This window comes from Salminus brasiliensis, chromosome 16 (assembly GCF_030463535.1).
Source record: "Salminus brasiliensis chromosome 16, fSalBra1.hap2, whole genome shotgun sequence".
Lineage (NCBI taxonomy): Eukaryota > Metazoa > Chordata > Actinopteri > Characiformes > Bryconidae > Salminus > Salminus brasiliensis.
In genome coordinates, this window is record NC_132893.1 from 3,330,487 (window position 1) to 3,566,944 (window position 236,458).

The window sequence follows — 236,458 nt, forward strand, 5'->3', positions numbered from 1 at the left end:
AGATATACCGTAGTTTACCACCGTTGATAGCTAAGCTGATGTAGACGGCGGCTTTTTGACCTACAACATTGCCCTTTCCCTAAAGTGCAGCTCAGTGTTGTGGACGGGAATTAGGGAACGGCATGTTCATGCTGATGCTTCTCTTCCCTCCCCCCAGACCTCATATGGCTTTCTTTAGGCTAAAAACTTTTAGGCGGGAAAATCCTCGGCTCCCTGTTGGTGAACAGTCTCCGCCTCTGCATTGGGGATGGGGGTGAGAGTGGGAGTGGCAGGTGGGTTTCAGATAACAGAGCCTGGGGGGGCCCTCCTGCACAACAGCTGCCTGTTCGCCATCCCTGAGCACCAGCCACAGCCAGAGAGTAAAAGACAGGAAGGAAGGGGGGTGGGGGGTGGTTTTTGGTGGCGGTGGTGACGGTAGTGGTGGTGGGGGCTCTGTTACAAACGTGTGCAACCTATAGAGCCCCCTCTAAGATGGGTCTGGAATGCATGCTCATGCTGTGTGCACATCTACAACATGCATGGGGCCGTCGTGACAAAGGAGAGGGGGACAAAGGAGTGTTTGAAGGCCGCACTTGTGGCAGAGTGCTGACCGCCATCAGCTGAATGGCCAGTGTGTTGCAGTTCATGTTAATTCTATTGACTTTGGGGTCTAACACGTTCTCTGCCATGCATGTGTAACCTACTTAACCCTTTAAATGGCTTGTATGTTGGCCCACAATTCAGTTTCACAGTGGTTGCTAAATAATCATCTCACACTGAAGGGACTGAAGTCCATGGATTTTTCGAATTTGCCACACAAACGAGCCATGCCTACTCCCTGCAAAGGCCATCTGCCAGCTAGGCCACTGCTTAACTTTTTGAACCCTAGGATTATTAATCTGTGATTCAGTAAGTGCTATACATTTTACAGTAACTATTATAAAACATTCTGTAACTATTTCAAATTATTCAGTAATTTCTATAAATTATTCAGTAATTTCTATAAATTATTTAGTATCTACTATAAATGATTATGTAACTACTTTAAAATATTCAGTAACTATTATAAATTGTTGTAAATGATTATGTAACTACTATAAATTATTCAGTAACTTCTCTAAAATAATTCAAGATCTATTATAATATATTCAGTAAGTACTTAAAATTATTCAGTAATTGCTATAAATTATTTAGTAATTGCTATAAATTATTTAGTAATTGCTATAAATTATTCAGTAACTACTTTCAATTATTCAGTAATTGCTATAAACTATTTAGTAATTACTATCAATTATTCAACAACCACTATGAATTATTCAGTAATTGCTATAAAGTATTCGGTAACTACTTTCAATTATTCAGTAATTGCTATAAATTATTTAGTAATTATTATAAGTTATTCAACAACCACTATGAATTATTCAGTAACTACTTTAAATTATTCAGTATTTGCTATAAATTATTCAGTAACTACTATTAATTATATATATATAAATAATTATAATTGAATATAATTATTTATATAAATAAATATAATAATTTTGTTTCAAAGTAGTTGCTAAATAATTAATATCACAATTCACAAATAATTTACCTAATTAAAGGTAAAGTCCACAGATTATTCAGAAATTTCAGCACAGTTCAGATTCAGCGAGATCATAACAAACTCATTCAGAGTTTCATTCAAACTATGATTTCTGTGGTTACAGCAGTGCTGATGGGAATTAGGAGTTGCCATGAGAACAACACAACTAACAGCATTTTATTAGGTTACAAAACGACCAGTGGATCAACATGTACTGCACTGTAATGATAACTGCAAAATGTAACAAAATAGGTTGTGCCCATGGGGGACTATTTTGCCTTACAACACCCTGCATGTACTCCTCCACCATTAATGAACACATACACTATATGGACAAAAGTATTGGGACACATGCTCATTCATTTCTTTAGATATCAAGGGTATTAAAGGAGTCTATACTGTCTATTAAAGAAGGCTTTCTACTAGATTTTGGGGTGAGGATTGCTGTAAGGTTTTGATTGCATTCAGCGACAGGAGCATTAGCGAGGTCATGATGTTGGGTGATCAGCACCCCAGCTCATCCTCAACTTCCCAACTCATCCCAAAAGTGTTTGTCCCAGACAACACAGTGAGCTCCAATATAGATTTATTTTGAATGTGCTCCAAAGAACTAGACAAGCTGTGTGTGTGTGTTTGCACATCTGTGTCAGCAATGGGTGCTACTTAAAGTAGCTGAATGCTACTTTGCTACTTATACATGTAGTGTATGTAGTAGATTCCGGGTGAATCTGTGCATACTAAGCTGTTTTGAATGTATTTGGGGAGATATGGAGTTCTCTCATGGTTTACTCCAGGGGATTTAACAGTGTAACAATGTGTGAAACTACCTCCACCATGTTTGAAGGCTGTACTTTAGCCTGGCTAGCTCTCACTGTGATTTGCTTATCTGCTGTGAATACAGTGCTCTATTACAATCAGCAAGATGCAGATTTAAATACTATTGCAGTGAATTGCTGGGATGAGAAAAGCTATTTTTCAGGGTGAATCCAGAGTAAAGCCTTCTGGCTGCTGTTAAATTTTGTAGAGGACGTCACTGTAGGAACTTAAGAACATGAGCAAAAGGAGCATTCTTTTAAAATTATTGGTGAAACTGATGAGTTACAGAGTAACTCTACTAAGTTCTCAAATTTCTGCATGACTTCGTCTCGTTCAGAGTGTGGAATTGTGGAATTGTGCTTCACTGTAGAGACTCAGATTTCTTTACAGTGGTGGTGAATGGAACCAGACATCAGTCGCCATGACTACAACAAAACTCTAGGCGCACCAGTGCACCTACACATGTCTTCTGAGACTCATATTTAATGCAAATGATGGTAAAACAGTAATAAATCCAACATACATAAGATTTCCGTCGGGACTACTTTGTGTAATAACGCCCTGAATGTACCCCTCCGCCATAATTGAATTTTAGCTGTGTTTTAGGCCAAAACTGTAATCTCTAAACCGTCAAGCAGTGTAAAACCATGCCTCGGGCACCGGTCGGTGTATTCATAACCATTTAGAGTAATACCTTATAGTGAGGGAGCTTTTACACGCTCTTTTAAAAAGCTTTTAAACTTTTCAGACATCCGGTTCCATTCGCCACCACTATGAACAGTTCTGACTGGGTGAGTTTCTCTAAAACTGAGCCTTTCACACCTGACCCACTATAATGACTTGGTTTACATCTCCATTCTCCATTTAATGCAGGATTAAAAGATATCGAACAAGTTCCTCTTTAAGGTGACTGACTGAGTATTAAGCCTAGAGTCAAGACAGCGCACTGCAAAAGCAACGACCTCACAGGAAACGTGGCCTCTGTCGAACCTTGGTTGACATAGTCCTTCATCAGTGAACATTTAGTTATTTATGTACTTTCCCAGGCCTTGGAAAGGGAAAGCTGCTGGAGGGGGATCGGTATCATGCACAGTAGGATGCGTTTGATTAGAAAGATTAAGCTCTTAAGGTGACCTTGAGGTATTTCCAGTGGCTTGCACAAAGCCTCTTTGAGGGGCAGCACTTCCTTCAGCACTCCTCCACCTGTCACTAAGTCCAGTCTTCACACACTCCGCTCCCTCGCTACTGCTGTGGCTTACATTTCTCCTTCACCACATCTGACTGACAGCAGAATTTTATTATTTATTTATTTATTTATTATTATTTATTTTACATTTTTTATTCACATGGGGCTAAATTGGACTATAAACTCGGTTTATTAGCAGAATGTATTGGAAACTGTGTAGAATTTGCCACACAAATGAACCATGCCTACTCCCTGCAAAGGCCATCTGCCAGTTAGGCCACTGCTTAACTTCCTGAACCCTAGGATTATTATTCGGTTGTTTATCTTGGAGGTAAATGTTCAGTTACTGTGATAAAGAATTCAATTATGGCTAAAAATCATTTAGTAACTAATATAAATTATGCAATTGCTATAAATTATTATACAACTACTATAAAATATTTGATCATTGCAGTAAAATATGCAATATATGCTATAAAGTATTCAGCCATTACTATAAATGATTCAGTAACTGCTATAAATTATGTCATTGCTAAAAAATATTATGCAACTACTATAAAATATTACATAATTGCTGTAAATTATTTAATATTTGCTCTAAATTACTTAGTAATTACTAAAGATAATTATTATGCAACCACTTACAGTATTACATAATTACTGTAAATGATTTAGTAACTGCTATGTATTATTTAGCAATTGTTTTAAACTATTATAAATTATGTAATTGCTGAAAATATTATGTAACTACTATAAATTATTCAATATTTGTTATAAATTGAATAATGGCTTAAAAGTATTACGCAACCACTATAAAGTATTACATAATTGCTGTCAAATATTCAATATTTGCTATAAATTATTCAGTAACTGCTATGTATTATTTAGTAATTGTTATACATTTTTATAAATTATGTAATGATATAAATTATTATGTAACTACTATAATTATTTAATAATTGCTGTTAATTTACTAATTGCTAAATGATTTAGTAACTAATATAAAAACTACAAATTATTCTGTACATAATACCAAATATTCCTGTCCTGTAAATCATTTAGCAAAAAGAATCAATGATTCAGTTCAGATTCATTAACTACTAAAACTTCTGTAACTGCCAAAATAAATTCTGTAAATAATGTCAGTTATTTAGTAGCTCATGTAAAATATGCTGTAAATAATATTAGTTATCCAGTAACTTCCACAACATGTTCAATGATTAATATCAATTATTTAATAACTACAATAAATTATTTAGTAACTGCTGTAATTATGCTGGAATTACTATGAATTCCATCCTTCTTCCTGGTCAGTTTCTAATAGTAACTTTTACAAATGATTCAGTATCTACTAGGTTTTTTTTCAATAACTTGTAATTGAATGATTCATAAATCAATATGATTTAATCATCTAATTTATATATTAGATATAAATATTTAATAATCTAATTTAATATTTGATATGTGTCCTGCATAACATGGGCGGTCCAAAGCTGAGGCAGACCACTGGGCTGGGGTGACCGATTTGGAAGCATTATGCTGACCCGGTGATTGCACTGGTCAGTAAGTGGATTTCTCCTCTGGGTGGTTGGCGGCCTTTCCAATCTGGGAAGCAGCTAAGCCTGTATAGCTTATACAGGGTGGGAGATGGACACAGCAAGGGCTACATTGGCATAAACACGGTGTCATATAGAGGCTCAGTACGGATTCAGACACGGAAAAACGTTTATTTTATAATAATAAAGCATCAAAATATTTTTTTATGCTTTATTAGATCTGTAGTAAAATTTATAGTGCCTAATTATTTCTATTACTAACATATATCTAGGCCGGACTATCGACCATTGGCCAATTTCCTGAACCCAGGTTAAGTTTAAGCCTAGGCTAAATAGGATTTACAATGGTGAAACACTGGCAGTCAGCCATAACAATAAAACCACCTGCCCAATATCGGATAAGTCCCCTTGTTGCCTCCACAACACCTCTGACCTATGGAGTTATGAATCCCACAAGACCTCTGAAAGTGTCCTGTGGTGTCTGGACCTGGTCCAATGAGCCTTGGGCACACATGACCCTGAGACTGGTTCACCGGTTGTCCTTCCTTGGAGCACTTTAGGCAGGTACTGACCACTGCCTGAAGATTTTTGGAGATGTTCTGACCCAGACATCACAGTTTGGAACTTTCGGCCTACAGGCTTTTGAGGCCTCGGCCATTCACGCTGAAGTCTGAATGGAGGTGAGCGTTTTATTTATAATGCGGAACAAAACAGGGCAGCCAATCAGAACAGAGGTCGTTTACATAGACAGATGGTTACTCAGTTTATGTACATTTTGTGCTCAACGCAAGGTCCATGCTTTAGCTCGCCCCCCGCTGTGCTGCCGTACCCATGACTCAGTAATAGATTAGATTAATGCTGTGGGCTTTCATTGGCAACTATATAAATCCAGATCCAATTAACTACAAATGCATGCAAAGTGAAGTCAATGACAGACACAGGTATATGGTGCCGCCGTGTAGCGCCCGAATGCAGAACTAGGTCACGATGCATAGTGAGCAGTCTATTACAGGGCAACACAGCATTTGTACGATTACTTTTGTCCAGATAGTGTATGTCTGAATAAACCTGATGTCCAATACAAGCGGTTGTCCCAATACTTTTGTCCAGGTAGTGTATGTCTAAATAAACCTGATGTCCAATACGAGCAGTTGTCCCAATACTTTTGTCCAAATAGTGTATGTCTAAATAAACCTGATGCCAAGTACGAGCAGTTGTCCTAATACTTTTGTCCAGATAGTGTATGTCTAAATAAACCTGATGTCCAATACGAGCAGTTGTCCCAATACTTTTGTCCAAATAGTGTATGTCTAAGTAAACCTGATGCCAAGTACGAGCAGTTGTCCTAATACTTTTGTCCAGATAGTGTATGTCTAAATAAACCTGATGTCCAATACGAGCAGTTGTCCCAATACTTTTGTCCAAATAGTGTATGTCTAAGTAAACCTGATGCCAAGTACGAGCAGTTGTCCTAATACTTTTGTCCAGATAGTGTATGTCTAAATAAACCTGATGCCCAATACATGCAGTTGTCCCAATACTTTTGTCCAGATAGTGTATGTCTAAATAAACCTGATGCCAAGTACGAGCAGTTGTCCCAATACTTTTGTCCAGATAGTGTATGTCTAAATAAACCTGATGCGCAGTATGAGCAGTTGTCCTAATACTTTTGTCCAGATAGTGTATGTCTAAATAAACCTGATGCCAAGTACGAGCAGTTGTCCTAATACTTTTGTCCAGGTAGTGTATGTCTGAATAAACCTGATGCGCAGTATGAGCAGTTGTCCCAATACTTTTGTCCAGATAGTGTATGTCTAAATAAACCTGATGCCAAGTACGAGCAGTTGTCCCAATACTTTTGTCCAGATAGTGTATGTCTAAATAAACCTGATGCCAAGTACGAGCAGTTGTCCTAATACTTTTGTCCAGGTAGTGTATGTCTGAATAAACCTGATGCGCAGTATGAGCAGTTGTCCCAATACTTTTGTCCAGATAGTGTATGTCTGAATAAACCTGATGCCCAATACATGCAGTTGTCCCAATACTTTTGTCCAGATAGTGTATGTCTAAATAAACCTGATGCCCAATACATGCAGTTGTCCCAATACTTTTGTCCAGATAGATTTTCACTTAAATGTCTTGCTAAATGACTTCCTGGTTCCTAGTGCACTTAATAGGGAGCAAGGGAGCCATTTGAGATGCAGCCACAGTATGATCATACAGGACTTTTTAAGCGCTACACCCACATTGAACTGAAACTGGCTGCGAATGTACTTCCACCTAGTGTTGGGTGGAGGAACTGCAGGGCTCTGTGGCGCCAGGGCTGCAGCAGTGAGCCTTTAAGCCTGGATCGCTTGAGGAAGGGAGGATTGAGCAGCTGTTCCTAACCAATCAGAACACGCTGCTTGTGCCACCCCTTAAGACAACCCCCCTAAAAAAGAACAAGTCGGTGTGATCCCAGGTGGCTCTGTGGGAAAGACCCGTTCCTTGTGTGGTGGAGGTTGTGGGTTCTAGTCCTCTGTAGGTGCGTGGTTGTGATGTAGTGGTCCTGGGGTAGTAAGAGGAGGTTTATGTTGGTGGAGTAAAGTAGTGGTGTTGTGCCCAAGAGTAGGTGATGAGTTTTAAGCCCACAGTGTGTTTTTTGGTTTTGGCTTCATATCCCCTGCTGCTCATCTCTCCACAGGCCCCAGGCCTTACTTATTCCCCTCCCCCCATTTTCAGGGATCACCCCAAGCCTTTACCTCACAGAGATCCTGATCAGTACTTGAACCAATAACCTCCTGACCACAAAGGCATGGCGTCCACCGGTGTGCCACAGTCACTGTGATTTTAAGCTTCACAGCACACACATTTAAAAACACCTCCAGTAAGACTCGAACCCCAAACCTTCTGCTCACAGAGCCCCGCCTTTATACCACCGACCCACAGCACTGCATTAATCCCCCTCCCCGCTGGAGGGGGTTAACCTCCGCACTCGAACCACAAGAGGGCGACAAAGGCCAACCTATGGGGATAGATCTGCCTGGAGTCCTGCAAGTAAAGTGTCCAGTAGGTGGAAGCACAAGGTAGGTGTTTCCAATAAAGTGGCCACTAGGTAGAAGCACAAGGTAGGTGTTTTCAATAAAGTGGCCAGTGAGTGGAGTTACAAGGTAGGTGTTTCCAATAAAATGGCCAGTAAGTTAAAGTACAAGGTAGGTGTTTCCAATAAAGTGGCCAGCGAGTGGAAGCACAAGGTAGGTGTTTCCAATAAAGTGGCCACTAGGTAGAAGCACAAGGTAGGTGTTTCTAATAAAGTGGCCAGTGATATGAAGTACAAGGTAGATGTTTCCAATAAAGTGGCCAGTGAGATGAAGTACAAGGTAGGTGTTTCCAATAAAGTGGCCAGCGAGTGGAAGCACAAGGTAGGTGTTTCCAATAAAGTGGCCACTAGGTAGAAGCACAAGGTAGGTGTTTCTAATAAAGTGGCCAGTGATATGAAGTACAAGGTAGATGTTTCCAATAAAGTGGCCAGTGAGATGAAGTACAAGGTAGGTGTTTCCAATAAAGTGGCCAGTTAGTAAAAGTACAAGGTAGGTGTTTCTAACAAAGTGGCCAGTAGGTGGAGTCACAAGGTAGGGGTTTCTAATAAAGTGGCCACTAGGTAGAAGCACAAGGTAGATGTTTCTAATAAAGTGGCCAATGCGTGGAGTTACAAGGTAGGTGTTTCCAAAAAAAAAACAGTAGGTTAAAGTACAAGGTAGGTGTTTCCAATAAAGTGGCCAGTGAGTGGAGTCACAAGGTAGGTGTTTCCAATAAAGTGGCCAGTAGGTGGAGTCACAAGGTAGGGGTTTCTAATAAAGTGGCATATTTAGTGAAAGAACAAGCTATAGGTGTTTCAGATAAATTGGCCAGTAGGTGGAGTCACAAGGTAGGTGTTTCTAACAAAGTGGCCAGTAGGTGGAGTCACCAGGTAGGTGTTTCAGATAAATTGGCCAGTAGGTGGAGTCACAAGGTAGGGGTTTCTAATAAAGTGGCATATTTAGTGAAAGAACAAGCTATAGGTGTTTCTAATAAATTGGCCAGTAGGTGGAGTCACAAGGTAGGTGTTTCAGATAAATTGGCCAGTAGGTGGAGTCACAAGGTAGGGGTTTCTAATAAAGTGGGATATTTAGTGAAAGAACAAACTATAGGTGTTTCAGATAAATTGGCCAGTAGGTGGAGTCACAAGGTAGGTGTTTCTAATAAATTGGCCAGTAGGTGGAAGTATAAGGTAGGTGTTTGTAATGAGGGGAGGTGGGTGTTCGCCCATGTATGAACTCAGTTGGATGCAGTTGAAGGCTGCATGTCCATTAACTGGTATCATGTGTGCCAACACCTAACCTTGTGGTTTGACCCTGTGTCTTCATCCCCACCCACTGACTCCAATCAAACGTGTGGGCCCTCATCCCATGCCTGTCCACAGCAGGAGAATCACACTTCACATGCCTCACACCTGCCTGGTGCTCAGCTAGCACAGTGACCCCTGTCCACTCCCTGAAGCTGGAGCCTTTGCTGGCCTGACCAGTGCAGGAACAGTACCAGCACTGCACAGCAGGACAGAGGACAGGTTCATCCTGTTAGTGTAAAAACCACGTAGTGATGGAGATAAACCCCAGCAGCTCTGAGGAGCCTGACCTCCAAAGCAGCGTGGACCTCTCTACCCTAAATGTTGAAACATTGCTGTGAGAAATTTGATTGCATTCAGCCTCACAAGAGACCATTAGTGAGGTCAGGTACTGATCCTAGATGTGATGTTAAAGTGGGCAGTGAGTGGAAGTATGAGGTAGGTGTTTCCAATAAAGTGGCCACCAAGTGGAAGTACGAGGTAAGTGTTTCCAATAAAGTGGCCAGTGAGTGGAAGCACAGGTAGGTGTTTCTAATAAAGTGGCCATTGAGTGGAGGCACAAGATAGGGGTTTCTAATAAAGTGGCCATTAAGTGAAGGCACAAGATAGATGTTTCTAATAAAGTGGCCATTGAGTGGAGGTACAAGGTAGGCGTTTCTAATAAAGTGGCCATTGAGTGGAAGTACGAGGTTGGTGTTTCCAATAAAGTGGCCATTCAGTAGAAGTGCGAGGTTGGTGTTTCCAATAAAGTGGCCATTGAGTGGAAGTAAAAGGTAGGTGTTTCTAATAAAGTGGCCATTGAGTGGAAGTACGAGGTTGGTGTTTCCAATAAAGTGGCCAGTGAGTGGAAGTACAAGATAGATGTTTCTAATAAAGTGGCCATTGAGTGGAAGTGTGAGGTAAGTGTTTCCAATAAAGTGGCCAGTGAGTGGAAGTGTGAGGTAAGTGTTTCCAATAAAGTGGCCAGTGAGTGGAAGTACAAGATAGGCGTTTCTAATAAAGTGGCCATTGAGTGGAAGTACGAGGTTGGTGTTTCCAATAAAGTGGCCATTCAGTAGAAGTGCGAGGTTGGTGTTTCCAATAAAGTGGCCATTGAGTGGAAGTAAAAGGTAGGTGTTTCTAATAAAGTGGCCAGTGAGTGAAGGTTTAACTTAAGTTTCCCCCCTAAAAAGTGGCTAAGAACGTATACAGTATCTGTTTCCAATAAAGTGGCCACTGAGTGGAAGAACAAGGTATGTGGTTCCTATAAAGTAACAGTAGCAGTAGTAGCAGTCTCTATTCTTCTGGAAAGGCTTTACCTTCGATTTTAAAACATTGCTGTGAGGGATTTGATTGTATTCGGCCTCACGAAACAGCATTAGTGAGGTCAGCTACTCGTTAGATGATTAGATATGCCACTCCAAGTCATCCCAAAGAAATTGGACGTAGCTCCATCAGTCAGGTGCTTGCAGGTGCACCTGGGCACCCACCTGGGTGAAGGGTGCCCCCGTTCATTTGGTCAATGCTGTTCAACAGCAGCTTTTCAATGCTGATGTTAAACAGTGTAAGTACCTGGTATTTCATCCAGTTCCCTTGGGAACACAATAGCCCATGTTGACTCATACCAATGCCTTATTGTCTCGGCACGCACCTGCATTAAAGGGAACGCACAGCAGATGTTCCTGTACCAGACTTTTATATAGTGGGCGGGGTTTGGAAATGACTGGTATGGAGACTGGCCGTTGCTCTGTGGGTGTGTCAGTTTCAGTGAATGTAAAACTATCATGCAAACAGCGGCGTCAGAGGTGGAGTGCAGTCTTACTGGTAGACGGTCCAGCTTGGTTGGCATGTCAGTAATCGCTCTGCACCTCGTAATCCTCCCCACCAAGCTTTGGTGCTGCTGGGCTTGTGTGCAAAAAAACAGGTCCGCTTGACTGCTACTGCTCATCTCATGTTTGTGTGATAAGAAGAATGGCAGGTAGCTGGACTTTGACCTCCTTTCGGTGGAGGACATTGTTTCCACACCTACTCTGAGCTGAGGAAGGAAGTTGGAAAAGGTTTGTGTTCTCGATAAGCCGTTGGATTGGGCTTTCAGGTAGGCATGTTGATTTAAATAGCTGGTTTTCAGCAAATTCTATCGATTTTATCAGCTTATCCAGCTTATTGATGGAGCTGGATGTAATCTGAAGTCTTTTTCGGTCCTTTACCAGTAAGTGTTCAGACGGTGTACAATCAAGTGGTGTAAAATGGGCCTATATAAAAACATTATGGTGTGTTTTGGTCTGTTAGGAAAAGTAAAGCATGGGCAAAAAGGAAGGCCACAGTTTTTTGACTGAATGCCGATCTGTGTTTCTCGTGGTGTAGCTGAATAATGAGAGTTCGGTTTATGGAAGTAACAAACCCTGAACCTCAAACATGGGCCCAACCTTGAAAGCGGGCCAATTTCAAAACCCCAGGTGGGTTCCAGGTGAGCATTTTTACTGGGACCCAATTGGGCTTCCCAAATGGGCTCCATCGAAACAGTCCACCTTAATCTCACATGGGACCCATCAAGGCCCTGTATACAACCCAGTTGGGGCTCATGTTTAACCTGGTCCCTTTCCTGATCCCATTACTGACCCTGATGGGTATCCACATGTGGGGCCAACGTGGAACCCGAGGACAAAATGCCCTGATTCCCATTTGGGCCACCCATACAGGCCCGACATGAGCTGGACATGTTAGCTGGGACAGTCCTGACTCGTTATATTTACAAGCCCAAATTTAACATTAACCCCGCCCACTAGCCCCCTAGTTAAAGCTGGCTAAACGGTAAAATGCTACAGCAGCTTCAGGTGAATATAATAGGGTGGTGTTGACACTAGAAAGCAGCTCATCACCTCCAGATTCTGCTAGTTGTGGGAAGACGGGTCTCTACGGGAACCAGGCCTTGTGTCCGTGGCTTTTCCAGTGTCCGCAAAAGAGCTCATAATGGCACAGGAAAGCCAAAAGCCAGGGAGGCAAATGGGGATTTGCGCTAGGCTAAAAGCTAACATTAGCCGATGCCGATCTCTTCCCTGCACCGTCCGCTCTCTCAGAAAAACACTGGACGACCTCAGCTGAACCAAACTGGACCTAAACTCATCCTAAGTTTACTGGTCTCAAACCTGGGGAAGCGAGTGGGGGCAAGGCTAAAAGCTAAGCGCACTAACAGCACATCGCGCTGGGGGACAGCGGCACTAGCCGATAAGACTTGGGAATAATTACAGTGATAAAGCTGTGCGTTGTAAATGAGGGGGCCGGCCACTGGTTATCATAGGAATAGGGGGGTCTCGTAACATTCAGCATGATGCCTGTTTACGGATAAAGTTTGGTGATAATATGTGGGTTCTGTGAGCCGTAACAGGGTGGTAAAAAGCTAATTAATCAACACCTGAGCACTTTTAGCCCCAATTAAGCATCAAAGATCCACTAAGATACTTAGTAAATGCATTATCCGCCTTTAAGGTTCTAGCATTCCAGGAATTGCTGGATGAACATGGTTTTAAGGTGTTATAAAGTGAGAGACAACTCTACGTAACGCAAAGCTGAGATTTCTGACCAATGCCACACCAAGGCCGAATGTGCACACCTCACTACTACATAAAACAGGCTTTTCACCTCATTGAAAGTTCTCTTTTTATTCCTTTCAAGGTCGCATCTCACAGTACGCCGCTGAAATCTGCAGCGGTATTCATTTCAAGGCTGTTTCCGAAGCTGACGCCGTCCTTTATCTAAACCCGCAGGCTTTACAAACTGGCATGAGCATTTGTGAAGGAGCATGGACACGTTTGCCCTCGCCGCTCTCCTGCTTTTCATCTCTGGGGGTGAGTATTCACGCTCCTCCTGCGCTGTTGCTTTGCTTTTCAGAAAACCCGAGCGCATCCAGGTTGACAAGTTTCCTGAACCGTTATCAGATATCGAAAGGTCGGCATGCCGAAGGGAGCGCCCAAATCCTTCTGTGGGGGGTTTATAAAGGGTCTATCTGCATTCCACTGACTTCTGCTGTCCTAGGCTCAGCCTGTCTGGATTAGAGCTTGAGAGCTTATTTGTGGCGTTGACTGACCTATGATATGGTTCGGTTGACTGACCTGTGATACACAGGTCAGATACACAAAGCTCACCACTGACCACTGGCTGCTGAGTTACAGTAGGTGCGTGAGCCGTCCAAGAAAGTTCACCAGCAGCTCTTAACCTGTTCACCAGCGTATCAGCTACAGTGGTGTTGATGGGTTTTTTACACCCTGTAAACACACACTGGCCACTTTATCAGAAACGTCACCTTGTAATTCCACCCTGGTGCCTGCATTTGTCACTGCAGAGCTGAGAACAGTCCACCAACCCACTAATATCTGGACAACAAAGGCTGTGTGGTCCCAACCTGATGAGTGGGGTAGAGAGGGGTGTAGATAAAAGCTAGGTGTTTCTAATAAAGTGGCCAGGAAGAGAAAGTACAAGGTAGGTGTTTCCAATAAAGTGGCCAGTGAGTAGAGTTACAAGGTAGGGGTTTCTAATAAAGTGACCAGTGAGTAGAATTACAAGGTAGGCGTTTCTAATAAAGTGGCCAGTTAGTGAAAGTACAAGGTAGGGGTTTCCAATAAAGTGGCCAGTGAGTGGAAGTACAACATAGGTGTTTCTAACAAAGTGGCCAGTAAGTGGAAGCACAAGGTAGGGGTTTCCAATAAAGTGGCCAGTGAGTGGAAGTACAACATAGGTGTTTCTATTAAAGTGGCCAGTGAGTGGAAGTACAACATAGGTGTTTCTAATAAAGTGGCCAGTGAGTGGAATTAAAGGGTAGGGGTTTCTAATAAAGTGGCCAGTTAGTGAAAGTACAACATAGGTGTTTCTAATAAAGTGGCCAGTTAGTGGAAGTACAAAGTAAGGGTTTCTAATAAAGTGGCCAGTGAGTGGAATTACAAGGTAAGGGTTTCCAATAAAGTGGCCAGTGAGTGGAAGTACAATATAGGTGTTTCTAATAAAGTGGCCAGTGAGTGGAAGTACAACATAGGTGTTTCTAATAAAGTGGCAAGTGAGTGGAATTACAAGGTAGGGGTTTCTAATAAAGTGGCCAGTTAGTGAAAGTACAACATAGGTGTTTCTAATAAAGTGGCCAGTTAGTGGAAGTACAAAGTAAGGGTTTCTAATAAAGTGGCCAGTGAGTGGAAGTACAAAGTAAGGGTTTCTAATAAAGTGGCCAGTTAGTGAAAGTACAACATAGGTGTTTCTAATAAAGTGGCCAGTTAGTGGAAGTACAAAGTAAGGGTTTCTAATAAAGTGGCCAGTGAGTGGAATTACAAGGTAAGGGTTTCTAATAAAGTGGCCAGTTAGTGGAAGTACAAGGTAGGTGTTTCCAACAAAGTGGCCAGTGAGTGGAGTTACAAGGTAGGTGTTTCTAACAAAGTGGCCAGTGAGTGGAAGCACAAGGTAGGGGTTTCCAATAAAGTGGCCAGTTAGTGGAAGTACAAGGTAGGTGTTTCTAATAAAGTGGCCAGTGAGTGAAATGGTGGGCACGGGAGTAGTTTGCTTCGGTGTGAAAAGTGGCGAGCATTGTCTCTACTTTATCCTTGTTGATGTTTGATGGTGAAGCTGCTTCAGCCTCGTCTTTCCTCGTTCGCTCGACGTTTGCAATAAATCGAATCACGTACTGGCGACAGCGCGAGAGAGTGCAGCTGCCTACGTGGCCCTAATTCATCACTCCAGCATGATGGGCGCTCGCTTCGTCTTCACTAATCACTGCATGCTCTCCTTTGGAAGTGATTAAACCCTTTAATATGCGGTGAGACGGCGTCCTGTTTATCAGGCCATGCCAGCAGCGCCTGGGAGCTCACTGAAGCACTTTTGTTTAAAGGCTAACATGCAAATTCCTACAGTGAAATCACTTCAGCTCTACCTGGAGCCAGACTTGCAGCACACTGCTTTCAGGCTTACTGTGGATAAGCATGAGAAAGATGCGCTTTGCTTTAAAATTATGCTAAAGACTAAAGCTAGTCAGCAAATGACAGACACAACCTAATTTCGGGGGGAATTTTGCCAGCCACAAATAAACAAACACAGGCAGAAAGGCAAAAGCAGAGGGGAGGGATGCTGTCTATTAGCAGGATGAAGGTGTAGGGTAGCGGCAGCATTGCTTTCCCTGTGTCTAGGGTTCAATCCCATGGCCGGGCATGCACAACACCCTACCCCAATAAGATGCTTAATGCTAAATTAGCCTAACTCTGTAGAGACGCTCAAAATAACCAGGACACATAAAGTCCAATTCAGGACCAAGACTAGGACATATCAAGTCCAAATCAAGACTGGGACAAGGACACATCGCTTCTAAATCAAGACAGAGACTGGGACACATAAATTCTAGACCAAGACCAGGACATTTTGAGTTCAAGTTAAAATCAAAACATTAAGTCCAGGTCAAGACTGAGACAGGGACACACTGAGTCAAAGTGAAGACAGAGACCAAGGCACATCAAGTACAAATCAAGAATGAGACTAGGTCATATCAAGTCCATACCGAGACTTAGACAAGGACACATTCAGTCCAAGTCAAAAAAGAGGCTCAGAAACATTAAGTCCAAGTCAAGATTGAGACCTGGGCACATAGAGTCTAAGTAAAGATCGAGACTAGGACACATTAAGTCCAAATCAAGACTGAGACTAGGACACATCAAGTCCAAGTTAAGGTTGAGGCTAGGACACATTAAGTCCAAGTCAAGATTGAGACCTGGGCACATCAAGTCTAAATAAAGATTAAGACTAGGACACATTAAGTACAAATCAAGACTGAGACTAGGACACATCAAGTCCAAGTTAAGGTTGAGGCTAGGACACATTAAGTCCAAATCAAGACTGAGACTAGGACACATCAAGTCTAAATAAAGATTGAGACTAGGACACATCAAGTCCAAATCAAGACTGAGACTAGGACACATCAAGTCCAAGTTAAGGTTGAGGCTAGGACACATTAAGTCCAAATCAAGACTGAGACTAGGACACATCAAGTCTAAATAAAGATTGAGACTAGGACACATCAAGTCTAAATAAAGATTGAGACTAGGACACATCAAGTCCAAATCAAGACTGAGACTAGGAGACATCAAGTCCAAGTCAAGACTGAAATTTTATAGCAGTTGAGTCCAAGTCAAGCAAACGTCCCTTGTCTGTCCTCAAGTACATTTCCTGGTCCTTCTTAATCTGAGACTCAGACTGAGTCAAAATAATGTCGAGGCAGAGACGAGACCACAACCAGCCTCCAGACGGTTATTATGCCGTCTTCCTGACACTGCAGCTCTGTCCAACCCTCTTAGACAGACGTCCACAAAGTTCTGCAACTGTGGGGTTGTTTCTCAGACTGTCTCTCCTATCAGTTCCTCGTCCACTCCCCTGTGTGTAGACCTGACCACTTATACTTTCGTCTCTAGGGGTCAGCGCCCAAGTGCTCCTGGAACCCCAGAATGAGATGGTTCTGCAAACGTCCGATGCCAGGTTCAACTGCAGCACGACACGGCCGAGCTGGACGGTCATGATTTGGTCACTGAACGGACGGCTGGCGCTCACCGTTGTAGAAAACGTTGGAGTGCTGAACAGCAGCGAGCGCTTTTCTGCAGTAGACTACTCCATAGCAGGAGAGGCTAAGTGGGAGTTTGTCATCAGGAATGTCTCGCGCAATGATTCTGGTGTGGTCAGCTGTCAGATCCAAGACAGCGTGCTAGTGACCGCTGGACTGTCTGTTCAAGGTGGGTACATCCGGTCTTACACGCTACAGCTACAGACTGGAGCTCAACTAGCCGGTTAGTGCATTAGCCATCTTCTAAGCCACTATCAACTAGATAGTTTGGGGTGGTGGACACCAGGAAAATGGTCCTGAAATGGTCCATTACTCTGGACAAAAGTATTTGGACTTGCTTTTACTGTACCTGCATGTATGGATGTATGTATCTGTAGGTCTGGTGATTTCACAGTGGTTTGGCATTTTACAGGCAAAACAAACAACTCAGCTAAAAGGTGCAATTCCCAAAGGTCCCGGCATCCTGGAACGTGACCTAGATCGGAAGGTGCTACGGATCTTTTACTAATTAAGGCTCTTATTAGCTGGACTGTGTGGGAGATGTAAGCAAAGGTCTGCTCTGACAGTCTTGTGGGCTAAATTACACACCCTGGGACTTCAGATAACGAGTCAGCAAACATGCTCATGGATGATAGCTTCCAGTGAACCATCAAAGAAGAAAGGCTAGCTGAGCTCCATGCACATACAACACAATACACCGTATTGACAAAAGTATAGGGACGCCTATACTTCATCACCATATTTTTTCTTCTAAAATCAGATAATCTAAGATATTAAAAGAGTTTCCCAGCTACTGACAGAAGGCTAGATTCTACTAGATTTTGGAGGAGCATTGCTGTGAGGATTTGATGGCATTCAGCAACACAAGCGTTAGTGAGGTCAGCCTACCCAACTCATCCCAAAAGTATCGGATGGAGTGTCAGCCATCATTTCAGAGAACACAGCTAGTTCCACTGCTCCACAGCTCAATGCTGGGGGTAATGCTTGGTACCCCTCTAGCCCACGTCTGGCATTATTAGGCAGCATGTTTGTTGATCTGCTCCAGAGGGTCCTATTCTATTGGCAGTACTTCTTCTCTACAGGGACTAGACATGCTGGATATGTGGGCATTTGCTCATCTGTGTCTGCAGGGATGGGTGCAACTTAACGTAGCTGAATGCATTCATTAGAAGGGGTGTCCACAAACTTTCTGAAGGTTTCTGACATTGTAAGTTAGTCTCTGAAAATATATAAATACAAATATACAAATATACCCCCCCACCCCACCCACCACCATCCACCCACCCACCCCTTCCTAAAGTATTCTTACAGAGATGCATGCTCCAGCCCTGCCGCGGCACGGCCCTCCGTGAGAAATGGGATTACGTTTTTTTAGCCATGGGCTTGGTGTAAACTCTCACAATGGGTTCTCATCAGGACATGACAGTGCTAAGTATCCTCATGCTTCTTCTAGATGAAACGTTTTGCTCACCGGAGAGCTTCTCCCGCAGAAGCCGGAGATGAAAAAGTGGAAAAAAGCTGGGCTGAAATGTGCCTCGGCGTCCGCCAAGTGACAAAAGACACAATAAACAGCCCGGTTTTTACAAGTGCACTTCAAAAAAACCCCACAGAGCTTTTAGACTCTAAATCACTTTCCTGGAGGCTTCATTACTGCACGCCACCAATCAGCGGTTAACAGCTCGTAAAAGCTGGGATGTGTTAATCCGTAAAGACAATCCTGCCATATTGATCTCCAGCATAGTTGTTTCGATTTGGCTGGAAATGCCTTCTATTTGTAGACACTTTCCGTTTGTTCCTTTAAGAGGAGGCATGGAAAGTCGATTTCCTTTAGCAACTCACAGTTCGGTCTCAAGTGAGGCCAGTTGTTCAGTTTCAGTGCCAAATTCAATACTAGGTTTTACTCAAGAACTCAGACTTTACTCTTATATAATTGCACATTACATGGACCAGAGCTCAGGCTTTTCACGGCCTTCTCCGCCATACTGGAGATTTTTGTGGGGGGTATTTTTTTGGGCTTTATCAGAATCCAAAAGCAAGCCAAACATTTGAAGTAGAAAGTGAAGATCTCACAATGAGCCATCCAGTTCTTTCCCAAATCGCCATATAAAGTATTGGGACACCTACAGGAGCTTCGGTGACATCCCATTGAAAAATCCTTGAGCATTAATATGGAGCACTGTTAGCTTTTGGACATAAAGGGTTGGACATAAATGCTCTCCAACCGGGCTGCACTGTAAGGACAAAAGTATTGGAACACATCCCTTAATCTAAGGTGTTTCACTTAGTCCCATTGCTACACCTCTATGAAATCAAGCCCCTAGCCATGCAGGCCGCCTTTATATGCCTATAGCGTGGTTCTGTATGTAATAGGAGGAGCCACTGCTGCACCAACAACAACAAGTCAGCTGGTGAAATTTAGACCTTCCACCCTAGATCTTCCTCCATCAGCTGTGAGTAGTGTTATTATTGAACAGTGGAAGCGTTTAGTGGCAGCTCAGCCACCGAGTGTCTATCAGACCACGTAAAGATACAGAGCGGGTCAGGGCCGAGTACTGAGCTCAGAGCAAAGCCTCCAACAGACTCCATAACTGTAGAGCTACAAAGGCGGACCAGCTCCATATTAATCCCTATGAGTTTAGAATGGGGAGGCACAAAAGCTCCTGTAGGTGTCCCAATACTTCTTATCTTATATGGTTCCTATATGGCGATTTGGGGCTGGATGGCTAAGAACATCAGCTAATCCTTGAAACCTTCTAGTATCTGCTATGACGTTTGGTTCACCAGTGTGGTCAGATACCGGTCTTAAGCCGACATGTGGACGTATTGGATTCCTCAGATTGGATATTGAAGAACATGCATCTCTTTGGCCTTTCATTTTGCTCCACACCAAAATCCCTTATAAATATGTTCCTGTGACGTTCCTCGTTGGTCAGCACATTCCAGAGTCTCTTGGGAAATCCCGCAGAGACATCAAGAAAAAACGCTTTGACCACGCTGACCACTTATTGCATACAAACCCCTCTCAATGAATAATTAAGGTACAGGAGCCAGAGATGACTCTCTCTTATGGTGCTTATTGACGTTCCCCTGTCTGTTGTCTCCAGAGAACGGCTCGGTGGAGATTGTAGGGTCGGACCGGACAGTGACGGAGGGAGATCAGGTTGTTTTCCAGTGCCTAGCAGCTGGTTGGTTTCCTACACCACAGATTTCCTGGACTATGGGTGGCACATCTGTGGACCAACAGCTCTTCAACACCAGCTCTGTGGAGGTGGACACTCTGGTGAACTCCAATAGCACTTGCAGGCTCACAGCGGTCAGCAACACTTCGGTGACATGCCTGGCATCCATACCGGCCCTGATAACGCCTCAGAGAAGCAGCGTTTTTCTCATTGTTGGTAAGAGAAACTTTTAAGCTAAAATACTCTGAAAAAAAATAATCAGTAGAAGCTCGAGCTGGATGAGTAATGGAGGCTGCCTCTTCAGATGAGTCTAGCTGACGTCCGGCCAGCTCAAGCTCAAAGTCAAACTGGTTAAGTCGGTGGACCAACTTAGCTAGAGTTTGATGCATACAGTTGGGCTTCCCAAATGGGCCTCGTTGTTATAGCCCACCTTAATCTCACATGGGTCCTATTTAGGCCTTATATGCAGTGTACAACCCAGATGGGGTCCATGTTTAACCCTTTGTGGTCCCATCACTGACCCTGTTGGATATCTCCAATCGCTGGTTTCTGTTCCTATTTGCAGAGAAGGTGGAAAAGCCAGCGAGTAGTGACCAGACGGTGCTGATAGCTGTCCTTGTGCCCATCAGCGCTGTTGTACTTTTGGTCCTCATCATCATCGCAATTGTCTTCTGCTGCAAAAGGCGAAAGAGAGCAAGTGAGTGCCCCGCCTCTTCAAAACAGGACAGACCGTAAAGGTTTCATGAAGTTCTGGCTTAGTTCGCCCAGTGATGGGCGCCACATGTTTTAGCATGTGCTTAATATCATATAACCACCAAGTGACATGCATGGGCGAGGGTCAGGAGGTCAGCGACGACCAGTGTATGAATGCAGAATGTGTGAATATGGGGGTAATTTGGAGACCACCTTTCCAAAGACAAAGGTGGAGGTCTAACTCTCACTTTACTGCTTTTCAGAGTCAAACTACCAACAGGAAGCAAGGTACGTACAACTGGCAGCTCTGCAGCCAATGGAGTTACAGTGTAAATAGATCCCCCTTATCTCCGATGTGGTTGATTGGCTGAGACAACATCGATGCTGCACTTTCTCTTCCTTAGTTTAGGCTAATGTAGGTGCCAAAGAATGGAAGACAAAGCATGGATATACTGTCTTTCTCAGTCCTAGGTTTGTTTCTTTTGGACGCCACTGAAGCGCCATTTGGCACAGTGAATGAAGCAGGAACCACCTGACTTCTGTAATCTTTGCTAGCAGTGAAAGCAATAAAACTGGAGAAGCAGAAGCAAAGTGAGAGGATGCCACACAGAGACAAACCCAGCAAGGGTGCCAGGGCCTGTTATTTGAAAGAATTGGCGTCTATTAACGGCATTGAGCCATCCAAACAACCTGACAAAAGTTTGTGGACACCCCTTCTAATGTAATGGGGCAGTGGTGGCTCAGCGGTTAGAGCGCCGGGATATCGATAACAGGGTTGTGGGTTCGATTCCCGGTCTCGGCAAGCTGCCACCGTTGGACCTCCTCACAGCTTCGAGCAGTTTAGCCGTTTGAATTGCAATTGGCACAGTGATATTTGGAGTACTGTAAGCTTCCATTGCTTGTTAGCTACGTTAGCCTCCTAACTGTGCAACCAAACCAGCGCTCGGCGAGTCTGTTTGGGGGTATTCAGAGCTCGGACATGCTGTGCTAACTCTGTATTAAGTCGTGTGTGTTTACCACTGGAAGTGTGAGACAGTCAGACAGAGCTGTGGGGAGTTTCTGTGCTGGAGTCTCTCGGGAGGGCGGGCAGGGGCCGTGTTTCCACTTTCCGGGAAGGCTCCTCCGTTGTTAGTGGGCCGCTAAAAGGTTTTGATTGTTCCGCTAGAGCACACACACGATCGCAGTTGGAGACAGTTGGAGATACACATGCTGGGGAAGGACAGGGGCAGGATAACCTTGGATACGTTACGGACCCCAAGGGTGAGATGTAGACACACACACACACACACACACTTTTTATTCGTTTTCAGTTACAGTGGTTTGCCAGACTGACACCTCAGCCCCAGTCAACATGCTCATGTGGGGCTCACATGGGGTGGAACGTGGGCTAGGTGGGTTCCAGGTGGGTTCCAGGTGGGTTCCAAATGGGTTCCAAGTGGGCATGGGCTCTGAGTGGGTTTGTACATGCATACAGTTGGGCTTCCCAAATGGGCCCCATTGTTACAGCCCACCTTAATCTCACATGAGTCCCAGCTAGGCCCGGTATGCAGTGTACATCCCAGATTAACCTGGGGCCCATGTTTAACCCTCTCCTAGTCCCATCACTGACCCTGGTGGACATCTTGGTGGATGTGGGGCCAACGCCAATGCCAAATGTTTCTGGGAAAGGGTTTCCAGTTAGGCTAACCCAATAGAGGCCCCACATGGACATGTTAGCTGGGGTAGCCTTTGAGATTGTAATCACACTCACTGAGCAATTTATTAGGAACACTGCACTATTGCTGGTTAGGCCTTCCCCAGACTTATCAGAGTTTCAGAGAAACACAGATTTTTTTCTGACAGTGATATGTTACCTATTCCCATTAATTTCTTTATGACTGGATAGGCTGTGATTAATGTCCATGTTCAGTGGTGAAATACTGTCTGTATCCTCTTCACAGCTAACGACACCAACAGCGAAGTCACTGACAGCGGCTTCTGTCAGAACAGTCACATCAGCACTATTCAGGTACCACTGCAAAATAATCGCTAAACAAACACACTGCAGACCACACTTCTCTGCAGAGTACAGTTAGCAGAGTAAGCTTCGCCCATGCTAACATATTGCTCTTGTGTTCCAGATGCCTGATGTGATCAACGGTAGCCAAGGGGTCAATGACCGGTATGCCAGTTACCCCCTCGGTGACCACGGTGTCAGGAAACATAGACATGTCACTATAGTGTAAATATTTAAAGTAATACAGGATTAAAATAAAACAAAAACAATAAATACAGGGGAAAAAATATTTTTTCTAGTTTTCTAATATTTGTGCAATGTAATGTAAATAATATATGAGCAATATTTGTTATTTGTGACAAGAAGACAAAACAATATACAGTCTATTGCAACAGTTTGGGCCACTTTTTTCAAATGGCACAGTTTGTATTGTTGTTATTTTTATTGAGAAGTAAAAAATAAAAATGAAACACAATAATAAAACATTTGCGTCCAGGATTCGCTGCGAATTTGGTGGAATTCGTCCCTCCGCCTGTGCAATACTCTCAATGCCACTGGCAGCAACACAACCCCAAAGCATGATGCATCCACCCCCATGTTTCACAGTTGGTGAGGTGTTCTTTTCATGAAATGCAGTTGAACACTTTGCTGATTGTGGGCAAAGAGTCCAATTTTGACTTCATCAGGCCACAGCAGCTGTTTCCTTCTAGCTTGTCTAGATGTTCTGTAACCTTTTTCAAATGTTGAGTTTTGGGATAGGGTCAGTTCGGCTTGGGTGGTACAACAGTATTTTATGATTAAGATGTTTCAACGTGTCAAATGTATGTTCTGATGTATCCAGTACACGGCTGAGTTCGACTGAAAGACAGACCAAGCAAACCTGAGACCATTAACTGGACTCTGTGCTCTCAGATATGAGGCTTCATCCTCTAAACAGGTCTCATTCCAGCCTCAGTGAGCTGAAACACGGCCTGTGCTGTGGGGTTTAGCCTGCTCGCTAACTTATCTAAGCCTAGATAGCCGACTATTCGAGTCCAAACCCAGCAGAACCGGCCTCTCACTTTTCCTTCCTGTTCCTCCCAACACCAGTCGCTCCCCTTCGCTCTCAGACAGCAGTTTTTATGGTCAGCACTTGTGTCGGGGTCAGCAGTTAGTCAGCAGCAGCTGCTCTGGGCTGTCTGATACTCGGTGGAGATGTAGCTGAGCTACTTGAGCAAAGGCTAGCTAGCTTAGCGAGAGGCTACAGATCCAAAATCATGAGGAAAAACTGCACCAGATGCTTGAGTCGTTCTCGTCTAGACGTTTATAAGTGGGCTTTCTGACAATTGTATAGTCCAGGTTTACTTCTTATGACTCTTCCATTAAGATTATCATTGTTCAAGCAATGCTGCATAGTTGAATAGTGCACCACCCGTCTTGACCTGGCACCCAGAGTTCCCCTGAACTGCCATTTCTTAGTTCTACAGTCTGCAGTCTGTAGAAACCGTAGGCTGAAAATGCAAGGCCGTCATCCTATCCTATATGATATATCCAAGGGTGTCTAAACCTTTGCACAAGATTGTACAAATAAAGACGGAATAAATAAAGAAATAAATAAGAAATAAAAACAATCTTAAAAGGAAGGTAACATTCTGGTGGACCAAATCAAGATTCCTTCCAGTGGCCCCTCTTTGGGAAGCCCTGGCCTAGACTAAAAAGTCCTAGTCTAGGAGTCTTACTCCATGTACAGAACCTCATCCCAGAAGCATGCTAAGTCCTTTTATTTATGTACATTGGTGCATTCATTGCAATGCGGGGTAGAAATGTGTGTTTTTCCTATGCCTAAGAAGCTCTAATGTGTTTAATTGGCCCCATGAAGATGCAGCGAGAGGGCTTATGTTACTGAGGCTTGAAGGCTTGAAAGCTAGCGTGCCGCTGCAAAGCACATAACATCACTCACTTGAGGCTTAATTAAGTTCCACTGAGCTTCTTGTGTGGATCCCTGTCATATTTTCTGTATTGGATTCCACCTTGGCGCGGTGTTCTCCAGCGTTCTCCAGTGCTTCTCTAATTAAATTCCAAAGATGCCACGAGATTCCCCAAAGATCTTAATGGATGTCACTGCCTGAAATGGCTGTTTGCTGTGGGTTTAGATGTTTAGATCTTTCAAATGATCTCTCTGAGATCCTCGACGTCTACCTTTCCTTTTGTCCGTCCAGCAAGTGAATCACAGTCTCGATGTACATCATCTGCTCATATTTATAGCTCCATGTCGGCCTGATTCACAATCACTGGCACACACACCGCTTGATCGCTTGTGTAACTTTCTGCTCTCGGTTTCACGGCCGCTGAGAATTAGTCAACAGATTCATTTTACTGATGAGCTTTTCATGTGCCGCATTATGCTTTATGAATATTACGTCCGTTTATATATGAAAGTGGCCTTTTTAAAAAGAGCTCCCGTGTGGTTGATTTAACATTCCCATTCATACTGGTATGAGCGAATGGAACAGGCCCGAGGCCCGAAAACACTGTCAGACACTGTCCAAAAACCTATTTCTGCAAAACACTGATCGCACATGTTCCTTGTATTGACGACTTGATGACTGTGATTATTTGCAGTGTCCGTTACAAGGTTACTCGTATTACAGAGGTGGGCCAACCTAGTGTTAGGAGTCCTGCCCAAAGACTCTTATTGGTGTAGCGCAGCAGCACAGTCACCCAGACCGGGCATCGAACCCCAGTCTCCCACATGGTGTGGCAGCTCACTGGCAGGTAGTGGTGTTATCTATTGCGCCACACCAACCACATAGAAACATGATGAGAGATGAGAGAATGAGAAATAGACCCCTCACTTTCTTATGGTCTTTGCTATATACAGAATCTTAGTAAATGGTCATCTTACTCATTTATCCCTATGCTGACCTAAAGAGTTTGTATGACCCTTGGCCTGCCTATACTATATGGTGACACCAGACGCCCTCCTTTGCAGAGAGTACTACATCTTCCCACACTGTTTGCATGATCCTTTCAAGTCTCAACCATTAGGTGATGCAATCAACCCCCCAAATTACACCCCTTACTTACCATTCTCCTTAAACTCACTCCTCCTCACCCTCACCTCAGTGTATTCAAACCCTGACAGTCAATGCATGCTTTGGACTGGACTGGATCGGACTGGACTTGATCAGACTGGACTATACTAAACTGTGCCCACCCCAACAGTGGGTAACATGTAGAGGAGCCTCTTAGGGTGCTTTGAGGAACATCTGAGCATTTCAGTATTTCTTCAGATTTAAGGACCCGTTCATTCTGGTACACATTTAACATAGTGTCATTTTACAGGTCTCAGTGTAACTTGATCTAGAACCTAGTTCTAGCTGTTCTAGATCTTTGGAGATGTAATGAGCATATCAGGATGTGAGCTCCCAGATAACATGCATGGGCAGCCCAACTGAGAATCAGAACATTTTGCCCATGGGTTTCATGCTCGTCCAACATGTGGATGCCCACCAGGGTCAGGTTAGGGGTAAAACACGTGGCCCATTTGAGTGCACATGAGCCTAAAGTAGAACCCATGTGAGATTAAGGTGGACTGTATTGATGGGGCTCATTGAGGCAATCCAACAGGATCCTGGTAACAACACCTGTACAAACCCCCAGCTACGAGAGCCCATGCCCACCTGGAACCCACCTAGACCACGTTCCACCCCTGAGAGCCAAAAATGAGCGTGTTGGCAGTGCTGGGTTTTACATATGTGGGCTGGTGTAGATCCTTAGAGACCGATTTTACAGATCTAGGTTATATGTTCTAGATACTTAGAGTAGGAATTACCACATTTGGGTGCTTGTAGACGTTTAAAGCTGGATGTGAGCTGTTCTTTAGACATTAAGAGCTTGATTGTACAGATATGGGTTTGAGCTGTTCTAGGACTGTTCATCTTTGGATGTGCGATGTTCTAGATCTTTACAGGTCTTCACAATTCTTACAGCCGTGATCATTCCTGAACGCTCGGTGTTCTTTCAGGTTTCGTGGAAGAGCTAACTAACCGCAGCCAGCAGGCCACCCCACATAACAGCTGAGCACCGGGCACGCTAGGAAACCCTCCGGATACGTGATTATTAACATACTTTTATCTTTTTTTTAATAATAACGCTTATAAATAAATAAATAAATAAATAAAGCAGAGTTAATGGCCATGTGCAGTCTGGCAGCTATTCCCCAGTGGCTTGTTATGAGCCTCAGTTTCCGCTCGCGCTCTCCCCAGCCTCGTCCACATCCCTCGCCGCTCGCCTGTCTACAAGTCAAGCAGCTGATGCTCTCCCACTCATTACGTCCACACTACAGAAGGAACGGGTTATGTAACAACCAGTGTTTTCCTTCAGTACAGTCCACATGTGAAGTGCTTCTTTCTGTCCCTATTAGTTCAGCATTTGGTGGCTGAACACCAACGGAAATATTAGCTAAAGACAGAGGGTACTGCAGTGAAAGGGGGCTTCTCTGCACCCTGCGGTGCGGTGTTTCCATTTAATCAGATTATGATGCAACGACCACTCCAATTAAGCTGGCCACTTAAAACCCAGTCCACCCCACCTCCCCCTGTTGTTTTGGAACATAGGCTGACCTTGTGATTACACTTCAAGTCGGTGCAATCTTACCTCAGCAAGGTACTGGAATGATGTCAGGCTGGATGTCGTGTTCTCATTCCACTATAAATGTACACTATATGTCCAAATATTTGTGGACACCCTTTGTAATAAATGCATTCAGCTACTGTGCAAATGCATGAACCTAGTGGCACCATGCCTCCTAATTCCAGGTGTGGGCTAGAGCATTGAGCTGTGGAGCAGGAGTTGAGGAGTTGGGGATGAGGTGGGGTGGTCATCATCCAACAAAAGCAGGAGAAACTCTTTTTTAATACTTTAGATTTCAGAAGAAACAATAAAAAATGAGCAGGCGTCCCAATACTTTTGTCCATATAGTGTAGATGATCCATATTAGCTAGGCTGTGCTGTTTTACTGTTTCTAATAAAGTGACCAGGCAGTGGAAGGTCAAGGAAGTAGTGACTTCTAAGTTTCTAATAAAGTGGCCAGTAAGTGGAACCACACAGTGTATGGGTTTCTAATAAAGTGGCCAGGCAGTGGAACCACACAGTGTATGGGTTTCTAATAAAGTGGCCAGGCAGTGGAACCATACACTTAATCTAGAACAGCTTACACTTTTTGGAGGAGTTCCATTTGGATATGGATACCCACCAGGATCCCACCAGGGTCATTGATGGGACCAGAAGAGGTTAAACACTGGGCATATTTGGGTGTACGGGTTTCTAATAAAGTGTCCAGTCAGTGGAACTACACAGTAAAGGGGTTTCTAATAAAGTGTCCAGTCAGTGGAACTACACAGTAAAGGGGTTTCTAATAAAGTGTCCAGTCAGTGAGACCGCACAGCGTAGGGGTTTCTAATAAAGTGGCCAGTCAGTGGAACTACACAGTAAAGCGGTTTCTAATAAAGTGGCCAGTAAGGTGAGACCACACAGCGTAGGGGTTTCTAACAAAGTGGCCAGTCAGTGAGACCACACAGCGTAGGGGTTTCTAATAAAGTGGCCAGTCAGTGAGACCACACAGCGTAGGGGTTTCTAATAAAGTGGCCAGTCAGTGAGACCACACAGCGTAGGGGTTTCTAATAAAGTGGCCAGTCAGTGGAACTACACAGTAAAGGTGTTTTTTATAAAGTGTCCAGTCAGTGAGACCGCACAGCGTAGGGGTTTCTAATAAAGTGGCCAGTCAGTGAGACCACACAGCGTAGGGGTTTCTAATAAAGTGGCCAGTGAGTATGTATGTTAATTAGGTACTTAATTAGGGCTCTTTTAACGGTTTCAAGCCAACTCTATCTAGAGTGTTACCAGCTATCAGACCTACAAGAACCTGGCCAACTACATTAAAAAGCCTCCCTCTTAATTACCTCCTTAATTCAATCCGCTTCAGATAGTGCGACTTTTCCGAATCCTAACGAGCACGCAAGTGAGAATTCGGAAGGTCAAGCCAGGCGATTTCATTTATTTGGCCAAATATCCCTCAATCTTCCGCTGCTTGGGGGTCCCCGGTGGTTAATGAACCAGGCCTTTATCTGGAAGGCCGGCCGGGGTCAAAAGTGTGCTCCGAAACGCCCCTAAGGCAACTCGAGGACACACTTGCTTTAGCTCCTAGTCCAAAGCTTTTCGTCAAAATAACGTTTATTGCATCTAACAGTTCCGATAACTGAGCATAACTACAGTACGTCAGCAGAACTGGCTCCGGCGCTTGTTTGTTCTCACTCTCGTAAGCAGTAGCTGGAGGGGAGGCGGGGAGTGTACTGAGAACGGCCGCATCTGCATGTGTACGTTTAAATATGACACGCTCTGTTTGCATTTTCAGCCGAACCACATAACGAGCGAAGATATTTAATTACGAAGCCTTTACCAATAAATCCATTAGTGAAACCCCATTAGTGACATATTGTACCGATTATGCATCTGGACTCAACAGCAGTGTAAAACGCTGCCTCACTGAGCAGATTCCGGGCCACAGTTCGCTTGTCCTAATGAAACTCCATGTTATGTAATAGAAGTGAAATCAGTCCCTCAATGTAATGGTGGAAGTGATGGAGGCACATTCAATGATGATGTTGAGGTCTGGACTCTGGTCTGGGATATAAAGCCCCCCAGCATTGAGCTGTGGAGCAGTGGAGCTGTGGAGCAGTTGAGGAGTTGGGGATGAGGTGGGGGTGTCTTCATCCAACATCCTGACGGTCTTGATGGTGAATGCAATCAAATCCTCACAGCTCAAATCCTCACAGCAATGCTCACTCCTTAGAGACAGTTACTCCAACAAAAGCAGGAGAAACTCTTTTTTAATACTTTAGATTTCAGAAGAAACAATGAAAAATGAGCAGGCGTCCCAATACTTTTGTCCATATAGTGTAGATGATCAATATTAGCTGGGCTGTGTTGTTTTACTGTTTTTAATAAAGTGACCAGGCAGTGGAAGGTCAAGGAAGTAGCGGTTTCTAAGTTTCTAATAAAGTGGCCAGTAAGTGGGACCACACACTTAATCTAGAACAGCTTATACTCTCTGGAAGTTCAGAGCTAGATTTGTATGGTTAGCCCAACTGGGAACCAGAACGTTTTGTGCATGAGTTCCATGATGGTCCCACATATGGATACCCACCAAGATCCCACCAGGGTCATTGATGGGACCAGAAGGGGTTAAACACTGGGCCTATTTGGGTGTACGGGTTTCTAATAAAGCTGGCTAACCAGTAGCATGCTAGCAAATACAATCCAAGCGGGATCAGATCGACTGGCTAACTAGTAGCATGATAGCTAATACAGTTGAGAGGGTGGACCAGCTTGTCTAGCTAACCAGTAGCATGCTAGTTACATCGGCTGACTTACGTATTGGGGGACCTGTCAGAGGGGATAGGATGTGTCACGACTCCGGGTCATTTGGTAAGCTAACAGAGCTAACATGCCTGTACCGGTCAACATGGCTGTAAGATTGATGAGGGGAGAGAGCGCCATCTGCCTCATCTACCTGGAGGCAGCATGGCCAGTTGTGCTCTCTAGGACTCTGGCCACTGATGGCAAAGCAGCATGGCTCGGGATTCGATCTTGCGACCCCCGGGCCGTAGCGGTAGTGCATCCAACTTAGCCCCTGGATCAATTAAATAATTGGGCCCTGCTTTGTAGGAGTACAGTGCTGTACTAGCTGTAATCAAATGATCAGGCATTGTAACTGTAATCCGCTCCAGCCTGCCTCAGAGGGTCAGTTATCTTGGTCAACCCAGTACACGCCCGGGGGGATGCATTTGGACCATTAACGGCCAGGGCACTGAATCTAAGGGATCCAAATCAAAGCAGCTCCAAAACACTGTTTCTCCAAACTGCAGGACTCCACACTGGCACTGCACACACACACACACACACACTCAAACACACACACACACTATTGATGTGCATAAATGTTTGATTAGCATTCTAGACTCGTTTATCGGCCTCATGAGCCGAAAACCCCAGTGGCGAATAAATAGATCAATCTTTATTCCGTGTGTGGCGCTGGCGTCAATGCAGACTAATTTAGACCACATGCAGCGTACGATAAATCCAACGCGTGCTGCAGTGCAATTCCACCTGCCTATACGTGCTAGCGCCTTCAAACCTTCAGCCGACGCAGGCAGTATTTACAGCTCTCCAGCAGAACCATTTGGGTGTATGAGAGAGCTTAGCGAGATCACCAGCGCTTTGGAACACACATGGTCAAGAAGATGGCAGTGAATCCAATCCGTCTTTTTTCCATCCTAGGCTTATATTAGCCTGGCATCTGCGACTAGCTCGGTTCTTAGCCCCGCTGCGTTGAAGGCTATTCATAAAGATGGGAAAACGAGTGAGCAAGTGTATAAAGACCTCGCTCGCCTGGCCTCACGGCGGTGAAACTCCTCTGCATACAATATCACCCACCGAGCTTTGTCACTGGGCAGAGTTAGCGGCAGCTCTGCTAAATATAACACAAACTTCATTGATTCCAGGACAAACAGACGTGTTTTTTCCCTTTCCCCCCCGTCCTCCTCCTTTTTGCTATCTCAGTGTGTGTAGGCCATTCCTTGGCCAGTGGTGAGTCAGAAATAATTGATAGGCTCTCGCTAATGGCTATTGACAGCCTCTCCGTGCTTTTCACCTGTCCACATAATGAAGGGCTTTGAAGTAATCTGGAGAAGTAGGCCTTAATTACGTAATTGGCTATTTGAGAGAAGTTGAAATAATTTTGCTGACACGTTTGGCAGCCGGGCCGCGCTCCCAACGCGAGGCTCCGTGACAGTGATTGGGCCTGCTGGCATGTCCATATGGGTAGTACAATGAAAATCCCGTGCACAGTAATGAATGGGTTTTATGGCCTGCTCCAGTCAAATATGTTTGCCGATCGGCGTTAATCACATTTTATTATTTATTCTAAATATGGCTAAATCTGCTTAGGCTTTCTGATTTTCGTTCACGCTTTAAAATAAAGCACAAATACAAGAAGCCATACAGCAAGTGCAGCTAGCAAAATAGCTCATCAGGTGCAGTGGACATCAGGTGGGTTTGTACATGTGTTGTTGGGCTACTCATATGTTACTGGTAGCATTGTATTCTTGCAAGTGGGTGGAATTGCAAATGAAAGCCCTTTGTAAAATGAAACACTGTGTATGGATGTCCCGATCCAATCCAGGCGTATTTTAACGGATCAGGTATCGGCTATTTTAATCCCAGTCCAGTTCTGGGGTCAGAGCATCACCAGTGTTCCTTAAGGCGTCGTTAACGGGTGTTAATCCCAGCCGGCTGCAGCAGCAGCAGCAGTGCGGACGTTCTCAGAAGGTAAATAAAGGAGTTGAGGTTCTGCAGTGTGGAGCTATTTTACAGTGGAACCTAAAAACGCTCTGTTTTACCAGCGGGAGAACCGCAGAACCGCTCACTCGCCTTTCTCTGTTTATAAACCAGCACTGAAGAACCCATTCAGAACCGAGTGGAGGCTAATGCTAATGCTAATATACACACACACACGCTATAGATATCACACACACAGCACATTCACCCACTATGAACCAGTTACTACACACCACTAGACCAAAAACCACAGATATCAGTCCAGAGTGTGTACCACTGCACACTCATACACACACACAGGAAGTGATTAGGCCGCAGTGTTGTAAACGAGCTGGGAGCTGATTGGTCAGGGAGGAGAGTCAGACTGGATTAGACGATATTAAAACACTATAAAACAGTGATTTTAAGAAAATCTTGTCTGATCTAAACTGTGGGGCTGGATTATTTATTAGTATATTTATACACACACAGGTCACAAAGGTCAGATCGGATTGGTATCGATTGATACTCAGCATTAAGAGACTTGGATCAGATTGGGGGGGGGGGGGATTAACCTTATCGGCACGTGCCTAATAATATCACTTAGAATATATATGTATATATAGTCATTTCCATGCTCAGGTGTCCAATAGCGGCAGTTTAGCAAATGCGGGTATTGAACCCACAACCATGTGATCGATAACCCATTGCTCTAACCCCACTGACTTTGAAGAGTGGTGTATTTTAACATAGTGCATTTTCAGTCCCTGGCCTTTTTGAAAAGCAAAAAGCTCTTACACTGACTGTACCATAGTTACAGGGGTTACAGGGGTATTAGGCCGTCCTTAATAACAGCCCTTAATCATGAAACAGACTCGGATCGGATTGAGGGGCGAATTAACCTTATCGGGACGTGCCTGATAATATCACTTAGAATATATATATGTATATTTATCCATTTCCATGCTCAGGGGTCTAATAGCGGCAGTTTAGCAGATGCGGGTATTGAACCCACAACCATGTGATCGATAACCCAGTGCTCTAACCCCACTGACTTTGAAGAGTGGTGTATTTTAACATTCGGTCGCTGGCCTTTTTGAAAAGCAAAAAGCTCTTACACTGATTGTACCATAGTTACAGGGGTTACAGGGGTTTTAGGCCGTCCCTAATAACAGCCCATAACCATGTAAAATCATTGTAATGCATGGCCTCTCGTGGCTTAATGCTTTCTTAAAGGACAAAAGAACGCAGGGGATGAAAGGCTGCTTGGAGACAGAGGTGGTGAATGAGCGGAGCGAGGGGGCATTAGGCTGAAAGAGGCCTGGTTTACTGTCCCTGAGTGAGCATTCATTATGCAGCTGTCTGTGTGCTCTAGCGCATGAGAAACGGCTGCGATTAAATTAAGTCTCCAGCCTGCCACATTAAACCGGGCCGTCTCCGGGCCTCTATGTCACCACTGTTTACTTTAACAGAATCAAAAAGCCAGCAGCGGGGCGAGGGGAGGCGGGCGGGCTGGAGAGACTAGAAAACAGCAGCAGCCCCGCTTCTCCATTAGCGTTAGCTCGTTAAGATGTTCTTGATGACAAGTGCCACAATCAAGCCTCTTGTATCGGTTGAGAGTCAACAGACGTGGCCGCGGACCATCGGAGACTTCACCCTAATTGGCGCCCTCCATTTAAACGCCTCTATTAAAGTCATTACTGTGAGTGGTCCATCTTTTGGAAGGGAAGAGCAGTTCACAATTCACTCATGCTCTCGTGAGTGATGAGTGCGAGCTGACGTTGTCGTTTAATAGGCTTCCTCACAAATATATTACTGGCGAGTGGCCAAAAAAACCCCAGCAGCACTCCTCCGCCACAGCCAAACGCTGCTAGCGCTTCTCAGCGTTATCCATATTTAAAAAGGGGCCCTAGGTTGACGAGCTGTGTTCATCCTGGCACGGTTGAATGTAGAGAGTTAGGTTAAGGGGAAGGGACAAACCGTGAAGCTCAAACGCTGCTGATGCAACAGCAGCTGAACCAAAAACAGAGCTGTAAAACAGGCCAGTTCCCAAACCTCAGAACTGTTACATCACAGTCTTGACCAGGGTTGGTAAATAGGCTTGTTTCTCGACGTCTGAGCATTTGTAATAGAAGCCAATGAGCAGCGGCTAAACCAACTGCCCCTACCATCCATCCGCATACACTACTTGTCCAAATGTTTGTGGACACCCCTTCTAATGAATGCGTTCAGCTACTTTACATTGCACCCATTGATGACACAAGTGTCCAAATGCACACACACACAGCTTGTCTAGTTCCTGTAGAGAAGATGTACTGCCAATAGATTAGGACCCTCTGAAGCACATCAACATTAAGCTATTGGCACCATGCTGCCTAATGCCATGCTAGAAGGCGTGGGCTAGAGGGGAATAAAGCCCCCCCAGTTGTGGAACCGATACCATTCGATACTTTTGGGACGAGTTGGGGAGTCTGGAATGAGGTAGGGTGGTGATCATCATTCAACATCGATTTGAATGAGTTCTTCTGTCTGCAAGCAAACCTGTGAATATAAGCCACTCCCCCAAATGGGCCTAGAACTGGTCCTGGGTGCTGACATACCCATACATACCCCCATTACATGCAAGGCGAGACCAACACACGCCCCCTCCAACATTTGCACAGCCAGCTACACCTCCTTTCCAAACTGCAGCCGGTGCGACGTCACCAGGCAACCAACCAGGCTAGCAGATGCCAGTGACGGCCAGAGTGTGGGAGGAGAGAGCGCCATCTACCCACCCTAGGTAGAGCAAGGCCAATTGCGCTCTCTCTGGGCCCAGGTTGCCGATGACTACCGGGATTCGAACCAGCGATCCTCTGATCCGATCAGTTCCTCACTGATTGATGATTGATCAATGGAGGCCTCATCCTGCTGGATGACAACCAAGCTGCACTCAGAGGTAGTCAGAGCTTCTGAGATTGCTCCATCGTGTTGTAGAAGACCCCCCATCGTTCCTCTACACTGTTCCCAGTCTCCCAGATTCTCATGACCAGAATCCGATCAAAATGCATGTGAATACCAGGTGTAAACAGGCCCATTACACTACATGTCCAAAAGTTTGTGGACACCCCTTCTAATGAATGCATTCAGCTACTTTGCACACAGCTTGGATCCAACTGCCCACCCTAGAGAGAGCAAGGCCAATTGTGCTCTCTCTGGGCCCCGGCTGCCGATGGCTACCGGGATTCGAACCAGCGATGCTCTGATCCGATCAGTGTGAATGCCAGGTGTAAACAGGCCCTGTGATGGGGTCACAGGCATGATTGATCAATGGAGGCCTACAACCGCCGGTAGTCCCTGTAGAGAAGAAGTATTGCCAATAGAATAGGACCCTCTGAAGCAGATCAACATTAACCTATCTGCACCATGCTGCCTAGGGCCATGCTAGAAGGTGCTGGCTAGAGGGGGATAAAGCCCCTCCAGCAGAACTGGAGACCCTAATGTTAAGCAGGTCTGCTGGCGTTCCTGGCCTACCACGGAGGAGCTGGTCTTCACTCTTCGTTCTCCAGAAAACAGGGCTGAGGGAGGCTGACTAATGGCCTTTGCTGATGCAGCTTCCCTTGCTTTTGTATTAAAGATGAGATTGATTCCCAGCTCCATTTGTACCGAGATCCTGCTGCTGCAGCGGAGCTGCTGGGGTCTCCGTCCGAGAGCCAGGAGCCACGTGTGTGGCCACAGGGATGGATCTGCTGCAGTCATTGCAGGAGTCTGAGCCGTTTACCGATTTAATAACGCAAGTGGGGGAGATTAATGTAGGTGCTGGAGATGGAGTGTGAGCAGGAGCTTCTGGGCAGCTTAACATTCGCAGTGACCCTCAGGCTCTAAATCAAGCTTTGGTGGTGAAGATCCTTCATAGTGTGGTGAACCATGCAAATGTCTAAATGGTTCTTTGCCCAGTTGGTGTTCTTCTCCGGTCCGGTATGTGTCCAAATGTTTGTGGACACCCCTCTGGAGCGGATAAACATGAACCTAAAGACAATATGTTTGTTAAACCATATCTGAGCATTTTTTTACCCCAGCCAAACTCACAAACTACTGACACGCTGCACGGACAAAAGTATTGGGACACCTGCCGAAATCAAGGATATTAAAAAGAGTTTCTCCTGCTTTTGTTGGAGTAACCATCTCTACTCTCCAGGGAGGGGAAGGTTTTCTACTAGATGTTTTTTTTTTTTCCGCGAGCTTTGCTGTGAGGATTTGATTGCATTCAGCGACAAGAGCATCAGAGAGGTCAGGATGTTGGATGATCACAACCCCACCTCATCATCCACCACTCCCCAGTTCATCCCAAAATTGCTGGACGAAGGACCAGCCATCATTCCAGAGAACACAGTTAGCTCCACTGCTTCTCAGCTCAATGCTGGGGGGCTTTATACCCCTCTAGCCCACGCATGGCATTAGGCAGCATGGTGCCAATAGGTTCATAGGTTCCAGAGAGTCCTATTCTATTGGCAGTGCTTCACTATAGGGACTAGACAACATTTGCACATGGGTGCATCTTAAAATAGCTGAATGCACTTAGTAGAAGGGGTGTCCACAAACATTTGGACACGTAGTGTATGTCAAAAACAGCATATGCAGCAGGCATTTAGGCACCGTGCTATAATAAGAATGTGAGCAATGGAGCTGCTGCACCTCAATGCAGGTGCAATCAGTGTGTGTGTGTGTGTGTGAGAGAGAGAGAGAGAGCTGGCGCGCGCGCGCGCGTGTGTGTGTGTGCACCAGATGCAAGCTTGCAGCACGAACCCTCGTGTGAAGGTACGAGTGATGACGTTGAGGGGAACGCCTGAACGCGATTGGATCCGGTGAGAGCGCGAGGAGGAGCTCCCCATATAAGAAGCGCGGCTCGCGCACCCGGGAACCCCTGCATCACGGCGGTGCTGTGGAGACGAGAGACAGAGAGTGTGTGTGTGTGTACGCGCGCCAGAGAGCGAGAGAGACCACCTCAGCAGAACTTACAAGCATGAGCGAGGTAAGAGCGCGCGCGCACAGTCTGCAGAACAGCCGAAATACCTTTCAAATGCACGCCTGATTTTTACTGTTTAATGAAAGCTCGCGCTCCACGCAACTCCCGAAATGCGCTCGTGCAACTTGGAATGCGCCGACGAAGCGCGCGCGCGCAGGTTAGACGGTGTTGCTTTGCTGCTGTGAGGGCTGGAGGGCTGGAGGGCTGCAGCAGTTTCGGGGGTAGGATGGTGGGAAGGGGTGCGCTGGTTGTTCCAGGGGCGTTGTGAGGGGCTTTGGGCATCACATGTGGCAGCTGTCACTCAAGCTTCCCCCAACTTCATCTGAGAGAGCCTGGAGCAGAGCGTTCCTCCAGTAGAGGGTGGAGGCGAGGATGGTGGTGTGCTGGAGGAAAGTGTGAAGTACTTTGTGTGTAGGTATAGCTTATGAGTATGAATGGCTGCAGTATGGAGATGAGTGTAGGGATGTTATTTACGTACATATGGATCATATAGAAAACTGTTATATTGTATCAAATCTTCAGGATGAATCTACCAATAGAAATGCTGCTAAGTGACTTTTTTCTATCTTCTGGTTTTTGCATATATATATATATATATATATATATATATATATATATATATATATATAGGGAGTAAGCACAGGGTATATATAAATATTTTTGTCTATATATATATATACACACACATATATACGCATATATACACAGATATAAATATTGATATATACCCTGTGCTTACTCCCTATATATATATATATATATATATATATATATAGAGAGAGAGAGAGAGAGAGTATATATATATATATTAAGCTCCTCCCCTAATTGCCTCTATATATATATATACAATCTGTTTATATGATATTTATGACCTATACGGGCAATTGGGGGAGGAGCTGAACCACACACACACACACACACATATATACTCTGTGTGTGTGTGTATATATATATATATATATATATATATATATATATATATATATATATAGGGAGTAAGCACAGGGTATATATGCGTGTGTGCATGGTTCAGCACCTCCCCAATTGCCTATGTATATATATATATATATATATATATATATATATATATAAGCAATTACGGGAGGAGCTGAATATATATCCCCCAATTGCTTGTATTGATCATAAATATCATATAAACAGTTATTGGGTTAGCTCCTCCTCCAATGACTGTATAGATCATATAGATCATATATACAGTCATACCCTGTCGCTGGTTCACTGGGTGTCCTTCTTTGGAGCACTGTTAGTAGGTACTGACCCCTGCATACCGGAGACACCCCACAAGACCTTACCTAATATTTTGGAGTTGAGATGTTCTGACCCAGTCAGTCGTTTAGACTGTCACAGCTCGGTTCTTGTCAAAGTGGCTCAGATTCTTCATCACCTTCAAGAACTGACCGTTCACTTACTGTCTAATATGTCCACCCCTGGACAGATAGAGGGGACTATAGTGTCGGTGGTGCTAATGTTGTGGCTGATGGGTGCATATACATATATAAATTCAGTTATATTTATTAGCATAGTGCGTAGTTCAGCTTAATATTTATGACATTTCTTGCATTATTAATGTATTATTACACCTTTATTACACCATTTTTATTTATTACACCTTCATTCTAGCTCAGTGTGCACAGTGGATTAGCTGTGCTTACTTACCAGCGCTACTGCTTCTACTGTGGGAGCACCTGTGATGAGCAGCTCAAATGTGAGTGTTCGTATGTGTGTGTGTGTGTGTGTGTGTGTGTGTGTGTGTGTAGCTGGTTGGCGTGAATCTGCTGCTGCAGCAGCCCTTCAAAAGCCAGAGCAGGAGCAAAAGCAGAACTCAAGATGTTACATAAAGGATTAGCGCACACTTCTCTCTTCTGATGAACTTGCGTGTAGGAGAGAGCAGCGAGAGCGGCTCGGTCAGCCGTGGGCCGCAGCACAGCACATCTGAAACCGAGCAGCAGCAGCAGCAGCACGTCGCTCTGTAGACCCACCACAGGCTTGACTGACAGGCGGGAATTACCAGTGGAATTATGAGTGAGAGCGAGAGAGAGTTTGGCCTTATATAATGAAGGCACGCCACTGACCCTTCCAGTGGCCCAGTGTCTTCATTAAAGGGTCGGAACGAGAGGTTGAGGTGCTAATTACTTCCTTCCAAAACTGGGCCACCCTTGGGCAGTATCCTGCTCATGGTAACAGATAGGTGTGTGCGGTCAGTGCTGTGGACAGTGGAATCCCTAGGTGGTTGACAGTGGGGCTGGGTGGGAGAGCAGAGCAGAGGGGAGGGTCTCCTCAGCGACATATTGGCGGAGAATTCGCTGCAGATGCCTGAGTTCTGCAGTTGAGACTGCTAGGGGTCCAGCCCCGGTTGGATTAAAAGCTTGTCTAGTCTCTGAAGATAGGCACTGCCAATAGAATAGGACTCTCTGGAGCATGTTGGCACCATGCTGCCTAATGCCAGGCATGGGCTAGAGGGGTAAAAAAAAAAGGCCCCCAGTATTGAGGAGCTGTGGAGCAGTGGAGGAACTGTGTTCTCTGGAATGATGGATGGTGGAGCTCCATCCAGTACTTTTGGGATGAGTTGGGGAGTTGGGGATGATGAGGTGGGGTGATGATGATCAGCATCCAACATCCTGACCTCACTAATGCTCTTGTCACTGGATGCAATCAAATCCTTACGGCAATGCTCCTTCAAAGCCTTTCTTTCCTGGACAGTAGAGACAGTTACTCCAACAAAAGCAGAATAAACTCTTATTTAATATCCTTGACTTTGAAGAAACAGTGAATGAATGAATGAGCAGGTGTCCCAATACTTTTGTCCATATTGTGTATTCAGCAGTGAGCAGTTCTTTATTATATTTATGGAGAGGTACCAATTAAAGGTCCTGCTTTGATCTGTACACCTAAGTCAAGAACCATTTAGCCTTCTTTGAAAGTCTGATAGCAGCGTGATCCCGGGTTCAAGTCCCGGACGAGCCCCCAATTTTGTTACAACCCAGTCTAGGCTCAGACCAGATCCTCTGCTAGACCAAACACCGGACACTGTATAGAAGTATGAAGGATGTTCTTTGAGGTCATCAAAGGGGAGGAGCCCCAAACATCTCTCTCTTGGGCTTGCTTGTTCTGGCTCTTTTACATAGAGCTCCCCTGGTGGCCAATCATGGACATACGCCTACAGAAACAAGGTAAATGAAAAACAGCAGGCGTAGGGACATAAGAGTAGTATTACAGCCAGGGTTGTAACAACAGGGGGCAGTAGAAAGTGCTGGAGGTCAGCCAGGGCTGCTTGGCCATTTTTCCTCTATGCCGTGACCTCGGTGATACTGGCGAATCCATGGGCACAGCTTTCACAGCCAGAAGGCTGCAGCTTCAGAGTGGGGTATTAAGGCAGGGCTGGACCGGGTTGATATGTCTGTCCTACATCCATAGATATTAATTGGATTTTTAAGTTGCTCACTGTTGCTATGTTGGCTTATGTAATGTAGGGTAGGTTTCAGATCTGGGCCTCGGCAACATCTGATGGGGCAGAAAGTCACATCTGAAGGGTTAAAGGGACGTGAATAGAAAATGCAATAGAAAATGCATGGGGTCAACACATGAGGTCAAACAGAAGTCGGCTTTGCAACATGGGTTCTAATGTTATCGGGGCTTGATTGCAGGGTGGGATGCAAAGTAGTGGTATTTTAGACCAGGGAAATTAACAATATATGACCAAAAGAAATTTACTTCCATTAATACACCCAAAATAGGCTGTTCAACCACAGCAAAAAATCTATTTTGTCTATATCTTGTAAAAAATATTTTTATTTAAAATTTGAGATTGTTGTTTGAATATTATTAAATATATATTTCTTGTTTTAAGATTTTATTTTCTAGTGAAATTGTCCTCTATGGCTGAAAAATACTAATTATTATAAATATTATATGATGATAAATGTTTTACTTAAAACTATCACAATTATGTGCCAGTACAATAGAATCTAAAACATCTGAAATTAAATATTTTCAAATATTATAACAGCAATCTGTACACTATATGTCCAAATGTTTGTGGACATATAGTGGAGTTCTCTGGAGTGATGGTGCTTCATCCACTACTTTTGAGAGGTGTTTAGGATGAGGTGGGAGTTGGTGATCACGCAACACCCTGACCTCACTAAAGCTTCTGTCAGTGAATTCAATCAAATCCTCACAGCAATGCTTCTCCAAAACTAGTAGAAAGCCTTCTACCCTGGACAGTAGAGACAGATACTCCAACAAAAGCAGAATCAACTCTTTTTAATACTCTTGATTAAAACCAAAACACAAAACAATGAACAGGTGTCCCAATACTTTTGTCCGTGCAGTTTGGTAACCAGATTTGAGCTGTTACCTCTGTTAAATATCCCTTCTGTAGCAGAATTTATTCGAATATACACACTTTTCATTCAGACAGTCGAATTATAGAGTCAATTCAACACCCGTTTTTTTTTAAAAATCCAAAATATCCAAAGTCAAAAATGATACCTTTACTTCAGAACTGACCTCCAGTCTGAATTTCATCGCCCCCCTTAAAATGTCCTTACAGTTTGACCACTAGATTGTCCAACACGTCCTCATGAGCTCATGAATTTTGCTATAATGTCAAATATTCATCCACTGACTTTGCGTTTGAGCAGGTAGTGACCTCCGTTCAGAGCCCTGATTGCTTCCGCTGCGTATTACAAATGCAACAAGGCACGAGTCAGCTTGGATAAATCTAACCGAGTCTGTCAGGCACTCGTGGGACATTCTTAGCCCTAAACGTACTGCCTCCCAAATTCAGCACCATCCCCTGCAATGCTGCAATGAGTTTGGCTGCCTGGACTGGATGCGGTTACAAAGTAGCTCCTCGCCTGCTGCAGGCCTCAAACGCTGGATGTAATCAGGCCTGACAATTGTTTTTTGTACATTATGGTCCAGTGGTCCTGTTGCTTCCACATGGATAAGGAGGGAATGTACAAGCTGCTCGAACGATGAAGAAGCAGGCGGCACATGGAGCTCCGGGATAAACAAGAAGAAATGGCCACAGTCTGTTCGGGTGTAGCTGCCTTGGCCACCCTACCCAGTTCCTCGTTCGTTGGTTTTCCCACTGTGTTCATTGGCCAGCCAATTTCTGGCACGACAGCAATGTTCTAGTTGGTTCCCGAGAAAAATAAGGATCTGCCGCGCTGGCTCTGACAGTTGCCGTCAGCGCACCCTTCAGACGGCAACTCTGGGGAGCTCCGTGTCGCTGAGCAGTCCGTGCTTTTCCCAGAAGCGGTGGTATCGACCCGCCTGTCACTTCTTAGAGCCGTAATCAGCAGAGGGGGATTTCTCTTGTGCTTCTCTCCCTATCAGGAAGGAGTCAGGGGCTGCTGAGATTACTACCAATTAGCAGAAAGCCTCGGTCTGCACCAGGAGCGGCGCAGGGAAAGACAAGGCCGGGCTGGCTGGGGTTTCTCGGAACGGTTTGAAACCCAATCGGCAGATTTAAAGAGAAGAGAGTGAATTAAATCCCGTCTTAGAAAGGCAGCATCTGACAACTTTGATGGAGCTCAGAGGAGAGGAACAAGTAGCAGTGAGGCCGAAGAGCGAAGAGGCAAGTCAAGTCGCTCTAAGCGAAGCAGAAGTAGATCAGGACTTGCTTCTTTATGACTTGTCAGCACCGGCAGATGGAAGAGCATTCGCAGGACTCGGTTACAGGCTTGGGAGTAGTACATGGCCAAATACGCTCATTCCCCCATGTATATTTAACGGTGTGGGTGCTCACTGATTAGTAATGTCACTCCCTAAAAAAGAGGCTGAGCCAGTCGACTAAACGAGCCTGAAAACAGTGGAAAACTCTCCTAAGGCCGAAGGTTTCCTCGACTCTGTGCTCTCAGATATGAGGCTTCATCCTCTAAACAGGTCTGATTCCAGCCTCAGTGATCTGGAACACGGCCTGTGCTGTGGGGTTTAGCCTGCTGGCTAACTTATCTTAGCCTGGATAGCCGACTACCCGAGTCCAAACCCAGCAGAACCGGCCTCTCATTTCTCCTTCCTGTTCCTCCCCACACCAGTCGCCCCCCTTCGCTCTCAGACAGCAGTTTTTATGGTCAGCACTTGTGTCGGGGTCAGCAGTTAGTCAGCAGCAGCTGCTCTGGGCCGTCTGATACTCGGTGGAGATGTAGCTGAGCTAGTTGAGCAAAGGCTAGCTAGCTTAGCAGGAGGCTACATAAACTCAGCTTCGGGCCTTTCTTTCAGCAGCAGCTCGATCGTTAGCCACCAGACGCTCGAGTCGTTCTCGTCTAGACGTTTATAGGTGGAGTTTTAGACTGAGTTAGTTCTGTGAGGATCAGACTGTTATCTGCTAACTAAGCTAATGCTAACCAGCGTCTCTCTCTCTGCTGATTCAGCAGTTTAACAGATGTAATGGTCAGATTGATGGTTTAACATTTATTAAATGATTGATTGAAAGCTGTGCAGTGTTCACTCGGTCACCCTGTGAGGAAACTGAACGCTGGATTTGGACGTTTTTGGGGGTTTAAAATAAGGCCGGATGAGATTGTAGGGAAGCCACGTAAACGTTATCACTGCAGTAAGACCGTATACCGCTGTATTATCATTTTGTGATGGTAACAGTGTGAAAAAAGTGGATACCGCCCAAGGTCTATCTGGTCTGGCTGGCCTCCTAATATAGACACAGTCTTAAATACCCTTCTGTGAGTCACTTTCTCTTTGTTTATGTAACAGTCCCTAACAATTAAAGAAAAAGGCACGCCTGACTGGACACTTTTTGGGATCATCTGGCTCGGTGTACTTCTTGTGACAGAATTGGTGATTCATGCCAGCCCTGACGATCCCCACGGTAAGCAGAGATTATGCAAAAGAATTTGCAGTCCGTCCACACGGCGGTCAATAGTGTCAGGCCTGTATTTGCCACCAGTGAGAAAGTCACTACAGCTGGAATGAATTGTAAATGTCAGCGAAGAGGAGCGTTGACGGACGAGGGGAAAGGGGCAGGGATTGAAGGTGAGCGAGTAGGGATGTACCTTCTCTGTATGTACTGCTGCTGTCGACTGAAGTCAAGAATGCTGTCTTGGACAGTGTTTCTCGACCCTGGTTCACTGAGGCCTACCCTCAAGCCCACTTCAACTCAATAATGGGCTGTTAATCAGCAGATTAATTGGGATAGGTGTGTTGGGAGCAGGAAGAACACTAAAAGTGCAGGGCAGTGGGCCTCCAGGACCAGGGCTGAGAGGTACTGGTCTAGAACTTCACATCTTCATTTCACCTTTTGACATCATGCAAATCTGGCAGGATAAAATGACCAATAGAAATGCTCCAAACCCTTCAATGCAAAGTTTTCCAGGGCCCTGAGTGGTCCTATGGGAATGAGGCGTTGTCACTATGACCAGAAAATCGCTAGTTCGAATCTCGGTCATGCTGCTAGCTATTGTCAGCTGGGGCCCTGAGAGAGCACAATTGGCCCCCTCTCTCCAGGATGAGTGGATGGTGCTTGCTCCCCACATCATCTCCAGTGCTATGCTGACCAGCACTGGCGTCTGCTGGCTGACGTGTTAGAGCAGGGTAAGCTGTGCTTTCCTCAGACTGAGTTGGTTGCCCAGTAATGGAAAGCCAGTTTGGAAAAAGAGGTGCTGGCTGGCCGGAGGAGGCGTGTGTCAGTCTTCACCCTCCTAGTGTCCGGAGCATTGCATTTGATAGAGAGAATATATATATGCGTTGGGTAATTGGGATTAGGGAGAAAATGGTTAAAAATCAGAAATTACACTTCTGTAAAGTTGGAGATGTGGGCATTAGTATTTCCCGCTCCTGGGCTACACCCCTACTCACTCCTGCAGTTCAAGCAGCCAGTCACTGACTTGGACATCTGATTTTTACTGGGTGATCTTTCGCCCTTACTATTAGATTAGATTAGATTAGCAAAGTCATGTGGATGATGATTTCACCATTTCAAGATTTCACTGGCTCAAAAGTAATTGGACAGCTGGCTGAGAAGCACTTTCATGGTCAGTTCCCTCATTATTTTATGGTGAAATGAGGAGGTAAAAAGTCTTGGACTTGATTCCCAGTGTTGCATTTGCATTTGGGTCGTGCTTCATGAGAACTTTCAATAAACTGAATTGGACTATTTGGACTAGCTGTTAGAAATGGAAAGCTGTGGCAGCGGCTCTGTGCCAAAAACACATTGTTTATTGCTGTTTGCTCAGTGCTAACATACTGTGAGATCTCATAAGACCAAAATTAGCACTTAATTTCCAGTTTCTTCCTCGAGTTTTGATATTTACGGTCCAAACTGAAGGTCTAGTTCCAACAGTGATCAAACAGTGAGTGAAGAGAAGATCTTTACACTGACTTGTGTCTCAAAGCCCCTACTGGCTCTGCAGATCCTTCAGGGCAGCTGCCTCCTCCTGACAACATGAAGGCTTGCCACTCAGAACATGACGGACAGCTGTCCAGTCGGGCCGGCCAGGGACCTTCACGTGTTCGGACAAAGTTAAGTGTCCTCTGATGATGAGGGATCTGGAGTGCTGCTGAGAGCGCTGGAGCCAGCCTGCTGGTGCTGCCACTAGCGCTAAATATTTGATGAGGCCATGCTTTTTGCATCATTAGTTTTGCTTGGATTATCTCAACAGGAAAAGGAGTGGGTTCTGCTTATCAGCGAATTCAAAAGGAAACGTAGGCCCAAAGACAACTGGTGTCAACAGACCGAATGGGATGTGGCACATATCCCATTAGACACGTAATTAAATATTCCAAAGACAAAGGCGGCTGTCAATTATTTGTTCATTTTTCCGCTCATGGCATTGGATATTAACCTGTCTCCAGTCTCTTTTCCTTCTTTCCACTCTCTCTCGCTCTCTCTCTCTCTCTATCTCTTGCTCTTTCTCTGGATTTTTCTCTCTCTTTCTGTTATCTCTGATGTTTATCCTTTGGGGCATGACAATGCATGGAAATATTTATATATGGCTTGGCTGCTCTTGTAATGCAATGCCCACTTTCCCAGAGAAAGAGTGTGTGTTAGTGCCTGCTACATCTCACTGTAGCGAGGATGAAATGTTCAATCCCACTTTAAGCTCAGTTTATTCACTCGCCGTCTTTCACGTGGAATCGTGCCCAGCTAAAGGCGAAACCATGGCCAAACTTTGCGCCTTGTGGATGCACGTCTGTTTGCAGCACAGCTAAACTAATAGCAGTCCGATATTCACATAACAGAAACCCAAATACCCTACAGAATCCCTGCGGTACTTGGATACTGTTGTTCCTCCAATCAACAGAAAAGAGCTGTAAGACAAGCCAATTCCAACCCCCCAAACCTCCTAATTCCTTATATTTACACCCCCAACATTTACATAAATCCCACCAACTAGAGAAAGCCCTAGTCAGAGGTGGTAAAACTGTAAAACGGTAAAATGCGATGCCAGGAGAACATGGTGTCGTTGATACTGGATAGCAGTCCAGACTCTGAAACTGGGCCTCGTCAGCAGGTTTTGCTAGTTGCTGGTTTCGGAAGGTCTAAGTTGGTCCTTGATGGTCAAAGCTGCTTAAAAAGCTGATCATGTACCCTATACTGGTAAGCAAACTGATTGGGCTGGTTGACCAGCATAGTGTCTATTTTCATAGGCATTTGATGAACTAGATGGTTCACCAGCTACACCATCTAACTTAAACAAAAGCCTTACGCTGGTCCAGAGCCAAGCTGGTCAACCAGCTTAACCAGCTTGAGCTGGGCAGGCTGTTTCATCCAGCAGGGGCAACCTTTCCTGTACCGGTAAGGGAATAATTACAGTGTTAAAACTTTGCTATTATATGTGGGTTTTATTCTGAGACGAAATAACAGAGTGGTAAATAGGCTTAGAGTCTTAGAGTATTTCACCCCAAAGTTGCAAATGACTATTTATACATACAATATCAACTTCAAATATTGAATTAAAGCATCGTAGACACCACATAATAAGCCGTTAGCTGTGATAAGGCTGGGATTTAAGGAGTTAACCCATGCTGCAGTAGCCCAACCAAGGTCATTCCGAACTTTTCTGCCTCACTGTGGCAGTTTTCATAGTGACTGCTCTCGCACGTACACATGGACCGCGGCAGCCGGGGCAAGTAAGCACTGCAGTGCAGCCTTCACCAGAAAGTAGAGTTACTGTCGGACACTTAAAACACAGAATACAGCATTTTGCAGACATTGCCTTTCCTCACCGAGTTGCCTGATGGCCAATAAATCACCGGAGCGTTGCATTCGGCTTAGCTTTCTCCTGCCGTTTGCACAGACTGAATTTAACAGCTAATACTCCAGGTTGCTCCAACATGCGGAAGCTGACGATGAAACACGCTGCATATTACAGCCCTGGATTCATTAGGTTATTTGATTTAGCTACATGATACATGGAGTGGAGAGTTACTGCTGAGCTGGCATGGCATGACGGCATCCGAGGCTTCTGCGAAATGGATGTGCTGACTCAAAGAGTGGGGCAGCCCGAGTGAATGTTAATTAAAGGAGCTGCACACAAATAGACGTCCAAGGTGGTTGAAAAGTTGGTCATCCAGGCAGTCCTATACTGGTAAGCTAGCTGGTTTACCAGCTCTTGACCAGCATAGTGTATGCTGCCTTTTAGATTGGTCATGCTGGTCATTCTGGTCGACCAGCATAGTCAGGCTTGGTCAAACTGGATGTCTGTCTTAATCAAACTCGAACCAAAACATGCCCTATGCTGGTCAAGAGCTAAGCTGCAAGTGGATACAATGGACGTTAAGCCCCTTGTGCATGAGGACAGCTGTCGAGATGCCCAGATATAGAAATAGACTCTAATAGTATTATTAAATTTGTATTTTGAAGTAACCAAATCCCATAAAATACCCTGCAAGCAAATGTTAGAGCATGTAAAGTCTTTTCCTTTCGGCCTGCTTGTCTTATTGTATATTTTCACATGTGAAAATCTAAATTTTCTTACTGCCAGAGGTCCAATTGTCAGTTTACAACTAGCTTGATTGCACACAGTAAAAATGATGTGACATGTATCTGCTGCTATTCGCACAGGCTGACCTCATCATCATATTTTTGACATACTCATAACGGCCCAAGCAGAGTCGCTGTTATGTATGATAGCCTCCGTCTTCCAACTTGTTCATCCCATTAATCTGAGCCATCTGTTATCCTTCAAATGTGTCACTTCGGCTTCATACGAACAGGAGGCCGTTTTTTTTTGTGTTTTTTTTTTTTCTGCTGTAGTCATCTGTGGCCTAGTTGAGAGTCTCCCCTTTAAATTGTTAATAGACACTGAGTGCAGCATGGAACCCCTCTGGAGTGCTCAAGCTGCCAAAAGACCCGAAATAGCTCCACAAACCGCTTGAAAAAAAAAGAAAAAAGAATGCATTATTTATTTATTTTTCTAATCCCCTCACTCTTCTAGTGCTGGAGGAATCACTGGGAGGTGTAAGACTGTATTTATGCAGTGTTTTTTTCAGAGCGTCGGGGGCTTTTGTTCATTTCATTTGCATTTTCCGCAGATCAAAAGGAAAGCGTCGTCTGCTGGATGATTTGCATTGACTCTCTGCGGATGGAAAGGTTTGGTATGAGCCCAGAGCAGGATCCCTCACGTCCACGAGGCTGTGAGGACGACTGCTATGGGACAAGAATGTTAGCGGCTGGACCCTTGCAACAGATTAACAGCAATATTTTTAAGTAAGGATGTCCCGATATAGGTCTACTACATTAAAACAACCCATGATGTTACTGCACAGTGCATCTAAACATCTAAAACATAAACACACTCCAAATTCTTCTCTAAGCCTGAGCATAAGTTGGCTGGTCTGCATTGTAATCATCGAATTAACCAAGTAATAAGCCTTAAGCCACCCACTGGCTACATCTCCCCATTGCACAATGCAATGCATAGGCCATGAATTCTAGCATGTGCTTCCTCTGAGTACCATGAAGCCAGCCAACGTGTGTTTGTAGACTAACGCTAGATTGGATTTGGGCCACTCTAGCCACTGGCCACTGTGTGAATATGGCCTAGGTGATGGGGGAGTGAGAGAGCCATCCTTTCCACCCAGAGAGCGAGGCAAATAATGACCTTACGTATGGCTGTGGCATCACCAGGGATTGAACCTGCGACCCCCTGATGAGAGGGCCAATGCTTGGTTGGCTGCAACACTGTGAAGTCTTGGTTATCGAGTCAGTTAGCAGAAAAATACACCTGCTGTGTAATAGCCTGTCCTCGCATGCCCTCACATTCACGTGCCCATCCTTCACAGTCGAATGTGGTGTTTCAGTTTTCATTAAAGTATAGCTGATACCCTCAATCAAACCGGGGCATCACTAGCCTTAAGCTGTGCTTAAATGCACTACAGCTTGGGCTTTGCATCTTATTACATTTCCATCACTAGTTGATAAAAACCTGATGGAAATTGCTAAGAACTCCACGAGATCAATGAAGTCAATGGCGTTGCTAACAGCAGCTTTATAAGGCCTAAGATTAAGCGGCTCGTCAGGTATCAGCATCGGTCCACCCATAAAGCCTAAGAGAGTAGACAGAACCAGGTTAAGCCCTGCAGTTTGTGCCTCGCCCTGCTGCAGATTTCCATTACCGTTTGAGGAAAACTAATAAGCACTTATGGAAAGAGATAACTAAGGACTCTGAGAGATCCATGTACGCATAGGAGCTTAGGAATGCTTGAGATTCACTTTGAGCCATCGGCCCACTCATACTGTCGAGAAGACGAGTCGGGCAGGTCCTGCGGTCTAGCGAAGTTGGCGTGACTTGAGGTAGCGGTGCCAGGCGCTGTCCTGAAGGAGGCTGGGGAGTGCTGAGCTCAGTGCTCTTGGGTTAAACGTGCTGCACCGAGCTGCATGCCAGGCTCTGCGGGCGTCACAAATCTGGTGTGTGTGTGTGTGTGACAGGACACACACCTCCAGCACAACGAGAGCCAGCAAGTCCGTCAACGATGGGAGAGATACCATTCTGTCACTTCAGCTACACTTTGCAGGGACACTCCAGCCCTGTTCCTACTGCTTATCTATGCTGCACACCGCTCTGCTGCTCTCAAGCCACCGGCTCTATGCTGTTTGTGCCCCTGTTTCATCGGAGAGGAAGAAGAGCAGCCAGGGACAATCTGACAATCCAGGTCCGCAGCACACTCCAAGCCTTTTTAGTACCTGAACCCAAAACGTTGACGTGGTTGGAAAAAAAAAAACTACCACACAACCCCGACACTCATCACTGCGAGCTATAAACGAAGCTTCCCCTCGTCCTTAAGCCGTGGTTCCATTACGCAAGTTCTACCCCATATTTTAGCCATGATTCACAGTCGGACAGAGTTGGACACTGCCGTGCGGGCTGAGCGTGTACAGATTTGGGGGCAGTTGGAGTGGATGGTTGGCACAGCAAATGGAGAGGTGTGCAAGGGGCCAATGAGAAGTGAGCGTAAAGCAAAGCTCTTGTACCTCCATGTTCTTTTTCCCATTGGTGTTTCCTAGTAACAGGAGAGTGTGTGTTTTCACGTAATGTAGATTCGGCTCACGGTAAGAAGTTACATGTTGGGTAATCACTTATTAAAAGGGTTGTTTGAGGGTCGGGGGCAACTCCAAGAACCATTTGGATGCTCTTATGGTTCTTTGTCTCGTTACAGGGGTGCAAAGAAGGCATTTTGTAGAAAACTGAGGAAATTGGGTAGTGTCCCCACAGCTTCAGAGGGACATATGGAGGAGCTGGTGTGTGAACACTCTCACCGACCGTTCTTTGGGGAGGGTGCAGAGGAGAGCATTGGTCCAAACGTGTCCCAGCTGGGATCCCAGCTCTAGAGAGGAACTCATTATTTCCTGCAATTACGAAAAGTCTTATCAACAGGATTCTGCGATTCTCCCTTTTTATCTCCTCTCCACTGGCTGGAGTCATCACTTTGATTTCCCTCCGGCTCTCCGACCCATGAGGAGATGATGCTTTTTGGTTTTCTAGGCCAGGACATGTGGGGCGGGGTGGGTCTGCTCCGTATATCCACAGCCAGGCAGAGTCTTGACTCATGGCTCGCTAGGAGCTTCCTTTCACCCCTCAGGCTTTTGCACGGTAGCGTACGCCACGTGCCATAGGGAACTGCCCAAAGAAGCCTTTAAAGACTTGCTGACCCATCTAGTGTCTTTCGAATTAACGGTGTGGCATCAAGACATCTTGTGGAAGATCGAAGTTGGCGTGACCGTTCCTGCTCAAGTTTGAATTAGCAGTAAGCGGCTCTATGATCGCTGGCACTGTGCAGGAACACATGGTCTTTTTGATGATGGGGCACTCTCCTCCACCCACTGCTTCTTTCTGCTGATCAAGGCTTTCTCGTTGCGCTCCTTGCTGACTTCACCTGAGACTCCAGCCCTTACGGGACATCAGCAGGCTGCCTCAAGCTCTCAGTCAAGAGTGGATGGACCGCTTGTCCTTCTCCTAGCTCGGCCTTCAGACTCTTTCTTATGCAACTTTCTTATGTCCTCCTAGATTCGACACATGTCTGATGTGCCCATGCAACCGTAATGACAAGGGTAAGACTGAAATTCTCGTGCCATCATCCAGTATCATCATTCTTTCTCTTTCTCCAGATCAGATCTGAGCCAGAATCGAGATTGAGGCCTGGATGGTAACTATTGGATGCTAATTAACCAACAGGTGCAACCTGCCTGTGGTCATCCTTGTTATCTTCAATTCTGTTCACCTGTTCATCTACTGATGGGTTATGAAACATAGCCTGCTAGGCAGGGAAGTGCTCAGTTCTACTGTCTGCCAGCAGCTCTTCCCCTCTGCATAAGACGTCTGCTTGTCCCTCGCCCCAGCTGCTTGTCCAACTCCTCCTCCTCCTCCTCTCTTCCCTGCAGTCCGTCCACCCAGATCCCCATCTGCTTTCATTGAGCGTTGTGTGTTCCAGCCATGGGCTTCCAACTCTGGAGCCTGTCCAGATTTATTTTTGTCTGGGGTGATGCACATACAAGCCAAGGCCTCTCTCTCTTGCTTTTTCTTCTGCTTTACTTCGTGCACATATTTCTAACAAAGGCTGCATCCTTGCATTTTTAAGAGGACCTTTTTCCTCTATCCTTTGAGGGAAACCGTGGAATCTCCCCACAAAATTAAAATTTCCTTCATTTTGGAGACATTCAGTCCCTACAAAGAGTCGAATACAGAGCCACACTCATGCCCATTCCTGTAACAGAATGTGCAACACTGCGAACCATCTGTTTCGGTGTGTTTGTGTGGCACACTTTCAGATAAGTATTTCCTGTTCACGTTCTTGGCCCTGGCCGAGGCCCCCAGCAGACGGGCCGCCCTGTGGGTCTTCTCAGGCACCTCCTGGCTGTAGGCGCTTGGCTTGTTTTGATCCGAGGCTCATCTCGCTGGAGGGACGAGGGATGTCCCAATCAAGCCTTTCTTTTCTGTCCAAGCCAGTCCAGGTTTTTCGATATTGGATATCTGCTGAAACTGAGGCTAATCTAATATTCAGATATTGTCTAATATATATTTTTTGCCCCACTATTAACCTAGGCCTCATCATCAAATTATTAAAAGTGGTTCTGCTAAAGGTGGCCAAAGGTCGCGAGTATGAATCCTGAGCCATGCTGCTTTGCCATCAGCAGCCGGAATCAGGGAGAGCACAGCTTGCTGGGTAGATGGCGCTCTTTCTATCATTCTAATCACTTTTAAGCAATGTTGGACGGCACAGGCCTCTGTTAGCTGATCCTACTTCTGACGAAAAGAGGCGGTGGCTGGTTTCGCATGCAGACGAGGAGACGCCCTTACCCTCAATGTGTCACAATTTCACTTTCATCAACAATCACGTATAGGTTCACTGCTGAGTTGTAGTCATGGTGACCCCTGGTTCCTAACACGGCACACCTCTTTCTTTACAGACCAATTACTTTTGGCTTAGTCGACAAAACTGCATTCATTGAATCAATGTGGGAGTGAACTGCGCTGCAGCTCTGCTAGCTGGGGGCGTCCCGATACAAACTGATCGGTCAGTATCGGAGCAAACCGAAAGCATATTTATAAGGTACTTATACCTAACATGCATTATTTTGTTTACGCCTCAAAGACAACGAACTGTGCGCAGATTTAGAAAAAGCATTGGAATTCCACTTTAAAGCCTGTCTGTGACGATCCCTGGAAATGCATTTTAGCCTATTAGCTACTAGCTATTAGCCTAACGTCCTGTTCTAGATTCATATCATAGTAAAATGTAGCGTGATCGCACTGCTGTAGTCGGCTAGCTATTGTCGTTAAATGATGGCGCACTAGTGTGGTAGGTATGGATACCTTTAAAATATAAAAAATAGATGGTTTCAGTTTGCTCCAATGCTGATCGATCCGCAGCGGCTTGCTCGGGATAGCTAGTGACGCCCCTATTTAGCAGTGCTGCAGCGCAGCGTTAACACCCGCTCTGTTCAAATGAATGCGGTTATGTCAACCAAGCACTCGTTGTAGTAAATGCTGCATAATCACATTTACACTGAGGGTGAGGAAGGTGATGGTGCAGTGTGGTCCGTAAAGGTGGAGAGCAGTGTGTTTGTGGTGTGCGAGAGGGGAACGCTCTCTCCAGTTTCGGCTTGGGTGATTCGATATTGCCTAGTCTTCTGCAGTGAGGAAAGCTCCCGGACACCTCTGCTCTGCAGAGAATAGGGGGTGGGGGTGTGGTGGGGGGGTGTTCTCTCATCACACATGAAAGCAGAGTGTGTGTAGGAGAGAGGGTTGCTGCAGGTCAGTGGATAAGCATTTAAATATAACGCATGTGTGTGTGTGTGCATACATGCTGGTGTGATGGTGATGCATTAAAATGGGCCATTAGCAGACATTAAAAAATATCTATTTTATATATATATATATATATATATATATATATATATATATATATATATATATATATACAGATGTTATCTGTTGCGCCACACCAACCACCATATGTCTATATATATATGTATATATATATATATGCCCTATTTTCCTATGAATAAAGTTCTAGGCTCCTACCGTCTGTCCATGGTATAATCAGTGGTACTGCTTAGAGGGCCGGTAGTTGTAGTTTTATACTTTGAGGGTCCAGTGATGACAAAAACAGTGGTAATTGGTCTTTATATAACCATATTTTCATATTTACATATGCACTGACCTTTTTTTATACTGTAGAATAAAGCAGACTGTTTTTAGTACAGTGCCCTTAAGAGATCTCTAATATTTCCCCTCTGTTACACAAAAACCTGGGGCCCTGTCTTAGCAATCTTTTGGTGAGCCGTCAACCACGCACTGCACAGCTTGATTTAGGGGGTGTCTGTGTGTCTTTGCTATGGTAAGAATGGGAAAATACAGCTTACGCAAAATTAAATGTGCAGAAGACATGTACTGAGTCTCTTAATGAGTCATGGGTGTGTTTTTTTGGAACGTGCAGTAATAAACCAATCAGCGTGTTGCTTGCCGATCCCTTTAAGAGCCAGGTGCGGTCAGACTGACCTTGGCGGGTTGCTATTTCAGTGGTGTAGAGCATCGGGCTGCACGCGCCTGTGTTGACAATTCACTGCCAAGATAGCAACGAACGAATGTCACTTTGTCACTTTGGAGATACAAGGTTTACAGTATGTAAATGTATATGTAAATGACCTTGTACGTTAATTAGCTGCCTTGTTTAACATCTTGCTCGAAAAAGTAGTCCAGGCTGCAACACTCCTAATATCTTCTGCATGAATGGGCGGGGCTAAACTGCAGAAAAGGCTGAAAAGGTGTTTGGGTTTGGGTTTTGTGACATCACACAAATGAATTGTGCTGTTTTTAATACAAATATAATAATATTTAAATAAATACAAAAAATGCCAAGTTCACGTTCGTGGTATACAAGCTCTTTAATATTCACCCAGAGTCAGTCTGCTCCCTCACTTGGGCTTTCTGTTCTCTCTAAAGCTCGGCCCTCCTGAGCACGCCGGCTCTGATGGTGGACTTGTAGGCTTAGGTCTAGCCTACCCTGCTCTCATGTGCTGCTGATGCATCCTCCTCCTCTTCCTCCTCCTCTTCCTCCTCCTCTTCCTCCTCCAGTAGAGCAGCGTTCTCTCCTGAGGTGGGGTTTAGTCCTGTGCTGGGGGTGTAATAAATGTAATAAACCACACACTGGTTCTGAGACCACTGCAAACATCATATCGTTCTGTGCTTTATTTTATTACACAACAAACTGTATCTGTAACTAAAGCAGAGGTGGAAACTGCAGGGCAATAAAACCAGGCAGTAAAAGGCCTGTAAATGAAGCGGCCTCATTTCCCCCTTAATCACACACTAATATCCAAGCTCAAATGGAAGCATTAAATAAGAGATTGTAGAAGTGAATAATAAAAATAATGATGAATAATTCATATTTAGAAAAAATAGAAAAGATCATTATAATCATTTTTTTTCACTAATTTTAGTAGCCTTATAATAGAGCACTATTTTTAATTAAATATTCAAATGATTGTTTTTTTATTTTAGTTAGTAGCTAACAAAATTGTACGATAAAATAAACATAAATATTAATAGTAATCAAACTACATTATTTAAACCCAGTTAAAATACATTTTAATAAATGGAAAATGAAAAAACGATACAAAAATAATATTTAAATAAATCTTTATCTTGTTTCAAAGTTTCATGATGAACGAACCAATAGAAATGCTCCAAAATGATCCGGTATAAAATCTTTTAACATTGACTTCCATTGAAGGTTAAGGCATTTTTTTTTTCTAAAGTTGTTATTTTACAGATACAAGATTTACAGTATGTAAATGTGTATGTAAATGACCTTGTACATTGGTTGGCAGCCTTGTTTAAGAGAGCAACACTCCTTATATCTTCTGCATGAAAGGGCGGAGCTAAACTGCAGAAAAGGCTTCCTAAAAATAATATTTAAATAAATAAATAAAAAAAAAATCTTATTTCTTAATCACACTCGATTGTACAGTAAAAGTATATAAAGGTTATAAAGATTTTAAAAATCATAATAAATAAGCTAAAAATAAATAATAGCGAAATAAATTACTGAAAAATGAAAAACAATTCTATAAAATAATAAATTAATAAAAAATGTATAAATGCACTAAATGATTCTAAATAATACATAAATCAAATTTCACACTACTTTGTTTTTGCCATAAGGATTTTTATTATACACTAATTATTATTATCAGTCATGCTCATTTTACCACCATTAGCAGTTCAAGCTTTGACCAGTGGCTCCAGCAGCAGGGCTCCCCCTCTCCCCGCCTGTGGTTTCGATCATTCAATTTGACTGGCCCTGAAAGAGCAAGTTCCCTGTGGCTCTGCCGAATGCAGGGGGTAGTCCTGGCTGATCCGCGGGATCGTCACCAGCACTCCATTACAGGATTCATAGCGCTGGCTCCTCTCGCTCGGACTCGCTCGATAATGGTTTCCTAATGCGTCGCAATAACTGAGTGATTTGTATCAAGCGCCGGGGAACGCTCGCGAGCCAAGCGGCCGTGACCGGGCGTGTTTGAAATCCACTCAGGGGCTTTAACCCTGCCCCTTCCCCTCCCCCTCCCTCTCCCCTATCCCACCACCATGTTCTTATGCAAATTGCAGCACATTTATCAGGAGCTGTAAGACAAAGATAGGATTGAAGGCAGGGCCCGATCGAGGCTTAGGAGAGGAGAGCGCGAGGGAGAATAATAACACGGTGAAGCGGTGCCAGAGCTTTTCCCGCTAATCCACCAACCCCTCCCAGACTCGTGCACACATTATGACAAGGTTTATTATGTAACCAGATCCGTGCAGTGTGCAATCACAGGGAAGACGGCAGTGAGGAGCTGTGAGGAGCTGTGAGGGGCTGCGAGGAGCGCGAGAGGAGCTGATGCAACCCTGCTTCAGAGGATGGCCTAATGTGGGCATGTGTGCATGCATTTAGCCTGTTTCTGTTTGTTGGGGCCAAATGTTCCCAGACAGAGAGACAACACGGGGCCCTTCAGCTGTCTGTCTGTTTACTGGGACCAAATTTGACTAGTCTCCTCAACTCATCCCAAAAGTACTGGATGGAGTTCCACCACCAATCATTCCAGAGAACACAGATCTTCCACTGCTCCACAGCTCCACAATGCTGGGGGGCTTTATACCCCTCTAGCCCACGCCTGGCATTGGGCAGCATGGTGCCAGTAGGGTGTATGTTGTGTGTTATATGTGTCTGCAGCAATGGGTGCAACCAAAAGTAGCTGAATGCATTCATTCGAAGGGGTGTCCACAAACTTTTGGACATATAGTGTATGTACAGGCCCTTGAAAATGATCTACATTAGTATTAATAATTGTTGTCCTGTGGTCCCACTAATCCTGTCCCTGCTGATTTACCAATCAGGACTGGGTCTGGGTTGCCCAAAAGTACCAAACGTCGCACAAAGATGACTCTTGAGTCAGAGCCAAGCATCACCCTGAGCAGCTAAGATGGTCTTAACACTTCAAGGCTTTTGGGGGGGCCTGGGTGGTCCAGCGGATTACAGTACCAGAGAATCGCTGGTTTGTGTCTTTTGGCCTGTCAATTGGCCTTGCTCTCTCTAGGGTGAGTAGATGGCGCTCTCCCCAACACATCACTGTAGTGCGGCACTGACCCCCACTGACGTCTGATAGCCAGTGCGTCAGAGCCGGAGATGCGGCGCGTTGGTTGCCTGGTGACATCACAATGGCGGCAATTCGAAAAAGAGGTGTGCGCATGTTTCGGAGGGGGCGTGTGTTGGTGGTGTGTATATGATGAAAAAAATAAATAAATAAATAAAAATAAAAAATATATATATGTTTATTTTTGTATTTTTTAATTACCCTATAGCTAGGATGTTCAGATAATGTCAGTAATGTCAAATAATGTAATTCTGACAAATTGTAATGCACTACAGGAAGCATAGGGGGCGATACCATTTCTGTAAAACTACTGTAAAAAGCTTTTCACAGTAGATGCAATGGTTTGATTTGCTGGTTAAACTAATTCATAAAATAATCTCCAGCCCTAAAGAGCTGCAGTGCTCCAGGACCAAGACGGAGAACCGCCAGCTTCAGTAATCAGAAAGCCGCAGAGCCGTCTGCTTTAGCCCAATATCAGCACAGCTTGAGCAAGACCTGCTCGGCCAGCTCCCAAGACCCCAAGGCAGAACTTTACATGTATGCTGCCTCTGAGTGTGTGTATGTGTGTGTGTGTGTGTTAATAGTGTGTGGGGGGGAGTCTTCTGCAGGAAGTTCATTTCATGGCCCTAACACAGTCAGAAGTGGAGCAGTGGCGATTCCCTTTGAACTCGGATTAGCTGCGCTAGCGTCGCTGGGGTTGTGTTTTGTAGCTGAAGGCAGAGAAGCAGTGGGACTCCACCTAACCTCGGTTTCAGGATCAACAAGTCAGTCCAGACTTCTTCTAAGATTCCTTTAAGGTTCTGTCAGCTGACCGACTGCGTTTATTCTTTTATTTGTGGCGTTTGTCCTTTTTATAGGTAATAGTATATAGTGTTTTTCAGTTATATAGTTTATAGTATATAGTGTTTCAGTTATATAGCTTAAAGTATATAGTTTATAGTGTAGGTTTTGCAGTTATATAGTTTATAGTATATAGTGTTTCAGTTATATAGCTTAAAGTATATAGTTTATAGTGTAGGTTTTGCAGTTATATGGTTTATAGTATATAGTGTTTCAGTTATATAGCTTAAAGTATATAGTTTATAGTGTAGGTTTTGCAGTTATATAGTTTATAGTATATAGTGTTTCAGTTATATAGCTTAAAGTATATAGTTTATAGTGTAGGTTTTGCAGTTATATAGTTTATAGTATATAGTGTTTCAGTTATATAGCTTAAAGTATATAGTTTATAGTGTAGGTTTTACAGTTATATAGTTTATAGTATATTTTATAATATATATTTTTGGTCATATAGTTTATAGTATATCGTTTTTTGCAGTAGTTTATTGTAGAACGTGTTTTTCAGTTATATAGCTTACAGTATATAGTTTGTAGTATATTGTTTTTGCAGTTATGTAGTTTATAGTATATAGTTGTTTCCAGTTATATGGTTTGTAATATAGCTTTTAGTGTATATAGGTTGTTTTATAGTATATATTTTTTGCAGTTAAATAGGTTATAGTATAGAGTGTTTTTCAGTTATATAGTGTAAAGTACATAGTTTGTAGTATACTGTTTTTTGCCGATATATAGTTTATAGTATATAGTGTTTTTTCATTATATATATAATTTATAGTATAGCTTATAGTGTGTATATAGTTAAATAATTTATAATATTTTAGTTATATAGTTTTTAGTATAGTGTTTTTCAGCTACATAGTTTATAAAGTTTATAGTTTTTTGTAGTTATATAGTTTATAATATATAGCTTTTTTGCAGTTGTATTGGTTTTCAGTTTTTTTTGTTTCTATACTTTCTAGTATATAGTTTATAGAATATAGTTTTTTGCAGTTATGTAGTTTATAGTATAATTTATAGTATATAGTGTTTTGCAGTTACATAGTGTAAAGCATATTGTTTATAGTAAATCATTCTTTGCAGTTATATGATTTATAGTATAAAATGAATATAATAATAAAATTAAGCAGGTTTTTGCGTAACGGCTGTAACACACATAAGCTCTGTCGTACTTACACACACACATTAAGGTATACATCAGGGCGTACACAGCAGCTCCATTAGGTTGGCCTGTTTTTATATGAAAACAGGAACAGGTTTAACCTTACTGACGCTTTTTTTTCTTCCTTCAATCTAAATGTAGGCCTGGTTTCTAAAACCACAGAATTACCAATAGCGCCTCCATGTGGTGAAACAGTATTTTTTTTAAACCCACTTTTGTAAATAAAAAAATAGGAAAACTTTCCTGGGTCTCAGCAGGCCTGGCAAGACAGTCCATCACTGTCCCCAGCCTGGTCCGAGTGGTCCCTTCCCAGACGGGACAAGGGCGGCAACAGCAACCCCCCTATCGCTTCCTTCCTGTCCTTTTTTGCATAGCTGATGAGCAGAGGAACAGATGGATCAGTCTGGAAGTGGGTTTCCTCTGCGAGTCTGCGCTCGGAGGAGATCTTTCTCTCCGTTCTTTTCCCTCCTTCTCCAGCCGAGCATCAAAGCCGAGCCGAAGCGTTTGAAATTCATTGAAAGCGCCGGATTAATTATTCAGCGAGCGATGTGCTGAACCGCGATGCCAGTGTTGCCCAAGTTGTTTTTCCTGCTTAGGCGGTGAAGCACCCTCTCGCATACATACATCCAAACACCAAGGAAGCCCGCCAGCTCCATTCGGGAGTCTACGGCCAGGATAGCCAGCCGTTTGTTGTTACCGTAGCAACAGAATTCTTTGCTTAGCTCAGATAGTGGTACTTAAGTATGTGGACACATATGCACTGGCCACTTTATCAGAAACCCTCTCAACCCAGTAGTGACCCTGGTGTGTGTAAGAACCCCAGCAACACCACTGACCATCATCAGTGACCAATGATGAATGGGATGAAGGGGGGGGGGGGGGGGTAGATCAACTACTTGAGTAGCTACTATCTGGAACTGTGATCAACACAAGCGTTAAAATAGGTCCTTAACCTTGATCCTTGAGGAACATTTGGAGGTTCTTCAGTTAGGAACTGTGGAGGAACCTTTTAAGATGCTTTGAGGAAACTTAAAGAAAGAAGAAAGGAAAGGGGTTCCTTGAAGGTTCCTTAAAGCACATTAAAAGGTTCCTCCACAGTTTCAAACTGAAGAACCTCCAAAAAAGGTCCTCAAGGATCTTATACTTTCAGCAGTGTAGAACTGCTAGGTGACCGATGGCATGCTTTTCACATATAAGGAGAACCTCATGTAGGTGGTTCTGTATGGAACCTTTCCCAAAAAGGAACCCTTTCCTGAAATGAAGAGTTTAGGGTAGTCTGTTAGAGCAGGAAACCACTCAAATGTGAAGGTCCAGAGGGTCCTCCCTGACTCCTGAGCTAAAGAACCATCAATTGAAAGGGTTTTTAAAGGGCAACCAGAATGGTTCTTCATTGGCACTAAGGAACCCTGTTCCGTCCTTATTAAACCACTACTTTATTATCTAGCGTCCTTTGCTTTGAACGCTTCTTGAACGTTCTTTTCAACATTTGTCATTTAAGAGTGCATATGGTGGTCCTACAGATGGTCCAGGTGGTCTCCATAAAGTGGGCAGAAGCTTGATGTTTCTCAGATCATGCATATTCATTTGTTCTCCTCTCTTTTTGGTTCCAGAGACAAGTATCCGGAGCAGCGACTGGCAACAGCAAACCCTTAGGGGGTCAAGGTAAAAGTTCTTCTAGTTCTTTAAACTTGGATCTGATTTGTTTATGAGCACCCAGGTGCAGAGTCTGCTCCACACTCGGCCCGAGCTGCCAGGAACGCCTCCGTGAAACAGCTCCACTGGGAGACTCCGTCTTCATGAATCTCCTTTAGCGCCCTTCCTAAACGCGGCGTGATCAATGACGAGATCCATCTCTGTCCTTCGGTGCTGGAATCTAATTTCCGTGCCGTGAGCAGCGGCAAGTCTGCGAATCCCCGAATCCCTGTACAGCACACCGTATAGGTGGAGCAGCGTTGGCTGATAAGAGGCTGGCAGCACAGCCCGCACTCCTATCTGAGACGCTCTCAGGTGGCCTGGGCTATTGTTCTGGAGCTTAAAACCCCCTCAGATGTACAGCTGTAGAGCTGCAGTGCTGCACGGTGACTCCCAGTGTACTTTGCAAATCGCCTGTATGCAATTTCATAATGTTGTCGGTGTCCCAACTGGGTTTAAGGTTCAGTTATTGACCGACGTGAGACAATTAACCATAGCTGGAGATGGGCCTACCCGCCTCCTAACTGTCTCTACTGTCCAGGGACGATTTTGGAGGAGCAATGCTGTGAAGATTTGATTACATTCAGTGACAAGATCGTTAGTGTGGTCAGGACGTTGTTGTCAGAAAGGGGGTTTCCCAGATTTTGACTCAGAAAGTCCCACTCTAGAGACTACTAATGTCAAGCGTGGGCTAGAGGGGTAGCATCCTGACCTCACAAGACTCTTGTCACTGAATGCAATCAAATCCTCACAGCAGTGCTCCTCCAAAATCCAGTAGAAAGTCTTCTCCCCTGGACAGTAGAGACAGTTACTCCAACAAAAGCTGGATCAACTCAAAAGAAACTATGAAAAAGTACGTGTCCCAATACTTTTGGCCATATAATGTACAATCTCCTATTGAATGAATGCGAGGTGGATTCACAGGTTAAGTACTATATCAAACCCTTCTGCTTATGGCGGTCAGTTTCTGACCACAAAGTCATGCTTTACTGGACATATTTGGGTGGGGGACCCAGTCTCAACCTAGCAGTGACCCAGCAACACCACTGCTGTCCAGGTCAGTGCTGGGAATAGAACACTCCATCACCAATCAAATAACATCTGTGGTCAGCGGTGACCAGAAAGTGACCAATGATGAATGGGATGGGGGGGGGGGGGGGGTTGATCAAGTGAGTAGCTACTATCTGGACCTGTGATCAACACAAGCATCAAAATGGGTTCCTTAAGAAGAACCAAAGTTGGTTCCATAAAAACCCTCCAATGGATGTTCTTTAGAGCATCCAAACCTTGATCCTTAAGGAACATATGGAGGTTCTTCAGTGCAGGAACCTCTTTAGGTGCTTTGAGGAACCTTCAGGAAAAGTTTTTAGAAGAAAGATGTTCCTCAAAGAACCTTAAGAGGTTCCTTCACAGTTGACTGAAGAACTGAAGAACATTCAGGAGGGCCTCAAGTATCTCAAGAACATTGACAGGTGGCATGTTTTTCATATATGAGGAAAACCTCATGTAGGTGGTTCTTAATAGAACCTTTCCCAAAAAGGAACCCCTTGAGGTTGTAAAAATTATTGCTTTTCCTTGCAAACGTGGAACCATTCTGAACCACTGAATCGTTGTCTTCTCTAAAGAAGAACCCTTGAAGAACCCTTTTTTGGAGGTGTAACATTACCACAAATGCTACTACACTGAGCAGCAGGTGGCTCTGCAAGTTCAGTCCTGAAATCCTCCCAGTTATGAAGACATTTGTCGTGCTGGGCTGTCTCGGGCTGAACGAATAACCCTGTATATATAATATGAGCCGAAGATGGATGGTCTCTTCTGAGCAGACGTACTGAGCCCTCTGCGCTCATCCTCTGGATGGAGCAATCACGGTGATGAAGGCGCAGGCGGCAACCTAGCAGAAATGTCCCGGGAAGGCCATTGGCTTTATTTAGGGCTTCAATCTCTCTGAGCTCTTCCCTGTTGTCTCTGTATATTAGAAAAGGGGGTCGCATGGCACAGTGAGTTTACTGTGCTCGCAGTTATTAAACACACGTATTCCCTCATATGTATGCGCTGTAGATCATAAACAGTCAGAAATCCTCATATATTCCATTCTACATTATGTTCTATTATACACTATATTGACAAAAGTATTGGGACACCCTCTCATTCGTTGTTTTTTTTTTGCATTCAGTGAAAAGAGCATTAGTGTGGTCAGGACGTTGTCGTCAGAAAGGGGTTTTCCTAGATTTTGACACAGAAAGTCTCACTCTAGAGACTACTAACGTCAGACATGGGCTAGAGGGGTATTAAGCCCCCCAGCATTGAGCGGTGGAGCAGTGGAACTGTGCTCTCTGTAATTCTCTCTGATTTTCCAGAAATCCATTATATTCCATTATACATTATAATTCATTATACACTATATAGACAAAAGTATTGGGACACCCTTTCATTCATTGTTTTTTACCCGCAGAAATCCATTATATATTATATTCCATTATACACTATATTGACAAAAGTATTGGGACACCCTCTTATTCATTGTTTTTTTTTTTAGAAATCTATTATACTCCATTATACATTATATTCCATTATACACAATACGGACAAAAGTATTGGGACATCAGCAGATTCTTGTATTTTCTTCCAAAAATTCATTATATTCCATTGACAAAAGTATTGGGACACCTGCTTGTTCATTGTTTTTTTTTTTGTCTTACAAAATCAAAGGTATTAAAAAGAGCTTCTCCTACTTTGTTGGAGTAACTGTCTCCACTGTCCCGGGAAGAAGGTCCTAATTCTACTAGATTTTGCAGAACCATTGCTGTGAGAATTTGATTGCATTTTGGAACAAAAGGGTTAGTGACGTCAGGACACAGAACCAGAACACAGTTCTTCCACTGCTCCACTGCCTAATGCTGGAGGGCTTTATACCCCTCTATAGAGCCCACGCCTGGCATTGGGCAGCATAGTGCCAATAGGATGATGTTGATCTGCTCCAGAGAGTCCTATTCTTTTGGCAGTACTTCTTCTGTACAGGGACTAGACGAGCTGTATGTACAGCTGTGCCAGCAATGCAGGCAGTTTCAAGAAGACTCTGTAATTCTGTGTAGTAATGGAATTAAAACATCTGTAACAGAGATATTAGAGATATTAAGCGATCACATCCACAAAAATAGGGCTGACAGTTTTACAAGAGGGTAGATTTGAATCATTTGTAGTCATCGGGGGGACGTCCTCCCCTCGAACTGAGCCCCGGCGATGAGTGATGAATAATTCAGTTAAGTTACAATAAGACTTCTAAGGCCTTTGCTGTTCCCGCCCACAGATGCATCCAAGAAAGACGTCCCGGCGGAGGACTTCGACATCGACATGGGCGCCCCCGAGACTGAGAAGGCTGCCGTCGCCATCCAGTCACAGTTCAGAAAGTACCAGAAGAAGAAGCACGATGTGAAGTCCTAGGCGGAGCTGGGGCGCAGACGAGGCCCGCGGAAAGGCCCTTGAGCGCCAGGAGGGCTGGCTGTTTGCATGTCTAATAAACCGCACCATCATGGACCCGAGGGAGGAGGGAGGGAGGGAGGGAGAAGGGGGGGGGGCGTTGTTGGGTGAATGAATGGGACCAGAGACCTGAAGTGAACCATTACCCTGTCTGTCCTGTCCGTCATCTGGAATAATAAGTCTAACCATCTCACATTCCCATCCCTTCGTCTGTTGATTTGTAGATCTAATGGCCTTTCCTCTTCTCGCTTCTTTTGATATGCACTGATGATTTCTGCACCGCTTTCATTTGTCCTTGTTTGGAAGTTTTGCTGTATCTGTATATACGTTCCACCACCCTGGCCAGCTTTCGAACATCAGAACATGGGATCTTCTTCAGTTTATAGCTGACGGAGATCTAATTTCCCATTCTGATAAAGTAAAGCAGAGGTTCTGAAGGTTCCTCGGCTGTGAAATCCTGAAGTTCAAAAGATCTTAAGGAGGCTTTCCACCATTTAATTTAACCTCCTGACACCAAACCACATCTCTCCGTCTGGTCAGAGTGGTTGGTTTTGTGAGGAGAAGTGAGAAAATCCAGATTATGAGCCTTCGTAAACCTTAACCCAAACATAAAGGTGCTACAGAAGGTTCTTCTTGAGTGAGGCCATAGAAGAACCACCTATGGCTCTATAAAGAACCATATTAGAGAAAAGTGTGAGCGTGAGGAACCTTTAAAAGACCCAGAAATGCTCACTTAAAGCCTGATGGTTCTTCTAGAACCAAAAGTGGTTCCTCTATGGTGTCGCTCCAAGAACCTGTTGTAGAACCTTTTTTTTTGTTGGTGGGCCCTTAAGCATTGCTGTATTTATGTTATTTGGTTCTAGAGCTGACTTGACACCTAGACGTGACACCCAGCTTATTCATGTGGTCTCTTGTGAACCCCTCGTTCATCATGACTCTGACTGTAGCCCGTGGCTTCATGAGTAGATATTGTGTTTGTGCTACAACCTTCATCGCTTTCCCTCCAACTGACCAATTGTTTGCTCAACCACTTGACCTGTACCACTCTCTACTGTCCATTAAACACTTAATATAGAAACTTAATACAAATAAACATTGTGAAGAACCGGATGACTGGTGTGCTCCTGTACCGCTCTGTTAGCTTCACTTTACGCTAACCCACATGTGTCCTTTTTTCGGGAAACGGTCCAGATCCTTGAGTAGGTGTTAAGAGGACAGCGTTAGCAGCGGGACGTTTTCTCCTGAGCTTGCAGCGAACCCCCGACCCCGCTAGAGTGTATTGATCTGTCAGTGGGATTTTATTTAATTGTTTTTTAAAGCCAGAAAAGTTGAGGAGAGCCATCAAAGCAGCTGCCAGCAAATCTGCTGAGGACCTCAAGCTGCAATGGCTTGTGAAGTGGTCATCATAGCGGAGACTCTGACATTGAAGAATTACAGAAATAGCCTGATGGGGGGAAAAAATGTAACCCACACAATTTTCTTTCCTTTACTAAATATTGTCAGTTAATCAATCAACCAACACTACTGTCTGAAATTTGCACGGGAGCTACGAGGCTAATGTAGCTAATAAGCAGTGGAAGCTTACAGGGCAGGGTGAGGGAAGACGGGCCCATTTTTACTTAGCTGTTCTCTTGGCAAGGCAAAACGAGTCCCATCCACATCCTTATTTCAAAACGGAAATGATGATGGTAGCATTTTTCTGAAGGTCAGCGTTCATAAGGCATAAATAAGCCTTTCATAACAACTGACTTACAGCCTGCATAGATATTAATACTACTATTACCATCAGTACTAGTACCACTACTACTACTACTATTACCACCACTACCAGTACCACCACTACCACTACTACTACCACTACCACCACTACTACTACCACCACTACTACTACTGTTACCACCACCACTACCACCACTACCACTACTACTACCACTACCACCACTACTACTATTACCACTACTACCACTACTACTACTACCACTACCACCACTACTACTATTACGACCACTACCAGTACTACCACTACTACTACCACCACTACTATTACCACCACCACTACCACTACTACTACCACTACCACCACTACTACTATTACCACCACTACCACTACTATTACCACCACCACTACCACTACTACTACCACCACTACTACTACTATTACCACCACCACTACCACTACTACTACCACTACCACCATTACTAGTACCACTACTACTACTACTATTACCACCACTACCAGTACTACTACCACTACCACCACTACTACTATTACCACCACTAGTACCACTACTACTATCACCACTACCACCACCTCTACTACTACTGCTACTACTACTACTACCACTACTACTATCACCACTACCACCACCTCTACTACTACTGCTACTACTATTACCACCACTACCAGTACTACTACCACTACCACCACTACTACTATTACCACCACTAGTACCACTACTACTATCACCACTACCACCACCTCTACTACTACTGCTACTACTACTACTACCACTACTACTATCACCCCTAGTACCACTACTACTATCACCACTACCAGTACCACCACTATTACTACTACTATCACCACTAGTACCACTACTACCAGTACTACTACTATTAATATCACCACAAGTACCACTACTATTATTACCACCACTACCAGTACTACCACCACTATTACCACCACTACCAGTACTACTACTACTATTACGACTATTACCACCACCACTACTACTATCACCACTATTACCACAACTACTACTATTACAAGTACCACTACTACCACCACCCCACTAGTACCACTACTACTATTACCACCACTACCACTACTACTACTACCACTAGTACCTCTATTACCATAACTACTACTATTGCGACAAGTACCACTACTACCACCACCCCCACTAGTACCACTACTACTATCACTATTACTATTACCACTAGTACAACTACTGCTACTACTACTAGTACTACAACTACTACTACTGCTACTGTTACCACCACTACTACTAGTATCTACTACTACTACTACTACTAATAGTATCACTATTGCTACCACTACTACTACTACTATTATTACCACCAACACAACATTAATCAGGGATGATCATAAACTAGTAATCATAATCAGGATTTGATGAAAGATTTGCTGGTGTGTTTCTGACAAATGAAGTAGTCACCAGAAAACTCTTACCCACTTAATTTAGTATGCTACTATATAGCAATCCAGGGTTGTGATGCTAGTGTCTGATGTAGAGGACAGCCATTAACAGCTGTTTGGACATTTCAGAGTTGGTGGCTCTGCTCTAATGCTAGGCGATCTGACTGCGGCCCAATGCGCAGTAGTCCATCATGTCCATGTAAAGCAGCAAGCCGATTAGCCAGTGAAGACACGTTCGTTCCAGAAATCCCTGCTGCTGTTCCATTTGTTAACACAATCCCCCCCATACTGCCCGTAATCCTGCGCATCTGTTGTTAATGCTGTCCAAATCCATCTGAGACCGGGTGCCACGTTTGGGATGGCTGTTCTGAAGCCATGCCTGTTAGCGTTCCTCAGAACAAACGTGGGTTTGTATCTACAGGAGAACTACTTACATATGGAAGCCCACTTCAGCTGATCATCCAGCTGGTTCTCAAAGGGTCGAGTGAGCACAGGCATGTATAAACTACTAGAGACTAGTACCACTAGTACCAACACTACCAGTACTACTACTACCACTACCACTATTACCACCACTACCAGTACTACTACTACTACTACTACCACCACTACCAGTACTACTACTACCACTACCACTATTACCACTAGTACCACCACCACTACTATCACAAGTACCACTACCACTATTACCACCACTACCAGTACTACTACTACTACTACCACTATTACCACCACTACCAGTACTACTACTACCACTACCAGTACTACTACTACTACTACTACCACCACTACCAGTACTACTACTACCACTACCACTATTACCACTAGTACCACCACCACTACTATCACAAGTACCACTACTACTATTACCACCACTACCAGTACTACTACTACCACTACCACTATTACCACCACTACCAGTACTACCACTACTACTACCACCACTACCAGTACTACTACTACCACTACCACTATTACCACCACTACCAGTACTACTACTACTACTACCACCACTACCACTACTACTACCACCACTACCAGTACTACTACTACCACTACCACTATTACCACCACTACCAGTACTACTACTACTACTACCACCACTACCAGTACTACTACTACCACTACCACTATTACCACCACTACCTGTACTACTACTACCACTACCAGTACTACTACTACTACTACAACTACCACCACTACCACTATTACCACAACTACTACTACTATTACCACTAGTACCACCACCACTACTATCACGAGTACCACTACAACTATTACCACCACTACCAGTACTACTACTACTACTACCACTACCACTATTACCACCACTAGTACTACTATTACCACTAGTACCACTAGTACCACCACCACTACTATCATGAGTACCACTTCAACTATTACCACCACTACCAGTACTACTACCTCCACTATTACCACCACTACCAGTACTACTACCTCCACTATTACCACCACTACCAGTACCACTACTACTACTAGTCCCAGACGTGAGTAAAAGTACAGGTGCTCTATCAGCAAAGTAACTTGAGTAGAAGTAGAAGTTTTGGTACTTAAGTACTGCAAGTAGTTTATTCTTAACTTTACTACTGAAGTACTGAAAGTAAAAGTACAGTACTATGTTCTGTAGTTCTTATAGAAAGCAGTCAGAAGTTTGAGTATCATTGTTTATATTAGTTCAGATGCACAGAGAACTAGTGGCAACAGTGGCAAGGAAAAACTCCCTTTGGGTCGAGAGGAAGAAACCTCAACCAAGACTCCAACCAAAAGGGATCAAGAGCCAGGTCAGGGAAAAAAACTGTGCAGCACATCTAGAAGCCATCCCTTATGTGACTGCAGTGTCCTGCTGTGGGCCTCGAAGCCTGAAAATCACGGTTGACCCCTGAACTGACACTGACCAAGTGAGCTGCCGGCCACCTAACCTCCAAATGCTCCATGAGCATTGTAGGTAAGGCTGCCCACTGCTCCCGGCATGTGTGCTCACTGTCCCCCTAGTGTGTTAAAGGCGTTAAAGGTGTCTTGAGTCTTGAGTGGCCCAAGGTGGCCTTTATTCATACACACATACACGCCCACCCATCACCAAATATAGCCTGACTATAGCCTGAATGGGGCTCTGCGGGAGTCCCTTGGGCTTTTAACCCTGTGTGCTCACCTCCATGTTTCTCTTAGCCAGGTGTGTGGTCTTAGGACGTGGCCCAGACCACTAAGGGGGCTGGACCACAGCTCCCCCGCCTCCTCACCTCACCACAGCGTGCAACACAAATGGTGATTGGTTCTGCTCTATTCTGGTCTGAGGAAACGTCATCATCCCACTATTTTCTGAAGATAGCATAAATTCATTAGGAGAAAAATGATGAACACGGGATCGAAGAACATCGCTCACGCCGATCAGAGGCCTGTAAGCTCCGCACATGACTCATATCTGAACTGTGAAGCGCACTCAGCCTCAAAGCTAGTCATCATGTGGGAGCTGCCGTACCCACGGCATCTAATTCTGATCTTTAACGGGGAACAAGAAAGCCTGGGCCTAGCGACGATCAAACGGCCGAGCTGAGAGAAAAAAAACAACAACCCAGGAATGAAAGTATCGCCCACGTTCAAGAATCCACGGCAAGACGATGGAGTCCGAATCAATAGTAGTGATTCATCCGCTCAAGCTGGATTCGCCAGATATCTGGAGACAGCAAACACTTTGGTGTTCTTCACATCTGTGGGAAATCAGGGCACTTTCATGGTTGGAATTTCAGAGGAAAAGACATTCAGGAATTCACGGCACTGGCCACTTTATTGGAAACATCTGCCCTGTGTGCTTCCACTCACAGTACTTCATCCCTGCTCCACCATGTTGGTCCACTAGCCCTTCAGCAGGGGTGAGTTTCTGTCCATAGAGTCGCTCTCGGGGCAAGTAGACCACTTTCCACCACAGTCCCACCACTGTGTCCGGTAGACTGCACCAGTACCAGCGCCATACATGCTACCATATCAGTGAAGCTCCTGTGCTGAGAACCACTATTTCAATAATGATATCTGGTCAACAGTGAACCCTGTGGTCACTGACCAGTGATGAAATGTGTGTGATTGGGTGTGTGTGGGGGCGGGGGGGTGCAGTGCCAGCAGATGGGCTTCGGTCTGTATGAAACGCAACATACTCCGAATGAAGGCCATGTGCTGTCATGCCCTGTCCTGTTACTGGTCAGTGACCACAGGGCCGCTGTTGACCAGATAATATTCGACGGCTGACATTACTTATTAGCCTGCTGTGCAAACCAAGAGCGTCCACAAGCTGGGGGGGAGGGGTCTCCATAAGGTCTCTTTGGACAGCATGTAGTCCAGTTACACAGATACGCTCCATTGAAGTGTCCAGTGAGTGGAAACCCAAGGTAGGGGTTTCCAATAAAGTGGCCAGTGAGTGGAAACCCAAGATTGATGTTTCCAATAAAGTGTCCAGTGAGTGGAAACCCAGGGTAGGGTTTTCCAATAAAGTGGCCAGTGAGTGGAAGCAGAAGATAGGTGTTTCCAATAAAATGGCCAGTAAGTGGAAGCACAAGGTAGGGGTTTCCAATAAAATGGCCAGTGAGTGGAAGCAGACCATCGCTGTTTCCAATAAAATGGCCAGTGAGTGGAAGCACAAGGTAGGTGTTTCCAATAAAATGGCCAGTGAGTGGAAGCAGAAGATAGGTGTTTCCAATAAAATGGCCAGTGATTGGAAACCCAAGGTAGGGGTTTTTACTAAAGTGAGTGGAAGTAGAAGGTAAGGGGTTCTAATACAGTGGTCAGTAAGTGAAAGCCCAAAATATGGGTTTTTAATAAACTGGCCAGTGAGTGGAAGTACAAGATATGTGTTTCTAATAAAGTGGCCAATGGACGTTAAGTATAGAGTATATGCTAAACTGATTAAAACCATCCAAACAGAAGCTCTGAAAGGTAGGCCGCCTTTCTCAGGCGACTGCTGGCGGCTCGTTCGTCGTTCTCCGCCGAGCAATTAGAAGAAATAAACCAAGTGCTGTCCCTCGCAGATGTGCTCGCTGTCTCGCTGCCTGACAGCTCGGCACTTCTCAACCGAAGATCAGAAGGCAGATTTCAGATCGCCGGCCTTTATTTATGGTGGCGGTTAATAACGGCGACGGCTGCTGGCGCGTAAATCTCCGTCAGCTCGCTTAATTTGTGGCGTGCTTCAGAGGAGGATGGCGAATGTAGTTGTCACACAGAGTAATACATTTCCCCATTACCCCAGTGCCGCTGATGTAGCACCACGAAAGCAATTTTCAGCGGGGGGCAGGGCTGCTGTCTGAGGTTTCCCCCTGCCAAAGCCCCATGAATCGATAGGCCAATTTAGGAGAGGGCTGCTCTTTGCTGTTCCTCAAGCCGATGGACTCACAGGCGAGTCTCTGAAGGGACCCGGCAAAGCACGCACACACCAGGCTCCGGGGAAACGCTCCATGTTTTGCTTCAATCGCATTCCTGGTGACCTTTCCAATCCCCTGGCCTTAAAGGTGGGAGGGAGTGTGTGTGCCTCAAATAACCTCCCCGCACACTCCAGCCCGGTCTGGCCCGAGACCTGTAACATGGTTCGGTTTGAGGTACGAAGGTCAACCACCAGTCAGAAGTTTGGACACATCTGACTGATTGCTTCTTAAAAGTTTTCCTACAGGCCTGTTTCCAATAAAATGGCCAGTGAGTGGAAGCAGAAGATAGGTGTTTCCAATAAAATGGCCAGTGAGTGGAAACCCAAGCTAGGTGTTTCCAATAAAATGGCCAGTGAGTGGAAGCACGAGGTAGGTGTTTCCAATAAAATGGCCAGTGAGTGGAAGCAGAAGCTAGGTGTTTCCAATAAAATGGCCAGTGAGTGGAAGCACAAGGTAGGTGTTTCCAATAAAATGGCCAGTGAGTGGAAGCAGAAGCTAGGTGTTTCCAATAAAATGGCCAGTGAATGGAAGCACAAGGTAGGTGTTTCCAATAAAATGGCCAGTGAGTGGAAGCAGAAGATAGGTGTTTCCAATAAAATGGCCAGTGAGTGGAAGCAGAAGATAGGTGTTTCCAATAAAGTGGCCAGTGAGTGGAAGCAGAAGATAGGTGTTTCCAATAAAATGGCCAGTGAGTGGAAACCCAAGATAGGTGTTTTCAATAAAGGGGCCAGTAGGTGGAAGCACAAGCTAGGTGTTTCCAATAAAATGGCCAGTGAGTGGAAGCAGAGGATAGGTTTTTCCAATAAAGTGGCCAGTGAGGGGAAGCAGAAGGTAGGTGTTTCCAATAAAATGGCCAGTGAGTGGAAGCACAAGGTAGGGGTTCCAATAAAGTGACAAGTGAGTGGAAGCAGAGGATAGGTGTTTCCAATAAAGTGGCCAGTGAGTGGAAACCCAAGATAGGTGTTTCCAATAAAGGGGCCAGTAAGTGGAAACCCAAGATAGGTGTTTCCAATAAAGTGGCCAGTGATTGGAAGCCCAAGATAGGTGTTTCCAATAAAGTGGCCAGTGAGTAGAAACCCAAGGTAGGTGTTTCCAATAAAGTGGCCAGTGAGTGGAAGCACAAGGCCGGTCTGGCCCGAGACCTGTAACATGGTCCAGAGGTACGTAAGTCATCTACCAGTCAGAAGTTTGGACACATCTGACTGATTGCTTCTTAAAAGTGTTCTTAACTAAGTTTAATGAGCTCAGCACTAACAGCAGCCCTGCCAGAAGGCATGTAGAGCTTTGTAAAGGTCTACATTACAAAGCACACATGCTCTTCTAAATGTCAGAGCAGACACCAGCTTTGGGCAGGCAACCTTTAGCAGGACATTTGCATGTTTCTTCTCGCAGCTGATGATAAGGAAAGGACAAAGGATGTCCGCTTTGACCCCGCAGGCCGGGCCGTTGGAGATATATACGCCGGGCTTGAAGTGAGGTGAGAAAAACTCTTACCCCAGATGACTCAGCTGGATGGTGGAGCACCTTCAGGTCTTCTGGTTTTCTCCCACCTCCCAAAATCATCAATGGTAGGTGAACTGGCTATGCTAAATTGCCCCTGGGGGGGTATTCCTGCCTTGTGCCCAATGATTTTGGGAAGGCTCCAGAACCTCCACGATCCTGACCAGGAAGAAGCAGATAAGAAGATGGATGGATGGTGCCACCATATTGCCACCATATTTAAACTCTTCAAGTTTTGGATGGAAAGAAGTGGTTTCAAATCTTGACACACCCCTCAGAAAATTGTCCAATCAGGATCAGGATTCCCCGCTGTGGGATCTAGGTAGATACAGCTAAGTGAGCTCTTGCATTGGTTAGGGTCGAGGGTTTATTGGTTTATTGGTTTTGGTCGAGGGTTTGGTCTTTTAAAACTCAAGGGCTTTTCAAATTCTGCTTTGGCTAAGCTACATTACAGAGCTAGTGCATTTGTAATGCTGACAGTGGACGTAGTCGGTTCGCTAGTGTGGTTTGATTCGTACAGATCAGCTTAACCCTGTAATTATCCATATATGTCCTTGCATTTAACGATATTATACTCAATTAGCAACTGCTTCCAGTTCTGTTGCAGCTGAAAACCCAGACAAAAGCATCCAATTGCGTCAATCTTTCGCTAACATGCTAACATTCGTATTCCTTCTAATTAGAATTGGGACAGGGTTCACCACTGAGCCAAGGCATGTTTGGAGACGGTAGTTTGCGTAGTTAGCTTTCTCTTTAGCTTTCCACTGAAGCTACAACTCTGTAGATACACAGTTATCTATAAAGCATGTAAAAAAAAGTTGTTGGGCAGTTATTCCCAGGCATACTAGGCCGGGCTTCTCGTAACTAAAGGTCAGGTCACCGTTTAAAAGCCATCATTTAAATCACTAATAAAATCAGACAGGATCCAAAACCTGACTTTTTAGCTTTTCAGGACTGGATTAGCCATGAAGTTGGGCATTACGAGAACTCCCATTCATACCAGTGCCTGGTCTCCTTATTTATAACGGAAAATTAAGGCTAATCTCAAGCTACACACTGAGGCTTTGTCCATTTTACAGGGTTTACAGTAAGTCCTAGCCACATCGAGAAGTCTACACAGCCTTAATGAATGAATGAATGACCTGGCTGTGGTTGGTTGGGCATGTTTCTCAGGCTATTGGCTGACCATTGACTTCCAATAGTTTGTTAGCGACATTAGCCTCTTGCACCAGTTTACATTTACATCTACGACATCTAGCGCTCTTATCTTTGCGCTACGACGCTCTTATCTCTCTTGAACATCCAAAGCTAGTGTCGATAGAGGTGATTCTGCTGCTGGGACACTCAGGAGGGGTTCGTTCCACCACCTCGCTGCCGGGTTGGAGAATAATCTGGGTGCTTGTCCTCCATGAGTACTGAAAGACGGTGGGTTTGAACCGAGCCGTACTTAAAGAACGAAGGGCTCCTGGACCACTGCCATCGGAAAGGGAGGAGCTGGACCACTCTGGCTGCTACAGTGACCTGGGTAATCCTCAGATTTGGCTAATGGACTACTGATCTGGGCTGAATTGTGTCGATTAGATTTTTTAGCAGGCCTCCCTGGTGGGGAGTGTGTGTGTGTGTGTGTGTTTGTGTGTAAAGCTGCATCGATGCAAAGAGGGGTCTATATGTCCAGTGTCCAGTAAAATATGACGGCCCAAAAGCGTATAAGCATTGACCTCCATTCCACTGTAATCCCCACCGTCTCCTCCTCGTGGCTCCTGGAAGCCGTCGATAAGGCAGCGTCCTCCGCGCCATTTGCAGCAGCGCTGGACAGGAAAACGTGTGAACCACACGCAGCAAAACTGGGCGATACGGTTTGGGGAACAGCCTTTTATTAATCGATTGGAACTGCATGGTCAATTCTTTATTGGAGTGACACAGCTGTGAACACCCTGTCCGAATGAACGGAAAACAACAAAAACAAAGAAAAGATGAGGATCATTGGTCAAATAAAGTGTAAAAGGGGGGAGGGGGTGGGTGGTTGGGGAGTGAGTGAGTGAGTGAGTGGGATTTGAGGAGTGGGGTGGGTGAGGCTGGGTGGGGATGGTGAAAATAGACTCATCTAATCAAATATACTGGCATATGATCTCACAGCATTCTTCATCGTCCCTCTAGACAAAAGAGGACCGATGCAAAGCTACAGTAACAGATTGCACCCACACACACCTCCAACATATTCACATAGAACCGGGTTCTCGTTCTTTAAGGGGATTCTCTTCGGATTGTCTCACGTTTTTTTTTTTTTTTTTAATTTAATTAATTATTTATTTATTTCTCTCTGTGTTTTTTTTCCCTGTAGAGGAGCATCACTGCAATGCAGCAAAAATAAATCTAGTGAAGACAAGAGAGCGTGCCCTGCGGACACTACCTAGTGCACTACGCGTAGGGAGGGAGCAGAAGAGAGGGGGGTGGGGGTGGGAGGGCTTAATGAGCAGACCCTTTTTTTTTTCTTTTTCGTTTCTAGTGCAGCGGGAGGCCGGCTATTAAGGGTCGCCTCCCCTGAACGTTCAAAAATAATAGTAGTAATAATAGTAATAATAATAATAATAATAATAATAATAAAATGAGTATTTACCTTGTAAACAACCAGTGGTAATTTACACCTGAATTAACAGTTTCAGCTCGTCTGCCCCTTAAAGTCATATGCTCACAACATAGGTTAGATACAGTACAGCATAAAGCAAAAAATTATTTCATTTTTTTTCTCTCTTCTCATATTGCACCATCAGAAGAATGGGACACAAATAATCGTCAAACCAAAGACTCGATTTCCTAGGTTTAAAAAACAATATATGTGCAAACATGACTAAGGACTTTATTAATTCAGATCAAAACTGTGTTTTTTTCCCTGTAATACCCACAAATAAAAGTGATTTCTCATTTAATATATATATATTTATATATTTATAGTCATAAGAATACTAAATCTTCACATTTGATCATTTCATAGTGGAAAAAATTAGCAGCTGGACCGCCCAGCCATTTAGCGTTTTTATCTTTATCATCATCATCATCATCATCGGCGTCGTCTTCATCTACATCTTCATCTTCATCATCATAATCATTGTCGTCGTATTTTATTGGTCAGTCCCCCATGCACCCATAGGAAATTTTTTTTTGAAAACTTTAAAACAATCTGAAAACAGTGACAACTTTGGAACAGTGGTGATCACTCTCTCGCTCTTTCTCTCTCTCGCGTGCGCGCTCTCGCAAAAAGAGGGAAAAAAAATCATTCCTGTTTTTTTTTGTTTTTTTTGTTAGCAATTACACAAATAAATTTCAGTAGAAAAACAAAAACGAAAAAAAAAACTAATGGGTTCCCAGTCATCAGTTTGTGCACACTAAATGCTAAAGTAAATAATAATAATAATAATAATAATAATAATAATAATTCTTAAATAAATTATGTTGGCAATCTCCGTTCGGAGCAAAACATTTTTTCCAAGAAGTGAATTCACATGTTTTAAAAAAGCTTAAAAGAAAGTAAACATTAGGAATTGGATCGGCCCGTCCGGGAGGAAAGGCGTCTATGTACAACCGCTTGAGTCCGCTTTTTGCTCTGAAACTGAACGTGGGTGTGTGGATGTGTGTTAATGTGTGAATGTGTGATGTGTGTATCTGTATGTGTGAGTGTATCCGTGTGTGTGCGTGTGTGTGCGTGGTGGTGTTGTTGAAGTCCGGTCCGTGCGCTGGGTTATACCAGTGTGTAGGACTTTGCGTAGGGATTGCTGCTCTGTTTTAAGTGTCCTCTGGAGTCTAAGAGGGATTCCTGCGAGGTGCTGAGTTTGGCCGCCTGGGCCAAGTCCGAGCCGGCCTCCCTCTGGGGCAGTGTGGAGGCGGAGCCCGGCTGCCACTGCTGAGCGTCCCGGCTGGCCGGCGCCTCCATGGGCGTGGGCTCCAGCAGGCTGGGCCGCTTCAGCGAGCGGCTCTTCTGAGGCTCCAGGCACGCCTGGCCCAGTGAGGCCTCCCGGGACCCTCCCGACGCGCCCCGGTTCAGCAGGAAGTCCATGCGCAGATACGGCGGCAGGTGCACCAGCTCGCCCCCTGGGGGAAGACAGAGATAGTGGTGTCAGGGAGTGTGCGACCGAGTGCGAGACTCTTACAAGGAGCGATGCCTATGTGAATCAATGTGAATCAATAGTGTGAATCAACAGTGCCTATGTGAATCAATGTGAATCAATAGTGTGAATCAACAGTGCCTATGTGAATCAATAGTGTGAATCATGTGTAAATTAAGGATGTCCTGATCCAGATCACTGCTGCAGGCTGGGAATAAGGCCAGTCAATGACATCCAGAGGACACCAGAGGGCGCTCTACTCGAACACAGTGGTACTGGATCAGGCTTAAAACTGTACTGGCCCCAATGTCGATCCACTGGATCGGATCAGGACATACCAAGTGTTGATGTTCCTTTTACCTCTTAGTAAAGATGAGGTGGTGCTTCTCACCTGGCCTGTGGGCCTTGGGCACAGCCATGTTCATGACTCTGCAGGCGTCCTGAGGTTTGGGGGGCGAGGCGGTGAACCTGCAGATGCCTGACTCGGACGGTGTGCTGGACGTCAGGCTGTCTGTGTAGTCGTTGGTGCCGGCCGTCATCTGCTCGGAGGACGTGTCTGAGATGAAGCACTCGGTGATGGTGAACTTGGCGTGGCGGAGCTGCTCCTCCATCTTGGCGTGTTCGTAGGCGCGGGCCAGCTCCTCGTAGGTGGACGAGGCACTCTCCGTGGACACCATGCTGCTCCGAGCTCGGTCTGGACACAGTAGGAAGGTGGGTTTTACTGGCCGCTCAGATACAGGAGTGTCTGGTTTATGGACAAGTTGAATTTACAGCTGTAGTCGGCATCAGGAGTGCAGTAGCAGTAGCAATACACGGAAGTAACTGTGGGATAATTGGTGTTATTTTTAATGTGTTGCAAACTTTTAGTTTGGGATCTTCAGAGGCCTTTGAAAATTAAGCGACTTGTCTTCCCGATTTAAAAAATGTTAGAATTGCTGTGTTATTTATTCATGCAGTGATTTAGCTTTGGCCTGAAAATGATGTAGAACATCACTGCCACAAATTACATTGCAAATGGCAATCACTGGGGTCCAAGCACCGTGTGCTATTGCGGAACCATTAGAGCACAAATGATGGACGACATTTTGAGGCTGGCCTTATTCATAATAGATTTCTGGACATGACTTGAACAGCTGAACTCAATGAACTGAATAATTCCACAGCAATTACCCACGTAGTTTAGTCTCAGAATGCACCAGACGTTTCATGTTAAAACCAGTAAAGTTTTCTCCTAGGAATGCCACCAGACCCCACGACAGGGGTTCTGAGCCGGTCACTTTATTCAGAGCTCATTAGTTTTCATGTCTGTCTGTTGGTTGTTTCTTTTGATGGCTGTGTGCTGCAAGGGCTCAGTTGCATAAGGCATTTTAATGTCATTCCGAATCCCCTGGATATATATATATATATATATATATATATATATATATATAGAGAGAGAGAGAGAGAGAGTCTGCTGCTGTGTATAAAATTACTAATTTTTAAGATGTTTTACTCATTTTCTTCCCAAGTTGGACCACCAATTACCTGACCCATGCCACGCGATGCCCCCGCCTCTACTGACACGAGTCAAGATGCTCATTTTTCATTTTTCATCACCGGAGGGGAGCGCCGCATACCCGACTTCGACGCCCCGGCCGGCAGACACCACTGTCAATGTCATCTACCCACCCTGGAGAGAACGAGGTCAATTGTGCTCTCCTGGTGCCTCGGCTGCCGATGGCTAGCAGCATGACCGGGATTCGAACTAGCGATCCTCTGATCATAGTGACTAGAGCCTTTGTTCCATGGACCACTCGGGGCTCATAATAGTGTATATTAATTATATATAAATGTGTCTGTATAAATTGCCAGGTGGTCATATATATATATATGGAGGTATATAAGAATAGTTCACAAACCAGATATATCCTATAGAGTTTAACATATGGTTATAAACCATTGATACATATCACTAGAGCTGGGCAATATGACGATATTTTATTGCATTGTGATAAATTTAGTTATGGTGATAACAATAAGCTTTTCTAAGCATATAGAGGAGACTGTTAGTGCTTAATAAACACTGATCGGCTGCAGGTTTCATTACTAACAGTGTAATTAGACTGGTTTAGCAGCAGATGTTGAGTATAAATCACTGTATTCAGTACAGGAGAGGATCTGAATAGTAGTTTATAAGAAGCTGATACTGATGTGTTTAGTCTGTGAATCATGTAAATATTGTGTATCGCAAAAAAGTCTTTAAATATCGTGATAAAGTATTTTGACCATATCGCCCAGCCCCACATATAAGTATATATAATCTATAATCCAATTGAACCACCTGAAATGTGGAAACAACAAACCCTTAAACCCCCCCTAGAGTAAAGTTCAGAGATCCTGGACTGGAGTAACAGAGAGTGAAGTGCAGGGGGGAGACCTGTGTCCTGAGATGGGCTGACGCTGTAGCTGTCACTCTCTTTGTCCACCGAGCCGGCCACTCGGGGCGTGGCGAGCCTCCAGTCAGTGCTAAGGGTGTGGGTGGACACTGGAGGGTGCGGCCGGTTCAGGGTCCACTGGCTGGCATATCGGTTCCGCGCCGCAGGGCCTGGCTTGGCCGCCCTCCGCGCTGTGGGGTCTGATGGGATGCATCGCACATTCACGTCAAATGTATCAATAACTCAATAACTCACTACGCAAAAGAACAATGCAGAAAATCTGAAGACTGAAAAGTTTCCACTTACTGGACAGGCTGCTCTTGCTCGTCCCGGGCCGAACATCTGACACGTCCACCAGCGGCCCCGTGGCCTGGGAAAGTGACTGGTAGTGGACAGTGTGAGTTACTGTGGCGGACTTCTGCTTGGCCGTCTCTCCGAAGTCATTTTCGGTGAGGAGCACGGTAGATCTGTCGTCTGATTGTGAGAGCAAAGACAGGAGCGTTAGAGAGCTCAGATATGATACCAACCTGCCTACTTCAAACTAGACACAGCCGGACTTACCCACGGTCTCCATGGTGTCTCTCTCCTCAATGAGGAGCTGAGCTCGGGGGATGTCGATGTGCATGCGGAGAGTCTGCTGCTGTTTGTTGAGGGTGTCCGACGGCCTGGTGTTTTTGCTGGAGGCACACGGAGCAGAATGAGTGAGTTCATGTTTACCAGTCTGCTGAAATTCTTACCTCATCTGACAATACATGGAAAAACAACTGTCATTAGCTCCCCCTAGCACTAGCACTAGCAAATGACCCTCCAGTACATGTGAAGCCAGCCACCTCCAAAGAGTGACAAGCGGAGAGAGAGTGAGAGCGCCATCTACCCACCCGGAGAGAGGACTGCCAATTGTGCTCTCTCAGGCTCCGGCTGCTGATGGCAAAGCAGCCTGGCTTGGGATTCGTACTTGTGACCCGTGACTCATGAGCAGTTATCTTGCACTTATTAAGGCTTATGATAGTAATCGTGTCTTATCCCGACTTGTTTGATATTCAGGTAAAGTGTAGTGTATGTGGAGTATTGTGTATGTAGGTGTGCGTACTGACTTTTGTATTTGGCAGCATCTAGCCTGAGGTATCTTTTGGGTGATACCTAGTTGATACAACCTAGCTAGTAAACAGTGAAGCTTTTTGAGGAATTGAGGAATGTAAATGTAAATGTATATCGGCTCTTTTGCAGTGGCCTGGGATGCTGCTCATCCAATCAGATCCTACATTTTGGATGACTTCACATAGCCAAGATTTTTCTGCAGTGGAGAAACTGGCACGGACTATGGAATGGTGCTCCGGTGCTAACATGGGCTCTAGAAAACGTCTGAGTGTTGTAATCCAAGCGTTCTTACCTCATAAGCATCTCTGCCAAGCTTTTTGCATCTGGGGAGTAAAAGTGCAAGCATTTACCAACTCATTCCTTCATCTTCAGACTGTACAAATTCTGCGAGTTGTGAAATTTGAATGTGCTGAAATCTGCAGCCTTTAATAGTCAGCGTCTGCTGCTTGCAGTTTCTTTAAGGCTTGCAGTGACAGAAAAGCGTGGCTTTACCTCTGAGCCTCTTCAGCCTCTGCTCCCTCCTCCTCCTCCTGAGCACCATCAGCAGGACGAAGAGCAGCACCATGCCCACCAGGATGCAGGAGATGGTCACCATCATCTTCATTCCTTCATTACTGCTCTTCTTCACCGGGTCCTTGACCGCCGTCTTCACCAGTGGGGGGATAGTGCCTAGAGCAAGGGGAGGAAACAAGATCAGAAGGATCTCTAGGTAACTTCATTAAGGCGTAAGCAAATAATCAACCTGCAGTTACTCACAGGAAGCTGATAGCGAAAGGAGCCAATCAGATATCAGCTGCTTTCCAGCTCCTAATAGGAACCGCAGTGCGATCGCAATCAAGTGCTTGACCTTTGCGGAATTGGCAATAATGCTCACTTGACTGAAGCTCCACTTAAAAGAGATGAACTCATCTTTCTTAAGTGAGCACTCAGCGGTTTTTACAGCGCTGAGGTGTGGGGGGTTGGGGGGTGGACCACGAAAAGAGAGGTGGGGAGGAGGCGGTGGGATTGGGACTGAGCCTTGCACTTGCTCACAGGTCCTCGGACAGAGGATCAGTCATCTGGGCAGCCTTCCGACACATTAGCGAGGCGTGTATTAATTCCTGCCGCAGAGCTCGATATGGGGGTCTACGAGAGGGTCATAAAGAACTACTAGACACAACAGCTACGGTGACTCAAGTCAGCATAAAAACGCAGAGCTATTTTACTACCCACGGCGTCAGTAAAGCTGGAGCCTTTATGACTCGCTAAAGGCTGGCAAAGCCATTTTCATTTCAGAGAGGAGGATGGTAGCCTATATATGTGTGTGTATATACATATATGTGTGTGTGTGTGTTGCAAGGGTTCATTAAAATATTTACATGTCATATTTGCATGTCACTCGCCATTCCCTTTTACCAGGACAAAGACCTACCCACCCAGCACCCAGGACAAAAGACCTACCCACCCAGCACCCAGGACAAAGACCTACCCACCCAGCACCCAGGACAAAGACCTACCTACCCAGGACCCAGGACAAAAAACCTACCCACCAAGCACCCAGGACAAAGACCTACCCACCAAGCACCCAGGACAAAGACCTACCCACCAAGCACCCAGGACAAAGACCTACCTACCCAGGACCCAGGACAAAGACCTACCCACCCAGCACCCAGGACAAAGACCTACCTACCCAGGACCCAGGACAAAAGACCTACCCACCAAGCACCCAGGACAAAGACCTACCCACCAAGCACCCAGGACAAAAGACCTACCCACCCAGCACCCAGGACAAAGACCTACCCAGCCAGGACCAGAAGTGTTTTGGGCTAAATGTGGTCTTTATTGGACCACACATAGCATTAATATAGCCATGAAATTTTGGCAGCAGTGAGGGACCACCACCCAATGCAGTGCGATTAATTTAGACGTAGAGGGACGTCTTTTTCGAGACGTCCTGAAAAAGACAGCTTTTCATATTTCACTAATTGTAGCTGGGGTGGTGGTGAGGGGGTGGTAGCCCTTTGGCTAAGTGTTCTTCTCCTTTTTGGCAATAATGATCAGAATGTATGTATGGAGAACAAAGACTGAGGCTTTTAATCCCAAAAACGGAATTCCAACTGTGAAGCATGGGGGTGGCGGCACGGTGCCCTGGGACTGTTTTCCTGGGGAAGGGACTGGTCCACTTAAGAGAGTAGAGGACATCATGATGACCATGGATTATTTCGAAAATACTGAAGCAAGACCACAAACGAGTCGTCATAAAGGCTACTCACTGCCGTCGTAGTTGAGCGTGGCGAACTTCACCCGTTTCTCGGCCAGCCCGGCGCTGTTGTACACCTTCATCTGCAGCTCGTACCACGTGGCCTCCTGCAGGTCCATCAGATTGTAGCTTTTGGTGAGCGACGTCCGCTGGGCCTTGGTCCACACAGGGCTTTCCATCGGACGGTATTCCAGAGTGAAGGAGGTGATTGGACAGCCGCCGTCATTCCAGCCAATCAGATTGAGGCGGACGCACGTAGCGTTGATGCTTGTAAAGAGTTCCTGCTCTTTGGAGAACTGTGGCTCTACAGGGGAGGAGAAAGTAGCATTAGTACATTTCTCTAGTACCACAGAACATGATGGACACTGAATTCTTTTTGGTTGTCTCATATCTCCAAAATAATAATTATATTATATTATACATATATAAGCTGAGGCGGTGAAGGCTAGCCGGACCTTACTACAACCTCTTAGCTAGCTAATCATGCACTGTGCCAACTGGACACCAAGTGGACAGCAACATTCTAAAACTGTCTTTATACCTATGCTATGCTAGGGTAAGCTAGGCTATGCTATGACGTTGTGGGCCATCCAAGTGACATAAACCAGTCAATTAAATGCAGAGCTTATTATTTTTGTCCTTCACGAGCCATCTGTAAAAGGAAACGTTTCATTCTGAGGCAAAATAACAGGGTGGTAAATGGTAGGGATGCACCGATCCGATACTAGGATCGGATATCGGTCCTGATACTAACAAAATCAGCTGGATCGGGTATTGGATAATCAGTCTGATTTAAAGGGCTGATCCATTCACGGAACCCGATTCTCGCCGGTATTCTAGGCTTCATAACCCAGGGTCAGAGGGCCCTCGATCTGTCATCAATCAACTATCAGTGAGTTATCCAGCTCGTCTTCCATATAAGAAGCACAGAGAAGGGAGGGGCTGCTCGCTCCTCTTTAGTCTCACAGACTTCAGAATAAAAGTCCTGAGCCCAGACAGCACTGTGCCGAATTGTAGTGACCAATAAACCGAAATTGGGTTCATTAATATCTGTGTTTATTTGATATAGTTTGTTTTACAAAGTTAGTAAAGTAATGATTACGTCAATCCTGATGCTTTAAGTCTCTCCCCGGGTGGTCAGATATATGGTTTATTAATTCAACAATGGTATCGGATCGCTTATGCAAAGTTCATGTATCTGTATCGGAACAGAAAACGATGAATTGGTGCATCTCTAGTAAATAATTGTATAAACCCATATCTGAGCATTTTTCACCCCAAGCAAAGTCACACACTTACAATAAATCCCTCAAAACAACTGAAAATGGTGGTGCCCTACCTTTTCCATGAGTCTTGGCCTCTATGATCTCACTGATGCGTCCCGGCCCCACAGCGTTCTGGGCCGTGAGGGTGAACTTATACCAGGTGCCGCACTTCAGGTTCTCCAGCCGGTAGGAGCGCTCGCTGGGACTGATGGGAAAGCTGCCCCACTGCTCACTATTGTCCTCCGAGTACTGCAGGATGTAACCTAAACGTGTGGACAGGAAGCTCAGCGAGAATTGGGCAAACATTTCATGGTGTACTCAGATGCTGATCAATTAAATCTAATTCACACAATTCTCCACTTAGCCCAGATGTAGTGGATCAGCTACGGCATGTTTGCTGTCAAAACGCTGCTTAATGCAATAAACCAATCAAACAAGACCAATTGAAATATCTCAACGCAACTATTATAACAGGCTTTCTCCAAATTTACCACTAAATGACCCTTTTAATGATGACTGCAGTCTCAGAACTATCCAACCCCTTTAATCACAAGCTTCTTTAGTACTTCGTAGACCACCCATCTGCTGCTGAGACCTGCCTCAAACATAAGGCATAGCAAGACTCCAGCTTCTGCAGACATTAAAAGGTCCAACAGTGCTTTGAGGAACCTTCAAGAAAAGGTTTTTAAAGGTTCCTCACAGTTTTAAACTTAAGAACCTCCAACAGGTCCTCAAGGATTTTAGACTTTTCACAGTGTGGCAGCGTTCCTGTGGAATCTTAGCCCATTCCTCATGGACGGTGGCCTCCAGTTCACTGATATTCTTTGGGGCCGCCTTCTTTAAACCCCACCAAAGATTTTCTATGAGGTTCAAGTCAGACGACTGTGGCGGGCACTCCAGAATCTTCCAGGACTTCTTCTGAAACCATGCCTTGGTGGACTTTGAGGTATGTTTGGGAGGTATGCTTGCCCTGTTGGAAGGTCTAGTGATGCCCAAGCTTCAGCTTTGGCAATGAAGGTTATGTAATGCTGCAGACTTGTCAGTGTGGTTTAGGGTGCAGCACTGTGGAGTCAAACACTAGGGGGGTTTGGGTTAGCTTTGTATCTCCAGTGCTATGAAAAGAGCTAAATTTGGACACCAAACATGTGTGTATTGATTTAGGAACTATATCTAGGGTAAGTGGGGAAATGTGAAGTTTCTTATGACAATATTTAGTTATGACCGATGTCTGACGGCACAAACCTCTGATAGAACTTCCGCCGTTATCTCCAGGTATCCAGGACAGTGTTATGGATGTAGTCGTGGTCTTGGTCACTGTGAGACGAGGCTGATCTGGGGGGACTAAAGGCAACATCCGTGCATTAACCAGAATATCGTCTAGATAGCGAACATTCCTACGTGGAAAGAACTGAATAATGAAATAATAATGAAATAATTAAAAGCCCTGCTCAAGCTCCCCCCCCAACGTACCTTGCACCTGCAGGTTCAGCGTTATTTCATCAGTTCCCCAATTATTGCTGGCGACACATGTGTAATACCCAGAATCCTCAGCCTTCACGGTCTTGATCACAAAGCTTCCGTTTCCATGGATACTGCGCCTCCCGTCAATGACCGCAGGGGCCGGGCTCCCGCTGGTGAGACACAGTAAGGCACTTTACAGAAGGGCAGAGTTTGACATTTTCCAGCTTTCACAGCGCTCCCATATGAATCACCGCACTCTCAGACATACGCTGCCCACATTTAGCTTCACAGGAGTCGAGATGTTGTTAAAAACGACACCCTTAATGGACACAGAAAGCCTGTTATCAAAGAGCGTTTCCAACTGCACGCACCGGCCACTTTATTAGAAATCCCTTTTAGTAGGTCCGCCTTGCTGGTGGACAGCTGGAGGCTGTTAGGGCCAGCCCCTAATCTGGTAATGCACAGCTTGGGTTAGCCATCCTGCAGGCCTTCATCAGTCTATGTGGGTAAAAATACGCAGCTGTGCCGAGAACGACCCGCCACCTAAATAACATCTGCTCAACGGCGGCCTTGTGGTCTGAAGCTGACCAATGATGACCCTGAAATCTGTTACAGATGGTGGGCTGTGGTGGGCAGCGGTAAGACATGGCTGCAGTACTCTTTTTCTGCTTTCTTTGGGCTACAGAGATCAGAGATCTCTACACTGCCCCCTGGTGGAGCATACAGCTCACACATCTAATGGTACTTCGATATTATAATATACAATATCAAATATTTATTACTACTACATTAAAATCAGCTGCAGATGATCAGAACATGGATAGTGAGGATTCTGGAGGAGCCTGTCTTATTTAAACCTATTTTAGCGATCTTTAGGCGAGGCGTCAACCACTAACCACGTAATGATGGGAAAAGTTCGCCTTGGGCGGAACAAAACACGCAAAAGTCATGTACTAAATCTCTTAATTAATCATGGGTGTGTTTGTTTTGGGCGTAACATGCATTAATAAACCAATCAGCGTGTCTCTGCCATCCCTTTAAGAGCCAGGCGCGGTCTATCTGACCTTGGCAGATTGCTATTTCAGCGGTGTAAAGCGTGTGGGGGTGTACGAATGTCGGGCTGCACGTGCCTGTGTTGACAATTCACTGCCAAGATAGCAACAGACGAACGTCTGACTGTTGACAAACGTCTGCCTAGGCTGTTTTCAGTCAGTGGAGCTCCTCCTGTGTTTTCCGCTGCTAAGATACACAGCGATACTCCAGAAACTGACCTCAACCTCACCACCACGCCCATCGGCGTAGATGTTTTCGCAAGCATCGTTGCTGTTTAAATGCTGCAGGCAAAAGGTTGTGAAAATAGACTGTTGGCAGGGGGGAGGTCAGATAACTATGAGCATTGTGACGAGGGTTTAAGACTGTGCAGTTTACTACAGCAATGTACCAGCTAGCTGCTGCCAGCAAGTTCCTGTACATCTCATGGTGTTCTTTTTACAGTCGCTCTCCGCTTACCTTTCCTTCATCCATTTGACTGTGGGTGGTGGATCTCCCACCGCTCTGCAGGGCAAAACAATATCCCTCATCCAGGGCGTTGTCACCGTGCCACTGAAGGTGAGGATCCTGGCAGGAGCTGCACAACAAACACACTCATTTTAGGACGTGCACTGAAGGAAACAGTTGCATGCTTTTCACTTAGTAAAAACAGCACTAATACAACTCTGCTGGAAGTAGCACTGCGTAAAGTTTCGCAAGGGTCCACTTTAAAAAGCACACATGATGCAACACAGCGGGGTTCGCTATTCTGAATGTTAAAGCAGACCCGACTCTGGGCCGAGTGCTACAGTAACCATTTTTTTGAGGCAGTGCTCGGCAGGCTCATATTAATCACGAAAGGTAGGCAAGGACACAGGCTCTCAGGTTTGACCCCATTGCCATAGCTCATAATCAGCTAACTACTAGTATAGAGTTTATGCAGTTTACACTTTAGGCCTTAATGCCTTAATGTAGGCAGGCAGCCAAGACATGTTTGGTGTCAGAAGTGGCAAGGCTAATGTAGTAACATGTAACATGTAATGGAAGCCTTTAGTCCACCAATTAGCACACTGTAAGCCCTCATGCCTGAATCATCTACTTACTGATGCAGTTTTCTCAGTGAAAGCCAATCAAAATCCAGATGCTAATAAGATATTAATGCATATTAATGAGCAGCGCTCAGTGTGTGTTTAATAAAAGCCACCCTCTCCCTCTTTTTGCTCACCTTTGGCGAGTGGCTCAACCGTGATCACCTCGCTGCTGTTCCCGCGGCCTGCTGCGGTCACCGCCATCACCCAGATGCTGTACTTCCTGTTCCGGCTCAGGTTCTGCACCCTGTGGAGGAACTCGTCCGGGGCGGCTTCAAACTCACTCACCACCTGGCAGGGAAGAAAAAAGGCATGAGTGTTTATAGGGCCTTTAACACACTTGCACTGAACTCACCAAGTGAAACAGACACCATTAAAGATGTTCAAGAATATAGTGCATTCTCTGGAGTGATGATGGAGCTCCATTCAGTAGCTTTGGGATGGGTTGGAGTGTCAGAACTGATCATCCGACATCAGTACCTGACCTCAAGAATACTCTCATGTGGCTGAATGCAATCAAATCCTCACAGCAATGTTCTAAAACCTATTGAAAAGCCTTGGCTAGAATAAGGAGGATGTTGCTGCAGCAAATCGGACTGTGGAGCAGCGGAACTGGGTTCTCTGGAATGACTGAGCATCATTTAATAGTTCTGGGATGAGTGGGAGTGGTTGAAACGCTAAGCATCCGACATCAGTACCTCACCTCACTGATGCTCTCATGTGGTCGAATGCAATCAAATCCTCACAGCAATGTTCTAAAACCTATCGAAAAGCCTTGGCTAGAAGCGTAGACGATGTTACTGCTGCAAAGTTGGGCTGTTAAGCTGTGGGACTGCATTTTCTGCAGTGAAGGAGCTCCATCCTCTACCTTTGGGATGCGTTGGAGTGCCAGGACTGATCATCCACCCAAATTGTGTCTGAATGCAATCAAATCCTCACAGCAATGTTCTAAAACCTATAGGAAAGCTTTCTTCACAACAGTGGAGGATGTTGGTGCAGCAAAGCTGGGCTGTGGAATTGGGGCTTCATCCCATACATCTGGCAGAACTGATCATCCAACATCTGTGGGCTCAACCAGACCTCACCAATGCTCTCATATGGCTAAATACAATCAAACCCTCACAGCAAAGTTCTAGAACCTATTGGAAAGTCTTCCCCAGAAGAGTAGAGGATGCTGGACAGGCACAGAGCGTGAATCTGAAGCTGGCAGAGGGGAACCTTACCGTGGGGTACGAGCTGGAGCAGAACACTGTGTATTTCCGGATCACACCATTCAGCTTGAGCGGGGGGAGCCAGGACACATACACAACGGAGTTGGACGCGGCTGCGGCCTTCACCCCTCCTGGTGGGCCTGGAACTGGAGTGAAAAATTAATAATAATAAGAGGGGTCATTCAGACTGGGGTGGATTTGCTGCATCCGTATCTGCATTGGTTACAAACATGCTTAAGGCAAAGATCAGCACTGGACAGATGTTTAGATCTGAGCGACTTTCAAACCAACGTTTAATGACGTTTCCAGGTTCTCCGAGGACGTGTTCAATTCCATCAGCAGCAGCAGCTCACCTGATTAACCATCGTTAAGCACTGATTTACCAAACCAGGTGTTGATCTGAGGAGAACTCTAAATAATACTAGAAACCATGAGGAGAACTTTGGATATTTTCTAATGATGAACACAGTGATGGAGAACCACCACCACTTTCTGTAGGAGTGTTATTATTAGTGCTTATTCTAATATCAGTGTTTTACTGTATGTACAACATTTTGGCTTGGTTTTAAGTTTTCATTTTGGTTCAAGGCCCTGGTTTTGATCAGGTTATGTGGTTTTTATATAATAAAATGTGCTTAAGAAAAAAAGCAGGCAAGGACACAGGCTCTCAGGTTTGACCCCAAATGGCCATAGCTCATAATCAGCTAACCACTAGCATAGAGTTTATACATGTGATGGAAGCCTATAGCCCACCAATCAAGTTTATGATCAGGTCTCGTGGTTTTTATATAATAATATAATAATATATAATATATATATATATTCCCCATTTTCTCCTCAATTTGGACCGCCAATTACCCAACCGGTACATACCCCCCCAATCGTAACGCAACCCACGCCCCATTTCATTCAAGTGGCTCATTTTTTGAAACTGCCGCAACATCACTGGGCAACCAACCAACGCGCCTGGAGGGAAGCGCCGCATACCCGTCTATGACGGCAGACGTCTCATAGACGCAAGCGACAGCCGGCACCGCAGCGAAACGATGTAGGGAGAGCGAGCAATCTGACCATCCTGAAGAGAGGATGGCCAATTGTGCTCACTCTGGGCTTCGGCTGCCGATGGCGAGCAGCATGCCTGGTATGATAGCGCCTTAGTCTGCTGGACAGCTCGGGCCCAAAATCTACCATTTTAACCCTGGTTATTTTAGTCATTCCAGGATTTTGGACATGGACGAGCGTTCATCTTCATAAAATGAAGGATCCTATGATAAGTACGGGGTTGGATCTACAGCTCCGTCTAATATGTGAAGCTTTAAAAGATCTCATCTCCAAAATGCTTCTTTAAAGAACCCTGTAGGTTCTTTACGGTTCTTCTATGGCATCATTGCAGAGAGCACATTATTAACCTGTCTGCTTGCTTCCTGACTCAATGTGAGTGATTTCTGCCCAATAACATGGTGGAGGCTGGAAGGCCTCAACTACAGTAGCATGAGAAGAAGTGCTGCAGGTCAGATCGTGAAGAAATGGTGGATTACCGTCCTCTTTGGTGCGGATGTAAATCTGCTCGCTACGCACTCCGTCCCCAGCCCGGGTGAAGGCCAGCACCTGGATACTGTAGTTGGTGTATTTCTCCAGGCCGTCCAGCTCCAGAGGGGGCTGCAGGGTGGTGATGTTCCTGATCTCGCCCAATTCTGAGAGACCAGAGAGACACGGCCGGTTAGGAACATGCAACTTTGCCATGAACAACCGGCCCCTTTATTTCTGAACCACACAAAATACACTCCCACAACATTGGTCCTTTGTGACTCTCCTTTGTACAACATTCAAAACAAGGACAAAAGTATTGGGACGCCTGCTTATTCATTGTTTCTTTTCTGAGTTCTTCCTGCTTTTGTTGGAGTAACTGTCTCTCCTTGGAGAGAAGGCTTTCTACTAGATTTTGGAGGAGCATTGCTGTGAGGATTTGATTGCATTCAGTGACAAGAGCTGGATGATGATCACCACCCCACCTTATAATCCCCAACTCCCTAATTCATCCCAAAAGTATTGGATGGAGTTCCACCATCCATCATTCCAGAGAACACAGCTAGTTCCACTGCTCCACAGCTCAACTCTGGCGGGGTCTGAGTTACTGTAGCTTTTCTGCTCTGTTCAGCTTCAACCAGTCTGACCATTCTCTGTTGACCTCTCTCACATTTTTCTTCATTCTGATGGTTGACGTGAACATTACCTGGAGCATGAATGTATGCTTCCACACGATTGGCTGATTAAATAACTGCACGAATGAGTAGGTGTACAAGTAGTTGTTTCTAATAAACTGCTTGGGGAGTGTATATAAGATCCATATCGGTTCATCTCTAATTATTACTCATGAAAACAGTAAACACTTCCTTTATCTCGATTTTGCTTTGAGTAAAAGCATTTCAGGATGATCTCCAGTTCATCTCCTACTGTGAACTGAAAGCCTGCTCTCCTTCTGTCTGATGCTGGTCCTGGAACTGTAAATTATTGATGACTATCCGTGCCCCTCTCTCTCTCTTTTTTTTTTTTGCCTGCTGGAAACAAGCCACTGTCTTTGCTGCTTTAATGCTCGCTCAGCGTATAATGAGGCAATCTAAAAACAAACAGTTTTAGAGCAGGGGAGGATTATTAAGCTGTATTTCCGTAATACACTTATTTGTTTGCACTGTGCATTTGTAGGTCTGTCCGAGGCCTTGTTGCAGCATTTTAATAGGTGCAGAAAATAGCCAAACCAGCACTAGGCAGCATGCCCTTTATGGATTAAGTAATAAGCTGCAGTGGTGTCCACTAAACCTTAGAGCTTTCATGATTAAGTATCCATCCATTTATACAACCCTAATCAGGCCCTCCTGCAAATACGCATTACTAGCGCAGGGTGGGCACATTAATGTAATTGAAACTATTAGTATGGCCCTCTTTTATGGGGGGCTGCGCTAATTCCAAGAGCATATTCTGCCATCTGGTGGTGGTGAAATACAACACGCAAAGCCTTTTCATCTCCGGGAAAGCACTACAACATATTAGACATAGCAATATTAGTCTATGTCTAATATCCTATACTAGACTGGCCACTTTATTAGAAACCCCTTCTCTGGTAGTTCCAGTTAGTAATTATAGTTTAGTCCTGATCCAGCTGATCAGCTAATCAGCCCTTGAAACTGGAGGTTGTATAAATTGCTGGGTACCTCTGCTCCAGCCCTTCATCAATGGTCAGTTTGTATATCCAAGTTTTCCTTTTTTTCTACCAATTTGGTACTGCCAATTAACCCACCCATTCAAAACTCCCCCTAGCTCTGAGCCCCCCCTAGTCTCCCAACACTGTGAGGGTAAGGACTCATACACTTGCTACGCCGCACCCGCTAACAGACGCCTGTGCCGGGCCAGCATTGCTTAAGGGTGATGAGCTGAGCTGACTCAGAGCCCTGCAATGGTCAGTTTATGCCCACAGTTTATGCCTATCCTACCTCTCAACCTAGCAGTGCCCACCACTCTGCCTGATACACTCGTACGAGCACCACACTCGTACCACACTTCCATGGTAGAGTCACTGGTGTGTTAAGTGACAGAACGGTCCACCAACCCAGTAATTGTGGTCAACGGCGGCCTTGTGGTCATTCTGGCCAGTGATAAAAGGCTGAAAAAAGGGGGCTGATGAATGCAACAGAGGTACTACAGTCTAGAATGGTCACCGTGCCCAATACCAAGCTCGGACGGGGGGGGTGGGGGGGTTATGAAGCCCCTCACTCTGACCTCACTGATGCTCTTGTGCTGCTGAATGCAATCAACTCCTCACCGCTATGTTCCATTGTATGTAGCGCGAGGCCTATTCAGAAGCGTAGAGGCTGTTACTGCAGCAAAGCGGGGGACAAAAGTCCCTATTATTACCCTCGATTTCATACGAAACATGTCATAAACGGGGCGTCTACAAAGTTTTGGACATGCAGTGGACCTATTGACCCATACAGTGGTCAGTGGTAAGTGGAAGTAGAAGGTTGGTGTTTTGAACAAAGTGGAGGAGGAGAGTGTACTCCATATGTTCTACAGGCTGTTACATCAACCCCGGGCTGAACCTCCAACCGAACCGAATCAGCCAGGACATTTTTGCATCACCATCTCATCAGATTACAGCAGCATCCGGATCCGGCTGATCCCTGCTTTCCGGATGCATTTACACCAAACCTAAATGTCCGAGTGTTGACTCTACGAAAGACATGGACGTTAATGAGGACGTCAGTGCCCGCGATGTACCTCCGTCAGGTAGGTTGGCCCAGTAGATGATGCGAAAGCCTTGCAGGACGCCGTTCAGGGCTTCCTTGGCCGGAGTCAGCCACGACAGTGAGATGGTCTCTGGAGATGTGGCTGTGGCCTGAACTTTCTCTGGAGGTCGGCTGGGCACTGAGTGGAAAAAACAAATAAAGGGATGTCACTTTTTCAATAATTGGACAATCTTGGCTTGGTGAATTCACAATGACAACAGATGGATCCCTGAGGACTGATGTCCAGCATGGCTTGGTGATTCCTGTCAACAGTTAATGACCGTGTTTAGTTGGTCAGCAAACTGTGATGGACCTTCCAGGACCTCAAATGGGCACTATGATGTAGATCAATGGTCTTGGTCTCCCAAAAACAGAGCTGTCAAATACTTTGTTAGCTTACTTAAGTAGAAATGTTGGTTATCTAAACTTTACTGGAGTCATTATTTATTTTTCAGCTTATTTTTTGCTTCTACTTCTTACATTTTCGCCCAATTATCTGAACTTTCTCCTCCTTACATTTTAAAAACAGCCTCGTTCCTCCTATTTCATTTCCCTTTGTTTTCATTCCGGCTCGTCATCAATAAAAACCCTCTCCAGATAAATCTCTCCATCCGGAAAGTGTGAGTCTGATCCTGATTGAATGAGAAGTATAAACAGACTCCATTCTGACTCCCTATTGGTTTACAAGTTATCCATCACACCTGCACACGTCCCGTCCCTCTCCAGCGAGCTCACAGCAGACTGTGTCTGTAGTCTAGTATGAAGACTGTGTCCGTGGCAGAGACTCAAGAGAGCTGCAGTGAAACGTCCCGACTGAGCCCCACATTTACATTCCAATAAAGCTTATTGATCACACGCCTCTGAAGTCTGACTTTCTGCAGCTTTACAGAACTTCTAGACAACGACTCCTCATATTTTCCTCCATGAAGCTCATGTTGATGCTCAGTAGAGCACAGAGACGCTCCTTTAATAGAGCTGATATTACTGAAATGCTTCATTTTCAATGGGCAGATCTGCAGCTGAAACAGGAGCCTAGTGCAGCCCAACATTTTTAACATCAACATTTTAATAGATCATTCTCCTCATTATGACTTTTAGAGAAATGGGTTTTTGGGGAGGGGGAGGGGGAGGGGTAGTGCACTATAGACCCCTGTGGCTCGGCCTAAGCTTCAGGCCTTTGTTTTACTTCCATTACTTTTACTTTTCTACTTGAAGTGGTTCTGAAACCAGTACTTTTACACTTTTACTGGAGTAAAAAGCTTCAGTTGATTCTTCAGCTTCTATAGAAGTCTTTTAAACCCTCGTATCTCCACTCACTTCTACCTGAGTCATGAATGTGTATACGTTTCACACCACTGCCCAAAAACATTGTATCAACATTACAGGAGAAGAAAAATGAAGCATTTCTATTGGTCCCCTGTCCTTGCCTCAGTGCTAAAGCTTTAGCATTAGCTAGAAGAAAAAACAACATCAGTGGCTAAGTTACCTAGTTAGCAACAGCTGATAGCTGCTAATGCTAAGTACATCAAGCCACAGGTGTCTGTCGGCCATCTAGCTGCCATCTGCTTGTGATACAGCTAGTTTCTACAGTTTGTAGCATCACCAATCGACTGCTACTGAATTAATGATGACATCACCGATAATAGGCCTTTGAGGTTGAGGTTGTGGAGGGCTGATGTTGATCTTTGCTGCTTATGCGGAACCTACATCACTGACTCAGTGGCAAACATGTTTATAAACAGATTTAGAGAATTTCCCACAGGACTGGCCACTAGGTGGCAGCACATCCCAACTAAATATAATGGGTTTATAATTTGCCATGGGCAACATCAGAGAAACTGGAGGGGAATCACACATAAGGCTATCTGTTAGCATTGATAAATATAAAGTATGTGACTAAGATATGATACTGGGGAGAGACATATATCATAAATAGGGAGATTCATATACACTGTATCTGCCAGTGTATGATCATGCATAAGGGGGGATATTTGCTATTTTCAACCTCAGATGGTCTCACATGCCCTTACATCAGTACATTCTGGGAAATATTAACAAATATTCAACTTTGCATATCTTACCTTATTCAAGTGGGGTCATGAGCATTTTCAAGCTCCCTATAATCCTGTTACTGTGCCTTTAAGGCTGATATGTTAATGATCTTTATTCTGAATGGCTGAAACATCCCTTTAACTTTAAGAAAGCTGAAGGCTGCAAAGGTGCATATTTACAGTATGTAAATATGTTGGTTTTTGTGACATCACCAACACAATTAATTCAAATTCCCTAATTTTTGTATGAATGGGCGGGGCTAAAGGACTGATGATTAATGATTCATGCAGTATGTAAATTAGCTGTTTTTATGACATCACAAAAACAATTAATTCAATGTCCATAACTACAGAATGAATGGGCGGGGCTGAAGGGCTGATGATCAATAAATCATACAGTATGTAAACGCGCTGGTTTTTATGACATCACCAAAACAATGAATTTATATTTTCTAAATATTTTTGGCAGTACAGTTTCCATGGTAACTATGGTGGTATGTTTTCCACATATGGATGGTTAGGACTGTGGAGTGATCTGTTTATATTCTGAAAGTTCAGCAATGTTTACATATGGCATCAAATTCTGATTAAAAAAAACAATAAATATGTGTCCTTATAATAAAATAATATGATAGGACCCTGTTTTAAAAAATGCTAAGTAATTACAATAGACAAAGAGTGTTTTGGGGCACAAATTTGCATCACTGTGAACTCCCATAATCTAAGATATTGATTTGACAGCAAAAGCTGTGTATATTTTTACACAACATTCATAAATAATCGCTTTCAGCTCTGGTCAGTAGGGGGCGACCTGCTCCTCCTGCTTTCCCCTTAACATCTGCCTGCAATCTTACCGTCTTCCATAGTGGTGGCTCGCACTTCGCTGGACGCTGGGCCAGGGCCGGCGCTGTTGCTGGCCTGCACCACCACCTCATACTGAGTGTACTTCTTCAGGTTGTTGAGGGTCAGCGTTTCGGTCTCGCCCGTGCTCTCCACGCTGATGCAGATGAACTGGTGGCTTCCATTCATGGAGTGCTCTCGGTGGCACACCTGATACCCCCTGATCATCCCGTTCTGGAGGTGCTTCTGAGGGGCCTGAGGGACAGGGAGTACAGCTGGTCATATCTTTATATATTCAAATTATGCGTCCGCTTAGGGCCCCAACACCACCAGGGGGCCCCCAAGATATCATGATATCATGATGATAAAAAATACATATTTAAAAAATAACACTGAATAATAAAACTGATGGGCAAATGCAGATGTGCGCCGCCTGGGTGGTGGATAAAGGCCCGGGTGCTTCAGCGTATTGCGCAATATCTCTCTCCCTATGAAATGATGAAGCATCTGGTAATGGTATGGGAGGCCCCAAACGAAAATCTGCTCAGGGCCCCATAAAGGCTTGGGCCGGACCTGTATCTTCACGATATGAAAAGCTAACATTATGGATAATCGGCTGTAAACTGTGCAATCTGAAGCGTTTCGAGACTGAAAATTCATATAGCAAGTACTTATGCTAATGTGTTAGCATGAGCTACCTTGAGTATACTGAACATTAGCTTACATTAGCTAACTTAGCGTGCTAATTAACACTCACAGCTGAAAGGCTAGGCCACAGATTCAGGTTTAATAAAGGGCTGCTGAGCGAACAGAGCAACTAGCTGACTAGCTAACTCACCTTAGCTAATTAGCTACAGTATTGGCTGTCCAGAAGGGATCATACTTAACCCTGGACTATAATTTGCTTTTGTCGGAGAATCACCATTGAAAATGCAGCGTAGTCCAGGACTAGGCTTAATCCCTGTCTGGGAAACCGACCCTGTAGCTGATTGGCTATTAAGGTTAGTTAGCCAGTCAGCTAGACGCGTCCTCAGGCTGGCGGGAAGTTGTTTCTTCTGAAATCAAGTGTATTAAGTTTAAGGGTACTTAATAACGTTAATTATCCTGCTACTGTCCAGGGATGGCTTTCTACTAGGCTTTATATAGCATTGCTGTGAGGATTTGATTGCATTCAGCGACGAGAACAGTAGAGAGGCCAGGATGTTGTATCTTCACTACCCCAACTCATCTCTAACCCATCTCAAAAGTTCTCGTTGGAGCACCACCACCATCATTCCAGAGAACACAGTTAGTTTGCACTGCTCCACAGCTCCTCAATACTGGGGGGGTTTATACCCCTCTAGCAAGCCCACGCCTGGCATTAGGCTGCATGGTGCCATCAGGTTGGGCATGATGTCAATAGGCTGTACGCATTCATTAGGAGGGGTGTCCACAAACATTTATACGTTTATGACGTACAGTCTATGTTGGGATCTTCACCAAACCAGGTGAAAAGTTGGTTGAATACAAAAAATACACTCTCATACCTTCCATGTAACTTTGATGCTCTGAGAGGAAATTGCTTCGAGAGTCACATCTTGAGGCGGACCTTCAGGATCTAAAACACAGAAGTTGCAGGTCAGCTTTGTAAATACAGGTCCCCATAGACTTACTTGGATGGTTGGCCTAGACTGGTAGACCTATAGACCTGACCAAAGCCTCTATACCGATCAGCCTTAACATTAAAACCTCCTGCCCAAAATTGTGTTGGTCATGCAGCCAAACAAGCTCTGACCTGGCGAGGCATGGACTCCACAAGACCTCTGAAGGTGTCCTGCTGTTAGATCCTCTAAGCCCTGTAAGTTGTGAGGCGAGACCTCCATGATCATCAGTGAGTCTCGGGCATCCATGATCCTGTCGCCGGTGCACTTTTGTAAGATACTGACCAATGCATAGTGGCTACACCCCACAAGCCCTGCCTGGTGTTTTGGAGATGTTCTGACCCAGTCAGTCATCTAGCTGTTACAGTTTGGTTGTGTCCACTGTTTCTGCTTCAGCACCTTCAGCACCTTCAAGAACTGACTGTTCACTTACTGTCTGCCACTGGAACCAGATCATCAATGTTATTCACGGCATCTGTTCTGGTTTTAATGTTATGGCTGGTCGGTGTGTCCTTAAACTGAACTTCCACTATTGGCCACTAGATGGCATGATTGCAGCATATTTCCAATGCTGATGAACTATTAGGCATGCTATTAGGCATGTTACCTCCAACTGAGCACTGCTGGAGAAGCTTTAGTTTATTGCAGGCTTTCCTTCATCATCCTCATCATCCTCATAGTAATACTCATGTTTCTGATTTAAGCCGTATTGGTCTATATGTAGGAACTCCACTCTCTGTCTTTATCATATGTCTTCTAATGTGATTACCTGCTTCATCAGTGGTCACGGTGAGCTCGTTGCTGGGTTCACTGTCTCCAATGTGGTTTTTGGCGAACATGCGGATGTTGTAAGTGGACGAAGGGTGGAGCTCAATGATGGTGGCCAGATTCAGAGTGGGGGAGACGTCTCTGGTTCTGCGAGCTTTGTCCCAGGTTGCTGTTAAAGAACGATGCAGGGTAAAGGGTTAAATGCATGGTAGGCAGATTTTGTGGTGTTGGAGATTTGTGTTAACTTTAAGCAACAAATGAAAAGAATGGAAGAAATTAAGATTTAATCAATAAAAGAGCAATTAAACAAATGTAGAGTTTTATAATAGGTATTTTTGATTGAAATGATATAAACAAATCCATAATTAGAAGCTAGAGGCAAGCCAGGCTTTTTTATATAGGTCTTTTTGTACACTGCCGTCATTTTAGGTGCTTAAGCTATAAAATACAAAGATAATTTCCATAAAAAATGTAAAGACATGTTAAGGAATAAACAACATTAAAACAATATATTTAAAAGAAAGAAGATTAAACATATAATAAAATTAGGAAAAGTGCCGTTACTTATAACATCCTGTGATCTATCACATCAGAAAGGCTTTTGCAGGATAAAACAGTAAATTAACAATTATATTGTAGTTAAATAAAATTAACTATGAAGTAAAATAGGTTCAGATTTTAAACCAAACAAACAAAATTATGACATTTAAACAAAAGAAAAGTCAAATTTGGATACTAGAATAAAGCTACAAAGTTTTAATATAATAATAAAATACAAAATAAATAAATACATTTAAAAAATGTACTAATAACAGTACTAGTAAATATAGCTAAATATACAGAATATAAAAGTTACATGAAAATAACATAAATAATAATAAATAAACAAATACAAAGGAGTAAAATTGCAAAAATATAGGCAGAGTGGAGGTGGTTAGAAGTTGAAAGTTGACACCATCATGAGAGCTAATGATTTTTACCCAGTAGTGAATTCCAGTTTGCTGGTGGTCTGATGATTACCTTTATTAACAGCCAGCATCATGATACAAACAGAGCATAAGAAAATGAGTGATCATTTTTAAAAAATCAGCGTTAAAAGGCTTCATGCTCTCGTTATCGTTTCTGATGAAGGTGTTGGTACACTGATAGGCGTGCTTCTCAATACATGGGTTTAATAGAGATACAGAACCTTACCATTATGTTGAGGCTCTTTACACTCACACACCTCATTTACAAGGGCCATGACTATCAAAGTGGGGACTGGGGACCTCCAGGTGTCCTCAACATATAGCTAGTGGGTCACACTGATTAGACACCAGCAGTCAGAAAGAAGTGACCAGAAGGTTTCTAATGATACACACCACTCAATCAAGCTAAGCGTATCTATCAGTGCTGTGTAGGTCCTCCTGAGGCCCTGATTACATCACTGAGTGGGATCTTGTGCTCCACCAACAATGACCAGATGAACATCTGCTAACCATCAGTGTAAGTCTCTGCTCGGTTCGACTGCCAGCTGTGGGCTGTACCTGATTTATTTTTGCACTCAATGTCGTATCCCGTGATTGGGCTGTTCCCATCAAATCCCATCGTCCAGCGAAGGGCGATGGTCCTCTCCTTCACCTCTCGAATCTCCACTTTAGGGGGCTCTGGGGGCTCTGAAGACACACGATAGAAACGCCTTTGATTTCGAGAACCAGGACAATTTCGTTCTTTCATCGGGACTTTCTTTTTGTCCCCCACATTAATGACCCTCGAGCTGCAATGGAGCTCTTACCTTGGACTGTGAGCTGAATAATCCCTCTGTCCTCACCGTAAGAGTTGATTGCATGGCATGAAAAAAAGCCGGAGTCCTCCCTCAGAGTGGGGTAGATCTAGATGGGCCAAGATGGGGAAAGAAATTGCCATTGTGAAACTGAATTTCGTCTGGGAAGTCAACTCTGGAGCGATTTATGGTGTTCCTGTAATGCCGTTTGTAGCCACTAGCTGGCATGATTGCGCTATTTACATTGGAATTGAGGTCTGGCTCCTCAGAGCTGCAGTGATCAGCAGCTGTAATAAAAGCATGCTGTAATTTAACATGAGTTATTTCTCTCTCAGAGCTCAGTGAAACAAGCAGAGCGGGGTTTTCAGGAATTTCAGTGGGTTTCAGGAAACCCACTGCTGCGTTTACAGGCATCCTTTACATCAGTTAGTCATCCTCTAGCTTTCTGCCATGTTTGGGTCATTGGTTGACACGGAAACAAAGAGAAACTTGCAAATTTGTAAATTTGCATGTTAATGTAAGTCAGGACCATAACTAATATAATGCTCATGTGGCGCTCTCACATGCATGGAACAGTGGGCTAGGTGGGTATCAGTTGGGCATGAACTCTGAGTGGGTTTGTACATGCGTTTTTACTGGGACCCAGTTAGGCTTCCCAAATGGGCCTCATTATTACAGCCCACCTTAATCTCACATGGGTCTCATCTATGCTCTATATGCAGCGTACAGCCCAAACGTTTAACCCCTCCTGGTCCCATTCACTGACCCTGGTGGGCATTCATATGTGGGGCCAACATAGAAGCCATGGACAAAACCTTCTGGTTTCCAGTTAGGCTTACCCATACAGACCCAACATGAACATGTCATCTATATAGATGACTCCAGAAAAACAGAAGAAGGGTACCACTTTACTGTTCTACCTCCAAAAATGCAAAAATCCACCTCCTATTGGTCAAAAAGTCCAAACAGCAAAAATGTAGACATGTCTGGGAAACCAATCATAGTGGTTCCAGTAATGTGTCGCCATGGCATTACTGCATTACTGGAATAGCTGTGGCATGAATAGCTCTGTATGGTGTTTTTGCCACAATTTGTTCTAGATAGGCTAATGGGCTCGGTTGGGCACATTTGGCTATGTATGGACCTCCTCTACTAGCATAGAACATCCCACCAACTTTGGGAAACCTGAACTTTTACACTGATGCTCCATCGAATAACACGGAATATCTGGTTTGCCATCAAACCATAAGTGTCCATATGTGGAGCCATGCTATAGTTCACATACCTCCAGTGTGGAGATGACCTCTTCGCCGACCTTCTTGACGGTGACCGTGTGCCTCCACATGTCCGGGTTGATCATGTGGGACTGCTTCTCCTTCTCCACCTCCTTCTCCCACCGCACCATGATGGGCTTCTCACCGTGGGCCTTACAGCTCATCTCGATCTTCTCACCCTTCGTGGCCAGCGTGTTGTTGGGGTACGATGTGATCATGGCAGGGACTGTGACGTACAGGGGCGGGGCGGAAGGGGAGGGGGGAGGAGGTGGAGGGAAAAAGAGAGGCCATCAGATGAAGCTTTTGTGCTTTTTGAGAACACATCAGTGAAAGGTGCTTCTCAACTCTAGTCCTGCACAGTCTTGAGCGTACCCTGCAGCAACACACCTGATTTAGCTCATACATGACTATTACCTAGGAAACTACCTTCAGTAGAGTTGGATCAGGTGGCTGGACACAGGGAAGCTAAAGCTGGGCAGAGCAGACGTTCATAGGGTTTCTGGGACAAATTTACAACAATCAGCCATAACATTATAACCACTGAAATGAATAACATTGATTATCTGGTTTCAATGGAATCCTCAAACCGGCGAGATATAGCCATTTACAGTCAGTTCTTGAAGAACCTGAGCCACTTTGACAGGGGCCAAACTGTGATGTTCTAGACGACTGGGTCAAAACATCTCCTAAACATCAGGCAGGTCTTGCGAGGTGGGGTGTTCCAGGTATGCAGTGGTCAGTACCTACCAAAAGTGCTCCAAGGGAGGACAACCGGTATACTGGCGTTATGGGTTATGGGTGCCCAAGTCTTATTGGTGTGATCCATGGAGGCCCAACCCACCTCATAAATACCACAGGACACCTTCAGAGGTCTTGGACGTGGAGTCCATGCCTCGATGGGTCAGAGCTATATTGGTGGCACGAGGTGGATTGGACCCAACATCCTCCCATAGGTCTCTCTCTTTACAGAGTCTGGTGATGTATTAGCGGCTGTAGCCAGCGATGTAAACACGGTGTTGCTACTGTTGAGCTCAGAGGGTAGATTACACTTTATTTATGTTGAAATATGGATTAAATATCATAACTAACTCGTAACACAGCTGCTCCTCTCTTAGCTTGTAGTGTATACATATATATATATATATATGTAATATATATATATTACATGTAATATTACAGAACAACGTAATATAACGTAATATAAACACAGATCCAGCTCTCTGTTTTTCCCTGTTACACACACACACACACACACACACACATACACACACAACCCCCTCTGTGTACACACTCATGTCCCTGACCACTAGAGCAGCCATTTTACAGTGGGCAGGGTGTAAAGAGAGAGCTGTGCTGGGGAGTTCGTGTGCAGAATGGTGTGTGTGTGTGTGTGTGTGTGTGTGTGTGTGTGTGATGTTATTGAATGTGTCAGGTGAAGGGTTGCAGCCGTTTACATCTCATCTCATATTCGCCTCAGCCTTTTTCAGCTGGGCTCTGAAAAACAGGGAGGAATCGGCCTGGTCCTGCTCCGTCCACCAATGCCTTTTTGATAGCAACAGTTGCTATGCTGGACCAGCTAGTCTGTAGGTTAAACAGCTGGATAGTCTGTAGGTTAAACAGCTGGATAGTCTGTAGGTTAAACAGTTGGCTAGTCTGTAAGTTAAACAGCTGGCTAGTCTGTAGGTTAAACAGCTGGCTAGTTGGCTAGTCTGTAGGTTAAACAGCTGGATAGTTGGCTAGTCTGTAGGTTAAACAGCTGGCTAGTCTGTAGGTTAAACAGCTGGATAGTCTGTAGGTTAAACAGTTGGCTAGTCTGTAGGTTAAACAGCTGGATAGTCTGTAGGTTAAACAGCTGGCTAGTTGGCTAGTCTGTAGGTTAAACAGCTGGATAGTCTGTAGGTTAAACAGCTGGCTAGTCTGTAGGTTAAATAGTTGGATAGTCTGTAGGTTAAACAGCTGGATAGTCTGTAGGTTAAACAGTTGGCTAGTCTGTAGGTTAAACAGCAGGCTAGTATGTAGGTTAAACAGCTGGCTAGTCTGTAAGTTAAACAGCTGGCTAGTCTGTAGGTTAAACAGTTGGCTATTCTGTAGGTTAAACAGCTGGCTAGTCTGTAGGTTAAACAGCTGGCTAGTTGGCTAGTCTGTAGGTTAAACAGCTGGATAGTTGGCTAGTCTGTAGGTTAAACAGCTGGCTAGTCTGTAGGTTAAACAGCTGGATAGTCTGTAGGTTAAACAGTTGGCTAGTCTGTAGGTTAAACAGCTGGATAGTCTGTAGGTTAAACAGCTGGCTAGTTGGCTAGTCTGTAGGTTAAACAGCTGGATAGTCTGTAGGTTAAACAGCTGGCTAGTCTGTAGGTTAAATAGTTGGATAGTCTGTAGGTTAAACAGCTGGATAGTCTGTAGGTTAAACAGTTGGCTAGTCTGTAGGTTAAACAGCAGGCTAGTATGTAGGTTAAACAGCTGGCTAGTCTGTAAGTTAAACAGCTGGCTAGTCTGTAGGTTAAACAGTTGGCTATTCTGTAGATTAAACAGTTGGCTAGTCTGTAGGTTAAACAGCTGGATAGTCTGTAGGTTAAACAGCTGGATAGTCTGTAGATTAAACAGTTGGCTAGTCTGTAGGTTAAACAGCTGGATAGTCTGTAGGTTAAACAGCTGGCTAGTTGGCTAGTCTGTAGGTTAAACAGCTGGATAGTCTGTAGGTTAAACAGCTGGCTAGTCTGTAGGTTAAACAGTTGGCTATTCTGTAGGTTAAACAGCTGGATAGTCTGTAGGTTAAACAGCTGGATAGTCTGTAGGTTAAACAGCTGGCTAGTCTGTAGGTTAAACTGCTGGCTAGTCTGTAGGTTAAATAGTTGGCTAGTCTGTAGGTTAAACTGCTGGCTAGTCTGTAGGTTAAATAGTTGGCTAGTCTGTAAGTTAAACAGCTGGCTAGTCTGTAGGTTAAACAGCTGGCTAGTCTGTAGGTTAAACTGCTGGCTAGTCTGTAGGTTAAATAGTTGGCTAGTCTGTAGGTTAAACAGCTGGCTAGTCTGTAGGTTAAACTGCTGGCTAGTCTGTAGGTTAAATAGTTGGCTAGTCTGTAGGTTAAACAGCTGGCTAGTTTGCTGGCTGGCTAGCCGCTATTGGTCTACATCACCTACATTATCTGCATCTACATCAACCATTGGTCAAACTGCTACCCACCACAGCCGATTGACCTCAACCTAAAGAAGCAGAAACCAGCCCAGATTTTTCTTCTAATGTAAACATTTAAAAGGAAAATGGTAAAAACGGTTACCCATTAGACTGAAAATAGAAAAGGCGAACAGTAACTATGTAGCTACACAAATATGAAAGAATGATGTTAGTGGGTGAAGTGATTTTTACCCCTGAAAGTGGAATTTTACGTTTTCGATATTCTCTTTTTTTGCTTACTGTACGTCTTCATGCAGCATGTATTCATTAATCAGACGGACATGCCTACTTGGCCTTCTGTTCCATGTGCCTGTCGAGGTTATTTTGTATTTATTACCAAAAGAATACAACGACGAGAGTCTTTGTCTTACAGGAGTGATCGCAGCTTCCCCCCCAGGCTGTTAGCTGTCTCCATCATGACTGCATAATTGCAACGTTGATGTATTTCTTTAATATCCAGCAGAATTACAGGCAGCAGAAGAGAACACTGAATTGTCCTCCTGAGATACAGTCACCCTGTCTGATTTAGCACGGGGCAGGACCTTCCCAACACTTTTACCCTAGATCAAGACAATCTTTTTCACTTGTTCACTAAGAAGTGCACTTCACCCTTCAAGTTCAAAACCAGACAGTGCAACCCATGTCACGTGCTGGCTGCTTCTGGCTGCTTCCACCCAGGGCCTCTCCAACATCCAACATCAGTACCTCACTTCACTTGTGCTTTTGTGGCTGAGGGCAATCAAATTCTTACAGCAATGTTCCAAAATCTAGTGCAAAGCCCTCTCAGGAGAGTAGAGGCCGTTGCTGACACAAATCTGTAATTGACATTCTTGATTTCTGAAGAAATGCTGGATGAGCAGATGTCTAGAAAGTTTTATGAGTCATATGAGAAATATCTCAAAGTGTGATAATCAGCTAGCCATGCCATTACGAGTAATCCTTAGACCTGAAGTTATGGCTTTAGCTCATCTGAAGAGTCAGCTTCTTCACTCAAGAGGCCTCCACATGAAAACCCGCTGTTTTAACATGCATTAACTAAAACAGTTTCCAGGTTTCATTCATCTTAACATTAACACTGGTCTGCATTCACATTTGCAGATTTGGCCAGCAGATTTGGTCTCATTCACATTTCAAGAACTGGCCTGCATTCACATTTGCAGATTTGGTCTGCATTCACAGTTCCAGAATTGGCCTGCAGATTTGACCTGCATTTACATTTCCAGCCTTGGCCTGCATTCGCATTTGCAGATTTGACCTGCTTATTTTTAGCACTGGCCTGCATTTACAGGTCCAGCACTGGGCTGCATTCATGTTTTTTGTCATTTGCTTGCTTTCACATTTCTAGATTTGACCTACACTCACATTTCCAAAATTGGTCTGCAGATTTGGTCTGAATTTGCATTTCCAGATTTGACCTACACTCACATTTTTAGCACTGGCCTGCATTTACAGTTCCAGCACTGGGCTGCATTCACGTTTTTTTTGTAATTTGCTTGCTTTCGCATTTCCAGATTTGACCTACACTCACATTTCCAGAATCGATCTTACTTGCTTTTGCCCAACCACCAGCCGCCACGACCGCCCAGCACTTGCAGCAGTCCTGCCTCGCTGTGTCTGAAGCTTCATTTTCTGAATGCGAATGGTGATGGATCGTTGACCACAGCATTTAAATGGTTTGCCCGCGAGGCACTGGGACAAAGCCTAATAGAACTATTGATGGGTTCTAATGAAGCAGAAGGCCAAGGAATCTATAGTCTAGAGAAAGAACCCATTACACATAAATTGGTCTGGTGTGCAGTTATAGCATCATATATTCATATGAATCCTTTAACTTTGTTTATATAACTCATGTTACGTGTCAACATTTGTGTCTCAAAAAGTCATAAATAAATAAATAAATAAACAAAATTAAATAGATGCAAAAGTTTGACTCCATGCTTTCATGGTTGGGAATGTAAAGGCTAGCATGTGCTTACTTAAAAAAATTGCATTTTTAATATGAATGATAATTAACCATAATCCAACAAAATGCATGCTATAAATAATCATAATTAAGAGCCACATTTGCATATTTGCACTGCTGCTGCATTAAAGCATTGTATCTCCGAAATGGCAACTTTACAGGAGAAGGAAAAAACCTTCTTAACTTCCAATGGAAGTCAATGTAAAAAGATTTAATTCCAAGTCATTTCGGAGCATTTCTATTGGTCCATTCATCAGGAACTTTCAACACAATGTTAAGACCGACTGCCAGATTCACATTCTGCCAGAAAGTGAAAATCCCTTAAAATGGAGATACGAGGTTCACAGCATACCCATGCAGTTCTAAACAGAATGCAGTACATCGACAGTACCGGGCTAAAGGGGCGGGAATCGGTCAGTTATTCTTGCTGAGACATTTATCTGTTCCTTTTTCTTTTTTTTTTTTACTCTCAGGACGTGAATAAATGTACTATTAATTTAAGCCACTCGAGCTCATATGCACACAGACCTAAAAGGCCTGAGACGAGGACTGATGATGAATACTAATGCACACACATGCACTGTAATGGTGTTTAAACAGGGAGGGGTTACAAGTGAATTAGGGCCCAGCTCATATGCAGCTGTTGTGCCTGAAACTCCGAAAACCGATAATATCATCAGCCAAGATCATTCTATAATTCTTTTCATTTTTTTACTTTAATAGTTTTAGCCAAACAGTGCTAACTGCTAACGCTCTGGAGTCTGAGGGTTTTTTTGCAATTCTTTGCATATCCTTGAAAGGCACTTGAATATGACAGCAAAATAGCCATGTTTTATATCCGAATGTTCAGAACAACCTCAGCTTTTTTTACTATACCGAGACCCCATGTGACCTAGAGCACAGAGTGAAGAGATACTCCGGCCCTAAACCCGAAAAACTGAAGCTGATTTTAGAAATTCTTCAGATTTCCTGTGAAAACATACCTTCACTCATGTGGACGAATTGTTCTGGTGCTTGAAACGGGTTTACCAGAGTCTCAGCTTCACTAAAGCATCGACTGTCTGAATAATATGCATTCTGTAAGAGGCAGGAGACGAGTTTCTGAGCGTCCATTGGTCAGTTTCACACAAAGCCATAGACGGACACACAGATCGATAACAGATGAGAGGCAGATGACGGGCATACGAATCCACCAGTTAGACAAGACGAGAGGCAAAGACTCGACTGTCTTTAGAGCCTCGTAACTCTGGATCTGAGTCATGTGGAAAGGGGCGGAGTCTACAGATGCAGGAAGTATTTGACCTGTATTTCTGCGCTGTATTATCAATAATATATAATAATAATAATATATCTAGAGAAACAGCAAATTGATGTACCAGTGTTTGATCCATCCATCCACCCATCCATCCATCCATCCGCCCGTCCATCCTACAACCTTTTTATCTGCTACTTCCTGGTCAGGGTCACGGGGGTCACAGGGGGCTACTAGGACTCATTTGGTGCAAGGTTGGAAGAACCCTAAATACCTAAATACCCAACAGAGATTATTAGGAGAGGAGAAATGAGGAGACTAGCCTGGTTGAAGTATGAACAGAGTATGAAAGGAGTTCTCAAAACGCTGGCGTCTGTTTACGGGAAAAAAAAGGCCCGGCCTTCGGCAAGAAGAGCCAATCAGCATGCTTGTTATGGTGCGAGCGGAGGAACCTTCCCTTGATGTGGAGATCTGGAAAAGCAGGTGTTTTGGGCATTATTGCACCGAACGCTACAAACTATTCATGAGGGTTTTATCAGATATCAGACAGCTTTTGACCATTTGACCTTTAAGAGTTTCCAGTGATTTGTTTTTGTCATTTCAGGAGGTCATGGGTTTGAATCCCAGCAATGAACCACATCGACTGAACCTTAATATGAATGGAGCCAAGCTGGAGCCAACGTAAATTACACTGAATACCCTGAAAACCTGGCTGACCTCTTTCTTTTTGGGGGGCTAGGATGGCCCTCCCTCTCCCCCCTATTACTCATCTCGATGCTAGTCAGTGTGGGCGGTTTCTCCTCCAAGCATGTTGAGCTTTGTTGGACTTGCGTTAGTCCAGTGTGGTGGTGCTTCACGTGACTGGCTCTGATAGTATCATGTAATTGGGAGGGGGGGCGTCAACAGCTAACCTTTGGCTTTGCTGACCAATCACTCCAGCCTTATCCTTTTACTCAGCTGTGCAAAATCAACATCCGCAACAAGGTGGAACAGCAGCCTACTCAACTTTGTTGACTAATGGTTGCAAGCCCTGTCCTTTCCTGAACTGCCGAGCAGCGGTGGTGTGGTGTGGTGTGGTGTGGGGGGAGTCCGTGGTTTCTGCTTAGCATCCAGTCCTCAGGGAATCCTGCCTGTTTTCTCCTCTCGCAACTCTCCCGAGAGTGCCGCTCCCCTCCCCACCAAGATTTCCCTTTCACCTGGACATGTTACCATGCCAACCAGCTCCGGCCTGCCGGCGCTCTCGCTCTCTCTCTCTCTCTCTCGTTCTCTCTCTCCCTCACCCCAGCTCTTAGAGGGGGCTGTCAATGGAGGACAAGAATAGAACAAACATCCAGAATTGATTTTCAGAGGAGCACAGTTACCGCCACTCATGTTCATATCACTGGAGGAGACTGGTGAGAGTGTGGCGAGGTATGTCTCTTTAGCGTAAAAATAATGGCTAGCACTTTCACCCATTCAGAACTCCTGGGTTTAAACTGCTTTTTATGTTTCTGTTTCAGCCAGAGAGCTTTTCGCATTTAATCAGGTTAATTAGGTCAGGGTCAGAGTTGACATTTTGCTCCGTTTAGCATTCTGACGCTTGACCTCAAACCATCAACACCCTCCGATCGGATTCTGTCCTTCATTAAAAACGTTGCTGAGAAGAGAACCTTAAGAAATATCCTTTTGACTGTCATAAATTGTCTCAAATGGCTCTGCTAAAAGTATTGGGACACCTGCTCGTACCGTTGTGTCTTCCTTAATCAAGGATATTTAAAAAGCAGGAGCTAGCATTGCTGTGAGGTTTTGACTGATCACCATCCCACCTCATCATCCCCAACTCCCCCCAACTCATCCCAAAAGCATTGGATGGAGCACCAACCATCCGTCATCCCAGAGACCACAGTTCTTCCACTGCTCCACAGCTCAATGTCGGGGGCCTTTATACCCCTCTAGCCCACGCCTGGCATTAGGCAGCATGGTGCCAATAGGTTGATGCTTGTTCATCTCTTCCAGAGAGAGTCCTATTCTATTGGCAGGACTTTCTCTACAGGAACCAGACAAGCTGTGTGTATGTGTGTGTGTGTGTGTGTGTGTGCATTTGCACATCTGTGTCAGCAATGGGTACTTAAACTTAAATTAACTGAATGCCTTCATTAGAAGGGGCGTCCACAAACATTTGGACATATAGTGTACAAGTGTTAGATGTTAGCCTACATACGTTTGTATAAGCTCTGTTTTTGGACACCTATAGGCTATGGGCTGAATACACCCCTATATCACCCCCCGCCCCCCTCCCACCGTTTGTCTCTGTGTTGGGAATGTAGGCCACGGCTGCTCCGCCTGACTGGGTCATTGGGGAGATGTGATGTGTGTGTACAGCAGCACCCTGCCCCGCGCGGACTCTGCTCGCCAGGGGTAAACAGGGAGATGACTGGTTAAGTGGAGGCACTCGGTATCCTCCGCTGATACCCTTTACTGCACCATTGGGCTTTGCATGGAGAATGAGGCACACGGTGGCGCTGAACGCCGGCCGGCCAGCCAGCGAGCGGAGGAAGGGGAGGAGGGGCTTACTTGAGTAGCAAGTGGTGGAGAACCAAATGATACGGCCTGCCATTATCTAAAGGCTTCAGCTTTATGGGGCATCCTTAATGGGCACGACTGGCGTAATTACTGCTAATTGACACTGACAAACGACGATGGCCTGTCAATGCGTCTGTGATGACTGTTTACTGGGCAGCGTGACAGAGCAGTACGACGCTTTTAGGGATGGATTAAAGCAAGTTCGTCAGAAAATCTCCCAGTCCAAGACAAGAACGTCTAGCAAAGTTTCCACACGGAAGCCTTGGCTGACCAGTTATCGCTCTAGGCAGATTTCTCCTTTACAATATCCGGAGAATTCGGCCTTTCGTCTCTCGCAAGGCCACCCAGGTGCTCGTCCAGTCTCTTGTCATCTGAAGACTTGACTACTGCAGCTCCCTTCTGGCTGGTCGTCCTATACGCACCATCAGACCAGTCTTCACTGGCTTCCTGTAGCTGCTGCCCAGGTTATCAGATTCAAATCTCTTTTATGGAAAAAAATACATGAAAAAGTTCTAAATCATGTTTATTACATAAATATTCTGTAATATTTATTGAGCAGACACTATTTTGAGCTCTTTTGCATAACTGTTTGTGAAGAATACATCACAAAAGAAAAAAAGTCGTTTCTCAACAATTTCACGGAAGCAGATTAAGCAGATTAATAACATGCAGTGAGGTTAAATGTGCAACATTCTGAAGTAGAACTCATTCCCCATTGGCTCCTGACATAATCTATTTGCAGGTTGGGTGTGTCCTCGCCCCCTTCACTCACTGACAGTGTGCAGTCGTCACCCCGAGGCTACAGTCTCTTAGCTATGCAGTTAGTCTAGTTACATTTTATATAAGGGTTGGCTGTCTTGCCTTAGTGTTGAAGGCTAGTAATAGTGTGACCCTATGCTGGCAGGGTAGTGCAGTGGTCACTCTGGCATCGCCCCAGGATTATACTGTTGTTTTTTTGACAGATAATAGATTAGAATAGGCAGTTAATAGTAGGTGCCACTAAGAAGTTGTAAGCTTGTGAGACTCAATTGTTTTTACAATGTACCTATCTTGTTTTACAGTACATTTACAGCAAAAGTGTTGAATATAAAATGTACATGAAATTCTGGCAGCTGCGAGTATTTTACTATATACATCATTTTTTAAGTGTACGATAATTTTTTTTTATTTTAATTTTTTGGACATTTTGTCTTTGAAATAATTGCGATAATTGATATTGTCACACATAAAATGATAAAATGTTTAATTATTTAGAACTACAATTATTTTTAGTTAAAAAAAATTAAGAATTGACCACTTTTATTGGTTATAAAACCACCTAGTGCCCCCCCACCCCCTGAAAATACCCCCCCCCTGAAATTACACCACTGTTTCCAGCATCTATTGTGCTTGAACCCCTGAAATTGCTGAGCACTGGTTTGCTCGTGTCTTATCTGAAGAAGGGGGGGGCTTCCATCCCCTCCTCTGCTGATAGCAAGCAAGGGCAGTGCTTAATGAGGGTCTCAGCTGAGGTGAACATGGCGGGATCACAGCGGCCGTGGAGCCCTGGTGCGGCGCTCGGGGAGGCTCGGTTACTACGAGCGGAGCACAGTGAATCAAAACAAGAGCTCTACACCTCGGGGACCTCCCCACCACCACCCGCACCAGGACATGCACACACTACATTATTCTACCTGCCAGTCCGATCGATCACATAAAGGACACGGTGCTGGATGAGGATGTGCGTGTGAATGTGTGTGTCGCATTACTGTATATTCAAGGGAGAGGGAGAAGAGAGGGAGAGAGAGGAAGAGAGAGAGAGAGAGAGAGAGAGGAAGAAAGAAAGAGAGATGGAGAGAGTGGCTGCATTTGGCACACATGAAGAACAGCTCTGCAGGGAAGCTTCTGCTGCAGCTTGATAAGGGCTATGCTGGGAAATAAGCCCCTCTAACATCAGAGCGTGATCAGCTGTGAATGTGGCCTCTGCAAAGGGGCAGCAGACAGGGATTAACTAGATAAAGTGACGTTGAAACAAGGCTCATTCTGCCAGCACATCACACTCACAACTGTACAACACCTTCCCGCTAACGCTGTGTGTGGTTGTGTGTGTGTGAGGAGTGATGAAATATCTGGCACTGGCTGAAGAAGTTAAAAATATGAAGGATGTTGGAAAGTGGGATGTGTTCAGCAGGCTTGGTGAATGTGTTTTTGTAAATGCATAAAGAAAAAAAAAGTAGCTGCCAAATGTCTGGATTATTTGCCCAGAAATGTGTCAATTTTTACATTAAATTTAAACACGAATTTCCTAGAAATCGACTTATTCATGCAAAAAATTCTGTAAAAAATGAACGAACCCCCCAAAAGTGATGAGTATTAGCCAATACCAATAATACGACATTTGCATTTTAGCTCAAATTCCCATTTAATTTAGGCCCGGTTCTGCTGACACAAGGCAAGTTGGGTCTATGGATTAATTCATTCATTCCAATGCTGTCATCTGTGAGCCTCAGGGATAGGCCGGATCCTTCAGACCAGGCCACTTGTATATCCAGTCTTCAACTGTCTAGAGCCTGAGCTTGTTCTGAGCCACTGCAGCCTCGGCTTTCTGTTATTGGCTGAAAGAAGTGAAACTCATCATGGTCTTCTGCTCAAGGTTGGACGTGCTGTTGTTGTGCATTCTGAGATGCTTTTCTCCAGTGTTACTGTAGCCTTTCTGTAAGCTCCAACCACAGTCTGGCCATCAACACAGTGTTTCCATCTGCAGAAATGACGCTAACTGGATGTGTGGTCTCTCTGTGGTAGTGATAGTAACTTCAGGCTCGTGCAGATGGCGCTGCAGAAAGATGATGGGGCTATAAATACCTGCAGGGTGTGTGACAGGACAGGAGTGACTGCTTTTGGGGTGTGAAGGAAGTCTGAAGAAAGTAGCTGAATCTGCAGGTGTATGGAAGCATACGGTCATATGGGTCTACCAGCAGTGGCAGAAACCCCAGTCCACAGGAAATTCTCCTTAGAATTGTGTCCGAAAGCTGAAACTGATGGACAGGGACCGCCAGCATGTTTCACAGCTTGTGAATAAAAAATGGCTTCGCTTCCAGGCAAGAATTGCTTCTAGAAGTCAGCACAGGTCCTTCACTACCAATTTCTGAAAGAACGCTCCTCAGAGAACTGCAGACCATCAACATATGGAGCATATAACATATGTAATTCTGCTAAAAAAATGCTGAGAATTGCCTATAGGCTGGGATTTCTGCCACTGCTGGTAGACCCGTATGACCGTACGCTTCCATACACCTGCAGATTCAGCTGCTTTCTTCACACTATAGTCTTTGGCCACGCCCAGATGCAGTCACCCCCTTTAGCCAATTATTAACTGCATCTACTTTGCGTCCCATTTCCCACACATCCAACGAGACCCTCACTGCACTGTACTGCACTATTCTCAAAGCCTGAGTCCTGTCACACACACTGCAGGTATTTATAGCCTGATCATCCTCATGCAGCTCCATCTGCAGGAGCCTGAAGTTACTGCCTCCTTAAACACCAAGGTGACTTTTTAAATTTCTGGTCCAAAGAGCTTCACAAGTGAGATCACACCTTTCCCCATTTTCTGATGGTTGATGTGAACATTACCTGAAGCTGCTGGCCTGCTGATCTGCATGACTGTACTGTACAGCTCGGCTGACACATGACTGGCTGATGAGATAATTGGATAATTGCATGAATGAGGAGGTGTACAGGTGTTCCTAATAAAGTGTTTGATGGGACTATATGGTATTACTCCAGTGCTCCATTGGGCTCAATCTATTTAAAATATGCCTGGATCAGCCTGCATCAGCAAATACATACACCCAGACACACACATATGCTGGCAAACAAAACACACACACACACACACACACACACACACACACATACACACAGCTTTAGTGCTTCTTCAAAGCTAGCTTTTCCACATGGCAGCTTCTGCTTGAGTTGAAGGCTTAATGGAGGGGGATAAGTTTGGCTACCGAGCGCATAGACGCACATGTCCCGGGTAAACGCACTGCAGTGGAAAGCGTCAGTGAAGCAGAAGCTCCACTACCCCGGCCTGGAACTGGTGCTTCTCCTTGCCTCTGCGACACAGTGACCTGATTTAACCTTTGAAAAAAGCCAACCGCTAACCCCTGGAAAGCCCATGCACACAATAGGTTGCTCAAAACATGGAGTGGCCAAGCCAACCAGAGTCAACCGCAGGTCCTAGCTTTCCTTGGTTACGGTGCATGCATAACAAGACCTCTCTGCTGATTTCAGGGAAGCAAGCCTTGTTTATGTGTGTTTTAAAAAAACAATGGAATTCTACAGTATATACAAACCAAAGGCTATGAAAAGGCTGATATATACAACATGTCTTCTCGTATAAATGTCTGACATTGAGTCAGTCTGGAAAATGTAGAATTTTACATTTTTAACCATTTCAACTGAAATCAGCCTGGAGAATTTGCATTGAAAGATTTTCTCTAATATTTGGGAATAATATTTCTGGGCAAAGAATCTGGGCACATATTCCAAATAAACGTAGGAAAATGTCTTTTTTATATATATAAAATTTTCCCCCCTGTTTCTCCCAATTTAGTGCTGCCAATTCATTTGTAGCTCCGCCTAGCACTTGCAATGCCTTCCTCCAATACATACAAAGCCAGTCACCGCCTCTTTTATTGGCCGACCTGCTCAGAGGAAAGCACCAGGTTCCCAGCTCCATCGCGTGATCCCAGCTCCATCGCTTTCCGAGTCACGAGGGGAGAGAGAGCGCCATCTACCCACCCGGAGAGAGAACATGGCCAATTGTGCTCTCTCTGACTCCGGCTGCTGATGGCAAAGCGGCATAGCACAATATTTGTACTCGTTCTACTCCTTCTACTAGACTTTCTACTAGACTTTAAGGGATTGCTGTGAGGATTTGATTGCATTGTGCAAAAAGAGCATTTGCAAAGTCAGGATGTTCAATGATCACCACCCCACCTCATAAGTAACCCCAAAAGTACTGGATGGAGCACCAACCATCATTCCAGAGAATACAGCTCCACTGCTGTGTATGTGCGTGCGTGTATTTGCACATCTATGTCAGCAATGGGTGCAGCTTAAAGAATCTGAATGCATTCATTAGAAAGGGTGTCTACAAACATTTGGACATCCTCACGTTCCTGTTAAATAATGTAAACATACATAGTGAAACTTCCAGGACTTTCACTGACCGGGACGTATAAACAAAAACAGGGTTCAGCAAAGCAGGGCCTCTTACTTTTCACATTGAGGTACATAGACTTGCTGACGTCGGCTCCCACGTCGTTGCTGACCTTGCACAGGTAGTAGCCCGCGTCCTCCTCCAGCACGTGCTTTATAAGCAGCGAGCCATTGCCCAGCAGCTGGATCCTGTAGCCTGAGTTGAGTGCGATCGGGTGAAACTGCGGCACTCCAGCACCTGTCAAAGTGTTCAGAGCTTCAGTTGAAACGAGGAGGAACTTCACTGCAATGCATTTACACAGTTTTCCTTTAAGAAAGTGCATTCATTCATCATCGGCATAGACTTTGCTTATTTTGACCATGGCAAAAAACATTCCGAGCATTTTTGTGATGTAAGTGCCAAGCTAACTGTGATGTATCCTCCTTATCTGCCACGCCCACTTTTTAAAGAGTTGGTTTCTTCTGCCTTTGTGTAGGAATTTCCCATCATTTCGTATCAGAAGGTTTATGGTCGTGTTGTATTCGGAGTAAATGCAGTCTAAAGGAGGCTACTGCTCTAGAAAATTATCATAAAGTTCGCTAGCTCTGTTAACCCAGCATTCCAACAGGCTATAGAACCTTAATTAGCGCTAACTAGCTTTCCAAGACCACATTGGTCCACCACATCTGAAGAAGAAGGAGACCTGCTCAAGCGTCCGTATGTCTGCTCTCAACACCTGGACATCCTTACCCAGAGAAATGGCTGATGTAGCCATTTGGGCCCGCTTGTGAGGGTCTTAGCTAGGGAGGTTAGTTCTTAGGCTAACTATATACTACCTGATAGCCTCACAAACCGATGTAGCTTTCAACATTTGGGTGGGCGTTGGGCTTAAATTTAGTGCCTTCAACCCAGATAATACTAAGTAACACTAAGCAGACATGAGCAGTGGGTTCACAAAGCAAACCCCACTTACCTTTGGAATACTTCCACTCTATCGTTGGTCGCGGTTCTCCGTCGGCAGAGCAGTTCAGGATCACGGCTTTCCCGTAAATGCCATCCTGGTCTTTGGGCTGGACTTTGAACTGTGGTGGCACTGGAAACAAGGGGGCGAGATACATCAACCACAATGCACCAGCTCTGCAGCTGCAATCCAGTGTTTTGTACCGAGTTGAAGGAAGAAAAGCTCTCCTTACCCCTGACAATGAGCTGGCTCTGATATTTGACCACGGCGGCGTCGTTCCGGGCGATGCAGGTGTACGTGCCGTTGTGAACTCGCTGGAGGTTGGAGATGCGCAGCGAGCTGGTGAAGTCGATTTTGTCGATCGTCACATCCAGGCTGGCGTTAATGGGTTTTCCGTCCTTCTCCCAGTCGATGGAGATGGGCAGGTCTCCTGACCGCACCACACAGGGCACGAAGACACGGTGGCCAATGGAGTAGCGCGGGAACTCGAAGGGCTGGATGAAGGGGGGCACTGAGGGGAACCATAAATAAATGCATTTAATATTCAAGAGGTTCTTAAGGTTCTGTATGTAGTTTCAGAGTCATGAACATATCTGGAACTTAGAGGTTTATCTGTCTAACATGTACACTGTTAAAAGTATAAGGAACCTTTGGAGGTTCTTCAGTTTGAAACTGTGGAGGAACCTCTGAAGGTGCTTTAAGGAACGTGACTGAAAGTAGGAAGGAACTAGCATGAAGCTAGGTGTAATAAGACTGCTTGTTACAGTTTCATGCTAATTAGCAGCCATTCACTTTCACTGAAAGCAATATTAGCTGGTTTCGTTTAGAAATGCTAATGTTGCTATCACTGAAAGCAATGACTAACAATAAATACATTTATTTGATGCTAATTAGCATCCATTCAATTTGACTGATTTCAATGATAGCATCATAAACTTATTTTTGGTTCAAAATAAGTATATATATTTATGCTAATTAGCATCCATTTACTTTCACTGATTTCACTGATAGCAATATGAATTTATTTCTGGTACAAAAAAGCAAATGTTGCTATCATTGCAATTAATGGCTAACAATAAATGTACATTTTATGCTAATTAGCATCTGTTTAATTTCACTGATAGCACCAAAGGCTAATGTTGCTATCACTGAAATCAATGACTAATAAATATATATATTTTTTTTTTTTCCTATGCCAATTAGCAATCATTTTATTGTACCAATAGCAATATTAACTTATTATAAGCTATAATTTAAAATGGCTAACAATACAGTGAATTTCATAATGCATCCAATTAGCATCGATTCACTTCCACTGATTTCACTAAAAGCAATATTAGCTTGATTTGTTTAAAAAAGCTAATGTTGCTATCACTGAAATCAATGACTAATAAATATATATATATATATTTTTTTTTCTATGCCAATTAGCAATCATTTTACTTCATTAATAGCAGCATTAACTTATTTTTGGTTTAAAAAGCTAATGTTGCTATAATTGAAATTAATGGCTAACAATACAATGAATTTCATAATGCTAATTAGCAGCCATTCACTTCCACTGATTTCACTGAAAGCAATATTAGCCTGTTTTGTTTAATGTTGCTATCACAGAAATCAATGTCTAACAATAAACAGATTTTCTTAATGCAAATTAGCAGCCATATACCGTCACTGATTTCACTGATAGCAATATTAGCTTATTTTTGAACGAATAATTCCTTCATTAGCTTCAGTTTTTGTGCTAAAACAGTCAAGGTTAAGCTTTCTAAAGGCAGTCGTGTATCCTGAGCTATTACCTTTCACAGTGACATAGACGCTCTGGTTTTTGAAGACTTGTGGCTGTACGAGAACATGGCAGGAGTACTCCCCCTCGTCCAGCTCCTTCTGCACGTTCAGGAGCTTTAGCGTGCCGTTGTTTTCGAAAGCCCGCTGACGATCGTTGAATGGGAGCAGGTTGGAATTCTTGTACCATTTGATGGAGTAGTACGGGTAACCAATGACGTGGCAGTGAATGTACGTGTCTCGCCCGGCGATGGCGGTGAGGTTTTTCATGGGTCTTATATCGGCAGGACCTTTGAAGACACGAAAGAGAAATACCTCTCTTTAACCCTTAGAAGTCTGGAGTTAGTAGTGATGCATTCGAGTTTCGTCACAGCTGGTTGGTTATGTGCTGAATCTGCATTTACATTTAACTTACAGTTTGTACCGAGTCTGAGCTTCATCTGAACGGGCAAAATACCATGGTTACAAGCAACACCTCATTGCTGAAAAGTCCAGCTCAAGACCATCCGCTGGTTTCGGATGGTCCGAGCTGGTCTTTGATGATCAAGCTGGTCATCCAGGCGACAACATACACTACTCTGCAGGTGGCTAGCTAGTTAACCAGCTCCTGACCAGCAGGGGGTGTATTGCATTTGTTTCTGCTTTGATCCTGCTTGGTCTTGCTGGTCCACCAGTCTGGTCATGCTGGTTGACCAAATGGGTAAAGCTGGTTGACTAGCTTGGTGATGCTGGTCATGATGGGTAAACCAGTCTGATTATGCTGGTCGACCACAGTGATGAGGCTGGTTGACCAGCACTGTGTGTATTGCATTTGATTCTGGTTCTGCTTGGTCATGCTGGTCATGCTGGTCCACCAGTCTGGTCATGCTGGTTGACCAAATGGGTAAAGCTGGTTGACTAGCTTGGTGATGCTGGTCATGGTGGGTAAACCAGTCTGGTCCTGCTTGGTCATGCTGGTCGATCAATCTGGTCTAGCAGGTCATGCTGGGTGACCAATCTGGTCGAGCAGGTCATGTTGGCTGATCGAGCAGCTCTGCGATGCTGGTCAACCATGCTTGGTCATGCTGGTTCTTTAGCTTTGTGATTGATCATGCTTGTAGACCAGCTAAACCATCAAACTCAAACAAGAACATATGTTCTATGCTGGTCAAGAGCTAAGCTGGTTAACAAGCTTAACCCGTTTGACCATCTAGCTGACCAGGCTGTTTTTTTTTTTTTTTGTCCAGAAGGGGTGCTATTTAAACCAATTTAAATAAATTTAGAATCAATTCAATAGCTAGCCTAAATAACCTAAAGGTTTTGTATTAATTAGCATATTTTAGCATACTGAACCATAGTATGTTGAAACCTCATTATTCAACTGAATATGGCTTATGGTGTTGTGTGGTCTTAGTAAACATAGTAAAGTTACCAACCGTTTAACCCAATATGGTTACAGCGGATTTCAGTTCATTTGCGCTATCACATCTATCACACTGCCAATCCATGGCCTACTGGATATGCAGAACTGCAGTTTAAATTCCTAACTAAGGGTGGTTTTGAGAACTCTTTCGGAATATTCAAAGCCTGTAAGATGCTGTTCGGACCAGCCCTAGCATTCACCACCACATTACACATCACATCCACTACTATTACAGAGCCAGTGATGCGACAAACGGTCATTATCCCGTCTCTGGAATGGCACCGATTTATCCGCGGCGCTTCTCTGCCACTGACAGTCAGGGAACAAAACAAGCGCAGACTTACACACTGTACAGTCATCGGGACTGACAGCATTATTATTTCTCCCCAAAAAGAAAAAAATCCCATCTCGGAGGCTTAGCACATAACCTTAATTAAGCTATCATGAGCCTGAAGGAGAAATTCTAATGCTGGAAAGGAATAAATAAGCAAACACAACAAAAATGGGTCAGTAATGGAAATGAATTGGGAGGGAGGGCTGTGCATCTTCATAGACATGATCACTCCGCGGAGCGACCTGCGAGCCAGGGCCAAATAAATAAAGACATCTAGGAATACAATGACACCCACGACTAGGGTTTATTAAGGGGGTGTTCGGGTTTCATGGACGGCTTTGTTCATATTTTTATAAACCCCTGTTGAGTATGAGCAGTAATACCACAACAAAGCTTGGCTGGAGTGTGTAGGAGGTACAATATACTACTGTTAGCTGAGAATAAACAGTGTATGACAGATTAATCAGCCAGCGCTAGGTAATGTGGGCAGAGATGATTTGCATGAATATGGAAAAAACACACACTTTTATTACGGCTCAATCACTCCCATAAAGGCCACAGTGTAGCAAAAAAAAAAAAAAAAAAAAAAAAAAGATTTTACACAATTTTCTTATTTTTAAATGCTGTTCATTGCCCAAAAAAATGTTAGCTTTCAGACTTTCAGTTGTTTATTTAGCTAAAATACATTAGCTACGAGGTTATGAGCGTATGTACACCAGTTAGCACTGTTCTGCTAACTGCATGTCTAAGTCATCGCACCTAGTGGAGATGTTCAGTAATCTCTAATAGACCCACTTATGTGGTTCTGGACATGCTGTTATCTGTAAAAATGGACAAACGTCCGCTAAAACCAGAGCTAGCAGTTGTTTCAAAGCCAGACGAGTCTGTGTTATGTTCATTTTTATAGACAACACTGTGTCAAATTGAGTGGTCCAGCAGAATAAGGTGCTGATCACTATGACAAGGGGACTATCGGGTGGAATCCCGGGTCATGCTGCTTGCCATCGGCAGCAGGAGCCAGAGAGAGCACAGTTGGGCCTAGCTCTCTGGCACTGGCATCAGTTCATAATAATTTTTTGTGATAACTATCCGTAAGGGAATTCTTCAGACGTCTGGATCTATTCACTACTGCTGTGAACAATTTAGCAAAATGGTCAAATGTGACAGTAAAAGCAGAGCATGTCTCACTACTATTCTACAGAACTACTACTATGCAGAAATGACCCTTTAAGACTGGCTAACAAAGCTACGTAAGTCTCAAAACTCCAGTGCAAGTTAACCTCAGACACTAACTGTGTCATACTGCTAGGTATCCAAAGCACCAAAATGAGCTACGCATGTGTGTATGTGGGTGTGTGTGTGTGTGTTTTGGAGGAGCTGATCTGACAAGCACCTCTTACGTTTATTCGAGCCTGGTAGGAGACCGTCCCGGCCGAGTTGTTGCAGGTACAGCGGTACACCCCGCTGTCGCGGACCTGCGTCTGGGAGATGTTCAGGTAGCTGATGACGTTCCCCTCTGCAGTGATGCTGTGGCCCATCCGGTGACGGCTGTCCTTCATCACCAGGTCATCGTCCAGCGTCCAGGTGACCACGGGCTGCGGGGTGCCTTTGACGTGGCACATCAAAGACACAAACTCGTTCGGACTCACCACTTTCTCGCTGAAGGCCGACAAGATCTTGGGGGTTCCATCTGGGAAGACAATGCAGTTGGTTGTGGACTTGTAGGAATGAGGCCATAGTTACCAAAAAGTACATTTGTAGTTAGAAAATTACCTAAATAATTATTTAGTTGTGTAATTAATTACATATACACCCATTTCATTCACTTTTGAATAGGTTACTATTATTTATATAGTGAAATATATAAAGGGTTAAAATAATAAAGGTTATTATAACGTCAGATCTTGTAATAGATAATTATCAAAGGTAAAGGTGCTCTAACCCTGACCACTATAGAAAGCTCTACTCAAAGCTGGCGAATCGGTAAAACGTGACGGGACTCCAGGAGAACATGGTGGTGTTGATACTGGAGAGCAGCTCATCACCTCCAGACGCTAGATATGGGAATGCAGGTTTCTATGGGAACCAGGCTTCATGACCGCAGCATCTCCTAGGCCAGTGTCTGCAGGGGAGAAGCTCTGGTCATCCTGATCAACCAGCGTGGTCATGCTGGTTGCCCAGCTTGCTTTTGCTGGTCATGCTGGTTGTCGAGCTTGGTCAGGCTCGTCATGCTTGTAGACCCCCTAAACCATCAAACTTAAACAAGAAGGAGAACATGGTGGTGTTGATACTGGAGAGCAGCTCATCACCTCCAGACTCTGCTAGTTATGGGAATACGAGTTTCTATGGGAACCAGGCTTCATGACCGCAGCCTCTCCTAGGCCAGTGTGTGCAGAGAAGAAGCTCTGGTCAAGCTGGTTGCCCAGCTTGGTCTTGCAGGTCATGTTGGTCGACATGAGGGGTTAGGCTGGTTGTCTAGCCATCAAACCATCAAACTCAAACAAAAAAAAAACCCTGCACTGGTCAAACAATTTAACCAGCTTGACCAGCTTGACCAGGGTGTGTCGGGAGTGCAGGACAGCAAAGGAAACAGCCTCTGGGCTCTAGACCTGGGTTTTAGACACTGGGCCCATTTAAGGCTTTAGGTGATACAGTAACCCTCAGTTTTTCGGCACATTGCAAACAGAAACACAGTTGAAGTCTCACAAAGGACATTACTGACCTTCTAAGATGACTTGCACAAAGTCCTGAGCTGAGATCTTGCCTTTCCTGGCAAAGCACTGGTAAGCTCCACCATCACTCTTGGCCATGCCGTCCATCACCAGGTTCTCCTTGTTGATGCCGTTCATGTGCACGCTCACGCCAACATTGATTTTGTCGCCGTTGCGGTACCACGAGAGCTCGTACTCGCCAGAGCCAGTCACACTGCAGGTCAGGGACACCTGGCTGCCCACGCTGCCCTTCACTTTCCTGGGACTGACCACCACCCGTAGCGGCTCTGAAACGGCATAGCGTACGTCTCAGTACCTCCCCCTCTCCTTTACTGGACACTTCAAACAAGCCAGTCAACCTGAACATACCTTTGACCAGAAGGCGGCCGATGACCTCTGCGTTCCCGTAGCTGTTCCACACCTCGCACACGTAGTTGCCGGAGTCGCTGGGCTGTGCTCTTTCGATCAGGAGACCGGTCACGCTCTGCCGGAAGCGGGTGTCTGGCTCCAGCGGCCTGTTGTCCTTCAGCCAGCGGTACTTTGGCGCCGGGTGGCCCGAAGCTTTGCACGGCAGCTCGACCCTGTGCGAGGCCATGACCTCGCGCTTCTCAAAGCCATCCAGGATTGCAGGCGCCGAGTTTGTGGGGTCTTACGGGAAACACACGAAACGAGAAGGATATAATTTAAAGGGAATGAGGCTGACCGGCAATCTGTATGCCTTAAGCAACACTTTGGCGAGAGATTCAATTTTGCCCTTACTGTAAACGAGGTCGGTCAGCTAAGACATGTCCGGTATCTGGTAAAGTTAAAGCAGCATCCTGAATATGCTAACAACAATAAAACAAGTTCTGAATAGGACAGACTGACCCAAAAATGGACACCCCTGGGCATCTGAGCAGGCTTGGTAGTCTTCCTCCCTCACTTCACTCTACCATACCACCTTTAATTCTGTCCTCTCTCCACAGAGAGTGAGATTTTATAATAGACAGTAAACAAGAACTATATTTTTAGTTAGTGGCTAATTATTATATAATATTATTGTATAAATTATTAAAAATGACAAATACATTTTCTGATTAGTACCTAAAAAATGAACATTGACTGAATACTAGGAACCCTGTACTTTATCATGTATTTGCTGCTTTGTAAAATATGAGACACTAATATCTCATCGAATTTGAAATTTTTTAATCTTTATATCCCTACAGAAATCAGACACTTCATTTCTGTATTCCCTGTACATATTCCAAGTACTTTTGTCATATCCAAAACGTCCCCAAAGTAATATTATCTTATCAATTGAAACGAAGCAAATTTTTGCTAGCTATATTTGCATAAACAGTGTAGCATCTTGAAGCCAGAATTTAGTCCCTGCTTTAGTCTATGTAGACAACAGCATGCATTACAGTTTCAGAAACTAATAATCACGTTCACGTAAAGATTTGGGCTTGCAGTTAGCATGGTGCTAAAATGTGAGGTTTACGCTACTGTTAGTCTACTTGTTAGCAACCTTGGCCTTGTTTCTCCACTGAAAATCTACGGAAGCGAACTTCCCACGGCAAACGTGTCTTGGCTGATCAACTACATTGGGGATTCGGTGGGGACAGTTTGGACTTTTTTTTTTTTTATCGTACGAAGATCGTGCGTTTTCCTCACCTGGCACGAAGAGACGGGCGCTGTTGCTCTGCCTCGTTTCGGAGGTGTAGCGATGCCTCGTCATGCAGCGGTAGTTGAATAACTCGTCCTCCTTCTGCACGTCCAGGATATACAAGGCTCCCGTGGACGTTATGAGAAATCGAGGTCCTAAAAGACAAGGCAATATGTGGGAACATGAAAGGAGCTGGTTAACGAATCTACTGCAGCAATCAGCGCGCTACTGCGCCCCCGACTCCTCAGGCTGCAAGTCAATGAGCGCAAGCTACTCGGGATTTAATTTCACCACTGTCTCCCTCTAAATAAATCTGACGTGCCTGTGTGTCTGGAAGATTATAGCCCTAGTTAACAGAAGCTCATTTTCTCCTCAGCCTCCCCAGGGACCCACTCTGACGGAGCAGAGACGCGATCGTGATCGTACGCGGCTTGGATATGGCCCATGGCTCCCACTGTATGTGGTAATATCATGCTAATTCCTGGGATAACCCAGAACGGTAAGGTCGTCAACGTTTATGAAGAATAATGTGACCTACAGCGGTCGCATACTCCGTCTGGCCTCCGGAGGGTATGTCCGTGTCAGGAATGATTGAATATGCAATTTGGATGGGATCGTCTCTGATACGCTGTGGCTAATACTCCAGGGCTGAGTTTGGGCCTGCCTGCAATAAGGGCTATCAAAGAGTCTCGCACAAAGGTCTGTGTTAGTGTAATTTTACTGAAAGTGTTATTCTGCCCTTTATCTCTTCGTGGAGCGCTACCGACTCTGTGTAGCTCATTAACAGGTACCTTGGGTTATACGGAGCAATACACATTCCAAAACTGCAATGTTTAATTACCCTGTAGCTCGTAAATGATTAATGCTCGTCAATTCTAAAAACTGGACGAGGGCATGAGAAATGGACACCTGTCAACTGTACTAGACAACACAGGCTTGTCCATTAATTATGGATCATTTCCTATCTTCTGTCCTTAAATAAAGTACATTATACGTCCAAATAATTGTGGACACCCCCTTATAATGAATGCTTTCAGCTATATTAAGTTGTACCCATTGCTGCCGACACAGGACCACTAATACAATAGGACTCTCTGGAGCAGATAAACGTGAACCTATTGGCACCATGCTGCCTAATAATGCCATATTAGGCAGCATACCCCTGTAGCGTGGGCTAGAGGGGTATGACCCCCCCCCCCCCCCCCCGCCCCCTCCAGCATTGAGCTGTGGAGCAGTGGAACTAGCTGTGCTCTCTGGACTGATGGATGGTGCTTCATTCAACTCTTTTGGGATGAGTTGGGGAGCTGGGGATGGACGAGGTGAGGTGGTGATCATCATCAAACATCCAACATGACCTTAATAATGCTCTTGTCGCTGAATGCAATCCAATCCTCACAGCAATGCTCTGTTTTTTTGTTTTTTTGTTTTTTTTAGAGATCTTTCCAGTACTCCAACAGAAGCAGGATAAAATATCCTTGATTTAGGAAGAAACAATGACTGAGCAGGTGTCCCAATACTTCTGTCCATATAACGTATGTAGCTACATATTTAATCTTGACGGCCACTTCGCAATATCCCGCATTTCCGTTTTCTCTCTCACTTTCGTGCTCTTGGCCATCATCACTTGGATGAAATTTAAAAAATTAAGCTTCCACCTTAGATGAGGAATTGAAACGTGATTCTTGAAGAAGAAAAAAAAAAAAACACGTTTAATCATCGCTAACGTTATAATGGAAATGCACACTACGCATTAATTTTCTACAGTTTCTGCAATCAAACACTACTTTCTTAATTTTTTTAATATTAAAACTGTGAAATTGAACAATTCCTTAGTATGGACTATGCTAGCTTAGTTAGCCACTCTTAGGTAGCTAGCGTTAGCTCCGTTATTTGTCTTGCAGAGGTCAGTTAAACTGACATTCTGTATCCAAAAAAAGAAAGTATGGGACGTTTTTCCAGGGAAAGACTATTCAAATATCAGCAGCCTGAATGCAGAAAAGCTCAAAGATAAGAAAAGTCCAAAGCTAGGCGGTAGAGTTAGCTAGCGATATTCTGCTGTCTTCCCAACATTGAAGTGAGCAAGCTGGCTGTTTTTCACTTTGAACAGCTTCACAAACTAAGAAAATGTCAAATTTGTCCAAAAAAGTGGCTAATAATCAAACAGCATCCAGTGAAGCAACCGACAGGAAAACCAGGCCCCTCTTAGCTTTGCTAGCCCCTAAGTTAGCTAGCGTTAGCTCCCTTATTTGTCTTGCAGAGGTAGCTAGCTAAGTTAAACTGACGTTCTGTCTTAATAAACAACATTTTGATGATTTTTCCAGGGAAAGACTTAATCAAATAACAAAGGCCTGAATCCAACATTCCCTTCGAAAAGGCTTTGTTTATTTTCAGGATTCATTTCAGGAATCAAACAGCCCGAGCTAGCAGTTTTTTTATTCAATTTTTCATTATTCATTTCTTAACAAAAACATGGAATTAGTAAAATAAATAAATAAATAAAATAAGCGGAAATGCACAATTTCCTAGTATACACAATATTAGCTTAGCTAGCCCCTCTTATGTAGCTTATGTAGCATCAGCTATCCGTCTTGCAGAGGTCAGTTAAACCGACATTCTGTGTCCTAAAAAAAAAGTATGATGATTTTTCCGGGAACGACTTAATAAAATATCAGCAGCCTGAATCCAACATTCCCATCGAAAAGGCTTTGTTTATTTTTTTTATTCGCTAAAAGCTAAAAGCCATACTGTCCCTTTTATTTAGCCAGATCTTATTTTCTACAATTTCTACGATTTATACGTATCATTTCTTGCTCAAACAATTTAGAAAGAACAAAAACAAACATGGAATTAAAAGTTAAAAGAGGGAAATGCACACTTTCCTAGTATGCACAATACTAGCTTAGCTAGCCCCTCTTAGGAAGCTAGCGTTAGCTCCTCTATCCGTCTTGCAGAGGTCAGTTAAAGCGATATTCTGTGTCCTAAAAAAGGTATGATGATTTTTCCAGGGAACGACTTAATCAAATATCAGCAGCCTGAATCCAACATTCCCATCTAAAAGGCTTTGCTTATTTTAAACAGATGCTAAAAGCCATACTGTCCCTTTTATTTAGCCAGATCTTATTTTCTACAATTTCTACGATTTATACTTATCATTTCTTGTTTGAACAAATTAGGAAGAACAGGAATTAAAGTAAAAAAAAAAATAAACTAAATAAAATAAAATTTAAATAAAAAGAGCGGAAATGCACAATACTAGCTTAGCTAGCGATAGCTGCCGTATTTGTCTTGCTGAGGTCTATTACAACGATATTCTGTGTCTCCAAAAAATTTGATGGTATGATGATTTTTCCAGGGAACGAATATTTCGGAATATTACAGGAAAAGACTATTCAAATAACAGCAGCCTGAATCCAACATTCCCATCGAAAAGGCTTTGCTTTTTTTTTATTCGCTAAAAGCTAAAAGCCATACTGCCCCTTTTATTTAACCATACATTTTTTATTTTACATATCATTTCTTGCTCGAACAAATTAAAAAAAAACAAAAACAAAAAAAATCGAATTTTCGCAGCCCAGGATTTGGGAATTTTCTGCAAATGAAGTTGCAGTCGTCACTGCAGCACATCAAATCAGTTTAGGATGAGCTGTTTACCAAGACGGTCAGATCTGCACTGTATGTGTGTGTGTGTGTGTGTGTGTGTGTGTGTGTGTGTAGCCAAAGACCATAAGTAAACAATTTAGCAGTGAATGAAAAAAGCCAGCTCTAGACGAGCCGGAAAAAAGCTGAGGCGAGGCAGAAACGGAGATGCTGCTATTGTGAGCTCTGACCCAGTTAAAGACGAGAGACTGCGGATTAGATATCCTTAAGGCGTTTTCAGATTGTGGTCTAAATGTAGTGCGCGACAGGCGACCGTCCACACAAGTGGAGGAGTGTGTGTGCGTGCCTGTGTACGTCTGCGCATACGAATGCGCTTTTGTGTAGCGCTTACAAGAAAATGGAGCTGGAGACTGTGCTTGCCTAAGCAGAGATTAATGAACACCTAATTCTGAGAGCTCCAGCCCAGGAAAGTTCATCCCCAATGTCATAGCTTTATTATTCTGTTCCATAATGTGATCCTTGATGTACTGTTATCTGTAAAAAATGGGTACAAATAAGGGTACAAATTGGACGTGCAGCCAATGAAGCCAAAACTGTCCACCATGTTGTCAAATTTGCAACCAGAGATCTTCTTCTTCTTTACAGTCGAGACCCGAAGCAGAGCCAGACTCGTCTTCTCATCTGCTAGAACCGCCTCTTAGTCCCAGACCAAGCCTCAGGTGTCTCAGACCGCCTTCACTGAGCTTCCAGCACGGATCCCCCCCTGGATTTCCAGTTTGCCTGGTAAGTGGACGCTCCGACAGTAAAAGAGCAGCTCATGTAAGTTTCTCTAAAACTATGACTAAAAAGGATGACGACCAGTCTCTTCCAGCCAAGGCTGTCAATCACTCCATTATTGCTAGGTGAAGCCCCGCCTACTTACTAGAGCAGAGTAAGGGTTAAAACTGCACAGGGAGAACTAGCTGCTGGAATTTTTGGAGACTCTGGAGACGGGAAGATTGGTTGTTTTGTCATTGAAACCCACAACTATGGGGATGGATGGAGCTACACATCATTTTGCATTGTGGGATAAAATGAAACGGAAAGGGAGGAGCTACTCACATTCGGAGAAATTAGCTACAATACAGGCTGCAGTTAGATCTGAACAGGTTTACATATCCAGAGATTAGACGCAGAAGAAGAACTGTATATATATATATATATATATATATATATATAAAGCTCCTCGTATTCCTCACTCCTGCTCCTCTCCTCTAGACTGAGCCCCGGTTGGCACCCTGCTGGGCACCTTAACTTCAAAAAATTATTCAGCTCGTCAGCTTGTCATCTATGACAAAAAGGGGTGGGGGGGGGGGGGGGGGGGCAGGGAGCACATGCACATCAGAAGGCAGGGACAGGTCCTGGGAGACACGTCTGAAATGATAGTTGGGCAAACAAATTACATTTACACAGTTTTCCACTTAATGTAGCCGATAAATCAACCGTAAGATAAGAGGGCCGAGACTGCCGAGCCCAAACTGGGGGACTCAGGCTGAAAAATGGTGGTGTGATTGGATCTGTGATTTTCAGAATATTAAAAAAGTCAGAGTCGTGAGTGTAAGGACTCCATGTGGCTCAGTGGTCTTATGCACTTTCACTACGGCCCAGCGGTCACAAGCTTGAGTCCCGAGCCATGCCGCTTTGCCATCGGCGGCCGGAGTCTGAGAGAGCACAATGCCCGTCCCGTCCAGTCCAAGTCTTTGGCGGGGGCAGAGTGTGAAGTGTGTGGGGTGGAGGTGTGAGGTGGTCAGGATAGCTGCCTGAGCTCATGCAAATTGGCACCAAACAGGAAGCAGCAAAGCAGCTACAATATCTGGTGGATAGGTCACGATGTGGAGGAGAATCCAGGGAGGTCTTGTAAAATAATGAATATAATAATAAGAAGAATAAAAATATTATTTATTTTATTTATAATAATAATAATAATAATAATAGTAAACTATTTATTTTATTATTGTTGTTGTTGTAATTATTATTAATATTATTATTAATGAATGAATTAGTTTGGTATTATTTCAAAATAGGTAAGACATGGAAGAGGCCTTGAAAATAAACAACAACAACAACAACAACAACAACAATAATAATAATAATAATAATAATAATAATGCATTGTTTTATATTTTATTATTTAAAAATAAAATACAATAAAAATAAATACAAATGCTGGAATAAACTCTAATTATTTACCTTTATTTTATTATTATTATTGTTATTAATATTATTATTATTATTATTATTTAATCTTAAAAGGACTGTAGCTGCAATTTTGCAAACAGTGACCCTGTAAGATTCTCTGACGACCACTTGTCTCTTTTCAAAGTCTTCAAGTGTTTGGTTTGCAGGAGTTCCACGATCTTCACGAATACTAAAATGTACATTTATTTATAACCTATATTGGAAAAGAATGTTTCAGAAATCATAGATGAAACATATTTGGGGGGAGAAACTGTATAAAACCATGTTCTGGGCCAGATTAGCTTTCAGCTAACCACACAAAGAGGCATGTTAGCTCGTTGGTCTCGAACAACAATGGAAAAGAAGGCATCTGAGCGAACTCGGTGCATTACTGTAGCCGCGGCAGCGCAGTGGGGCTGCATCACACGTGAGAGTGTAAAATGAAAGACGCGCCGTGGGCTGGGACTGCGGTTGTAGAGCAGGTGATGGAGAAGCGTCTAGCGCCAGCCTGCTTTCGGCTAATCTGATATCAGGAGCCTTTGAAGTCTCCTGGCTGTGTCGAAACGGCAGGTTATTGCTCGACTGTTTGCCGTCCACCAGAAAAATCCACGGAGCGCCGGCCCTCCTCTCCTCCACTTGTCTCCTCTCGTAAATTATTCAGCGCGCCCGAGCCTCACGCTGTTCCTCCTTGACCCCCCTGGGAGTTCTGCTACAATACCCAGTCAGGCATCTCCTCTGCCACAATGCAAAGACACTCATCTCCAGCTCACCATTTTGGCCGCGTAATGGGTGGAATTCAGAGCGTAACGTGGCTCGCGGACGACCCTGTGCCGTTTAGGTGGGACGTGCTTGTTAATATTTCGCCTGGATTCGCGGATTTTTGATAATACGAGCTAAATGATTCGAGTGTGAATGGTCGAGCGGGATCAGCCTTAAGCACAGTCCACACATAGCATATGAATACCAAACAGGCCTGCCTGACTTTAGAAAAGAGGCTATTATTTATTTAAAGACTCTTCACAGGTTATGTTTCATATTAGCAGCAGATTGAGGGGAATCTGTACGTACAGTTTTTAATGGGGACGTCCTGATCCAGGGATTTTTTGCACCCAGTCTTTTGTGAGTACTTTAAAGCAGGCCTGGACCATATTACTAAAAAGCTACTACTCAGATACTCTTCTATTCTGAATACAGTGATTTTCATTCAACATCTGTTGCATCTAATTAAGATGCAATATCCTCGAAATGCTCACGATAACAAAATTCATCACGATACGATTTTTTACCCATTTTCTCCCCAGTTTGGATCCGCCAATTACCAATGCACCCGACACTAGTGAGGGTGAAGACCAACACACGCCCCCTCCGACACGTATTATATTATATTTATTTACAGCATTTAGCTGACGCTCTTATCCAGAGTGACTTACAAGGTTACTCGTATTACAGAGGTGAGCCAATGTAGTGTTAGGAGTCTTGCCCAAGGACTCTTATTGGTGTAGCGCAGCACAGTCACCCACACCGGGAATCGAACCCTAGTCTCCCACATGCTGTCTCCCACATTTTTCGAACGTCCAACCACCTGCACGGAAGCATCGCCAGCACATACCAGTGGTGGCCAGCACCGCACTGAAGTGATGTGGGGAGAGGCCGACGGCTAGCAGCATGACCAGGATTCAAACCAGCGATCCTCTGATCATAGTGACAGCCCCTCAGTCTGCGGGCCCACTCGGGAAAAATAAACAAATGAACATGATTGATCACTGACCCTGAGTGCAGTCGATCAGCCCAGACAAAGCCAAGTTTGGGGTCTGACTTGTGCTTCTTTAGTTTAGTTTAGAACGGGAGATGCTAGGCTAACATTGCTAACAAACACTGGTCTTAGACTGTTCCCAATCCTAATTCGTTACATTCACAGCAAATCTCACCAAAATTTGATTAAATGCATTAAAAACCTCCAGAGACAAGGTAACTATTCTGATTTCAAACTGGAGTGAAGGATAAACATGCTGAGGTGAGGTTGATGAAGTAAGTCACACTATGTTCGAAGCCCCGTTGTGCTAAAATATGAAATAATAATGAATAGGTTGTTCATTAATTCACATGAACGAGCTTAGCCTCTTAGCACATCACCGCCCGACCTGCACTCGAAAGCACAGCGAGAACCTGCAGGAGGTCTTAGTCAGGAGTGATGGTGCACTGTTCTACTGTGCAGCATTGCTTTCACAAACATACGCTTTATGGACGAATCATGGGAAGGTAAAACCGTACCTATGACCTGAGCTGTGCCTGACTTTCTCCCTGCACTTCTGCACAACAGACTTACCAGGTCCTAGCTACAAGGCCTTCCATAACAGGGCCTTCCCTAGCATACCAGCGGCTGAAACTGGGAGGCACCGTCCCTGATGAACCACCATTTCATACCTCCGTCAAGCATTACTGGAACATTCTGCTCGAGAGGAGACGAGAGCATTAAGCTCAGTCAACATCACGACGGCCTTTCAGCTTTACCGGTGTCCCTTCAGGGAGCGTACTGTTGAAAATGGTTAATTGGTTTGATGGTGCGTGTGCGCCCTGCTCATGCTTTCGGTGTGTTCGTGTGGGTGTTTTGCATGCGCATGCTTGTGCATGTCCGCCTCTGCATTTGTGCGTGTCTGAGAGACATAGAGAAAGAGAGAGAGAGAGAAAGAGAGAGAGAGACAATGTGTATATGTGTGTGTGTACGTGTGTGTGTGTGTGCCTGTGCGGCACACTAGGGGAACACTGAAGTGTGGTCAATAATAACGATCCAGTGCGCTCCACTACACCAGGCCTAGACCTGACAGGCCGCATACCGTATGCAAACTGACAGAAATGCAGAGAAAGCCTTCAATAATAAATGGTGGTGGTGTATGTGTGTGTATGTGTGTGTGTGTGTGTGTGTGTGTGTTGGGGGGGATTAGGTGCTGGATGAGAACATAATATTGCATCTTGCTAAAACACACACACACACACACACAAAGGTTTGTTTAATACAATATGAGTGTATATAATACATATGCAACTCTTATATTCGCTCACAAAGCACTTCACCAGGAAGGCCCATTGTACACCTAACCAGCCAATCATGCGGCAGCAGAGTGAAGTGCATGAAATTGAGCAGGTAAGGTTCAGGCAGCTTCAGGTAATCTTCACGTCAACCATCAAAACAGGGTGTGGCAGAGTGTGGTATGGTCGTTGGTGTCAGATGTGGAGTTTGGAGTGTTTCTAGAGCTGCTGATCTTCTGGGATTTCCAGCACAGCAGAATGGAGCAATAAAGAGCCTGACTGGTTCTCAAGCTGAGCAGAGCAGAAAGGCTCAGACAGCAGCTCTGAACAGCCTTGAGGAGGACGGGCTCCAACAGCAAAAGACCACCTCAGGTTCCGCCAAGAACAGAAAGCTGAGGCTGCAGTGGCTCAGCACAGGCTCACCGATACAGGACAGTTGTAGAGCAGAGAAACGTAGCCTGGTCTGATGGGCTGCGATTTGTGCTGAGGGTCATCACACAGATGGTAGGGTCAGAATTTCAGGCCAACAGCATGAATCCATGGACCCAACCTGCCTCGTGTGAACAGTCCAGGCTGGTGGAGGTTGCTGACCATGCGCATCCCTTCACGGCCACGATTTGATGACACACCATGACGCACTCAAAGGAAAAGTTGAATGTCTGTGAATGTCTGAGGCTACTTTCCTTTCCTACGTCCACCCACAATTCAACCAAACAGACTGACCAGAGTTTCCAATAAAGTCGACCAATAAAACGAGAGTTAAACTGAAGTGGAGTGAACGCAGGGCTGAACGGTGGGACAAGATTTCCTCATGTTTGTGGTTAAAATGCTAACATGCTAAACTCGAAGATCAACGCTAATTCATTCAGCATCCTAAAACCTCACTGTTTTAGCAAGGTTTGAGTGAAACCCCTGAGAAACAGACCTCTCAGCGCCAGGTCAGACCCCTCAACGCCGGGTCAGACCCCTCAACGCCGGGTCAGACCCCTCAACGCCGGGTCTTGGAGAGTAGTTTAATGTAGAAATACGATGCTGTGCTGGTTGTGGTTTTCAGGGCACTCATTGCTAATGTCGCTAATGCTGCTAATGTTTACATGAACTGAGTGGGAGGAGTTTAACCTGCCGGACTCATTTTTCCTCCCCTAGAATGAAGCTTGTTGACCGCTGAGTCCATGTTGGAGAGACTTCCAGACATGCTAACTGCCCTCCTGTTGGCTGTGTTGAAGCCCACTGAAGATTTCAGAGGGAGGCTAAAAAAACGCTACTATTCAGAGCCGGACGTGACGACGCAGTGACTGTGCTAACGCCCTATAAAACACTGCTAGACGTTAAAACTCCAATTACAAATTACTGAACATTACTGAACAGCACTTTAGGTCTTTTTAGATCACCCATCTGAAGCATTTTTTATTGCGCAGGCATGAATTTAGTTAAACGTGACAAGTGTTTTTTCCCTGTTCAGTGGGTGAAGGCACGATCATCACTTTTCCAGCCTCTGCTGCTTGAGATTATTGCTGAGATATTAAGAGCGCAGCTCAGGGATCCAGCCAGCCTCCATGCTTGCAAATGAGCGCGTTAAGTGAACACAGTATGGTTCTCATATGCTAATTCACTTCACAGCCTAGTTGCAGGCCCATTATTAGCTCAAACACCGGGAACGTGTGCTTAGACAAGTCCCAAATGGTGCTTGAGGACGTCTGACCTCGTAACCTCTCTCAGCGGGTGAACAGCCAGACTTCATTTTCATAAAATCTAAAATTTCCTTTCCTTTTAGGCCTCGTACTGCAGACTTCTAAGAAACAGAGATTCATACACAACACCAAGAGCCGGCTCAGGAGAGCCTGGTGACGTAAAAATTGACGCTCTATTGGCTGGTTGGGTAGAAATCCCGTGACAGCATGGGTCCACTTTTGGGGTCACCCAGTCTTGGGTGTTTATCCAGTGAAGCTTGAGACTAACACTGTATCTTCATTAACACACAGAAAGGCTTCACTACATGTAAGCAGTAATAATGACTGCTAATGAGTTTAGCTCTTATTGCAGTCCTAATCGGATCGACCTGATTCCCCAGCTCAGATGCTCTTGAAACTTCATCGGCTCACTCAGATGTGGTGCATTAGAAGTGTGTGCAGAATTTAATAAATGGAACAAAATACATAAAGAAGGATATTCCTCGTAGACCTCAGAGGTCATGTCATCATTCTGTCGTCAGTGTCATGCCCATATTGAAGACTGCAGCTTTTTCCTCAGTCGGAGTCAACAGTTGGAGAGAGAATCGAAGTAGTGCGTGAGGGGCGCAGACTCCGATTTTTGGCCTCTTGATCACATTTCAGACCGGTCAGATCATATTTATGTTTTTCAACCCGAGCGTAATCTGGTCAGCGACTCAATCTGAACAGGTCCCGTCAACAGCCAATGAAAACTGAGCATGTAAAGTGCAGCTTATTGTAATTCTACGTTCCACCTTAAATTACACAATTACACAGCAGCTACATTCTGGCGCTAATACATATCCGATACTGCAGCACCTTTTAAGGTGGAACAGAAATTCGTATAAGAAGCCAACATCTGCCTCGTAAGTGGGCCAGCCTCCAGCGTGTGCAGTGGTCAGTACTCATCTCCAACTCCCTCTGCAATCCCTCTGTACAGACCCTGCTGACTCCATCTTCCCACCCACAAACTCGCCTTGCTTTCGTTTGTTTCGTTTTTGTGTTTGATCTCCAGTTCTAAACCCAATGTTTTCCTGTAGGTACAAAAAGGGTCCAAACCCAATATGTTCTGCTCCAGGCCCAAATGTGTGTCAAGCTCAATATGTTTTCCAGGCGGTACAAAAAGGTTCTGAACCCATTATGTTCTGCTACATGTACAATAAAATCACAGCAAGTTCAAGAGAAGGTCCAAAAAGGTTCCAAACCCAGCTTGTTCTGTTCCTGACCCAACAATGTGCCAACCCTAATATGTTTTGCAGTAGGTACAAAAAGGTTCTGAAATTTCCCAAGCCCAATATGTGTTATAGACAGTTTAAAAAGGTTCTAATCACCAATGTTTTGACACAGGTACATAAATGTTCCAAACCCAATATGTTCTGCTCCAGGCCCAAACATGTGCCATGCCCAATATGTTTTGCAGTAGGTACAAGGTTCCAAACCCAATATTTTCTGCTACAGGTCCAAAAATGTTCCAATCCCAGTCTTTTCTGCTACATGTCCAAAAATGTTCCAAACCCAATATGTTCTGCTCCAGGCCCAAACATGTGTCAAGCCCAATATGTTTTGCAAATGGTACAAAAAGGTTTTAAACCCATTATGTTCTGCCATACATACAAAATCAATCCCAAACTTAATGAGTTTAAGAGAAGGTCCAAAAAGGTTCCAAACCCAAATTGTTCTGTTCCTGGCCCAATAATGTGTCAACCCCAGTTTGTTTTGCAGTAGGTACAAAAAGGTTTGAAACCCATTATGTTCTGCCATACATACAAAACACAGTACATTTCACATAAAGACCAAAAAGGTTCTATACCCTTTATGTCTGCAGTAGGTGCTAGAAGGCTCTAAACCCAGTATGTTCTGGCACAGGTCCAAAATGTTATAAACGCAGTGTTGCACCGTAGGTACTGCTCATAACACATATCTATACATACTATATGTACATACAGTCACTGAATAATTCATAGCAGTTACTGAATAGCTTCTACAAGACTAACAGCTCAATAATAAGCCTGCACCACCAGGGGTTAAAGCCTCCGTGTCCCCAGGACCAGTCTGCAGTGTTGGTGTTTTTGAATATGTTGAATATTTCTTGAGGCTAAGGGCTGCTGTGGGTGTGACCTTGGCCACTCACAGTTCAGTCCACCTGCCAGTGGCAGCAGCAGTGACCCCCAGGCCACCTGCAGCTCCGCTATGTGAATATGTAATGACCGCTGTGCCCAGGAGCTCCACTCCCACATAGCCCCTCTGCTCTCCTGTCCTATTATCGGCGCCCCCTGCAGCAGCCGCACCTCCACTGCTCTCAGAAAGAGACGTGACGTGTAATTAGCATGCAGCAGTGCCACCGCTGAAGGGTGCCTTAACTCGCCCGCTTCTTACACCAACAAGGTTTCAAGGTCTTACTGTCCAAGAGGCAAAATGCTACAGAAATGAAGACGCTACAACTGCTGTCTATTTCTGTTTGGGTCTCTTAAAGGAGCAGCTCGACCTGAACCCATGTTGTGCCTAAAGTTTAATTAAGCTTATTTAATGCTAATTTAGCTAAGAAGTAATGGACCCCTCCCACAGTTAGCATCATGCAAACTGCACGTCTACATCATCACACGGTTTCTTCAAATTTCCTCAAAACTCTCTTTTATCTGCCCCCTAGTGGCCATTTCGCCAGTGTAATGGAAAGCGACTGGTTTCACTGGCTAAAATCTCACGCTACACATAGTAAAATAGACCAGTTTGTAGACTTGGCGCTTTCTGTGCTCTACCATGTTTTTATTCGATCTTTTTTTACCATGTAAAAGATCGATGCTCGATGCTATTGTTCTTGTTGGATGCGCTATGTTTTTCCCTAAGTATTTGCTGTATTTCTCAACCAGACAAACAAAGAAACACACTTTTTTAAATCACCCTTTGGCTTAGATCACCTCAGATGTTACATATCAAACAAATGCAGCAAAATCAGCATCATGGATCATGTTATTAATATAAAACGGTACCATTTGTGAGTCTTAGTAACAAGGTTAACCAGGTAATCATTTTATTTTAAAATGCTATTTTAACCAGGCTAAAATAAAAGAGGCCCTCTCATCAGAAGGTTGCAGGTTCGATTCCTGGTGATGCCGGGAGGCTCAAAGGGCATGGTCATGTTCTATCTAGGTGGGATGCTATGCTATCCAGTGTGGGTATCCAATGATGCTGCCTTAGCGCCAGAGTACTTAGAGAGGCTCATGCTAGCCTTGCGATACCCAACGCTGGGAGCATTGTGTCATTGAGGGAGTCGAAGGTGGGAAATATGTGTATATATATAAACTACAGTTAGTTCAGACCTCTGAACAATCTGATTGGTTGAGAAGTGTGTCATATTTGCGATAACAGCACAGCCTTTTCACTCTAAAACCGTATCACTCCGCTGACTCGCTAGCATCAACCGAAAGGTAGGTCTCTTCACTAGGCGGCCATCTTTGCAACGCCGCCATGCAGTTATTTCCAGTCACACACCAAGACCAGGCTGCCATCTCTATGAATGAGGAGAGGTCAAAATATCGGAAACATCAGGTCACAGATTACAGATTTCAAACACAGTTCAACACAAAGTAAACAAAGATAGCCGTCCCTACGTCCGTTTGTCCATGTTTATAGACAGTATAACAGTGTGGCATACAGTGTCCGAGACCACGTCTGACCACCACATCTCTGACATCAGTGGAGGGGGGGGGGGGGGGGGTAGGGGCTGTCCATGTTTATGTCCACCAGTTGAGAAAGACTGATGACAAAGATGTGTTGGTCAGACATGGTTTCTGACACTGCATGACACACTGTTGTCTGTAAACATGGACAGACGAACGGACCACATACTTTTGACCATTGGACAGGACTGGCCTTGGCTTTTGGAGAGCGCTCCATCAAAGCAGCAGTGTAAATACAGGCAGCAGCACAGCACATCAGTGTGTAACCTCAGCTCCTCCATCTCAGGCTCATTAGAGCGGGTCTCGACCGCCCACACACACACACACACACACACAAAAGCACACACTCATACTCTCTCTCTCCATACCAAATCACATTTTCTCTCCACAGACTGGAACATAGGCTGGAATTAGCGCTCTCTCTCTCCCACTCATACACACACACACACACACAGACACACACACACACACACACACACACATTCTCTCTCCTATTTTTTTGTGTGCTTAGAGCTCCACTCATCTCTAATCACGGAGCACGCCACCCTCACCCCCAAACTCACTTAGCTTAAGCAGCAGGAGCGTTTGGCACCTCTCGGTGCTGTTACCGCTGGATTAAATATAGACTCCTCCGCCATGAATCTGCCGTTTTTACGCTCCTCTGCTTCCTCTTACTTCAACTCTGAACAGACTGATCGTGGAACTTTACAATAATAAAAACAGAAAAGTGGTGTAAAAAGGTGTAGGGCTGCCACTAATGGCTGTTCTCCCGGTCAGATCTGTTGTGGCAGCACAAGGTGGGCACACTCAGAATTGGTACTACAGGTGGTACTAATGCTATGGCTGATCAGAGTATATTAGCAATGAAGCGATTTCACAGCAGCTTTAGATGTCTAGACGTCACATGATCAGAATGTTACTGGCGGTGAATACAACTGTAGGCTAATATAAATATAAGCCAATGTAACTGTAGACTAATATAACTGTAGGCTAATATAGGGGTAGGTAAATATAACTGCATGCTAATATATCTGTAGGCTAAGATAAATGTAGGCAGATAAATGTAAGCTAATATAAATGTATGCTAATACAACTGTAGGCTAATGTAAATATAGGCCAATATAACTGTAGGCTAATAAAACTGTAGGCTAATGTACGTGTAAGCTAATATAAATGTAGGCTATTATAACTGTAGGCTTATAAAACTGTAGGCTTATATAACTGTAGGCTAATGTAAGTGTAGGCTATTATAAATGTAGGCTAATATAAATGTAGGTTAATATAACTGTAGGCTTATGTAAATGTTGGCCAAAATAATTGTAGGCTAATAAAACTGTAGGCTAATAAAACTGTAGGCTAATATAACTGTAGGCTTATGTAAGTGTAAGCTAATATAAATGTAGGCAAATATAAATGTAGGCTAATATAAATATGCGCTAATATAAATGTAGGCATATTTAAGTGTAGGCAAATATAAATGTTGGCCAAAATAACTGTAGGCTAATATAAATGTAGGCTAATATAAATGTAGGCTAATATAAATGTATGCTAATATAAGTGTAGGCTAATATAAGTGTAGGTTAATATAAATGTAGGTTAATATAAATATATGGCAATATAACTGTAGGCTAATATAACTGTAGGCTAATATAAATGTAGGCTAACATAAATGTAGGCTAATATAAGTGTAAGCTAATATAAATGTAGGCTAATATAAATGTATGCTAATATAAATGTATGCTAATATAAGTGTATGCTAATATAAATGTAGGCTAATATAAGTGTAGGCTAATAAAACTGTAGGCTAATAAAACTGTAGGCTTATGTAAGTGTAAGCTAATATAAATGTAGGCTAATATAAATATGCGCTAATATAAATGTAGGCATATTTAAGTGTAGGCAAATATAAATGTTGGCCAAAATAACTGTAGGCTAATATAAATGTAGGCTAATATAAATGTAGGCTAATATAAATATGCGCTAATATAAATGTAGGCATATTTAAGTGTAGGCAAATATAAATGTTGGCCAAAATAACTGTAGGCTAATATAAATGTAGGCTAATATAAATGTAGGCTAATATAAATGTATGCTAATATACGTGCAGGCATATATAAGTGTAGGCTAATATATCTGTAGGTTAATATAAATGTAGGTTAATATGAATATATGGCAATATAACTGTAGGCTAATATAAGTGTAGGCTAATATAAGTGTAGGCTAATATAAATGTAGGCTAATATAATAGTAGGCATATTTAACTGTAGGCTAATATAAATGTAGGCTAATTTGTATGCTAGGATAACTGAATCAGGGTTCAGCTTATTATTAAAATGAGCTCTGAATTGTAACAAAATCAGACTGAATTGTGGTGAAATTTGCGATTCTATGATTCACCAAATCTTTTCCTAAAGATCACAACTGAATCAAATTCAAGTTATTAGAAATCATTACATAAGCCGAGTGAAGCCCGGTTCACACAGGGAGGTGGATTCTGCGTGTTTAAGGCAGGACAGTGTCGGGAGTGTGGAGGATAAGTGGTTTAAATGAGGTCTTTTCTGCGTAATTACTACAACTGGCTTTGATCAGTGTGGGATCACTGTCTCCATCTGAAAGAGATGGGACGAAATTAACACTGATGTAATAAGTACCATTTGTCACCATTAGAGAGTGAGATGTTGACAGCTGCCTCTGTTGTCAGGGCAACATGGTTTGTCCTGCTACTGTAACACACACACACACACACACACACACACACCGCTGTGTGTACTGTATATGGGAATTAGAATCTGCAGTGTGGAGAATGTACTGCCTCATATTTTAATGTACAGTATACAGTGTGTAACACACACTCCTACCGTCTGCTTTCCATCGATGGCCAATTTATTAGAAACACTTACCTCATGCTTACACTCCCTGTCCACTATACTGGAAACACGTTGCTTCTGCTTACCCTTGTTGGCCAATTTATCGGATACACCTAAATTGTGCTTACCTTTACTGGCCACTTTATTGGAAACACTGACCTTGTGCTTCCACTCACTGGAAACTTTATTGGAAACACCTACCTTCTGCTTACCCTCGTTGGCCAATTTATTAGAAACACCTTCCTTGTGCTTTCACTCACTGGCTAATTTATTAGAAACATCTACCTCATGCTACTACTGACTGGCCACTTTATTGGAAACACTGACCTCGTGCTTTCACTTACTGGCCAGGTTATCACCAGCCACTCGCTCGGGCAGCCGACGCGCTCGGAGGGTAAGTGCCGGGTATCCAGCCAGGTATCCAGCCTGTGCCGGCCAACATCGTCTGTGAGAGTGATGAGGGAAAAGAGCGCCATCTACCCACCCGGAGACAGCACAGCCAACTGTGCTCTCTCTGACTCTGGCGGCTGATGACAAAGCGGATTGGCTCGGGATTCGAACGTGCGACCCCCTGGCCACAGTGGTAGCGCATTACGTCACTGAGCTGCTCGGAGGCACTCAGGGCCACTCGGGCCCTCTTGGAGCCCCTGGGTCACATTTATAAGGTTACAGCAGACAGCATAGCTAAAGTCTCAAAGAGGTAAGGTCTATGCTAGGTAGGATCTGCTAGAGTTAACGCCGAACAGGAAAACTCTCCAATAGACAGCCAGCATTACGGCTGACGTGGCACTCGATTACCGGAGTTTCTCTGGGATTTGTGAAGCCGGTTGCCGGCCTGCATAACTCAGGCGCGAGTGTGACAGGGGAGCAAGTGGAGGATTAGATAATCAAACAAACGTGCCACTTCAAATCATTTTAGCCCTCTGAGGAGAGCTGGAGGATTTAAAGAAGAAGCCCTCCGCTTTAATTGTCTGATTTGCCTTTATTATGGTCGAGGGGCTCCATAATTCAACACTATTAAATATTCAGCGAGAGAGAGAGAGAGAGAGAGAGCTGGAGGAGCGCGAGAACAAGCATCCTCGTTCCTCGCCCCTCCGCTCGCCCTCTCGGGTCGTTTAAACCAACTAAAGGCAGAGGAGCTGAGAACGGCGGGCCGTAACGCGAGCTCATCTGCTAAATTAGATCTGCTTAATCTTTTATGAAACTACTGTGCAGTAAACGGCCTGTGCTTAAACAGCATGGCGAGAACACGGAGCACGACAAGACGGAACAACAACAACAACAGTGTAAGAGTTCTTCGGGTTCCAATTAGGGCTGGGAGCTCTGCCTAGTGCTCTCATAGAGACCTATAGTCCACAGGATTTTTAATATCAATGATAAGCGATGGGTATTATGCATTTCTTAATGCTCAGCAGGGTGGTAGGGTTTCACACTACACTCGTGAAAGGGTTCTCCAAGGGTTCTTTAGAAGATACAGTGGTTCTATATGCAGTCACGACAACTTAGAATGTGGACCATTTGGACGCAGAAAGGATTCTTGCTGGTTCTTTAAAAAAAAGATTCTACAAATACTATTTGGACAAACGTTTTGGGACACCTGCTCATTCATTCACTGTTTCTTCCAAAATCAAGGATATCAAAAGAGTTTCTTCTGCTTTTGTTGGAGTCTCTACTGTCCAGAGAAGAATCTAGGCTTTCTACTAGATTTTAGACTGAGAATGGCTGTGAGGGTTTGATTGCATTCAGCGACCCCTGTGTACAATAGTGAGGTCAATATGGATGTTGGATGATGATCACCACCCCACCTCATTCCCAACTCCCCAACTCACTCCAAAACAGTATTGGATGGAGCACCACCATCCATCATTTCAGAGAGCACAGTTCCAGTTCCACCGCTCTACAGGTCAATGCTGGGGGGCGTTATACCCCTCTAGCCCACGTCTGGCATTTGCACGTCCAATTCTATTGGCAGTGCTTCTTCTCTAAAGGGGACTAGACCCCTTAACCTCCTGGTGTCGGGAGCATTGCTAGTGCTAGGGGGAGCCATGGACGGGTGGGTTACTGCCAGTGCCAGACTAGGAGAAAAAGGGGGGAAAATTTGACCAAAAAATGAATAAACAGCATCAGGATAATATCGTAGCGTGGGGCTTGTAGTAATTCCCACACCTAAATATTACACTGACGATGATCGGCATGGTCCTTTTATCTGGGGCCTTAACATCAAGCAGCAGCTCTTGGTATGTGTGTTATCTGGGCATATCAAGGTCCAACGCACTGAAAGCAATGGACGGGATCTGTGAAATGGCTATTTAACAACCAGGTTCATTTGCGAATAATCCTCCTCTCAACATGGGCCCTTAGAGAGCTCGAGTGTGATGACGCCCCGTCAATTATGCTAACGTTTTAATTGCACCACTGGTGCCATCAATTCCCCCAGTGCCGGGTGGCAGGATTCCCATCTCCATCAGTCTGAACGGGAGCAGACGGCAATGTTTGTCTTGGGAGTCCGGGACAGCACTTCTCCATGTCAACAAGCTGCTCGCTATTCCACTGAAGGAGCCCCATTAACATACTGTAAATTTCCACCCAAAGCAAAGCATGCCAGCTGTCACCGGCTATTGGCTATTGCCGAATCATGCGCCAGAGACTTGGACTCGCAACACTTTCGCTGTTTGAATATGTTTGAATACTCAATGAGGGTCAAAGAGGAAGTTCATCAGTTTCAAAAATATGCATAATTAAATAGTTATGATGTAAATGCTGGCCACTATATTGGAAACATCTACCACTCACTGGCCACTTTATTGGAAACGTTGTGATTCCACTGGCCATTATATTGGAATCATCTGCCTTGTACCTCCACTCACTAACCACTTTACTGGGACCACCTAACTTGTGCTTCCACTCACTGGCCACTTTATTAGAAACCCCTACCTTGTGCTTCCACTCACTGGCCACTTTATTAGAAACCCCTACCTTGTGCTTCCACTCACTGGCCACTTTATTAGAAACCCCTACCTTGTGCTTCCACTCACTGGCCACTTTATTAGAAACCATGGCCTTGAGTTTCCACTCTCTGGCCACTTTATTGGAAACACCTGCCTTGAATGTCCACTCTCTGGCCACTTTATTAGAAACCATGGTCTTGAGTTTCCACTCATTGGCCACTTTATTGGAAACACCTGCCTTGAATGTCCACTCTCTGGCCACTTTATTAGAAACCCCTGACTTGCGCTTCCACTCACTGTCCACTTTACTGGGACCACCTACTTTGTGAGTCCACTTACTGGCCACTTTACTGGGACCACCTACCTTGTGAGTCCACTTACTGGCCACTTTACTGGGCCCACCTATCTTGTAGGTAGATTACACAAGGGTACAATTACAGACTATAGCCCATCTGTTGCAAAGTTCATCTGTTCTATTCATAACTGGCCATTTTCTGACCACAGGGCCGCTGCTGTCCACATATTTTTGGGTGCTATTCAGAAACTGACCCCTGATGAAAGGCCAAGGGATGGTCAAACACAAACCAAACTACACAGCATCAGCAGGACTACAGCCTCGAAGTGTACATCAGCAAGGTGGAGATACAAACTAGGGGTTTCTGATAAAGTGGCCAGGGAGAGAATCTGTACCCTTTATATCATGTTAATGCAAAACCAAGCTTTAGTCAAAGCTGGAGTCCTCCCTCTCTCTCTCTCTCTCTCTCTCTCTCTCTCTCTCTCTCGCTCACTCGCTCTCCCTGTCTCCTTCCTTCATGTGGTTCAGGGTTACATAGTAATGGTCTTCCTGGCAGCTGCTCACACGTAAAGGATGTGAATTGAACGTTACCGTGGTGACAGACAATTACTCCATTACTCTTTTGTGCCGCGGACGCTTTTCCATCCTCTATTCAGGTCTTCCTCGGAAAAATAAACGACATTTTTCCTCCCCGCTTGCCTACGGGCAAAACCGCAGAAGTGTTCACCTCCATGCGGCGCCCTGCCGTCTGAGCGCATCTCGTCTGCAGAATGAAGGCAGCTCTGCAGCTTCGGCAGATAAAGATCAGATGATGCTGCTGTCAGGCATCGGTGGCTTCATTTATTACCGGTACAGTACGTTAAAATCACTTCCTCGACTCTCTCCATATATGGAAGTGGTATGGTATAATTAATAATAACTAGATTACATATATTATACTAGTATATATACATGTATGTATGAATAAATGATCCAATAGAAATGCTCCAAAATGACCCATTGCCATTTTGCACTGGACCTAGCTGTGTTCTCTGGAATGATGGATGGCGCTCCACCCAATACTTTTGGGATGAGTTGTGGAGTTGGGAAAGAGGTGGGGTGGTGGTAATCATCATCCAACATCCTGCCCTCACTAACACTCCCACAATAAAAGAATGAGCAGGTGTCCCGATACTTTTGTCCATATAGCGTTATTCACATCATTTTCACAGGTCCTAAAATAGAGCCTGGTGAGACTCCACAAGGTAGTCTAAACAGAGCTGTTTCCAAGAAATTCACAGTTGTTCTGCATAAGAATTAACAACTGGATAATAAACCCAGGGTTCGAGGGGATAATACTGTTTAAATATAAAGTCAGAATTTAAAGCAGCAATATGAGAAATTAGTTTCCTGCTTCTGTGCGTCAGTGTTCCCCCTACAGTCAAGAAGTGTAATTTGCGCTCTGAGCCGTCTAAAGGGTACGTTTTTCTGGACAAGCTGAGCGATACAGAACCATCACTGAGAGGTAAAAAAAAGCATGTGGACTGAGGACAGTTCTCGTAAACATCTTCCAGCCCACTGTTAGTTATATACTGCAGTTAGCAGCGATCCGAGCCTGGAGTAGCAACAAAAACAGCGTTATTGTTCATATTACAGGTCAGTGGAGCATCACAGTGATTTTGAAGCTGATGTTTTAAAGTAAAAATTTTACATACAGCTGCTTTAATTGGAATCCAGTAGGGAGTGACTACACTGGCAGTTACCTACGATAAGAAACAGAGCCAGGAGGGTTCACTCCTTTTGCTTTTTGTGCAGTGCTTCATATTTAGGTCTTTGTGGAGACTTTTGAAGGCCTATCTCAAGGAAAGCCTGTGATCTGTGAAAAGCAGCGCATTGATGATTGATCGGCCCTGTTCTCAAACCACTCGATTGATCATCTGAATGATCAGTAGATTACTCACTAATATAATCCGTAGCGGCAGCTCTGTGTGTACGATAATTCCTCTCTATTTTTTTGCCAGCAATAATTCCTCTCATCCCAGTTCCGACTGCTTTGCTGTCCGTGGTAATTAGCCCTTAGCTATAGCATAATTGCCTGTCAGCACATGCAGTAAAATGCAGGTTAAACGCCCAGGTGCCAAAAGCCTGTGTTTCTATTGTGCGTGCTGCCTGCTGCGCTGACGGGTAGACAGGGCGGACAAGCTTCGCTCTGCACCAGACAGACAGAAGAGAGGGAGCGAGAGAGGCAAACAGAGAGAGAGAGAGAGAGAGAGAGAGAGAGAGAGAGAGAAAGAGAGAGAGACAGTAGACTAGAATGGAACACGGTTGTCCTGTGAAGCTTGCAAATTTGCAAAAGTAGGGTTGTCATTTCAGAAACACCCACCTCATCCCTCCTTCCCCTCGTTCTCCCCTCCCCCCTCTCTCTCTCCCTCTCTCTCTCCTCCTCCCTCCCCCTCGTCTCTGAATGCTACAGTCGCCCTCTCTCTCTCTCTCTTTTTCTCTCTCTCTCTCTCCTACCTTGACAGCTGTTCTTTTTGCAGGGATGTACTGAATAAAAAAGGAGTGGAAAAGCAAAAATGGGGGAGAAAAAAAGGTGAAACAGCTTTTTCCCATTTCTGGGATGGGTCTTTTTTTTGGTGTCCTCTTATACGTCTGCATTCTCACCTCCTCCTTGTCTCTCTCTCCCTCTCCCTTATCCTCGCTCGCCCTGTCTCTCCAGAAGACATAATCTTCTCTTTAGGTGTGATGTGACAAGAGGAGGAAGGTGAGTTGGTTACTGTGGCAACTGGGCGAGTGACTCCGAGCTGTGACACTGGCGGAGAGGGGTGGAGGGGTTGCAGGGCGGAGGGGGTGGGGATGCGGTGGTGGGGTGGGGGGGGGGGCTGTGGTGGGTGCGGGGTGGTGTGAGCTGAGGCAGATTAGAGGGACGTGTCAGTGGGCTGCTGCTGCCGGAGCAAGACAGTCTCCCTGTCTGCAGCTTGGGAGGGAGGGGGGGTGGATGAGAGCTCAGACAAAAGAGGCCTTTCTGAGCGCGCTCGGGAAAAAGGACGGCAGGTTCCCGGGAGCGGCTTCGTAAAAAAGAGCGCCCTGCAAATCCTACATGACTGGTTTACACACACACTGGTTTGGTGTATAAAAAAAAAAATATATATATATATATATATATATATATATATATATAGACATGCCTGGGGTATATAAAAAAGGTGCTATATCTAATATTATATATATACATATATATATATATATATATATACATACCAATGTATGCCTATATATAGGCATGAATATATATATATATATATATATATATATATATATATATATATAGCACCTTTTTTATATACATATACACCAAACCAGTGTGTGTGTAATATATATAAATATTATATAGCACCATTTTCCATTTTTATATAAATAATTGGCCTCAGTCCAGTCCAGATCACTGGAGCCAAATCCAGGTATATTTTAATGGATCAGGTATCGTCTATTTTAATCCAGTTCCAGTCGTTCCAGTTGTAATCGCGGTGTTCAAAGCGCCACCTTGTGTCCTTAAGGCGCCATTGCCGAACATTAACTGCAGCCGGCTGCAGCACTGTTGACATTCTCAGAAGGTAAATAAAAGAGTGGAGAGTCTGCAATGTGGAGCTATTTTACAGTGCTTGTTTATGAAGAACCCTTTGTCCAGGTAAATGACCATTCATTTACCGCATCCAACTGATTCTTTGAGTTGCCATGAAGTTCCCCTCCTCCCAAAACCCTCATCTGCAGCCTCTCCTGACTTTCCTCACATTTGGATAAATCTTGTTTTCTGTTTAAGCTGGAACTCAGCTTGAGGCGTCTGCTGTGTGATCCGATACCACGGGTCTGCCCGGCTAACCTTTAGGGTCGGCAGAAGCTCGGGGAGAAGCAGATGGACAACAAAAACTTCACGGCGGGGCGGCAGGAGGAGATGCTACAGCCCCCCGTGGAGAAGATGACCTTCCAGAGCAGCGACATGTTGACCCGGCAAAGCCAAGCATGTGGCGTCCTCCAAGCAAGGACAGAAAGACACTGGACCAGAAAAAAAAACCAACCAAACCCCTCAAAGTAACATTTAAGACGTATCCCGACAGCTTGGTCTAATCAAAGCAGACCTAAATAAACGATCAGACCGTCTGAGAACCGCTCATGTTCCCAAACAACACTGAACAGCTTTTAACCCTGACAGACCAAACGTGACACCACTGGGACTCCAACCGCACAACCTGACAAGTGTTGACGAGGGAAATCATCTCAAATCTGGTGAAATTCCCTTGTGTTATGTCTAAAATCTAAGCAAAATGATCTGCCAATAGAATAAGACCTCTAGATACAAGTTCCTCTAGTTATAATGACTAAAGCAAGTAAAATGTCTAAAAATAAAGGTCTTTCAGATGTTTAAGACAAGCTTGCATACTGTCTACAGCTTTAGTTTGGCTGAGTGCTCCAGTACTGCAGGTGGCGCTGTGACATTTTACGGGCAGGCGGAGGAGGAATGCATGCTGGTATATGCTATACAAAATATTAACCAACTAATCTGTTTTGTACTAAAAGGAAGTGAAGAAGTGTTGCTATGCCAACGCATGTCCAGTTTTATAAGAGCGTCCATCGTCCCCTGTCTCTTTAGCACTAGCCAGTTACACGCTTAGTCGCATGGCGTGTTCGTTGTTTATTTTCTCCGCAATGATGTAATGTTGTCCGGGCAAAAATAGTCGGGGGCATCAGCTCCCTACTTACTTGTAGCTTTTACCCCACTGTTGGCTACATTAGCCTCATAGCCTTAGTATGTGGGCGCCTACCTCTAAAGTTAGCTATTTAACGTGCTGTTGTTTAAATTAGCATATTCGCAAAACCTTGGCAAGGCTAAAATATGGGCCAATTCCAAAAATTTTTGACTCATTATAACACCAAGCCCACTAGCGATAGCCGTTTGAAGCTAAACACAACGGCTTCTTTGGGTGAAAATGGAAACAAAGCTAATGGCTGACTGGAGCAAGTCGGCATTCGGGACAACGAGAGGACCCAGAGACAACAGCAAGACTGTCCATTCCATCCAGAATAATTACAAAACACTCTTGTAAGCTAGGCTAGGCTAGGCCATGCTGGTGTGGGCGGTCACGATGACGTAAACCAGCCAAAACACTCATCATAAAGGCATTTTTCTTTCTGGGCCGAAATAACAGGGTGGTAAATAGGCTTGTTAAACTGCATCTGAGCATTTTTCACCCCAAATAAAATAAATTCCTTACTATTTATACAGCAAACAACGGCAGTAAAAAAGGTAAAAGCCTTTAAATGCTAGCTAGCTAGTCTGGCTAGTTTCCTCACTATCCGAATATAACTTTGGCACCCACTAAAACACTGCTCCATTGCAAATATCAGACCAGGTCGTCAGTTATGAGACACAAGGGGGCGCTAAAGTAGTGATCTTACATTTGCCTACTCAGCCTAACCATGCCACCCAGACGAGGGATTAAGACAAGGATGCTTACTGTCTACAGTTTCAGTTTGGCTGAGTGCTCCAGTACTGCAGGTGGCGCTGTGACATTTTACGGGCAGACGGAGGAGGAATGCATGCTGGTATATGCTATACAAAATATTAACCAACTAATCTGTTTTGTACTAAAAGGAAGTGAAGCAGTGTTGCTATGCCAACGCATGTCCAGTTTTATAAGAGCGTGCTAGCTAGTTTGGCTAGTTTCCTCACTATCGGGATATGGTATCAGACCAGGTTGTCAGTTACGAGACACAAGGGGGCGCTAAAGTAGTGATCTTACATTTGCCTACTCAGCCTAACCAAGCCACCCAGACGTGCTGGGCCAAGTTGACCCCCCCACCCGATTCCCCACAATCAAAGAGGCCTCCATGTGCAGCAAGGGCAACTAACAGATCTTTGATAGCGACAACATCCCAGATCTAGTGACAACACGAGCACCGGGGAAAATAAAAGGGACTCCTCCATTCCCTAGACGCACTCACTTTCATGTCATGGCGGAGGGCTTTCGGCGTGCCAGGCATATGGTGCCTCCTCGACGGCGTGATGACAAGTGACAGGTTAGCAGAGCGGGTGGAGGAGGGGGTGGGGAAGAAGGGGCTGGCCCCGCTCACTAAACGCCTCCATCTGTTCATATCCTGAGGCGCTGTGCCGGCGTCTTTGTAGCGATGAATTCGCACCGGAGTTGTCCTTTTAGCGCTGATGATGGATGGATTTGAATAACGCACGCGGTCGGATGGCAAGGCTAGAAACGGAGGGTCAGCCGTCGCCCTGGAGCTCGAACCTTTTTCTCTTTTTGAATTAGGACAGTTTTCAGAAGTACTCACAACTCTGCACTCGGCTGGTCTGGCCTCCTTCATTAATTACTGCCTAGCTGCAGGCCTTCGCCTTCTCTCAGGAGAGCTGGACTTTTAATGAAAAGGTACAGTGATGCACAGCGCTGGACACTAAAAATACATTTCATATGACATTAGGACTTTCCCGCACGCTTCCTCGTATCTCCAAAATGCCGACTTTAGAGGAACTTTTAATTTAAAAAGTAAAAAGATCAGAAAAGTCAAATTTGGACCCAATGTAAGGAACAATTGCCAATTCACAGATTTTTTTGTGTGACATCAGTATTATGACAAATATTAGAAAAAAGTCTAAATCAATGATCTCACTGATCTGATTACAGCTCTTCATGGAAATGAATCCATCATTAGACCTCAAGTTTTATAATGTGTTTAGAGTTGAATCAGGCAGATATCGGTATGACACAGGATCATAATTGGTCGATACACTGCATTACCTGAATTGAATTGGGACAAAATACTGGATCAACATCTCTATACACCAAATGAATAGCCTGATAGCAAAAACAATTAGCTTGTCCCCCCAGTAAAAGTAAAAATGAAATAAGTCAATATGATTGAATATGATGAAAAAAAAAGATTAAAATAAATTAACAAAAAAGAAAAAACAACCCCCAGTAAAAGTAAAATAAAATATGTCAATATGACTTAAAATAAACTAGCAAAATAATAATAATAATAATAATAATACAAATTTAATTCCCTCCAGTACAACTAACAATAAAATATGTAAATATTACTTAATAAATAAAAAAAAAAACAGTAAAAGTAAAATTAAATATGTAAATATGACTTAAAATAAATCAGGAAATGTCAGTATGAAAAACGACTTAAAATAAATTAGCAAAAAAATTATAATAATTTATTTCCCCAGGACAAGTAACAATAAAATATGTTAATATTACTTAAAATAAATAACAAAAAAAGTAACAATAAACTGTCAGTATGACAAAGTAAAAAAAAAAAAGTCAATATGACTTTATTGACTTTATTATAAATTATAATCAGTTAACAAAGTCACTCTTTGGAGATGAGCCTCCTCTTGACAATTCATCAGAACACGTTCTTGGGTCATTCTCTGACCCTTTAAAAGATTCCACACATCCGACATGATTACAAACAGAGCCACGCTAGTTTCAGTTTGATCATGTAATCATGTAAACGTCCCTGTTCGGTGTAAATTATTCATTTTTTAAACATATTATTATGTTTTTAATTATAGATATTATTGTTAATTTTATATAGATTATTATATGTAATAAATAATATAGATTATTTTATGTAATATATATAATATAGATTATAATATATTTATATTATCACTTTGCATACTAGGTGCTGCTGAATTGCCAAGTTCATGTGTTAAAACTCATCAGTGTCGCAACACACTTTTCCTAATAAACTCACGTTCAAATTCATGTTCACTGTTTTTTGGCCTATGTTTCATGTTGTAAGTCGTCCTGCTGGATATCACCTAAATCCCAAATCCAGAGGATCAAATCCATGTGAAAGATTTAGGAATTTTGGTGTTTTTTGAAAGCGAATCTCGCTCAAATCCGCGCAAACTGAGAGATTATCTGGGCGGAGACACGGTGACGGTGGATAAAGACAGAGAGATTTACCCTGGTAATCTTTATGCCAAGTAAACAGATACAGCCTGTAGTGTGATTCCGCTCCAGCTGCATAACAGCATGCTGAATTACATGTGAGGAGCTTCTCAGAAGGCCAGGGAGGAGCATCTCGTATGATGTCAGCCATTAGAAAAGACTGGGAGAGTGTGGAAGGCGTCGGACTGGTTCATCAGTTTGAATCTTGGTGCACTCATTAAACTCCAATTACTCATTAAATGCCCCACTAACTGCGGCCCACTGGAGTGGTCAGCGCTCGCTGCTTACCTTCAGCAGTGAAACCGAGCTGTAACATGACGAGGCCTTACACACTCTATATATCAGGTCAAGCCAAGAGGCTTTTCTTGTCATTCCATCTGAGTACAAGTACACAGTGCAGCGAAATTACATTCCTACATGTCCGAATGTTTATGGACACCCCTTCTAATAATTGCATTCAGTTACTTTTAAGTTGCACCCATTGCTGATATACAGCTTGTCTAGAGGGGTATAAAGCCCCCCAACATTGGGTGGGCAATCAAATTCTCACAACAGTGTTCTAAGATCTAGTAAAAAGCCTGCTTTCCTGGACAGTAGAGACTTCAGTTACTCCAACAAAAGCAGGATGAAATGTTTGTTAATATGAATGCGCAGGTGTCCCAATACTTTTGTCCATATAGTGTAGTTTGGAAACCTTGGTATCCGATTTCTCAAGCTGTTTCTGCTCACTCATGATACGTTTTCTTATCCAACTGGTTCGGATGGACAGGAACAACCCAAGAACCAACAAGTTCAACAACTCGGCTAAAGTTTACAGTTGACCACAGAGACAAAGAAAAAAAAAATTCATGAGGGACATTTCATGGTCACAATGACTGGCAGTGTGCTTGGAGGAGTAAAGGTGAGGCATGCAACCCTAAGAACACCGCACCAGCTGTTAAGCATGGTGGTGGTAGTATCACGCTCTGGGTCTGGAACTTTGGTACACTGCACAAAGTGGATGGACAAATCAAGAAGGAGGACTACCTTAGAATCCTTCAGCATCAGCTAGATGGTCGACACTTGGACGCAATTGGGTGTTCTAACAGGACAGTGACCCCAGCCAGAGTTGTGCACTTTACACAGCCCATATATTAATCCAGCTAATCTATAACTTATGATAAAGCAACCTAATGAGTGTGTTTGGGGGCCGTGGAGAACATTTGTCACTAAAGAACCAAAAGAACCTCATTAAACTCTGCTAAGATCCCAATAAAATTATTGGGAATTATTGGGCTTTTTGAGCCTGCTAGATATGTCCCGCCTCACAATTCTCCCCATTTGCTAAGAACTTACTCTCCATCTCCCACAGTCAAACCCCAGATCTCCCAGATTCCCAGAATTCCCAAGAAAACACCTGCGGCATCCGGACAAATCTCTGCTACTCTGTTAGTCATTCGACTGTGGTCCCGCAGTAAACAGTAAACAGCGTCCTCTCAGACTCATTCCCTTAAGTCGTCTGGCTTGGCCTTAGCTCTAGGGCGACAAGAACGTCAGCAGGAATGCCATCCAAAGCTCCTCAGGCCGAGCAAAGACGCTGACGGGTCACCAGAACAACCCCCCTCCCCTCCCATACCCCCCACCCACCATGCACAAAAATATTTGCTCCTAAGCTGCTGGCTGCTTTAATTCCTTCGTTTCGCTTCATTTTCTTCTTCTGTGTTAATTCCACGCCTTGTCCATATGCCACATAGATTACCACATGCCAGGAAAGGCTGTCTGGGCTCTGCCTCTTTAATTACTGTGGACAGACCATCGTTGAGTGGGCTCTGGGTTCAAGCTGAGGAGTCAATTTCTTATTTACTTGTCAGACAGGGACCACCGGCAGGCCTCAATTCACAGACAAAACCCCCTAACCATCTTGGGACACTAGCGTTGAATGTCAGTGTTGTTTAGAAGCCAGTTGTTCTGTAGTTTTTCTCCAGCTGCTGTGAAAGTATCCATATATGAACAATACGGACTTTTTCAACATTATTAACGTTATTGTGTATTTTCTTATCTCACTCAGTCATTTTCCCTCCAGATTATAGTAGTAGGCTAAGTAGGCTGATTTATTTAACAATCCAGAATTTTTAAAATCTTATACATCTATTATAAAATTATCATAAATTATTATAAATGTAAATAAATATATATAAATAATAAAATAAATAATAAAATAATATAACATCTAATATACATTATGTATTATTATATTAGATTTTCTTTTCTTTTCTTTTATTATTATTATTTTTATTATTTATATATATATTTTAAGCGTATAATAATAAATAATAATAAATAAATCAGCTTATATATAATATATAAATATATATAAATAATAAAATTAATAATAAAATAAAATATAATAATATACATATAAATATATATAATAAAATAAATAATAAGATAAAATATAATAATATACATATAAATATATATAATAAAATAAATAATAAAATAAAATGATTATAAATCATTTTAAATGTATTTAATAATCCAGAAAAAAAATTAACTGTTACAATTTGCATGTTTTTCTGTCTCAGTGAGTACTATTTTAGTATTGAGCATTGTGAGGATACTTTCTATCTATATCGAAGTCGAAATACTTTGATATAGCAACACCACTTGTTGTTGACAAGTCCGCCTTAATGTATCTGTTCTGCTGCAGATTATCCAATATGTTTCCCTTAATTCCAGCATTTAAGCCGAACCAGATCATCTCGCTGTCTGTTTAGTTTTCTTCTTCAGCCACGAACGAGGGCTCAGAGGTCTTGGGGCTGACTGTGGCGGGTCACTGGAGCAGCCGGGTCACTGGGCTAGGACAGCTCTTCCGCAGGTCCACTCCCCCCCATCTCCTCATTAGACTGCCTAATCCTTCAGGACCCATCTGCTGGATGCAGGGCCAAAGAAAGCCAGGCAAACACATCCAGGAAATGGCCACGATGACCACAGGCCGGGCCCTTTTCTAACTGGGGTAGAATTGTTTGCTAATATTTGTCAGATCTCAAAATACCAAAATGTACCGGTTGAGTGTTACAATGTTTAAAAAATAGCAAAAACTGTTTGATAAGGGAATAAAATGTGACCATGAATTCAATCAATCAATAGACATGAAATTCACAAAATACTAGTAAACCATTGCATGAATTATTATTTTTCTTAAGTAATGGATTAATTTACCCCTTTCTGAAGAACTTTAAGTGAATGGTCCTTCCATTGATTCAACGTTCCTGTATTAATAATGTGACGCCTTGTGTTGCTGCATTTACTTGTAACGAAATTTAGTGTAAGTGTTTTAGAATGCAAAAAATTCATACAGCCTTTTTAATTTGCAAACACATACAAATGATTATAAGTAACATGTCACTTGTGTATCATCACTCTGACGGCAAAAGAATACTACAAATTCTAACTTCACTGTGAATGAGCTTAGGAAAAAACACAGCGCATCCAACAAGACTGAAAACATGGAAGGCCTCTACTATAGCCTTACTAACATAAGACAGATTTACACCACTAAACATATTCAACTAGTCGATTTCCAATATAGCCATGTCCTATCGGTTTAAAAAAAACACCCTGCAGTTTAATTTTCTAACACTTACTGGACCTAGACACTCTCACATAGTGACATTTTAGCTTTTGTACGTAAATGTAAAAGTATATGAGCAGGAATAATAATATTGATTGACTACTAATATGCAGCTGCTATAACTTTGACAACACTATTTTTATAAAAGCAATCTACCATTGCAAATGTAATCTTTGTTGTCATTTATAAACAATTCAACTATTAATCTGGAAATGTTACAACCTGAATATGTATGTTACAATTCATATTTTTGCTCTTTTTTTTACCACAGAGTAAATTGTATTGTATTGTATTTATATTTAGATGTATTGTTTTGTTTATGAATCTGTACAGAAAAATGTCACAACAACTGTTGTGAATGTATATTGGGGTGTAGGTGGTCTTGGACGGGGCCTTACGTGGACAAGTTCACTAATAGGGGGTTTCAACGCTGCATTACAGCTAACCAAAGGCTAGCTTAGCCTGGCTACCTCACTGTAAGTTGCTTTAAATAATAAAAATAAATAAATAAATAAATAATAAAGGAGTGAATTTTGAACTTTTACACACAATTCAGTAACTAAACACACTTATGACTTCATGGGACTTTATTCTGTTTAATGACCACAAGTACATGTACAGGTCTGGACAGAAATCAGTGAAAAATCACTGATGTATGATTTTTAGAATATTGCTGAACCTTGAATCTTTTATATGGTCGCTTTCCTGCAAAAGGTGCAAAAATCTTAAAATTGCCAACTTTACAGGAGAGGGGAAAAACCTTCATAAGTTTCAATGAAAGTCAATGGAAAAAGATTTTATTCCCAGTAATTTTTGAGCATTTCTATTGGTCTATTCATCATGAAATTCTGAGCCAATGTAAAGAACAACGGTCAGATTCAAATTACAACAAAAAGTGAAAAACGGTAAAATTTTAGTTTTTAAAATATTTTTTCCACAGCAGCATTGGTGTCCTGTTGACCGGTCAGCCGTTGACTGCACCATAAACAGAAACAGTGTACGTTCCATGAGCAAAAGCTACGTATCTTAAATTCCATGCTCCAGTTCAGCCCTGTGTTCAATCTGACCGCTCACTCTTACAAAAGATGGCTGCATGCGGTCATGTGACTTGGCCTCCATTTTGGAGATTGCATGTTGGAGCAATTTCAGCGAGTGAGCCTGCGCCGAGCTTCCCGCAGCTCTGAAAGGGAGACGCCGGGCCTTTTCTAAAACCAAACCCGGCTGAAGAGATGAAACATGCTAACAAAAAACAACGCCGGCTTATCTCCTCGCCACAGCTAACGTGGAGCGCTCAATTAGATGAAACGCGCTCCCCTTTCACTCATTTCTGTTCAATTTCTTCAGGCGATTTATTAAAAGGAGGAGAGGAAAACAGCAAAGCTTACGTCTGACGTCTTACTGGCTGCAGAGAGGAGAGTCACACGACTCTTCATCCAATTAAACGCCTGCATCCACGTCAGCTAAGAACCCTAGCAACAACACATTTTTTTTTCATTTTTTTAATCTTTCTTTCTTCATTATTTCCTTTCTTGTTTTACCACTATCCACATTTTTGCATATTTTATGTGTGTTCATTATTAGCAAAGATTAGCACTGGTCAGTTCATGTCCACTTCAAGTCTTAACAAGTGTCCTTTCTTAAAAGTGGGGGTGCTGAGGACACAGTGGCTACTGCCCGCCCGTCATCCCCACCAGTTTATTCAGGAGTCCCTGTAGTTACTGAGTAATACACCTTAGTGTGAAATACGCCTTGGGGCCCTATTTTAGCGATCTTTTGGCGAGCCGCCAACCATGCACCCACCGTGCAGCTTAATTTAGGGCGTGTCGGTGTGTCTTTGCTATGGTATCGGCGGGAAAAGTTCGAAGTCTCTTAACGAATCATGGGTGTGTTTTTTTGGGTGTAACGTTTAATAAACCAATCAGTGCATCACTTGCCATCCCTTTAAGAGCCAGGTGCGGTCTATCTGACCTTGGCGGGTTGCTATTTCAGTGGTGTAAAGCGTGGGGGGGGGGTGTACGAGCGTCGGGCTGCACGCGCCTGTGTTGGCAATTCACTGAAGATAGCAACGAATGAACGTCTGTCTGTTGACGAACGCCTGCCTAGGCTGTTTTCAGTCAGTGGAGCTCCTCCTGTGTTTTCCGCTGCCAAGATACACAGCAATACACCAGAAACTGACCTGTACACCCCTCATTTCGGGACCACCAGCCCATTGGCATAGATATATTGCTATTTAAGCGACGCAGACGGAAGGCGTGAGAATAGACTCTTGGTGGGGTGGAAGATAGCGATGAGCATCGGGATGCGCCCAGCGCAGGTTGTAAGATAGGGCCCTTGGAGTGTTAAAGGGTTAACTGCAACTGCTAAAAATAATTGAAACATTCATATTTTATGTAATGTTGCATTTATGTATTTTAGTACGTTATGCACGGTAGCACCTCAATTTTAGTATCTAATCGTTTGGAGGCTAATAGACAAGGAAGTTCAGAGTCCAGATTATGATTCGTACACATTACCTCAACACTTAAAGCATATATTATAAACCGGACACTAAAAGATCATCATGTTAAACAGTAAAATAAAAGATGCTCACAAGAAAAGAAATGGAAAGAAAGAGTCCAGAGTGAAAGTGTGCGCAGAGCTGTAGGCTAGTTAGAGGCCTACTTTTTAAGGAGATAATGTTTTTCTTAGGAGACTAAAAAGTGTAAAAACAATCAAATTCAGCAGCAAACAGAGGACTGCACTCAAAGTCTTAATTATTCATACATGGCCGAGGGAAATCGATAGCTTTTCATTTGGAATGAGATAAAGAGATAAAGAGCCTATTCAGATGAGCTAATCAGCTAACAGAGAGCATCTCTTTCAATTGAGGTTTTCTACAAAAACTTTTTTCTCTTCAGTGAATGACGTGCCAGCCTTAGTTTGTCAGAGAAATATATTTTTACTCTTTCTGCATGTAGCTAACATCAGGAATTTGTACGGCACGCCACGACTGGTTTCCACTGCTGGTCCACCCTGATACCACCTAGATAATTGTCATGTGTATTAGTTCTAACTAGTTTTTAATGTAATCTAATCTAATCAGACATTTATTACAAACAACTGAGAGAAAAATAATAATAATAATAATAATAATAACTAGGTCTAATATAAAATTATTAAGCTAAAAATGTTGAAATTGAAATCTCTCTATATACTCGCTATCTGGATAAAGCATAAAAAAAACAGTGATGAAAAAAAGTGACATTACGTCCAATACTCTTACGCTTAGCCACCAGTGGGCCGCTTAGAATAAAAGCTCCAGATTTCCCTGATTTTCCTTGATTTTCCTTGATTTTCCTTGGTTTTAGCCCCTTAACACAAACGCTCTACGACTTTCTCCTCATTTCCTTGCGATTTCTTTCTACATTTTTCGTGTTTTCCTGTTCAAAATAATGTCGTTAGTGCTAGTATGTGATGACTGCCTTATAAATAATAAATAAATTACAAAAAAAAAAAAAAAAAAATTCTCAGGACTCTAAACTTGCTTGTGTTTAAGCGATACGTCACCAGAACATAAGCCCACGTAGGCCTTAGATTATTATTTTTCATCTGAAGCTAAACAGTCCTATAACCTGGGGGTGCCACCTCAGCCCCCTCAGCACCCCCACTTCTAGTTTCTGTGTCAAAATAATGAATTTATTATTTACAGTCCTAATCTGGCCTAATCTCCCCTAATATCCTCAGCCGCACAGTGGCATTAACAGATTATGCGAACTCCTGACTCCTGTGTGTAAACACACCTTTACTTTCTTCAGCTCAAGCGTAAGCGTAAGCGTCCGACGCTACAGTGTACATTAGCAATAGTCCATAAAACACTTATGGAGGATAACACAATGCTGACTCCTAAACAGCCCACAACCTCTCGCCGCTCCCTTCGGCAATAACTCTGCTATTAATAAAGCCTCTGATGTCGCACAGCCGTGCCAACGTGCAGAGATTTGCGCTCGCAGCAGCAGCTTTCGCCCTCCGTTCGTAAACAATGGCACAGCAGTGCAGTACCAGACACACACACACACACACACACACACACACACACACACAATCCATCCCTCAGCCACTCAAACACACAGCAGCAGCTGCCTGCCGATGATAAGACGCCACAGACACGGCCATCAACTCTAATTGGCTAATGCGGCCGGCACGCGCATGTCAAGATTGCGGGATCTAGCGTGGGCAGTCAAAGGTCACTCCTGCACACCACCCCTGGCCATGACGCCACAGCAGTCAATCAAGGACTGATGGCACCCGGGGGGGCCGTATCTGAACGCCCTATTCCCTGTATGCCGCTCTATTTTGGGAATACGACATTTTGGAGTCGTAAATAAGGCAGGCAATATCCGGCACGCTTCTGCGATCCCACAATGCACAGCGACAGGGCACAGGGCATGGTGACCTTAGGCACATCTGCGGCCTCTCTAGAGCATCTCGTACCATTGGCAATGCTTTTCTGTGGAGAGGATTTCAGGATTGTGTGTAGAGCGTTGTGTAGTTAGCTAGCTCAAGTAACTGGTCGACCACCACGGATACCCACTCGCTTCCCAGGGTTTGGCTTCCTAGTGACCCGCTTTTGGCTTTTCCTTCTGATTGTGGTCAGTTCTAGTCTGAGGTTGTCCAGTTTGTTTTGGAAAGTTAACAGCGCTAACTTTTAGCCTAGCGTGGTATGATATCCGCTGGCTTCCCCAGTTTTTGCTTCCTCAGGTAGCACTTTTTTTGAGCTCTACTTTGAGGTACTTTAGACAAAAGTATTGGGACATCTACTCGTTAATTTCTTTAGAAATCAAAGGTATTAAAAAAAAGAGTGTATCCTGCTTTTGTTGGAGTAACCGACTCTACTGTCCAGGGATAAAGGCTGTCTACTAGATTTTGGAGGAGCACTGCTGTGAGGATTTGATTGAATTTAACGACAAGAGCATTGGTGAGGCTACAGTGTTCAATGAGTACCACCCTACCTCATCCCAAAAGTATTGGATGAAGCACCATCAGCTAGCTACACTGCTCCACAGCTCAATGCTGGGGGGCTTTATACCCCTCTAGCCCATGTCTGGCATTAGTCAGCATACTGCCTATAGGTTCATGTGTGTTTATCTGCTCCAGGGAGTCCTATTCTATTGGCAGCTCTTCTCTACAGGGACAAGACAATCTTATTGGCCTTCTACATCATCCAGTCTGATGTTATGTGTAAAAGTGCAGTACGTTGGCCAACATAATGTTATTTTTGCTCAAGGATTTGAGCGCTTTTCGTGAGGCGTTGTGTAAGTGCTCATAAGTGGAAGTGAATGGGTCTCTCCTGGCTTAATTAGCCCTCGCTGTGCTTATCGCTAAGCTGCGTTTTGGATCTCGGCCATTTGTAGTGACCTGGCCATGATCCAGTTTCGCGCTGTGGCATAATCCGTTCGCTGCAAGAGGGGCAGGTTTGACGAGATGCGAGAATAAAAATGAAATTAATAAAATTAAATAAAAAAGCGGAAAATGGCAACTCGGCAGCCTAAGCCCGTCCCTGTTTATTAAAGATTAAGCAACGCTCAGTCCTGACGGCCTCCGTAATCATTTTCATCCCTCTTGGTTTAATCACCAACATTGTGATCGTTTATGAGCGGAGGCTGCTGCACAGATGTGGCACTCGTAGCAAAATGGGATAAAGCGGTCTTAATCGTTTCATGATCGTTTTTATGACCCATCAGGGTCAGCATATGCTAATCAGGTACAATTATACTGAATTAGCTGCTACGGCTGTATCAGTTCTGACGTGCGTTAGCAACCGGATACTTCAGCCTCTGATGCTTTTTAATCAGGCCAAAGGCTTTAGCCTCTGGTATACCTGGTTATACACTGGCCATTGAACGGAACACCACATACTGTATGTCCAGGCCTGATGTTTAGCAGCTGTGTGACCTGAGGTTGGTTGCATAAGGTGACATTTCAGACTGATAGAACAATAAAGACATGCACTGATCAGCCATAACATTAAAACCTGAAGGTGGTCTGAAGGTGGTGTGTTGGAAGCAGGAAAAATGGGCAAGCGTAAGAACCTGAGACACTTTGACCAAAGACCAAAGTCTAGACGACTGGGTCAGAACATCATCAAAACATCAGGCAGGTCTTGTGAGGTGTTCCCAGTACACAGTGTCCAGTACCTTCCAAAAGTGCCTCAAGGAAGGACCACCGTGGAGGCCCCACTTCGCAACTTACAATCTTCACAATCTTAAATGATCTGCCTCTAACGTCTTGGTGCCAGATTCTTCAGGACACCTTCAGACGTCTTTGCGAGACGACTGGATCAGATCTCGGAAAGTACTTCATTTTACTGCGTTTATTAGTACGATTTTTCAAGGGTCTCTTAGAACTGGCTTTTATCATATTGTATATTAATTTGATCATATTTGCCGCTTCTAAAAGATCTTATGATATATTTTGATATAACGTTTCACCACCCCGTCACGCTGGAGGCTGGAGTAAAGGCTCATCAGGCTCAGAGACCCCCACCTCCCCCCCCCATCCCGATCTGTGGTTGTCTTGGTAAAGAAAGAAGATGCCGTAAGATTTGCTTCAAGACTCACGCCGACCCGAACACACCCCTCTCAGGGCCACAGTGGAAACCAGCATCCTGCTCCTGCAGGTTTAATGCAAATATTGCTTTAATGCTGGCCCTGGGAATTAGCTCAGGACAGTAGCTAACCTACACAGGCTAGCTGCTGAGTGCATGCGGTTGCCCCAGTGTGAATGCATAAATGCTCTTCTCCCTCCATGTACCCATAATTCTCTCTGGCACCCCCCAGCATGATTAATGCACAAAGGGTATTGATTTTTCTCTCCCCGCTCCCCAACTCCCTTCCCAAGTATCCTTTTATTCGTCCCGCTAAGCCCTTCTCTGCTTAGTACGAGTGGAAGACGAGCTCGGATCTGGAGATGAATGGAAGATCCTGCGTTTTCTGCTGCGAAAAAGGAGAAGAAAGGGAAGAGGCTTTAAGTGTTCTGGCTGGAGAGAGAGAGAGAGAGAGAGAGAGAGACAGAGAAAGAGAGAGAGAGAGAGAGAGAGAGAGAGAGAGCCTCTGCTTTGCCTGTTTACCCAGGCTATTCTCTGCAGGCCAGCTGACCCATTTTGTTCCCCTCCGAATAACAATACTCTGGCCGATCATAGGGAGGAAAATGGAGGAGGTGACTCCGAACAGGCCGGTAGCGCAGTCGAGCCGAGCGGCAGAGAGAAGAAAGCCTCCATCTCCTTTACTGGTAAAAATGGCGGCCATGCTGTTCTTCCCCTCGCCTAGCAGCATGGGTAAAGCCATTAGCTCTCCACCCCCTTCTGGCACTGCTGGGCTCCATTTGAATTCTGCTGGAGTCCTGTCCCACAGAGCTACGCCGCAGTCAGGCAGGGCCTTTTCCTGACCATTGTAAATCCATACGTACAAAAAAGTCCCATGCTATGTTGTTCTCGTCGTCGTTAGCCACGGCATGCTAATGATTTTCCATGATAAATGATCGGGAGCAGCTATCAAGCATTGGCGTGTTGGTGTATGAAGGGGAGCCTAACACGGTGTAAAATGTAACCTGGACTTTTTATGCAGTTAAAAAGGTTCAGCTTGGCAATTTGGACAGATTAAGACCATAAAAGCAGCTAATTCACTGTAATATCCTGGATGAAATTAGTAACCAATTGCAAACTGACCCCAAAATACAGAACAAGCGATGCCCTCAGGGTGGCATTTAAAAAAAATATATATATATATATATAAATATTATATAAAATATAATATATATACATTACTTTAATGGTCATCCTGCATCCCAGCCTTGTCATTCTTCATAGAAGCACATAAGAAGAAATTGGAAAGGGGGCAAATACTTTTTCACACTGCTTAACTACACAACTACACTACTGTACTGAATAATTCCAGTGCATTCCAGTGCATCCTCATAAGATCTGCCTCGTTAAGTGGGTGGGGCCTAAACCAGGCTCCTCCTCTTAGTTAGGACAGTGATTAGTGATTCGAGGGCAACCGTTCGCTTGCTGCTCAATGGTTCGCAAAATGTCAGCAGTGCAAACTGTTAAACGGGGGACGCCTCACTAATGTCAGCGGCACATTATCAGCCTCAGTAAAGCAAAACCCCGAGGCCTGCTTCATGCATTTGGCACTGAGCACTGGCAGCTCACAGTGTTCTCTCACAGCATCTACACTCCGAAACTTCTGCAAATCATTCTGGGTGATTCTTCTATTAGGGAGAATTTTATGTACACAGGTTTAATCATAAATTATAATATATATATAATAATTTTATTTATGAATTATATTATTTATTGCACCACCAAAAAATTGAGCTCCACTTGGAAGCACCACTATTTGCATTTTTTTATGTTCTAGACATGGATAATTTGCAACTTTGGCCTTGTCCCCAACCCAGACTTTGACACTTATTTGCTTAAAAAATGACTACAAATGATCAATTCCTATAAAAAAAAGCATGTTTAAAATGTATTTTAAAATTAATTTCAAAAATCACACAATGCATTATTTACATTCATATCTACCCAACCTTTTTATATATTTTGGACCAATATATGACCCCCTCCATCCAAAATTACTGTCATTACCGCGACAGCCTGTGATTTCAGAAAAGAAAGGTAACACTTGTTTATGACGTAACCATGGCAACTGACAGAGACTTACAGAGGAGCATACGTCATTAGCCATTAGTGTCTGGAAAAGTGAAAGTAATTGAATCATGTGTTCCTCCGGATCAGGGGGTAGATTTATTCAGCTAATAATAGCTGAATAAAACAGTATAGCTGGTCATTACCGGTCACACTGTTACAGCAATATTTCACAAAACATCATAAATAAATAAATAAATATATGTTTCTATTAATCATATGTGTTTAAAGTGAATCTTATACTAACTGTTGAGAGAACACATAACTGGTTGTGACAGTAATGACACAAGGTGATGGTAATGATTCAGTTTCACCATTAGTACCATTTAGAAATTAGTTAGATGCATTACGTACTAAAACTTTAGGGTTTAAGGGTTCATATAATCGCAAGACAGTCCTAGAGAATACAGAAATAAATAATGGATGAAAAACAAAAAAACAACAACAAACAAACAAACAAAAAAATATATAAACTATATAATTTTATTATATAATAATATATAATATATAAGTTGTATATAATAATATATGATTTACATATTATATAATAATATATAATGTTTCTATAATAATATATAATTTTATTATATAATAATATATGATTTACATATAATATAATTATATAAATATATAATCTTTATACAATACTTTTTAAAATATTTTTTTTCTTCTTTAAAAAGGAAACATTTTTCAATGTCAATCTTGACTTCAGTTTGCAGCTGATTCAAGCATTCTGGAGGTTTTAAGCTTTTATAGCCAAGAGCTATAGTAAAATAAGTGAACCCTTACTGGAATGACCTGGATATCTGCATATGCCGGTTGGCAGCTAGATATAAAATATTGTAATTCTATATGAGCTCAGTCTTGGCCATCATTAAACCTCTAACAAGCATAATAACTCTTGACATGATTAAAACCAAATAACTGTTCATTTTATTTTTCGAAAGAATGTAAAAAAATCCCCCCACTTTGACGAATCACTCTTTTATGGGGATCATTATATAATATTTCATGTTTATTGTTGACTGTGTGGCCATGTTTCTGTACACTGTGGCTCAGACTGAGATGGGAATAAAAAACCCAGTCTCTCTCTCTCCTTCTCTAATGCTGATGATGACCAGAGGTCCTGATGTGAAGGCCGTGCGTGTGGAATGAGAAAGGATCCCCTGCAGCAGTGCATGTTTCGCTGCTACTCGCTGGCTGGCGCACAGCACAGCAGCCAGCGGCCAGATCAGACCATCAGCCTCGGTTGCTGCTGCTGCTGCTGCTGTGGGCTTAATACTCTGCATGAATAATAGACAATATTGAGAAATTCATACCCCCAGAACAGGTGGTAGCTCGGGCTACGACTATCGAAGATTTTCATTTTCGAATATGCCATGTTTTCAGAATACAGTCTTATCGGTTATTTTTAAAAGAATATTGTAATTAAATAGCCCTGCGTGATCTCTATATTTGTCATGGACATGAATGTCATGGCAATACGTTAGTGATTTTTTTGTTTTTAACTCTTTCGGGGCCAGAATGAGTGTCAACATACATCTGTAAATAAAAAAAAAAAAGATTTTTTACAAGTTTTAATTTTTCAATGTCTTGACTAAAGTTGGACCACATGGACACTTCTAGAAGAAAGTGTTATGGCTAGATGAGACAAAAACTGAGTTGTTTGGCCACAATGCCTACAATTCTACCAACTGTTAAGCATGGTGGTGGTAGCATCATGCTCTGAGGCAATTTAACAGTTAAATCACTTACATTTACATCATACAAACCAAAGTTTGTAGCTGAACCACATGGACACTTCTAGAAGAAAGTGTTATGGCTAGAGTTGTTTTGAGTTGTTTTCTACCAACTGTTAAGCATGGGGGTGGTAGCATCATGCTCTGAGGCAATTTAATAGTTAAATCATTTACATTTACATCATACAAACTACAGTTTGTAGCTGAACCACATGGACACTTCTAGAAGAAAGTGTTATGGCTAGATGAGACAAAACTGAGTTGTTTGGCCACAATGCCTACAATTTCACCAACTGTTAAGCATGGTGGTGGTAGCATCATGCTCTTAGGCCGTTTAATAGTTAAATCATTTACATTTGCATTGAAGGCCTTTAGCCGACGTTCTCAAGTGCTTCACTGTTTGCTCAGAAAATACTCTTAGGTAGTTTGTAAGCTTAGATTCTACTAAATACAAAAGTCAGTATGGAGACCACATAACTCAACAGACACCCAGTTCGAAGACAGCGAGCGTTGGACTCTGCCGTTCGGACACCCAGGGGAGGTTCGTTCTACCGAACCGCACTGGCTGCTTGTATTCTGTGGATCTTAAGGAATGGCGGGTCAAGCCATCGAGTTGTACTTGAAGCTCAAAGAGCTCTTGGTGCGGCTCGGCTTTTGACCATCACTATCAAGTACGGAAGGGCTGGACCATTCTTGGATTTGTAGGCCAGCGTCAAATGTTAGGTGGACCACCTCCGAGATGCACTGGATCCTAATGCTAATATTCTAATGCTAGATGTGAAGAGGGCGGAATAGATGGATCTCAAAAGTTTCTCAAGCACAGAAAGAATGAAACATTTAGGCTTTTTTTGGTTAGCAATGTGTTCCCTCCAGCCTCTGGTCAATCTAATCTCACTGCAGCTCTAAAGTCCTAAACAGCAATGTGCTCTTAAAGTTAATATTTCATCATAAAAAAGTATAGCTTCACAGGACCTTCCTTGTGTGAACCTTATTCACTCATGAAATATGTAACACAGCCAGGAAAAAACAAAGGATTTTAGACAGAGAGAGTGTATTGTAGTCCACACACACTCACACACACCGCTCTAAAGCCCACATAAGAGTCCCGCGTCAGTGCAAGTGAAGAGTGGACGATGCTTCAGTATGACACGTGCAATGAATTGTGTCTAAAATCTATTTGTTTGTGAAATATTGCCCTTACTCATCAAATATTTACCAGAGAAAAGAACAACAGACTGCTGAGAACCTAATACTTTATGACAGGCCTGCCCCCAACCCACCCCCCGAGTGGTCCAAGTGGACATACATTTCTGATGCACAATAGTAGCACATCGACTCTCTGCTTGTGACTGGACCAGCATGCATTATTATTTGTGGCCCAGCCACGTAGAGAACCCTTGCAGCCATATATGGGCATAATACAACAAATGCTGTAATAATAATAATCCAGCTATACATTTCCATAAAGCCTTCTGCTTAGCATTCGTCGAGATTATGCAACAAATCCAATAATATAACATCTGTTATTTGTTCTCCAGCAGACACGCACAGATCGGCACACTGAGAAAATGGCGCTCTTGCCCTCAGCCTAAGCGACGCTAGTCTCGCTATTGAGTTTGCTAAACGTCCCATATAAACAGGGGGGGGAGCAGTCACCCCCGAGGGGAGGAAACAATCGTGTGGACGACTGTTCCATTTAACTGATGTGAACTTTCAAACCGCTCACTCTGTAGCGCCAATTGTGAGAGAACTGGGTCAATACAGTGAAGCTAAGTGACACAACTGTCCCAGCCAGACATGTATTGGACAGGCAGAGGCGGCTGGACTGAGTGCAGGAATGGGTTAGACCACTGTGGGTTTGGGAAAACACAGGCAGGTCAGTTCTAACACTGCAGTAGTAGCTGTTGTTTTTGGCAACTTAGGCCCTGTCTACATGTATTGGGATATTTCTGAAAATGTAGGTATTCCAAGAAGAAGAGTAAGAGCCAACCTTTCAGATTCCAGTCACCTAAAAGCAAAGGAGACCAAAACACTGAAAAATTAATCATAAAAAAAGTGTGGGCGGGGCCTTAAGGGCCAAAATACATCTCCTGATCAATCAAGGGCCACGTTTATAACCTTACATAAATGGCGAGACAGATCTTATCCAATTGGAGTTTTTTAAATGCCTCTAAGAAGCCATTGGAGATGCAGCGGACATTGTGAATAAGCAATGCTCTCATTGGGACTGACACATGCACCAAGAATGGTGCAAATAAACATACATAGGTACAAATAAAATGAACATACATGTCTCAATATTTATATTTCATGCTTAAAATCGATTTCAAAGACAAATAAACAGTAAAAATAAAAAGTTAATACCTTAGTATCCATTTATTCCCAATTTCTTCTCACCAAGTTCCAACTTTTTGCTAGCCAAAAAGGTCTGAACGTATGAGGAACCTTACTGAGGTGGCTCTTTAGAAGCATCTAGAATAGAAGCTGTGTATTTGAACTTGGACTGGATGACTGGACCACGAGCCCAGCGTTAAATCTGACAGCAAAAACAACCCGTTTGGGACGCAACATGTGCATCAAACCTGTCCAAGCATTCCTGGCACATCAGGAATGAGCCAGCCTAGCAGAGTTGAAGGAGGCCCACAGGGTCTTACCTGAGACGAGGGGGACTGTGTCTCTCTCCCATGACACAACAGTGACGTATTTCTCCACTGAGGAAGGAATAATGCACTTGAAGACCGCTACACTGCCTCTCATGGCTGTCTGGTCCGCCACCCGGACCGTATAGGGCTCCCGTAAGACTGGATGCAGAAACAGAGGAGTGTTAGGAGGAGCACAAAACAAAGCAAGCATCCAAACAAAGTTTGAAGGTTCACCTACCGGCCTTGATATGAACATCTTGGCTTCTAATTTTCCCTGAAGGATTTTCCGCGGTGCAATAGTACGTGTTGTCGTGGATCACTTTGCTATAGCTGGAGGGAGGGAAGTGGAAGATTTGGAGTGTGCCGTTGGGGTGCACGTGACGGATCCCTGGGACGTTGTAGCTCTCTTCGCCGGTGGCCAGGTACCAGCGCAGCGTGGCTGGGGGCACAGCGGCTGCGGGACAGGGCACCAGCGTCCCTGTGGTGCTGGCGAACACTACCTCTTGCAGAGATGCATTGACAAAATACAAGCTGGAATGTAGATCTTCACTGAAAACTGCAAGAGATGAGAGGAGGAGCATGGTTAGGGCCTGACAAAACAGCCTGTTTGAAATCACTGTATATCTGATGTTACAAGGAAAAACCCCTTTACATATCCCTGCCTATTCAGCCTACCACAGTTTAGGGCCAACCAATCAGTGTATATCACAATACCTACATTTAGAGCGTTATTATTATTCACCCTGTTATTAATATTCACCCTAATGAGAGACTGTAGCTCCGCCTCCTCAGTGTATATCACAATACCTACATTTAGAGCGTTAATTATTATTCACCCTAATGGGAGACTGTAGCTCCGCCTCCTCAGTGTATATCACAATACCTACATTTAGAGCGTTATTAATATTCACCCTAATGAGAGACTGTAGCTCCGCCTCCTCAGTGTATATCACAATATCTACATTTAGAGCGTTATTAATTATTATTCACCCTAATGAGAGACTGTAGCTCCGCCTCCTCAGTGTATATCACAATACCTACATTTAGAGAGTTATTAATTATTATTCACCCTAATGAGAGACTGTAGCCCCGCCTCCTCAGTCTAAGACTGTGAGGTGGGGCCTCCATGGGTCGAATCAATGCAGTCTTTGGGTTCAACTGACCTAGTCGCCAGTTCACCGGTTGTCCTTCCTCGGAGTACTTTTGCTAGGTACTGACCACAGCATACTGAGACCTGCACCCCACAAGACCTGCCTCATGTGTTGGAGATGCTCTGACCTAGTCATCTAGCCATCACAATTTGGCCCTTGTCAAAGAACACACAGGCACATAGGATGCTGTGAAGACCACTTTACGTGTACCTATCTTAATGCCTTCACCTATATACTTTAGATACACCAAGTGGCCCGTGACTCCTCTCTCCTGGGACAGTTTATGAAATTTATGAATTTCAACCCTGATCCATCTTCATCTTTATCGTCCTTGTCAGTGTTCGGGCTCCCAGATGTAGCTTAAAGGTAAAACTACACACTTGCGTATACACGAGTCAACCAACATACGACGCAAAAAGGCCTTTTTCAGGCCTAAATCGAAGAGTGAACGTACCCCTTCATGCACTTCTAAAAGGTTGAACTCCTTTGAAGTTCCCAAATCCCCAAAGATTGAACTTAGCCTTTAGAAAATCCCCCGCCACTGCAAAATGCACTTTGCTGGAAGGATATAAGGAGAGCGCTGAGGAACGTCTCTGCTTCTGTGTGTTTTATACATAATGGAGTTATAAGATCTGTGCTGCTGTAAAGCTTCTTTTGTCTCAAAAACACATTTTTTGAAAACATATGAAAAATTCAGACCCCCTTTTTCCACACAGTGCCACACGACAAAGCCCTGATGGATGCTCAGCTCTGGGGATTGGAGACAGTAAAAGCTTTCATTGTTTTTAGTGCTTCATCAGGGTCGAGGCAGAGGCAGAAAACGCGATGCTGGAGAGCACTCAGACAGTTACATGCAGGTACAGTGGTGATTAACCAAAGCAGAAACCAAAGCAGAAACCAGTCACTGTTCACCGGATTGACCGGAGATCCATCCAATAGCACTAGCATAAGCTGGAGTGAGTGATCCAGAAATAATCATCCAACATCAGTACCTCACCTTACTAATGCTCTTATGTCTGAATGCACTCATATCCTCACAGCAATGTTCCAACATCGTTCCCAGAAGATTATTATTATCATTATTATCATTGTTATTATTATCATTATCATATACGGACCCTTACAAAATTAAAAAAGTTTATTTATTTTTTATGAATGGTATTATTATTATTTGTACATATATTTTATAAGTATCTCTCTATTTTTAAAATAAAGTAAAATAAAGTAAAAGCTCTTTTGAACTATTTTATTTCCAGCTAATGATTATTTAGAATTGTGGATTAATCTGCTTCTGCTGATTATTTTCTTCATTCATTGATAAATTGTTTGGTTTTTAAATTCTAAAAAGTAAGTAATAACAGTAACAAATTGGCATTTTTTCCAAATATATATATATATATATTTTTGCCTTTATTCAGTTCAGGGTTGCTGCAGTATACAGTTGTTAGGTCTACAGTGGTATGAAAATTGCTGGTTATCATTTGTAAAAAAAAAAAAAAAAAACAATATTGGGAAAAATACAACCAAACAGAGAATCCCACCAATTTGTTACTGTTATTACTTACTTTTTAGAAATTAAAAAACAAACAATTTATCAATGAATGAAGAAAATAATCAGCAGAAGCAGATTAATCCACAATTCTAAATAATCATTAGCTGGAAATAAAATAGTTCAAAAGAGCTTAATTTCACTTTATTTTAAAAAGAGAGAATTTGTACATATACTTAAAAAATATATGTACAAATAATAATAATACCATTAATAAAAAATAAAATCACCTGTTTTAATTTTTATGATAACAATAATAACAACAATAACAATTATAATAATAATAATAATAATAATAATAATAATAATAATAATGAGAAAAGCAAAAACAAGAAGGGGAATTGTGAAATATCATATACTGTAATACCAATACCAAGATATTTCGTCATATATTTATGTATATTGTGAAAATCTCCGTTGCAACCCTAATCCTGTTGTACTGAACTCATACTGGATCTAACACATGAACAAGCCACACTTTTGACACTTAAAGCCAGACACATTATTAGGTTGCTAGGTCACTTGTTTCAATTATTATTATTATTATTATTATTATTAATATCAGCCACACTGAGATGTATTATATCGTTACCAGTATTATATTGTCCAAGGTTTGTTCCCATTCCACTCTTATGAACTGGTGCATTAGATATGAAACATCTCATGATGTTATCACCAATGAACAGACAGCACTGTTCAAATATGAATGTTGATCAATCTATAATTCAGTGTGCGTTCTTTAAAATTCCCGTCAGCAAAGTCATCGCTCCTGAAATGGTTTGATTAAAAGCTGCTCTTATCTGCTCTTAGTAAGCGGCGGCACAAATTCCACGTCACTCCACGTTGTCCTCTCACCGCCGTGGACATTTCAATCCCCTATTGAGGATGACTCTAATGCGCCGATCCAGCCAGGAGCGGCTAATACGTCCAGGCCGCTGGGTGACAGCTCAAGGGCACGGAGCCTCATAAAGTCAAGGTGAATCGCAGGGGCACGGCGGGGTGGGGCAGCAGTCTGGAGGGGCGCAAAGGTGCTGACTCGGAGGGACAGTGCAGACACGGACGAGGAAAAACACGAGGCCTTGCAGTATTTTCTCAGAACGTCATAGCAAAGCATGCAGGCGATCAATCCATATCTGCTTATCGGTGAGGTGGATAATAGCGGAAATTGAGGGCACTGCTCCATTTTTCATCTCTGATGTCGTCTGAATCCGTCGGGCCTCTTCATTCACTGTGTATCTGGAGACGTTTTCGAATGCAGAAGAGGTTTTCACTGTGATTCAGTTCAACAACGCTGCATAAACAACTTCTCGTTAGGATTAAGTGGCTGATTTGAATAGACTGGGTACTTAAAGTGAAGTGGCAGTGATCATTTATTTATCCTGCATTGAAGATTCTGAGGAAAGGCCCACAATTTCCCTAATTTGGGTCTAATTTCCTCTAATGAATTGTGAGCCTGCATTCTTTACTCTATAAAAAGCAGGGCAAGACAAGCAACTGATTCTCATAAGTTTTAATGAGGTTTAAATTCATGTAAAATATCAATTAAAATATTAAATATCAATATTGGAATGTGCTGCCTGGCTTAAACTAACCTGCAACTCTTCTGCCAGAGTCAAATTGTGTTTATCTTTGAGTTCAATACAAAGAACTGGCAAACCGTGAACCTCAAACACTGCTGTTCCTCCTTCTAAAGAACGTCCAGAAGAACCAAAACAGAGCCGGAAAACGGGCCGATTCCAAAATCTCAAAACTGTTACATCACAGTCTTGACAGTGATGGTGTTGTTGACACTAGAGAGCAGCCCATCACCTCAGACTCTCAGCTTGTTATGAGAACAGGTGTTCCAGCCAGGCCTCGTGATCGTGGCTTTTCCTGTGCCAGTGTCCACAATGGGGCCAGGAAAGGGGACACGGCATGCGACAAAGTGAAAGCCATGGGGGGGAAACTGCAACGCTGGAAACCCTTCAAGAACCGTCTTTACTGGTTGAACCAGAACGAAGGCCTTGTCTTTGAAACCGGTCACCCCTCGTCTGCTGATGGAGTTTAACCAGCCGTTGCAGGACATCCTTTCCAAACTGGCCGTGCAATTTATTTAGGTAAATGTGCAATCAATACTAACTGGGAAAACTGCAGCAGCAGCAGCGGCCTTTCTGCTGTTCCCCCATTAATGTCTCCAGAAGACCACCAGGACAGCTAAAGGTCAGAACACCATGTCTCACCATTAGCTTAGTACAGCTTATTTTCAGACTACCGAACCGTCCCCTGATTCTCAGCTGATTATGCAGATCATATAGATGCAACATCTCCTCTACAACCAGTCCGGCTGCAGATACACTACGTGTCCAAATATTTGTGGACACCCCTTTTAATGAATGCATTCAGCTATTTTAAGTTGAACCAATTGCTGATACAGAAGTGCAAATTCACACAGAAATAGTGCCAATAAAATAGGACTCTCTGGAGCAGACAAGCAAACATGAACCTATGGGCACTATGCCTAACACCAGGCGTGGGCTGGAGGGGTATAAAGCCCCCCAGCATAAAGCTGTGGAGCAGTGGAAGATCTATGTTCTCTGGAATGCTGGATAGTGCTTTATCCAATACTTTTGGGATGAGTTGGGGAATTGGGGGTAATGAGGTAGGGTGGTGATCATCATCATCCATCATTCTGACCTCACAAACACTCTTTTCGCTAAATGCAATCAAATCCTCACAGCAATGCTACTCAAAAGTAGAGCGCCTTCTTCCCTGGACAGCAGAGACGGTAGAGTTACTCCAACAAAAGTAGGATACACTCTTTTAAGACCCTTCATTTAGGAAGGAACGATGAATGAGCAGGTGTCCCAATACTTTTGTCCAAATCCCCCTTATTACATATCAGGTAAATGCAACAAAACCAGTGAGGGGTCACTTTATTATTTAGGGTGTCCTAAGGTGTCTCCTGAGAGTGAGACGGCCATGGAGCACAAGCAATGAGTGGGGGCTAGCCAGGTGCTAGGCTGAAAGCTAACCCTACCAGACCCTGCTACAGCTAGCTAACCGTTCACTGTGCTGACCAGACACAAAAAGGACTCCGTGAGGACAGCAACCCTGTCTGAGTCTCTGAAGACTCGGGAATAATTATAAAAATAAACAATGCTCCGGGGCTCCCCCTACAGTTTGGAAGTGTACTTAACATTCACTCCACTGCGGTAAATACAAATCATGCTTCGAGCACCCCCTGATGGACAGCTGTACACATGCATTTGTGGACAAGCTGAGAGATCTAGAAACGGCATCTGAACGTAGAGAAGCATGTGGACTGAGTGGACTGATATGACTAGTTCTGGAGAGAGGTTCTCCTCCTGCACCTCCACCTCCAAAGCTCCATACTGCTGTAGCTGCAGCGTTCCGGCCCGGAGTGGGAATGACGGAGACGCCGTTCTCTCCCTGTTCCAGTCAGTGGAGCTTCAGCATGATCCTGAAGGTACAGCTGATAGAATTGCTATGTTGCTTTGAGACACAGTCAAAAGAAGACCACTCTTCCATGATCTGTAAAGTTGCCAAATTGGAAATCGGGCATTTTCCTACGACAGGGCTGATGTGCGCTTGGAATGCAGCGCTCAGTGATCACGAAAATTGGAAAAGAAAAGAGAGGAGAGTAAATGACTGGCTTAGGCCAAAACAAATGAATAAACACCCTGGCAGCCAGGAGGCAGGCCTGCAGAGACAGAGTGATCCCCCCTCTACCCTACACACACACTCACACACTGTGGCTGCGCTGGCTTTGGCGACTATCCCTGACCATTGCCACTGCGTACGCTGGCCGATACACAGGGCATCCCCAATGGCTCCAGCTCCGCTCTGACAGCTACGGTCCCCGACTGCAGGTAATTAAAGCAGTGCTGTTTTGGAGTTCTCTCTCTGTGTGTGTGTGTGTGTGTGTGTGTGTGTGTTGGTGGGCGGGTGGGGTGAGGGATTTTCCTACTCTTGCCCTGGGGCCTCCGCAAACCCCAAATGCAAAGAAGCCCCAGCGCCCAATTTGCTCTCATGAATATTAAGCAAAGGCCGACGACAGAGTTAATGGACCCCCGCTCATCGCCAATTATGTAAAGATGGTGAGACCCCTCTGATGACGAGAGAGAGGTTACAGCTAAACAGCACGAGCTCTGCTGGAACTACCGCCTCCCCCCCTCTCTCTATCATTCTCTCCCTCTCTCTCTCTATCACTCTCTCTCTCTCTCTCTCTCTCTCACTCTCTCTATCACTCTCTCCCCCCTCTCTCTATCATTCTCTCCCTCTCTCTCTCTATCACTCTCTCTCTCTCTCTCTCTCTCTCTCACTCTCTCTATCACTCTCTCTATCACTCTCTCCCCCCTCTCTCTATCATTCTCTCCCTCTCTCTCTCTCTATCACTCCCTCTCACTCTCTCCCTCTCTATCACTCTCTCCCTCTCTCTCTTTATCACTCTCTCTATCACTCTCTCCCTCTCCCTCTCTATCACTCTCTCCCTCTCCCTCTCTTTTTATCACTCCCCTATCACTCTCTCCCTCTCCCTCTCTATCACTCTCTCCCTCTATCACTCTCTCCCTCTCTCCATCACTCTCTCCATCTCCCTCTCTATCACTCTCTCCCTCTCCCTCTCTTTTTATCACTCCCCTATCACTCTCTCCCTCTCCCTCTCTATCACTCTCTCCCTCTATCACTCTCTCCCTCTATCACTCTCTCCATCTCCCTCTCTATCACTCTCTCCCTCTCTCTCTCTATTACTCTCTCCCTCTCTCTATCACTCTCTCCATCTCTCTCTCTATCACTCTCTCCATCTCTCTCTCTATCACTCTCTCCCTCTCTATCACTCTCTCCCTCTCTCTCTATCACTCTCTCCATCTCTCTCTCTATTACTCTCTCCCTCTCTATCACTCTCTCCATCTCTCTCTCTATCACTCTCTCCATCTCTCTATATCACTCTCTCTCTCCCTCTGTTTCCCTCCCCGTTACTCTGTCTCTCTCTCCTTCTGATTCTGTCTCTTTCTGTCCTTCTCACTCTCTCTCTTTTCCTCTCACTTTTTCTCTCTGTCCCTCTCTCACTTCCTCTCCCTCACCATTCCTCTCACATCCTCTTTTTTTTTGTCCATCTTAACTTTCTCTCTCTCTGTCCCTCTCTCTTCCGTTGTCTCTGTCCGTCTCTCACGTCCTCTCTCTCTTTTCCTCTTGCTTTTTCTTTCTATTTTCTACTGTCTCTCTCTCTCTCTCTCTCTGTTTCTCGCCCTGTTTCTCTCTGTCTCCTTCTAACTCTCATCCCATTTTCTCTACATCTCCCTCCCTCTCACCTTTCAGTCTGCCTCACTCTTCTCACTCTTGTACTGTCCCTGTCTCTCTCTCTCCACCTTTCTCTCTCTCCCCCTCTCTCGCCCCCTCTCCCTCTCGTCTCCTAAGTGAGCCAATCTGAATATCATCTAAACGGCTCCGGAGCGAATGCTCATTTACAGCGTCCCCGCGGTCGCGGTAACGAGATCAAACGGCTGCCGCAGATCCGAATCAATTACGGCGGCGGCGGGACGCTGACGTCTGAATCTGGCGCGAGAAGAGGAAGCGTTCGGCGGGAGCGAAATAAGCCTCCCTCGGCCGCCACTCGCCCTGGACCCGCCGCCCGCTAATGCCTCATCAGCTCTCGCGTCCACAACCCACTGTGCCACCATGAATATGTGAATTGATGTGCACCTGATTTGTCCTCTCGGGTAACAGATTGTGTCACAGCGCTGACTCCGGGTATTTATCCTTTTCTGGTCCCTGAATGGAAACATTTGTAGGAATAATGCAGTGCAGTTGTAACAATAGTACTGCTGGCATTATGACCAATGCCAGGTGTGAGCTAGAGGGGTATAAAGCCCCCCAGTGCTCCATTAAATTATGGAGCAGTGGAACGGTGTTCTCTGGAATGATGGTGGAGCACCATCCAGTATTTTTGTTGGGGATGAGGTGGGGTGGTGATCAACATCCAACATCCTGACCTCACTGATGCTTATAGCATCAAATCTTTACAGCAATGTTCCTCCAATATCCAGTAGAAAGCCTTCTTCCCTGGATGGTAGAGACAGCTACTCCAACAAAAGCAGAAAAAAACTGCTCCAGAAACGATGAATAAGCAGGTGTCCCTATACTTTTGTCACATCTACATCTTAAGGCATCGTATTCACAACCTTTTGGTGCTATAAATAATTTTTTGTGAGTGAGATTTTCTGGATGTGACTGAGGTTTGCCACAGACTTGAAATGACCCAAGGTATCTGTGTCTCCTCGAGCACCACCATACCTAATCCTCCATACTCCCATGAGCGCTAGAAAACTATGAAATCATAGCATAGGGCTGGGCGATTAATCAAAAAATTGATCAAAACTGACCCTCAGAACCTCTAACTGACTCGCCCATGTCTGTTATAGTACTTCCTCCACTGTGGGTGACTCCGCCCCATCCAGTCTGCAACATAGAGAACTTACACACTGAGCCAACTTCTATAATCGATCAATAATTGATCAATAATCGTCCAGTAATCAAGGTAAAATGGTCAATTAATCGTGATACTGATTTGAAGTCATATCGCCCAACACTAGCATAGCATATTCATTAGGCCTGTGCATTAGCAAGAACCTTGGCGATACCATACGTCAACACCAGTCCACAGAATTAGCCCAAAGTCTTGGTTTGGGCCATCTTGGTGTTTTTTTAGCGAATGCTAGACGAATATTACAATACAGGGGTTGCGCTATATTGTAATACTATAAGGAAGATAATATTTTAATAATAAAATATATTTTTTTTTACATTTTTATCCATTTAGAACAGTGGGATCTGAAGATACCACCTAGCGCCATCTAGTGGTCGGGGCTTAAACACAACACTAAGTAAACCACGTACCACAAATAACCTCGGTCGGTATAACGGGAATACCGTCTACCACAGTGTTTGACGCAGTCGGGGGCGTTATGCTCACTTGGCGACGCTGGATTCGACTGAACGACAGAGCAAGCAAACCTGGATGAGCCAGTCGACTAAACGAGCCTGAAAACAGTGGAAAACTCTCCTAAGGCCGAAGGTTTCCTCGACTCTGTGCTCTCAGATATGAGGCTTCATCCTCTAAACAGGTCTGATTCCAGCCTCAGTGATCTGGAACACGGCCTGTGCTGTGGGGTTTAGCCTGCTGGCTAACTTATCTTAGCCTGGAGAGCCGACTACCCGAGTCCAAACCCAGCAGAACCGGCCTCTCATTTCTCCTTCCTGTTCCTCCCAACACCAGTCGCCCCCCTTCGCTCTCAGACAGCAGTTTTTATGGTCAGCACTTGTGTCGGGGTCAGCAGTTAGTCAGCAGCAGCTGCTCTGGGCCGTCTGATACCCGGTGGAGATGTAGCCGAGCTAGTTGAGCAAAGGCTAGCTAGCTTAGCAGGAGGCTACATAAACTCAGCTTCGGGCCTTTCTTTCAGCAGCAGCTCGATCGTTAGCCACCAGACGCTCGAGTCGTTCTCGTCTAGACGTTTATAGGTGGAGTTTTAGACTGAGTTAGTTCTGTGAGGATCAGACTGTTATCTGCTAACTAAGCTAATGCTAACCAGCGTCTCTCTCTCTGCTGATTCAGCAGTTTAACAGGTGTAATGGTCAGATTGATGGTTTAACATTTATTGAATGATTGATTGAGATGATTATGGGGAAAGACATTCCGCAAGTGATAATACTATAACAACATTATAGGAGTCAGATTGGACAGGGTGGCCAATAAATTGGGTGAAGAGACCCCACTTATCATCTGTAACTATAAACAGAGTAAATTCAGTTGGTTTAGCAGCTGATGCCGCTGTTTCCACGATGCTAATTGTTGAGGTATACGTGTCTATTACGTCTTAGCAACGTTAGCCCAATCACTTCAGTGCATAATTAAAAAAAATATATCAGACACTCATCTTTGATACTTTACATCATTTGGGGTAAATAAGTCAAAGGGTGCAAATTTGATATTTTGCTGAGCGTTCCCTTTAAAACCCAACGCGTCCCGAATGCTCCTGAGGTTAAATGTGATTGTGGGTCAGCTGACCAGACTTCACTGGCCCACGCTTAAGGCTAGACTCTGTAGCTTCAAAAGACATGGCCTTCTCTCTCTCTCTCTCTCTCTCTCTCTCTCTCTCTCTCTCTCTCTCTTCCCCTCCTCCTCATGCCCTTCCCACCAGCCTCGCAGGCAGATCTACTCCATCTTGAGATGGGCTCTGCAGCACTGCATCCTCCACCCACCCCACCCAGCCCACCCTGGAATAATAACAGTCTTTATTTCGATAGCATCTTTACACAAAGAAGCAGATCAGAAGAACAATGTAACATAACATCAAAGCATGTTTATAAAGAGGACATTGATTATTAAGTCATTAGAAATAATAATGAGATGGTAAACAGGCTTTAGCAGGGCTGGAATCACCGCGGCCCTGAATGCAGTGTGTGCGGACGCTGCTAAAATTCCATGTCATTTTTTATTTATTTTTTTTTATGGTAAAAATGTTTAATTTTCTATGAAGTTAATAAGCCCTTTAATCTCTGCTGAAGAGTATTAGCCGAGCCCCTGGACAGCTGTACGCATAAAGTACATATGTATATAGTATATGTATATAGTATAGATGATGTGATGTTCATGATTCAGAGCAAATCAATACAACTGATCACGTCAAACTCTCAAGAGATAAAAAAAAATAGCTGACTGTGCTGTTTTGCACATTTTCTATTGCACTTTTTGGTCAATTGCTTTAGATTAATACACTTTTTTTGCACATTTCTTCAAATGATTGCACTTTTCTGAGCCAATTGCACATTTTTGCAGTAACATGTTTCAGCTGATTGCACTTATTATTTTTTTTTTACACATTTTATGACCAAATTGTACGTTTTGCACATTTCTTAAGACAGTTACACTTCATTGAATGTTTTGTTTAGCTGGCTAGCAATTTTCCACATTTTTTCTTTTAGCTTTATGCCCTTTTTTGCAAATTCTTTTAGTAGAAAATATTTTTTTGGAGCCAACTGTACATTTTTTGCATTTATATTTTGTAACTTGCTGCACTTTTTTAATTTCTTTTAGATGATTGCACTTGTTTTTCACGTTTTACTGAAAAACAATGTTAATTACACTTTTTAATTATACTTTATTGCTACACACTTTATTTTTTTAGTTGATTGGTTGTTTTTTTGCTATTTGTTTTAGCTTAATGCTTTTTTTCGCACATTATTTTTTACAAAATGCACTTTCTTTCTCACCTTTTAATAAATAATAATAAAATATCAGGGAGAGCCTAAAGTGCTGAGTGGAAACAAGGCCTTAAACACAGCAATGGAGCAGATTAAAAATTACAAAGACGAATTTTATTTTATTTTTTATTTTATTGTTTAAATCTTATGTTTCTGATCAGTGAAAATTATACAACTTTTCTCTGTTAATTGTGTTTTTCTGTTTAATTTTGTTAAAATTTGATTTCCGAAATTGAAACAATGACTAGAAATTACACCGGCATGCTCTCAGTTTAATACATTTTCTTCACTGCAATTCTCTACACTCTAACAGTCTTACCTTTTTACACTTAATATGTAAAATGTAGCACCAAACTGGCCATGTGGTTTTTTTCTGCATTTAAATTAAAAATCTTTATTTAAGTTTTATTGATTTCAAAATATAAAGCAGTTGAAAAGTTAAAAATGGGCAAATTGATTAAAAACAGTCATTGTTCTGTGTTGTATCCAGAAAAAATTGAGTGTTAAGGTAATGATGATATACAATATGTATAACTGTTCTTTAGTATTGGTATCAAAATAAAAACACTAGTATTGCGACAGTCCTAACAGTGATGCGCTTCAGCAAAAGAAGAAAAAACAGAAGGCCGCTGAGCTGCGGGACAGTTAGGACACTGTTTTCATCTCTCTGATATATTACCCTAGAGACCACCCGTCCGACACAACCATAAATCTTCCTGATGGACACTTGGCAAATTGGGGCTATATGCATAAGAGTCGCAAGCAGAAAAAAAGAAAAAGAAAAAGAAAAGAAAGGAATTGGGACTATTTTAGGAGAGCAGATGAATCAAGGTTAAAGTAAGGTTTAAATCACCATCCCTCCCCCCTTCTAAATCCCTACACTTCCCACCCTCTTCCCGATCTTATTCCTGCGCCAGTCCCGGGTCATTCCTCTTCACGCTCGGTTAGCAGCAGCGGAGGTGAGGAGCGCTACGGGAAAGCCAGGCAGCCAAGCATATGTAAATGTATTCAGAGCATTTAGTACTCAGGATTAATCGAATTATAATTTAATCATCTGATCAAACAGCAATTAGCATAATCACTTCTGGGGACAGGCTGATAGAGAGGAAATGGAAACATAACAGACCCAGGGCGAGCAACACTTTAATGAGGCGTTGGCTGCCGTCGCCGATAATGTTGCACGTTTCCGGCTGTTGAAATTCTGCCCTTTTTAATACAAAATGCTCATTTAGACCCGCGCTTGGCTGTTACGCAAAATACACACACCCAGCAGCCAGGCGTCAGATACAAAATACAACCCCACACCCACCACCACCCGCCACCCACCCCCTCCCAAAATGACAGCAGACAAAAACATGCTGGGATTCGCTTCAGCACTGGTAAGATACTGTTGGGAATTTCACAAGCACAGCTGGTTATCAAACATAGCTTCTAATACAATAATTAATATCAATATTTTTAGTCTAAAAAGGCAAAATTTATCATCATTCTTAAAATGCATGTTTCAAAGATTTTCAGTGATTTAAAGAACATTTTAACGAAGAAAAGCTGTTATTATGTTTTGATTTTGATTGATTTTTTTAATGACATGCTTTTATTGTGTTTTTTTAAAGTGCATTTTATTTGTATATATTAGTGCTTTTATGTTTTAAGACTTTTTTCTTCTTTTCACATAAAAATCAATATCAAATAATCAATCAAATAATTTTTCACTTTTTTCACGTTTGTTTTTAGGCCAAAAAAACATAAATCCAAACGCTTTCCCATATTAGTGCAATTTACAGAGAAGCTTTTTTGAGTGCATTTGTTTTTAGGAATTAAACAAGAAACTGGACAAATGTTTATACGATAGTTTAATTTAATAACTGAGTTTTTGGAAAACTATTTCTTTGCCATTATGGGTTAGAGGGTATTAGGTTTGGAATTGTAATTTTTTTCTAATGTTTCTTTGTATAAAATATAATCACCAAAACACTCAATTTTAGGTTCCTTTTTATAATATGGTCAGTGGTCAGTTTACACACTTGTGCCTTCTAAAGCACAAAATTAATAAGAGTAATAACATTTAATTTTTTAATTGGATTTTTTTAAGACTAAAACAACTTGTAAAGTGTTTGTAAAGATTTGTAAAGATTTGTAACACACTGTCATTTGACGTTTGTTTTGTTGTTATTTTGGTCTTTCTGAAACGTTCGGCTGCTGAAAAACATTTTCATTTTCTGACAAAAGTCTGTTATTGAATTTTTTACCAACAGAAAATTGGCAACATTTATGACCCTAAAAAAACAAATTGTCATTTTCATATATTATTTTACCCCAAAAAAAACAAAAAATAGTGCATTTCTTTCAGAAACTGAAATTGTTTACATTAAAAATCCCCCAAAACATCAAAAAATTCCACCTCCAAACAAAATAATCAATAAAACAATTCAGTGACGGAAATGTTCAGACACAATTCTTTATGAATCTAAAAATTATGCATAAAAACTTTGCTTTGAAATTTGATTTGAATATTAAAATATTCTGGTGAAAATGACATGCTTTTCAAAGATCTTCAAAAGAAGGCCAACCGTCCTCAACCTTCATCCCCCACCCATACCACACTGTTTGTTGGATCATCTGAGTAGGTACTTTTCCTCATGTCTGTCATAGCTATTGTTTGCTGTATGTATGTACTGTGCTTCGCCCCGGTCCTGCACCGAAACCTCCACCTGTGCTCAGCAACATCTGACAGCAACATTTCATTTAACCGAGCTCACGTCGCTCACAGGACACCTGCAGCGCTGCAAAGGCCCGTAACCGTTTACATAAGAGACAAGCATCGTCAACAAGCCGCTTCGCCGCAGGATGACAGAGGAGTTCTCATTAGTGGACTGCATGTCCTCATGCCAACGAGGCTGGCTTATTCTGCCAAGTCATCAAAGCAGCAGATAAATACTCCTGAAGCCCACGCGGCTAGCCCCGTTCTGTCAGCCACGACGGAGCCCGGCATATTCCCTCCGCTTTTCTAGGCCAAAGTGACACTAAGCCACGTCGGTGGAGAGGGATATGAAGGCTGACAGCCTCAGCTAGCCTCGGCTCGCTCGCCTTGGGGTGACTCCGAGGAGGAGGAGGAGGAGGATGGATGGAGGAGGTGCTCTGACTTTTTTTAGTGTAATTTAAGCTCATTCTGAAAACACAGTTGCTGTGTTCTTTTATCACATGTACATTTCCTAGTTTTCCTATTGGCTGTTTGTGTTAGTGTGCCTTTAAGAAATATTATATATGGTATTATATATGTAAAAGACGGTTGGTGTGGCGCAACAGATAACACCACTACCTGCCAGTGAGCTACCACACTACGTGGGAGACTGGGGTTCAATTCCATGCTGCGCTACACCAATAAGAGTCCTTGGGCAAGACTCCTAACACTGGCCCTGGCCCTCCTCTGTAATACGAGTAACCTTGTAAGTCGCTCCGGATAAGAGCGTCAGCCAAATGCCATAAATGTTGATGTAAAAAGACCTGTGCTCTGATTGACTGGCACTGAAGTATAACCTAGTAAGTGCGCCTCCTAGTGGCTGAAAATTCAGTTCTGATGCGTCCTGTAACTCCACCTCTATTAGTGAGGCTTGTCCCCTCTGCTATGTAGCGACCTTCCAAATGTCAGCGCTCTCATTGGTTCCCGACCCGTCTCTGACTGGCTCCGTTCTTCTTTGCTGGCCCATCACTAAGCCACGCCTCCATACGGTCATTATAGACCCCCTTTTTTTTTAACATGCTGAGTGGGCGGGAGACCCAGTAATACTAAGAGTAATACTCTTTAAAAAGCTCCTAATAACTTCAGCAAGAGTGGGCGGGGCTAAATTGTTATATGCTGAATATGTAAATGTGTTGTGTGACGTCAAAAAAATTTAGGGCAATAAACGTTGAAGCTTACAATTCAAAAGGGGGGGGGGCATGGTTTTCCATAATATGGGCCCTTTAACCCTCGATATTCAATAACTATTATTGTTTTGTAAAAAAACATGGGAGCTGATTATCCAGGCGTGTGCATTTATATACATTAAAACCTACATTTCCATTTTTAAAAGCTTAGCATATGTTAAAAAAATTCAATTCTTACAATAAAACATTGGCTAACACCTCAGCTCACTGCCCCATACATGGTCAGAGAGGCCAGCGTTTTCCTGGGAATACTATCACTCTGGCAACATGCCTTGTATACATGGCTGCAGGCCACTGTCAGTTGCGTACCCTCGCTGTTTACAGAAATTTTGCTAGCAGGCACTTTTTTCTTTCAACACTGAATATTAAGGTCAGATTCTCTGATGGGATAGAATGAAAATTCCACCATTTGCAATCCCAAATTAAAATGTCTGCAATAATTCAGTGGGTTTTTGGGGGTGAAACGTAGCCATTTTATTTACTATCCAAATTCAATCGTACCCTACACATGTTTTCATGTTTCACATGAGTTCAATATAAAATATTAATGATCATATGGAATATTAATCATATAGAATATTAATGATTCATGATATTAATGATGGTCAATCAGCAGAAAATACAGCAAAAATATGTTTTTTATTGGGGACATGTATCTACATGTATTCCTCTGCCATGACTGGACTGAAAACAATATTTTAGGCCAAAACGTTATAGTAAAAAATCACATGACAGTCTCTTGGTCATCAGGTAGTGGTAGAGGTGGTGGCTTAGAAAGTATGGTATAGGTTCCATTCATCACCACTGTGAAAAAATCTCACTCAGATTCTCTAGAATGGATCGTTTTACATCACAACATGCTGAGAGACTTTGTTTACATCTTAATAACTGAATTATGTCAAAATGTTGGTCCCCCTAAATGCGTAGTCCTGGACCATACAGCACTCTGAATGGAAATGCTGTGTGGAACTGAAAGGTGGTGATGTTTAGTGATATATACATTGCATGATATTAAACACTGCATCTGCTAGGTGTTATATTATTAACAGACATACAGCTTCGTGCAGTGATGTCCTGAGCTTGACCTCGAACCGGTTGAACTGTGGACACCTATAGGGCGCACCGCTTACATCAAACAGCCTCATGCTATAGCTATAATCTGGTTCATTATCAGGGGTTGCTTATTTAAAAAAAAAAAAACTATTTTCAATGTAAATATTCAGCTTTGTCAGTGACAGTAGCTCAGATTTGAGGCGTGGACCCCACAAGACCTTTGAAGGTGTTGAAGGTGTGGGAGCTGGCACCAAGATCTTAGCAGCAGATCTGTCCTGTAAACTGTGAGATGAGGCCTTCATGGATCACATCAGTGAGCCCTGGGTGCTCATGATCCTGTCACTGGTTCACTGGTTGTGGAGCACTTTTGGTAAGTACTAATATTTACATTATAGGCGTTTAGCAGATGCTCTTCTCCAGAGCGACTTACAAAAGTGCTTCACTATTTACCCAAGAAAAACCTCAGCTAGTTTAAATAGACTAAAAATTCAAAGATCCTCTAATCTTAGACTCTTAGACTAAACACACGTCAGTAAGGTGACCACTCTACTATTCGTCCAAGTACTCTCAGAAGAGGAGGGTCTTCAGTCTGGGTTTGAAGACAGCGAGTGTTGGACTCTGCCGTTCGGACACCCAGGGGAAGCTCGTTCCACCACTTCGGTGCAGGACAGTAAAAAGTCTGGACGCTCATCTTCTGTGGATTTTGAGGGATGGCGGGTCGAGCCAAGCCGCACTTGAAGCTCGAAGAACTCTTGGTGCGGATCGGCTTTTGACCATCGCCATCAAGTACGGAGGGGCTGGCTGGTCCAGTCTTGGCTTTGTAGGCCAGAGTCAGGGTTTTGAATCTGATGACCTGGGCAGCAGCTACAGGAAACCAGTGAAGAGAGAGAACGCAGCAGTGGAACGTTGAACAACTGCAGGACCTGCCTGATGTTTTGGAGATGTTCTGACCCAGTCGTCTAGCCATCACAGTTTAGTTCTTGTCAACTTCAAGAACTGACTGTTTACTTGCTGCCTAATATGTACATCCCACTTCTTGACAGCTGCCACTGGACCCACAAAATCAATGGTATTCATGTCACCTGTCAAAAATTTCAATGTTATGGCTGATCAGTGTATTTTCAGCCATACTTGGATACAGTTATTTGTACTCTGCCACTCTCCACAATGTAAGCAAATGTAAACTGGAGAGTACTAATGTCTTCATTATGCAGTCTGGAAGTCACACACCACAAATTTACTTTAATTCACGGGACAGGAACATATTTCCCACCAAAGCAGAATATCTCCCGCCATTAGTTTTGCGTTTATAGAGTGATTAAAATCTCTGGGTGACAGCTTCATCAGGATCAATCAGTCATCCCTGCCTGCCTGCCTTCCCATTCTAAATGAGACGCCTAAAGACCGCTGACAGCCGCTCAGCCTCTGTGCGTGAAATCTTTAATCATTAGAATACGGCGGCGGCCCCTCGTGAATTAGCAGGCACTGTCACGTCCGTCCCGTACCGTGAGTAAGTAAAGCCCGTGGGTAGCACCAGCAACAGCCTCAGATTCTAAACATGACGCTTGCTTAATCGTTATCACCTTATTGACCTTCGCAGTGCTCATACTGCAGAATGCAAATGCAGGTTTTAACCAATCGCTGTGTTTTTGCTGTGTGCTGTGAACATCCTGTCCAATCACAGCTCCAGATCTGAGTTTCTGTGGGTGCTTTGGATGGTGTAAGGGATTTAGGGTGATAGCAGGTCACCAAGGGTGTCCATTTCACAAGGCCTTGTGACTTTTCTAAAATAAAAGGTTACTTGTACAAGGTTACTTTGTTGACAGCGTAATGAATGTGTTTAGATAGCAGTGTAAAGTAAACGTCGGTCCAGACATATTTGAATGGCTTGGATTTTGCCCGATCCTAATCCTTTGCTTTTACCACTGTGTTCTAGCAGAGAGTTCTCTGGCGTAATCTAGGATCCAGTTGACTGCGATTGGGGAAAAATACTCCCTTAACATCTGTACTGTGGAATTGTGGCTGATTAAATTATTGCAGAAATGGCCGGTTTTGCCAGCGGGAGAACCACCACACGCCTTACTTTGGTTCTTAATCAGCCCTGAATAGCTTGTTCAAAACTGAGAGGAGGAGGCTAATGGTAGAAAACCAAACCAGTCACTATAAACCAGTTATTTCCCATCGATATTCAACAATTAACAACAGACCAGAGTGTGTACCACTATACAGGAGGTGACCTGACTGCAATGTTGTAAAGGAGCTGGTAGCTGATTGGTCAGGGAGGAGAGTCAGACTGGATTATAAGATATTTAACACACTATAAAACAATGTCTAATAAACTAAATCAAGTCCAGAACATCTTACTCGAACTGTGTGGCTTTTTTAGAACCAAAAAGGATTGGATCTGTACTGGAAAGGTACTGGAGTGGTCTGGGATCAGTATCTTGGATCAAATCAGTGGCAAAAAGGCTGGATTAAGACATCCCTGGTGAATATTCTCTCCCTATTGGTCCATTTGTGTGCATGTAAATTAGCATAGACAGATCTGTACTTGAAGAATATCAGATATCACTATCAGCCCACAATTCCTGTATCAGTGCGGCCCTAGATTTTTACTGTGTTACTGTGTAAGCATCCTGACCAATCACAGGTCCAGATGACTTGCTGTGGTCGGTGTGATTAATCAGGGTGTTCATGTAATCCAACAACAGTCCAAATTATTTAATAGGTCCAAATAATGCCAGCCTTTGACCATATTGATTCCCGTCACTGTTGTAACAGCCATAAGATTAAAACCACTAACAAATGAAGTGAATAACACTGATCAACTGGTTCCAATGGCACCTTTCAAGGGGTGGGATTTACATATCAGGCAGCAAGTGAACAGTCATTTTGAAGGTGATGTGTTGGAAGCATGAAGTAAGGACAATAACCCAACTGTGATGTTCTAGACGACTGGGCCAGAACATCTCCAAAACATCAGGCAGCTCTTGGTGGGGTGCTCTAGGTATGCAGTGGTCAGTACCTACTAAAAATGCTCCAAGGAAGGACATATGGTGAACCAGCATCAGGGTCATGGGCTTCAATAGCTCATTGATGCCAACCTTACAATTTACAGGACTTAAAGGATCTGCTGCTAGCATTAGTCACAGCAGGACACCTTCAGAGGTCTTATGGAGTCCATGCCTTGATGGCTCAGAGCTATTTTGGCGCCCCAAGGGGGACTGAAAGAATGTTAGCAGAGGGGTTTTAATGTTATGGCATAAAAAGTACTAATATACATGCATTTTATTTGGGTTCTGTGTAAAACGTTCTCTTATCCTGCATCAGTGAACTGCAGTGGACTGCCCGCCTGACGCCATGCCCTATATTTGCACTGCTTATTAGTGTCCAATTGAGTGTGTATGAGATTTGCCCCGTGGCGCCACCTTGCAAAAACATCATCATCCCCCGTTAGCCAGGCCGTCTCTCCAAGGATGGGGCTTGTTGTCCCAATTAGGGCTGCGTTTTTTAATCGAGACACAGCGGCGAGGGCACTCCAACCAGAGAAGAGCCCTTCAAAACAACACTCCACGTTATTACACGTGAAAGCGTTGGCCAGAATCACAGTTAGTCCAGAATCACAGAACAGGGCTCCGGAATACACCGCCGAGTGTGAAAACACCACTGCTGAACAGAGATTATGAAGAAGGGACACAGGAATGCCTCTTAGAATAGACGGAAAAGTGTCCGGACTGAGGCCATGGAGATTCAACCGCATTAACTACAGTAAAACCTCGATATTACTATTATTACTTACACCATTTAATGGGGAACTCCACTGACTGTTCACACTGTCTGTAAAATGAAATGGTTAAGATATAAACAAAGCTGATTATCGTGGGTTTGGTGTGAAATGCTCAGGTCTTGAGAAACGTGCCCAGTTACAATTGTTCACAGTGGTGGTAAATGGAACCAGACAAGAAATGTTCAGGAATAGGCCGTCTGATACCTAAGACATGTCTTTGAGGGAAGCTTTAGGTCTGATATTTAGGTCTGATATAAGGCAAAATAGTTCCCAAGGAAAAACTGCTTATTTTGGAATTATCAATTTTACCATCGTAAACAGTGTATATAACATTCAGAAAACCAGTATAGGTTCACTGATGGGTTTGGGTAGCATATAAAATGTATAAAACATGTATATTAAAAAATAATTGTGTTGTTGTAATGGTGCCCCCCCCAAAAAAAAATAATTTCACACTGCCTAATCAATGAACAGCAGCTTATCAATATTTTTTTTTTTGAGATTTAGACCCAATTTACACCAGGTTATTCCAGTTTTTCCAATTTTATCAGCACCGGATTATGCAAACTTTTGCACATCCACTCATTCCCGCTGTCAGGCATCCATTCCTGCGCACCAAATTATAGGTTTGCTAGCACTTCCGGGGTCACCTGTGTGGACCGCAGCCTCCCCAACACAAGAGCCACTGCACCATCCATCGTCCATTACAGGGGTTTCCATAGAGACCATGCAAGGAGTGGGCTGTGTACTCAGCCAAATCATGAAAGCTGCATTTTGTAAGGCATCTACAGTAGGAATTGCGCACTCTGGGGAAGGCACGGCGGCTCTGACCGTCGTCCGAAAACAAAATAAACAAAAAAAGCCTAAAAAAAAAACCTGCAATTGGAAAAAAGGCAGATCAATGAACTCTCAGAGAGCCTTCGGCTGCAAATGGAACGGTACAAATGGACGTCTATTGATCAAATGGACCTGCTTTGAATGTCCTCATCTGAACACTGTCCTTTATTGGAAGTTCTTGTGTTGAAATGTCCCTAAAATGATAATCAATGGGTGCAGCTCTCGCCATTCCCTTGCAACTGCCAACCTTCCGTAGACCTGATTTTGTGAAAATGGGAAATGGGGAAAAGATGAAATTCGACTATTACAAATGAACCCGACTGAAGGCGGCTGCGAAGACGCTTCCCCGCACGTGTCCGTCATCCTTTGTGCTAAAAAAACAAGCGGTGCTTTCGTCCGCCACTTGAGCCTCGACACAAAATGGTTTTTTTCTGTCATCTTCACTTGATGCATCGCCATCACCGCTCCCGTCTCCACGTTCAGGGTTTTAACCTAGTCCTACATCCGTCCCCCGTATGAAAAAATCTCCTAAATGCCCCCATTTTCTCCCTGAATCCACCCCCCCTCTTTACACACCACCCCTTTCTCTACCCCACCAACAACACCACCCCCCCACCCACCCCCCCACCACCATACACACCCTTCTTGATTTAGCCCAGCAACCAGGCACCCCTCTCTCAACGTCTCTCCATTTTAAATCCACAGTTCGCCTGTTGTCGAGCCTTCGCGTGAAAGCACTTGGAGGTCATTCGGATTCGGGATTCGGGGGTTCGGATTTGGACATGGCCAATAAGCAACAAGATTTTGGTTTTGGTAAAAAAAATAAAAAAAAAGACAATAGCAATGTAACGGGGTTTGGGATATTTGGGATTCTGGGGATTTTCAGGATTTTCACCCCCTTCAGTGCTACAGTGTTTCCATTTGCAACATGGCGCATGTGACGCCATAATAACAGAAACAGCTTCTTTTTTTTTTCCCTCCAGCGGTTGTTATTTTCCTCCACTCAGGTTTTTATTTGGTGCATTTTCTTAACCCACCCCCCAGAATAAAAACCTCAAAAGTCAATAAATGCACCTAAATTCAATCCAGAATTTCCATGCATTTGCTAATTCTAGGAGGCCAAAAGTGAAGGGAGGGGGGCGGAGGATGGGGCAAGGGGGGCTGGGGGTGTTTGGACATTGCTACAACCTTCATTTAAAGGTTTTGAGTGAAATGCCAACGAGTTGTTTAAGATTTAACAGCCACAAAAGCTATTGCACATATTTGCATAATCATGCAGAATTGCAGGACACTCCATTCAACTCTGGTTCAGTCTGATTCGGCTTAAGTGCAGAATGTGAGGGGGGGGGGGGTGATGGTGTAAAAAAAAAAATAATAAGGGGGGGGGCTGCCTTTGCATTTGACCATTTTACCATTTTACACCTCTACACACTCATTCTGTCACACACACACACACACAGCCTGATGCTGCATTGTGGTTTGCATGAGTGAATAGGCGACTGACTGAACGACAAGAAACAGGAGGATAGAATAAGGAGGAAGACAAAAACGCACGCATACAGCGCACGGCTCAGCTCGTGCAAAGTTAAATGCAATTCACCTTTACGGACGTGCTCAGGGTGCTCAGAGCTGCTCGTGTTGCTCGCGTGCACTGCATGCAGCACGAGCAGCCGCTCTATAGCCCAACATCCATCCATCCATCCATGCATTCATTCATTCATTCACCGGATTAACAGTGCACAGCAGTGCACGGTTTGCGTGAAGGCTCGAGGTAAGTTTAGGCCACGTCAACAGAGCAAGAAAAATAATAAACAAACAAACAAATGAGTAAACAAGCAAGCCAAATAAAAAAACAACAACTCACCATTCAAGATGCACTGGAAAAAGATGATGGCCAATATCCTCATGCCCCGCTCCTTTCAATCCCCCCAGCCAAGATTTCCGTCCTCTTTTCCACCCTCGTGCACTTTTTAGTTATTTTTCTGCTCGTTTCTCGTTCTTTCCTTTTTCTTCCTTAAAGTTTTTCTCTGCAGCTTTTTTTTTTTCAGCGTCTTCGGTTTACGAGGTTACAGCAGCACGCGCATGTGTAGCAATCTGCTTCTCTCTCTCCCTCTCTCTCTCTCCCTCTCTCTCTCTCTCTCTCTCTCTCCCTCTCTCTCTCTCTCTCTCTCTCTGTCTTTCGCTCTCGCGCTCGCTCTTCAGCACGACGAAGCCTCCTCGCGCAGCTGCAGCACTTCACGTGCCTCCGTGGCATGCACAAAAAAGGCAAAGTGCTGAATTTAAAAAAGGAAGGGAAAAAAAATGCACCCCAACAACACACGAGCCCAATTAACCAAGCTAATTAATCCGTGCAGCGCGCGCCGGCCACGTTACAACTTTTTCTTCTTTTCCCAGCAAAAACAAAAACAGGATGGAGGAAAAAAAAAAGTGCAAAATGACGAAAAGAGAAAAAGAAAAAAAAAAATGGACCGAGATGCAACAGTGCATGAGGTGCAGAGGTGGAGCGGTGGTGGTCGTTTGCTGCGCGCGCCGAGTCCCTCTTCTTCATTACCTGCCTGCGTTCAGCCGCGTGCGGCGCGCAACCAGCATCTTCCCCTCTGCTGCACCGATCACACTGCTCCCTCCAGCCCCTCAGCTCTGAGCATGGCGGAGTACCCCCCCCTCCCCCTCCCTCCCCCCCACCACCACCATCACCATCACCACCACAACCTCCACCCCACCCACCCCAACACACACCTCTCTCTCTCTCTCTCTCTCTCTCTCTCTCTGCGGCTGCTCCTCTCCATCCTTGCCTTAAAGGAATAGTCCAGCGCGAGCGTTTTTCCTCACTTTTCCCCTTTTCAGGTTTGTAACAGATGACGTTGCAGCTGTTTTGGTGAATCTCGCGCTTCTAAAACCAAATACAGATGTGTTTATCTCCATGATTTCTTTAACGTTCGGTTCCATTAAAAATCACACATGCTTTATTTTTGATAATGGTTTACTTTATTGTATATATTTAGAATTTCGTTTTTTAGGAATTAAAATCACTCATTTTTGTATCAGTTTTACCAATTTCTATGTAAATACGTTTTTTTGCTGGTTATTATTTTTTTTATTTAAAGCCAATTTGTAGATTTTGTGGGACTAAACAGTTTGTTTATTTATTTTTTGAACAGTCTGCAGATACCTTACAGCAATTTATTGTAAATAGGTTTATTAGAATTGAGTTTATTATTATTATTATTTGAGTTTAGGATAACTGTAAAGGTTTTGTAACATTTAACAAAATAGGAAATATTCACATATTTCTAAAATTAACTACAAGTATAAACTTTTCATCAAGACTTTTTTCATTTTTGTAACAGTCTGACACTTCACATACATAATTACCAAATGCCACAAAATACTACGACATTTTGTCAAATTTCTGGTAAATATTACTTTTTAATTTACAGTTTTCTTATGTTTTGCTTATTTTTGGACAAACTGATACCTCATAAATTTTAAAAATAAAATGTAACTAAAGGCAAATGTTTGCCTCTTTTTAACAAGTAGTAATCATAAATGTCTACGTTTAAACCTGAACTTCAAAGATTACACATAACTATAAATAAACAAAAAAATTAAAAATTATTAAAAAATGTATTTACTTAAAAAACAAACTCACAATTTAAATGAATTATAATTATAATTATATAATGAGATTTCACAAATGACAGTAAGTAAGTAAGTAAATAGCAAATATTCACAGATTGTAATGTAAATGTTATCTACACATATTAACTTTGGATGCTGAACTAAAAAAAGCAATTGTACACAGTTTTACTCAGAAATGAACAGATTACTTAATTAATAACAATGTTCAATAATTAATAACAAGGTTCTTTACATTGCATCATAATCTCATGATAAGTGGACCAACAGAAATGCTCCAAATCCCCCAGTAAATCTCTTTCCATTGACTTCCATTGTTTTCTTTCTACTGTAACTTCACATTTGTAGTGACAGTCACAGTATGTCCGTTTCTTTTCCAGTGTAATAAAGTAATAGTCATGTCCACCAAAAAAATGAAAATCACGGTTTAGGTTTTTAAACATCACGTTGATCTTTTAGTGCTTCTAAAGTGTGTTTATTCACAAGTGTGTTTATTTCTCGCTGGAAACTGGTTTCCATGGGGCATCGAAATCCCAGTGTAGCGCTAACATGCAGCACTGTCCTCAAACTGTTAACAGCTATATTTTTTTTCATCTTAGGGCAAGACATGGTGAACTCACCTGGGACTACCTTATTGCTCTGCACTCATTTTGAATGCTGTGGATGGAGATACGTTCCTCCACTTAAAGCCAGTAGGGTCAATATCATAGATAAACAATGAATTTGTTCATGTACAATTACTTTTCTTTATTAATATGTTAAAATAACTTCATAATTATATATAATCTTAGGCTGGGATGATTGTGAATAAGATCATTATGAATCTAGTGCAAAAAGAGGCCCAAAACCCTTAATGTTGATGTTGAAATATTACAATTGTATATATATATATTAATATTTGACTTTATTTTTATGTTTTAATATCAGTTCATAGTGATTCTTTAATCACAGGCATAGTGGAGTGGCCTAGTCGTCAAGCAGTCACATGATAGCTTGTAATATCCGTCCCCATTACACTTCCATGCCGTTTAAAACATCCTACAATTTCCATTCCCGAGCTGATCCGGGCAGAGAATACAGGCATGCGTCAGTGCCATCAGACGGCCTGCTCGCATGGTCTTAATTGGAAGATATCACACGATGTGCTTTGGCGTGTTTGCTGTATAATTCATGAGCCCCGAGGGGGTGTGAGCATTTACATGGGGCCTTAAGTTGTGTTCATTAATTGACCTTGACAAATCTGCGCGCAGGTCTCCAGTGCAGCGGGGGCCATTAAGCAGCTCATTGTGCTTTCAGAAAGTTAAAAATGTTCCATATTAACCCCTGTTTAAGATCTAAGTGCCGACTGTCCAAACCCATTTAGGAGCTCATTAGTTTGGGATTTGTTCAAGTGCTGCGCCGGCCAGTAAACACACAACATTAATACATGGCAGAAACGCAGCAGTATGGCACGTGTTGTTGTTTTACTCAGTACAGGCCTTTAAATTCGGTACGAAGGGTGTCGAGCACCACGGTCAAGTGACTGGAGCGAGTACAGCTCTCCTTATGATGCTCATTACGCTGCATTAGGTCTACCAGGTGCCCACAGTGCCCACCGTGCCCACAGTGCCCACAGTGAGGGCACATCCTCCCTCCTACTCCTTACTCTAAAGCAAGAGCAGGTATAGCATTTATATATAACTGTATATTAATATATAGTAATAAAAAGGGTCCCCTGACTCTGATAATGATAGTGGAACCCTTTTTAGTGCTATATAGAACCATATAGAACCAACATTTTCTATTCCAATGAAGAACCGTTTAACCAGCCTCTGAAGAATAAGAGTTCTATACTGTGCTTAAAAAGGGTTGTTTGACTCATGACAATAGTGGAACTCTTTTAGGTGCTATACGGAACCATATAGAACCATTTTTTCTATTTCACTGAAGAACCGTTTAACTAGACTATAAACAATAAGAGTTCTAGATACTACTGAAAAGGGTTGTTTTTTTGTGGTGTTACATAGAACCGTATATAACCAATATTCCTGTTTCACTAAAGAACTATTTAACTAGACTAGGAAAAAAGGTTCTTTAAAGTACTGAAAATGGGTTCCTTGGCTTGTAACAATAGTGGAACCTTTTTGGTGCTATATAGAATCATGTAGAACCAACTTTTAGTATCCCACTGAAGAATCGTTTAACTAGCCTATAAACAAAAAGGGTTCTATGTAGTACTAAAAAAGGGTTCCTTGGCTCATAATAATAGTGGAACCCTTTTTGGTGCTATGTAGAACCATTCTGTTCATTTACACTAAAGAACTGTTTAGCTAGATGTGAGGCAAAATGTTCTATATAGTATGTAAAATTGGTTCCTTGGCTCATAACAATAGTGGAACCCTTTTTAGTGCTATATAGAACCATATGGAACCTGTATTTTTATTTCACTCAAGAACCGTTTAACTGCACTGCACAAAAACAGTTCCCCCTTAGTACTGAAAAGGGTTGCAATAGTGGAACCCTTTTTGGTGCTATATAGAACCATATATAACCAATATTTCTGTTCCACTCAAGAACTATTTAACTAGACTGTAGGCAAAAGGGTTCTTTAAAGTACTGAAAATGGGTTCCTTGCCTTGTAACAATAGTGGAACCTTTTTTGGTGCTATGTAGAATCATGTAGAACCAACTTTTACTATCCCACTGAAGAATCATTTAGCTAGCCTATAAACAAAAAGAGTTCTATGTAGTACTAAAAAAGGGTTCCTTGGCTCATAACAATAGTGGAACCCTTTTTGGTGCTATATAGAACCAAATTGTTCTTGAGGCCAACTCGAGGCCAAAATGTTCTACAGAAGTACTTCAAATGAGTTCCTTGGCTCATAACAATAGTGGAACCCTTTTTGGTGCTATATAGAACCAAGTTGTTCTTGAGGCCAACTCGAGGCCAAAATGTTCTACAGAAGTACTTCAAATGAGTTCCTTGGCTCGTAAATAGTGGAACCTTTTGACTACACTGAGGAACCATTTAAAAAAGAACCCTTTTCCAGGAACGTAAAGTGCAGTTAAATGGTTAAGGGGTTCTTCGGTGTAATCGAGAACATGGTTTTGTATGGTGTAAAAAAGGTTCCCCTCTTTGGTTTGTAACAGTATTGCAGTGCTTTATGATGCTATATAGAATTACACTCTATGCAAAAACATGATCAGCCATAACATTAAAACCACCTCCTTGTTTCTACACTCACTGTCCAGCATATCAGCTCCACTGACCATATAGAAGCCCTCTATAATTCCACACTGTATCCATCTGCTTCTCTGCATACTTTGTTATTAGCCTCCTTTCGGCCTGTTCTTCAATGGTCAGGACCCCGCAGGACTGACCACCGCAGAGCAGACTGTAGTATTTGGGTGGTGGGTCAGCATCCTCAGCTCTGCAGTGACACTGGCACTGTCCACTCTATTAGACACCCCTACCTGACTAGGATGTACGGTCAGAGACGGAAGCTAATTTGTTTGTGCTGGTCATCCTCTAGCCCACAGGACGCTGTTGCCTGGATATATCTGACTGGTGGACTATTCTCAGTCCAGCAGAAACACTGAGGTGTTTAAGCACTCCAGCAGCAGCGCTGCTCAGTGTCTGAGCCAATCGTACCAGCGCATACACTACGTACATACACTACGACTACTACACACCCCACCACCATGTCAGTCAGGGTCGCTGCAGTGCTGAGAATGCTGACCCACCACCCAAATACTACAGTCTGCTCTGTGGTGGTCAGTCCTGCGGGGTCCTGACCATTGAAGAACAAACAGGGTGAAAGGAGGCTGAGCATAAAGTATGCAGTATGCAGTGAAATGGACAAGAGTGTAGAAATGTAGAAGAGTGTTAATGTTATGGCTGATCAGTGTGTGTGTGTGTATATATATATATATATATATATATATAGAATTACACTCTATGCAAAAACATGATTAGCCATAACATTAAAACCACCTCCTTGTTTCTACACTCACTGTCCATTATATCAGCTCCATTGACCATATAGGAGCCCTCTATATGGTCACTCTATAATTCCACACACACACACACACACACACACACACACACATATATATGTGGAGACATTCAGACATTCAGATTGTCTGGCATTAGCCATGTATCTCCTCAGCTCTTCTGCACTGGATTCTGTGTTGAGTGCTTTGCAGACAAACTGCACCTGTCCTGTCTTTGCTGGCACTGTCTGATTGGTTTAGCATCCACCACAGACGTGCACATGTTGTCGACTACAGGAGCTGTCATTGTTCGCCGCCTGTGGCCACCCAGCCAAAAATACAACACATCATTAGAGCTAGCCACAGAAAGCATGACTAACACAGCGCTCCCCTTTCGCTCCTCCAAGGTCTCCTGTACCCCACCACCTTTTGTTTTGCTGTTTGGGGAAATAAATCACCTCCAAGGCGGCCCAGCGATTTGGAGACTTTCTCATTTTAAGCGGACGGATCGAAGGCATTATCCCCGTTGACTGTGTGCTAGACGGAGGCTGATGGAGACAGTAATGGCGCGCCTTTCTGGTTATCAGCACCGCTCCAGCCCTCTTCCTGCCTGTTGTCTTCAGCCACCGGTTCCGCCATGCTATGCTACCATCCCTCGCTCCCCCCACCGCCTCCAGAGTGCTACCATTACACCATTCACCAAAAGCAACACACCGCATTACCTCCTTACTCCTCCTTACTCCCTACGGTTTTGTCATTTATGTGTACCATGAGTGATCTGCTCATGCTATGACATATATTTTTGGGTTATCGAGGGATGTAGAGGAAACAGGGCTGTGAATGCATGCATGTAAATCTGAATTTTTAGAATTTTAATTACGTTAATGGCTACAGTTCCAAACCGAAATGATTCCATTGCAAATCAGGCTTAAAGTAGTTGAATTTATGTGATGCCCACCAAGTGGCAAAAGACAGGCCAAAGTAGCAGCACTAGCGTTGTGAATGCTGCTAAAGCCCGAAAATAGGAAGGAGCTGTTGTACGACTGACTGTACAAACTAATTCAGCAGGAATTCAGAGCTCTCCTTCTACAGACTACAGAAAGCTATGGAGAAGAGAAGCTAACGAATTGCTGCAATTCTGGAATCTGGGCACCGAAATGTGTGGGAGCTCACTGTTTGGTGAAAACAGATGGGTGAAGAAATTTAGCGACATGCAGGCCAGGCTTTGCTTCAGAAGAAGTCCTGGAAGATTCCCATGTTCAGCACACATATGCAAGCTATGGGCTGCGCTATGCAAGAACTTGCCTAAAGCTGCCAGTAGTGCTGCACCTCTGAGGAATCCCTTGGCTTGTCTTCTGGACATGAACGGTGAAGAAATTTAGCGACGTGCAAAGCTTGATTAAAAGGGAAAGCAAGCAAACCTGGATGAGCCAGATGAAACAGTGGAAAACACTCTTAAGGCCATTCACTCGACACTGTGCTCTCAGATATGAGGCTGTATCCTCTAAACAGGTGTGATTTGAGCCTCAGTTAGCTGACCGTTTCTGGACATCCATGGACCGTTGGTTCTTTGGTAATTTGGTTGGTTCAGCTGCCTTTAACTACAGCAGATAATGTGGTGTCATTCCCAATTTGACCATTTTCCCTAATAAACTCTGAAGCCATGCTGCTGAATGTCTTGCAACACAGTCCAACTTAAGGGGGCGTGTTCCAGCAGGAATGTACTTATTTGCAATAAAGCAATCAAAGAAGACCAATTTAAATATCTTACCACAACTAATAGAACAAAGTGCTTTCTCCACATTCAGCACAAATGCCACTTGTTTGTAAAAGCTTTGGCATCGTTGGACCCTCCAACAGGACACCAAGGCTTGGCTTCAGAAGAAGTCCTGGAAGATTCCCATGTTCAGCACACTATGGGCTGCGCTATGCAAGAACTTGCCTAAAGCTGCCAGCAGTGCTGCACCTCTGAGGAATCCTTTGGCTTGTCTTCTGGACATGAATGGGCTGATGTATCTGTGCCATGCATGTTGGAACTAGATGTCCCTCCCTTCAAGCACCTAATCTTCGAGGAAGAGTCGTAAGAAGGAAACACAGCATTTTACGTATGCTACAGAACAGAGAAGCTAGATGAACCCTTGCAGATCCTGCTGTGGACGGCAGGGGCCTAGCTAACCCCCTGGGCAACTGGGTGGGAGCTAAGTGGTGGTGGCGGGGAGGAAGACTGAACGTCAGCACCTGGAATGGCCTTGACGTTCCACACGCCTCCTGGCCTAAACATCATGAAGATGTAGTTTGTGGGTAGACCTTAAACACACTGTGTAGCAAGATCACGCAAGATAGGATGGACAGTGATACCAAGATGATCCAAGATAAGATAGAGATTCCACTGACTAGTGGAACAGTCCGAATAACACTCAACACTCACTGCTCAACACTGCACCGTCCTGGGAGCCTTACGGCAGTGGAGCTGCTACAAAGGCAGTGCCAGCAGGGGCTGCATCGGTTGCCATCAGGGAGCAAATATATCCTAGTGGCTCGTTGGTGCGTTAGCATAGGGGGCGGACAGACACTGAGAGAGGCGTCGCCCTCGGACATGTCTTCCACCGTTAACTCCCTCAGAGTGAGCCTCCCGCCTGCGGGACAGGCCAAACCGAGCGGCTAATTACAGCACAGCACACAGGGGCTTCTCACTGGGGGGAGAGAGAGAGAGAGAGAGAGAGAGAGGGAAGAGAAAGGAAGAGCGAGAGAGACTCTTTTCTATTGGTTACCAAGGCGCTTGCTAATATATGAGGTGGCCGCTGGTCGGAAATCCACCAGTCTTTCAGGATTTGTGTATTTTCAGCTACTTTCTGTTTCTGTCTACGTGGTTGATTGTCTTTGCAGTTATGAATGGTCACTACGCTCACGGAGGTCCCTCAGCTATCTGCATTCTGCTGCAACAAGCACTTCCATATCCGCGGATCAGCAACGGCCGAACCGGTGTAAAGGGGCGCTGCAGCCACTGGCTGTTTGAAGCTCTTACGAAAGCCTGTACTGTACACTGACCCGGGCAGGGAAAAGAGAGTTAGAAATGGCCTTTCTTTCTGAACCACACGAGTAAAAAAGTGAGCCTTACATTGTCAAGTGTTTGACAGGATCTTAAACTATCAAAAACTACATGAACAGGTTTTTAAAAGAAACGTACGACTCCAGCTAAGAACTCTAGACTCTAGCTCAAGCTAATGTGCCAGCTAACACAATAATCCCCAACAAACATGCTAGCGAAGACTCTAGCTCTGTCGAGTTAACTCAATAAATGAAGATGCTGTGTTTACTACAAAGTCTTTAGCAAGCTAATGTACATAAACAGAAAAATAAACAATAACTAAAAAAAGAATAATAAGTAATAAAGATTTTATGTACAAATATAATAATATAAACTATATGTAATTATATAAACATTTACAGAAAATGAACATCTGTACAGCTGTGCAAATAATCATAGTGTAAATGTTATGCATGTTATGTATCAGTCCAGTGTGGTTCAGTGAAATTATGGTTAGTTTAGGGTTAGGGTTAAGGTTAGGGTTAGAAGGGTTAGGTTAGGGTTAGGGTTAGAAGGGTTAGAGGGTTAGGGTTAGGGTTAGGTTAGGGTTAGGGTTAGAAGGGCTAGGGTTAGGGTTAGAAGGGTTAGAGGGTTAGGGTTAGGGTTAGAAGGGCTAGGGTTAGGGTTAGAAGGGTTAGAAGGGTTAGAGGGTTAGGTTAGGGTTAGGGTTAGGGTTAGAAGGGTTAGAGGGTTAGGTTAGGGTTAGGGTTAGGGTTAGAAGGGTTAGAGGGTTAGGGTTAGGGTTAGGTTAGGGTTAGGGTTAGAAGGGTTAGAGGGTTAGGGTTAGGGTTAGGTTAGGGTTAGAAGGGTTAGAAGGGCTAGGGTTAGGGTTAGAAGGGTTAGAGGGTTAGGGTTAGAAGGGTTAGAGGGTTAGGTTAGGGTTAGGGTTAGGGTTAGAAGGGTTAGAGGGTTAGGGTTAGGGTTAGAAGGGTTAGAAGGGTTAGAGGGTTAGGTTAGGGTTAGGGTTAGGGTTAGAAGGGTTAGAGGGTTAGGGTTAGGGTTAGAAGGGTTTTAGGGTTAGGGTTAGGGTTAGAAGGGTTAGAGGGTTAGGGTTAGGGTTAGAAGGGTTAGAAGGGTTAGAGGGTTAGGGTTAGGGTTAGGTTAGGGTTAGAAGGGTTAGGGTTAGGTTAGGGTTAGGGTTAGGTTAGGGTTAGGGTTAGAAGGGTTAGAAGGGTTAGAGGGTTAGGGTTAGGGTTAGGGTTAAGGTTAAGGTTATGGTTAGAAGGGTTAGAGGGTTAGGGTTAGGTTAGGGTTAGGAGGGTTAGAGGGTTAGGGTTAGGTTAGGGTTAGGGTTAGAGGGTTAGGGTTAGGGTTAGAAGGGTTAGGGTTAGGGTTAGAAGGGTTAGAGGGTTAGGGTTAGGGTTAGGGTTAGAAGGGTTAGAGGGTTAGGGTTAGGGTTAAGGTTATGGTTATGGTTATGGTTTTGTGTTAGGGTTAGGGTTAAGGTTAGGGTTAGAAGGGTTAGGGTTAGGATTAGGCTTCGAAAAACTTGAAAACTATGTGAACATGTTTTCTGATTTAGGCCTCTAAGGTCTTTCCATCTCCAGTGTCTCCAAATTCCAGCTGTTAGTTTTCCTGAGCTAATATTGGCGTATTTTTTATTTCCCCCTGGAAATCAATTTTTAGCCCCTCACTCTGCTCTATTGTAAAAAGGCGGGGCTACACTTAGGAATGAAGTGATTGACTGCCTTGGCTGGAAGAGCCCGCTCGTCTGCGGGACCTGCATGGCGTCCTTACTGGTCATAGTTGTAGAGGAACTGACATGAGCTGCACTTTTACTGTTGGAGCATCCACTTACTGGACAAACTGGGAATCCGGGGGGGTAGTTTTGGCTTGAATGGAGGGGAATAAAACCATGGCGTCCATGTTTTGTACAGTCATTGCCCCAAAACCTACATACTGACTGTCAGCAAAGACTCTGTTACTTGCAGTAAAAGAAACGGAATGAAAAATGGAGATGCCGTGTTTACCCAAAGATGTTTAGTGGCCCTAGGAAAGGCCTAAAATACCGTATTACAGACACACCAGGCACTTCTAAATGTCACTGTGTTTTGCACTGGCATTTTCCTGACCCAAAAATTACACATTTACATTTTCATTTTTGCCCTCATACCTTTCCACAAATGCTGGATTTCGTTCCGCCAGTGGCTCTGTGTTACAGTAAAGGTAATAAAGTGGCTAACTCACATCACCAGGACTAAATTAAATGCTCCCCTCAGGAAAAAAACAGTGAGCAGCTGATTGGGTAGAACAGGCTTGATGAGCCACTGTGGAGAATCCATACATTGATCCGCCGTATTGACCAGCCGCTCCATCCACAGGGGCAGTTTTTTTTTCTTCTTCAAGCAACACGTCCCCCCTGCACCACAGCCGCCAGCTGAAGGCCAAAGCAGTTTTAGAAAAAGACATTCACACATTGAAATTCATCTTTCTTGTGTTTCTAATGGGGTTCTGTGGCTGTTCTGTAGGGCACTGTAGGGCAGAGTGCCTAGGGGCACTCTCTGAAGGGGCTGCGCTAAAGTAGGCTGGGCTAAAGTAGGCTACCTAAGGAGTACAAGCAAACAAAGGAACAGAGAGGAGGTCAAGAGATACTTACTTACTTATTTATTTAATTTGTTGAATAATTAATTAATTAAATAAGTACAGATTCAACCAGTTTGTGTTATATTACAGATTACATATCTGTAAGGTAACTATATATATATATATATACAGTCCTTACAGACCTAATAGTGGGAATAGCCATCCTTGGCTGGGATGACACTAGCGAGACGTCATGGCATGGCCTGTATTAGGATGACTAAAGGTCTTCATTATAGGGGTTAGCTGCTCTACAGTGGGCCGTTGATTGCTCTGTACACCTCACCACAGTCATCATTCCCCTCTGGCATTAATGACCCGTAGGGCACCATTGTTATGCCGTTGGTTACCGCTTTCTGAGATGCTGCCATCTGTCGTCCACTGGCACAGTTGTATCAAAACGTCATGACCACTCCTGGTTCAGTCAAGACTCACAAGGGGGACCCGTCCTCCTCCGGTCAGAACTATTTATATATTATTGATAATGGTCACCAAACCACCGCATAGGACTGTACTACTGTGCAGGTGTGCGGAAAGAAGCATAATATAATAATCATAATAATTATGTAGAGATATTATGTAAGATTAGAGATATTATGTAAGATATGTAGTATAACTAATAGAATCATAGTAGTAATGGTAATAATAATAATAATAATAATAATAATAAAAGTAGTGGCGGAAAGTTAAGAGTCCATATACGGTTTAACATAATCATTTGGCAGGGGAGGGAGGCAAGAGGGTGGGCAGCCGGTTTGACACGGATGGCAGGGGAGTCAGTCTGGTGGGTGGCAGCCGGTCTGATGCAGCGTTAAGAACTGGCAATTTTCATCAATACCTTATTATTAATCCAACATAGTACCAATATTACATTTCAACCAAAATGATTACAATAATTACAACCAAAATGATGATTCTGATCAAAAGTCAATGATGTATCAACATCAGCTTGTTACCTGGGTGTTGGTACATACCTAGGATATGAAGTATTTCTTACGTACATTAATAATTAGTATTTTATCAAATATCATAAAAGAGATGACATTCTCATTGGAGTATAAGCCTATATTTTTAATGAAAAGCATCAGCAAAAGAATGTTAGGTTTGAGAAAAACCCTGATTACTACATACGTTGATTTTATTATTGTTATGCAAAAAATATGTAATATATAAAAAAATACGTATATAATGTAAATTATAAAAACATGATCACTCTCCAATTTTACACTTACACTAAGCTTAGTGTTTTAGCATGCCCTGCATTTTGAATGAGGCACAATACAAGGTGGCCAATCAGAACAGAGCTCATTTACATCAGTCTTAAAGGTACAGTAACATAAAAATAGGCTGTTTAATTTTACGGGGTAAAGAGAGGTGCAGAAAACGGTCACGGTATATTGTCCTTGTTCAATGAAAAAAACATGTATCTCAAAAATGGTGATTTTACAGGTGAAGGCAAAATGTTCTTAAGTTTGAATGGAAGTCAATGTAAAATAGTCTATTTCACGTAATTTAGAGCATTTCTATTGGTCCATTCATTCAGAATTATACACGCTACAGGGTTCTGAAAACTGACAAAAACGGAGAGGTTTCATTGGACGGCAGCGATATACACCCAAGCAAATGTCATGAGTGAACCTCAGGGAAGAAATGTAAGGAAAGCTGAAGATTGAGGATGAACAGTTAATAACAGTTAATGCAGGTGAGGCGCCTGAGCGAGCTGAGCAAGTTGCGCTGTGATAAAATGTCCAGACGCCACACAGTAATCAAAGGCTGACTGTCACACTCGGAGCAGCGAAAGCCCATTTGAGTCGACTTTCCCCCATCCACAACTGTCCAGCTCGGAGTTGCAGTGTTGCTTAGTAACCATGGCACATGGCTGACCTTATCCGTTTGGTCATAAAAATGTATGAAGGCCTTTTATTAATATATTTTTTGTCCCCTCTCTCTCTCTCTCTCTCTCTCACACATACACACACACACATCATATCTAGATGTGGCTGGGAGCAAATATGAGCTGGCCAGTGCGAGCAGTGTTATTTGAAGCATTGCGGAGCTGGTGTTGCTTTGAGCTTTAGATGAGAATGAGGTGGTTTCTTCTGTAGTTTCATCTTCAGGCAGCCAGCTCGCTGACCACGTGACCCAGTTCTCTGCCACGGGTCTGCTCTTTCCTGCAGGTAAGGCTGTCCAGCAGTCCTGTGTCTCTGCTCCTTGTTGTGGCTGGAGATGCCACAACTAGATAATCTCCCTAGATAAGCATGGTGCCCAGCTGTGCCGGAGGGGTGTAAAACTCCCCAAAACTGGGCTGTGGAGCAGTTCAGGGGAACTGTGGAGGTCATGATGGGATCTGGAAGAGCAAGAAATCTAGTTGAGAACTGCTCATATGCTGGTAAGACAGGCAAATCAACCAACCAAGCTTAGCTGAGTCAAGAGGGTTGTGCACTGTTCTACTGTGCAGCGTTGCTTGAACATATGCTTGACATAATTCTTGGATGTAAATCATAAATGTGACCTCTAGGGCCTCTAGGGCCTGTTTACACCTGGCATTAACGTGCAGGTTGTATCTGGATAATATCTTTGACCGGATTCTGTTTACACTGGTCATTAAAATGCATCTCCAGTGGGACCCGATCAAATCCGATTTAATTTGCAGCGTAAAAAATACAAAGACACAGGTCCTGGAGGGAGAGTAATTGGTGATTTAAACTGGGGAGAAAATGGATAAAAATCTGAAATAAATTTTTTAAAACATTTTTTACATCATTTCTGTCCTGCACTAGGAGATGGTGAACATTTTAGAGGAACGGTGAGGGTTCTTCTACAATGCCATGGAACAATAGCTGGTTCTCGCATTCCCAAAACGCCTCCATCAGAAAATGCAACAGACTATTTAAACCGCAAAGGAACAAACTCTGTAATACTGCCAAGAGGAAGCCAAGATCAACAGTTTTAAACAGACGTATCCCCTCAGGCCTGAAGGAATCCGGTCAGAAAACGCACTCCTTTTACACTTGTATTAAATGTAGCAAAGATCCGTCTCTGACCACCTCTAAATCATAGATTATAGATCATAATCCAATCACAATGCATCTGAGAGTGGCTTTTCCTGGCTTTTCTTCGGACAAGTGAAATCCGAACGTGATCCATCACAAAAAAATTGCAGTGAATGTCAGGTGTAAACAGGCTCCTAAAGCCTCCTTTGTCTTTCCATCTGATCTAATTGGCGTCTAGGAGAACGTACAGAGATGTTAAGGAGATTTTTTTTTTCTTTCCTCTGGGCCTATGGAAAAGGTGAAAAGGTTGCTGTGTAGTTTCATGTAATCTCATTCGTTTCCACCTCCGGTCCATCAAGCACATTCAATTCGATTCAAATTGATCTGGGTCCGAGCCTTATTTGAGCAAGCCAAGGGCGACAGTGGCAAGGGAAAACTCCCTCAGATCGAGAGAAAGAAAGCTTGAAAGAAACCATGACTCAAAGGGGTAACTCATCCTTCTCTGTTCATTTGATGGCAGAACAAACAACAAGAAGAAGAATAATTTAAAAAAAGTGAAATTAGAGCTGTGGCAAATGTGACATCAAGCCATAAATGATGAGAATGTGAGTAAAGTGAGGCGAGGGTAAATCAATGTGAGGATCCAGAGAGCAGGACAGCATTGCAATGGGCAGCAGGATAGTGGAGAGCCAGATCTGGCAGTACCGGGACACAAGAGTCAGATAAGGGCATCTTAATACATGGCAAAGAGAGAGAGAAAAAACAAAAAGAGAGGAAATATAAAGAGATTAGGAGGATTGCAGCCAAATTGGAGGGGAAAGGCTGATCCAGAGGGTAGACAGGCACCAGCACCTAACCACAAATGGACTTGGCAGCAAGCAGACAGCAGGACACAGCTCAGCAAATGGGGGAGAGAGAAGAAAGGGGAGCCATCCACATTATTAGATCTGTTTCATACCGGTCAGTAGAAACTGACCACAGAAGAAGTGTAGGAGGAGGTAGTGGTGGTGGTAAAGTAGGGGTTTCTAATAAGGGTCCAGCGAGTTCATTACCCTACTGTGCAATTCAGTATGCACGGTGAGCTTAGGGTCAGGGTCTGAGTCAGCCGTTTTAAGCTGCAAGTTCAACACGGCAGCATATCGAAAGTCCTGTATCCTCGGGGCTGGCATCTCACAGCCTAAGGGTGCTGGTCCGTGAGAAGCCCTGAGCTTCGCAGCTGACTGTTTGTAGTGTTAAGTGCTTCCTGGCTGCTCCCACAGGGCACGCAGATGTTGCAGGAGAACATCTACCTAGCTACAGGCCCAGCACACAGCAGCCTACAGAGAGGCTGACGGAGAGAGAGAGGAGACTAGCAGATGGTGTGTACTCAAGGTGCACTTGGGGGACGCGGGCCTGGTTGAAGGAGGGCTGGCAGAGGGGGAGGGGTAGAAAATGGGGGGATGTGTATGTGTGTGTGACAGGTACTCACACACACTCCCATCTGGCATTGTCCCTGGTGTATGGCCAGAGGACATCAGCGTTCACGGTGCATGTCAACACAAAGACAAGCAAGGGAAGGACTAGTCATCAGCCTGTTTAGGGCCTGGACTTAAAATTAGGCTCGGGGGAAAGTTCGGCTTGAGGTCAGATCCATGTGATATCATGTAGCGTCACAAACGTGCTATCTCTGAAATCTGATCTTATCTGTTTAGTCACCATTACAGCTTCAGTTAGGACTGAACTTAGGACAGCAGAACAGGACGACATTTCCCAACTCATCTCCTAACGCCGGATAAGAAATGAGGATTGCAGACATTTCTTAACCTTACAAAACTTCCTAAAAACCGTCCTGACTTGAGCAACTTCTGTTACAACATCAACGGGGAATGAAAAATGGCCTATAATCTATACTGGTAAGTCTTTCATGAATCCTATCCGAGAGAGAGACTACCCTCCTGACCCCCCCTCCCGCCTGGCCAGCTCAAACTGGTGAAGCTGGACCAGTATGAGGTATATTTTCATTTGAATTAGATGGTTTAGCATCATGACCAGCCGGACGCTCAATAAGGCAATGCTCCATAAAGCATTTTTATTAACATTCAGATTCTACAGTTTGTAGTTCCAGGTGGGACACGCCCCCTTTAGTCAGAGAGTGGAAGGGCGACCAAACCTGGAATGACCCAAGCTACTATCTGCTCAAGTTAAAGGCAGTCAGACTCAACAGCGATCCTTCCAAATGACCAAAGAACCAACGATCCATGAACAACGATGTTTTAGCCAGGAACGTCCAGCTAACTGAGGCCCAAATCACACCCCTAAGCCTAAAGTCGAGTGAATGGTCTTATGAGTGTTTTCCACTGTTTTCAGGTCCAGTTAGTAGACTGGCTTGTGAATGAGGTTCATTCAATCCATACATAATCTGAAATAGCCACCATACCATGTAAAGGTTCTAAGCAGAACCCTTAAATTGCTACAAACCCTTCATTTCATTTTATCACAAAGCTCTTTTTTAAACAGGGTTCCTTTGGTGCAGGCTGTGTTACTCTTCTATGAAGCTCTTACCAGAGTAAAGACAAAGAAATGCACCGCTGATTCGCCCCCCCAGTCAAGATCAGAGCTCCTGCGTCCACGGTGGACGATGCCCTGCCTATAACCCCACTCTCGGACCACTTTCCAGCCTTTCATGTGAAGATGAAAGCGCACGTGCGGCCTCTGAAGATGATTCCAGCGCAGGAGAAGATGCAGAACAAGAACAACGAAATAATCATGGGTAAAAAAATCGAATATTGAGCTATTTTTGCCCCCATAATCATCACTGATTCTCTGTACCTTAAAAGCAGAGATGCGCTGTGTTTGCTAAGAGGCCACGGCGGACCTGTGATGCTGCTCATTACACCGGCCTCCACAGTACAAGCCGGCGGACTACTATATGTTACTAAATGATGCTAGACGGTCAGTGTGGGGTATGACCGAGGCTCTAGCGATGGAGCTAATGACCACTGACCCTGTGCTTCAAGCTGCAGGAGGCATTTTAAAGGTCTTATATTAGAAAAAAACAACAATAAACTTATTAGACTAATTAAACGGGTTTGATAGACTGTGTTAATAGACTTGTTGCAGTGTGGAAATGCATTGTCCTTCCCACAATTCTCGTGGTCCAGCTGCAAATAGACTGCGATTTCATTGGCTGATGGCGGCATTTATTATTACAGACCCCAGATGTAGTCACTGATGTCATCCACATCTCCCCATTGAATGGAGCACCATTCACCATGGGGCGCAATGCTGGGGGGCTTTATACCCCTCTACTAGCCCACGCCTGGCATTAGGTGGCAGCATGGTGCCAATAGGTTCATGATGTTTATCTGCTCCAGAGGGTCCTATTCTATTGGCAATTCTTCTCTACAGGGACTAGACAAGCTCTGTGTGTTTGTGAATTCGCACACCTGTGTCAGCAATGGGTGCAACATTACAAGGGGTGTCCACAAACATTTGGACATGTAGTTTAGCTTAATTAATTTAGCCATAAACATGCTGAACGTGGACTTGAGGGAAAATGTATAAACTGATCTGGTGTCAGCTTTTACCACATAGGCCCTACATAAAGGCCTACATTTCTTCAAAGGGTTAGCATGTTAAAAAGGAGGGGGGGGGTGGAGGATTGGATGGTAAGGGTTGGTAGTGGTCAGTTGTTGAGACCATCCTCCTAAATCGAGCCCTGCCTACCCTGTACCCGTATTAACCCTTATGGGAACAAGCAAAACAAGCAAAACAGATCATAGCCAGAAGCCTCCAGCCACTGCCCCCCCCCCCCCCCCCTACGTGGGCAGGCGATGAGATTGGCAGCACAAACATGTGGCCGGTCATTACGGTTCATCCCGTCTTAATCCGCTAGAATGTGGAGCTGTCTGTAATTACATTGTATCCAATATTGCAGGAAAACGCTAACAGATGCTACACGTCTAAGACAAGCATTATGTGCTTAAAGACGTCTTGGTAATTCTGTTTTTGCCCGGGCTCCTGATTACGACACTATGACGTGAGATGCTTGAGTGGGTGGGTGTGTTTGTGTGGGTGGATGGGTGTGTAGTATATACAATACACAATATACAATAAGAGCTGACTGTTGAGTGTCACTTTTTGTTTTTTTTAATTTTTTACCCATTTCCTCCCCAATTTGGACCGCCCCCGACACCATACGCACTCTCGCCCCTACACCAGTGAGGGCAGGCCGACACACGCCCTGTACACAGTCTAACCTCTCATTTTCAACATCACTAAGCAACCAACCAACTCGCCTGGAAGGAAGTGCCGCATACCCACCCGGAGAGAGAGCATGGCCTGTTGTGCTCTCTTAGGCTCAGGCTGCTGATGGCAAAGCAACATGGCTTAGGATTTTAACATCTGGACGTCCAGCCTTAAAGAATACTGCATGTTTCACACCAAACCTGCATCTTAATATGTCATAAAAAAGTGTGTTTGACAAAGAAATCTGGCAAAATATTCATGACAACTTCAGGTCACAGCATGAGGACGTTTTTAGAGGCGTTACAAAGCCGGGCTTTGGGCGTCTGGTTCCATTCACCGCCACTGGGAACAATTGTACCTGGGTAAGTTTCTCTAGAATGGAGCGTTTTACACCAAATCAACCTGGATGTGTTGTTTACCTCTTAAAGGTTGAATTATGTGGACATTTAAAAAAAAGCAGTGAATTGCCCCTTTAAAATGACACTTATGCTAAGCTAATGTAAGTTCAGTGAAAGGTCAGCAGCAAATGCGTCTTCTGGCATCGTCTAAGAGGCAAGAGGTGATGCCAGCGAAAAGGTACGATGCACAACGCTTAGAGGAACCCTTCCATGTGTTCATTACTGTGATTAATTTCATCCTTTCTGTTCGTCTACTCGGACGAAGCCGCATTGCTTTGGAGGACAAAAGGGAAGGCTCGGCTTCTGCAGTGGTAGAACAAGTAGTCTAAAGCCGCAGAAACGCAGGACTTCGCTCGCAATCAGAGAATGTGTCAATCACGCGTCCAGAGGATGTGTTTTGCCGGAGCCGGAGGGGTCCTTGGTGACCCAAATACAAAACTGTCAACAGAAACACTGACCAACTGAGAGCAGAGCCCTACACTGTGCAGTGTTCTCTGCCTCACGACTCTAATCGCATATAGCCGCGTCGGTTCAGGCCTGGACGGGATGCTCGGTGCTCTAAACTGGGGTGCGGAAGGTAAACAGAGGCAAAGGGAAGGCTGCACAGATATCTGCACTTATCTGACAGAGTAATCTCACACTCAGTCCCTCCATACCGCAGATGAACAGGGTTGTGAACAGGACGTGGTCTTGGCATCAGTCGTTCGTCCTTATTAATAAGGTGTCACATGGTTACACTGTGGACAGGGGCCGGCGGGTGAGGTGGGGTGGGCTGGGCAGGGCTGGGCTGCTCCCAGTGGCAGAGCAGAGTGGTGATGAAAGCAGTGGTTTCCCCCAGTGGTGTGTTCTCACAAGCAGCAACACATGGATATGGATATGAGCTGTACATGAAGGGGCTTGCGGCCTTCAGATCAGACAGACATTAAAGCCATAGGTTTTAGAGGAGTAGAAGTAATATATATTGTGCATGTATGTGTCACGATTAATAAATAAATAAATAAACACAAGGCAATACATTCAATAAAAAAGAAAATGTACAATAAATAATAATAGAAATCATTCTTATAAATAAATACATTAAAGAACAGTGATTGTTGTGGTGCAATGGATAACACCACTACCTGCCAGTGAGCTTCCACACCATGTGACCAAGGCCAAGACTACTAACACTGCACTGGCCTGTACTCTGTAATACGAGTAACCTTGTAAGTCAGTTTGGATAAGAGTGTCAGCTAAATGCTGTAATTATATAAAGTAAAATATTAATAAATATATAAGATATTTTTATGTATTTATTTCTTTAATAAAAAAAGGAAAATAGAAAGTAAAAAAAATAGAAAATAGGAAATAGAAAGTAAAAAAGTAAATAAATACAATAAATTAAACAACAAATGGAATATATATATATATATTTAGATATCCTCAGTTGTTTAATTTATTGTATTTATTTACTTTTTTACTTTCTATTTCCTTTCTATATATATATATATACATTTATAGAATATATAATGTATTGTTTTTCTTAACTCTTTCGTTTGTATTGTTATATAATGCATTGTTTTAATTACATTTGACAAAAAATATATTTTCTATATATTTCTTTATATTCTATTCTATTTTTTATAAAGCAAAAGGAAAATAAAAACATAGGAAATACATAGAAAATAAAAATAAGGGTATATGTATGTGTGTGTGTGTGTGTGTACATATATAATTTATTGTTTTTGTTTTTATTCCATTTTTATTATCTTAAATAAAGATATTTTAAATAATTGCTTCTTTAAATAGTTTTAAAACAAAGGAAAATAAATTAATATGTACAAATATGTAGAAATTTGAAAAGTAATAAATAAATAAAACAACAAATGACGATATATTTACACACACATATATGTATGTATATATATATAATAGTTTTTCACCTACATCTTTCTATTTACAGTAACACACTGTTTCGTGTTTATTGTAACCATCAGAATGGTTTTCCTGCATGTGCTTGTGATTTTTGTGTGGCATTATGTTCGCAATATTAATCAAATATTAGTCATAATTCATGTTGATATGACTCTCTTTAGAATTGAACAGACTTTAAACACAATTGTTTTCAAGTGCCCAAACTTCTGCATATAGCTGCATTCTCACCATATGATCTCATCAGAATATGAATGAAGAACAAATTTGGCCACTTCCCATCTGGATCACCGGCTAACATCTTCCTACTGAGGGAAGTTTAATAAAGGAGCTTGTGCAGTGCAGCTGAGGTGCGCTAGTAGCCCGTTATTTAGCTGACCTACAAACTCGGCTCAGCCGACGCTGACGTCCAGCACAACCCCACAACTCTGCTGTGTCTAACAGCCGCACGCTGCTGCAGGAATCTATGAGCCCTGACGTATGACATCGACCTCAAGGAGAGAGAGAGAGTGAGAGAGAGCGAGAGAGAGGGAGAGAGTGCAGGAGGGAAAAAAATCCCCCACAACTGCCCAGTAACAAGCCTCTCCTTGCTCATTGGCTGCTGAGCCATGTGCGTTTGATCGTACCCTTAGACCAAATGACACACACAGTTTGATCCATGTATACACAAAGTGCTGGTGAAAGCTGAAGCACGGTCAGGCCTATAAGCACCATTTAACTCTCAGCCCTGTCCCAGGGCCCTGACTGGTCTCTGCATCGCAGCAGAGCCCCCTTCGCCTTCACCTTCACCTTCGCCAGCGTCCCACAACCACCACAGACATCCACAAATGTCAGCAAATTTATTCAGAGGCCGTAGATTCTCTCTTTCAATGCTCAAAATTGTACCGTTCTGAAGCTGGCATGCTTAGCTATAATATTTTAACGTAATTATGCCGTCATTTTAATGTTTTAACGTAATTACGCCATTAGTTACGTAATCAATTACATGGACATTACGTTAGGTGATTTTTTTTTATTGAAATCTTATTAGGTTTTCCATCCATTTCTTCCCAATTTGGACCGCCAACTCCCACTGCACACGTGCCCCCGACCCATCACCACAAAACATCACCAGGCAACCAACGCGCCTGGAGGGAAGCACCGCATACCCACCCGGAGAGAGAGCATGGCCAATTGTGCTCTCTCAGGCTCAGGCTGCTGATGGCAAAGCAGCACGGCTTGGGATTTTAACTTACGATCTCCAGACTGCTGAGCCACTCCGCACCCGGAAATCTCAGCTTTTACAAAGCTCTGTGAGGGGATTCGACACACCAGTACTACTATCAGCAATCCGCTGATAGTGACAGCACCTTAGACCGCTGGACCACCCCTACAGTGTGTTTCATCAAACCCAGCAAATTCACTAAAAATGGAGGTGATAGGACGTTTAGCAGCTTCCCTTTCCACACGTTTTTTGCCGCGCTAGCCATCGGCAGCCGAGGCCTGAGAGAGCACAATTGGCCTCGCTCTCTCCAGGGTGGGTAGATGGCGCTCTCTCCCCGTAGCTCTCTCGCTGCGGTGTTGGCCACTGCGTCAAACCCACCTCCAGGCGCATTGGCAGGTATGGTATTTAGACACTTCAAACGAAGGGGATTTATATAAATGCTGCCTGTGGGAAACAAAAATGATTGATCCTGACCTTGGCTACAAGATAGCTAACACTGCTGTGTACTGAAATTACGTCGCATGGAACGTAAGACAGTAGACTCTGCAGTACCCTTCAGCTGTTGGACCTAATTTCACTGATTGGATGGCTGGAGTGTGTAATGCCAGTTCTATCAGCTAGGTGGCAGTGTCGTAAAGAAGGATATCATCCGCTGAAAGCTGAGGAGAAAGCAGATGTGTATTTACTTCAAGAAAAAATGGATTTCGCTACAGATTCAATGTTACAGCCTTAATGCGTCTGCTTAAGCCCCGCCTTCTCACCGCCAGTATTGGTCTTCATGTACCTGCATCTGCACCGACCACTGGTCAAACCGCTTCCCACCACAGCCGATTGGACCCAGCCTAAAAAAATGTCTGAATGCAAATGTGAATAAAGTATACTCTACATCAGGGCATCTCCTGTCGCACCGGACGTCCAGCACACAGTTAGGAAAGATGGCCCCCCGCATTGTTTAGCATGTGGATAGCATGTGTTGATTGATAACTTAACTGATTGCCAGCATTTCCTCACAAACCGGGAACCTCAACCCTTCAGATGGATCGGCCTGAAGCCCTTTAGGTCTCAGCATGTAGCGCCATATACCTGGCTCTTTCGCACCGGCTAGCAGACGCCAGCGCCGGCCAGCGCCGCACTAGTGTGATGTGGGAGGAGAGCGCCATCTACCCACCCTAGAGAGAGCAAGACCAACTGCGCTCTCTCGGGGTCCCGGCTGCTGATGGCTGATCGCTGAATTGGCGATCCTCTGATCACAGTGACAGCGCCGCAGTCCTCTGGACCACTGGGGGCCCCTCAGTCCTTACTAAAATAAGGAGAGGTTGGAAAATAATGATGTATAAATGACTTCTGACTATAAGTGGCGCTCAAGGACATTTGTATTTGTATAGGACCCAAAGGTACAATATAGGTGTCCCATTAAGAGGTCAGGAGACCTCTAGGCCTGTCTCCAAGCAGCTCCTACAGTACCTGCTAAACTCAGCAGCCAAACTCTCAGCTGTTTGTTTGCCAACATAGACTGATTTCACTGCCAATTCTGCTCGATCACCGAGTCTGGGGGTTGGGTGGGAGGATTGGGGGGGTTTAAAAAAAAAAAGAAAAAAGATGGATAAAGCCGCTCTCTTTCTGGGGGCGGTGTAATTGCGGGGCCCCTCGTGCTAAACGAGCGTTCATTCAAATGAGCCCCTAATTGCCACATCTGTTAACCCAGTGAAGAGGCGGCAGTGGTGTGTCACACATCTGCTAATTGGTACAAACAGGTAGCAGATGCACTCTCCACTGCTGAGCATCTGCCAATTAAAGCTGAAAACTCAATGAGCACTGATTAGGAGGGGGTAGGGAGTGAGGAGGGAGCGAGCGAGCGAGCGAGCAAGGCTGAGCCGAGCGAGAAAGACGGGGGGAATCCTCGGGTCTTGGTCTCAGACATGAGTCGGCAAAACTTGCGTGAAGGGAGGAGCCAGCCCCGTGAATTCATTATTCATACCTACAATTAATATCTCAGTTCGAGTCGCTGGCTGTGGGATTTCTGTGTATAGGCTATCTGTCCAAAAGTATCCAGATACCCCTTCTGTGAGTCTGGAGCAGCCACACGTGACCCCGAGGTCGCCGTGCCCATTGCCAAGCATGGGCTGGAGCTTCCAGCCTCGAAGCTGCTCCAGCACTGGGTTGTGGAGTTCTCTGGAGTGATGCTGGAGCTCACAGCATGCGGTCGGTTTACTGGACGGTGGTTTAAGGCCAGTCCTGGTCAATGGAAAATCTCCATTCAGATAACTGAGCAGTCCAGGCCGACCTGTGGTGGCTGACCTTTGAAGGGACCACACTGTTAGTCTCAACAATTGCCTGTGGTCAGTGAGAGTTGTTTGTCCAAACTGCCAGTAGAGGGCAGCCATCAGCCATCATCTTATGCAAAAGTTTAGGCACCCCTGCTCAACCATATGTTATTCTAAAGCATAGTTACTGTTTGTTTGCTTAATATTTCTTATTTTACTTATTTCCAATATTTTAATTTATTATATTCAGCAAATAAATAGGAATCAGTGTCTTAAATCACTTCTTTGTGCACAGTGGTGCATCATTTTAGTTTAATTAAATTTTTTTAGAAAATGACTATTACACCCACTATTAAATTCTAATACTATTAAATTTAATACTTAATTTATTCAGTAAAGAACTGATCATGAGGTACGCTGCGCAGATCAGCTTCGTTAAACTGACAATTTATGTGATAACAATTTTTTTTTTCTTCCGGATATTAAAAACAAACAACACATTGAATAGGATCAGGATGAGGGCCGATTCAGGCATATTTTAAAATCACACAGTGCCCAGAGCGCCACCTGGTGTCTGCAAAGTGCCATTAGCAGAGATTAGTTGTGCTACCTTGTTGAGGCATGCTAGCTAATATAGTGTATATTTATAGGGGAAGCTGCCTAAATAAACCAGTGTGTAGGCTATATCGCTGCTTTCCAGTGAAAAACATGTATCTCCATTTTTACTCTGTTTTAAGTTTTCTCCATCCTTTGAACCCTATATCTGCCTCTGCACCAATAAAACGTTCCAAATTGACTTGGAATAATTGTATATTGACTTCCATTAAAATAATTAATTAATAATTTATTAAACTAACTCATTACTAAGTAGGTTTTTGCCTTCTCCTGTAAAGTTGCTGTTTTGAAGATACATGTTTTTGTGATATTGAGACATTAAACACTTAAAAACTGTCATTTTAAGAAAAGTCATGACTAAACTAAGCAGTCAGTCCAGAATGTCTGATTAAAGAGACTGATTTGACTGAACCAATGAATCAGCAGCTCGTCTGATCTATTATTTACACACACACAAAGATCGGATCGGATCGGTATCGGCTAATACTCAGCATTAAGAGACTCAGATCAGATCAGGGGGCAAATTAACCTGATCGGGATGTCCTTAATTCCAACATTTTTAATGTTATATTAAAAAATAAATAGGAATTGGCGTCTAAAATCACTGCAATATGCACAGGGGTGCCATAACTTTCGACTATACACCAGGTATCAAATGGAATGCTAAAAATTCAGAGATGACAGGACTGATATTACTAAATCTGATACTTCATTTATTCAGTAAAGGACTAATCATGAGGTACGATGTGCAGATCAGCTGCATTGAAATGAGTATGTGCACGATTACAGGTCGTCTTTATCCCTGGATACATTACATATAAAACAAAGAACAACAAAACATTTCAAACATTTCAGACAATAATTGTGGCAATCTATAGTTTCACAATATAACGATAAAGCAAAATAAAGTAATATAAGTAAAAAAAACTAAATAAAAAACACAGGAAATAAATATTAAAGGGTCTGTATGGAAAAACTGCCTTTATTCTTTTTAAAGGGGAATACCATTGCGTTTTATTTTAGATTGAATTTCAAATAATTCAATCACTAAGACCTAAGCAAAGTCATTTAGAGCAGATTGCTGTTTTTGGTGCTCTGTTTTTAGAGAAATTGACCTAGTAACAATTGTTCACAGCGACGATGAATGGAACCAGATGTCTGAAAAGCTGTCAACTCTCGCAAAAAGACAATTACAATGAAATGCTTGTAGATACACTGCCTGATGCTTGAGGCACAGTATAGTATATACCGTACAGTATATGCACCATAGATCTGTGATAAGCTTTAGGCTAACACTTAATATAAACTCCATCCAGTTATGTAATGGATGGGTACCTAAAGGATATTAGAATTAATTTATTCATTTGTTAATTTTTTTTTAGGGGGATTTACCACTATTTTACTATCATCAGCATTGCACATCCAACTCAGACGACAGGTTCACTGGTTCACTGGTGGGTTTGGATGGTAAATAAAACAGCTGTATTTGTGATGTAGTCATTCTGAGCGCCTGGTTCCATTCACTACCACCGTACAGCAATCTGAACTGGAAGATTTTTCTACAGTGAGCCACAATTCCACAGCAGACCATCCCTGAATGACTTTATTTACATGTCAACCACTGAATTATGCAATTTAAAGAATTTGTGGAATTCCCCTTTAAGAGCACAACCACCCAAGCCAGATGTGTGTAATTCAGCATGCCTTAATGAGGTAATTAATACACACATATCCCTTAAATCTTGTCTGTGGAGTGATACTAGGAGTGCATAAAGAAAAATAAGGGCGGGCAGTTTCTTCTAGGCCCTTTCAAATACCGATCACACCTGTTTATCTGTCCTGCTGTAGCGCTTAGAATAAAGAGAGGTGTGCAAACAAAGCTCGGGTAAATTTGAACAGTCACAGCCGCAGGGAAAGTGTGAGCCAGTGGAAACATGTCGGCTAGCTGGAGCAAAACACAGTGATCCGCACGTTTGGCACAAGGGCATGTAATACATCGGCAATCCATATACAGCACTTAATAAACCAAAAACAGTCATTTCACAATTAATTCATCAAAAAAAAATAAATAAATACACTATTTGTCCAAAAGTATCTGGATGGCCCTGCTAACCGAGCTGCTCTAAAGTGCAACCACTGCTGACAAAGCCCTTCAAATGCATACCCACAGCCCCACGGTTGCCACCTTTCAGAAATGAAAATAAGGGACGCCCACAATGGCTCCACTGGGCCTCCACTCCACTCCAGGAAATGTATATATATTAAAGAATAAACGTTTTCTCTTAACTTCTTATGTATTCTTATGTATTAATTTATTAACTTTTCTTCCATTAGTATGATTTGTTTTTTAAATGATCATATATATATAATAATTCTATTGGCTAATACTTTAAAAACTCAACATCCTTAACAATCAATAAAACCGCAATAGTCTACTAAAATAAGCTATGCCCATAAGCTGTGTCGGACATTTATGGAAATACGGAACACAATTGGTTCAATATAGGATGCAAGTGCAAAACAAGCGACGATTCTGTATTTTACGGGACGGGTGACAACCCTACCAAGTGCTGGCTGGAAGGGTATGAGGGTAGTCCCCTAGCAGTGGAACTATGTTCCTCGGAGTGATGCTGGAGCTTTGTCCAGTAGCTTTGGGACGAGTTGGAGTGGCTGCCGGGCTACACTGACCATCCAGTCTTAGCACCTGACCTCCCTAATGCTCTCCTGTGGACAAATGCAGTCAAATCCTTCTCTGTATAAGTGTAAGTGTAGGCCTTTCCAGAAGACGCTTCCCATTTATAGTAGAAGAAATGCAGGAAGAGCAGGCGTCTACAAACTTTTGGACAGGTAGTGAAACAAGCATAAAACAAGCATGAGGCAATACTGCTAATCCTTCTAGACGTCATATTAACTCCGATGACATCATCAAGCCATTCTTCAGTGCTGTTACTTTGTTCTGATGTGAGGTTCGGTGGCCCGGTCTCTTCCCTCCCCCACCCCGACGTCCAGTTTAGTTATTTTTCTGAAGAAAATTGTTTAAATAGACATTATTAGAATAAGACATTATAATCAGTGTGGGGTTTAGCCAAGTAATGCTAAAGTTGCTAACAGTAGCTGAAATCCAATAAGATGCTAGCTAGCAGTTAGCGAGCAATGGCATCATGCTAATGGCTGCCACCAGCTCCTGTTCACTGCTAACAACGCTAGCACAGGTTTGGCTAAACTGTTAGCGGCTACCGCCAATATCAGCATTACTCATTACTCCTTACACGTCATACCTGCAATTGCTCGTAAATCCACGGGAGGAAGGCGGTCACATTTCCGTAAACGCCAGGCTTGTTTCTTAAAGCACATCCAATACCCCAGCTGGTATCTCCAACAAGCCACCATACTGAATTCTCCTGGGTGACCAGAGGACCACCGCTGTCCCCCTGTCAGGACAAAAGCCAACGTCATTCCCACCTCTGCTACTTTCAACATCAAGCTATTATTATCGAAGGTCAGACGTTTTGTGAGGACACTCCTAAACCATTCAGTCCAAGTCTGAAATCAACCTGTCGTGAAGTCATTGATTTTATGACGTCATAAGTCATATGATTTATGATATGTCATAAAACCAACAAATGGACATGCTAGTATTTCCACCTACACAAATAAAGGTGCTATAAATAGTTCTTTGACTAGGGATGCCATAGAAGAACCACCTTTGTTTCCATGAAGAACCATGGAACCATGAGATGTAGTGGTAAAGAACCTTTACATCAATTGAAGGTTCTTTAGACTTTTAAAGGTCTCATATACCTTTTTTGTGGAACCAACAATGGTTCTTGTATGGCATCACTCAATTGAACTTTTTTTAAAGGAGCTATATGCGATTTTAATCCAGTACTTTTTTTTTGTGTCAAATTCAGCGAATGCTCCTCATGGTTCTCTAACTTTCCAGGCATACTCAGCCATAAAATGGCTCGGATCAAGAAACATGACACTTTTCCAGCCAATTAGAAACAGGATGCACAGGATAGTGGAATAAGGGGAGGGTCAGGGAAGACTAGGTATCTGGCTATGTGTTGAACTACATGTGTTGTGAAGGAGAGATGGCTGACAAACAGCCAAAAAGGAAAAGATCTGATGAACTAAAGCTGAATAAATAGTTCTTAGATCGGGTGAGGGTCTAGATGTGTTTGGAGGTGTTTGGACAGTGGAGAGACCTCCAAACATCAAAAGAAATGAAAAGGGATGAGGATGTTGCTCAAATCCTGCTGGATAGCTCCGTACTGTTCAGTCCCGTTTTGCGAAAGTCTGCGATAGGTAATCGCAACTGGTTAGCTTAGCCTCAGCAATTGTAGCAACAGTTTGCTGACCCACGACCTAGCTAAAGCTAATGACTGGCAATGACATTGTCCTTTTCTAACGCTATATCACAGTTGATCGTACAACATTTGCGAGTGTGTGGTGTGTTTGTATTACTATCAAACAGACGTTCTCCAGAATCGCATACAGCCCCTTTAATAGACCCACCACTACTGACATTATGAGGAGCCTTTCAGCCTGGGCTGCTTTCTGATTGACTGAAGTATTGTTTGACCAGATAAACTGATATTGACTCAGACTGATTATGAAATTAGTTTCTGCTTTGATTACAGTGTAGGGAAGCATCCACCTGTCTCGAACATGGTACACTAACCTGACAGGAATCCACCCCGCCCTGCAGCTTGCCCGCACAGATCATGGTGTTGGTGATTTGTCCGTTGTAGACCAGCCGGCCGTTGCAGACGGACCTGTCAATTAGTGAGACCCGGGCTTCTTGTAACTCATTTGAGGCGGGACCTTAGACAGAAGATGGGGTTTGGAGTCGTTGATTAATCCTGACTATGTTTCATCCAAAGAATTTTAAATATATAAATAATAAGTCAGAAACGATCATTTACACATCACACGTCACATCATAAAAAGTCCATACCTTGGCTGGACAGCGCTCCAAATCCAGTAATAAAGCTTTCCCTCGGTGCCGAGAAGTAAAGGCCGGCATTGGGTAAACATACCGGTCCGATGCTAGCTAAAAAAAAAAAAAAAAAGATAGCATTGAAACCATGAAAAGCCATTAAAGACTGTGATTGGCTGAAAGTCCATTTGGGGCCTGTATGGGTAGCCCAACTGAGAACCAGAAGGTTTTGTCCAAGTGTTCCACATTGGCCCCACACATGACCACCAGGGTCAGTGATGGGACCAAGAGGGGTTAGAAATGGGCCCTGTCTGGGTTATACACTGTATTTAGGGCCTAAATGGGACTCGTGTGAGATTAAGGTGGGCTGTAACAGTGGGGTCCATTTAAAAGGCCCAACTGGGTCCCAGTAAAAACACATGCATATATCCACTCAGAGCCCATGCCCACCTGGAACCCACCTGGAACCCACCTGGAACCCACCTGGAACCCAACTAGTCCACATTCCACCCATGTGAGCCCCCTATGAGCATGTTGGCTGTGTTATGAAATGGTATGATCACAAGTGCATTTCAACAAGGTCCATCGGTCAGTCGGTCACTCACTCAGTCACTCATTAGATGAAATTGGCACTTTTAGGCTGATTCAGCAAATAGTTCAAAGAATGAGGGATTTCTGCCTTCTGCTCAGTTTTGGCCAATAGAGCCTCCAATTAGCCTGTGAAAGATAACACAAGCTACTCACAGGACAGCTGGAGTGACGTTGAAAGTTTCATCAGAGCGATGTCGTTATCGTTCGTCGAAGAGTCAAAGCCAGGGTGGGGGATGATCCGGCTGACTGCGTTGCCGGAGGCGAACATCATCTCAGTCAGAGTGAGATACCCCGCGTACACCCTCCACTGAGATGGTCGCGGGCGCCTGCACAAAATGTGGGGTTGTGGCTTGAGTGATTGTATCACAGACACTAATCAGCCATAACATTAGTACCACCTGCCACCACAACTGATCAACTGACCAACTGATGACCAAGTCGTTGTGAGGTGGGGCCTCCGCAGATAGCATCAGTGAGCCCTGGGTGCCCTGGCACTTGTTGGTGCCCTGCATACTGGGAACACCCCAGGTTTTGGAGATGTTCTGACCCAGTCGTCTAGTGGCTCAGAATCTTACTCTCGTCCATTTTTTCTGCTTCCAACACATTAAGCTTAAGAACTGACTGTTCACTTGCTGCCTAATAAGTGTATTGTAGATATTGGAGTAGATATTGGGACTAGGTAATCAATGTTTTTTACTTCACCTGTCTGTGGTTTTAATGTTATGGCTGGTCGGTGGTAATATGCAATATTAGCCAATATCATTCTGTGTTCAGTCTGTCTGTGCTGGAGCTTACTCTTGAAAACAGTGTGCAGCCGAGACGATCCAGGACGAGCCGATGATAGACCCTCCACACATGTGAAACCCGCCGGACTGCAGGCTAACCTGCCAGGGCCAACGGGTCCTACTGGTCACAACATCCCCTCCAACTATCCGCGTCCGAGCTGTGGATTTCCCACAATCTGCAGCAGAGCAGGATGGCGAAGTTAATATGCACAGTCCAGGCAGTGAGTACTCCCTGGTCATTCAGACAAATCTGGGCCAGTTTAGTGTGAAAGTCCTTGAAACTAATCTGAACCACAACAAACCAACAAACACAGCCGTGATTTTAGTAAGAACACGTCTGTGTCTGTTTAGCATTTCAGCCGAGTCCCTTCCTTTCAGGTCATGCTCCAGTAGGGCCTGGCTGGGGTGAAGGTCACCTTCACCAGTATAAGGAAGGAAACTGGAGTGCGAGTGACTTACCGACACACCTCAGCGTGACCACTGAATCAAAAGGGCAGAATGCACTGCGGGAGAAACACGAACGCAGGTCTTTAGTACAGGAACATCTCCTATGTTATTAGTTCAGTTCACAACATATAACATGTTGACATCTACAGAGCAAGACTGGACCTAATAAGCTCACAATCATCATCATAATCATAGAAATTATTATTTAATAATACTTTTTGAACATGTAATAATCATTTTAATAAAATAATATGAAAAACATAAATGAATAATTTACAGTATTATAACTAATATGAATGAATGAATTCATGCTTATAACTATAAAATAATTATATGTTTATTAAATTATAAATAATATAAAAAATAACAATTCTTTGTTTACAGTGAATTATAATGCATTATAATTTAAAATAATTTACTTCGAATATGTAATATACTGAAAATAAAAATGTATTAAAAACAATAGAATTTTAATGACAATGATATAATTGTAGTTTTAAGAGTAAATATAATAATAATAATAATAATAATAATAGTAATAATTTTTTTTTTTACCTTTTTAGTAATAAGAACAGCAACAATAATTATTAACATAGTAGTATTATTTTGAATAATAATAATAATAATAATAATAATAAGATATGAATTCTAAAAAGGATAATTATTCAGATTAGTTAAATTTTTGTTTATATCATTACTCATAATAAATTATTCACTATTTAAAGTGTATAAACTTTGTTTTTGAAGTAAGCACATATTTTGTAGACAAACATGATGCTATGTGGTTTTTACAATGTTGCTAGGTGGTTGCCATGGCACATCAGGCGATTGCTATAGTGTTGCTTAGTGGTTGCTATAGTGTTGCTAAGTGGCTGCTATTATGTTGCCATGCTGTTGCTAAGCGGTATTTATAGTATCCTAGGTGGTTGCAATGGTTGATGTACTGGTTAAACACATTAAAACATGAATGGCATAATAATAATAATAATAATAATAATTATTATTATTATTATTATTATTATTATTATAATGATGATGATGATGATGAGAAAGTGTAAACAGCTTGACTGAAAAGCTATAACACCTCTCTATAAACGCACCTCTCAGACAGATAGCTGTGTGCTAACCCACTGGGGATCACATTAGGGTAATCAGTGTTTAGCATCATGTAGCCCTCCGAGGCACCAGAGGCTAGATTCACCTGGCCAGATTTGACGTAGTCCGCCCTGAAAGATCAGACACAGCATTTATTATTACACTACTGCAGCATCCAACCAGCCCTGCTGTCGCATTACATCACTGACCGACCAGTACCTTTCCATGACCAGGGTCATCAGGCTGCTGACGAATGGACGAGCGGACTTTGAACAGTACAGTTTATTTATTAAGCAGTATTTAGCAGTAAGTGAGCAGGCCCAGCTAAACGCTCTCTGACCTGTCGTATCCCATCTCGCTGCATGCTTTCCTCCCAATGGTGTTGTCCCATCTGAGCGAGCACACCGGCTTCCACGTTTGATCTTTTGGCGAGAAGCTCTGCAGCTGGAAATCCGATCCAAACAAACGGACTGAAAACAACAACAACACATTGCCATCATTCAACTGGCCGGTTTACTAGAAACACCCACATGTTGGTGTGTTTCGTAGGTTTACGGTTACTGACTGTAGTCCCCAACACTCTAGCGCTATCATACGAGTGGTCAGACTTAGATTAGATTTGATTTACACACTAAGAACAGTGTACTGCACAACATAGAGTGTAAAGAAGAGCCTTACAGCACTGAGACTCGTCCTCTCCTCCTGGACAGTCCCTCTGTCCATCGCACCACTGCCAGGAGCTGATGCACGACCCAGACTCCTCACACCTCCGGCCCGTGGCACATGTCTCGAACACTGTTCCAGCATGGAGATCAGACATCAGGCACAAACAGACAAACTCAAATTCCTTTATTTATACAACACACATGCACAACGTCCACGTTTGTCTGTTTTACAGCTCACACTGGATGGTGAACTGTCAGCAGTACGGTGAGGCTAAAGGTCACTTTAGGTCATGGTAAACTGTGGGCGCTGGCACTGGTGTGCCCACCTACATGCCAATATCACTCCAGCTTGTGTGTTGTTTCAATTAAGCACACATTGTGCACACAAGTGGTTGCTAGGTGGTTGCTATGGTGTATCAGGCGACTGCTATGGTGTTGCCTAGTGGTCGCTATATTGCTTTGATGTAGCTAAGCAGTCGTCATGGTATCCAAGGTGATTACAATGGTGTTGCTATGTGGTTGCTATAGTGTAACTATCATGTTGCTAAGCAGTCATCATGGTATCCAAGGTGATTACAATGGTGTTGCTATGTGGTTGCTAGATGATTGCTGTGGTATCCTAGGCGGATGCTATGTTGCTATAGTGTTGCTATGGTGTTGCAAAGCAGTTGTAATGGTATCCCAAGTGATTGCAGTGGTGTTGCTAAGTGGCTGATAGGTGGTTGCTCTGGTATTTGCTAAGTGGTTGCTAGATAGGTGCTCTACTCTTGCTAGGTGGCAGGTATGGTTTTTCAGGTGGTTTCTATGATGTTGCTTTGGGGTTGCTAGAGGTTTGCTATTTTGTTGTTAGGTAGTTATATCCCAGGTGCTTACTATAGTATCTGAAGTAGTTGCTAGGGTGCTGCGAAGTTGTTGCTAGGGTAACCCCATGTGGTTGGTTGGATGTGCAACCATCATAATGCTGTGTAAATAGTCAAAACGCAAAACGACTGAATCACTGAATCGACTGAATCATTTCCTAAAGAATCAAATTCACAGCTGAATCATTATAAGCTGAAATGTACCTCTCTACTCACTAACAGGTGATAATTACTCATTACTTACCGAAGTACCAGATCAGCACGGCTGCAGTTCCCAGAAGGACTAGGGTAAAGATGACCACGGCTGCAATGCAGGGCCATTGATTCCTCCTAGCTGCTGTAAGAGGAACCAAGAGCCAGAGAGAAGGAGACCCATTTAACATATTACACAGTTAATGAACTCTGACACCGAGAAACTAGAGCAGGGCTTCCCATCCCGGTTCCTCAGGGACATCCAGGTGCTTCAGACTTCCTGTTCGCACTTAGGGTTTGGGGAAATCCCAGCTGCCATCTGAATGGAGAATTCTAAAACCCTGGACTGTGGAGGAAAGTTTCCATTTTGGGAATCTTTCGAGGACATTTGCATTGCCAATCCCTGCCAGGCCCTCTAGCTAGGACTCCCCCATAACACAACGCCACCAGAACACATTTGTGGGACAACACTAACCGCCAGTTCTGCGACATCAGCTAACGGACACTCACACTGGTTGTCCGATATTGTCTTATTAGTCATCTGTTCTGACTTTTGTTGCCAACATGAACTCAATCAACCAATCCCTGTTGTCTCTGCCGTTGGTATCTGGTCTTCTGGAGGTTCTAGATACACCCCCGGCTGTGACTACGAGTACTGGTCCAACCTGGATTCAGTAGGACTGTGCTATCTTGCTACATACTAGATAGCATATATGCTAATGTCCGCTACAAGCTTCATATATGACACGTAGACCGTCTTTTACGAGGTCCCTGTTTAATCCAGAACAGCTACTGTATGTCCATGTGCACTAGTGTTAGGTTAGCGCTGATATACTACTGGAGGCCCTTAAGCAAGCTAGCAGACATTAGCATAATGTTTCTTTGACCCCAACTCTTTCATGACCCCAACTCAAGGCCTAACACGAGGAGCCAGCACTTCTTTAAGGCAGTGATGACCTTCGCTTAGCATACCCCCCCCCAAAAAAAAAGGGCCACTCGCCCGTTAGCAAAGCGTTGGGTAAGTTGCTAGGGCAGCCGTTCATTCCCAGCTGATGAATCCAGCTCAAGAAGAGCTGGGTTCAGGAGGTCTAAGCTGGTCTTTGAGGGTCAAAGTGGTCAAGAAGATGCTGGTAAAACTGATTGTCCAGCAGTATATCTTCCGTTTTCATTTGAGTCTGATGAACTAGCTGGACAATCAGCATGACCAATGTGACCAAGGTACCAAGTGTGGTCACCATTCATTACCATGCAGGCTGACCAACATGATCACCATTGGGTCACACAATTTGGGTCAGGTTATCCATGCTGGTTGACCAGTTAAACCATCAAACTTAAACAAAAAAAGAAATCAGTATACTGGTCAAAAGCTAAAATGGTCAACAACCTCAACCCGTTAGACCAGCTTAAACTTTTTTTTTTAGCACTTTTGAGCACTTGCATTAGTGTCATTAGGGACAGAAATGACAAAAATAAATGGACGCGTGCAGGGACAGAGCACAAACCTGCACCATCTGGGGGTCCATATGAGGAAGCACTGAAGGCTGAAGTTAAGGCCAATAGTGTAGGAAAGGTTGTATACCTTTGCGGGCCATGTTGGAGTGGGGGTGTCCAGCCGTGGCAGTGTGGTGGGTATTGATGTGTGTTTGTGGTGTGGTAGGGTACTGCGGGACGGTGGGGTACACCCCCTGAGAAGAGTTGGGAGTATACGGGGGAGGGTTATACGGGGGAGGCCGGTCCTCATGCTGAAATCCATAGTTTATATGAGACGTGTTATTGTGCATCTGAAAGGCAAGGGAAAAACTCAGGTCAGATTAATAAAAATATAAGGGTAAAGTCATATTTTACACAATTACTAATTTTTTAAGTTCTCAAAAGCTACTTTTCTTGTGGCTTATTTTCACCTGTTTTTTGCAGTGTTGGTGAAACTGTAAGACCAACACTACCACTACCACCCCTGCTAGGGCTCAAAATAATGGATCATATAAATGTCTTGAATTTACAGATCATTGTCATCAGATCATTGCCTGGTAGCAATGTTTGATTTGATATCTAAACATTTAGTATAATATTTAAAGAATGTAAGTAATAAGTCAATATTTCAGGAAAAAACATGTTTTATGTATAATCATGACATAAGTTATTATTGTGGCATTATAGGTCATCATTACTAACTCCATATTTGAAAATACATCCCTGATATAACATATTAAATAGTTATTATGGCTAGTAGGTTATTATTTTGAGATACTAAGTGAGAATTGTGAAAAATCTAATTTTGTCATGACATAATAAGGCATTATTATGACATAGAAGACCATTATGAATAGAAAGTTACAATTTGGAAAAAATACAATGAAGTCAAAATTTGTGAAAACAAGAGATTTTTTTGAAATACTAAATTAACATTTCAAGAAATTAAATCATTTCAAAATAGTAAAAAAAGTAATTACTGTAACATAGTTCAAAAGTTTTACAACATTTTTAAAGGTACAAATATTGAAAAAACCCTTTTGATGTCAACATTATGATGCGTCATTGTTTAAAGATACTAAGTAAAAAGTTACTTTGTCTGTGTAACAACACAGTAAGACATTATTAGGATAAAGTAGGTAATTTCCTTCAAACTACAAAGTAAACATTCTGAAAACATGTCATTATTTGAAGATATTTTTATTATTATATTATTTAAAGTCCTTCTTATAACATCATACATTATTATTATGACATAGTATGTAATTATTTTGAGTTACAAAGTTACAATTTTGAGAAATTTAGTCATTGTTTTTAACATAGTTAAAAAAAGAAAAAAAAACTAGCTCAAATGTTGAGAAACTAGGCCATTATTTTGAGATACAAAGCTTCAATTTAGAGAAAAAAAGTCATTTTGTCATTGTTATAACACAGTAAAAATATATATAATTCCAAATCAAGAAATTAAGTCATTTTAACAGGATTAACAGGATTTTTCAAGGTACACAAATATTTTCTAAATATTTTGAAAAAACATCATTTTGACATTGTACATTATTATAAATTATAATATAAAGTCATTATTTCAAGATGCTTAGTAAAAAGTTATTTTAAAAAATATTAATTATAAAAAAAAACAAGTCATTAATTGCTACTAAGTAAAAATTTACAAAGAGAAACCAGCTCAATTTGAAATATATCTAAAATATATATTTTTGACAAACAACCTCTTTGCAGAAAAAAAATGTGTCCTGGGGCATCACTGTTAGTTTTGTGATATTAGAATCAGTTTCCAATATGATTCCTCCACAGTCCGTTTACGATCTTCAGGTGACTCACTGATAAGAATTTGGCTTTGTAAGATGATCACCTGATTTCCCCGCATTGGCTGTTTAGTCAGCGAAACTCAGCGCACTGATACAGCTACAGTACAAAGATGCCAAGACAAGACTCAGACAAACAGCAGAAAGTTGTGGTATCTACAGTACAGTAGATACACATCTACAGTATCTGCTACATGAAGACTGTAGAAACGACTGGCCTGCTGTGTAAACTGACCATGAAACTGTAAACAGTCACGTTCCTGAATAATAAAATTGCTGCCTACTTTCTATACTCACTTTTGGCGCTAACGAAAACTTCCTGGAACCTTGCAAGTAGCAAAAGTAGATTTTGGCATTTTGTCATATTAAGAAATTCACTCATTTGCTTCTAAATATGACCTACTTGAGCCCTGAAACTCACTCCCAGCATTACTGGAAGCTATTTTCAGCCTTTTAACTGGTAGCAGACTTTGTAATTTTCTCACTTCAAGATATTAAATCAATTAACCACACTAGCCCCTTAACTGCAGTAGCCCCTTAACGACACTAGCCCCTTTTCAACATCCAAACTTCAGTCATTCATCTGTAATAACTGTAAGCACTCACCTCGGAGTCCTACTGCCTCGATCCTTGTCTCTCAAATCTGAACTCAGTGTTTCTCTTTCCTTCTTCTCTGTGGCCACTTTTCCTGTATTCCGGGTAATGAAAAGCCATGGCCACACCTTTGCATGTGCACTTGCCGTCCTGTTAGGCCACACACTTCACTTATCAGCTGTGTGTACACAGCACCACTGCCCCAGCGTTGGATTAAGGTTAACACTGACTATCGATCGTGACTCAGCTGTCCAACGGCTTCATCTGTCAATACAACTTGAAAAGGATCATTTTCCTGAGTCCTATGACACTTTATGTTATCCAGGTGTCCGTGTTCTTCTCTCAAACCCTCAGGCCTATTGTTCATTATTGGGTAACTTTTATTAATCATTCACCAACTACTCTGAGCAAAAGAGGGTTTTTACATAGTAACAAAAGAGCTCTTGCAGAACCACTTTAGAATAATGGGTCATTGTTAGAAGATATTTGGATAAGTCCAAATCTTGATACTAGGTCTGGATCTTGATACAAGATCAAACTTCTGAGACAGTAAGTCTTTATTTTTTATTCTTTATAAGTCCTTATTATTTCTATAGTAACCAAAATGAATGTGTTCTATATATAACATAACATCTAATTATTCCTTGATATTTATTTATTTTTAATTTGCTAATTAAATAAAAAAAAGTTACATTTGAATTAGCTCATTTAATAAATAATTAAATAAATATAAAGAAAGAAATATATTGCTATTTAATGTGGTAGTAACTTAAGGCTCCTGCAGAGGATGATCAGGCTAAAAATGTGGGGTGTGTGACAGGGCTCAGACATTGAGAAGAGTTTTTATATTGCAGTGAGTGTCTCGTTGCAATATACTGTGTGGAAAAGGGGTTGCAAAGCGGTTAATGCGATTAATGATTGGCTAAAAGGAGCAACAGCATTTGGGCGTGGCCAAAGGTCATAGTGTGAAGAAAGTAGCTGAATCTGCAGGTGTATGGAAGCGTCTGGTCATACGGCTCTACCAGCAGTGGTCGTCTGTGGTTTTCCTTTTTTTTTTTGGTTTGCAGAGCTCACTAGTGCAGCACCTCTTTTTTAATGTATGAAACTGTTGCTTTGGCCACTGAAAGTTCCTATTAGCTTTCCAAAGCTGAGGCTGAAAACTCATGTTTAGTTTAGCTTTTGGTGATTATTCTTTCTCTTTAGATAAAGGTTGCTGATCCCTCAGGTTTGTGGACGGTGGAGCGGATGGATGGCAGTGTTTCAGGGTGCTCCCATGTCTGTGCTACCTTCTGCCTGCCACAGAGAGTCGTCAGCCATACTCTGCTCTTCCTCCTGCCACTGCTATCTACCAACCGACCATGTAAACATCAACGTTTTTTTTCATCAAATGTTATTTAACGAACTATTTTCTACTATTATTACCAACATTATCTATCATTACTTCCATTATTACTACTATTTACTATGATTATTAGTTGTATTATATTATGATGATATCAGCACACCTCAGCAGAAGAACAGTCTTACCTGGTGGTAGGGTGACTTTCTGTCAATGATTTATGGTTTGTGGTTTCTTCCTCTAGCTCTTAGGCAGTTTTTCACTGTACTATACTGATGTATGGCCAATCAGAAGGGGTTAAAGGAGTTTGCATCCCTTTGTTTTCCATAACACTTTTCTATTCAAAGCAGGCTGAAGTGATCAGAGGGAAGCGACCTTGGTTTAGGAATTGTTTACTCAGTATTGAGCTGAATGCTGACATGTAGACATGGTGTAAAGCTCTAAGGTTAATGGCTTTACTATGGCCCTCTGTTCGCTCTGTATTTCCTTGATCAGCGGAACGAGGAAATGAGTCTCCAGATATGGGAACCAATAATATTTACAGTAGACGGTGATAAACAGGCAGCTATAAGAACTCTGTTCCCTGATTATTTTTGGCTCATTAAACAGCCTTGAAATGTACTCCTGTTTGAGTGGGTATACCAGTGGTTGCCCTTGTGTGATCACCACTCCACCTCATCATCATTCCCAACTCCACAACTCATCCCAAAAGAAATAGATGGAGCACCATCCATTATTTCAGAGAGCACAGTTCCAGAACACTGCTGCTGGGGGGCTTTAAACCACTCTAGCCCACACCTGGCATTAGGCAGCATGGTGCCAATAGGTTCCTGTTTATCTGCTCCAGAGATTCCTGTTGGACTTGATCTATTGGCAGTAGAGCTCTACAAGGACTTGACGATCTGTGTGTGCATTAATACAATAGGTGCAACTAAAAGTGGCTGACGTTTGGCCTTCTGACATTTGGACATATAGTGCCCCATCTTACACCCCGCACAAGGCACATCGTGATGCTCACTGCTATCTTACATCCCACCAACAGTCTATTTTGAGGCCTCCTGCCTGTGCCATTTAAACAGCAATGGTGCTTGTGAATATATCTACGCTGATGGGCCAGGGGTCTCAAAATGAGGGGTGTTCAGGTTGAGGTCGATTTCTGGCATATTGCTGTGTATCTTGGCAACGGAAAACACAGGAGGAGCTCCACTGACTGTAAACAGCCTAGACAAACTTTCGTCAACAGTCAGACGTTCGTTCGTTGCCATCTTGGCAGTGAATTGTCAACACAGGCGCGTGCAGCCCGACACTCGTACACCCCGCCCCCACGCTTACGCCACTAAAATAGCAACCCACCAAGGTCAGACAGACCGCGCCTGCCTCTTAAAGGGAGCAGCGAGCAACATGCTGATTGGTTTACTACTGGACGTTACGCCCCCCCAAAAAAACACACCCATGATTAATTAAGAGACTTAAAGGCGTACTTTTCCTGTCGTTACCATAGCAACGACACATCGACACGCACCCTAAATGAAGCTCACTGAAGTAAAATAGGGCCCACAGTGGATATATGTATTATTAATTATTGATAAACTATCATAGTAAAATAAGATCCTAATCTAGCCTAAACAGATTAACACTAATCTTCAAAGTAGGCCCTCAGCACCGTAACACCATTTACACCTTCCTTTCTGTTGTCGTCCATATACAGGGGGACAGTTGCAGTCACGCTCCGTGGTAATGGAGCACTGTGTGTCTCCAAAGGTTGATAAATGCTGGAGTTTTCCATTCAGGATTTAGAAAACCATACATGCAGTCAGGTGTGGCCAGACTGGAACAGTAAATACAGTCATATTTTCTGTAGAAGGGTTAAGTAATGGCCAAATGCTCAGATTACTCTATTAGATCAAGTGACTGTGACAATAGAGGCGCTTGTGTCCCTGTGGGTGACGTCATCAGTAAAGGTGTCATAAGACCTGGTGGTGTAGGTGTCACGCACCAACTTTAGATCTGAGACAAGTGAAGATCCAGTCGTCGAGGTTAAACAGTTCTGGACTATAGCCTCTCCTGACCACACTCACCTTCAGATAACCTTAAATAGATATAGATAGATATTCCGATAGAACAGCTTATTGTCACAGTCAATCAAAAACCTTGTATCTCCAAAACTGTAACTTTACAGAAGCAAAAAACGCCTTACCAAAAGTGCTCCAAGGAAGGACAACTGGTGATCCAGCAACAGGGTCATGGGCACCTAGGGCTCAGTGAGGCTCATGGAGGCTCCACCTCACAACACCTTCAGAGGTCTTGTGGAGTTCATGCCTCGATGGGTCAGATCTGTTTGGGCAGCACGGAGGGAACCTACACAATATTAGGCAGGCAGTTCTAATGTTGTGGCTGGTTGATGCATGGTCCAGCAGAATAATCAGAGGATCGCTGGTCCGAATCCCGGTAATGCTGCCAGCCATTGGCAGCCAGAGCCAGACAGAGCACAATTGGCCATGCTCTCTCCAGGGTGGGTAGATGGGACACTCTCCCCACATCGCTTCGCTGCGGTGCTGGCCGTCACTGGCGTCTGCGGGCTGGTATGTGGCGCTTCCCTC

The 236,458-nt window shown here is 43.6% G+C and overlaps 4 protein-coding genes across 9 annotated transcripts; 2 read left to right on the plus strand and 2 right to left on the minus strand.

Annotated features, from left to right (window-relative positions):
* The first annotated feature begins 11,254 nt into the window (after positions 1-11,254).
* igsf5a (immunoglobulin superfamily, member 5a) lies at positions 11,255-23,324 on the plus strand. Of its 4 annotated transcripts, none has more exons than XM_072658869.1 (9): positions 11,255-11,559; positions 13,137-13,309; positions 16,898-17,212; positions 20,148-20,438; positions 20,788-20,919; positions 21,179-21,203; positions 22,081-22,175; positions 22,856-22,923; positions 23,036-23,324. In XM_072658869.1, exons 2-9 carry the CDS (start codon positions 13,264-13,266, stop codon positions 23,138-23,140), a joined length of 1,077 nt encoding a protein of 358 aa, XP_072514970.1. In that variant the 5' UTR covers positions 11,255-11,559; positions 13,137-13,263; the 3' UTR covers positions 23,141-23,324. The 4 variants fall into 4 exon arrangements, with proteins under 4 accessions (XP_072514970.1, XP_072514972.1, XP_072514973.1 ...); XM_072658871.1 differs by having other exon boundaries at positions 13,229-13,309; XM_072658872.1 differs by having other exon boundaries at positions 11,255-11,521; positions 13,229-13,309.
* A 13,820-nt stretch (positions 23,325-37,144) lies between these two features.
* On the plus strand, positions 37,145-65,118 carry pcp4a (Purkinje cell protein 4a). Its single transcript, XM_072659191.1, has 3 exons — positions 37,145-37,279; positions 61,497-61,548; positions 64,886-65,118. The coding sequence occupies exons 1-3, from the start codon at positions 37,271-37,273 to the stop codon at positions 65,017-65,019; spliced, it is 195 nt and encodes a 64-aa protein (XP_072515292.1). The 5' UTR covers positions 37,145-37,270; the 3' UTR covers positions 65,020-65,118.
* Positions 65,119-77,159: 12,041 nt separating this feature from the next.
* On the minus strand, positions 77,160-194,786 carry dscama (Down syndrome cell adhesion molecule a). 2 transcript variants are annotated; one of them, XM_072658712.1, is made up of 33 exons: positions 194,032-194,786; positions 170,844-171,161; positions 170,618-170,764; positions 125,642-125,788; positions 124,355-124,633; positions 123,997-124,272; positions 122,668-122,964; positions 119,553-119,828; positions 117,986-118,264; positions 117,766-117,885; positions 116,871-117,050; positions 102,671-102,885; positions 101,398-101,494; positions 101,150-101,278; positions 99,625-99,792; positions 98,742-98,812; positions 97,230-97,470; positions 94,317-94,463; positions 91,583-91,738; positions 90,057-90,190; positions 88,971-89,124; positions 88,226-88,343; positions 86,726-86,886; positions 86,498-86,596; positions 85,330-85,518; positions 84,004-84,294; positions 82,244-82,420; positions 82,044-82,074; positions 81,215-81,330; positions 80,960-81,127; positions 80,656-80,853; positions 78,631-78,933; positions 77,160-78,225 (listed from the first exon to the last, which is right to left on the minus strand). In XM_072658712.1, the coding sequence occupies exons 1-33, from the start codon at positions 194,072-194,074 to the stop codon at positions 77,876-77,878; spliced, it is 6,075 nt and encodes a 2,024-aa protein (XP_072514813.1). In that variant the 5' UTR covers positions 194,075-194,786; the 3' UTR covers positions 77,160-77,875. The 2 variants fall into 2 exon arrangements, with proteins under 2 accessions (XP_072514813.1, XP_072514814.1); XM_072658713.1 differs by lacking the exons at positions 77,160-78,225; positions 78,631-78,933; positions 80,656-80,853; ... (20 more) ...; positions 117,766-117,885; positions 117,986-118,264 and having other exon boundaries at positions 119,733-119,828; positions 122,675-122,964.
* Positions 194,787-219,751: 24,965 nt separating this feature from the next.
* tmprss2 (transmembrane serine protease 2) lies at positions 219,752-232,661 on the minus strand. 2 transcript variants are annotated; one of them, XM_072659247.1, is made up of 13 exons: positions 232,532-232,661; positions 230,212-230,413; positions 228,685-228,774; positions 227,594-227,710; positions 227,256-227,385; positions 226,921-227,046; positions 225,833-225,876; positions 225,384-225,549; positions 224,742-224,914; positions 224,016-224,111; positions 223,740-223,882; positions 222,334-222,486; positions 219,752-222,077 (listed from the first exon to the last, which is right to left on the minus strand). In XM_072659247.1, exons 2-13 carry the CDS (start codon positions 230,411-230,413, stop codon positions 222,066-222,068), a joined length of 1,452 nt encoding a protein of 483 aa, XP_072515348.1. In that variant the 5' UTR covers positions 232,532-232,661; the 3' UTR covers positions 219,752-222,065. The 2 variants fall into 2 exon arrangements, with proteins under 2 accessions (XP_072515348.1, XP_072515347.1); XM_072659246.1 differs by having other exon boundaries at positions 228,685-228,777; positions 232,532-232,656.
* Between the last annotated feature and the right edge of the window lie 3,797 nt (positions 232,662-236,458).

Coding starts and splice junctions, on each gene's coding strand:
- tmprss2 (XM_072659246.1), bottom strand. CDS start 230,413: ATGCACAATAACACGTCTCATATAAACTATGGATTTCAGCATGAGGAC. Junction 225,550..225,832: donor GGTCACGCTGAGGTGTGTCG/GTAAGTCACTCG, acceptor GCTCTGCTGCAG/ATTGTGGGAAATCCACAGCT. Junction 222,487..223,739: donor GCGGGGTGGATTCCTGTCAG/GTTAGTGTACCA, acceptor TTGTCCTGACAG/GGGGACAGCGGTGGTCCTCT.
- dscama (XM_072658712.1), bottom strand. CDS start 194,074: ATGAGGATATTGGCCATCATCTTTTTCCAGTGCATCTTGAATG. Junction 85,519..86,497: donor CGGCGGAAGTTCTATCAGAG/GTTTGTGCCGTC, acceptor CCACACGTTTAG/GTTACATCCTGCAGTACTCG. Junction 82,075..82,243: donor GAGGCTGAAGAGGCTCAGAG/GTAAAGCCACGC, acceptor TTTACTCCCCAG/ATGCAAAAAGCTTGGCAGAG.
- igsf5a (XM_072658869.1), top strand. CDS start 13,264: ATGGACACGTTTGCCCTCGCCGCTCTCCTGCTTTTCATCTCTGGGG. Junction 20,439..20,787: donor CAGCGTTTTTCTCATTGTTG/GTAAGAGAAACT, acceptor TCCTATTTGCAG/AGAAGGTGGAAAAGCCAGCG. Junction 22,924..23,035: donor GTCACATCAGCACTATTCAG/GTACCACTGCAA, acceptor CTTGTGTTCCAG/ATGCCTGATGTGATCAACGG.
- pcp4a (XM_072659191.1), top strand. Junction 61,549..64,885: donor CAAACCCTTAGGGGGTCAAG/GTAAAAGTTCTT, acceptor TCCCGCCCACAG/ATGCATCCAAGAAAGACGTC.